Genomic DNA, 265000 nt, shown 5'->3' with positions numbered 1-265000 from the left:
TTTGTTGGTTTATTCAGGATGCCCGGTGTCAGGGTTAGTGTGCAGGAACAGAGGGTTAGGGTGCAGGGGAGAGGGTTAGGGTGCAGGAACAGAGGGTTAGTGTGTAGGGGGGAGGGTTAGGGCACGGGGTAGGGAGGGTTAGGGTACAGGAACAGAGGGTTAAGGTGCAGGAACAGATGGTTAGGGTGCAGGGGGGAGGGTTAGGGTGCAGGAACAGAGGGTTAGGGTGCAGGGGGAAGGGTTAGGGTACAGGAACAGAGGGTTAAGGTGCAGGAACAGATGGTTAGGGTACAGGAACAGAGGGTTAGGGTGCAGGAACAGAGGGTTAGGGCACGGGGTAGGGAGGGTTAGGGCGCGGGGTAGGGAGGGTTAGGGCGCGGGGTAGGGAGGGTTAGGGTGCAGGAACAGAGGGTTAGGATGCAGGAACAGAGGGTTAGGATGCAGGAACAGAGGGTTAGGATGCAGGAACAGAGGGTTAGGATGCAGGAACAGAGGGTTAGGGTGCAGGGGGGAGGGTTAGGGTGCAGGGGGGAGGGTTAGTGTACAGGAACAGAGGGTTAGGATGCAGGAACAGAGGGTTAGGGTGCAGGGGGGAGGGTTAGGGTGCAGGAACAGAGGGTTAGGATGCAGGGGGGAGGGTTAGGGGGCAGGAACAGAGGGTTAGGGTGCAGGAACAGAGGGTTAGGGTGCAGGGGGGAGGGTTAGGGTGCAGGAACAGAGGGTTAGGGTGCAAGGGGGAGGGATGGGTGCAGGAATAGAGGGTTAGGGTGCATGGGGGAGGGTTAGGGTGCAGGAACAGAGGGTTAGGGTGCAGGGGGGAGGGTTAGGGTGCAGGGGGGAGGGTTAGGGTGCAGCAACAGAGGGTTAGGGTGCAGGGGGGAGGGTTGGGTGCAGGAACAGAGGGTTAGGGTGCAGGGGGGAGGGTTAGGGTGCAGGGGGGAGGGTTGGGTGCAGGAACAGATGGTTAGGGTGCAGGGGGGAGGGTTAGGGTGCAGGGGGGAGGGTTAGGGTGCAGGAACAGAGGGTTAGGGTGCAGGGGGAAGGGTTAGGGTGCAGGAACAGAGGGTTAAGGTGCAGGAACAGAGGGTTAGGGTGCAGGAACAGAGGGTTAGGGTGCAGGAACAGAGGGTTAGGGTGCAGGAACAGAGGGTTAGGGTGCAGGAACAGAGGGTTAGGGTGCAGGAACAGAGGGTTAGGGCACGGGGTAGGGAGGGTTAGGGCGCGGGGTAGGGAGGGTTAGGGTGCAGGAACAGAGGGTTAGGATGCAGGAACAGAGGGTTAGGATGCAGGAACAGAGGGTTAGGGTGCAGGGGGGAGGGTTAGGGTGCAGGGGGGAGGGTTAGGGTGCAGGGGGGAGGGTTAGGGTACAGGAACAGAGGGTTAGGGTACAGGAACAGAGGGTTAGGGTGCAGGGGGGAGGGTTAGGGTGCAGGGGGGAGGGTTAGGGTGCAGGGGGGAGGGTTAGGGTGCAGGAACAGAGGGTTAGGATGCAGGGGGGAGGGTTAGGGTGCGGGGGGGAGGGTTAGGGGGCAGGAACAGAGGGTTAGGGTGCAGGAACAGAGGGTTAGGGTGCAGGGGGGAGGGTTAGGGTGCAGGAACAGAGGGTTAGGGTGCAAGGGGGAGGGATGGGTGCAGGAATAGAGGGTTAGGGTGCATGGGGGAGGGTTAGGGTGCATGGGGGAGGGTTAGGGTGCAGGAACAGAGGGTTAGGGTGCATGGGGGAGGGTTAGGGTGCATGGGGGAGGGTTAGGGTGCAGGAACAGAGGGTTAGGGTGCAGGGGGGAGGGTTAGGGTGCAGCAACAGAGGGTTAGGGTGCAGGGGGAAGGGTTGGGTGCAGGAACAGAGGGTTAGGGTGCAGGAACAGAGGGTTTAGGGTGCAGGAACAGAGGGTTAGGGTGCATGGGGGAGGGTTAGGGTGCAGGAACAGAGGGTTAGGGTGCATGGGGGAGGGTTAGGGTGCATGGGGGAGGGTTAGGGTGCAGGAACAGAGGGTTAGGGTGCAGGGGGGAGGGTTAGGGTGCAGCAACAGAGGGTTAGGGTGCAGGGGGAAGGGTTGGGTGCAGGAACAGAGGGTTAGGGTGCAGGAACAGAGGGTTTAGGGTGCAGGAACAGAGGGTTAGGGTGCAGCAACAGAGGGTTAGGGTGCAGGGGGGAGGGTTGGGTGCAGGAACAGAGGGTTAGGGTGCAGGAACAGAGGGTTTAGGGTGCAGGAACAGAGGGTTAGGGTGCATGGGGGAGGGTTAAGGTGCAGGGGGGAGAGTTAAGGTGCAGGGGGGAGGGTTAGGGTGCAGGAACAGAGGGTTAGGGTGTAGGAACAGAGGGTTAGGGTGCAGGGGGAAGGGTTAGGGTGCAGGAACAGAGGGTTAGGGTGCGGGGGAGGGTTAGGGTGCAGGAACAGAGGGTTAGTGTGCAGGGGGGAGGGTTAGGGCACGGGGTAGGGAGGGTTAGGGTACAGGAACAGAGGGTTAAGGTGCAGGAACAGATGGTTAGGGTGCAGGGGGGAGGGTTAGGGTGCAGGGTTAGGGTGCAGGAATAGAGGGTTAGGGTGCAGGAACAGATGGTTAGGGTGCAGGAACAGATGGTTAGGGTGCAGGAGGGAGGGTTAGGGTGCAGGAACAGAGGGTTAGGGTGCAGGAACAGAGGGTTAGGGCGCGGGGTAGGGAGGGTTAGGATGCAGGAACAGAGGGTTAGGGTGCAGGAACAGAGGGTTAGAATGCAGGAACAGAGGGTTAGGGTACAGGAACAGAGGGTTAGGGTACAGGAACAGAGGGTTAGGATGCAGGAACAGAGGGTTAGGATGCAGGAACAGAGGGTTAGGGTGCAGGAACAGAGGGGTAGAATGCAGGGGGGAGGGTTAGGGTGCGGGGGGGAGGGTTAGGGGGCAGGAACAGAGGGTTAGGGTGCAGGGGGGAGGGTTAGGGTGTAGGAACAGAGGGTTAGGGTGCAGGGGGGAGGGTTAAGGTGCAGGGGGGAGGGCTAGGGTGCAGGAACAGAGGGTTAGGGTGCAGGAACAGAGGGTTAGGGTGCAGGAACAGAGGGTTAGGATGCAGGAACAGAGGGTTAGGATGCAGGAACAGAGGGGTAGGGTGCAGGAACAGAGGGGTAGGATGCAGGGGGGAGGGTAAGGGTGCGGGGGGAGGGTTAGGATGCAGGAACAGAGGGTTAGGATGCAGGGGGGAGGGTTAAGGTGCAGGGGGGAGGGCTAGGGTGCAGGAACAGAGGGTTAGGGTACAGGAACAGAGGGTTAGGATGCAGGAACAGAGGGTTAGGATGCAGGAACAGAGGGTTAGGATGCAGGAACAGAGGGTTAGGGTGCAGGAACAGAGGGGTAGGATGCAGGGGGGAGGGTAAGGGTGCGGGGGGAGGGTTAGGATGCAGGAACAGAGGGTTAGGATGCAGGGGGGGGGTTAGGGTGCAGGGGGGAGGGTTAGGGTGCAGGGGGGAGGGTTAGGGTGCGGGGGGAGGGTTAGGATGCAGGAACAGAGGGTTAGGATGCAGGGGGGAGGGTTAGGGTGTGGGGGGGAGGGTTAGGGGGCAGGAACAGAGGGTTAGGGTGCAGGGGGGAGGGTTAGGGTGTAGGAACAGAGGGTTAGGGTGCAGGGGGGAGGGTTAAGGTGCAGGGGGGAGGGCTAGGGTGCAGGAACAGAGGGTTAGGGTGCAGGAACAGAGGGTTAGGGTGCAGGAACAGAGGGTTAGGGTGCAGGGTAGGGTGCAGGAACAGAGGGTTAGGGTGCAGGGGGGAGGGTTACGGTGCAGGGGGGAGGGTCCGGATGTAGGAATGGAGGGTCTGGATACTTACCTAGCCGCTGTCAGGATTCTGAGCATCGGGATGCCGCTGTCGGTCTCCCATACCAAACCCAACTCATTCCCGAACCTATCACACGGAATTAAATGCCCCCAATGTGGCTTCAGTCATGACAGACAGCCCCTCCCAGTGCTCCAGGTCCCAGGCAGCTTAGATGTCTTTTTCACTCAAAATATGTTTCTTATTCACATAAATAAAACAACTGGAAGCGACAAAACTACTAGATAGAACTGATACATTTATATGTGCGAATGGGTCTGAATCAGTATACGCAATGCTACGATGCAGCGGCCACGACTTTCTCTCACGCCAAGCTCCGTTGTGCTTCAACTACAACTTTGTATGTATTTAAAACGAATTCCTGTGTGGTTACAGTCACAGCCCCAATCTGTAGTGCACTGCGAGTGGGGTTTTGCTGCGTCTGCGATGCGAATATGATAAAATCATTTAAAGAAAAAGACAGTATGCTACACCTCTCAGAGCGGCTCAGTGGCGCCAGGCGTCATACGCCATATGGCGTATTCAAGTTAGGTGTATGAGGACACATCTGTAGTCATAGAAGATGTTAGATGCCATACTGTACATGCCCCCATAAGTAATATGCAGGGACAAAATATCTCCACAAGGATTCATTATAACATAATCATGTTTCATATGCACATGTGTGAAAGAACATTCATACCATATACAAGGGGAAGTCATGTCATATTTCTGCTTCAAGAAGGTATTTACAATATATTTGGGGCACATACATGTATAATGAGTACAGGGGATGTCACCTATCACACACACACCCCAGGGCAGAATAACAGACATAGCAGCACAGAGTACAGGGGATGTCACCTATCACACACACCCCATGGCAGAATAACAGGCGTAGCAGCACAGAGTACAGGGGATGTCACCTATCACACACACACCCCAGGGCAGAATAACAGACGTAGCAGCACAGAGTACAGGGGGTGTCACCTATCAAACACACCCCATGGCAGAAAAAAAGGCGTAGCAGCATAGAGTACAGGGGATGTCACCTATCACACACACACCCCATGGCAGAATAACAGACGTAGCAGCACAGAGTACAGGGGATGTCACCTATCACACACACACCCCATGGCAGAATAACAGGCGTAGCAGCACAGGGTACAGGGGATGTCACCTATCACACACACACCCCATGGCAGAATAACAGGCGTAGCAGCACAGAGTACAGGGGATGTCACCTATCACACACACACCCCATGGCAGAATAACAGGCGTAGCAGCACAGAGTACAGGGGATGTCACCTATCACACACAAACACACCATGGCAGAATAACAGGCGTAGCAGCACAGAATACAGGGGATGTCACCTATCACACACACACCCCATGGCAGAATAACAGACGTAGCAGCACAGAATACAGGGGATGTCACCTATCACACACACACACCATGGCAGAATAACAGGCGTAGCAGCACAGAGTACAGGTGATGTCACCTATCACACACACACCCCATGGCAGAATAACAGACGTAGCAGCACAGGGTACAGGGGATGTCACCTATCACAGACACACCCCATGGCAGAATAACAGACGTAGCAGCACAGAGTACAGGGGATGTCACCTATCACACACACACCCCATGGCAGAATAACAGACGTAGCAGCACAGAGTACAGGGGATGTCACCTATCACACACACACACACCCCATGGCAGAATAACAGACGTAGCAGCACAGAGTACAGGGGATGTCACCTATCACACGCACACCCCATGGCAGAATAACAAACGTAGCAGCACAGGGTACAGGGGATGTCACCTATCACACACACCCCATGGCAGAATAACAGACGTAGCAGCACAGAGTACAGGGGATGTCACCTATCACACACACCCCATGGCAGAATAACAGGCGTAGCAGCACAGGGTACAGGGGATGTCACCTATCACATACCCACCCCATGGCAGAATAACAGGCGTAGCAGCACAGGGTACAGGGGATATCACCTATCACACACACACCCCATGGCAGAATAACAGGCGTAGCAGCACAAAGTACAGGGGATGTCACCTATCACACACACACACCCCATGGCAGAACAACAGGCGTAGAAGCACAGAGTACAGGGGATGTCACCTATCACACACACACCCCATGGCAGAATAACAGGCGTAGCAGCACAGGGTACAGGGGATGTCACCTATCACACACACACCCCATGGCAGAATAATAGGCGTAGCAGCACAGAGTACAGGGGATGTCACCTATCACACACCCCATGGCAGAATAACAGGCGTAGCAGCACAGAGTACAGGGTATGTCACCTATCACACACACCCCATGCCAGAATAACAGACGTAGCAGCACAGAGTACAGGGGATGTCACCTATCACACACACACCCCATGGCAGAATAAAAGGCGTAGCAGCACAGAGTACAGGGGATGTCACCTATCACACACACCCCATGGCAGAATAACAGACGTAGCAGCACAGAGTACAGGGGATGTCACCTATCACACACACACCCCATGGCAGAATAACAGACGTAGCAGCACAGAGAACAGGGGATGTCACCTATCACACACACACCCCATGGCAGAATAACAGACGTAGCAGCACAGAGTACAGGGGATGTCACCTATCACACACACACCCCATGGCAGAATAACAGGCGTAGCAGCACAGAGTACAGGGGATGTCACCTATCACACACCCCATGGCAGAATAACAGGCGTAGCAGCACAGAGTACAGGGGATGTCACCTATCACACACCCCATGGCAGAATAACAGGCGTAGCAGCACAGAGTACAGGGGATGTCTCCTATCACACACACCCCATGGCAGAATAACAGGCGTAGCAGCACAGAGTACAGGGGATGTCACCTATCACACACACACACACACACACACCCCATGGCAGAATAACAGACGTAGCAGCACAGAGTACAGGGGATGTCACCTATCACACACACACCCCATGGCAGAATAACAGGCGTAGGAGCACAGAGTATAGGGGATGCCACCTATCACACACCCCATGGCAGAATAACAGGCGTAGCAGCACAGAGTACAGGGGATGTCTCCTATCACACACCCCATGGCAGAATAACAGGCATAGGAGCATAGGGTACAGAGGATGTCACCTATCACACACACACCCCATGGCAGAATAACAGACGTAGCAGAACAGAGTACAGGGGATGTCACCTATCACACACACACCCCATGGCAGAATAACAGGCATAGCAGCACAGAGTACAGGGGATGTCACCTATCACACACCCCATGGCAGAATAACAGACATAGCAGCACAGAGTACAGGGGATGTCACCTATCACACACACACCCCATGGCAGAATAACAGGCGTAGCAGCACAGAGTACAGGGGATGTCACCTATCACACACACACCCCATGGCAGAATAACAGACGTAGCAGCACAGAGTATAGGGGATGTCACCTATCACACACACACCCCATGGCAGAATAACAGACGTAGCAGCACAGGGTACAGGGGATGTCACCTATCACACACCCCATGGCAGAATAACAGGCGTAGCAGCACAGAGTACAGGGGATGTCACCTATCACACACACCCCATGGCAGAATAACAGACGTAGCAGCACAGAGTACAGGGGATGTCACCTATCACACACACACCCCATGGCAGAATAACAGACGTAGCAGCACAGAGTACAGGGGATGTCACCTATCACACACACACCCCATGGCAGAATAACAGACGTAGCAGCACAGAGTACAGGGGATGTCACCTATCACACACACACCCCATGGCAGAATAACAGACGTAGCAGCACAGGGTACAGGGGATGTCACCTATCACACACACACCCCATGGCAGAATAACAGACGTAGCAGCACAGAGTACAGGGGATGTCACCTATCACACACCCCATGGCAGAATAACAGACGTAGCAGCACAGTGTAAAGGGGATATCACCTATTACACACACACCCCATGGCAGAATAACAGGCGTAGGAGCACAGAGTACAGGGGATGTCACCTATCACACACCCCATGGCAGAATAACAGACGTAGCAGCACAGAGTACAGGGGATGTCACCTATCACACATACACCCCATGGCAGAATAACAGACGTAGCAGCACAGAGTACAGGGGATGTCACCTATCACACACACACCCCATGGCAGAATAACAGACGTAGCAGCACAGAGTACAGGGGATGTCACCTATCACACACACACCCCATGGCAGAATAACAGACGTAGCAGCACAGGGTACAGGGGATGTCACCTATCACACACACCCCATGGCAGAATAACAGGCGTAGCAGCACAGAGTACAGGGGATGTCACCTATCACACACACCCCATGGCAGAATAACAGACGTAGCAGCACAGAGTACAGGGGATGTCACCTATCACACACACACCCCATGGCAGAATAACAGACGTAGCAGCACAGAGTACAGGGGATGTCACCTATCACACACACACCCCATGGCAGAATAACAGACGTAGCAGCACAGAGTACAGGGGATGTCACCTATCACACACACACCCCATGGCAGAATAACAGACGTAGCAGCACAGGGTACAGGGGATGTCACCTATCACACACACACCCCATGGCAGAATAACAGACGTAGCAGCACAGAGTACAGGGGATGTCACCTATCACACACCCCATGGCAGAATAACAGACGTAGCAGCACAGTGTAAAGGGGATATCACCTATTACACACACACCCCATGGCAGAATAACAGACGTAGCAACACAGGGTACAGGGGATGTCACCTATCACACACACACCCCATGGCAGAATAACAGGCGTAGCAGCACAGAGTACAGTGGATGTCACCTATCACACACACACTCCAGGGCAGAATAACAGGCGTAGCAGCACAGAGTACAGGGGATGTCACCTATCACACACACACCCCATGGCAGAATAACAGACGTAGCAGCACAGAGTACAGGGGATGTCACCTATCACACACACCCCATGGCAGAATAACAGGTGTAGCAGCACAGAGTACAGGGGATGTCACCTATCACACACACACCCCATGGCAGAATAACAGGTGTAGCAGCACAGAGTACAGGGGATGTCACCTATCACACACACACCCCATGGCAGAATAACAGGCATAGCAGCACAGTGTACAGGGGATGTCACCTATCACACACACCCCATGTCAGAATAACAGGCGTAGCAGCACAGAATACAGGGGATGTCACCTATCACCCACACACCCCATGGCAGAATAACAGGCGTAGCAGCACAGGGTACAGGGGATGTCACCTATCACACACACCCCATGGCAGAATAACAGGTGTAGCAGCACAGAGTACAGGGGATGTCACCTATCACACACACACCCCATGGCAGAATAACAGGTGTAGCAGCACAGAGTACAGGGGATGTCACCTATCACACACACACCCCATGGCAGAATAACAGGCATAGCAGCACAGTGTACAGGGGATGTCACCTATCACACACACCCCATGTCAGAATAACAGGCGTAGCAGCACAGAATACAGGGGATGTCACCTATCACCCACACACCCCATGGCAGAATAACAGGTGTAGCAGCACAGGGTACAGGGGATGTCACCTATCACACACACACCCCATGGCAGAATAACAGGCGTAGCAGCACAGAGTACAGGGGATGTCACCTATCACACACACCCCATGGCAGAATAACAGGCGTAGCAGCACAGAGTACAGGGGATGTCACCTATCACACACACACACCCCAGGGCAGAATAACAGACGTAGCAGCACAGGGTACAGGGGATGTCACCTATCACACACACACCCCATGGCAGAATAACAGACGTAGCAGCACAGAGAACAGGGGATGTCACCTATCACACACACACCCCATGGCAGAATAACAGACGTAGCAGCACAGTGTACAGGGGATGTCACCTATCTCACACACCCCATGGCAGAATAACAGGCATAGCAGCACAGTGTACAGGGGATGTCACCTATCACACACACCCCATGTCAGAATAACAGGTGTAGCAGCACAGAATACAGGGGATGTCACCTATCACCCACACACCCCATGGCAGAATAACAGGCGTAGCAGCACAGGGTACAGGGGATGTCACCTATCACACACACACCCCATGGCAGAATAACAGACGTAGCAGCACAGAGTACAGGGGATGTCACCTATCACACACACACCCCATGGCAGAATAACAGGTGTAGCAGCACAGAGTAAAGGGGATGTCACCTATCACACACACACCCCATGGCAGAATAACAGACGTAGCAGCACAGGGTACAGGGGATGTCACCTATCACACACACACCCCATGGCAGAATAACAGGCGTAGCAGCACAGAGTACAGGGGATGTCACCTATCACACACACCCCATGGCAGAATAACAGGCGTAGCAGCACAGTGTACAGGGGATGTCACCTATCACACACACACACCCCAGGGCAGAATAACAGACGTAGCAGCACAGGGTACAGGGGATGTCACCTATCACACACACACCCCATGGCAGAATAACAGACGTAGCAGCACAGAGAACAGGGGATGTCACCTATCACACACACACCCCATGGCAGAATAACAGACGTAGCAGCACAGTGTACAGGGGATGTCACCTATCACACACACCCCATGGCAGAATAACAGACGTAGCAGCACAGGGTACAGGGGATGTCACCTATCACACGCACACCCCATGGCATAATATCAGACGTAGCAGCACAGAGTACAGGGGATGTCACCTATCACACACACACCCCATAGCAGAATAACAGGCGTAGAAGCACAGAGTACAGGGGATGTCACCTATCACACACACACCCCATGGCAGAATAACAGACGTAGCAGCACAGAGTACAGGGGATGTCACCTATCACACACACACCCCATGGCAGAATAACAGACGTAGCAGCACAGAGTACAGGGGATGTCACCTATCACACACCCCATGGCAGAATAACAGACGTAGCAGCACAGTGTAAAGGGGATATCACCTATTACACACACACCCCATGGCAGAATAACAGACGTAGCAGCACAGGGTACAGGGGATGTCACCTATCACACACACACCCCATGGCAGAATAACAGGCGTAGCAGCACAGAGTACAGTGGATGTCACCTATCACACACACACTCCAGGGCAGAATAACAGGCGTAGCAGCACAGAGTACAGGGGATGTCACCTATCACACACACACCCCATGGCAGAATAACAGACGTAGCAGCACAGAGTACAGGGGATGGCACCTATCACACACACCCCATGGCAGAATAACAGGTGTAGCAGCACAGAGTACAGGGGATGTCACCTATCACACACACACCCCATGGCAGAATAACAGGTGTAGCAGCACAGAGTACAGGGGATGTCACCTATCACACACACACCCCATGGCAGAATAACAGGCATAGCAGCACAGTGTACAGGGGATGTCACCTATCACACACACCCCATGTCAGAATAACAGGCGTAGCAGCACAGAATACAGGGGATGTCACCTATCACCCACACACCCCATGGCAGAATAACAGGCGTAGCAGCACAGGGTACAGGGGATGTCACCTATCACACACACCCCATGGCAGAATAACAGGTGTAGCAGCACAGAGTACAGGGGATGTCACCTATCACACACACACCCCATGGCAGAATAACAGGTGTAGCAGCACAGAGTACAGGGGATGTCACCTATCACACACACACCCCATGGCAGAATAACAGGCATAGCAGCACAGTGTACAGGGGATGTCACCTATCACACACACCCCATGTCAGAATAACAGGCGTAGCAGCACAGAATACAGGGGATGTCACCTATCACCCACACACCCCATGGCAGAATAACAGGTGTAGCAGCACAGGGTACAGGGGATGTCACCTATCACACACACACCCCATGGCAGAATAACAGGCGTAGCAGCACAGAGTACAGGGGATGTCACCTATCACACACACCCCATGGCAGAATAACAGGCGTAGCAGCACAGAGTACAGGGGATGTCACCTATCACACACACACACCCCAGGGCAGAATAACAGACGTAGCAGCACAGGGTACAGGGGATGTCACCTATCACACACACACCCCATGGCAGAATAACAGACGTAGCAGCACAGAGAACAGGGGATGTCACCTATCACACACACACCCCATGGCAGAATAACAGACGTAGCAGCACAGTGTACAGGGGATGTCACCTATCTCACACACCGCATGGCAGAATAACAGGCATAGCAGCACAGTGTACAGGGGATGTCACCTATCACACACACTCCATGTCAGAATAACAGGCGTAGCAGCACAGAATACAGGGGATGTCACCTATCACCCACACACCCCATGGCAGAATAACAGGCGTAGCAGCACAGGGTACAGGGGATGTCACCTATCACACACACACCCCATGGCAGAATAACAGACGTAGCAGCACAGAGTACAGGGGATGTCACCTATCACACACACACCCCATGGCAGAATAACAGGTGTAGCAGCACAGAGTAAAGGGGATGTCACCTATCACACACACACCCCATGGCAGAATAACAGACGTAGCAGCACAGGGTACAGGGGATGTCACCTATCACACACACACCCCATGGCAGAATAACAGGCGTAGCAGCACAGAGTACAGGGGATGTCACCTATCACACACACCCCATGGCAGAATAACAGGCGTAGCAGCACAGTGTACAGGGGATGTCACCTATCACACACACACACCCCAGGGCAGAATAACAGACGTAGCAGCACAGGGTACAGGGGATGTCACCTATCACACACACACCCCATGGCAGAATAACAGACGTAGCAGCACAGAGAACAGGGGATGTCACCTATCACACACACACCCCATGGCAGAATAACAGACGTAGCAGCACAGTGTACAGGGGATGTCACCTATCACACACACCCCATGGCAGAATAACAGGCGTAGCAGCACAGTGTACAGGGGATGTCACCTATCACACACACACACCCCAGGGCAGAATAACAGACGTAGCAGCACAGAGTACAGGGGATGTCACCTATCACACACACCCCATGGCAGAATAACAGGCGTAGCAGCACAGTGTACAGGGGATGTCACCTATCACACACACACACCCCAGGGCAGAATAACAGACGTAGCAGCACAGGGTACAGGGGATGTCACCTATCACACACACACCCCATGGCAGAATAACAGACGTAGCAGCACAGAGAACAGGGGATGTCACCTATCACACACACACCCCATGGCAGAATAACAGGCGTAGCAGCACAGTGTACAGGGGATGTCACCTATCACACACACACACCCCAGGGCAGAATAACAGACGTAGCAGCACAGGGTACAGGGGATGTCACCTATTACACACACACCCCATGGCAGAATAACAGGCGTAGCAGCACAGTGTAGTGATTTGAGTCTTCCCTTCAGTCTGGTGCAGTGAGATTATAGTGTCAGGTCTCTGACCTCTGTATGAAATTAATTCATGATTCCGACTTGTTTGTTGCAAAGGAATCAATGTGATGTCCCTGTGAGGTGCGTCTGGCGTTCTCTCCTGAGCCGCATACATTAAGAGAAGGATTAGCGGCACTGAGTCACCTTAATGTTGGACAAATTGCAGTGTAAGTTGCTGGGGGAATGTGCTCTTACAGCAGGTTGTGAGGAGAGATATGGAGGCTTTCAGGTTAAGTGATGGCGACGAGGCAGCATTTTGGGCGGGCGGCCTGGAAGCAGCTCCACAGCGGCGGGCTTTGATGTAAATACGTGGACAGGCGAAGTCGCTCGTTATATTCCCCAGATAGCTAACAATGAAGGGATGAGCGACCGTCACGTCTCTGCTCATTACCAGAAGGGAATCTGTGCGGGTGCTGGGACTGACAGCGCACGTGGACTATTAACAATTCCCTGCCTGGGAAGAGGACGCCGAGCGAGACAATGAGCTTCACACAACTCTGGTGGCTTCTGCCTGTCATTCCCGTCTGCACGGTCAGAACCGGCGCCTTCCTGCGATTGTGATGCCAGAGAACAGCGAAAGCAGCAGCGGATCATGCACCGATAGGACATGTGCACATACTGGGGGCCATTCAATTGTTATTTAAGTTGCGGTAACTAACGGCCGCCCAATGTTGCAATTCAATTATTTTGGGCGCCCAATAATTATTGTGCTTATCGAGCCCAATTAGACCGGGTTTAGCCATGTAAAGTGGCTAAACCCGTCTAAAGTCCAGGTCAGGTCACCCAAACCAGGACTTATCGCCGGCTGCTGTTCGCACCCTGACAGAGCGCAAATTGAATAGCTCTGTTACGCGCCCGACATTGACAGCCGCCGGCGAAAATATTTGAATCAACCACATCGGTGCGGATCCAGAGTTGGGAGCAAAGCAAAAAAAAGCAGTAACTTTGTATATGGAACTAAACCTGCTGCACTGCCGGGGGGCACATACATGTATTATGTGGGCACGCAGGGTAAATAACGGCTGCTTCTGCATGGAGCCCACACAGCATTATTCTTACACTGCAACTTGGACACGTCCCTCCCAAATCTCTCTCTGCCCCTCCTGCAGCGTAGCATGGATTTACCATGGGGCAAAGTTACCGGCTCCCAACCCTGAATCAGCCTGATTGCGTCTGATGGCGAAAATAGGCAACGCGTGCGGGGAAATAAATGTGTGTCTACACCCGTGTGCAGGTTTGTTCAGCAGTGGAGCCAATTTTCCTAATGTTGTACTAAAACTACAATGGGGGTAATAAGCTGCAGCTTTATGTAGGGTTAGATACACACATTACTACCTACAATGGGGGTAATAAGCTGCAGATTTATGTAGGGTTAGATACACACATTACTACCTACAATGGGGGTAATAAGCTGCAGATTTATGTAGGGTTAGATACACACATTACTGTCTACAGTGGGGGTAATAAAATGCAGCTTTATGTAGGGTTAGATACATACATTACTACCTACAATGGGGGTAATAAGCTGCAGCTTTATGTAGGGTTAGATACACACATTACTGCCTACAATGGGGGTAATAAGCTGCAGCTTTATGTAGGGTTTCGATACATACATTACTACCTACAATGGGGGTAATAAGCTGCAGCTTTATGTAGGGTTAGATACACACATTACTGTCTACAATGGGGGTAATAAGCTGCAGCTTTATGTAGGGTTAGATACACATATTAATACCTACAATGGGGGTAATAAGCTGCAGCTTTATGTAGTGTTAGATACACACATTACTGCCTACAATGGGGGTAATAAGCTGCAGCTTTATATAGTGTTAGATACACACATTACTGCCTACAGTGGGGGTAATAAGCTGCAGCGTTATGTAGGGTTAGATACACACATTACTACCTACAATGGGGGTAATAAGATGCAGCTTTATGTAGGGTTAGATACACACATTACTGCCTACAGTGGGGGTAATAAGCTGCAGCTTTATGTAGGGTTAGACACACACATTACTACCTACAATGGGGGTAATAAGCTGCAGCTTTATGTAGGGTTAGATACACACATTACTGCCTACAATTGGGGTAATAAGCTGCAGCTTTATGTAGGGTTAGATACACACATTACTGCCTACAATGGGGGTAATAAGCTGCAGCGTTATGTAGGGTTAGATACACACATTACTACCTACAATGGGGGTAATAAGATGCAGCTTTATGTAGGGTTAGATACACACATTACTGCCTACAGTGGGGGTAATAAGCTGCAGCTTTATGTAGGGTTAGATACACACATTACTACCTACAATGGGGGTAATAAGCTGCAGCGTTATGTAGGGTTAGATACACACATTACTACCTACAATGGGGTAATAAGCTGCAGCTTTATGTAGGGTAAGATACACACATTACTACCTACAATGGGGGTAATAAGCTGCAGCTTTATGTAGGGTTAGATAACAAGAGATATGGTAAGAACTTACCTTTGTTATCTCTGTTTCTACGAAGTCCATAGGGTCCACAGGGTTGACCTTGGGGTATAGCTGGATCTGGATCCACGGGCACCACGCAGTTAAAGCTTTGCTGCTCCCAGGATGCTCTTGGGTCCGTCCTCCTCTATACCCCGCCCCGGCCACAGGCACCTCAGTTGGTAAGCAGCTAAGGCCGGAGGAGGAGACTAAACAGAGAGAAGGAAGACTGGAACACACAAGAAACCATACTCACAGAAATGGGAGACGGAAAACCGGTGACCAGCCACACAGCCCATTTGAAGCCAGGTGCGTCAGGGCGGGCGCCCTGTGGACCCTATGGACTTCGTAGAAACAGAGATAACAAAGGTAAGTTCTTACCATATCTCTTGTTTTCTACTTCAGGGTCCATAGGGGGTCCACAGGGTTGACCTTGGGGATGTCCCAAAGCAGTTCAACTAAGGGCGGGGACGCTCCTGTGCTGAAAGGAGTACCCGGCGCCCAAAGGATGCATCCTGAGAGGCGAAGGTGTCAAACGCATAAAACCTCAAAAACGTCTGAATTGAAGACCAAGTAGCCGCCTTACACAGCTGAACAGCGGAGGCGCCACGTCTAGCAGCCCAAGAGGGACCCACAGAACGAGTGGAATGAGCCTTAACAGAGGCTGGCACAGGTAAACCCTCCTGCGCATAAGCCTCACAAATAACTGAACGAAGCCAACGGGCTAACGTTTGCTTGTTGGCAGGCCAACCCCTCTTGTGAAAACCGAAGAGGACAAACAAAGAATCCGACTTCCTAACCGAAGCAGTCCGGTCCACATAGATTCTAAGTGCCCGGACCACATCCAAGGAAGCCTCACCAGCCGAAAGATCAGGTGACTGAAAAGCTGGCACAACAAGTTCCTGATTAATGTGGAACTTTGAAACCACTTTGGGCAAAAACTCAGGACGCGTGCGGAGCACTGCCCTGTCCTGGTGAAAAATCAGAAAAGGAGGGCGACAGGAAAGCGCCCCCAATTCTGAAACCCTCCTGGCCGAAGCAATTGCCAGGAGAAAAATGGTCTTAAACGTCAGCCACTTGAGCTCCACCGACTCAAGCGGCTCAAAAGGAGGACCCTGCAAGACCCTCAGTACCACCGTCAAGTCCCACGGAGCCACCGGAGGCACGAAGGGAGGCTGGATCCTGAGAACACCTTGGAAAAAGGTGTAAACATCTGGCAGTGTAGCAATCCGTCGCTGAAACCACACGGACAAAGCAGACACATGAACCTTCAGAGAGGCCAGGCGTAAGCCGAGGTCCAAACCCGATTGAAGAAATTCCAAGATTCTGGAAACCCGGAACACCTGCGGATCATAGTTTCTGGATTCACACCATTGAAAATAAGTGCGCCACACCCTGTGGTAAATCCGCGCGGAGGCAGGCTTGCGTGCCCTAAGCATGGTACCAATCACTGAACTGGAGAAACCCCTAGACCTCAAGACGGCTGTCTCAAGAGCCACGCCGTCAAAGACAGCCGACCCAGATCCGGGTAAAGGCAGGGCCCCTGAGACAACAGGTCCCGACGCTGAGGAAGAAGGTACGGAGCGTCGATGGAGAGGCACCTCAGATCGGAGTACCAAGGACGTCTGGGCCACGCCGGAGCCACCAGCACGAGCGTGCCGCCGTCCTGCTTGAATTTCCGCAGAACCCGAGGAAGTAAGGATATCGGAGGAAACAGATACGCCAGGTGAAACGTCCATTTCACCGACAGAGCGTCTACCAGACAGGCGCCTGCGTCTCTTGTCCTTGACCCGTAAACGGGCAACTTGTGATTGTGACGGGAGGCCATCAAGTCCAGCTCCGGCAGCCCCCACCTGTCCACGAGTAGCTGAAACACCTCTGGGTGAAGCGACCATTCCCCGGGATGCACATCGTGACGGCTGAGATAGTCCGCCTCCCAATTGAGGACTCCGGGAATGAAGACTGCCGAGATCGCTGGAACGTGACACTCCACCCAAGCAAGAATGCGAGACACCTCCGACATTGCTGCCCGACTGCGAGTTCCCCCTTGGTGATTGATGTACGCCACCGTGGTGGCGTTGTCGGACTGCACCTGAACCGCCCTTCCGTGAAGAGCGGGGCCGGACGACTGCAGGGCCCTGTACACAGCCCGCAGTTCCAGGATGTTGATGGGGAGAAGTGCTTCTTCCGCGGACCAACGACCCTGAAGCGATAATGAGCCGGTCACTGCCCCCCAACCCCGAAGACTGGCATCCGTCGTGAGCAGGACCCAGTCCGGGATCCAAAAGGGGCGCCCCTCGACCAGATGCACCGTCTGAAGCCACCAAGCCAAAGACTGCCGAACCTCCGCGGACAACACCAGCATCTGAGAGCGGATCCGGTGAGGTAACCCGTTCCATTCCGATAGAATCAGCCCCTGCAGGGGCCGGGAATGGAACTGGGCAAATTCCACCATGTCGAATGTCGACACCATGGACCCCAGAACTCTCATAGCTGAATGGACCGACAGGCGGCAACTGCTCAGGCAACTGTGTATCCGCAGCTGCAGGGAGGAGACCTTCTCTGGAGTCAGGAAAATCCGCTGCTGACGAGAATCCAGCAGGGCTCCCAAATGAACCATCCGCTGTGATGGAATCAGGGAGGACTTCTTCCAGTTTATCAACCACCCGTGTGCTTGAAGACAAGCAATGGTCAGGTGGAGATGTCGAAGAAGCACCTCCGGGGAGCTCGCCAGCAGCAGAAGATTGTCCAGGTACGGCAACAGACGTAGACCCTGACCCCGAAGGTGGGCAGCCATAACCGCCATCACCTTGGTGAACACCCTCGGAGCCGTGGAAAGGCCAAAAGGCAACGCCCGAAATTGGTAGTGATGGTTCAGGATAGCAAACCTCAGATACCGCTGATGTGCCGGTGCTATGGGCACATGGAGATAGGCGTCCTGGATATGGAGGGAGACCATATAATCCCCGGGTTCCATCGCCAGAATGATGGAACGTAACGTTTCCATCCTGAACCTGGGAACTCTGAGGTATCTGTTCAGAGACTTCAAATTCATGATAGGGCGATGAGAACCATTGGGTTTCTGTACCAGAAACAGAGTAGAATAGTACCCCGTCCCGCGCTGAGACTATGGAACGGGAACAATGACCCCTGCTTGTAGCAAGGATTCTATAGCTACCTGAATCTGACCAGCTTTGGTCTTGTCCAGAGAAGGACTCGTACAGAAAAACTGGTGGGGCGGCCTGAACCGAAAAGACAGGGCGTACCCCTGAGAGACTACTTCTCGAACCCAGGCATCCGTGGTGGTATTGTGCCAACACTGGGCGAATTGGAGAAGTCGGCCTCCCACTCTGGGGTCCCCCAGAGAGAGGCCCGTCCCATCAGGCAGCAGGCTTATCCTCCTGCTTGGAAGAAGGGCGCCGAGCACTCCATGCCTGCTTCTTGGGCTTGGGTGCGGCCTTGGTCGCCGAATGTCTCGGGAAGGACTGGCCCTTGGCCTTACCCTGAACCCGAAAGGACCGAAAGGCAGAGCTCCTCACTTTAGCCGGCGCAGAGGCCGAAGGGAGAAAAGCCGACTTGGACTTAGCCAAAGTATCCACTATTCTGTCCAAATCCGGACCAAATAGTAAATCACCATTAAAAGGCAAGGCCTCCAGACCCTTTTTTGAATCTGCATCAGCCCTCCAGGACCTCAGCCACAGGGAGCGCCGAGCAGATACCGCTGCAGCCGACACCCTAGAAGTGAGCAGGCTGGCATCCAAAGACGCTTCCCCAATATAGGAAGCTGCATCCCGCATCTGTCCCACTAACGCTCTCTGGATATCCGGAGCCTCATCAGGAAAGGTATCCTCCAAGGCATTGGCCCATGCCTCAATGGCTTTAGCCACCCAGGAGATAGCCATGGACGGGCGAGCCACCGCCCCGGAAAGAGAATAAATGGACTTTAAACAAGTCTCCACCTTCCTGTCCGTGGGATCCTTCAAAGAGGAGATAGACGGCAATGGCAACGTCGCGCTTTTGATCAAGCGGGTAACGTGGGAATCCACCGCCGGCGGAGTTTCCCATTTCCTGCAATGAGCTTCAGGAAAAGGATAGTTCGCCGCCAACCTCTTCTGTGGATGGAACCTCTTACTAGGTAATTGCCAGGCCGCCGCCATATGATCCGATAATTGATCAGACAGGGGGAACACAGTTGAGGTCACCTTGGCCTTTTTAAAATTAGGAAACTTCGACCTAGGAGCCGGCGCATCATCCTCAACATGTAGGATAGCCCGCACCGCCCTAACTAAGGCTGGAACATTAATGGAGGACTTAGCTTCCACCTCCTGCCCCATGACATCAGAGTCAGAGTCCTCATGGATTTCTCCATCATCTGAGGACACTTCCGAGTCCGACAACTGCGCAGCTAGTGAACTCACAACTGGACGTTTAGACACCCTTGGTGGCACATCACCTTGCAACATAGACTGAAACGCCGAGGATGAAGCCGCCAGACTCTGTACGGAGCTGGATAGAACATCCACCCAAGGCGGAGGAGCCGTCGGAGCAACACTCTGCAAAGGCACTACAGACTGACACGTCCCTGGGGAAGACTGCACATACACAGGCAGTCCCGAGTAAGGACCCACAGTCTGGGCCCCGGGGGAAGACCGCAACATTTGTGGAACCCTCGGGGAATGGGGGATGGTGGGCTGCGGTAACGCCCTAGAAGGGACCGCTGATGGGACCGATAACCGGTCCGCAATAGACGCCAGCACCTGTGAAAACATCGCCCAAGGAGGGTCCTGTGATACAGGGGGGTTGGAGGGGCCCGGTACCAGCTGGCACCGCCCGCACAGACCATCCTGAGATAAGTCCTCCCCATCAACTCCAGCAGCACAGCGTCTGCAGGAAAATAGCACAGGAGCCACAGAGCGGTCAGTCTCCTCATCAGACATGATACCGTAAATACACAAGAAATAGGTATCACCAGAGGAATTACGGTTTTAACACCCGCGCACTCACCAGTATGCGACACAACAGCCCAGATATGGTACTGTGTAGCACACAACAGTATGTGACTGACCCCACAAATACGTGTTTTATATAAGTGAGGGTCTCAGAAAAACGCCCTTCCCCCACACACCTGCCGGGCCGTAGGAGAAGGAAAGGGATAGTTATAAGCTGACAGTAAGGAGAATAAGTCACAGACAGGCAGCACTAGCAATAGTCACATACAATGCAGAAAAGTTATACTCACTGCACCTTCCGCTACAATCAACCGCCCAGATTCAGTGTCTGGGAGGGCTATAGCGCTGTGTACACTGTCCTTTAGCAGGGGAGAGGTACACAGGGGGACCGGTCCACTTGATACCGCCTGGGAGTCTGCGATGTGCCAGTAAAGATGGCCGCCGGAGACCTCAGAGGAGGAGTGGCCGAGAGATAAGAGCAGCTCAGCGACGCCAGACTGCTTGTTGAAAGGCGCGCTGAGCTGAGGGGAGGAGCCGCTAGACAGGGAAGGCTGCCTCCCCTGGCTAGCAATTAACCCCCGGGTTGCCGGTCCCGCTACCAGCCTGATACCCTGGTGGTCTAGCGGACACGCGGGGTATTCCTCAATTGAGGGGGAGCCCGCCGCCGCCGCTAGCGCCTCCGGTCTGTCCCCAGAGACCGGAGGCTCCTGACTGCATTGAAGTATCCGCGGGCCGCCGCACGCGGCGACCCGCGGCTTACCTGATCCCCGTCGCGTCCGGCAGCAGTCAAGGGAGTCCCCAGAGCCCGGCTAGTACAGGCTCTGGGGTCCCGCCGCGATCCCCAGAGCTGTACTGGCGTCGCGGCGCCAGCGGGGAGAAGGAGCGGCAGCGTGGACGTCCTAAAGGACAGTCTGATGCTGCCGCTCTAACAGTGTAAAAAAAGAAGAAAAAAATAAAAAATTTCTCTTTTAAAATAAAGCTTAGGGGCTGCTCCTGCAGCCCCACTGCGACAGGGTGACCCGACTCCGGCCGGGCACCAACTAAAACTGAGGTGCCTGTGGCCGGGGCGGGGTATAGAGGAGGACGGACCCAAGTGCATCCTGGGAGCAGCAAAGCTTTAACTGCGTGGTGCCCGTGGATCCAGATCCAGCTATACCCCAAGGTCAACCCTGTGGACCCCCTATGGACCCTGAAGTAGAAACACACATTACTGCCTACAATGGGGGTAATATGCTGCAGCTTTATGTAGGGTTAGATACACACAGTACTACCTACAATGGGGGTAATAAGATGCAGCTTTATGTAGGGTTAGATACACACATTACTGCCTACAATGGGGGTAATAAGCTGCAGCTTTATGTAGGGTTAGATACACACATTACTGCCTACAATGGGGGTAGTAAGTGCAGTTTTATGTAGGGTTAGATACACACATTACTACCTACAATGGGGGTAATAAGCTGCAGCGTTATGTAGGGTTAGATACACACATTACTACCTACAATGGGGGTAATAAGCTGCAGCTTTATGTAGGGTTAGATACACACATTACTACCTACAATGGGGGTAATAAGCTGCAGTGTTATGTAGGGTTAGATACACACATTACTACCTACAATGGGGGTAATAAGCTGCAGCTTTATGTAGGGTTAGATACACACATTACTGCCTACAGTGGGGGTAATAAGCTGCAGCGTTATGTAGGGTTAGATACACACATTACTGCCTACAATGGGGGTAATAAGCTGCAGCTTTATGTAGGGTTAGATACACACATTACTACCTACAATGGGGGTAATAAGCTGCAGCTTTATGTAGGGTTAGACACACACATTACTACCTACAATGGGGGTAATAAGCTGCAGTGTTATGTAGGGTTAGATACACACATTACTGCCTACAATGGGGGTAATAAGATGCAGCTTTATGTAGGGTTAGATACACACATTACTGCCTACAATGGGGGTAATAAGCTGCAGCTTTATTTAGGGGTAGATACATACATTACTACCTACAATGGGGGTAATAAGCTGCAGCTTTATGTAGGGTTAGATACACACATTACTACCTACAGTGGGGGTAATAAGCTGCAGCTATATGTAGGGTTAGATACACACATTACTGCCTACAATGGGGGTAATAAGCTGCAGCTTTATATAGGGTTAGATACACACATTACTGCCTACAATGGGAGTAATAAGCTGCAGCTTTATGTAGGGTTAAACACACACATTACTGCCTACAGTGGGGATAATAAGCTGCAGTGTTATGTAGGGTTAGACACACACATTACTGCCTACAGTGGGGGTAATAAGCTGCAGTGTTATGTAGGGTTAGATACACACATTACTGCCAACAATGGGGGTAATAAGCTGCAGCTTTATGTAGGGTTAGATACAGACATTACTGCCTACAATGGGGGTAATAAGATGCAGCTTTATGTAGGGTTAGACACACACATTACTGCCTACAGTGGGGGTAATAAGCTGCAGCTTTATATAGGGTTAGATACACACATTACTGCCTACAATGGGAGTAATAAGCTGCAGCTTTATGTAGGGTTAGATACATACATTACTGCCTACAGTGGGGGTAATAAGCTGCAGCTTTATGTAGGGTTAGATGCACACATTACTACCTACAATGGGGGTAATAAGCTGCAGCTTTATGTAGGGTTAGATACACACATTACTGCCTACAATGGGGGTAATAAGCTGCAGCTTTATGTAGGGTTAGATACACACATTAATGCCTACAATGGCGGTAATAAGCTGCAGCTTTATGTAGGGTTAGATACACACATTACTGCCTACAATGGGCGTAATAAAATGCAGATTTATGTAGGGTTAGATACACACATTACTGCCTACAATGGGGGTAATAAGCTGCAGCTTTATGTAGGGTTAGATACACACATTACTGCCTACAATGGGGGTAATAAGATGCAGTTATATGTAGGGTTAGATACACACAATACTGCCTACAATGGGGGTAATAAGCTGCAGCTTTATATAGTGTTAGATACACACATTACTGCCTACAATGGGGGTAATAAGCTGCAGCTTTATGTAGGGTTAGATACACACATTACTACCTACAGTGGGGGTAATAAGCTGCAGCTATATGTAGGGTTAGATACACACATTACTGCCTACAATGGGGGTAATAAGCTGCAGCTTTATATAGGGTTAGATACACACATTACTGCCTACAATGGGAGTAATAAGCTGCAGCTTTATGTAGGGTTAAACACACACATTACTGCCTACAGTGGGGATAATAAGCTGCAGTGTTATGTAGGGTTAGACACACACATTACTGCCTACAGTGGGGGTAATAAGCTGCAGTGTTATGTAGGGTTAGATACACACATTACTGCCAACAATGGGGGTAATAAGCTGCAGCTTTATGTAGGGTTAGATACAGACATTACTGCCTACAATGGGGGTAATAAGATGCAGCTTTATGTAGGGTTAGACACACACATTACTGCCTACAGTGGGGGTAATAAGCTGCAGCTTTATATAGGGTTAGATACACACATTACTGCCTACAATGGGAGTAATAAGCTGCAGCTTTATGTAGGGTTAGATACATACATTACTGCCTACAGTGGGGGTAATAAGCTGCAGCTTTATGTAGGGTTAGATGCACACATTACTACCTACAATGGGGGTAATAAGCTGCAGCTTTATGTAGGGTTAGATACACACATTACTACCTACAGTGGGGGTAATAAGCTGCAGCTTTATATAGTGTTAGATACACACATTACTGCCTAAAATGGGAGTAATAAGCTGCAGCTTTATGTAGGGTTAGATACACACATTACTGCCTACAATGGGAGTAATAAGCTGCAGCTTTATGTAGGATTAGATACACACATTACTGCCTACAATGGGGGAAATAAGCTGCAGCTTTATGTAGGGTTAGATACACACATTACTACCTACAATGGGGGTAATAAGTGCAGCTTTATGTAGGGTTAGATACACACATTACTGCCTACAATGGGAGAAATAAGCTGCAGCTTTATGTAGGATTAGATACACACATTACTGCCTACAATGGGGGTAATAAGCTGCAGATTTATGTAGTGTTAGATACACACATTACTGCCTACAATGGGGGTAATAAGCTGCAGCTTTATGTAGGGTTAGATACACACATTACTGCCTACAATGGGGGTAATAAGATGCAGCTTTATGTAGGGTTAGATACACACATTACTGCCTACAATGGGGGTAATAAGCTGCAGCTTTATGTAGGGTTAGATACACACATTACTGCCTACAATGGAGGTAATAAGCTGCAGCTTTATGTAGGGTTAGATACACACATTACTACCTACAGACGGGGTAATAAGCTGCAGCTTTATGTAGGGTTAGATACACACATTACTGCCTACAGTGGGGGTAATAAGATGCAGCTATATGTAGGGTTAGATACACACATTACTGCCTACAGTAATAAGCTGCAGCTTTATGTAGGGTTAGCTACACACATTACTGCCTACAATGGGGGTAATAAGGTGCAGCTCTATATAGGGTTAGATACACACATTACTACCTACAATGGGGGTAATAAGCTGCAGCTCTATATAGTGTTAGATACACACATTACTACCTACAATGGGGGTAATAAGATGCAGCTCTATATAGTGTTAGATACACACATTACTACCTACAATGGGGGTAATAAGCTGCAGCTTTATGTAGGGATAGATACACACAATACTGCCTACAATTGGGGTAAAAAGCTGCAGCTTAATGTAGGGTTAGATACACACATTACTGCCTACAGTGGGGGTATTAAGATGCAGGTTTATGTAGGGTTAGATAAACACATTACTACCTACATTGGGGGTAATAAGATGCAGCTTTATGTAGGGTTAGATACACACATTACTACCTACAGTGGGGGTAATAAGCTGCAGCTATATGTAGGGTTAGATACACACATTACTACCTACAATTGGGGTAATAAGCTGCAGCTTTATGTAGGGTTAGATACACACATTACTGCCTACAGTGGGGGTAATTAGCTGCATCTTTATGTAGGGTTAAATACACACATTACTGCCTACAGTGGGGGTATTAAGATGCAGCTTTATGTAGGGCTAGATACACACATTACTGTCTACAATGGGGGTAATAAGCTGCAGCTTTATGTAGGGTTAGATACACACATTACTGCCTACAATGGGGGTAATAAGCTGCAGCTTTATGTAGGGTTAGATACACACATTACTGCCTACAATGGGGGTAATAAGCTGCAGTTTTATGTAGGGTTAGAGACACACAATACTGCCTACAATGGGGGTAATAAAATGCAGATTAATGTAGGGTTAGATACACACATTACTGCCTACAATGGGGGTAATAAAATGCAGATTAATGTAGGGTTAGATACACACATTACTGCCTACAATGGGGGTAATAGGCTGCAGCTTTATGTAGGGTTAGATACACACATTACTGCCTACAATGGGGGTAATAAGCTGCAGCTTTATGTAGGGTTAGATACACACATTACTGCCTACAATGGGACTAATAAGCTGCAGCTTTATGTAGGGTTAGATACACACATTACTGTCTACAGTGGGGGTAATAAAATGCAGCTTTATGTAGGGTTAGATACACACATTACTGCCTACAATGGGGGTAATAGGCTGCAGCTTTATGTAGGGTTAGATACACACATTACTACCTACAATTGGGGTAATAAGCTGCAGCTTTATGTAGGGTTAGATACATACATTACTGCCTACAGTGGGGGTAATAAGCTGCAGCTTTATGTAGGGTTAGATACACACATTACTGCCTACAATGGGGGTAATAAGCTGCAGCTTTTTCTAGGGTTAGATACACACATTACTACCTACAATGGGGGTAATAAGCTGCAGCTTTATATAGTGTTAGATACACACATTACTACCTACAATGGGGGTAGTAAGTGCAGCTTTATATTAGTGTTAGATACACACATTACTGCCTACAATGGGGGTAATAGGCTGCAGCTTTATGTAGGGTTAGATACACACATTACTGCCTACAATGGGAGTAATAATCTGCAGCTTTATGTAGGGTTAGATACACACATTACTGCCTACAATGCGGGTAATAAGCTGCAGCTTTATATAGTGTTAGATACACACATTACTGCCTACAATGGGAGTAATAAGCTGCAGCTTTATGTAGGGTTAGATACACACATTACTGCCTACAATGGGAGTAATAAGCTGCAGCTTTATGTAGGATTAGATACACACATTACTGCCTACAATGGGGGAAATAAGCTGCAGCTTTATGTAGGGTTAGATACACACATTACTACCTACAATGGGGGTAATAAGTGCAGCTTTATGTAGGGTTAGATACACACATTACTGCCTACAATGGGAGAAATAAGCTGCAGCTTTATGTAGGATTAGATACACACATTACTGCCTACAATGGGGGTAATAAGCTGCAGATTTATGTAGTGTTAGATACACACATTACTGCCTACAATGGGGGTAATAAGCTGCAGCTTTATGTAGGGTTAGATACACACATTACTGCCTACAGACGGGGTAATAAGCTGCAGCTTTATGAAGGGTTAGATACACACATTACTGCCTACAGTGGGGGTAATAAGCTGCAGTTTTATGTAGGGTTAGACACACACATTACTGCCTACAATGGGGGTAATTAGCTGCAGCTTTATGTAGTGTTAGATACACACATTACTGCCTACAATGGGGGTAATAAGGTGCAGCTCTATATAGGGTTAGATACACACATTACTACCTACAATGGGGGTAATAAGATGCAGCTTTATGTAGGGTTAGATACACACATTACTGCCTACAGTGGGGGTAATAAGCTGCAGCTTTATGTAGGGCTAGATACACACATTACTGTCTACAACGGGGGTATTAAGATGCAGCTTTATGTAGGGTTAGATACACACATTACTGCCTACAGTGGGGGTAATAAGATGCAGCTTTATGTAGGGTTAGATACACACATTACTGCCAACAGTGGGGGTATTAAGATGCAGCTTTATGTAGGGCTAGATACACACATTACTGTCTACAATGGGGGTATTAAGATGCAGCTTTATGTAGGGTTAGATACACACATATCTGCCTACAATGGGGGTAATAAGCTGCAGCTTTATGTAGGGTTAGATACATACATTGCTGCCTACAATGGGGGTAATAAGCTGCAGCTTTATGTAGGGTTAGATACACACATTACTGCCTACAATTGGGGTAATAAGATGCAGCTTAATGTAGTGTTAGATACACACATTACTACCTACAGTGGGGGTAATAAGCTGCAGCTTTATGTAGGGTTAGACACATACATTACTGCCTACAATGGGGGTAATAAGCTGCAGCTTTATGTAGGGTTAGATACACACATTACTGTCTACAATGGGGGTTTTAAGATGCAGCTTTATGTAGGGTTAGATACATACATTACTGCTTACAGTGGGGGTAATAAGCTGCAGCTTTATGTAGGGCTAGATACACACGTTACTGTCTACAATGGGGGTATTAAGATGCAGCTTTATGTAGGGTTAGATACACACATTACTGCCTACAATGGGGGTAATAAGCTGCAGCTTTATGTAGGGTTAGATACACACATTACTACCTACAATGGGGGTAATAAAATGCAGATTAATGTAGGGTTAGATACACACATTACTGCCTACAATGGGGGTAATAAAATGCAGATTAATGTAGGGTTAGATACACACATTACTGCCTACAATGGGGGTAATAAGCTGCAGCTTTATATAGGGTTAGATACACACATTACTGCCTACAATGGGAGTAATAAGCTGCAGCTTTATGTAGGGTTAAACACACACATTACTGCCTACAGTGGGGATAATAAGCTGCAGTGTTATGTAGGGTTAGACACACACATTACTGCCTACAGTGGGGGTAATAAGCTGCAGTGTTATGTAGGGTTAGATACACACATTACTGCCAACAATGGGGGTAATAAGCTGCAGCTTTATGTAGGGTTAGATACAGACATTACTGCCTACAATGGGGGTAATAAGATGCAGCTTTATGTAGGGTTAGACACACACATTACTGCCTACAGTGGGGGTAATAAGCTGCAGCTTTATATAGGGTTAGATACACACATTACTGCCTACAATGGGAGTAATAAGCTGCAGCTTTATGTAGGGTTAGATACATACATTACTGCCTACAGTGGGGGTAATAAGCTGCAGCTTTATGTAGGGTTAGATGCACACATTACTACCTACAATGGGGGTAATAAGCTGCAGCTTTATGTAGGGTTAGATACACACATTACTGCCTACAATGGGGGTAATAAGCTGCAGCTTTATGTAGGGTTAGATACACACATTACTGCCTACAATGGCGGTAATAAGCTGCAGCTTTATGTAGGGTTAGATACACACATTACTGCCTACAATGGGCGTAATAAAATGCAGATTTATGTAGGGTTAGATACACACATTACTGCCTACAATGGGGGTAATAAGCTGCAGCTTTATGTAGGGTTAGATACACACATTACTGCCTACAATGGGGGTAATAAGATGCAGCTATATGTAGGGTTAGATACACACAATACTGCCTACAATGGGGGTAATAAGCTGCAGCTTTATATAGTGTTAGATACACACATTACTGCCTACAATGGGGGTAATAAGCTGCAGCTTTATGTAGGGTTAGATACACACATTACTACCTACAGTGGGGGTAATAAGCTGCAGCTATATGTAGGGTTAGATACACACATTACTGCCTACAATGGGGGTAATAAGCTGCAGCTTTATATAGGGTTAGATACACACATTACTGCCTACAATGGGAGTAATAAGCTGCAGCTTTATGTAGGGTTAAACACACACATTACTGCCTACAGTGGAGATAATAAGCTGCAGTGTTATGTAGGGTTAGACACACACATTACTGCCTACAGTGGGGGTAATAAGCTGCAGTGTTATGTAGGGTTAGATACACACATTACTGCCAACAATGGGGGTAATAAGCTGCAGCTTTATGTAGGGTTAGATACAGACATTACTGCCTACAATGGGGGTAATAAGATGCAGCTTTATGTAGGGTTAGACACACACATTACTGCCTACAGTGGGGGTAATAAGCTGCAGCTTTATATAGGGTTAGATAGACACATTACTGCCTACAATGGGAGTAATAAGCTGCAGCTTTATGTAGGGTTAGATACATACATTACTGCCTACAGTGGGGGTAATAAGCTGCAGCTTTATGTAGGGTTAGATGCACACATTACTACCTACAATGGGGGTAATAAGCTGCAGCTTTATGTAGGGTTAGATACACACATTACTACCTACAGTGGGGGTAATAAGCTGCAGCTTTATATAGTGTTAGATACACACATTACTGCCTACAATGGGAGTAATAAGCTGCAGCTTTATGTAGGGTTAGATACACACATTACTGCCTACAATGGGAGTAATAAGCTGCAGCTTTATGTAGGATTAGATACACACATTACTGCCTACAATGGGGGAAATAAGCTGCAGCTTTATGTAGGGTTAGATACACACATTACTACCTACAATGGGGGTAATAAGTGCAGCTTTATGTAGGGTTAGATACACACATTACTGCCTACAATGGGAGAAATAAGCTGCAGCTTTATGTAGGATTAGATACACACATTACTGCCTACAATGGGGGTAATAAGCTGCAGATTTATGTAGTGTTAGATACACACATTACTGCCTACAATGGGGGTAATAAGCTGCAGCTTTATGTAGGGTTAGATACACACATTACTGCCTACAATGGGGGTAATAAGATGCAGCTTTATGTAGGGTTAGATACACACATTACTGCCTACAATGGGGGTAATAAGCTGCAGCTTTATGTAGGGTTAGATACACACATTACTGCCTACAATGGAGGTAATAAGCTGCAGCTTTATGTAGGGTTAGATACACACATTACTACCTACAGTGGGGGTAATAAGATGCAGCTATATGTAGGGTTAGATACACACATTACTGCCTACAGTGGGGGTAATAAGATGCAGCTATATGTAGGGTTAGAAACACACATTACTGCCTACAGTAATAAGCTGCAGCTTTATGTAGGGTTAGATACACACATTACTGCCTACAGTGGGGGTAATAAGATGCAGCTATATGTAGGGTTAGATACACACATTACTGCCTACAGTAATAAGCTGCAGCTTTATGTAGGGTTAGATACACACATTACTGCCTACAATGGGGGTAATAAGGTGCAGCTCTATATAGGGTTAGATACACACATTACTACCTACAATGGGGGTAATAAGCTGCAGCTCTATATAGTGTTAGATACACACATTACTAGCTACAATGGGGGTAATAAGCTGCAGCTCTATATAGTGTTAGATACACACATTACTGCCTACAATGGGGGTAATAAGCTGCAGTTTTATGTAGGGTTAGAGACACACAATACTGCCTACAATGGGGGTAATAAAATGCAGATTAATGTAGGGTTAGATACACACATTACTGCCTACAATGGGGGTAATAAAATGCAGATTAATGTAGGGTTAGATACACACATTACTGCCTACAATGGGGGTAATAGGCTGCAGCTTTATGTAGGGTTAGATACACACATTACTGCCTACAATGGGGGTAATAAGCTGCAGCTTTATGTAGGGTTAGATACACACATTACTGCCTACAATGGGACTAATAAGCTGCAGCTTTATGTAGGGTTAGATACACACATTACTGTCTACAGTGGGGGTAATAAAATGCAGCTTTATGTAGGGTTAGATACAAACATTACTGCATACAATGGGGGTAATAAGCTGCAGCTTTATAAAGTGTTAGATACACACATTACTACCTACAATTGGGGTAATAAGCTGCAGCTTTATGTAGGGTTAGATACATACATTACTGCCTACAGTGGGGGTAATAAGCTGCAGCTTTTTCTAGGGTTAGATACACACATTACTACCTACAATGGGGGTAATAAGCTGCAGCTTTATATAGTGTTAGATACACACATTACTACCTACAATGGGGGTAGTAAGTGCAGCTTTATATAGTGTTAGATACACACATTACTGCCTACAATGGGGGTAATAGGCTGCAGCTGTATGTAGGGTTAGATACACACATTACTGCCTACAATGGGAGTAATAATCTGCAGCTTTATGTAGGGTTAGATACACACATTACTGCCTACAATGGGGGTAATAAGCTGCAGCTTTATATAGTGTTAGATACACACATTACTGCCTACAATGGGAGTAATAAGCAGCAGCTTTATGTAGGGTTAGATACACACATTACTGCCTACAATGGGAGTAATAGGCTGCAGCTTTATGTAGGATTAGATACACACATTACTGCCTACAATGGGGGAAATAAGCTGCAGCTTTATGTAGGGTTAGATACACACATTACTACCTACAATGGGGGTAATAAGTGCAGCTTTATGTAGGGTTAGATACACACATTACTGCCTACAATGGGAGAAATAAGCTGCAGCTTTATGTAGGATTAGATACACACATTACTGCCTACAATGGGGGTAATAAGCTGCAGATTTATGTAGTGTTAGATACACACATTACTGCCTACAATGGGGGTAATAAGCTGCAGCTTTATGTAGGGTTAGATACACACATTACTGCCTACAGACGGGGTAATAAGCTGCAGCTTTATGAAGGGTTAGATACACACATTACTGCCTACAGTGGGGGTAATAAGCTGCAGTTTTATGTAGGGTTAGACACACACATTACTGCCTACAATGGGGGTAATTAGCTGCAGCTTTATGTAGTGTTAGATACACACATTACTGCCTACAATGGGGGTAATAAGGTGCAGCTCTATATAGGGTTAGATACACACATTACTACCTACAATGGGGGTAATAAGATGCAGCTTTATGTAGGGTTAGATACACACATTACTGCCTACAGAGGGGGTAATAAGCTGCAGCTTTATGTAGGGCTAGATACACACATTACTGTCTACAACGGGGGTATTAAGATGCAGCTTTATGTAGGGTTAGATACACACATTACTGCCTACAGTGGGGGTAATAAGCTGCAGCTTTATGTAGGGTTAGATACACACATTACTACCTACAATGGGGGTAATAAGCTGCAGTTTTATGTAGGGTTAGATACACACATTACTGCCTACAATGGGACTAATAAGCTGCAGCTTTATGTAGGGTTAGATACACACATTACTACCTACAGTGGGGGCATTAAAATGCAGCTTTATGTAGGGTTAGATACACACATTACTGCCTACAATGGGAGAAATAAGCTGCAGCTTTATGTAGGGTTAGATACACACATTACTGCCTACAGTGGGGGTAATAAGCTGCAGCGTTATGTAGGGTTAGATACACACATTACTGCCTACAATGGGAGTAATAAGCTGCAGCTTTATGTAGGGTTAGATACACACATTACTGCCTACAATGGGAGTAATAAGATGCAGCTTTATGTAGGGTTAGATACACACATTACTGCCTACAATGGGGGTAATAAGCTGCAGCTTTATGTAGGGTTAGATACACACATTACTGCCTACAATGGGTGTAATAAGCTGCAGCTTTATGTAGGATTAGATACACACATTACTGTCTACAATGGGGGTAATAAGTGCAGCTTTATGTAGGGTTAGATACACACATTACTGCCTACAATGGGGGTAATAAGCTGCAGCTTTATGAAGGGTTAGATACACACATTACTGCATACAATGGGGGTAATAAGCTGCAGCTTTATATAGTGTTAGATACACACATTGCTACCTACAATGGGGGTAATAAGCTGCAGCTTTATGTAGGGTTAGATACATACATTACTGCCTACAGTGGGGGTAATAAGCTGCAGCTTTTTCTAGGGTTAGATACACACATTACTACCTACAATGGGGGTAATAAGTGCAGCTTTATATAGTGTTAGATACACACATTACAGCCTACAATGGGGGTAATAGGCTGCAGCTTTATGTAGGGTTAGATACACACATTACTGCCTACAATGGGAGAAATAAGCTGCAGCTTTATGTAGGGTTAGATACACACATTACTGCCTACAGTGGGGGTAATAAGCTGCAGCGTTATGTAGGGTTAGATACACACAATACTGCCTACAATGGGAGTAATAAGCTGCAGCTTTATGTAGGGTTAGATACACACATTACTGCCTACAATGGGAGTAATAAGATGCAGCTTTATGTAGGGTTAGATACACACATTACTGCCTACAATGGGGGTAATAAGCTGCAGCTTTATGTAGGGTTAGATACACACATTACTGCCTACAATGGGAGTAATAAGCTGCAGCTTTATGTAGGATTAGATACACACATTACTGCCTACAATGGGGGAAATAAGCTGCAGCTTTATGTAGGGTTAGATACACACATTACTACCTACAATGGGGGTAATAAGTGCAGCTTTATGTAGGGTTAGATACACACATTACTGCCTACAATGGGAGAAATAAGCTGCAGCTTTATGTAGGATTAGATACACACATTACTGCCTACAATGGGGGTAATAAGCTGCAGCTTTATGAAGTGTTAGATACACACATTACTGCCTACAATGGGGGTAATAAGCTGCAGCTTTATGTAAGGTTAGATACACACACATTACTGCCTACAATGGGGGTAATAAGCTGCAGATTTATGTAGTGTTAGATACACACATTACTGCCTACAATGGGGGTAATAAGCTGCAGCTTTATGTAGGGTTAGATACACACATTACTGCCTACAACTGGGGTAATAAGCTGCAGCTTTATGTAGGGTTAGATACACACATTACTACCTACAGAGGGATTAATAAGCTGCAGCTTTATGTAGGGTTAGATACACACATTACTGCCTACAGTGGGGGTAATAAGATGCAGCTATATGTAGGGTTAGATACAAACATTACTGCCTACAGTGGGGGTAATAAGCTGCAGCTTTATGTAGGGTTAGATACACACATTACTACCTACAATGGGGGTAATAAGCTGCAGCTTTATGTAGGGTTAGATACACAAAATACTGCCTACAATTGGGGTAATAAGCTGCAGCTTAATGTAGGGTTAGATACACACATTTCTGCCTACAGTGGGGGTATTAAGATGCAGGTTTATGTAGGGTTAGATAAACACATTACTACCTACATTGGGGGTAATAAGATGCAGCTTTATGTAGGGTTAGATACACACATTACTGCCTACAGTGGGGGTATTAAGATGTAGCTTTATGTAGGGCTAGATACACACATTACTGTCTACAATGGGGGTAATAAGCTGCAGCTTTATGTAGGGTTAGATACACACATTACTGCCTACAATGGGGGTAATAAGCTGCAGCTTTATGTAGGGTTAGATACACACATTACTGCCTACAATGGGGGTAATAAGCTGCAGTTTTATGTAGGGTTAGAGACACACATTACTACCTACAATGGGGATAATAAGCTGCAGCTTTATGTAGGGTTAGATACACACATTACTGCCTACAGTGGGGGTAATAAGCTGCAGCTTTATGTAGGGTTAGACACACACATTACTGCCTACAATGGGGGTAATAAGCTGCAGCTTTATGTAGTGTTAGATACACACATTACTGCCTACAATGGGGGTAATAAGCTGCAGCTTTATGTAGGGTTAGATACACACATTACTGCCTACAATGGGGGTAATAAGCAGCAGTTTAATGTGGGGTTAGATACACACAATACTGCCTACAATGGGGGTATTAAGCTGCAGTTTTATGTAGGGTTAGACACACACATTACTGCCTACAATGGGGGTAATTAGCTGCAGCTTTATGTAGTGTTAGATACACACATTACTGCCTACAATGGGGGTAATAAGGTGCAGCTCTATATAGGGTTAGATACACACATTACTACCTACAATGGGGGTTATAAGATGCAGCTTTATGTAGGGTTAGATACACACATTACTGCCTACAGTGGGGGTAATAAGCTGCAGCTTTATGTAGGGCTAGATACACACATTACTGTCTACAATGGGGGTATTAAGATGCAGCTTTATGTAGGGTTAGATACACACATTACTGCCTACAGTGGGGGTAATAAGCTGCAGCTTTATGTAGGGTTAGATACACACATTACTGCCAACAGTGGGGGTATTAAGATGCAGCTTTATGTAGGGCTAGATACACACATTACTGTCTACAAAGGGGGTATTAAGATGCAGCTTTATGTAGGGTTAGATACACACATTACTGCCTACAATGGGGGTATTAAGCTGCAGCTTTATGTAGGGTTAGATACATACATTACTGCCTACAATGGGGGTAATAAGCTGCAGCTTTATGTAGGGTTAGATACACACATTACTGCCTACAATTGGGGTAATAAGATGCAGCTTAATGTAGTGTTAGATGCACACATTACTACCTACAGTGGGGGTAATAAGCTGCAGCTTTATGTAGGGTTAGATACATACATTACTGCCTACAATGGGGGTAATAAGCTGCAGCTTTATGTATGGTTAGATACACACATTACTGTCTACAATGGGGGTTTTAAGATGCAGCTTTATGTAGGGTTAGATACACACATTACTGCTTACAGTGGGGGTAATAAGCTGCAGCTTTATGTAGGGCTAGATACACACATTACTGTCTACAATGGGGGTATTAAGATGCAGCTTTATGTAGGGTTAGATACACACATTACTGCCTACAATGGGGGTAATAAGCTGCAGCTTTATGTAGGGTTAGATACATACATTACTGCCTACAATGGGGGGTAATAAGCTGCAGCTTTATGTAGTGTTAGATACACACATTACTACCTACAGTGGGGGTATTAAGCTGCAGCTTTATGTAGGGTTAGATACACACATTACTGCCTACAATGGGGGTAATAAGCTGCAGCTTTATATAGGGTTAGATACACACATTACTACCTACAGTGGGGGCATTAAAATGCAGCTTTATGTAGGGTTAGATACACACATTACTACCTACAATGGGGGTAATAAGTGCAGCTTTATGTAGGGTTAGATACACACATTACTACTTACAATGGGGGTAATAAGCTGCAGCTTTATGTAGGGTTAGATACATACATTACTGCCTACAATGGGGGTAATAAGCTGCAGCTTTATGTAGGGTTAGATACACACATTACTGCCTACAATTGGGGTAATAAGATGCAGCTTAATGTAGTGTTAGATACACACATTACTACCTACAGTGGGGGTATTAAGCTGCAGCTTTATGTAGGGTTAGATACACACATTACTGTCTACAATGGGGGTAATAAGCTGCAGCTTTATGTAGGGTTAGATACACACATTACTGCCTACAGTGGGGGCATTAAAATGCAGCTTTATGTAGGGTTAGATACACACATTACTACCTACAATGGGGGTAATAAGCTGCAGCTTTATGTAGGGTTAGATACACACATTACTGCCTACAGTGGGGGTATTAAAATGCAGCTTTATGTAGGGTTAGATACACACATTACTGCCTACAATGGGGGTAATAAGCTGCAGCTTTATGTAGGGTTAGATACACACATTACTACCTACAGTGGGGGCATTAAAATGCAGCTTTAAGTAGGGTTAGATACACACATTACTACCTACAATGGGGGTAATAAGTGCAGCTTTATGTAGGGGTTAGATACACACATTACTACCTACAATGGGGGTAATAAGTGCAGCTTTATGTAGGGTTAGATACACACATTACTACCTACAATGGGGGTATTAAGTGCAGCTTTATGTAGGGTTAGATACACACATTACTACCTACAGTGGGGGTAATAAGCTGCAGCTTTATGTAGGGTTAGATACACACATTACTGCCTACAATGGGGGTATTAAGATGCAGCTTTATGTAGGGCTAGATACACACATTACTGTCTACAATGGGGGTATTAAAATGCAGCTTTATGTAGGGTTAGATACACACATTACTGTCTACAATGGGGGTAATAAGTGCAGCTTTATGTAGGGTTAGATACACTCAATACTACCTACAATGGGGGTAATAAGCTGCAGATTTATGTAGTGTTAGATACACACATTACTGCCTACAGTGGGGGCATTAAAATGCAGCTTTATATAGTGTTAGATACACACATTACTACCTACAGTCGGGGTAATAAGCTGCAGCTTTATGTAGGGTTAGATACACACATTACTGCCTACAATGGGGGTAATAAGCTGCAGTTTTATGTAGGGTTAGATACACACATTACTGCCTACAATGGGGGTAATAAGCTGCAGATTTATGTAGTGTTAGATACACACATTACTGTCTACAATGGGGGTAATAAGTTGCAGATTTATGTAGTGTTAGATAACAAGAGATATGGTAAGAACTTACCTTTGTTATCTCTGTTTCTACGAAGTCCATAGGGTCCACAGGGTTGACCTTGGGGTATAGGTTGGGAACCAAATCCGGGCACCACGCAGTTAAAGCTTTTAGCTCCCAGGATGCACTTGGGTCCACTCTCCCTATAACCCCTCCCCCCAGCCAGAGGCACCTCAGTTTGTAAGTAGCCAAAGGCCGGAGGAGGAGAGAAAAAGAGAGAAAACTGGAACACTCAAGAACCATACTCACAGAAAAGGAGACGGGAAACCGGTGACCAGTAACACAGCCCATATTAAGCTAAGTGCGTCAGGGAGGGCGCCCTGTGGACCCTATGGACTTCGTAGAAACAGAGATAACAAAGGTAAGTTCTTACCATATCTCTTGTTTTCTACTTCAGGGTCCATAGGGGGTCCACAGGGTTGACCTTGGGGATGTCCCAAAGCCGTTCAACCAAGGGTGGGGACGCTCCTGTGCTGAGAGGAGAATCCGCCGCCAAAAAGGAAGCATCCTGGGAGGCAAAGGAAACCAATGCCTAGAACCTTAAAAAAAAAAAAAAAAGGTGTGGACAGAAGACCACGTGGCCACCTAGCAAGGCAAAACAGCCAAGGTGCCACAGCGAGCCGCCCACAAGGGTTACATGGCCCGAGAAAACACAAGCATCAACAACAGAAAGGCCTACCCATGTGTAGGCCCCTGAAGAAGACATACGAGGCCATCCAGCCAACATCTGGCCATAGGCCGGCCATCCTTTCCTGTTAAAACCAGAAATCTCAGTCCACCAAAAAGGAGTCCGATTTCCGTAAGGAACTTGAACGGATCACATAAACCCACAGAGGCCGGACCACAGTCAATGAGGCCACACCAGCCGAGAGGACTGGGGACTGAATGGCCATACCATAAGTTCCAGAATAATATGGAACCTAAAAATCACTAAGAAGAAACACAGGGCGAGAGCAACTCACACCCTGACATGATGCCCTCCAGAAGAGGGAGCCACATGAGAACGCTCCCAAATCCAACACTCACCTGGTCGATATAAACACCCTGAGAGAAAGAAAGAGCCAAAGCAATAGACCATGTAATGGCTATCACAACCAGCGGTTCCATTGACTGTCCCCGGAGGGAACGAAGAACCACTACTAACTCCCAAGGAGTCCCTAGGGAGGACAAATGGAAGCATAATCCAGAAAAACACTCCAAAGGATGAACTGGATACCAGAGCGGAGCAATTCCACATCTTAACCATACTGACAGTGTAGAAATCCGCACTGTCAGGAAGGCCATGCCGAGGGTGAAACCCAAGCCAGCCGGAAGGAATGCCAGAATATCTGGAAATCCTGGACACCGGAGGATCGTATCGACAGGTACGATACCATAAGAATTATGTATGCCACAGTCCGTGGCAGATGCCAGCAAAGTCTGGCCTATCTGCGCTAAACATCTCAATGAAGAAAGAGCCAGGGAAGCCCTAGGACCACAGTAGGGGCGCAGTCAAAGACAAACGATCCAGGTCTAGGGAAAAACAAGGACCCTGAGACAACAGGTCCAGAGAGTGAAGCAGTAGGAACGGAGCATCGATGAGGAGACTCCGAAAATCTTAGTACCAGTGATGTCTGGGACAAACTGGAGCCCCCAGAAGGAAAGCCCTTCCGTCTCTAATTAAACTTCCGAAGACCTCGAGGAAGAAGGGAGACCGGAGGACACAGGTACACAAAGTGGAAGGACCACTTCACTGACAAAGAGTCACTGAAGGTAGCTTCAGTACTCCTAGAGCTGGACTGTAACAACAGCAATGTGTGATAGAGTCAGAAGGCCATAAGGATCAATCACCTCAGGGAGGCCCCCTCTGCTCACCAGGAGTTGAAACCTGTCTTGGAGAAGAGACTAGTCCCCGGAATGCACGTCGTGACGGCTGAGGAAGCCCGCTTCCCAACGGAGAGCTCCCAGAATGAACACTGCAGAGTTGGCCAGGAGAAGACCCTTGGACTATGTCAGAATGTATGACATTCCTGTCATTGCCACCAAACTACCAGTGTTGCCTAGATGGAAGCCACTGTTGTGACACTGTCGGACTGAACCTATTCAGGTTCACCGTGACATATGGGTTAGGCCAGAGTGAAGGCCCAAGACAGCCTAAAGTTCCAACAAGTTAAGTGGCAGGGCGGAAGCGACAGACGTCCAGCTGCCCCGAAACGAATGCGGACCAGACACCGTCTGTAGCAAAGAATACCCTGGACGAGATCTCCATAGCCACCCGGACAGAGACCGACTCGCCTCCAGAGAGAGCATCATCGTGCGAACAGCGATCCGATGGAAAAAACCCGATCCATCCGGAGAGGAGTCAATTATGGCAAGGCCTGGAATGTAACTGAGCACATTCCACCCTACCAAAAGGTAGACACTCTGGTAGACCGCGCATCACCAAGAGTAATGACAAATGTCGACTGCGTAGACATCCGCACACTCCAAGTTGAAGAGCTGAGATCTTGTCTTACGCCAAATTCTAAGATTCTGAGAATCCAGCAGTGCTCCCAGATGAAGAATACCCTGTGAGGGATGCAGGGAGGACTTTTTCTCCGTTGACTACTTATCTGTGCCGACAAGAAGCCACGGTTAGCCTGACCTAGCGGTAAAGTACCTCGATGATCCTGCTAAAAGCAGGAGGCCGCCCAGATAAAGGAGCATTCGGATACACTGAACAGGTGAACTGTCAGAAAATCCATAAAGCTTGTAAACCCCGGTGCAGTTGAGGACAGTCCCAACAGGCAGAGCCCGGAATTTGCAAATGTTGCTGTGGCACAGCAAACCTGAACCCATGCTGATGAGAGGGCTCTGTATGTACCCGTAGGTACGTATCCTGAATACTCAGATATACCATAAAATCCCCAGGTTCCAAATGTCGGATGATGGAGCATGAAGTATTCCACCTGAGTCCAGGCACCGTTGGAATCTGATTCAGGGATTTGAGACAGAGTATAAGCAAATGAGGACCAGTCGGTCACTGCCCCAGAAAGAAAGTAGAACAACCAGTCCCTCGCTGAGATAGTGAGGCTGGCCGAAATAGCTCTGCTTACCGCCAAGACTGTATAGCTTTCTGGGAATGTAAGGCCCTGATCGTCTGAAGAAGGGCCCGTGGAACAAGGCCTGTGAGGAGGCCGCCTGAGCAATGAGAGGCCGTTGAGAATCAGTACCTCACTCTGGAATTCCCCAGATGTAGACCTGTCCCGTCAGGCTGAAGGTTTATCCTCAGGCGTAGAAGCAGGGTCGTCCGTAAGTCCAGGACTGCTCGGTACTGGATATGGTGGCCCCCGTGGAGGCCGACAGCCTAGGTGCTCGGTACTGGATATGGTGGCCCCCGTGGAGGCCGACAGCCTAGGAAAAAACAGGCCTTTAGGCTGACCCTGAGGACAAAAAGACTTAACAGAGTTAGTCCGAATGTAGTGAGAGTAGCTAAAGACGGTATCTCTCCATTAGTGATACTGCCAATGAAGCAACAATCTTGTCAAGGTCAGGACCAAACAAGATCTTCCCCATGGAAGGAGTCTGCACCTCTGCTTTCCCATAACGTAGCCATAGGGTATTGCGGCGGATACAGTCGCAGCCGAAACCCTGAAAGTTAGAAGACCGGCATCCAATGTAGGTAATCCCACATATGACCACTGCATATTTTATGTGAGCGGCAAAAGATATTTGAACCCCAGACGTGTTGGAGGGGAAAAACGTTACAAAAGCATCACCATGCAATGGCCATGGTAGGACGGGCAACAGGCCCTGAAAACAAGTACATTGATTTCAGGCAAAGCTACCACCTACGGATCCGTAAAATCCGTCCAGGCTGGGATGGGAGGCGTATTAATGCCTGTAATCCGATGATGAACATACAAATCCACCCCAGAAGGAGATTCCATTACTTGTGAGGACCCTCAGGGAATGGGAAACAGGAGGCCTTTGTGACTCCTCGTATCTGGCGACAGCCAGACTCCCGCCATGAGATCCACCCGCTGGGCAGAAACGGGAAATGTATGATACAGGTGCAGGATCGACATTCTCTATATCCAGAATGAACCTGGCTACCAGCCCCAAAGCAGGGATAATACTTGAAATCGGCTCCCCCCATGTGGGAGGGAAAGAGCCGAATACACCATCCAGTTCACGGCAGAGCCACTGGGAAGTAACCACAGGGCGTATATCACGCCATTTAGTATTTCGTAGAAAACGACATCCACCAGGGTGGCCGTTGTGGTAATCCCTGCAAGGGGAATGACAGACCAATGTGGTATCGGAGGTAATTCATGTACTGTGAAAAACCCCGGCAGGGAGCGATAGTCTGTGACACAGGGGTAAACTGCAAGAAATTGCGAGATACCCCGAGTTGAAAAGGGCAGTATGGAGAAGCAACTCCAAGCGAGTGACGACAATGGGGCCCGCCCGTCGATCCTCAAAGGAGAGGATCCTGAGAAATAAACCGCCCTTTAAGGGGGTCGTGCAAGGGGCCCGGCACCAGATGGCGCCGCATACATAAACCTTTCAGAGTTAAAATCCTCCGCACTAATTCCTGCAGGCTATGACTTGCAGGATAGCAATAATGGGTGCAGTATCGTGTGCAATCTCCTGGTCAGATATATTTGACTATCTTGACGGAAATATTAAGCAGCGCCATACCGGTCCTGACTGACGCTAAGATTAGCTGCAGGGACCCATTATCAGCGTATGCAACACACAGTTCCATCTAAAATATGGCAACGTGCAGCACGCAACAGTATGTGACAAACCTCACAAATATTAACAAGTATATATATGTGAGATCTCAGAACCACCCCAGGTAGACCTGTATTAGGGCAGATAAAGAAAAGGGATAGATATACACTGACAGGTGAGAGAAAAAGCAGACAGTCAGCACTAGCATAAGTCACATACAATGCAGACATATATACTGTACATACATAAGCATGACATATAATATACTGCACAATGTCGCTACATTCAACTGCCCAGATTCAGTGTGACCACGCGACTTACCTGTCCCCGTCGATCCGGCAGCAGCCCAGGGATTCCTCCAGAGTCCAGCTAGTACAGACTCTGGGGTCCCGCGGCGATCCCCAGATCTGTACTGGCGTCGCAGCGCCGGCAGGGTGTAGGAGCGGCAACTTAGACTTCCATTGGACAGTCTGATGCTGCCGCTCTGAAGAGTAGTAAAAAATAATACTCTTTAAAATAAATTATAAGCTTAGGGGCTGCTAAGCAGCCCCCCTGCAGTAACAGTGACCCGACTCCGGCCGGGCACCAACTTAAACTGCGGCGCCTCTGGCTGGGGGGGAGGGGTTATAGGGAGAGTGGACCCAAGTGCATCCTGGGAGCTAAAAGCTTTAACTGCGTGGTGCCCGGATTTGGTTCCCAACCTATACCCCAAGGTCAACCCTGTGGACCCCCTATGGACCCTGAAGTAGAAACACACATTACTGCCTACAATTGGGGTAATAAGCTGCAGCGTTATGTAGGGTTAGATACACACATTACTGCCTACAATGGGGGTAAGAAGCTGCAGCGTTATGTAGGGTTAGATACACACATTACTGCCTACAATGGGGGTAATAAGCTGCAGCTTTATGTAGGGTTAGATACACGCATTACTGCCTACAATGGGGGTAATAAGCTGCAGCGTTATGTAGGGTTAGATACACACATTACTGCCTACAATGGGGGTAATAAGCTGCAGCTTTATGTAGGGTTAGATGCACACATTACTGCCTACAGTGGGGGTAATAAGCTGCAGCTTTATGTAGGGGTAGATACACACATTACTGCCTACAATGGGGGTAATAAGCTGCAGCTTTATGTAGGGGTAGATACACACATTACTACCTACAATGGGGGTAATAAGCTGCAGCTTTATGTAGGGTTAGATACACACATTACTGCCTACAATGGGGGTAAGAAGCTGCAGCGTTATGTAGGGTTAGATACACACATTACTGCCTACAATGGGGGTAATAAGCTGCAGCTTTATGTAGGGTTAGATACACACATTACTACCTACAGTGGGGGTAATAAGCTGCAGCTTTATGTAGGGGTAGATACACACATTACTGCCTACAATGGGGGTAATAAGCTGCAGCTTTATGTAGGGGTAGATACACACATTACTACCTACAATGGGGGTAAGAAGCTGCAGCGTTATGTAGGGTTAGATACACACATTACTGCCTACAATGGGGGTAAGAAGCTGCAGCGTTATGTAGGGTTAGATACACACATTACTGCCTACAATGGGGGTAATAAGCTGCAGCGTTATGTAGGGTTAGATACACACATTACTGCCTACAATGGGGGTAATAAGCTGCAGCGTTATGTAGGGTTAGATACACACATTACTGCCTACAATGGGGGTAATAAGCTGCAGCTTTATGTAGGGTTAGATGCACACATTACTGCCTACAGTGGGGGTAATAAGCTGCAGCTTTATGTAGGGGTAGATACACACATTACTGCCTACAATGGGAGTAATAAGCTGCAGCTTTATGTAGGGGTAGATACACACATTACTACCTACAATGGGGGTAATAAGCTGCAGCTTTATGTAGGGTTAGATGCACACATTACTGCCTACAGTGGGGGTAATAAGCTGCAGCTTTATGTAGGGGTAGATACACACATTACTGCCTACAATGGGGGTAATAAGCTGCAGCGTTATGTAGGGTTAAATACACACATTACTACCTACAATGGGGGTAATAAGCTGCAGCGTTATGTAGGGTTAGATACACACATTACTACCTACAATGGGGGTAATAAGCTGCAGCGTTATGTAGGGTTAGATACACACATTACTGCCTACAATGGGGGTAATAAGCTGCAGCTTTATGTAGGGTTAGATACACACATTACTGTCTACAATGGGGGTAATAAGCTGCAGCTTTATGTAGGGTTAGATACACACATTACTACCTACAATGGGGGTAATAAGCTGCAGCGTTATGTAGGGGTAGATACACACATTACTACCTACAATGGGGGTAATAAGCTGCAGCTTTATGTAGGGTTAGATGCACACATCACTGCCTACAGTGGGGGTAATAAGCTGCAGCTTTATGTAGGGGTAGATACACACATTACTGCCTACAATGGGGGTAATAAGCTGCAGCGTTATGTAGGGTTAGATACACACATTACTACCTACAATGGGGGTAATAAGCTGCAGCGTTATGTAGGGTTAGATACACACATTACTACCTACAATGGGGGTAATAAGCTGCAGCGTTATGTAGGGTTAGATACACACATTACTGCCTACAATGGGGGTAATAAGCTGCAGCTTTATGTAGGGTTAGATACACACATTACTGCCTACAGTGGGGGTAATAAGCTGCAGCTTTATGTAGGGTTAGATACACACATTACTGCCTACAATGGGGGTAATAAGCTGCAGCTTTATGTAGGGTTAGATACACACATTACTGCCTACAATGGGGGTAATAAGATGCAGCTTTATGTAGGGTTAGATACACACATTACTGCCTACAATGGGGGTAATAAGCTGCAGCTTTATGTAGGGTTAGATACACACATTACTACCTACAATGGGGGTAATAAGCTGCAGCGTTATGTAGGGTTAGATACACACATTACTACCTACAATGGGGGTAAGAAGCTGCAGCTTTATGTAGGGTTAGATACACACATTACTGCCTACAATGGGGGTAATAAGCTGCAGCGTTATGTAGGGTTAGATACACACATTACTGCCTACAATGGGGGTAAGAAGCTGCAGCTTCATGTAGGGTTAGATACACACATTACTGCCTACAATGGGGGTAATAAGCTGCAGCGTTATGTAGGGTTAGATACACACATTACTACCTACAATGGGGGTAAGAAGCTGCAGCTTTATGTAGGGTTAGATACACACATTACTGCCTACAGTGGGGGTAATAAGCTGCAGCTTTATGTAGGGTTAGATACACACATTACTGCCTACAGTGGGGGTAATAAGCTGCAGCGTTATGTAGGGTTAGATACACACATTACTACCTACAATGGGGGTAAGAAGCTGCAGCTTTATGTAGGGTTAGATACACACATTACTGCCTACAGTGGGGGTAATAAGCTGCAGCTTTATGTAGGGTTAGATACACACATTACTGCCTACAGTGGGGGTAATAAGCTGCAGCGTTATGTAGGGTTAGATACACACATTACTGCCTACAGTGGGGGTAATAAGCTGCAGCTTTATGTAGGGTTAGATACACACATTACTGCCTACAATGGGGGTAATAAGCTGCAGCTTTATGTAGGGTTAGATACACACATTACTGCCTACAATGGGGGTAAGAAGCTGCAGCTTTATGTAGGGTTAGATACACACATTACTGCCTACAATGGGGGTAATAAGCTGCAGCGTTATGTAGGGTTAGATACACACATTACTACCTACAATGGGGGTAATAAGCTGCAGCTTTATGTAGGGTTAGATACACACATTACTGCCTACAGTGGGGGTAATAAGCTGCAGCGTTATGTAGGGTTAGATACACACATTACTGCCTACAGTGGGGGTAATAAGCTGCAGCGTTATGTAGGGTTAGATACACACATTACTACCTACAATGGGGGTAATAAGCTGCAGCGTTATGTAGGGTTAGATACACACATTACTGCCAACAGTGGGGGTAATAAGCTGCAGCGTTATGTAGGGTTAGATACACACATTACTGCCAACAGTGGGGGTAATAAGCTGCAGCGTTATGTAGGGTTAGATACACACATTACTGCCTACAATGGGGGTAAGAAGCTGCAGCGTTATGTAGGGTTAGATACACACATTACTGCCTACAATGGGGGTAATAAGCTGCAGCTTTATGTAGGGTTAGATACACACATTACTACCTACAGTGGGGGTAATAAGCTGCAGCTTTATGTAGGGGTAGATACACACATTACTGCCTACAATGGGGGTAATAAGCTGCAGCTTTATGTAGGGTTAGATACACACATTACTGCCTACAATGGGGGTAAGAAGCTGCAGCGTTATGTAGGGTTAGATACACACATTACTGCCTACAATGGGGGTAATAAGCTGCAGCTTTATGTAGGGTTAGATACACACATTACTACCTACAGTGGGGGTAATAAGCTGCAGCTTTATGTAGGGGTAGATACACACATTACTGCCTACAATGGGGGTAATAAGCTGCAGCTTTATGTAGGGGTAGATACACACATTACTACCTACAATGGGGGTAAGAAGCTGCAGCGTTATGTAGGGTTAGATACACACATTACTGCCTACAATGGGGGTAAGAAGCTGCAGCGTTATGTAGGGTTAGATACACACATTACTGCCTACAATGGGGGTAATAAGCTGCAGCGTTATGTAGGGTTAGATACACACATTACTGCCTACAATGGGGGTAATAAGCTGCAGCGTTATGTAGGGTTAGATACACACATTACTGCCTACAATGGGGGTAATAAGCTGCAGCTTTATGTAGGGTTAGATGCACACATTACTGCCTACAGTGGGGGTAATAAGCTGCAGCTTTATGTAGGGGTAGATACACACATTACTGCCTACAATGGGGGTAATAAGCTGCAGCTTTATGTAGGGGTAGATACACACATTACTACCTACAATGGGGGTAATAAGCTGCAGCTTTATGTAGGGTTAGATGCACACATTACTGCCTACAGTGGGGGTAATAAGCTGCAGCTTTATGTAGGGGTAGATACACACATTACTGCCTACAATGGGGGTAATAAGCTGCAGCGTTATGTAGGGTTAGATACACACATTACTACCTACAATGGGGGTAATAAGCTGCAGCGTTATGTAGGGTTAGATACACACATTACTACCTACAATGGGGGTAATAAGCTGCAGCGTTATGTAGGGTTAGATACACACATTACTGCCTACAATGGGGGTAATAAGCTGCAGCTTTATGTAGGGTTAGATACACACATTACTGCCTACAATGGGGGTAATAAGCTGCAGCTTTATGTAGGGTTAGATACACACATTACTACCTACAATGGGGGTAATAAGCTGCAGCGTTATGTAGGGGTAGATACACACATTACTACCTACAATGGGGGTAATAAGCTGCAGCTTTATGTAGGGTTAGATGCACACATTACTGCCTACAGTGGGGGTAATAAGCTGCAGCTTTATGTAGGGGTAGATACACACATTACTGCCTACAATGGGGGTAATAAGCTGCAGCGTTATGTAGGGTTAGATACACACATTACTACCTACAATGGGGGTAATAAGCTGCAGCGTTATGTAGGGTTAGATACACACATTACTACCTACAATGGGGGTAATAAGCTGCAGCGTTATGTAGGGTTAGATACACACATTACTGCCTACAATGGGGGTAATAAGCTGCAGCTTTATGTAGGGTTAGATACACACATTACTGCCTACAGTGGGGGTAATAAGCTGCAGCTTTATGTAGGGTTAGATACACACATTACTGCCTACAATGGGGGTAATAAGCTGCAGCTTTATGTAGGGTTAGATACACACATTACTGCCTACAATGGGGGTAATAAGATGCAGCTTTATGTAGGGTTAGATACACACATTACTGCCTACAATGGGGGTAATAAGCTGCAGCTTTATGTAGGGTTAGATACACACATTACTACCTACAATGGGGGTAATAAGCTGCAGCGTTATGTAGGGTTAGATACACACATTACTACCTACAATGGGGGTAAGAAGCTGCAGCTTTATGTAGGGTTAGATACACACATTACTGCCTACAATGGGGGTAATAAGCTGCAGCGTTATGTAGGGTTAGATACACACATTACTGCCTACAATGGGGGTAAGAAGCTGCAGCTTTATGTAGGGTTAGATACACACATTACTGCCTACAATGGGGGTAATAAGCTGCAGCGTTATGTAGGGTTAGATACACACATTACTACCTACAATGGGGGTAAGAAGCTGCAGCTTTATGTAGGGTTAGATACACACATTACTGCCTACAGTGGGGGTAATAAGCTGCAGCTTTATGTAGGGTTAGATACACACATTACTGCCTACAGTGGGGGTAATAAGCTGCAGCGTTATGTAGGGTTAGATACACACATTACTACCTACAATGGGGGTAAGAAGCTGCAGCTTTATGTAGGGTTAGATACACACATTACTGCCTACAGTGGGGGTAATAAGCTGCAGCTTTATGTAGGGTTAGATACACACATTACTGCCTACAGTGGGGGTAATAAGCTGCAGCGTTATGTAGGGTTAGATACACACATTACTGCCTACAGTGGGGGTAATAAGCTGCAGCTTTATGTAGGGTTAGATACACACATTACTGCCTACAATGGGGGTAATAAGTGCAGCTTTATGTAGGGTTAGATACACACATTACTGCCTACAATGGGGGTAAGAAGCTGCAGCTTTATGTAGGGTTAGATACACACATTACTGCCTACAATGGGGGTAATAAGCTGCAGCGTTATGTAGGGTTAGATACACACATTACTACCTACAATGGGGGTAATAAGCTGCAGCTTTATGTAGGGTTAGATACACACATTACTGCCTACAGTGGGGGTAATAAGCTGCAGCGTTATGTAGGGTTAGATACACACATTACTGCCTACAGTGGGGGTAATAAGCTGCAGCGTTATGTAGGGTTAGATACACACATTACTACCTACAATGGGGGTAATAAGCTGCAGCGTTATGTAGGGTTAGATACACACATTACTGCCAACAGTGGGGGTAATAAGCTGCAGCGTTATGTAGGGTTAGATACACACATTACTGCCAACAGTGGGGGTAATAAGCTGCAGCGTTATGTAGGGTTAGATACACACATTACTGCCTACAGTGGGCGCCAATGGCAGGAATAACTGCATCACAGCAACGTAAAAATACAGCGATAAACCGGCAGAGACATTGTATCCCCTGATCTGTTCGGAGCAGACAATCGAAAACATTTCATCCTGTCCAAGAGCTCTGACCATATAATAAAATAACTGAGTGAGATTGCAGATGACCCCCCATCTCCAGGTTTACATCACTCTGCAATGTAGCTTGAAAGTCAGAAATAATTACCAGGGAAGCCATATATCACTGTCACTAATTCTGCCTCTTATTACGGAATGTAATTATTCTCTGTTGGTCTCTAGCTGCCCCTGCTCTGCGGAACCAAAGGGTACAGGAGATTTCAGCATAATTACTTCCGTGGAGAGACCTGGTCTTTCTCACTGGCTGCTGTGAGAGGTGGCGTCTGGTGCCAGGCTCGCTGCAATTCTATACATATTAATGAGGTCCTCTACCCGGTGTGCCAGTGAGAAGCACGCCATCACTTATGTCAGCGATATTAGCTGCCCACCAGCTCCTCCTGGCTGGCATTCAGATTATCACCAACCAATGATAGGAGATGTAATAAGACGACGTAAAGATGGAATAAATGTCGATTTCACATAAAGAAAAAATATAAGTAAAATATAAAGTACCCTTCGCTGCGCCACCCTGCTTACAAACACAATAGGGGCACTGCAGGGCGAAACAGGACCACCGGCCAGTCTGACTGCAAATTGAAGTGTTACCTAGAATGTTACCGTAGGCAACTGAAAGTCTATGGAGATCCTGAGCAGCATAACGCTACATTATCCCTCCCCGTCTCATAAACACTTGGCTTGTTCACTAAGATATCTATCAGCCTAAGCGAGCGAGTCTCAGGACGCTCTCCAAGTGCACTTATCGTCATGTCAAGCGCCACAACAACATACGCTACTTACTAATTATAGCTCCCGCCTCACCCATGAATTGTAATAGCGGCCTTGCTGTCTGTCATCCACATGTCACTTCATTGCTTAATGATACACTGTATGAAATGGTCACTTTAAAGGGGTCGTCCTTAATTAGACCTTCACCCTAACCGCCCCCTGCTAGCTAGCGCTCCTGCCCTTCATGCTAGCATATGAACCATAGAGCAATAGCACAGAGGCATTACATTAACAAGGGGTGTCCAAGCCTTCATCGCTATGGGCTCGATTCAATTCAACGCAAGTTGAATAGCGCCAGGAAGGAGCTCCCAGAGCTATTCAATTCAGCGCGCTGTTAAACCCGACGAAGGATTTCTTCTCGCACCGTCCTCCTGGGGTGCTACAGAATTACGACAAAACTGCTGGCGCTACGCTGTTTTCTGCCCTTAGCGCCGCGGAAACTGAATCGTGTTGGCCAGTTTAGTCGGAGAATGCCGGTTCTCGCGACTAAACAACATGTTTAAGGAGCGAGAACGGGCATTCTCCGACATAACAGCGCGCTGAATAGAATCATTCCGGGAGCTCCTACCCGGCACTATTCACGTTGAATTAAATCGTGCCCTATGTCTGGATAGCTGCCTGGTCCATTCACACGCAGGGGCTGTCGTGTGCATCTGCTGACACATCTCCGTACGACCGCGGCAGCTTACTTACTGGCTTATGTCAATGCGAGAAATCTGTGCAGGTGCATGTGGGAGCCTCTTCCGTCCTCATGATTAGCAAAGGTACTTACCCCATGCTGGGGGCAAATGATCGGTCTGACACAGACGTCCCATCTCCCTCCGCACGCTATGGTTGAGCAAGGAAGTGGCCAGACACACCCATGACACGCCCACAAAGTTCTGTGCCATCACATGGTCGCCGCCCATTTCACAGAAAGTGGACGGATCCATCCGTACGCACTGGCAATCTCCATCTGCGCGCAGACGCCTGATCCGGCGCATGCACAGAAGCCTACTTCTTTCTTCGGCGCATACACAGCAAGCTGAATTCTGGGAGATCTGTGTAATCAGCCCCATACCCCTCAGGTGTGCCACATTTCTTATCCATAGCCACCCAGGGGATGGCACCATGGCAGAATCCAGATAGGAGGCCAGTAATGATGCGCTAGCTTCACCCCTATTCCCCCTTCTCTCAGCAAGGGGCTCCGCAGAGCATGGCGGTAAGGCACAGATTGGCAAATTCCAAGATGAGACATCCGCTGTGCTCATTCAGAGCTGGGGCATTGGTGGGTGACACCTCTGGGCACCATTGCAGTCTCCCCCCTGCACCCCATGTAGTTCTGTCACTGTATCCAGTAACTGATTGCCAGGCGGTTTGCAATAGACTAGATGTCCTTTAGATTTAATATGACCCATCTCCTCTGTCGCACAAAGGGTTACCGGCTCTGCGGAGCGCTGCGACCGCGTATAACTGTAACAGAATAGTAGGAGCTGCCAGCCTGCGTTACACTGGACAGAGGATGTAAGAGCTCAGATTACTGGCTTGGGAAACGGACCTGTTACATGCCCACGGAAATCTCCACCTCACACACAGATAGGTTATAAGCAGCAGTCACTTACGCTGTACAATCTCCACCTCACACATAGATAGGTTATTAGCAGCAGTCACTTACACTGTACAATCTCCACCTCACACACAGATAGGTTATAAGCAGCAGTCACTTACACTGTACAATCTACACCTCACACATAGATAGGTTATTAGCAGCAGTCACTTACACTGTACAATCTCCACCTCACACATAGATAGGTTATAAGCAGCAGTCACTTACACTGTACAATCTCCACCTCACACATAGATAGGTTATAAGCAGCAGTCACTTACACTGTACAATCTCCAGACGACAACAGCCAAGTTAATGACTTTCACGTCCATTAATTTAAAATCTGGGATATGAGCAGATAAATAAATGTAGCAAAACTGTGTTACCAGTTGATGAATTAAGGTGCGTATCCATTAGGCGATGGGGTAACGACAGTGCGATTACGACATCGTAATCGTTCTGTTTAATCGGCAAGTGGATACGCGGCATTAGAATTATTATTTTTATATTTTATTTAAAGTGTTTCACAGCATGTTCAGAGCAGGTGAGCGCAATACCCCACTGTCCTGAGCTCCAGTAACAGTCATCAAAATGCCTACATTGGGCAGGTGGGAGGTATTATTTATTACCAGTTATATATGTAGCGCACACATATTCCACAGCGCTGTACAAAGAGTATTTGGCCATTCACAAAGGTCCCTGCCCCAGTGGAGCTTACACTCTATATTCCCTATCACACGTATACACACATACTGTACACTAGGAGTAGTTTTTGTCTGGAGCCAATTAACCTACCACTACAGTATGTTTTAGGATTGCGGGAGGAAACCAGAGCATCTGAAAAAACCACACAAACAATGGGAGTATGTATAAACTCCACACAGATTATCTTGGTTGGGAATTGAACCCATGACCTCAGTGCTGTGAGGCTAACCTCTATGCCACGCCACAGACCAAACTGTAACAAGATGTCTCCAGGTAAATGTCATTTATTGTGAATATACACCCTGCCCCCCCACAAGCAGCACAAGGTTGGAGGGATGCTAACTGTGACCTCTGGGCCTGATTCAGAGCCGGACGCTATTTGCGCTCGCTCGTTCATTAAAAAGGGGTGGCTATTCAAATGAACCGTTCGCACTTTGCGGTCTGTTCACGCCTCTATGTCTGAACGAGCGAACAAAACTTGCTGTCGTAATTTTGAAAAAGACGCCCCCTGGCCGCTCGCACCATACGTCATGTCCGCTATTTATTAGATTAATCGAGTACATCGACCAGGGTATGAACTGCTCGCTATTCTTGTGGTTGGTTTTTCCTACCACAATCTTGCGAGCAGTTCTGACTATAAAATAATCCAGTGACGTGGTCAATGAAGGTCCTGTATTAATTATGCACACCCATAAAACGCCCGTTTTGACCTTTAAGCACGCCTGCGTTCTGATCTCCACTCCCCGTTTTCAAGCACCTTCCCCTGTTACCACCCACATACGCCTCCTCCTGTCACTCAAAATAGCAGGCATTCGCTATTTAGCGAACAAACGATTTTCGGCCGCACTGACTGGTTCGCGCATGCGTATTAAAATCCGTACGCATGCGCAGTTGTGCGAACATTGGTCGGAACAAAAGAGCGCCCGCTTACGAGCGGCTCTGAATCAGGCCCTCTGTGTGCACTGTAAACACTAAGGGGTCTATTTACTAAAGTGAGAGTTTTTAGATTCTAGCTATTATCTTCTAGAAGGTGCTAGTTAAGTGTTAAGTAGAATCTGATTGGTTGCTATCGGCAATATCTCCACTTCTAAAAACTCTCACTTTAGTAATTATACTTCATAGTGTATGGACACTAAATACTTAAAAAATAACTTCTTATAATATAAATAAAATACAAACAATTCATTAAAAAAAAAATATATATATATATATATATATATATATATATATCTTTTAAGTGTTACATGGTCTGCAGGCTGTGGCACAATGTAGCGGAGATCCCCTCGGTGACATACCCGCAGGCTGTGGCACAATGTAGCGGAGATCCCCTCGGTGACATACCCGCAGGCTGTGACACAATGTGGCGGAGATCCCCTCGGTGACATACCCGCAGGCTGTGACACAATGTGGCGGAGATGGCCTCGGTGACATACCCGCAGGCTGTGACACAATGTAGCGGAGATCCCCTCGGTGACATACCCGCGGGCTGTGACACAATGTAGCGGAGATCCCCTCGGTGACATACCCGCAGGCTGTGACACAATGTGGCGGAGATCCCCTTGGTGACATACCCGCAGGCTGTGACACAATGTGGCGGAGATCCCCTCGGTGACATACCCGCAGGCTGTGACACAGTGTAGCGGAGATGCCCTCGGTGACATACCCGCAGGCTGTGACACAGTGTAGCGGAGATGCCCTCGGTGACATACCCGCAGGCTGTGACACAATGTAGCGGAGATGCCCTCGGTGACATACCCGCAGGCTGTGACACAATGTGGCGGAGATCCCCTCGGTGACATACCCGCAGGCTGTGACACAATGTGGCGGAGATCCCCTCGGTGACATACCCGCAGGCTGTGACACAATGTAGCGGAGATGCCCTCGGTGACATACCCGCAGGCTGTGACACAATGTAGCGGAGATGCCCTCGGTGACATACCCGCAGGCTGTGACACAATGTAGCGGAGATCCCCTCGGTGACATACCCGCGGGCTGTGACACAATGTAGCGGAGATGCCCTCGGTGACATACCCGCGGGCTGTGACACAATGTAGCGGAGATGCCCTCGGTGACATACCCGCAGGCTGTGACACAATGTAGTGGAGATCCCATCGGTGACATACCCGCAGGCTGTGACACAATGTGGCAGAGATGCCCTCGGTGACATACCCGCAGGCTGTGACACAATGTGGCGGAGATGCCTTCGGTGACATACCCGCAGGCTGTGACACAATGTAGCGGAGATCCCCTCGGTGACATACCCGCAGGCTGTGACACAATGTAGCGGAGATGCCCTCGGTGACATACCCGCAGGCTGTGACACAGTGTAGCGGAGATGCCCTCGGTGACATACCCGCAGGCTGTGACACAATGTAGCGGAGATGCCCTCGGTGACATACCCGCAGGCTGTGACACAATGTGGCGGAGATCCCCTCGGTGACATACCCGCAGGCTGTGACACAATGTGGCGGAGATCCCCTCGGTGACATACCCGCAGGCTGTGACACAATGTAGCGGAGATGCCCTCGGTGACATACCCGCAGGCTGTGACACAATGTAGCGGAGATGCCCTCGGTGACATACCCGCAGGCTGTGACACAATGTAGCGGAGATCCCCTCGGTGACATACCCGCGGGCTGTGACACAATGTAGCGGAGATGCCCTCGGTGACATACCCGCGGGCTGTGACACAATGTAGCGGAGATCCCCTCGGTGACATACCCGCAGGCTGTGACACAGTGTAGCGGAGATGCCCTCGGTGACATACCCGCAGGCTGTGACACAATGTAGCGGAGATGCCCTCGGTGACATACCCGCAGGCTGTGACACAATGTAGCGGAGATCCCCTCGGTGACATACCCGCAGGCTGTTACACAATGTGGCGGAGATCCCCTCGGTGACATACCCGCAGGCTGTGACACAATGTAGCGGAGATGCCCTCGGTGACATACCCGCAGGCTGTGACACAATGTAGTGGAGATCCCATCGGTGACATACCCGCAGGCTGTGACACAATGTGGCAGAGATGCCCTCGGTGACATACCCGCAGGCTGTGACACAATGTGGCGGAGATGCCTTCGGTGACATACCCGCAGGCTGTGACACAATGTAGCGGAGATCCCCTCGGTGACATACCCGCAGGCTGTGACACAATGTAGCGGAGATCCCCTCGGTGACATACCCGCAGGCTGTGACACAGTGTAGCGGAGATGCCCTCGGTGACATACCCGCAGGCTGAGACACAATGTAGCGGAGATCCCCTCGGTGACATACCCGCAGGCTGTGACACAGTGTAGCGGAGATCCCCTCGGTGACATACCCGCAGGCTGTGACACAATGTGGCGGAGATCCCCTCGGTGACATACCCGCAGGCTGTGACACAATGTGGCGGAGATGGCCTCGGTGACATACCCGCAGGCTGTGACACAATGTAGCGGAGATCCCCTCGGTGACATACCCGCAGGCTGTGACACAATGTGGCGGAGATCCCCTCGGTGACATACCCGCAGGCTGTGACACAGTGTGGCGGAGATCCCCTCGGTGACATACCCGCAGGCTGTGACACAGTGTAGCGGAGATCCCCTCGGTGACATACCCGCAGGCTGTGACACAATGTAGTGGAGATCCCCTCGGTGACATACCCGCAGGCTGTGACACAATGTGGCGGAGATGCCCTCGGTGACATACCCGCAGGCTGTGACACAGTGTAGCGGAGATGCCCTCGGTGACATACCCGCAGGCTGTGACACAGTGTAGCGGAGATGCCCTCGGTGACATACCCGCAGGCTGTGACACAGTGTAGCGGAGATCCCCTCGGTGACATACCCGCAGGCTGTGACACAGTGTAGCGGAGATCCCCTCGGTGACATACCCGCAGGCTGTGACACAATGTGGCGGAGATCCCCTCGGTGACATACCCGCAGGCTACCTACGTTCCTGTATTTTACATCCTTTTATGCTCAAGGAAGAAACAAGAAAACCCGGAAGATGAAATTCTAATGAGAGGGGGAGAAACACTCGGCCGGGAATTGATTGAACGAGGACGTCAGAGCCATTTACCAGTCAGGTTACTGAGTAAAATGTAACCTCAGCCCCCCGCATCCTATCTGATTCCTGCAAGCCGGAATAATTCATGGGGGGTATAAATAATCCCAACGATGCGTTTTACTGCGCTACGCTGACTTCTCTGGCTACACATGATCCAGCTGCGTTCCCAGTACATGACGGTCTCCCAATCAGACAACAAAATAAGGCTGGTACCCAAGGACGGTGTTTGCAAGGTGCAAAAACAAGCAACAATAATTGTCAGCACAGCAACATACATCGTGTAACGGCAAAGATTCCCCAATGTCCGGGAGAGGATCAGCTCTGCGCTAAAATACTCCGGCATCTAATAAATGAAGACGTAACCTCCGTACATTTACATATCGCCCCTGGGTGGCCGAATACAAACACTGGGAAAAAAGCCAAATTAATGCAAGATTTATGAAATGTTAAACAAACCCCATTGCCTGGAACGACCCATTAACAAAATACAAATATACAACCTTTCAAGTGGCTTCAATTTGAATTACTCATTTACTGTTTGACCTCTATATACATGAATGGAGTATACTAAACAAGGAGATATATATATATATATATATATATATATATATGAAAAATTCTCATTTCTCAGCTTTTTAAAGCCAAGTAATAAATACACAGTTGCGATATAGAGACCCCATATAGCATATAACACACCTATATACATATGTACTTACATCGGCTGCACAGTGGTGTGTATGGGAAGCCGTATACTGATGATACAGATATTACAGAGCACACGTTGCCCATATTAATCACACGAGACATAACACGATCACGCTGCCCCCAGCTCAGCCTCTGTATGCCACCAGTGCCCTAGTACATAATACCCATCATCTCCCCGTACACTACATACCAGGCACAGTAACATACTTGGCACCAGCACACGCATGAAGCCGTCTCACGTTAGGATTGGAAGCTTTGCACAGACGGCTGCTGCCCAAGTGCTCGGGGACCATATTGGCGAAGACCACGACAAGAGGCTTGAAGGACACTTCAATGTAATCCAATTACTCAATGACCCACTCACAGGAAAAGGACAATGACGGCACACACACACACACACGTACGTCCTCACGCGCGCTGTAGGAAATGTATATATATGTACGGATTGCCAGCGCAGACTCTGATCACAATAACATCATTATAATGACAATATTACATGAGAAAAATAAAGATAAAAAAGAGGTGCCCTGTATTAGTACATATGAGCCCCCTCTCGTCTCGCCGGCACATCCATCATACAGCATAACTCGGAGGGAAGTTATACAGTACTTTAAGTCACTATTAATACAATAAACGGAGCGGTCAGCTGGGTTTTACTATAAAGCAAAATGACTGTAATAATGGGGAGGTCACATAACAAAGGGCTCATACGGAGTAATGTGCAATATTATGTATCATTGGGGTGCCCTGAGATCCATGCAGAGTGCTACAGAAGGTAGGTACTCAGATATGAGGGGTGCTCATTGGGGTGCCCTGAGATCCATGCAGGGGGCTACAGAAGATAGGTACTCAGATATGAGGGGTGCTCATTGGGGTGCCCTGAGATCCATGCAGGGGGCTACAGAAGGTAGGTAATACTCGGTTATGAGGGGTGCTCATTGGGGTGCCCCGAGATCCATGCAGGGTGTTACAGAAGATAGGTAATACTCGGTTATGAGGGGTGCCCCGAGATCCATGCAGGGGGCTACAGAAGATAGGTACTCAGATATGAGGTGTGCTCATTGGGGTGCCCTGAGATCCATGCAGAGTGCTACAGAAAGTAGGTATTACTCGGTTATGAGGGGTGCTCATTGGGGAGCCCTGAGATCCATGCCGGGGGCTACAGAAGGTAGGTATTACTCGGTTATGAGGGGTGCTCATTGGGGTGCCCTGAGATCCATGCAGGGGGCTACAGAAGGTAGGTAATACTCGGTTATGAGGGGTGCTCATTGGGGTGCCCTGAGATCCATGCAGGGGGTTACAGAAGGTAGGTAATACTCGGTTATGAGGGGTGCTCATTGGGGTGCCCTGAGATCCATGCAGGGGGCTACAGAAGGTAGGTAATACTCGTTTATGAGGGGTGCTCATTGGGGTGCCCTGAGATCCATGCAGGGTGTTACAGAAGGTAGGTATTACTCGGTTATGAGGGGTGCTCATTGGGGTGCCCTGAGATCCATGCAGGGTGTTACAGAAGGTAGGTATTACTCGGTTATGAGGGGTGCTCATTGGGGTGCCCTGAGATCCATGCAGAGTGCTACAGAAAGTAGGTAATACTCGGTTATGAGTGGTGCTCATTGGGGTTCATGCAGGGTGCTACAGAAGGTAGGTTATACTCGGTTATGAGGGGTGCCCTGAGATCAATGCAGGGGGCTACAGAAGGTAGGTACTCAGATATGAGGGGTGCTCATTGGGGTGCCCTGAGATCCATGCAGAGTGCTACAGAAAGTAGGTATTACTCGGTTATGAGGGGTGCTCATTGGGGTACTCTGAGATACATGCAGGGGGCTACAGAAGGTAGGTAATGCTCGGTTATGAGGGGTGCTCATTGGGGTACTCTGGGATCCATGCAGGGGGCTACAGAAGGTAGGTAATACTCGGTTATGAGGGGTGCTCATTGGGGTACTCTGCGATCCATGCAGGGTGCTACAGAAGGTAGGTATTACTCGGTTATGAGGGGTGCTCATTGGGGTGCCCTGCGATCCATGCAGAGTGCTACAGAAGGTAGGTAATACTCAGTTATGAGGGGTGCTCATTGGGGTACTCTGCGGTCCATGCAGGGGGCTACAGAAGGTAGGTAATACTCGGTTATGAGGGGTGCTCATTGGGGTACTCTGAGATCCATGCAGGGGGCTACAGAAGGTAGGTAATACTCGGTTATGAGGGGTGCTCATCGGGGTGCCCTGAGATCCATGCAGGGGGCTACAGAAGGTAGGTAGTACTCGGTTATGAGGGGTGCTCATTGGGGTACTCTGAGATCCATGCAGGGTATTACAGAAGGTAGGTATTACTTGGTTATGAGGGGGTGCTCATTGGGGTACTCTGAGATCCATGCAGGGTATTACAGAAGGTAGGTACTCAGATATGAGGGGTGCCCTGAGATCCATGCAGAGTGCTACAGAAGGTAGGTAATATTCGATGCTACTGCTGTACAGCAGGAGCATATGTCTCCGTACAGTTATATATATATATATGTATGATTATTCGGTATCCATAGACCGTACACATGTAATACTATACACAGTGCCCACTGTCACCAGCGTCTCACCTGTATAGAGTGGAAAACCCTCTGCTTGCTAGGTGAGGTCCAGCTTCCAGTGCATGAGGGAGACCCGTCTTCTCCAAGTCTGCAGGGACCGGGGATGGGAAGGAGATTTCTCCTCTATGGGGTGCACAGGTGACGTCTGCAGGGGGAGCCTGGAGTTTAATTCTGCACCGCGTACTTGCAAGAGGAGAGGATCAGAGTCAGGGTACAGGGTCCATCCTGCAATGGGAAGAGAGGGGCTTTCCTGATTTATCTCAGTTATAGGGGTGCTCTCCTAATTTCTGACAGTTATAGGGGTGCTGTCCTGATTTCTGGTAGTTATAGGGGTGCTCCCCTGATTTCTGGTAGTTATAGGGGTGCTGTCCCAATTTCTGGTAGTTATAGGGGTGCTGCCCTGATTTCTGGTAGTTATAGGGGTGCTGCCCTGATTTCTGGTAGTTATAGGGGTGCTGCCCTGATTTCTGACAGTTATAGGGGCGCTGTCTTGATTTCTGGTACTTATAGGGGTGCTGCCCTGATTTTTCTCAGTTATAGGGGTGCTGCCCTGATTTTTCTCAGTTATAGGGGTGCTGCCCTGATTTTTCTCAGTTATAGGGGTGCTGCCCTGATTTTTCTCAGTTATAGGGGTGCTGTCCTGATTTCATTAGAGTTCAGAGCGGATGTCTTTAGTAGTGTCCTTTTATGCAGTGAAGCGTTGGAGTCATGTCCTGCATTCGGTGAAGCGTTGGGACAATGTCCTGCTTTTAACAAAGAATCAAAGAATGGAGCTGGAGTAATCTCAGTGTGGGTGTTATTAGGGTGATGTCCTGCCTGTAATGGTGTCCTGTCTTGCTTGCAAAGAAACAATGAGGTGCTGGGCTCCTGCCCTGTCTGCAGTGAGGTGCTGAGTTCCTGCCCTGCTTGCAATGAGGTGCAGTGAGGTACTGAGCTACTGTCCTGCCTGCGGTGAGGTGCTTGGCTCCCGTCCTGCCTGCAGTGAGGTGCTGGGCTCCCGTCCTGCCTGCAGTGAGGTGCTGGGCTCCCGTCCTGCCTGCAGTGAGGTGCCTCGGCTCCCGTCCTGCCTGCAGTGAGGTGCCTCGGCTCCCGTCCTGCCTGCAGTGAGGTGCCTCGGCTCCCGTCCTGCCTGCAGTGAGGTGCCTCGGCTCCCGTCCTGCCTGCAGTAAAGAGGAGCACACGAGAGGAGCCCAGCCAGGGCTCATATCCTGCCTGCAGTAAAGTGCAGTGAGGTGCTGGGCTCCTATCCTGCCTGAAATGAGGTGCTGAGTTCCTGCCCTGCTTGCAATGAGGTGCGAGGCTCCTGTCCTGCCTACAGTGAGGTGCAGCGAGGTGCTGGGCTCCTGTCCTGCCAGCAGTGAGGTAATGGGCTCCTGTCCTGCCTGTAGTGAGGTGCTGGGCTCCTGTCCTGCCTGAAATTAGGTGCTGAGTTCCTGCCCTGCTTGCAATGAGGTACAGTGAGGTACTGAGCTATTGTCCTGCCTGCGGTGGGATGCTGGGCTCCTGTCATACCTGCAGTGAGATACTGAGCTCCTGTCCTGCCTGCAATGAGGTACTGAGCTATTGTCCTGCCTGCGGTGAGATGCTGGGCTCCTGTCATGCCTGCAGTGAGATACTGAGCTCCTGTCCTGCCTGCAATGAGGTACTGAGCTATTGTCCTGCCTGCGGTGAGATGCTGGGCTCCTGTCATGCCTGCAGTGAGATACTGAGCTCCTGTCCTGCCTGCAATGAGGTGCAGCGAGCTGCTGGGCTCCTGTCCTGTTTGTAGTGAGGTGCTGGGCTCCTGTCCTATTTGTAGTGAGGTGCTGGGCTCCTGTCTTATTTGTAGTGAGGTGCTGGGCTCCTGTCCTGTTTGTAGTGAGGTGCTAGGCTCCTGTCCTATTTGTAGTGAGGTGCTAGGCTCCTGTCCTGTTTGTAGTGAGGTGCTGGGCTCCTGTCTTATTTGTAGTGAGGTGCTGGGCTCCTGTCCTGTTTGTAGTGAGGTTCTTGGCTCCTGTCCTGCATGTAGTGAGCTGCTGTGCTTCTGTCCTGTTTGTAGTGAGGTGCTGGGCTCCTGTCCTGTTTGTAGTGAGGTGCTGGGCTCATGTCCTATTTGTAGTGAGGTGCTAGGCTCCTGTCCTGTTTGTAGTGAGGTGCTGGGCTCCTGTCCTGTTTATAGTGAGGTGCTGGGCTCATGTCCAGTTTGTAGTGAGGTGCTGGGCTCCTGTCCTGCATGTAGTGAGGTGCTGGGCTCCTGTCCTGCATGTAGTGAGGTGCTGGGCTTCTGTCCTGTTTGTAGTGAGGTGCTGGGCTTCTGTCCTGTTTGTAGTGAGGTGCTGGGCTCCTGTCCTGTTTGTAGTGAGGTGCTAGGCTCCTGTCCTGTTTGTAGTTGGGTGCTGGGCTCCTGTCCTGCATGTAGTGAGGTGCTGGGCTCCTGTCCTGTTTGTAGTGAGGTGCTGGGCTCCTGTCATATTTGTAGTGAGGTGCTGGGCTCCTGTCCTGCAGTGAGCTACAGACAGGCGCTGAGGTACTGTCTTGTAGTGAGGTGCTGGGCTCCTGTCCTGCAGTAAGGTACAGACAGGCGCAGAGGTACTGTCTTGTAGTGAGGTGCTGGGCTCCTGTCCTGTTTGTAGTGAGGTGCTGGGCTCCTGTCCTATTTGTAGTGAGGTGCTGGGCTCCTGTCCTGCATGTAGTGAGGTGCTGGGCTCCTGTCCTGCATGTAGTGAGGTGCTGGGCTTCTGTCCTGTTTGTAGTGAGGTGCTAGGCTCCTGTCCTGTTTGTAGTGAGGTGCTGGGCTCCTGTCCTGTTTGTAGTGAGGTGCTGGGCTCCTGTCCTGCAGTGAGGTACAGACAGGCGCTGAGGTACTGTCTTGTAGTGAGGTGCTGTGAAGTGCTGCTGGGGTTCTGCATGTAATGAAGTGCTGGGCTCCTGTCTTGCAGCGAGGTGCTGGGCTCCTGTCCTGCCTGCACAGAGGTATAGTGAGGTACTGGGGTAATGTCTGCAATGAGGCACTGGGCTTCTGTCTTGCAGTGAGGTACCGGAGTCCTTGCCTTGCAGTGAGGTGCCGGCTCGGGCAGGGATGCTGCTCTCCTCCTCACACTGCTGCTGCCGCCTCTCTCTCTCTCTCTCTCTCTCTCTGTCAGTGTTGTCAACTCTGAAATGGAAAACAAGCAACCTAGCAGTAAAAAACAAGCGCAAAACAAGCCCAAACCAATCCTAAAAAGCCCAATAAAAAAGCCCAATTTACGGGGGTGTCCCTTTGTCCTCACTCACTACCTGCCTAACGTCCTGTATCCCCCTCTTCTCTAACCTATATATGTTAGTGTATGCACAGCCTTATTATCTGCCTATATTGCTTTTCTCACTCTACACCAGCCTCCATATTCTTACCTCATGCCTCTTTTCATAACTCATTCCCTTGCCAGTCTTCGGCTTGGTACACACTTGCCAATGTGTGTACCCAGCGATACGACACAAGACCACGCAATATATATATATATATATATCATTCCGTTATCCCCTCTTTTTAACAGCCTCAGTAATTTTAACTCACCCCCATGTACTAGCCTGATTTCTATCATCTAGCTTACCTCTCCTCCATGCCCCTGCCCCCTCCAACTTCACCCTGTCCACTGCCCTCTATTCCCCAGACACAACCTCCCCCCTCCCTCAGTCACTACCAGTGCAAAACACACACAGTTACGTACCTCCAGGGGCGCCACAGCAATGCACACACACACACAGTTGCTTACCTCCAGGGGTGCCTCGGCAATGCACGCACACACACACAGTTACTTACCTCCAGGGGCGCCTCAGCAATGCACACACACACACAGTTACTTACCTCCAGGGGTGCCTCGGCAATGCACGCACACACACACAGTTACTTACCTCCAGGGGTGCCTCAGCAATGCACACACACACAGTTACTTACCTCCAGTTGCACCTCGGCAATACACACACACAGTTACTTACCTCCAGGGGTGCCTCGGCAATGCACACACACACAGTTACTTACCTCTAAGGGTGCCTCGGCAATACGCACACACACACAGTTACTTACCTCCAGGGGTGCCTCAGCAATGCACAGACACACACACACAGTTACTTACCTCCAGGGGTGCCTCAGGAATGCACACACACAGTTACCTACCTCCAGGGGTGCCTCGGCAATGCACACACACACAGTTACTTACCTCCAGGGGTGCCTCAGCAATGCACACACACAGTTACTTACCTCCAGGGGTGCCTCGGCAATGCGCACACACACACACAGTTACTTACCTCCAGGGGCGCCTCGGCAATGTGCACACACACACACACACAGTTACTTACCACCAGGGGTGCCTCAGCAATGCGCACACACACACAGTTACTTACCTCCAGGGGTGCCTCAGCAATGCACACACACAGTTACTTACCTCCAGGGGTGCCTCGGCAATGCGCACACACACACAGTTACTTACCTCCAGGGGCGCCTCGGCAATGTGCACACACACACACACACAGTTACTTACCACCAGGGGTGCCTCAGCAATGCACACACACACACACACACAGTTACCTACCTCCAGGGGTGCCTCGGCAATGCAAACACACACAGTTACTTACCTCCAGGGGTGCCTCGGCAATGCACACACACAGTTACTTACCTCCAAGGGTGCCTCGGCAATGCACACACACACAGTTACTTACCTCTAGGGGTGCCCCGGCAACACACACACACACACAGTTACTTACCTCCAGGGGTGCCTCGGCAATGCACACACACACACAGTTACTTACCTCCAGGGGTGCCTCGGCAATGCACACACACAGTTACCTACCTCCAGGGGCACCTCGGCAATGCACACACACAGTTACTTACCTCCAGGGGCACCTCGGCAATGCACACACAGTTACTTACCTCCAGGGGCGCCTCGGCAACACACACACACAGTTACTTACCTCCAGGGGTGTCTCGGCAATGCACACACACACACAGTTACTTACCTCCAGGGGTGCCTCGCCAATGCACACACACACAGTTACTTACCTCTAGGGGTGCCTCGGCAATACACACACACACACACAGTTACTTACCTCCAGGGGCGCCTCGGCAACACACACACACAGTTACTTACCTCCAGGGGTGCCTCGGCAATGCACACACACAGTAACTTACCTCCAGGGGTGCCTCGGCAATTCACACACACAGTTACTTACCTCCAGGGGTGCCTCGGCAATGCACACACACACAGTTACTTACCTCCAGGGGTGCCTCGGGAACGCACACACACAGTTACTTACCTCCAAGGGCACCTTGGCAATGCGTACAAACACAAACAGTTACTTACCTCCAGGGGTGCCTCAGCAATGCACACACACACACAGTTACTTACCTCCAGGGGCGCCTCGGCAATGCGCACAGTTACTTACCTCCAGGGGTGCCTCTGCAATGCACACACATAGTTACTTACCTCCAGGGGCACCTCGGCAATGCGCACACACACACAGTTACTTACCTCCAGGGGTGTCTCGGCAATGCACACACACACACAGTTACTTACCTCCAGGGGTGCCTCGGCAATGCACACACACACAGTTACTTACCTCTAGGGGTGCCTCGGCAATACACACACACACACACAGTTACTTACCTCCAGGGGCGCCTCGGCAACACACACACACACACAGTTACTTACCTCCAGGGGTGCCTCGGCAATTCACACACACAGTTACTTACCTCCAGGGGTGCCTCGGCAATGCACACACACACAGTTACTTACCTCCAGGGGTGCCTCGGCAACGCACACACACAGTTACTTACCTCCAGGGGCACCTTGGCAATGCGTACAAACACAAACAGTTACTTACCTCCAGGGGTGCCTCAGCAATGCACACACACACACAGTTACTTACCTCCAGGGGCGCCTCGGCAATGCGCACAGTTACTTACCTCCAGGGGTGCCTCTGCAATGCACACACAGTTACTTACCTCCAGGGGCACCTCGGCAATGCGCACACACACACACAGTTACTTACCTCCAGGGGTGCCTCGGCAATGCACACACACACACAGTTACTTACCTCCAGGGGTGCCTCGGCAATGCGCACACACACACACACAGTTACTTACCTCCAGGGGCGCCTCGGCAATGCGCACACACACACACACAAAAACAGTTACTTACCTCCAGGGGCACCTCGGCAATGCGCACAGAAACTTACCTCCAGGAGTGCCTCGGCAATGCACACACACACAGTTACTTACCTCCAGGGGTGCCTCGGCAATTCACACACACAGTTACTTACCTCCAGGGGTGCCTCGGCAATGCACACACACACAGTTACTTACCTCCAGGGGTGCCTCGGCAACGCACACACACAGTTACTTACCTCCAGGGGCACCTTGGCAATGCGTACAAACACAAACAGTTACTTACCTCCAGGGGTGCCTCAGCAATGCACACACACACACAGTTACTTACCTCCAGCGGCGCCTCGGCAATGCGCACAGTTACTTACCTCCAGGGGTGCCTCTGCAATGCACACACATAGTTACTTACCTCCAGGGGCACCTCGGCAATGCGCACACACACACACAGTTACTTACCTCCAGGGGTGCCTCGGCAATGCACACACACACACAGTTACTTACCTCCAGGGGTGCCTCGGCAATGCGCACACACACACACACAGTTACTTACCTCCAGGGGCGCCTCGGCAATACACACACACAGTTACTTACCTCCAGGGGTGCCTCAGCAATGCACACACACACACACAGTTACTTACCTCCAGGGGCACCTCGGCAATGCACACACACAGTTACTTACCTCCAGGGGTGCCTCAGCAAAGCACACACACACAGTTACTTACCTCCAGGGGCGCCTCAGCAATGCACACACACAGTTACTTACCTCCAGGGGCGCCTCGGCAATGCACACACACACAGTTACTTACCTCCAGGTGGGCCTCAGCAATGCACACACACACAGTTACTTACCTCCAGGGGCGCCTCGGCAACACACACAGTTACTTACCTCCAGGGGTGCCTCGGCAATGCACACACACACAGTTACTTACCTCCAGGGGTGCCTCGGCAATGCACACACACACAGTTACTTACCTCCAGGGGTGCTTCGGCAATGCACACACACACAGTTACTTACCTCCAGGGGTGCCTCGGCAATGCACACACATAGTTACTTACTTCCAGGGGCACCTCGGCAATGCGCACACACACACACAGTTACTTACCTCTAGGGGTGCCTCGGCAATGCACACACACACAGTTACTTACCTCCAGGGGCACCACGGCAATGCGCACACACACAGTTACTTACCTCCAGGGGCGCCTCGGCAATGCGCACACACACAGTTACTTACCTCCAGGGGCGCCTCGGCAATGCGCACACACACACACACAAAAACAGTTACTTACCTCCAGGGGCACCTCGGCAATGCGCACAGAAACTTACCTCCAGGAGTGCCTCGGCAATGCACACACACACAGTTACTTACCTCCAGGGGTGCCTCGGCAATGCACACACACACACACAGTTACTTACCTCCAGAGGTGCCTCGGCAATACACACACACAGTTACTTACCTCCAGAGGTGCCTCGGCAATGCACACACAGTTACTTACCTCCAGGGGTGCCTCGGTAAAGCACACACACACAGACACAGTTATTTACCTCCAGGGGTGCCTCGGCAATGCACACACACACACACACAGTTACTTACCTCCAGGGGTGCCTCGGCAATGCACACACACACAGTTACTTACCTCTAGGGGTGCCTCAGCAATGCACACACACACAGTTACTTACCTCTAGGGGTGCCTCGGCAATACACACACACAGTTACTTACCTCCAGGGGTGCCTCAGCAATGCACACACACACAGTTACTTACCTCCAGGGGTGCCTCTGCAATGCACACACACAGTTATTTACCTCCAGGGGTGCCTCGGCAATGCACACACACACAGTTACTTACCTCTAGGGGTGCCTCAGCAATGCACACACACACAGTTACTTACCTCCAGAGGTGCCTCGGCAATGCACACACAGTTACTTACCTCCAGGGGTGCCTCGGTAAAGCACACACACACAGTTATTTACCTCCAGGGGTGCCTCGGCAATGCACACACACACACACACAGTTACTTACCTCAAGGGGTGCCTCGGCAATACACACACAGTTACTTACCTCCATGGGAGCCTCGGCAATGCACACACACACACACACAGTTACTTACCTCCAGGGGTGCCTCGGCAATGCACACACACACACACACAGTTACTTACCTCAAGGGGTGCCTCGGCAATACACACACAGTTACTTACCTCCATGGGCACCTCGGCAATGCACACACACACACACAGTGACTTACCTCAAGGGGTGCCTCGGCAATACACACACACAGTTACTTACCTCCAGAGGTGCCTCGGCAATGCACACACAGTTACTTACCTCCAGGGGTGCCTCGGTAAAGCACACACACACAGACACAGTTATTTACCTCCAGGGGTGCCTCGGCAATGCACACACACACAGTTACTTACCTCTAGGGGTGCCTCGGCAATACACACACACAGTTACTTACCTCCAGGGGTGCCTCAGCAATGCACACACACACAGTTACTTACCTCCAGGGGTGCCTCGGCAATGCACACACACACACAGTTATTTACCTCCAGGGGTGCCTCGGCAATGCACACACACACACAGTTACTTACCTCTAGGGGTGCCTCGGCAATGCACACACACACAGTTACTTACCTCCAGAGGTGCCTCGGCAATGCACACACAGTTACTTACCTCCAGGGGTGCCTCGGTAAAGCACACACACACACACACACACAGTTACTTACCTCCAGGAGTGCCTCGGCAATGCACACACACACACACAGTTACTTACCTCTAGGGGTGCCTCAGCAATGCACACACACACAGTTACTTACCTCCAGGGGTGCCCCGGCAATGCACACACACACAGTTACTTACCGCCAGGGGTGCCTCGGCAATGCACACACACACAGTTACTTACCTCCAGGGGCGCCTCGGCAATACACACACACAGTTACTTACCTCCAGGGGTGCCTCAGCAATGCACACACACACAGTTACCTCCAGGGGTGCCTCAGCAATGCACACACACACACACACAGTTACTTACCTCCAGGGGCACCTCGGCAATGCGCACACACACACACAGTTACTTACCTCTAGGGATGCCTCAGCAATGCACACACACACAGTTACTTACCTCCAGGGGTGCCTCGGCAATGCACACACACACACAGTTACTTACCTCCAGGGGTGCCTCAGCAAAGCACACACACACACACAGTTACCTCCAGGGGCGCCTCAGCAATGCACACATACACAGTTACTTACCTCCAGGGGTGCCTCAGCAAAGCACACACACACAGTTACTTACCTCCAGGGGTGCCTTGGCAATGCACACACACACAGTTACCTCCAGGGGTGCCTCGGCAATGCACACACACAGTTACTTACCTCCAGGGGCGCCTCAGCAATACACTCACACACAGTTACTTCCCTCCAGGGGCGCCTCGGCAATACACACACAGACACAGTTACTTCCCTCCAGGGGCGCCTCAGCAATGCACACACACAGTTACTTACCTCCAAGGTTGCCTCAGCAATGCACACACACACAGTTACTTCCCTCCAGGGGTGCCTCAGCAATGCACACACACACAGTTACTTACGTCCAGGGGTGCCTCGGCAATGCGCACACACACAGTTACTTACCTCCAGGGGTGCCTCGGCAATGCACACACACAGTTACTTACCTCCAGGGGTGCCTCGGCAATGCACACACACAGTTACTTACCTCCATGGGTGACTCGGCAATGCACACACACACAGTTACTTACCTCTAGGGGTGCCCCGGCAACACACACACACACACAGTTACTTACCTCCAGGGGTGCCTCGGCAATGCACACACACACACAGTTACTTACCTCCAGGGGTGCCTCGGCAATGCACACACACAGTTACTTACCTCCAGGGGCACCTCGGCAATGCACACACACAGTTACTTACCTCCAGGGGCACCTCGGCAATGCACACACACAGTTACTTACCTCCAGGGGCGCCTCGGCAACACACACACACAGTTACTTACCTCCAGGGGTGTCTCGGCAATGCACACACACACACAGTTACTTACCTCCAGGGGTGCCTCGCCAATGCACACACACACAGTTACTTACCTCTAGGGGTGCCTCGGCAATACACACACACACACACAGTTACTTACCTCCAGGGGCGCCTCGGCAACACACACACACAGTTACTTACCTCCAGGGGTGCCTCGGCAATGCACACACACAGTAACTTACCTCCAGGGGTGCCTCGGCAATTCACACACACAGTTACTTACCTCCAGGGGTGCCTCGGCAATGCACACACACACAGTTACTTACCTCCAGGGGTGCCTCGGCAACGCACACACACAGTTACTTACCTCCAAGGGCACCTTGGCAATGCGTACAAACACAAACAGTTACTTACCTCCAGGGGTGCCTCAGCAATGCACACACACACACAGTTACTTACCTCCAGGGGCGCCTCGGCAATGCGCACAGTTACTTACCTCCAGGGGTGCCTCTGCAATGCACACACATAGTTACTTACCTCCAGGGGCACCTCGGCAATGCGCACACACACACACAGTTACTTACCTCCAGGGGTGTCTCGGCAATGCACACACACACACAGTTACTTACCTCCAGGGGTGCCTCGGCAATGCACACACACACAGTTACTTACCTCTAGGGGTGCCTCGGCAATACACACACACAGTTACTTACCTCCAGGGGCGCCTCGGCAACACACACACACAGTTACTTACCTCCAGGGGTGCCTCGGCAATGCACACACACAGTAACTTACCTCCAGGGGTGCCTCTGCAATTCACACACACAGTTACTTACCTCCAGGGGTGCCTCGGCAATGCACACACACACAGTTACTTACCTCCAGGGGTGCCTCGGCAACGCACACACACAGTTACTTACCTCCAGGGGCACCTTGGCAATGCGTACAAACACAAACAGTTACTTACCTCCAGGGGTGCCTCAGCAATGCACACACACACACAGTTACTTACCTCCAGGGGCGCCTCGGCAATGCGCACAGTTACTTACCTCCAGGGGTGCCTCTGCAATGCACACACATAGTTACTTACCTCCAGGGGCACCTCGGCAATGCGCACACACACACACAGTTACTTACCTCCAGGGGTGCCTCGGCAATGCACACACACACACAGTTACTTACCTCCAGGGGTGCCTCGGCAATGCGCACACACACACACACAGTTACTTACCTCCAGGGGCGCCTCGGCAATACACACACACAGTTACTTACCTCCAGGGGTGCCTCAGCAATGCACACACACACACACAGTTACTTACCTCCAGGGGCACCTCGGCAATGCACACACACAGTTACTTACCTCCAGGGGTGCCTCAGCAAAGCACACACACACAGTTACTTACCTCCAGGGGCGCCTCAGCAATGCACACACACAGTTACTTACCTCCAGGGGCGCCTCGGCAATGCACACACACACAGTTACTTACCTCCAGGGGGGCCTCGGCAATGCACACACACACACACACAGTTACTTACCTCCAGGGGTGCCTCGGCAATGCACACACACACACACAGTTACTTACCTCAAGGGGTGCCTCGGCAATACACACACAGTTACTTACCTCCATGGGCACCTCGGCAATGCACACACACACACACAGTTACTTACCTCAAGGGGTGCCTCGGCAATACACACACAGTTACTTACCTCCAGAGGTGCCTCGGCAATGCACACACAGTTACTTACCTCCAGGGGTGCCTCGGTAAAGCACACACACACAGACACAGTTATTTACCTCCAGGGGTGCCTCGGCAATGCACACACACACACACAGTTACTTACCTCCAGGGGTGCCTCGGCAATGCACACACACACAGTTACTTACCTCTAGGGGTGCCTCAGCAATGCACACACACACAGTTACTTACCTCTAGGGGTGCCTCGGCAATACACACACACAGTTACTTACCTCCAGGGGTGCCTCAGCAATGCACACACACACAGTTACTTACCTCCAGGGGTGCCTCGGCAATGCCCACACACACACAGTTATTTACCTCCAGGGGTGCCTCGGCAATGCACACACACACACAGTTACTTACCTCTAGGGGTGCCTCGGCAATGCACACACACACAGTTACTTACCTCCAGAGGTGCCTCGGCAATGCACACACAGTTACTTACCTCCAGGGGTGCCTCGGTAAAGCACACACACACAGTTATTTACCTCCAGGGGTGCCTCGGCAATGCACACACACACACACACACAGTTACTTACCTCCAGGAGTGCCTCGGCAATGCACACACACACACACAGTTACTTACCTCTAGGGGTGCCTCAGCAATGCACACACACACAGTTACTTACCTCCAGGGGTGCCCCGGCAATGCACACACACACAGTTACTTACCGCCAGGGGTGCCTCGGCAATGCACACACACACAGTTACTTACCTCCAGGGGCGCCTCGGCAATACACACACACAGTTACTTACCTCCAGGGGTGCCTCAGCAATGCACACACACACAGTTACCTCCAGGGGTGCCTCAGCAATGCACACACACACACACACAGTTACTTACCTCCAGGGGCACCTCGGCAATGCGCACACACACACACAGTTACTTACCTCTAGGGATGCCTCAGCAATGCACACACACACAGTTACTTACCTCCAGGGGTGCCTCGGCAATGCACACACACAGTTACTTACCTCCAGGGGTGCCTCAGCAAAGCACACACACACACACACACACACAGTTACTTACCTCCAGGGGCGCCTCAGCAATGCACACATACACAGTTACTTACCTCCAGGGGTGCCTCAGCAAAGCACACACACACAGTTACTTACCTCCAGGGGTGCCTTGGCAATGCACACACACACAGTTACCTCCAGGGGTGCCTCGGCAATGCACACACACAGTTACTTACCTCCAGGGGCGCCTCAGCAATACACTCACACACAGTTACTTCCCTCCAGGGGCGCCTCGGCAATACACACACACACACAGTTACTTCCCTCCAGGGGCGCCTCAGCAATGCACACACACAGTTACTTACCTCCAAGGTTGCCTCAGCAATGCACACACACAGTTACTTCCCTCCAGGGGTGCCTCAGCAATGCACACACACACACACACACACACACACACAGTTACTTACCTCCAGGGGCACCTCGGCAATGCACACACACACAGTTACTTACCTCCAGGGGTGCCTCGGCAATGCACACACACACACACACTTACTACCTCCAGGGGTGCCTCGGCAATGCACACACACACAGTTACTTACCTCCAGGGGTGCCTCGGCAATGCACACACACACAGTTACTTACCTCCAGGGGTGCCTCGGCAATGCACACACACACAGTTACTTACCTCCAGGGGTGCCTCGGCAATGCACACACACACACAGTTATTTACCTCCAGGGGTGCCTCGGCAATGCACACACACACAGTTACTTACCTCCAGGGGTGCCTCGGCAATGCACACACACACAGTTACTTACCTCTAGGGGTGCCTCAGCAATGCACACACACACACAGTTACTTACCTCCAGGGGTGCCTCGGCAATGCACACACACACAGTTACTTACCTCCAGGGGTGCCTCGGCAATGCGCACACACACACAAACACAGTTACTTACCTCTAGGGGTGCCTCGGCAATGCACACACACACAGTTACTTACCTCCAGGGGCACCTCGGCAATGCACACACACACAGTTACTTACCTCCAGGGGTGCCTCGGCAATGCTCACACACACACACAGTTACTTACCTCCAGGGACACCTCGGCAATGCACACACACACACAGTTACTTACCTCCAGGAGTGCCTCGGCAATGCTCACACACACACACACACACACACACAGTAACTTACCTCTAGGGGTGCCTCAGCAATGCACACACACACACAATTACTTACCTCCAGGGGTGCCCCGGCAATGCACACACACACACAGTTACTTACCTCTAGGGGTGCCTCGGCAATGCACACACACACAGTCACTTACCTCCAGGAGCACCTCGGCAATGCACACACACACAGTTACTTACCTCCAGGGGCGCCTCGGCAATACACACACACAGTTACTTACCTCCAGGGGTGCCTCAGCAATGCACACACAGTTACTTACCTCCAGGGGTGCCTCGGCAATGCACACACACACACAGTTACTTACCTCCAGGGGTGCCTCAGCAAAGCACACACACACAGTTACTTACCTCCAGGGGCGCCTCAGCAATGCACACACACAGTTACTTACCTCCAGGGGTGCCTCGGCAATGCACACACACACAGTTACTTACCTCCAGGGGTGCCTCGGCAATGCACACACACACAGTTACTTACCTCCAGGGGTGCCTCAGCAAAGCACACACACACACACACAGTTACTTACCTCCAGGGGTGCCTCAGCAAAGCACACACACACATACAGTTACTTACTTCCAGGGGTGCCTCGGCAATGCACACACACACACAGTTACTTACCTCCAGGGGTGCCTCAGCAAAGCACACACACACACACACACAGTTACTTACCTCCAGGGGCGCCTCAGCAATGCACACACACAGTTAGTTATCTCCAGGGGTGCCTCGGCAATGCACACACACACAGTTACTTCCCTCCAGGGGTGCCTCAGCAATGCACACACACAGTTACTTACCTCCAGGGGTGCCTCAGCAATGCACACACACAGTTACTTCCCTCCAGGGGCGCCTCAGCAATGCACACACACAGTTACTTACCTCCAGGGATGCCTCGGCAATGCACACACACAGTTACTTACCTCCAGGGGCGCCTCAGCAATGCACACACACAGTTACTTACCTCCAGGGGTGCCTCGGCAATGCGCACACACACACAGTTACTTACCTCCAGGGGTGCCTCGGCAATGCACACACACACAGTTACTTACCTCTAGGGGTGCCTCGGCAATGCACACACACACAGTTACTTACCTCTAGGGGTGCCTCGGCAATGCACACACACAGTTACTTACCTCCAGGGGTGCCTCGGCTATGCACACACACACACACAGTTACTTACCTCCAGGGGTGCCTCGGCAATGCACACACACACAGTTACTTACCTCCAGGGGTGCCTCGGCAATGCACACACACACACAGTTACTTACCTCCATGGGTGCCTCGGCAATGCACACACACAGTTACTTACCTCCAGGGGTGCCTCGGCAATGCACACACACACAGTTACTTACCTCCAGGGGCACCTCGGCAATGCACACACACACACAGTTACTTACCTCCAGGGGTGCCTCGGCAATGCACACACACACACAGTTACTTACCTCCAGGGGTGCCTCGGCAATGCACACACACACACAGTTACTTACCTCCAGGGGTGCCTCGGCAATGCATACACACACGGCACCGATACACATTGATAAGTGGGAAATCCCCTTACTGAGAATCAGAACAATCATACAACCCCCATAAAATCGGGATGTCCCACCAAAATCAGGACATGTGGGAGGTTTGCGACGTGCTGGTCACCAATAGTAATTTGGGAAGTTTGGGAGAAGACCGGTCTGGAATGGGTAACCGAGGACAGTTTGGATGCTCTGTTATCAGCCATGTAAATACTGACATACAGTACATGTTATTATCGTGTGCTCAGATTTGCATCGTGGATTTGGGAAACCTATATAACGAATTTACTGGCAGTCTAATCTGATTTGCCTAATCCTATTTTTGCATGGGGTTGTATCTGACACAGTCACGCACAAATAGGCCCAGACGTATAGATTTACTGATTACAACAAAAAATAGTTATTGTCATGTCAGCTACTGCAGAAGATCCAGGTGTTCTTCACTAACTTCTGTACGCCGATTCCGAATCTGAACTTGGTGAATCACGCAGGAACTGAAGTTATGGGCATCCTACTGGTTTAGGTTGTACACATTATACAATAGCTATTACAGTGACTTCTATGTGATTTCTTTGGTCTTAAAGATGCAGTTAGGATACACAAAATGTGCTTCTTGTGCCTCTGGGACAGTCGTGATGACAAACACCGTTATGATGTGATAGACTGGCCAGCAAGCTCTGAGCACATCATCGGGAAACACAGTGTTCTCCACAAGTCCCCGGTAACACAGTGTTCTCCACAAGTCCCCGGTAACACAGTGTTCTCCACAAGTCCCCGGTAACACAGTGTTCTCCACAAGTCCCCGGTAACACAGTGTTCTCCACAAGTCCCCGGTAACACAGTGTTCTCCACAAGTCCCCGGTACGTAGATCCTCATAAGGCTCATCTTCCACCACCCCACATAAAACTGCCATTGATGAAACACTTTGTGCAGGCTGTGGGTCACAATGGAAGCGGCTTCCTCTATCTGAAGGAGACATTTGGAGCAGCACTATCTGATGCTAAGTTAAAAGCAGGAGTATTTATTGGACCACAGATTCGTGAAGTGATTCGAGATACACAGTTCAGATCAATGATAAATACATTTGAGTTGTAACAGATCTGATGAGTATGTTGAGCAAGTAGACAACATGCTCATAGCGTACAAGCAAATGGGCTGCAGAAAGTCCCTGAAAATGCATTTTCTACACTGTCACCTAAACTACTTTCACTCAACCTCTGTGTAGTTAGCGATATCATCAATAAACAAGATACCAATACGGGTTGGCTTCCCGCTGACTGCCCTGCTGTGTGCTGCCCAAGTGGCCAGCAGCCTTCCCCCACAGCAACAAATAGCCTACACGGTGACAGTCCAGCGTCCAGCCTTCCCTCACAGCAACAAACAGCCTCCACAGTAACAGTCCAGCGTCCAGCCTTCCCTCACAGCAACAAACAGCCTGCACAGTGACAGTCCAGCGTCTAGCCTTCCCTCACAACAACAAACAGCCTACACAGTGACAGTCCAGCGTCCAGCCTTCCCTCACAGCAACAAACAGCCTGCACAGTGACAGTCCAGCGTCCAGCCTTCCCTCACAACAACAAACAGTCTGCACGGTGACAGTCCAGCGTCCAGCCTTCCCTCACAGCAACAAACAGCCTACACGGTGACAGTCCAGCGTCCAGCCTTCCCTCACAACAACAAACAGCCTACACAGTGACAGTCCAGCTGCCAGCCTTCCCTCACAACAACAAACAGCCTGCATGGTGACAGTCCAGCGTCCAGCCTTCCCTCACAACAGCAAACAGCCTGCACAGTGACAGTCCAGCGTCTAGCCTTCCCTCACAACAAGCAGCCTGCACAGTGACAGTCCAGCTGCCAGCCTTCCCTCACAACAACAAACAGCCTGCACAGTGACAGTCCAGCGTCCAGCCTTCCCTCACAACCACAAACAGCCTGCATAGTGACAGTCCAGCGTCCAGCCTTCCCTCACAACAACAAACAGCCTGCACGGTGACAGTCCGGCGTCCAGCCTTCCCTCACAACAACAAACAGCCTGCACGGTGACAGTCCAGCTGCCAGCCTTCCCTCACAACAACAAGCAGCCTGCACAGTGACAGTCTAGCTTCCAGCCTTCCCTCACAACAACAAACAGCCTGCACGGTGACAGTCCAGCGTCCAGCCTTCCCTCACAACAACAAAGAGCCTGCACAGTGACAGTCCAGCGGCCGCCCTTCCCTCACAACAAGCAGCCTGCACAGTGACAGTCCAGCTGCCAGCCTTCCCTCACAACAACAAACAGCCTGCACAGTGACAGTCCAGCTTCCAGCCTTCCCTCACAACAACAAACAGCCTGCACGGTGACAGTCCAGCGGCCGCCCTTCCCTCACAACAACAAACAGCCTGCACAGTGACAGTCCAGCGTCCAGCCTTCCCTCACAACCACAAACAGCCTGCACGGTGACAATCCAGCTTTCCCTCACAACCACAGCCTGCACGGTGACAGTCCAGCTGCCAGCCTTCCCTCACAACAACAAACAGCCTGCACAGTGACAGTCCAGCGTCCAGCCTTCCCTCACAACAACAGCCTGCACAGTGACAGTCCAGCGGCCGCCCTTCCCTCACAACAAGCAGCCTGCACAGTGACAGTCCAGCTATGAGCCTTCCCTCACAACAACAAACAGCCTGCACAGTGACAGTCCAGCTGCCAGCCTTCCCTCACAACAACAAACAGCCTGCACGTTGACAGTCCAGCGTCCAGCCTTCCCTCACAACAACAAACAGCCTGCACGGTGACAGTCCAGCGGCCGCCCTTCCCTCACAACAACAATCAGCCTGCACAGTGACAGTCCAGCGTCCGCCCTTCCCTCACAACAACAAACAGCCTGCACGTTGACAGTCCAGCTGCCAGCCTTCTCTCACAACAACAAACAGCCTGCACAGTGACAGTCCAGCTGCCAGCCTTCCCTCACAACAACAAACAGCCTGCACAGTGACAGTCCAGCTGCCAGCCTTCTCTCACAACAACAAACAGCCTGCACAGTGACAGTCCAGCGTCCAGCCTTCCCTCACAACAACAAACAGCCTGCACCGTGACAGTCCAGCCTTCCTTCACAACAACAAACAGTCTGCACGGTGACAGTCCAGCGTCCAGCCTTCCCTCACAACAACAAACAGCCTGCACAGTGACAGTCCAGAGACACCCTGGTGCTGGGGAATTGGGCTGAACGACACACTGGGACTAGGGAATGGGGTTGAGACACACACTGGGGAATGGGGCTGAGACACCCTGGGGCTGGGCTGCTGGGTAATGGGGCTGAGAGACACACTGGGGCTGGGGAATGGGGCTGAGAGCCACACTGGGGCTGGGGAATGGAGCTGAAAGACACACTGGGGCTAGGGAATGGGGATAGAGACACACTGGGGCTAGGGAATGGGGATAGAGACACACTGGGGTTAGGGAATGCGCCTGAGAGACACACTGGGGCTGGGGAATGGAGCTGAGAGACACCCTGGGGCTGGGGAATGGAGCTGAGAGACACCCTGGGGCTGGGGAATGGAGCTGAGAGACACCTGGGGCTGGGGAATGGGGCTTAGAGACACCCTGGAGCAGGGGAATGGGGCTGAGAGACACTCTGGTGCTGGGGAATGGGGCTAAGGGATACCCTTGGGCTGAGAGACACTATTGGGCCGAGGGAATGAGGCTGAGACACCCTGGGATCAGGGGAATGAGGCTGAGACACCCTGGGGCCGGGGGGATGAGGCTGAGACACCCTGGGGCCGGGGGAATGAGGCTGAGACACCCTGGGGCCGGGGGAATGAGGCTGAGACACCCTGGGGCCGGGGGAATGAGGCTGAGACACACAGGAGCTGGAGGAATGAGGTTGAGAGACCTAGAGGTGGGCATGAGGCCTGGAGAGATGCTGCGGGCCAGTAAAGATGCAGAGGGCAAGGAGAGACACAGGGGCCTGGGGATGGAGAGACGCAGGGGGGTCTGGAGTAACACAGGGGTCTGGAGAAACACAAAAATTGGTTGATCAAGGAAATTCACATTTTGCCCTGCACGAAAACTTCTGTTTGTCACGGCCAGGGTATTTCAGCATGGCGCTAGGCGGGTGTTACCTGTGAGGTCGTTGTCGCGCAGGCTGTCTGGTGGCGGAGCTGGTGTCTGGCGGGGGGCTTTGGCTGCGCGCATTGTTGTGCGGGCCTGTTGTCACTCTGCGCTGGTAAGGCCTGGCGGTGTCTCCGTTCCGTTTGGCATGGGCGCTGCCATTTTGCCTTCTGGCCATGTGATGCGGCTGGCTAAAATCCTGGTGATTCACATCTTCCCTCCGGCCAGTAACAGCACGGCATGGGGTATTTAGGAAGGGTCAGTGCCTTCCCTCTTTGCCAGTGCACAGTGTATCTCAGCCTAGCTGAGAGGGAGTTCTCTGTGCTTTCCTGTTCCTGTGAATTCGCTGTCTGCCAGTCTGCCTGTCAGCTCCTAGCTTCCGCTGGACTACCCCGCTTCCTCCACCACCCTTGCCCATACCTGAGTGCCTGAGCCTGCTGACATCCTGCTCATTTGCCTTAGTCTCACTACCTGCACACCTGGACAGTTCTAATTGTTTCTACTTGGACATTATTAGTGCACGTTTTTATATACCTGGACTTTTATTTACTGCCATATTTTAGGTCTACTCAAGCACCTATTAAAAAAAACCTAGTTTTATGTTCAAACCCGCTTCTGTGATCGCTCCTGCTACCACCCCGGGTCCACAAACAACCCAGAACATAACACTGTTACTGTAGATTTTTTGGTTAATCCTCAGTTATGATGACATTGGTTATATTTCTACGTAAACAGACATCTTCCAGACAATGTGATCTCCTACATGAAGAGTGAATACCGGCTGAAGACGCTGCCCAGTGAGGCTCAAATTCTTTAGAGTCTCCCTGTTGCAAAGAAACCACCATATAGAGTAGGTAAGAAAAGACTTTCAAACTGACTGGCCTGTATCTAGTGCAGTGGGATGGGGGGCCCCAAAAAGAGTGTATCGGCTCCCCTCAGTGGCTTGCAACAGCCCCTTCAGGCCCTAAGAGGAGGGAGTATCCTCCTCTCCTCCACAGACCCAGCTCCCTCAACAGACCCTGCTCCCTCAACAGACCCACCCCCTAAACTGTGGGAGGAGGTGGGGTGTGGCATCTGACAAGGGGTATGGCACCCACGGCGGGGGGGGATTAGGGCATATAGAGGGGTGAGTTCCACCATCTCTTTAGGACCACTTTAAGCACTTAGGGTTTAGGCTTAGGCTGCGGGAGGAGGCAGGTTAGGGTGAGGCTACAGACCGGGGGGTTAGACACCATCGGTGGAAGGTTGGGGATAGGCATCCCCCGGGGATGGTTAGGTTTAGACTTCAGGAAGGGGTGGGTTTAGGTTAGACACCCCCTGGGCAGGTTAGGGTTTGGTACCCCAAGGGACGGTTAGGGTAGATAGAGTGGGAGGCCTGTGTGCACTCCCCGTGCGGGGCCCCCTCCTCTCACCCCGATGGCCAGCAGCCGGAACATTAGTAGACTCCGGGCACTAGAGTGTGCACGGAGTCTACTGCGCATGTGTAGAACACTGGAAAAATGGCCGCGGTGGCCATTTTCCGGTGTTCTGAGCAGCGCTGACACCCGATGCGGGATCACGGACAGGTAAGTTTAAAATAATATGGGAGCAGGGTGTGCGGTACGGGGCCCCCGTGTGCACGCACACACTGCACCCATTATAGATACGCCACCGGTTAGGGTACTTACCAGCCATAGTCGGGATTCTGAACAGCTGACTTCCGGCTTTTCAGCTGCCGGCATATAATACGTAACCCAACATATTTGATCATTATTAATGTAGAAGTAAAATAATGCTGCTCACATTTCATTTATGTAAAATAGCCCCGGGGTATCAGTGTAGGCCTGGGGTGCCATGGAGAGGGGTAGCCCTTTATTGGGGGGGTACCCAACTCCCCAGGGATCCCCGGCCTGGACTGACTAGCGGTCAGGGGTAATGCCCCCGCTAGACAGAGTTCGGTTCTGGTTCTGGAATTTTCAGGGGACCCCTACTCGTTTTGTCCCCTGATTTTCCAAAACCAGCTCAACAAAGCCCTGTGCTGGTTCTTAATATACAGGGGGGCCCCCTATGCATTTTGGCCCCTGTATTTGTAGAACCAGAACAGGCTTTATAAAGCCCAGGGCTGGTTATGCTTTTGGGGAGGGGGTGCACATCATTTTTTTTATTTAAAACCATTTAACATAAGTACACACAGAAACATGTACATATCTCATGGATATGTGCATGTTTCTGTGTTAATCTGACCTGCTCAGGATGTACTCGCTAGCCTGAAGTAGGTCTATTATTTGGGGACTAATGGTAATCTTTTTTTTGCGAGTCTGGAACAGACCCTATTACATTGGGCGAGTTGATTGTTTTCTATGTGAAAACATCTGGATGCGAGTTTGAGAATGGGGAGTTTTAGTAACTCTGAAAAATGCGAGTTTTAGTGAACAAACCCCTGTTACATTGGAGAGTTGTGAAAAATTGCCAAAACAGACTACCTATTACATTTGGCCCCAAGAGTTTTTCTAGTAGCAAAAATTTTGTTTTCCAGTGTTATTGAAACCCAATTTATTTGATTGGACCTTTCACACCTCTGTCGCCAGCTGTAATGATGTTAATATAAGATATTTATATGGAATCCATTGTATTGCACCCTCCCGTCCTCAACTCTCAGCTCCAAAACTTACCCCTATATGACTACAGTAGTCACCAGTGCAGAATTAAAGGGTAAGAACAAAACACAGGGCCTGATTCAGACCCGGACGCTATTTACCCCGCTTGCTGGCTAAAAGGGGCCGGCTATTTAAATCATGCGCTCGAACTGCGTCGCGTAAAGTCGCCCACTAAGTAATAGCAAGCGGCCGCACTATGCACTCGCACCTGTATAAAGACGCCTCTTTGCCACTTGCAACACACGTCATCTCCGGCAGTTGTAGGATTAATCGGGAACATCGAGAGCCATCGGAGCTGCTCGCAGCGCTTATGGTAGGCTTTTCCCACCACAACATTGCGAGCAGTTCTGGCTAAATACAACCCAGTCACGTGTGTAATGACGCTACTTTGCTAATTATGCACAACCATTAAACGCCGTTCTGACGGTCGGGCACGCCTGTTCGGACATCCACACCCCCGTTTGCAAGCACCTTCTCCTGTTACCACCCACAAACGGCACTGTCACTCAAAATAGCGGCCCGACTGCGGACTACGGGTGAGCACTTTCCCATCGCACTGGCTGGTTTGTGCACGCACATTGCGACTCGCACGCATGCGCAGATTGTGAAAAATCGCTCGATGCGAGCGAGCCCAGCATAGCGTCCGGGTCTGAATCAGGCCCACAATCCTCATCTACTGATCTGTTCAGGTAACAGCGAAGGTAACTTATGTTGGAAGGTCAGGAGCAGAGCATTTTGCATTTGGGGTCATGTAGGGGGGCCAGTTAGGTGTGCTCAATAATTAAAGGTGTCAAATCATCCATTTAGCTATACATGGACACACAATTAGAATTGCAACATATCAATAATTTACTGTTTGCCACGGACATTTGCAATGTGGAATTTAGAAGGTGACTCTTGTACTGAATAATGAATGCTATTTAGAATGTGGAGGTGTGGAATAGTGGAAAGAGTATTTAGAATAATCACAGAGCCCAGGGAAAGTTTTTATAGAACTATCAGGATTGGTTTGTACATTATTTATTAATGTGGGGGACCACTAAACCAATGTGCAAGTTGCCCAATATGTCACCGTAGCCGGTATAGTTCCCAAATCTGTGTGTTATGGTCAAGAACTTGTCAGAACCGGGGTACCGGGAGAGGGATTTACATTTTCTGTTGCTAGATGCCATTTTTACTGCAAGTACGGTAGCAAAGTAAGTCCTTAATATCTGATTTTACAAATGAAAGCAGCAAGCTCACATAGGTTTTATTCCTTCTGCAAATGGCAAGTTCCTTTTATGCATCTGGAACTCATTTTTCTTAACTGCCCTTCTAGAAATATTTTCAAAATCACTCTAGAGAGAAAACAAGTATGGCAAAGCAGGGAGGAAGAGGGTAAGGATGTCACTGTGAAAACATAGCTCAGAGAGGCATTCTAAAGCCTCTCTGCTCACTACATAATATGTAATGTGACTGTGGTTGTCATGCAAGTCACATGACACTGCATATTTACAAATGATTAATAGTAGAAACAAGCAAAGGTAAAATGGTACATTCTTCTTCTTCAAGCCTGCCATGGTGATTTATGTGGGATTGTTTCTGTAATATTGGAGTATGTATAATGTAAAATGTATACTCTCATCAAATATAGTAAGCATACATGATGGGGGTAGTAGTGCTCAATGTCCACTGTGGCAGCTTTCTTTGTGATGTATTTAGAAGCTCTAAGTCAACAGCAAATAGTCCCATATAAGCCCAGACCCGTGAGGCGCGAATGTTGTACGATTGCACTACAATTACTTTACATGTGTGTTGTCTGATTTGTCTCCTTTAAGGGGGGGGCATTTAGCAAAAATCACATTTCCAGTGCTATCTGGGCGCAATGTTATCACCCAGGGTCGCATTGTAGGTTGTGATTTTACTAGTATCATTCATCTTTAGATATCCGTAGCTGTAAGGGGGTTGCGTCTGCTGGCAGGAACGGAGGGAGATCTGCTGTGGCCTCTCTGTCATACATTCAGGGGATACTAAATATTTATGGTTACCCCCAAAAACACCCGCAAATATTTATTGATAAATGGACCTGTTAGACTGTAAGCTCTGTTGACCAGGGCTCTCCCACTGCAGGTTACATTTATGGGCCCCTATTGTTTTGTTTCTCGTTTGACCTTTCTTCCATATTGTACAGCTGCAGAAATACAACAATTTCATATTAATAGTTGGATGCAGAGATGAGAGAGAACAGGACAGGGGCGCAGAGTACAGGATGGCGAAAATGCTCACCATCCGTGTTCTGGCGCTCCCAGGCTGTAGATTCCCCCCGGGACCGTCATCTGCTAGATCCAATCTGCAGCGTCCCCGGAAAGCCAAGTTCTCGATACTCTGTGTTTCCAACAATCTTCTCAGCTGCTGCGGAGGTCACTGACCTTATTCTGTTCTGTAACATTGTATCAGGACTTTCCCTGGCACAAGTTTGGGGGGATGTTCTCCATGTAGCATGGAATCCATATTGTCATTGTGAGCTGCAAAGTCCTAAAGCACTCACCTGCTGATAAAGGTGAGCACTTCTCCGTTATCTAGATCACTATACGGGTGCCAGGCGTCTTTGCACGGTATTTTGGGTTATATATTTTCACAGTGCCTACCCCATTAATAGGAATTTTGTGTCCTTGCACAGACACGTTTTCCATACCTCTCAACAGTCCAATCTTTGTAATTGATACCCTGCGAGGAGGGTGATTGATGGAAAAGTGTTCTGACCCACTTGGGGTGTGCTTAGCACCTCTGTCACGCTAAGACACCCCCCCCCCCCCCCCAATTTATTCCCAACCTTGCATACTTACTGTAGATCCACGCTTTTCTGGTAGTCGGGTCAAAATTCCTGGGCAGTAGAACAGTCTGTCCCAGAATTGGGCAACCCTCCTAAATTGGAAGAATTGGGTGCTTGGCAAGTTATCACCCAACAAAGTAAAATATACCTCCTGGTAAAAGCCACAGCTATAAGACTCCTTCCCTCCCTCCTACCTCCTTTACCCCCTCGTATCTCTCCAATGCCCCCACTCCTTACACTCCCCTTATAATGTAACTTTTTTCTCTGCCCCAAAAGCTCACGTACCTAAAGCGATAAGGGCCTGACTCATAGGTAGGTGCAGTGCCGATATGGGCACATGTCCCAATTGCAGCACGGACGCGCACGGTATGTTTCTGGCAAATAAGGGGGGCGGAGGAACCAACGCGGGCGTGTTGCTGAGAGCGGCTCCATTAAATGATGCACAGATGCTCACAAAAGGAGGCCATACCCGGAGACACTGCACCTGCCATAGGACTGGTGCACAGATGGTGTGCAGGTGGTGTGCAGGTGGTGCACAGATGGTGCGCAGGTAGTGCACCTAAAGACGTACTGTGACAGAAATGCACAAGACGCTGCAAGTAGGTGTCTAAGTTATTTGAAAATCGGACGCAGCATTACCATAACGACACAGATGCAAATGCGACAAAAGGCGCAGACGTGCCTGCGTCCACCTCGGAATCAGGCCCTAGGTCTGCAGTTACGCCTGCACATGTAAGTATATGCGCGCTCATTACTCTCCTCATGGCGCCCCCTATACATAAATGGTAATAATGATAATAGTGATAAATATGAGTATATATAATACACAGAACTGTATATTAATGCTATAGGATGAAGCGGCACCATTGCCTGTGCAGCGGTACCATAGGAGGAGGCAGGATTGGGATGCAGTCAGGAAGCAGACGGTCGAAATGCCGACCGCCAACTTCCCGACTGTCAATCCCGGCAATTTAGCCTCACAGAAGTCAGAACGTTCTTCAAGTGATATACGGAACTGCCGAGTTACGCCAGATAACTGAACGTGATCATTGCGTCATCGTGGTACCAGCCACCGCTTTTCATTACCGGTATTCGCGGCATGGTATAGCTGGGGGTGGGACCACAGTGATACAATCGCGCCATCACACAGCCCACTTGGAACAGAGGGGGGGCAGCCAGAGAGTCGGTAAGTAAACCCTGGACCCAAACAATCTGTGTACAGCAGAATAGTGAATTCAGATGAACTATAGTTACTATGAATATGATTGTGTACTTGTGCGAGCAGGGCCCTCTTCCCTTTGTCTTTCCTACATATTCATCCTAATTCCTCACTGTAATTATCTTTGTATTAGTCTGAACTCATGTAACTTATTGTCAGTTGGATAATAATAATAATGTTATTATATTTTGTGACCCTTGAAGGAGCATTTTCACACAGACTACATCAATGGTGAGGTCTCCCCCAGGTATCTAGGTGTGAGGCTTATTTTTGACCCTCTCAGTGCATTTGATGACATATCATTTTCCATGGCGGCCTGCATCAGTGACTGTGGTCATTGCATGTGGCTTCCGCTCAGGAGGATATAGAGGATTTCATGTCTCATATTAGCAGGGAATTAATCCTGGCTCTGTGCACAGAATGGGTTACAAGCCGAGCTGACAAAAATTAGAAGGCAAATGGTATTTTTGCACAATGATTGGTTTACTAATTAGCGGGAAAACAATCTCATTTACTTTCCCCAGGAATGAGAGTCTGATCTGTGGGCTGTATCGCAAAGAGCCATATCTGCAGCCAAATCATCCAGTCCTCCATATTTCCTTCTCAGACTGTTTTATTTGGCTGGAAGAACAAAAGTATCTGAATTAATAAGGTGAGGCAGCGCGCCCCATTATCTGTCTCCACGGGACGGGATGGATCATTTTATTCTACCCGACTTACAAATGTCCTCAATTTAACTCCATAGCGTCCTCCCAGCTGTAATGACGGGAGAAGGGTTTCAGAGAAGAGTCCGGGGTCCTCATTTTGAGTTAAAAATCTAAACATGCTGGAAGAATCGTGTCTCAAAAACTGTATATTTTATATGCACATTACGGGCGGATTCAGAGCCGCACGCAAACATTGCTGCTTCCTGATCACCACAGCGCTTTATACATACACTCTGCGTAACAAATGCACCGTACAAGTTTTTAGAAATGTTGGCGCATGCGCGGTTGCAAAAAATTGCTCAACTACATAAACATCTCCTTCTATTGTAACAAAATGCCACAAACCAGAGGTTGTCTGGGATTCTCTGATCTGTCTAGCCTCGCATCCCAGCCACGCATCTCAGCAGTGGCGGGCTGGGCCGGGGGACATCTGCCCCCCGGGCCGGTACAAATCTCGTGTTCCAGGGCTGCCAGGCTGAGGATGCGATGCTCCTGCTTCCGTGCTGCTGTCCAGAGAGAGATCCGATTAAAATAACGGGCTAAAACAGAATGGCTGCCCCCATATCAGGCTACAAAAAGATGGCCGCTGTCAACCAATGGGGAGCCAGGTTTCCCTAACCAGAATTTCAAGAGGCTGGAGAAGGGGCGTGGCTTATCGGGAGAAGAGAAGAGCCTAAAAGGAGCTGAATGGCACCCATGGAGGAGAGAGGGCAGAGAATTCGAGTGCCTGCCTCCTGTCTTCACCCATACCAGGTAAGTGGAGGGTGGAGTGGGGCATATGCATACATACACACACACACACAGTCAGGTGCATAAATATTGGGACATTGACAGAATTTTCATATTTTGGCCTCTAGTCACCACCACAATGGCTTTGAAATGAAACAAACAAGATGTGATTTAACTGCAGACTTTCAGATTTAATTTGAGGGTAATTACATCCAAATCAGGTGATCGGTGTAGGAATTACAACGGTTTCTATATGTGCCTCCCACTTTTTAAGGGGCCAAAAGTAATGGGACAAACTAAACAATCCTAAATCTAACTTTCACTTTTTAATACTTTGTTGCAAATCCTTTGCAGGCAATTACAGACTGAAGTCTGGAACGCATAGACATCACCAGAAGCTGGGTTTCATCCCTGGTGATGCTCTGCCAGGCCTCTACTGCAAATGTCTTCAGTTCCTGCTTGTTCTTGGGGCATTTTCCCTTCAGTTTTGTCTTCATCAAGTGAAATGCATGCTCAATCAGATTCAGGTCAGGGGATTGACTTGGCCATTGCATAACATTCCACTTTTTAGCCTTAAAAAACTCTTTGGTTGCTTTTGCAGTATGCTTCGGGTCATTGTCCATCTGCACTGTGAAGCGCCGACCAATGAGTTCTGAAGCATTTGACTGAATATGAGCATATAATATTGCCCGAAACACTTCAGAATTAATTCTGCTGATTTTGTCAGCAGTCACATCATCAATAAATACAAGGGAACCAGTTCCATTGGCAGCCATACATGCCCACGCCATGACACTACCACCACCATGCTTCACTGAAGAGGTGGTATGCTTTGGATCATGAGCAGTTCCTTTCCTTCTCCATACTCTTCTCTTCCCATCACTCTGGTACAAGTTGATCTTTGTCTCCTTTGTCCATAGGATGTTGTTCCAGAACTGTAATGGCTTTTTTAGATGTTGTTTGGCAAACTCTAATCTGGTCTTCCTGTTTTTGAGACTCACCAATGGTTTACATCTTGTCGTGAACCCTCTATATTCACTCTTGTGAAGTGTTTTCTTGATTGGTGACTTTGACAGATATACACCTACCTCCTGGAGAGTGTTCTTGATTTGGCCAACTGTTGTGAAGGGGTTTTTCTTCACCAGGGAAATAATTCTTCTGTCATCCACCACAGTTGTTTTCTGTGGTCTTCCGGGTCTTTTGGTGTTGCTGAGCTCTCCGGTGCGTTCTTTCTTTTTAAGAATGTTCCAAACAGTTGATTTGGCCACACCTAATGTTTTTGCGATCTCTCTGATGGGTTTGTTTTGATGTTTCAGCCTAATGATGGCTTGCTTCACTGATAGTGACAGCTCTTTGGATCTCATATTGAGAGTCGACAGCAACTGATTCCAAATGCAAATGTCACACCTAGAATCAACTCCAGACCTTTTACCTGCTTAATTGATAATGAAATAACGAGGGAATAGCCCACACCTGTCCATGAAATAGCTTTTGAGTTGACAGTCCCATTACTTTTGGCCCCTTAAAAAGTGGGAGGCATATATAGAAACCATTGTAATTCCTACACCGTTCACCTGATTTGGATGTAATTACCCTCAAATTAAATCTGAAAGTCTGCAGATAAATCACATCTTGTTTGTTTCATTTCAAAGCTATTGTGGTGGTGACTAGAGGCCAAAATATGAAAATTCTATCAATGTCCCAATATTTATGCACCCGACTGTAGATAGATATGAGAGAGATAGTTAGATATGAGATAGAGAGATATATATGAGATAGATAGGATATGAGAGAGAGAGATAGATATGAGATGGCTGTTGTGGGGAAGCTAGACATACTGGATACTGGTCCTGATCCCCCTCTGGGTCATGATCCCCCTCTATGTCCTGATCCCCCTCTGGGTCCTGATAGCTCCCTCTGGGTCCTGATAGCTCCCTCTGGGTCCTGATAGCTCCCTCTTGCAGGCCACTCTCCTGAGCACTGTAACCTTCCCCTGCAATAAATAACACTGACCTACAAGCAAATTGGGTTAATTATAGTTTTTTTTCACATTAGGCTGATTCCTGCTGTGCGCACGTATCGCCAATCACTTGTCACATCCGCCCCTTGTCTCCCTCAGAGATAATCGTCCTTGTGTCGCTCCATATTGCCTAGGAAGGGATGAGCAGGGAGTGAATACAGCCTGTGAATAGGGGAATATCTGTATAGTGAGAATGTCATATTCCCTGGGGCGCTGGGGTCTGCTGGCAGTACTCGTCCAATCTCGGAGGAGCAGGTGGCTGTCTTATGTGCATGATCCAATTACCTGACATGTGAGGCAGCTGTGTATATTGTATTGCAGTGTCGTGCCAGTTCAATGAGACCTGAAACGTATCACGTTCCTGCTACCGTGGTATTAAATGCGCCCTCTGCCACGGGCATGATGGGTAGTTTAGTTGCCGGAGGGCCCTTTATTGCGTATAAGCAAGAACATTGCGCCCGACAATCCCATGCAGTGACGTGCGGAACAGAAGATGGTTCGCTGTGTAATATGTGTGGAAGTATCACTGTCACAGGGCCGGATTCAACAAGGAACGCAGCTGCTTATACGAACGCAATCAGCTGATTGATGCGTACTGCGCACGCATGGCAATGTGCGAACTAGCCACTGCGCTCGGGACTGTGATCGCAGAGGCTACGCAGACCCATGGCAGGGAAGTGCCGTTTGTGGGTGGTGACCGGGGGTGGTCGGGAAAACTAGGAGTAATGAATACACCTGTGTAACTACTAGGAGTAATGAATACACCTGTGTAACTACTAGGAGTAATGAATACACCTGTGTAACTACTAGGAGTAATGAATACACCTGTGTAACTACTAGGAGTAATGAATACACCTGTGTAACTACTAGGAGTAATGAATGCACCTGTGTAACTACTAGGAGTAATGAATGCACCTGTGTAACTACTAGGAGTAATGAATACACCTGTCTAACTACTAGGAGTAATGAATACACCTGTCTAACTACTAGGAGTAATGAATACACCTGTGTAACTACTAGGAGTAATGAATACACCTGTGTAACTACTAGGAGTAATGAATACACCTGAGTAACTACTAGGAGTAATAGTGTTCCCTCTAGCTCCGGCGGCAGGCAGGGCGCCGGAGCTAGAGAGGGCAATCTTGTGCGCGCGCCCGAAAAGGGGGCGTGGTTATGAAAAGGGGGCGTGTCTATAAGACGCGTCCCCTTTTCGTCATACTTGGGGGTGTGCCCGGCGCTTACGGACATGCCGGGCAGCCCCCAAGCGCTGCAGAAAGGGAGAATATTCTCCGGCGGTGACCGGATCACCGCATGTTTGTCCACCCGCGGGACACTGCGTCCCGCGGGTGAGAACGGCTCCCACAGGCTGTTAGGGCAGGGCGCTTTTTGCCCTCCTCCTGGAGGGCAGGGTGCTTTTTGCCCTCCAGAAGGAGGGCAGGGCGCCGCGCCCGTTAAAACAGCCTAGCGGGAACGTGTATAGTGTATTGTGTGTCATAATTCCAGCATATACAGGACCAGTGATCACAGTAACCCATTATATGTGTCATACATAGTGTATTGTGTCATATATCCAGCATATACAGGACCAGTGATCACAGTAACCCATTATATGTGTCATACATAGTGTATTGTGTGTCATATATCCAGCATATACAGGACCAGTGATCACAGTAACCCATTATATGTGTAATACATAGTGTATTGTGTGTCATAATTCCAGCATATACAGGACCAGCGATCACAGTAACCATTATATGTGTCATACATAGTGTATAGTGTGTCATAATTCCAGCATATACAGGACCAGCGATCACAGTAACCATTATATGTGTCATACATAGTGTATTGTGTGTCATAATTCCAGCATATACAGGACCAGTGATCACAGTAACCCCTTATATGTGTCATACATAGTGTATTGTGTGTCATATATCCAGCATATACAGGACCAGCGATCACAGTAACCCATTATATGTGTCATACATAGTGTATTGTGTGTCATAATTCCAGCATATACAGGACCAGCGATCACAGTAACCCATTATATGTGTCATACATAGTGTATTGTGTGTCATAATTCCAGCATATACAGGACCAGTGATCACAGTAACCCATTATATGTGTCATACATAGTGTATTGTGTGTCATAATTCCAGCATATACAGGACCATGGATCACAGTAACCCATTATATGTGTCATACATAGTGTATTGTGTGTCATAATTCCAGCATATACAGGACCAGTGATCACAGTAACCCATTATATGTGTCATACATAGTGTATTATGTGTCATAATTCCAGCATATACAGGACCAGTGATCACAGTAACCCATTATATGTGTCATACATAGTGTATTATGTGTCATAATTCCAGCATATACAGGACCAGTGATCACAGTAACCCATTATATGTGTCATACATAGTGTATTGTGTGTCATAATTCCAGCATATACAGGACCAGTGATCACAGTAACCCATTATATGTGTCATACATAGTGTATTGTGTGTCATAATTCCAGCATATACAGGACCAGTGATCACAGTAACCATTATATGTGTCATACATAGTGTATTATGTGTCATAATTCCAGCATATACAGGACCAGTGATCACAGTAACCCATTATATGTGTCATACATAGTGTATTATGTGTCATAATTCCAGCATATACAGGACCAGTGATCACAGTAACCCATTATATGTGTCATACATAGTGTATTGTGTGTCATAATTCCAGCATATACAGGACCAGTGATCACAGTAACCCATTATATGTGTCCTACATAGTGTATTGTGTGTCATAATTCCAGCATATACAGGACCAGTGATCACAGTAACCCATTATATGTGTCATACATAGTGTATTGTGTGTCATATATCCAGCATATACAGGACCAGCGATCACAGTAACCATTATATGTGTCATACATAGTGTATTGTGTGTCATAATTCCAGCATATACAGGACCAGTGATCACAGTAACCCATTATATGTGTCCTACATAGTGTATTGTGTGTCATAATTCCAGCATATACAGGACCAGTGATCACAGTAACCCATTATATGTGTTATACATAGTGTATTGTGTGTCATAATTCCAGCATATACAGGACCAGTGATCACAGTAACCATTATATGTGTCCTACATAGTGTATTGCGTGTCATAATCCCAGCATATACAGGACCAATGATCACAAGCGGTGAAATATGCGGTGTCGCGGTGACGTCCTGGTCACCGCCGGTGAATAGACGCCGGGCGCATGCGCCCGGCATCTATTCTCCCTTTCTGCAGCGCTTGGGGGCTGCCCGGCATGTCCGTAAGCGCTGGTCCCGGATAAGAGATGGCTGTATCTTAGATCAGCTCTGGGCCCGGATGCCTGCAGCAGATAAGAGATGGCTGTATCTTAGATCAGCTCTGGGCCCGGATGCCTGCAGCAGATAAGAGATGGCTGTATCTTAGATCAGCTCTGGGCCCGGATGCCTGCAGCAGATAAGAGATGGCTGTATCTTAGATCAGCTCTGGGCCCGGATGCCTGCAGCAGATAAGAGATGACTGTAGCTTAGATCAGCTCTGGGCCCGGATGCCTGCAGCAGCTAGAGATGACTGTAGCTTAGATCAGCTCTGGGCCCGGATGCCTGCAGCAGATAAGAGATGACTGTAGCTTAGATCAGCTCTGGGCCCGGATGCCTGCAGCAGCTAGAGATGACTGTAGCTTAGATCAGCTCTGGGCCCGGATGCCTGCAGCAGCTAAAGATGGCTGTAGCTTAGATCAGCTCTGGGCCCGGATGCCTGCAGCAGCTAGAGATGACTGTAGCTTAGATCAGCTCTGGGCCCAGATGCCTGCAGCAGCTAGAGATGACTGTAGCTTAGATCAGTCATCTCTAAGACGGGCTCAGGAGATGGCAGTGTAACCCGATGCAGGGTGAGGGTTGGGCCCCAAAGGTGGCCAGGGCCCCGTAACAGCCGCACTATATGCGGCTGTTATAGCTACGCCCTTGTATGTCCCTCTGGTGTTTATATAGACTAATATGAGCTCTCGCCAGGCCGGTTTGGGAGCATTTTCCTCCTTTGAAGCTGATATTTATGACTGGATGACAGGAAGTTTCTGCTGCCATGTTTCTATCAATATTCTGCTTGTCTCATCCTTATTCGTGTTTCATAGTGGTGATTGCTGGCAGGACAGAGACATTTAGGGCTACCTGTATTTCAAGTCATTTATATTGTAATTCCCTCGTTATGTACATTAGTTGGTCATTTCTGTTCGACTTCTGCCCCAGTTGCTGCATAGTTTGAGCAGAAAAATGTCTTACATAGAACTGACAGGAAGTTGTATAAGCGTCTGCAGTCTCATACATGTGCATTCTCCAGCCCGTCATACATGTGCATTCTCCAGCCCGTTATACATGTGCATTCTCCAGCCCGTCATATATGCGCATTCTCCAGCCCGTCATATATGCGCATTCTACAGCCCGTCATATATGCGCATTCTACAGCCCGTCATAGATGCGCATTCTCCAGCCCGTCATACATGCGCATTCTCCAGCCCGTCATACATGCGCATTCTCCAGCCCGTCATACATGCGCATTCTCCAGCCCGTCATACATGTGCATTCTCCAGCCCGTCATACATGTGCATTCTCCAGCCCGTCATACATGTGCATTCTCCAGCCCGTCATATATGCGCATTCTCCAGCTGTCATACATGTGCGTTCTCCAGCCCGTCATACATGTGCATTCTCCAGCCTTCCGGCTATGATTGGTCTTTTCCTGTAATGACTACAGAGGAGGATATTGGTGAGAGGGGTTATGTGAATGTTGGGTCCCCACCTTTACGTTAGACTTATTCCAGCATTGTCTCTACAGCCAGCAGGTGGGGGTGATGAATACGCCTGACCTCAGTGGAGAGAACACTGCTCTGGGCCATGACATTATGCAGTATAATACAATGTATTGCTGAGGTTGGGATATTAATGCAGCAAATCAGGAAACAGAGAAGCTCCTGGTCATTGGAGGAATTACTGCTGCTGGCGCAGCCCGGGGGTGAGGGCCCTGCTCTGCTCACAGTAGAGTAGAAGGGGTGCATTGCTTCGGCTGAGCATTTAGGCCCAGTGCAACCCGTCACGTTAACTTTCCTGTTCTTCCTTCCCTTTCTATAAATAGATTTTAAACCCTGTTCTAGTTTATCTGGAGAAACTGGCAGCTTCCGTTCCCAGACAATCAGTGACTTGTGTTTAGAACACGGGGGAACAGCTTGGAGCATATGCTGTACACAGAACCCACAGGCCTTCTGTTCTCTTCACACAAAGTATTTCCCAGATCAACTGTCAGCCAGTGTGCAGAGGAGCTGACAATCCACCGGTCTGCTGCACTCTGCTTGTTGGGACACTTGTCATTTGTTTCCACTAACTTGGGATAAGTCTTTGCATCAGCATCCAATATTCCACTATATATCAATACAGGATCAATTCATAGTCTTCCCTCCACAATTATCAGCAAAACGGACGAATCCTTCACAATATCATCTGTGGTTTCCAGCACCGCCCCTAATTTCCATCAGCTGCTTGGACGAGAAGTTACAGATCACCAGCATATGGTATAACTACAAAAAAAAAAAAAAATATATATATATATATATATATATATATATATATATATATACATATATATATATATATATACATACACACACATATATACATACAGCGGGTAAAATAAGTATGTCAGCAACAACCTATGCAATCCACTCATGCAAATAAATCAAACTATAGATGTCCATATATTAAGTTGTGTGTAATAACGTGAAATGACACAGGGAAAAAGTATTGAACACATGAAGTAAGGGAGGTGCAAAAAGGCATGGAAAGCCAAGACACCAGCTGAAATATATCAGTAATTAGAAAGCAATCCTGCCCCTTGTCAGTGCAAATTAATATAAGCTGGTTCAGTCCCAACTGATGGCCTATAAAAAGGTGTCTCACAAGATACAGCTCATGATGGGTAAAAGCAAAGAGCTCTCTCAAGACCTTCGCAACCTTATTGTGGCAAAACATACTGATGGCATTGGTTACAGAAGGATTTCATAATCTGGAAGTGGAAAGAACATAATTTCACCATAAATCGGCCACAACCAGGTGCTCCTCACAAGATTTCTGACAGGGAAGTGAAAAGAATGATGAGAAGAGCTGTCCAAGAGCCAAAGACCACTTGTGGAGAGCTTCAGAAAGACCTGGAATTAGCATGTACAATTGTTTCAAAGAAAACAATAAGTAATGCACTCAACCGCCATGGCTTGTATGCACGCTCACCAGTCAAGACTCCATTGCTGTAGAAGAAGCATATTGAAGCTAGTTTAAAGTTTGCTACACAACATTTGGACATGCCTGTGAAATACTGGGAGAATATATGCCCTCACTCAGACCCGGTCGCAAGCACTGAGCACTCGCAACCGGGTCGATGTTAAGGCCCTGCGCACGCACAGCGTCTGCACTGAGCAAGCCCCGGAGCAAGAGAGGAATTCTCTCGCTCCGGAGCTCACTACAAAAGGGGCGGCTGTCGATGTTGAATGACAGCTCGCCGCATTTTGTAGGCGGGACGGGGGGGGGGGGTGGCTACACAAACGAAGGCGTTCCCAAGCGAACGCTTGCCGTTTTGTAGGTGGCCACACTGACATCAGCAGTGATGTCAGTGGGGAGCTCCCTGCTCGATTGGAGCAGGAAGCTCCCTGGGGCTTGCGGTTGCCGAGACCCAACCTTAGGGTCTCGTCGCAAGCCCCGTTGGTCGCGATGGTCTTGACCATCGCGACCATCACCCTGGTCGGTCGCTAAGCTGTGGGAGGTAACCCACAGCTTAGCTAGCGACCAGGAGGCCGCACTTAAAAAATCAAGCGGCCACTCTCATTCAGAGAGAGTGATCGCTTCTTGCGACCGCCTCTGAATGAGGGCCATAGTCTGGTCAGATGAGACCAATATTGAACTCTTTGGATGCCATAATACACACCATGTTTGGAGTAGAAATGTCATTGCACATCACCCCAAAAACACCATACCAGCAGTGAGGTTTGAAGGTGGGAACATCATGGTGTGGGGCTGTTTTTCAGCATACGGTACTGTTATACTTCATATTATTGAAGGAAGGATGAATGGAAAAATGTACAGAGACATCTTGATAAAAATCTGCTGCCATCTGCCAGGATGCTAAAGATAAAACGAGGGTGGACATTTCAACAAGACGATGATCCCAAACACATCCCGCTGGTCTCTGAAACGATCAGAGACTAAAGAAGCCTCTGATTGCTTCGGAGGCCAGCGTTCCCAGTGATGAAGTGCGCGGGTGACGTCACCCACGTCACCCGCCAGGTAAAGATCCTGTGCACCTGCTGGATCTAGTTAGATCCAGTCAGCGGACAAGCGTGGCAGGCAGCGTGGGAGTGCAGATAAGCGTGAAGAGGTAAGTACTGCACAGAGGAGAGGGCACCAGTACTAGGGGCACACTAAGGGGCATTACTGGGGGTACTGTATAAGGGGCACTATTGGGGGCCCTGCATAAAGGGCACTGCATAAGGGGCTCTAATACACGGAGCATTGCATAATGGACACAACCACAGGGGCATTGCATGATGGGCACTAATACGGGGGGGATGCGGTTAATATGCCTATGATTGGGATGCCGACTGCAGGAATCCCGATCACAGAGAGAACACAGTCACAGGAGTCCCGACATGACTGGGGATGCCGACGTCTGTATCCCAGCAGCCGGCATCCCGATCGTAAGGAGACTGGGGCAAGGTAGCCTTGGGGGGTAGACGGTGTTAGGGTTAGCCACCCCAGGGGGACTTAAGGTTAGGCTCCAGACAGTGGGGGTTAGGTTCAGGCACCACCAGGGGGGGAGGCACTAAGGGGTTAGGGTTAGGCACTAAGGGGGGAGAGTTAGGTTTCGGCACTTACCGGGAGGGTTAGGATTATGGTGCGGGGTAGTATGAGGGTACAAAAAAAGAAGGTTAGGGGGTAAATAGGACAGGGGAACAGTACTCACTATTCCCTGTTGGGATTCAAACAATCGGGATGTCGCTGTCAGTGTACTGACAGCCGGCATCGCCTTCGTCGATATTTCATACCAATTCCAAAGGGAGCATTGCATAATGGGCAAAAATACAGGGGGGCATTACATAAGGGGCACAACTACAGGGGGGCATTACATAAGCGGCACAACTACAGGGGAGCATTGCATAATGGGCAAAAATACAGGGGGGCATTACATAAGGGGCACAACTACAGGGGGGCATTGCATAAGGGGCACAACTACAGGAGGAACAGCATAATGGGCACAACTACAGGGGGGCATTCCATAAGGGGCACAACTACAGGGGGGCATTGCATAATGGGCACAACTACAGGGGGGGCATTCCATAAGGGGCACAACTACAGGGAGGCATTGCATAAGGGGCACAACTACAGGGAGGCATTGCATAAGGGGCACAACTACAGGAGGAACAGCATAATGGGCACAACTGCAGGGGCACTGCATAAGGTACACTAATACAGAAGGTCTCTCTGGTGCCCCCAGATTCGCCTTGCACTTGCGTTACCTGACGCTGGAGATACTATATATGCACCTGTAACACAGAGATACTCCGGCTCTGACATCCAGCGGATGTGATGTTCCAGGTGAGGACACTGAGCTTGGGAGCAGCTGTCTGGCTGTAACAGGCATTAAAAGTCAGATCATAACCTGCATGGTCAGCGCCAATTAGCACCCATTCATCTGTGGCCACCAGTTAGGCCTGTATGACCTCAGGGCCCACAGCACAATCTGATTTGCAAACATCCAAATGTAATTTTAAAACTTTGCTGATTCAACCTGCATAACCTGCATGGCCAGCGCCAATTAGGGCGCATTAGTCTCTGGCAGCCAATCAGACCTGTATGACCTGAGGGTCCACAGCACAATCCGATTTGCAAACATCCAAATGTAATTATAAACCTTTGCTGACTGAACCTGCAGAGAGGAGCCGAGGTATAAAAGTCCTCCGCCAGCCATGCACCTCTCCGTCCCTCACTCAGATGGCTAAGAGTAAATCCTGCATCTTCTCTCAGCTGAGGATCAGGAAGGTTGTCCCCATCTATTTCACCATGATCGGTCTCTTCCTGGCGGTCTTCCTGGTGTCTCTCCATGGAACGTCCCCAGTGAGCAGCCCTTTCCCGTATAATGTGCCCCTGGATCCAAAGGGCTCCCTCCACCTCTTCTGGAACGTCAGTTACACAGAGAAAGTGGTGTATTTCCAAATCCTCATCACAGATCTCAAATTTGGGATGATATTCGGGATGTCTGACAGAGGAGAGTTTGAAGGCGCGGATCTGGCTGTCCTGTGGAGCGACGGAATGAACTCCTACTTTGGTGTAAGCTATTGGCATTGCCCTGTGATAGACGCTGCAGGTAGTGTTACCTTTCAGTGACCAACTCAACTTTACTTCTCATAGACCTTATGGCAGAGTTATTCCAAATGTGTCACTGGAGAGGAGATTCTGTTATCACTACGATTAGCTCTATGTGCATAGGAGGTATAGCTTATATAGGACAGACACACATAGGGGAGCTTCTGTTATCACTATGATTAGCTCTATGTGCATAGGAGGTATAGCTTATATAGGACAGACACACATAGGGGAGCTTCTGTTATCACTATGATTAGCTCTATGTGCATAGGAGGCATAGCTTATATAGGACAGACACACATAGGGGAGCTTCTGTTATCACTATGATTAGCTTTATGTGCATAGGAGGTATAGCTTATATAGGACAGACACACATAGGGGAGCTTCTGTTATCACTATGATTAGCTCTATGTGCATAGGAGGTATAGCTTGTATAGGACAGACACACAGGGGAGCTTCTGTTATCACTATGATTCGCTGTATGTGCATAGGAGGTATAGCTTATATAGGACAGACACACATAGGGGAGCTTCTGATATCACTATGATATGCTCTATGTGCATAGGAGGTATAGCTTATATAGTACAGACACACATAGGGGAGCTTCTGTTATCACTATGATTAGCTCTATGTGCATAGGAGGCATAGCTTATATAGGACAGACACACATAGGGGAGCTTCTGTTATCACTATGATTAGCTCTATGTGCATAGGAGGTATAGCTTATATAGGACAGACACACATAGAGCTAATCTTAGTGATAACAGAAGCTCCCCTATGTGCATAGGAGGTATAGCTTATATAGGACAGACACACATAGGGGAGCTTCTGATATCACTATGATTAGCTCTATGTGCATAGGAGGTATAGCTTATATAGGACAGACACACATAGGGGAGCTTCTGTTATCACTATGATTAGCTCTATGTGCATAGGAGGTATAGCTTATATAGGACAGACACACATAGGGGAGCTTCTGTTATCACTATGATTAGCTGTATGTGCATAGGAGGTATAGCTTATATAGGACAGACACACATAGGGGAGCTTCTGATATCACTATGATTAGCTCTATGTGCATAGGAGGTATAGCTTATATAGGACAGACACACATAGGGGAGCTTCTGTTATCACTATGATTAGCTCTATGTGCATAGGAGGTATAGCTTATATAGGACAGACACACATAGGGGAGCTTCTGATATCACTATGATATGCTCTATGTGCATAGGAGGTATAGCTTATATAGGACAGACACACATAGGGGAGCTTCTGTTATCACTATGATTAGCTCTATGTGCATAGGAGGTATAGCTTATATAGGACAGACACACATAGGGGAGCTTCTGTTATCACTATGATTAGCTCTATGTGCATAGGAGGTATAGCTTATATAGGACAGACACACAGGGGAGCTTCTGTTATCACTATGATTAGCTCTATGTGCATAGGAGGTATAGCTTGTATAGGACAGACACGCATAGGGGAGCTTCTGTTATCACTATGATTAGTATGTGCATAGGAGGTATAGCTTGTATAGGACAGACACACACAGGGGAGCTTCTGATATCACTATGATTAGCTCTATGTGCATAGGAGGCATAGCTTATATAGGACAGACACACATAGGGGAGCTTCTGTTATCACTATGATTAGCTGTATGTGCATAGGAGGTATAGCTTATATAGGACAGACACACATAGGGGAGCTTCTGTTATCACTATGATTAGCTGTATGTGCATAGGAGGCATAGCTTATATAGGACAGACACACATAGGGGAGCTTCTGATATCACTATGATTAGCTCTATGTGCATAGGAGGTATAGCTTATATAGGACAGACACACATAGGGGAGCTTCTGTTATCACTATGATTAGCTCTATGTGCATAGGAGGTATAGCTTGTATAGGACAGACACGCATAGGGGAGCTTCTGTTATCACTATGATTAGCTCTATGTGCATAGGAGGTATAGCTTATATAGGACAGACACACACAGGGGAGCTTCTGTTATCACTATGATTAGCTCTATGTGCATAGGAGGTATAGCTTGTATAGGACAGACACACACAGGGGAGCTTCTGTTATCACTATGATTAGCTCTATGTGCATAGGAGGTATAGCTTATATAGGACAGACACACATAGGGGAGCTTCTGTTATCACTAGGATTAGCTCTATGTGCATAGGAGGTATAGCTTATATAGGACAGACACGCATAGGGGAGCTTCTGTTATCACTATGATTAGCTCTATGTGCATAGGAGGTATAGCTTATATAGGACAGACACACATAGGGGAGCTTCTGTTATCACTATGATTAGCTGTATGTGCATAGGAGGTATAGGAGGTATAGCTTGTATAGGACAGACACGCATAGGGGAGCTTCTGTTATCACTATGATTAGCTCTATGTGCATAGGAGGTATAGCTTATATAGGACAGACACACATAGGGGAGCTTCTGTTATCACTATGATTAGCTGTATGTGCATAGGAGGCATAGCTTATATAGGACAGACACACATAGGGGAGCTTCTGTTATCACTATGATTAGCTCTATGTGCATAGGAGGTATAGCTTATATAGGACAGACACACATAGGGGAGCTTCTGTTATCACTATGATTAGCTGTATGTGCATAGGAGGCATAGCTTATATAGGACAGACACACATAGGGGAGCTTCTGTTATCACTATGATTAGCTCTATGTGCATAGGAGGCATAGCTTATATAGGACAGACACACATAGGGGAGCTTCTGTTATCACTATGATTAGCTCTATGTGCATAGGAGGTATAGCTTATATAGGACAGACACACATAGGGGAGCTTCTGTTATCACTATGATTAGCTCTATGTGCATAGGAGGTATAGCTTGTATAGGACAGACACACATAGGGGAGCTTCTGTTATCACTATGATTAGCTCTATGTGCATAGGAGGTATAGCTTATATAGGACAGACACACATAGGGGAGCTTCTGTTATCACTATGATTAGCTGTATGTGCATAGGAGGTATAGCTTGTATAGGACAGACACACATAGGGGAGCTTCTGTTATCACTATGATTAGCTCTATGTGCATAGGAGGTATAGCTTATATAGGACAGACACACATAGGGGAGCTTCTGTTATCACTATGATTAGCTCTATGTGCATAGGAGGTATAGCTTATATAGGACAGACACACACAGGGGAGCTTCTGTTATCACTATGATTAGCTCTACTGTAGCATCTTATATGGTGATAGTCCTGCTGTGATAGCATCTTATATGGTGATAGTCCTGCTGTGATAGCATCTTATATGGTGATAGTCCTGCTGTGATAGCATCTTATATGGTGATAGTCCTGCTGTGATAGCATCTTATATGAAGATTAGTCATGCTGTGATAGCATCTTATATGGGGATAGTCCTGCTGTTACAGGTATACAGGGTACTCCTGGGGCCAAGGACCCTTTCAGAATGAATATCCACTGCAGTACATGTCCAGAGCTACTGTATGTATATAGGGCCTGATTCAGAATTACACGCAAGTGCCCTGCTGATAGCAGATTCCCGATTATCGGAATCTGCTCATGTGCAGGACTCATTCTGTGAGTGTGCAGAATAGATCCTGCATAGTCGCACGCGGTCCTTTCTGTGTCTCTGCCTGATTGACAGGCAGGGGCATTTAAGGTGCGGTGAAGGATCGGCTGGTGTTCCCGTTTTCCGTGAGTGGCAAGATGCAGCTAGCTGGCGGCCCAGAGCCATTCACCATCGTGACATTTGACCACCGATGGTAGTGATGGTGATGCCAGCCTATGACCTTGGTCGCAGTGCTGGGATTGCTAATGCAGCAGGGGGCGTCATACAGGGGGTGTCATACACCTTGTGCTGTATTTGCATAATAGCAAGGACGAAAAGCTGCCTGCGTGCATAATATCTATACGTACTGCCTTCTGAAGCCAAAGGAATAAGAATAGGGAATAAGGAATAAGAATAGGGAATAAGGAATAAGAATAGGGAATAAGGAATAAGAATAGGGAATAAGGAATAAGAATAGGGAATAAGGAATAAGAATAGGGAATAAGGAATAGCTCTTAAGAATTGCATTTGTCAGAAAATAAGAATTATATTGCGCAGTTGATCATTATTAAAATAATAGGGATATTTGTAGGGACAAAGTGTTAGAGTCTGAAAATTAGAGACCGTTGGAAACCTTGGCGTGAGTTCTGGATAATTAGCCCCAGGTTACCCCACATTAGTGGTGATCAGTAGTCATTACCGCAGGTTAGCTGCTATTGGTTACATCTCAGTGATGTCACTGGCGCCTAGTGAGTGATGTTCTACATTCTTATAAATAACTGAACACAATCTGCCCCACTCTGTGCATGTGATTGTTGCTTATTTGTTTTCACTTTGACGCAAGTTTCTTGCCTTGTAACGAGTTACATGTTTGTAGGATAAAATATACTTTGTGTACACTGCGGAGATGGAGGACAGGTGCAAGGACAGTATGGCAGGAACAAGAGTGGCAGGAACAAGAGTGGCAGGAACAAGAGTGGCAGGAACAAGAGTGGCAGGAACACGAGTGGCAGGCAGGAACACGAGTGGCAGGCAGGAACACGAGTGGCAGGCAGGAACACGAGTGGCAGGCAGGAACACGAGTGGCAAATACGAACACGAGTGGCAGGTACATACACGAGTGGCAGGCAGGCACACGAATGGCAGGTACACGAGTGGCAGGCAGGAACACGAGTGGCAGGCAGGAACACGAGTGGCAGGAACACGAGTGGCAGGAACACGAGTGGCAGGAACACGAGTGGCAGGAACACGAGTGGCAGGCAGGAACACGAGTGGCAAATACGAACACGAGTGGCAGGTACATACACGAGTGGCAGGCAGGCACACGAATGGCAGGTACACGAGTGGCAGGCAGGAACACGAGTGGCAGGAACACGAGTGGCAGGAACACGAGTGGCAGGCAGGAACACGAGTGGCAGGTAGGAACACGAGTGGCAGGTAGGAACACGAGTGGCAGGAACACGAGTGGCAGGAACACGAGTGGCAGGCTCTGTATTATGGATAGTGGTATATGCAGGATACTTACTTTTACATTTCAGAAATACAAACTGAATTTTAATAAAAGAGGAAGAAAATGAAAAAAAAACAACAATCCTATAACTTAGCAGTACAGTACTAACTTACTTTAGAAGTAAGGATTTTAGAAATGTGTTTACTATTAGATCATTCAGAAGTTGCTCATTGCACACTGTCGTATTTTTGGTTTGTCAGCCCTACATCTATACTTGTATTTAGACAAAGGCCCTCATTCAGAGCCACTCGCTAGCGGCAGTACGCTCGTTCCGAGCGATGTTCGCACATCTACGCATGCGTACGGTTTTTAGTACGCATGCGCGAACCAGTCAGTGCGGCCGAAAATCGTTGGTACGCAATATAGCGAGGGCCTGCTATTTTGAGTGACAGAATGAGGCGTATGTGGGTGGTAACAGGGGAAGGTGCTTGAAAACGGGGAGTGGAGATCAGAACGCAGGCGTGCTTAAAGGTCAAAACGGGCGTTTTAAGGGAGTGCATAATTAATACAGCAGCGTCATTGACCACGTCACTTGGTTTTTTTTAACTCAGAACTGCTCGCAAAATAGCGGTTGAAAACACCAACCACAAGAATAGCGAGCAGTTCATACGCTGTACGATGTACTCGATTAATCTAATAAATAGCGGACATGACGTATGGTGCGTGCGGCCAGGGGGCGTTTTTATCAAATAAACGAGCGTATGTTTTGCTCGCTCGTTCAGACTTAGAGGTGGGAACAGACTGCAATTTGCGAACGGATCATTTGAATAGCCACCCCTTGTTTTTGAACGAACGACCGCAAATAGCGAACGGCTCTGAATCAGGCCCAAAGTTGCTATAATCTGTAGATGCAAAGCCATGCGTTTACCTGTGCAAATAGGTACATTGTATCATGGTACAATGGCATAAGCTGCATTTGTGCTTTGAGACACATAATATCGCATTGGCAGAGTATGGCATGTGTATAAACCCAGGGCGCCTACATGGCAGTGATTGGGACAGTATGGCATGTGTATAAACCCAGGGTGCCTACATGGAAGTGATTGGCACAGTACGGCATGTGTATAAACCCCGGGCACCTACATGGCAGTGATTGGCACAGTATGGCATGTGTATAAACCCAGGGCGCCTACATGGCAGTGATTGGGACAGTACGGCATGTGTATAAACCCCGGGCACCTACATGGCAGTGATTGGCACAGTATGGCATGTGTATAAACCCAGGGCGCCTACATGGCAGTGATTGGCACAGTACGGCATGTGTATAAACCCCGGACGCCTACATGTAAGTGATTGGCACAGTATGGCATGTATATAAACCCCGGGTGCCTACATGGAAGTGACTGGCACAGTATGGCATGTGTATAAACCCCGGGTGTCTACATGGAAGTGACTGGCACAGTATGGCATGTGTATAAACCCCCGGCGCCTACATGGAAGTGATTTGCACAGTATGGCATGTGTATAAACCCCGGATGCCTACATGGAAGTGATTGGCACAGTATGGCATGTGTATAAACCCAGGGCGCCTACATGGAAGTGATTGGCACAGTATGGCATGTATATAAACCCCGGGTGCCTACATGGAAGTGACTGGCACAGTATGGCATGTGTATAAACCCTGGGTGCCTACATGGAAGTGACTGGCACAGTATGGCATGTGTATAAACCCCGGGCGCCTACATGGAAGTGATTTGCACAGTATGGCATGTGTATAAACCCCGGGCGCCTACAAGGAAGTGATTTGCACAGTATGGCATGTGTATAAACCCCGGGTGCCTACATGGCAGTGATTGGCACAGTATGGCATGTGTATAAACCCCGGATGCCTACATGGAAGTGATTGGCACAGTATGGCATGTGTATAAACCCAGGGCGCCTACATGGAAGTGATTGGCACAGTATGGCATGTATATAAACCCCGGGTGCCTACATGGAAGTGACTGGCACAGTATGGCATGTGTATAAACCCTGGGTGCCTACATGGAAGTGACTGGCACAGTATGGCATGTGTATAAACCCCGGGCGCCTACATGGAAGTGATTTGCACAGTATGGCATGTGTATAAACCCCGGGCGCCTACATGGAAGTGATTTGCACAGTATGGCATGTGTATAAACCCCGGGTGCCTACATGGCAGTGATTGGGACAGTATGGCATGTGTATAAACCCAGGGCGCCTACATGGAAGTGATTGGCACAGTATGGCATGTGTATAAACCCAGGGCGCCTACATGGCAGTGATTGGCACAGTACGGCATGTATATATACCCGGGGTGCCTACATGACCGTGATTGGCACAGTATGGCATGTGTATATACCCGGGGTGCCTACATGGCAGTGATTGGCACAGTATGGCATGTGTATATACCCGGGGTGCCTACATGGCAGTGATTGGCACAGTATGGCATGTGTATATACCCGGGGTGCCTACGTGGAAGTGATTGGCACAGTATGGCATGTGTATATACCCGGGGTGCCTACATGGCAGTGATTGGCACAGTATGGCATGTGTATATACCTGGGGTGCCTACATGGAAGTGATTGGCACAGTACGGCATGTGTATAAATAAACCCAGGGCGCCTACATGTCCGTGATTGGCACAGTATGGCATGTGTATAAACCCCGGGTGCCTACATGGAAGTGATTGGCACAGTATGGCATGTATATAAACCCCGGGTGCCTACATGGCAGTGATTGGCACAGTATGGCATGTGTATATACACGGGGTGCCTACATGGCAGTGATTGGTATGTATATAAACCCCGGGTGCCTACATGGCAGTGATTGGCACAGTATGGCATGTATATAAACCCCGGGTGCCTACATAGCAGTGATTGGCACAGTATGGCATGTGTATAAACCCGGGGTGCCTACATGGAAGTGATTGGCACAGTATGGCATGTATATAAACCCCGGGTGCCTACATGGCAGTGATTGGCACAGTATGGCATGTGTATATACCCGGGTTGCCTACATGGCAGTGATTGGCACAGTATGGCATGTGTATAAACTCTGCACTGTATCTTTATTCTCTCATTCTGATAAACCTCCTATTTTATGCCCAGGATGCCTGGAGCGATGAAGAGGGACACCTTCACATGGACCCCCACCAGGACTACCAGCTGCTGTTGGCTCGGAAAGCACCAGAGGGTCTCTACCTGGTCTTCAGAAGGCCCTTTTCTACCTGTGACCCCAGAGATTACCTCATTGAGGTATTACAGGAGACGGAGGCTGAGCGCTGTGTGGCACATTAGTAGCACAGGATGATGCATTGCATGGAGATATTGCAGCGTAGGGCATGGGGTATGCCAACCACAGACATTGCTCAGAGACCAACATATGTCTTGTGCTCAATTCACCTGATATTTAAACTTTAGTTTTACCTTTAGTTGTTCTTTTCCAACTGCCTGCCCCCCCCCCCCCCCACCCCGCAGTAATTATAATGGGGGAGGAAGTGATGTACCGGGGCGTACACACAGGTGAGTGGAGTTGTCCAAGGAGGGCACCAAGTGGGCAGAATCTATATTAAACTATCATCATAGGTCCTGTGGTAGGGCACCTGTGACCTGTGACCCTCCTGCCATTAGGAGACGCCTCACAGGCTCATGTTGGAGTTTTAGAGATTTGAATTTCCCCTGTAAGTGAGATGTTCTCTATCTGCAGGATGGGACCGTGCACATAATCTACGCCCTGCTGGAGGAACCCTTCCAGTCCTTTTCTGCTATCAATATCTCTACCCTCCCCCGGGGGCTACAGCGGGTTCAGCTACTGAAGTCAGAGGTCCACATGCCCCCCCTTCCAAATGATGTCCTAACGATGGATATCCGAGCCCCAAACGTTCTCATCCCGGATAAGGAAACGACTTACTGGTGTTACATCACCGAGCTTCCTCGTCACTTCTCCAAGCATCATATTGTCATGGTAAGAGCAATATATCTACAGCCATAGTGCCTGGTACCTATAGGGTATCACAGGGTAACTGCAGAGACAGCAACAAGGACAGTCTGGGGCTGATTCTAAGATGGGAGTACCTTTGTATCTAGAAGAAACTTTGCTGCAATGTGAGGGGCGGGGGGGGGATACATGTTATGTTGTATTTGCATGCAGTGACACAGGGCTCTATTCATTATGTTAATTATCGGACCCTGACAATAAACATTCCATCTCGACGTGGGTGCTGGAGCAATTCAACATTGCTCCGATGTGGAGACAGCTGATCCAAACATCACCTGTCTCCCTGAACACTTTCACTGCTCCTATCAGAGCAGTGAAACTTGTGTGTCCACGCGACCTACAGGTCACGCATGCGCACAAAAGACCCGTCGTCCGGCGGATGAAGCCGGACAGGGGTGGAGGTATCCAAAAGGATCCCTCTTCGCAACCCGGGACTCCTTCCCATATGGAAGATGGCGAATGTTTCCACAGTCAAGCTCGGAGCTTGGCGAATTTCGGGAAAGGTCAGCAGATCTGTGATACTAGTGTATGGGGACAGCGGCCATTCCGGGAGAGGAAGGTAAGCAGGAGATATCTGTGATACTAGTGTATGGGGACAGCGGCCATTCAGGGAGAGAAAGGTAAGCAGGAGATATCTGTGATACTAGTGTATAGGGACAGCGGCCATTCCGGGAGAGAAAGGTAAGCAGGAGATATCTGTGATACTAGTGTATGGGGACAGCGGCCATTCCGGGAGAGGAAGGTAAGCAGGAGATATCTGTGATACTAGTGTATGGGGAGAGCGGCCATTCCGGGAGAGAAAGGTAAGCAGGAGATATCTGTGATACTAGTGTATGGGGACAGCGGGCCATTCAGGGAGAGAAAGGTAAGCAGGAGATATCTGTGATACTAGTGTATGGGGACAGCGGCCAATCCGGGAGAGGAAGGTAAGCAGGAGATATCTGTGATACTAGTGTATGGGGACAGCGGCCATTCCGGGAGAGGAAGGTAAGCAGGAGATATCTGTGATACTAGTGTATGGGGACAGCGGCCATTCCGGGAGAGGAAGGTAAGCAGGAGATATCTGTGATACTAGTGTATGGGGACAGCAGCCATTCCAGGAGAGAAAGGTAAGCAGGAGATATCTGTGATACTAGTGTATGGGGACAGCGGCCATTCCGGGAGAGGAAGGTAAGCAGGAGATATCTGTGATACTAGTGTATGGGGACAGCAGCCATTCCGGGAGAGGAAGGTAAGTAGGAGATATCTGTGATACTAGTGTATGGGGACAGCGGCCATTCCGGGAGAGGAAGGTAAGCAGGAGATATCCGTGATACTAGTGTATGGGGACAGCAGGACATTCCGGAAGAGGAAGGTAAGCAGGATATATCTGTGATACTAGTGTATGGGGACAGCGGGTCATTCCGGGAGAGGAAGGTAAGCAGGAGATATCTGTGATACTAGTGTATGGGGTATATATCTGTGATACTAGTGTATGGGGACAGCGGCCATTCCGGGAGAGGAAGGTAAGCAGGAGATATCCGTGATACTAGTGTATGGGGACAGCAGGACATTCCGGAAGAGGAAGGTAAGCAGGATATATCTGTGATACTAGTGTATGGGGACAGCGGGTCATTCCGGGAGAGGAAGGTAAGCAGGAGATATCTGTGATACTAGTGTATGGGGACAGCGGCCATTCCGGGAGAGAAAGGTAAGCAGGATATATCTGTGATACTAGTGTATGGGGTATATATCTGTGATACTAGTGTATGGGGACAGCGGCCATTCCGGGAGAGGAAGGTAAGCAGGAGATATCTGTGATACTAGTGTATGGGGACAGCGGCCATTCCGGAAGAGGAAGGTAAGCAGGATATATCTGTGATACTAGTGTATAGTGACAGCGGGTCATTCCGGGAGAGGAAGGTAAGCAGGAGATATCTGTGATACTAGTGTATGGGGACAGCGGGCCATTCCGGGAGAGAAAGGTAAGCAGGATATATCTGTGATACTAGTGTATGGGGACAGCGGCCATTCCGGGAGAGGAAGGTAAGCAGGAGATATCTGTGATACTAGTGTATGGGGTATATATCTGTGATACTAGTGTATGGGGACAGCGGGCCATTCCGGGAGAGGAAGGTAAGCAGGAGAGATCTGTGATACTAGTGTATGGGGACAGTGGGCCACATCGGGAGAGGAAGGTAAGCAGGAGATATCTGTGATACTAGTGTATGGGGATATCTGTGATACTAGTGTATGGGGACAGCGGCCATTCCGGGAGAGGAAGGGAAGCAGGAGATATCTGTATGGGGACAGCGGCCATTCCTGGAGAGGAAGGTACTGTAAGCAGGAGATATCTGTGATGATATGATGAATGGTCTGAAAACATAATTTCTACAAAAGCAAGTGAAAATGTTCATTGAATAGATCCCACAATCATCCAACAAGCTCATCATAAAACTTGTACATGGTATAATAAAATGTTATTGCATATAATAAATAATAACGTTTTCTACTGTTTGATACATTATTATTTATTAATAAGGGGGTACTTTATAGAAATCCTACTCCTATAATTGAGAGGCTATCGCTATAACTCATGATAAAGACACCGAAGGACATTAGGGTTCCAAATTAATGCTCAAAACGAACAAACGTCTAACAAAGGGTGAGTTACAGGTTGAGTCTCCCATATCCAAAATGCTTGGGACCAGGGGTATTTTGGATAACGGAATATTCCGTATTTTGGAATATTTGCATATTATAATGAAATATCTTGGGAATGGGACCCCGATATACACACAGAATGTATTTATGTGTTATATACACCTTATACACACAGCCTACAGGTAATTTTATACAATATTTTCAATAATTTTGTGGCTCAAGCAACGTTTGTGTGCAGAAATTAAATTCATTTGTTTCATATACACCTTATATACAGAGCCTGAAGGTAATTTTATACAATATTTTTAATAATTTGTGCCTTAGACAAAGTTTATGTACATCGAACCATCAAAAATGAAAGGTTTCATTATCTCAGTCATGCCAAAATTATTCCGTATTTCGGAATATTTGGATATGGGAGACTCAACCTGTATAGACCAATAAATCCTTATCTGGTGGGTCCATCTTTTACAGCAGAGAGCACAATGATTTTCTCCCATTGTATTCCATGTACCCAGTGAGGACTACACCAGCTGGAATTCCAGGAGACAACGTTGCAAACTGCCACCACCGGCGGGTATCGGTGCAATATTAACCAAGGAGCAATGCTTTAGCATGTAGCCCATAAATGCAGGACAGATTACTATAGCTTAGATCTGAGCTAGGACACGCCCCTCCCAAATCTACGTCTCTCTGCATTATATCTGTCCCCCCTCTCCTTGCTGCACAGCATGGTTTTACCAAGGTGCAAAGTTACAGGGTTTTCGGTACTTTGTTCCCAGCTCAGGTACAGCCCCCTGTGTCCCTTCTCAGCTCAGATAACGCCCCCTGTGTGCATTCTCGGCTCAGGTACCGCCCCCTGTGTGCATTCTCGGCTCAGGTACCGCCCCCTGTGTGCATTCTCAGCTCAGGTACAGCCCCCTGTGTGCCTTCTCAGCTCAGGTACAGCCCCCTGTGTGCATTCTCAGCTCAGGTACCGCCCCCTGTGTGCATTCTCAGCTCAGGTACCGCCCCCTGTGTGCATTCTCAGCTCAGGTACAGCCCCCTGTGTGCATTCTCAGCTCAGGTACAGCCCCCCGTGTGCATTCTCAGCTCAGGTACAGCCCCCGTGTGCATTCTCAGCTCAGGTACAGCCCCCGTGTGCCTTCTCGGCTCAGGGACAGCCCCCGTGTGCCTTCTCAGCTCAGGTACAGCCCCGTGTGCCTTCTCAGCTCAGGTACAGCCCCCTGTGTGCATTCTCGGCTCAGGTACAGCCCTGTGTGCATTCTCAGCTCAGGTACCGCCCCCTGTGTGCATTCTCAGCTCAGGTACCGCCCCCTGTGTGCATTCTCAGCTCAGGTACAGCCCCCTGTGTGCATTCTCAGCTCAGGTACAGCCCCCTGTGTGCATTCTCAGCTCAGGTACAGCCCCCTGTGTGCATTCTCAGCTCAGGTACAGCCCCCTGTGTGCATTCTCAGCTCAGGTACAGCCCCTCGTGTGCATTCTCAGCTCAGGTACAGCCCCCTGTGTGCATTCTCGGCTCAGGTACAGCCCCCTGTGTGCATTCTCGGCTCAGGTACAGCCCCCCGTATGCATTCTCAGCTCAGGTACAGCCCTGTGTGCATTCTCGGCTCAGGAACAGCCCCCTGTATGCATTCTCAGCTCAGATACAGCCCCAGTGTGCATTCTCGGCTCAGGTACTGCCCCCCGTGTGCATTCTCGGCTCAGGTACAGCCCCCCGTGTGCATTCTCGGCTCAGGTACAGCCCCCCGTGTGCATTCTCGGCTCAGGTACAGCCCCCCGTGTGCATTCTCGGCTCAGGTACAGCCCCCCGTGTGCATTCTCGGCTCAGGTACAGCCCCCGTGTGCATTCTCAGCTCAGGTACAGCCCCCGTGTGCATTCTCAGCTCAGGTACAGCCCCCGTGTGCCTTCTCGGCTCAGGGACAGCCCCCGTGTGCCTTCTCAGCTCAGGTACAGCCCCGTGTGCCTTCTCAGCTCAGGTACAGCCCCCTGTGTGCATTCTCGGCTCAGGTACAGCCCTGTGTGCATTCTCAGCTCAGGTACCGCCCCCTGTGTGCATTCTCAGCTCAGGTACCGCCCCCTGTGTGCATTCTCAGCTCAGGTACAGCCCCCTGTGTGCATTCTCAGCTCAGGTACAGCCCCCTGTGTGCATTCTCAGCTCAGGTACAGCCCCCTGTGTGCATTCTCAGCTCAGGTACAGCCCCCTGTGTGCATTCTCAGCTCAGGTACAGCCCCTCGTGTGCATTCTCAGCTCAGGTACAGCCCCCTGTGTGCATTCTCGGCTCAGGTACAGCCCCCTGTGTGCATTCTCGGCTCAGGTACAGCCCCCCGTATGCATTCTCAGCTCAGGTACAGCCCTGTGTGCATTCTCGGCTCAGGAACAGCCCCCTGTATGCATTCTCAGCTCAGATACAGCCCCAGTGTGCATTCTCGGCTCAGGTACTGCCCCCCGTGTGCATTCTCGGCTCAGGTACAGCCCCCCGTGTGCATTCTCGGCTCAGGTACAGCCCCCCGTGTGCATTCTCGGCTCAGGTACAGCCCCCCGTGTGCATTCTCGGCTCAGGTACAGCCCCCCGTGTGCATTCTCGGCTCAGGTACAGCCCCCTGTGTGCATTCTCAGCTCAGGTACAGCCCCAGTGTGCATTCTCAGCTCAGGTACAGCCCCCCGTGTGCATTCTCAGCTCAGATACAGCCCCAGTGTGCATTCTCGGCTCAGGTACTGCCCCCCGTGTGCATTCTCGGCTCAGGTACAGCCCCCCGTGTGCATTCTCGGCTCAGGTACAGCCCCCCGTGTGCATTCTCGGCTCAGGTACAGCCCCCCGTGTGCATTCTCGGCTCAGGTACAGCCCCCTGTGTGCATTCTCGGCTCAGGTACCGCACCCTGTGTGCATTCTCAGCTCAGATACAGCCCCAGTGTGCATTCTCAGCTCAGGTACAGCCCCCCGTGTGCATTCTCAGCTCAGGTACAGCCCCCCGTGTGCATTCTCAGCTCAGATACAGCCCCAGTGTGCATTCTCGGCTCAGGTACAGCCCCCCGTGTGCATTCTCAGCTCAGGTACAGCCCCCTGTGTGCATTCTCAGCTCAGGTACAGCCCCCTGTGTGCATTCTCAGCTCAGGTACAGCCCCCTGTATGCATTCTCAGCTCAGGTACAGCCCCCTGTGTGCATTCTCAGCTCAGGTACAGCCCCCTGTGTGCATTCTCAGCTCAGGTACAGCCCCCTGTGTGCATTTTCAGCTCAGGTACAGCCCCCTGTGTGCATTCTCAGCTCAGGTACAGCCCCCTTTGTGCATTCTCAGCCAGGTATACAGTATACTGGAGATGTTCTAATAATTACAACTGGTTCAGAATGAAATTTAATTTTGACAATTTCAGGGTCTCAAACTTTTTCTACAAACAGAAGCTCAAAATTGCATTTGTGTTTAGAGATATAATTTCCTCTCTGTAGCTCAGAGCTCACAAATAACATAAGATGTCACCTGTTTAAGCCTATACGGCGACTCTGCATAATGTTTTGTTTTGAAGACGTTGTCCGGAGTTTGCATAAAGACCACTGACAATAACACACAGTTTAACAATTTAAACTTCATCATGGTCAGCGTTTGCTTACATTATATTTTTGGTCTCATCTAAAGTTTGAAATTGTATCATGAATTTTTGGGGCAAAAAAAAGTTTGTGTCGACTTCAGTTGCAGCGCTGCAAGGTTTGTTAGGCTGCGAATTCTGCACCCAATAAAAACGCAGATTAGATGAGCCCCAAAGCATCTTTCCTACAAAACAATCTGAGGGAAGCGCCCTGCCAATGCCCGCCTGTGGCGCATATTATACCATGTATATTTCCTGACCTGAGCTACCTCATGCAACGAGAGAATCTGCGGCACCCAGCTACTCACCTTTATACTGTTTGCAGGTCACTTACATTTGATCAGATATATGAGTGCAATGGGGTCAGTTACGGCGGCATAGAATTGTGGCGCTGGCTGGTGCCGCCTGGTGGCAGTTTGCACTTTCGCCACCTTTGGAAAAGACAAGTCCCTATGTTTTTTCGCTGTGAGTAATCTCGGCTGATCCACAGGGAAACTCTCCCTCCACGTGTTATTTAAGACTCGGCTTTGCCATGGAAAGTAATAAAGTGACAGCTGCTGGGCCAGAGCCAGTTCTCTCCCAGTTTTTACTGAATTCTAATTACGCTGATAATTATACATTGAATGGAAAATGGCAGACGTGGGATCCGTGTCACAGGCGAATGCCGCGCCAACAGAAATGCCTGAAGGAATGCCGAAAATCTCTCGTCTACTGATTAGAACCATCCCTGAGGCGCGAGGTTTTTCCCTGTGTGATGTCAGACAATCGTAATGGAATCCCCCCCTCCCCCTCTGTCCATTTAATCAGATTATTGTAACGCTCACCCAAAGATGGACACTGGCTGCAGAGATATCATGGAAAGTCACATTAGCAGCATATTTGCATTTTAGGACCACTTGTCCATTAATAATTTATGTTTTGAATATCGAGAGAGAGAGACACGTTCCCCTTGTGGTAATAAACCCGGGTATAATCGTTGTAACCTCTTCTTGTCTCTCTGGGCAGTACGAGCCGGTGATCACAAAAGGGCACGAGGCGATAGTTCATCACATTGAGGTCTTCCAGTGCGCCGATGAGTATGACACCGTCCCTCATTACAGCGGCCCCTGCGACTCCAAGATGAAACCGGAAACCATCAACTACTGCAGACACGTCCTAGCTGCCTGGGCTATGGGAGCACAGGTGAGTACAGCAGCGTGTAGGTCACCACGTGCAGTGAGATGTTATGGTGAGGTCAGTACTGTGTAGGTCACCACGTGCAGTAAGATGTTATAGTGAGGTCAGTAGTGTAGGTCACCACGTGCAGTAAGATGTTATAGTGACGTCAGTACTGTGTAGGTCACCACGTGCAGTGAGATGTTATAGTGAGGTCAGTACTGTGTAGGTCACCACGTGCAGTGAGATGTTATAGTGACGTCAGTACTGTGTAGGTCACCACGTGCAGTGAGATGTTATAGTGATGTTAGTACTGTGTAGGTCACCACGTGCAGTGAGATGTTATAGTGATGTCAGTACTGTGTAGGTCACCACGTGCAGTGAGATGTTATAGTGAGGTCAGTACTGTGTAGGTCACCACGTGCAGTGAGATGTTATAGTGACGTCAGTACTGTGTAGGTCACCACGTGCAGTGAGATGTTATAGTGAGGTCAGTACTGTGTAGGTCACCACGTGCAGTGAGATGTTATAGTGAGGTCAGTACTGTGTAGGTCACCACGTGCAGTGAGATGTTATAGTGATGTCAGTACTGTGTAGGTCACCACGTGCAGTGAGATGTTAGTGAGGTCAGTACTGTGTAGGTCACCACGTGCAGTGAGATGTTATAGTGAGGTCAGTACTGTGTAGGTAACCACGTGCAGTGAGATGTTATAGTGACGTCAGTACTGTGTAGGTCACCACGTGCAGTGAGATGTTATAGTGACGTCAGTACTGTGTAGGTCACCACGTGCAGGGAGATATTATAGTGACGTCAGTACTGTGTAGGTCACCACGTGCAGTGAGATGTTATAGTGACGTCAGTACTGTGTAGGTCACCACGTGCAGTGAGATGTTATAGTGACGTCAGTACTGTGTAGGTCACCACGTGCAGGGAGATGTTATAGTGACGTCAGTACTGTGTAGGTCACCACGTGCAGTGAGATGTTATAGTGAGGTCAGTACTGTGTAGGTCACCACGTGCAGTGAGATGTTATAGTGAGGTCAGTACTGTGTAGGTCACCACGTGCAGTGAGATGTTATAGTGAGGTCAGTACTGTGTAGGTCACCACGTGCAGTGAGATGTTATAGTGAGGTCAGTACTGTGTAGGTCACCACGTGCAGTGAGATGTTATAGTGAGGTCAGTACTGTGTAGGTCACCACGTGCAGTGAGATGTTAGTGAGGTCAGTACTGTGTAGGTCACCACGTGCAGTGAGATGTTATAGTGAGGTCAGTACTGTGTAGGTCACCACGTGCAGTGAGATGTTATAGTGACGTCAGTACTGTGTAGGTCACCACGTGCAATGAGATGTTAGTGATGTCAGTACTGTGTAGGTCACCACGTGCAGTGAGATGTTAGTGAGGTCAGTACTGTGTAGGTCACCACGTGCAGTGAGATGTTATAGTGAGGTCAGTACTGTGTAGGTCACCACGTGCAGTGAGATGTTATAGTGAGGTCAGTACTGTGTAGGTCACCACGTGCAGTGAGATGTTATAGTGAGGTCAGTACTGTGTAGGTCACCACGTGCAGTGAGATGTTATAGTGACGTCAGTACTGTGTAGGTCACCACGTGCAATGAGATGTTAGTGATGTCAGTACTGTGTAGGTCACCACGTGCAGTGAGATGTTAGTGAGGTCAGTACTGTGTAGGTCACCACGTGCAGTGAGATGTTATAGTGAGGTCAGTACTGTGTAGGTCACCACGTGCAGTGAGATGTTATAGTGAGGTCAGTACTGTGTAGGTCACCACGTGCAGTGAGATGTTATAGTGAGGTCAGTACTGTGTAGGTCACCACGTGCAGTGATTACTGCAGTCGCCCTTTTTGGCAAACTGGCCACAAGTCCCTGGACAGAAGCAGGCAGTATGTTCTGCCATTATTCCGCCTTACGTACAGTAACCATGTGTGACACTGAGGAAGGAGGAGTCGGCCTAGAACGCACCCGTCTCTCCAATTCATCCCAGAGGTTCTCAGTGGGTATACGATGTGGACTCTGAGCTGGTCAGTCCATCCGGGTTACTGAGTTTTCTGTATACCAGTCCAGCGTCACCCTGGGAACATGACAGATGACATTGTCGTTCTGATAATAACATTCGTTGTTTCTGTAGAACCGCAAGTGCAGGGGCCTCACTACCAAGTGTTATTGTCGAAATGGCTACATTAGTGGCCACTTGGAACTTGTGTGCATGGTCTGCAATTCGCTTGTGCGGGGGGGGGTTTCAATCACGTTTGTCTACATAGTGTGTGTGTGTGTGTGTGTATAATATATATATATATATATATATATATATATATATATATATATATAGATATAAATCCAAAGAGGAGAGGGCACTCACCATTTGCAGAAATAAGACAGCTATTTATTAATCTCACACCACCAGTGTAATAGGCTAAGTCCGATGTTTCGGTCCCCATGTGGGGCCTTTGTCAAGGTAAATGCAATACCACACACTGCTCAAGCCACTTCATTTGATGGCTTGGACCGAAACGTCGGACTTAGCCTATTACACTGGTGGTATGTGATTAATAAATAGCTGTCTTATTTCTGCACATGGTGAGTGCCCTCCCCTCTTTGGATTTTTTATATACACACGGACCTCAAGTTTTTTTGGGTCGCATTGAGGTTGCACCCCAGAAGGATGGAACTGCTGCTGTGAGTGTGGACTTTATTGCAATATATATTATATATATGCGCGCATACACAGCATGGCGAGCTTTAGGGAGGGACAGAGAGCACAATGGCTTCGGGGGCCTTCTTGGATCAAGGGACCCTTGGTGCTGGTAGCGGATCAACACCAGTATATTTCATGCTTAGCCGAAGGGGAATATTATTTCATATGGAATATTTGGGTCCTTTTTGTTTTCTTTCCCAGGTTCGCCAGATAGCATGGGGCAAAGAGCTGGCAAAACAGATTGGGGTGTAGAGGAGGCAGCTACTGTATAAGGCAGTGATTTTCAACCATTGGCCCTCACGGGAATAAAAGGCAATACATTGGCCCTCACGGGAATAAAAGGCAATACACTGGCCCTCACAGGAATAAAAGGCAATACACTGGCCCTCACAGGAATAAAATACACTACATTGGCCCCCACAGGAATAAAAGGCAATACATTGGCCCTCACAGGAATAAAAGGCAATACACTGGCCCTCACAGGAATAAAAGGCAATACACTGGCCCTCACAGGAATAAAAGGCAATACACTGGCCCTCACAGGAATAAAAGGCAATACACTGGCCCTCACAGGAATAAAAGGCAATACACTGGCCCTCACAGGAATAAAAGGCAATACACTGGCCCTCACAGGAATAAAAGGCAATACACTGGCCCTCACAGGAATAAAATACACTACATTGGCCCCCACAGGAATAAAAGGCAATACATTGGCCCCCACAGGAATAAAAGGCAATACATTGGCCCCCACAGGAATAAAAGGCAATACATTGGCCCCCACAGGAATAAAAGGCAATACACTGGCCCCCACAGGAATAAAAGGCAATACACTGGCACCCACAGGAATAAAAGGCAATACACTGGCACCCACAGGAATAAAAGGCAATACACTGGCACCCACAGGAATAAAAGGCAATACACTGGCACCCACAGGAATAAAAGGTAATATATTGGCCCCCACAGTAAAAATTAGCACTGGCTGGCACCCCAGAAACAAAAAAAAAAAAAAAGACATTGTTGGCCCCAAAAGAGAAAAAAAAACCACATTGCTCCCCCCAAAAAAACAAAGTACACTGGCTTCCACATAAAATATTAATGTACATTTTTTTGTCCCTACCTGTTCAGCAGAGTGCAGGTAGAGCTGGTGGCTGTGGGGCTGGCTGGTGAGGCATGCAGGCTGACTGAGGGTGCTGGTGGTCGCAGGGCTGGCTGGATACTGAGGCTGGCTGGCATGTTGGGGGTGCCGGTGGTATTGGGGGTGCTGGTGGTGGCAGGGCTGGCTGGTAGGTTGGGGGTGCCGGTGGTGGCAGGGCTGGCTGGCGTGTTGGGGGTGCTGGTGGTGGCAGGGTTGGCTGGTAGGTTGGGGGTGCTGGTGGTGGCAGGGCTGGCTGGCTGGCGTGTTGGGGGTGCTGGTGGTGGCAGGGCTGGCTGGCGTGTTGGGGGTGCTGGTGGTGGCAGGGCTGGCTGGTAGGTTGGGGGTGCTGGTGGTGGCAGGGCTGGCTGGTAGGTTGGGGGTGCTGGTGGCCGTCATGGAGACCATCTGCAGGGGCCGCGGAGCGGGCGGGCAGTCTGACTGGAGACGTGTCGTACGTGCCCTGTGACGTCACGCCGCCTCGTCTGCGTAGATGATGCCCCGGGCGCGCCAGAGACTCCCAGAAGAGCTCAGCGCTGCCCGGGCCGCAGTACGGCAGCTCTGACCGGGGGCACAGCGGTTCCGGTATACGGAGATGATGGATTGTGGGCAGATCCGGTGAGGGGGACTCTGCCCGCTGATTACAAGAGTCATGCCATGTGTACAGTATGGGGTATGTTACCCCTCTGGTGCTGTGCCCACCTGCCTGCCCCTACCCCACAGTAACTTCCAGTAACACTTCCCAGGCAAACCTGTCCTAGAGCTGAGCTGTAGGCTCCATGGGCCCCCGGGGGTGCAAGTGCAGCATCCCACCTCCCCAAGGGGGGACATGTTTCTAACCTTCAAGAGAGATGAAGTGGGGAAGTTGCCCATAGCAACCAATCAGCTAACAAGAGCGGGACCCCTGCAGTGGCTACCCCAGTGTTCCCAGTATAATGGAGTGGGGCTCATTACCACGGCCCCCTCAGTACAGGGTTGTTGGGAAGGCCAGTCCTGGTCAGACTGCGCCAGGAGGTCCTCACCCTCGTGGTCTCCCTGTTACACCTGCCTAGCGCTTACAGAGGGAATGCGGGGCGAGGGGGGCAATGCCTATGTTCATATTATTTCATTGTTACTTTCAGGGGTACACGGTCTCGCAGTATAGGGTGAGACCCTGTCTCTGGTGCAGAGGGGAGGGGGAGGTGACATGTACAGCTAATTGTGCCCTCTCTACCCCCTTTATCTCATTACAATAATCATCCTTCCCAAAATATAATCTACCGCTCCACAAAACAGGACGCACTGCTGCGCCTCCTACATACTTCACTAGGAGCTCCTCCCCTCTGCTGCGCCTCCTACATACTTCACTAGGAGCTCCTCCCCTCTGCTGCGCCTCCTACATACTTCACTAGGAGCTCCTCCCCTCTGCTGCGCCTCCTACATACTTCACTAGGAGCTCCTCCCCTCTGTTGCGCCTCCTACATACTTCACTAGGAGCTCCTCCCCTCTGCTTCGCCTCCTACATACTTCACTAGGAGCTCCTCCCCTCTGCTGCGCCTCCTAAATAATTCACTAGGAGCTCCTCCCCTCTGCTGCGCCTCCTACATACTTCACTAGGAGCCCCTCCCCTCTGCTGCGCCTCCTACATACTTCACTAGGAGCTCCTCCCCTCTGCTGCGCCTCCTACATACTTCACTAGGAGCTCCTCCCCTCTGCTGCGCCTCCTACATACTTCACTAGGAGCTCCTCCCCTCTGCTGCGCCTCCTACATACTTCACTAGGAGCTCCTCCCCTCTGTTGCGCCTCCTACATACTTCACTAGGAGCTCCTCCCCTCTGCTTCGCCTCCTACATACTTCACTAGGAGCTCCTCCCCTCTGCTGCGCCTCCTACATAATTCACTAGGAGCCCCTCCCCTCTGCTGCGCCTCCTACATACTTCACTAGGAGCCCCTCCCCTCTGCTGCGCCTCCTACATACTTCACTAGGAGCCCCTCCCCTCTGCTGCGCCTCCTACATACTTCACTAGGAGCCCCTCCCCTCTGCTGCGCCTCCTACATACTTCACTAGGAGCTCCTCGCCTCTGCTGCGCCTCCTACATACTTCACTAGGAGCTTCTCCCCTCTGCTGCGCCTCCTACATACTTCACTAGGAGCTCCTCCCCTCTGCTGCGCAGGCTGGTGCCCCTCCCACAATGCCGCCATTCTGAGCTTGAGGCCTATGCACCCAGTTGGGCATAGAGCTGTCTTTGTGCGCCTGTTATGTGCTCTGTAAATTGCTTCCACTGTTTATCTGATCTCTAAAACATCTCCTTCAAAATGAGAATAATTCCGGGTGTTATTTCAGGCATTATACTACCCTAAGGATGTCGGGATGCCGTTCGGGGGTCCCAGATCTTCCAGATTCCTTCGACTTGAGGTTCATTATCACAACCCCCTGGAACTAAAAGGTGAATCTTTCAGGTCTTGTAAGTGTGTGTGTGTCGTCTTATTATACGTGTGTGTGTGTGTGTGTGTTGTGTCTCATTATACGGGTGTGTGTGTTGTGTCTCGTGTGTGTGTTGTCTCATTATGTGTGTGTTGTGTCTCATTGTGTGTGTTGTGTCTAATTATGTGATGAGTCTAGTGTGTGTTGTGTCTCATTGTGTGTGTTGTCTCATTGTGTGATGTTTCATTTTGTGTTGTGTCGTGTGTGTTTGTTGGGTCGCATTGTGTGTGTTGTATCTCAGTGTGTGTTATGTCTTTGTGTAACGTGTCTTATTGTGTGCGTGTTGTGCTCATTGTGTATTCTCATTCTGTAATGTGTCTTATTGTGTGATGTGTCGCATTGTGTGATGTGTCGCATTGTGTGATGTCTCATTGTCTGTGTGTTGTGTCTCATTGTCTGTGATGAGTCTCATTATGTGATTAGTCTCATTATGTGTGTTGTGTCTCAGTGTGTGTTGTGTCTCATTGTGTGTGATGAGTCTCATTATGTGTGTTGGGTCTCATTGTGTGTGTGTGTGTTGTCTAATTGTGTATGTGTGTGTTGTGTCTCATTGTGTGTGTTGTGTTATGTCTTTGTGTAATGTGTCTTATTGTGTGTTTTGTGCTCAGTGTGTGTTGTCTTATTGTGTGTGTTGTGTCTCGTGTGTGTGGGTATCATTGTGTGTGTGTGTTGTCTAATTGTGTATGTGTGTGTTTGTTGTCTCATTGTGTGTGTTGTGTCTCAGTGTGTGTTGTGCTCATTGTGTGTTGTCTCATTGTGTAATGTGTCTTATTGTGTGTTTTGTGCTCAGTGTGTGTTGTCTTATTGTGTGTGTTGTGCTCATTTTGTGTTGTGTCTCAATATGTGTGTGTTGTGTCTCGGTGTGTGGGTATCATTGTGTGTGTGTTGTCTAATTGTGTATGTGTGTGTTGTGTCTCAGTGTGTGTTGTGCTCATTGTGTGTTGTCTCATTGTGTAATGTGTCTTATTGTGTGTTGTTGCATTGTGTGCTTTGTGTTTTAGATGCCTATTTAGCAATTAATTTTTGCAGGATATCCCAGGAAACGTACGTTTTCAGGGGACTGGCATATATTAAGGATCCCCCAAATGTAACATGAAGAGGCCGCAACTGTACATGTACCTAGGAATGCGGTGTATGTACCTAGGAATGCGGTGTATATACCTAGGAATGCGGTGTATATACCTAGCGCTGTATGTACCTAGGAATGCGGTGTATGTACCTAGGAATGCGCTGTATGTACCTAGCGCTGTATGTACCTAGGAATGCGCTGTATATACCTAGCGCTGTATGTACCTAGGAATGCGGTGTATGTACCTAGCGCTGTATGTACCTAGGAATGCGGTGTATATACCTAGCGGTGTATGTACCTAGGAATGCGGTGTATGTACCTAGCGCTGTATGTACCTAGGAATGCGGTGTATATACCTAGCGCTGTATGTACCTAGGAATGCGCTGTATATACCTAGCGCTGTATGTACCTAGGAATGCGGTGTATGTACCTAGCGCTGTATGTACCTAGGAATGCGGTGTATATACCTAGCGGTGTATGTACCTAGGAATGCGCTGTATGTACCTAGGAATGCGGTGTATGTACCTAGCGCTGTATGTACCTAGGAATGCGGTGTATGTACCTAGGAATGCGGTGTATATACCTAGCGCTGTATGTACCTAGGAATGCGGTGTATGTACCTAGTGCTGTATGTACCTAGGAATGCGGTGTATGTACCTAGCGCTGTATGTACCTAGGAATGCGGTGTATGTACCTAGCGCTGTATGTACCTAGGAATGCGGTGTATGTACCTAGCGCTGTATGTACCTAGGAATGCGGTGTATATACCTAGCGCTGTATGTACCTAGGAATGCGCTGTATGTACCTAGGAATGCGGTGTATGTACCTAGCGCTGTATGTACCTAGGAATGCGCTGTATGTACCTAGGCATGCGCTGTATGTACCTAGCGCTGTATGTACCTAGGAATGCGGTGTATGTACCTAGGAATGCGGTGTATATACCTAGCGCTGTATGTACCTAGGAATGCGGTGTATGTACCTAGCGCTGTATGTACCTAGGAATGCGGTGTATGTACCTAGCGCTGTATGTACCTAGGAATGCGGTGTATGTACCTAGGAATGCGGTGTATATACCTAGCGCTGTATGTACCTAGGAATGCGGTGTATATACCTAGCGCTGTATGTACCTAGGAATGCGGTGTATATACCTAGCGCTGTATATACATAGGAATGCGGTGTATGTACCTAGCGCTGTATGTACCTAGGAATGTGCTGTATGTACCTAGGAATGCGGTGTATATACCTAGCGCTGTATGTACCTAGGAATGCGCTGTATTTCTACTTCAGGGTCCATAGGGGGTCCACAGGGTTGACCTTGGGGTATAGGTTGGGAACCAAATCCGGGCACCACGCAGTTAAAGCTTTTAGCTCCCAGGATGCACTTGGGTCCACTCTCCCTATAACCCCACCCCCAAGCCAGAGGCACCTCAGTTTAAGTTGGTGCCCGGCCGGAATCGGGTCACCGTTTAGTGCAGTGGGAGCTGATTAGCAGCCCCTAAGCTTTATTTTTTCTAAAGGACAGAGTTTTTTATTTTTCCTTTGGATTCTTCAGAGCGGCAGCGTCAGACTGTCCATAGGACGTCTAAGCTGCCGCTCCGTCACCCCGCTGGCGCTGAGACGCCAGTACAGATCTGGGGATCTCAGCGGGACCCCAGAGTCTGTACTAGCCGGACTCTGCGGGCGCCCAGGACTGCTGCCGGATCCACGGGGAGCAGGTAAGGCGCGGGTCACCGCTTGCGGTGATCCGCGCATTTGAAATGCAGTCCTGTGCCTCCGGTCTCTGGGGACAGACCGGAGGCGCCGGCAGTGGCGGCGGGCCCCCCATACCCCGTGTGTCCACTAGACCACCAGGGACTTAGTGTTCGGTGCAGGGAGCCGGCGTCCCGGGGGTTAATAGCCGACCAGGGAAGACAGCCTTCCCTGTTACAGCGGCTCCTCCCCTCAGCTCAGCGCGCCTTTCAGTATCTATAGTCTGGCGTCGCTGAGCTGCTTCCTCCGCGGACCACGCTTCTTCTGAGGTCTCCAGCGGCCATTTTATCTCTGTGGTGCAGCAGAAATCTCCGGAGATGGCAGTGAGTCCAGTCCCCCTGCATACCTCACCATCAGGTCAGTGTACACAGCGCTGTAGCCTTCCCAGACACTGAATCTGGGCAGTTGAATGCAGTGTAATAGTGCAGTATATTATATGACATGTTTATGTATATATGTATATATCTGCATGGTATGTGACTTATGCTAGTGCTGACTGTACTTTATTCTCTCACCTGTTAGTGTATATCTATCCCTTTCCTTATCTGCCCTAATACAGCTGTACTTGGGGTTGTTCTGAGACCTCACATTTATATACTTGTTAATATTTGTGAGGTTTGTCACATACTGTTGCGTGCTGCACGTTGCCATATTTTGAGTGGAACTGTGTGTTGCATACGCTGAAAATGGGTCCCTGCAGCTAATTTTTAGTTTCAGTCAGGACCAGTATAGCGCTGCTTGATCACAAGGCTTGGTCAGATATGTCTGACCAGGAGATAGAGCGTTATACTGCACCCATTTTTACTATCCTGCAAGCCATGTGCTGCAGGTGTTAGTGCGGAGGATTTAACTCTTAAAGGGTTCTGTATGTGGCGTCATCGGGTGCCGGCCCCTTTCACGACCCCCTTGGGCGGTTTGTTTTCTCGGGATCCTCTTAATTGCGGATCGCTGGGCGGGCCCCATTGTTGTACCTCACTTGGGGTTACTTCACCATACTGCCCTTTTTCATCTCAGGGTATCTCGCAGTTTCTTGCACTCTTCGCCTGTGACACAGACTACCGCTCCCTACAGGGGTTTTTCGAGTATATGAATTCCCCCTGGTGCCACAATAGTCTGTCATGCCCCTTGCAGGGATTACCACAACAGCCACCCTGGGTGGATGTCGTTTTTCTATGAAACGCTAATTGGCGTGGTTGACGCCCTGTGCTTACTTCCCACTTGGCTCTACCGTGAACTGGATACTGTTTTGGGCTCTTTCCCTCTTACACGGGGGGAAGCCTATCTCAAGTATTATTATCCCTGTTTTAGGGCTGGTAGCAGGTCCATTCTGCACCTGTATCATACACCCTCAGTATTACGTGCCTTTTGGGTCCCTGTTGCTGACTAGCGGGTGGATCGCATGGCGGGACTTTGGCTGTTGCCAGATATGAGGTATTACAACAGTGTTTGGTCTCCTGTCCCAAATTCCCTGAGGGTCATCATGAGCCCCTCCTGGGGTGGATGGGCGTGTTACTCGTCGGATTACAGACGTTACTACGCATCCCATTCCTGCGTGGTCGGATTCTTCTGATCCGTAGGTGGTAACTCTGCCTGAAATCAGTATACTCGCTTTCAGGGGTTGTTACCCATCCTACCATGGCTATAGCATGGTTGGTTAATACTATTGCATACTGAGCTGATGCATTTGTAATGTTTTTTCCCCTCCAACACGTCTGGGGTTCAAATGTATTTGGTTGCTCACGTAATATATGCAGTTGTCATGGGTGGACATGCCTATATTGGATACCAGCTCCTAATTTTCAGAGTTCCGGCTGCGACGGTAACCTCCGTAATACCCTATGGCTGCGCTCTGGGAATGCAGAGGTGCAGATACCATCTATAGGGTATATCTTGTTGGGTCCTGACCTTGACAGTGGCAGTACAAATTTCCCGCCGTCAGCTATGCTCACTACGGGGCCTCAGACTATTAAGTCTTTTTGTCCTCTGGGTCAGCCTAAAGGTCTGTTTCTTCATAGACTGTCGGCCTTTACAAGGGCCGACATATCCAGTTCCGAGCAGACCTGGACTGCCAGCCGATCCTGCTTCTGAACCTACGGATATATCGTCAGCCTGACGAGACAGGCCTACCACTGGGAGATGGCGATTTCTCAGTTTGCCCGGTACTAGTGTCTAGTTGCCGCGGCTACGTGGGTAGGAGGGTACGCACTCTCTTTGCTCAGGCGGCCTATTTCCATGTGATGGTACGCAGGCCCTTATTCGGAACAGGGCCTTACAAATCCAGAAAGCTATACAGTTGTTGCGGTAAGCGGAGCTAATTGGGCCATCCCCACTTTCTCAGCGAGGGACTGGTTGTTCTGCTTTCTTTCTGGTGCGGTGGCTGAATGGTCCTCTTTGGCCTATTCTCTGTCTCAATTCCCCGAACCAGTTCCTAAAGCTACCTGGGCTCAGGAAGCAATCCCTATGCTCCATCATACTATGTTTGGAACCTGGGGACTTTATTGTATCACTGGATATACAGGACGCGTGCCTACGGGTACTTACAGAGACCTTACCTCAGCATGGACTGAGGTTTGCTGTATCACAGCACTTACGATTTTTCGGGCTCTGCCTGTTGGGACTGCTCTCAGCCCCACAGGGGTTTACCAGCGTTTTGGATTTTCTGACAGTTCTTCTGTTCAGTATATCCCAATGCTCCTGTACCTGGATGGCCTCCTGCTCTTAGCAGGATCACCGGGGTACTTTACAGCCGGGTCTGACTGACTGACGGGGGTTGACTGCAGACGTTTAATCAATGGGGAAAAAGTCCTCCCTGCATCCCTCTCTGGGTATTCTTCACCTAGGAGCCCTGCTGGATTCTCAGAATCTGAGAAATCTTCTGGCATAAGACGGCATCTCCACTCTTCCATTAGGAGTACATGGATGTCTGCGCAGTCGACATATGTCTTTACACTCTGGGATGCATGGTCCACTATTCAGTGTCTGCCTTTGGAAGGGTGGAATGGGCTTAGTTCCATTCCAGGCCTTTCCATAATTGGCTTATCTCCAGATGGAACAAGTTATTTCTGTCTGATCACTGTTCAAACGATGATGCTCTCCCCGGAGGCAAGTCGGTCCCTTTTCGGGTGACTATGGCCATCTCGTCCAGGGTATTCTTTGCTAAGGACAGTGTCTGGTTCGCATCCATTTCAGTGCAGTTGGATGTCTGTCGATTCCACCCTGTCAATTAACTGGTTGGAACTTTAGCCTGTCTTGGGCCTTCACTCTGGCATAACCCTTGTTTCCCGGTGAACCTGAAAAAGTTCAGTCCGACAGGGTCAGAACAGTGGCTTCCTTTTTAGCAATACTGTTCGTTGGGTGGCAATGTCAGGTATGTCATACATTCGGACATTGTCTGAGGGTCTCCTCCCGACCATCTCGACAGTGTTCATTTCAGGTGCTCTCCATTGGTAAGCGGGAGTCCTCAGCCGTCACGACGTGCATCCAGGGGACTAGTCTCTTCCCCAAGAGAGGTTTCATCTCCTGGTGAGCAGGGGGGGGGGGGTCCTCCTGAGGTGACCCTCATGGCCTTCTGACTCTATCACACTATGGTGTTACAGTCCAACTCTGGGGATTCTGAAGCAACCTTCAGTGACTCTTTGTCAGTGAAGTAGTTCTTCCAATTTGCGTACCTGTGTTCTCCGGTCTCCATTCTTCCTCGAGGGAAGTGTTTCAATCGAGACGGAGATGCTTTCCTGCTGGTGGCTCCTGATTGCCCCAGATGTCAGGGGTACTTGGTTTTTCGGAGTCTCTCCATCGATACTCCATTCCTGATGCTTCACTGCCCAGACCTGTTGTCTCAGGGTCCTGGGGTTTGTCTTGGACCTGGGTCGTTTGTCTTTGACTGCGTCCCTACAGTGGTCTTACGGCTTCCCTGGCTTTGTCATCGTTGGAATGATTAGAGCACATGGATCAGTTTTTGCTGGGACCTACCACAAACTGTGGCAGCCATAATTCTTATGGTATTATACCTGTCGATATGATCCTCTGGTGTCCAGGATTTCCAGATATTCTGGCATTCCTTCCGGCTGGCTTGGGTTTCACCCTCGGCCTGGCCTTCCTGACAGTGCGGATCTCTACACTGTCAGTATGATTAAGATATGGAATTGCTCCGCTCTGGTATCCAGTTCATCCTTTGGAGTGTTTTCTGGATTATGCCTCCATTTGTCCTCCCTAGGGACTCCTTGGGAGTTAGTAGTGGTTCTTCGTTGACTCCGGGGAAAGTTAATGGAACCGCTGGTTGTGATTGCCATTACATGGTCTATTGCTTTGGCTTTCTCTCAGGGAGTTTATATCACCCAGGTGAGTGTCGGAATTGGGAGCGTTCTCATGTGGCTCCCTCTTCTGGAGGGCATCTTGTCAGGGTGTGAGTTGCTCTCACCCTGTGTTTCTTCTTAGTGATTTTTAGGTTCCATATTATTCTGGAACTTATGGTGAGGCCATTCAGTCCCCGGTCTTATCGGCTGGTGTGGCCTCATCGACTGTGGTCCGGCCTCTGTGGATTTATGTGATCCGTTCAAGTTCCTGACGGAAATCGGACTCCTTATTGGTGGTCTGAGATTTCTGGTTTTAACAGGAAAGGATGGCCGGCCTATGGCCAAATGTTGGCTGGACGGCCTCGTATGTCTTCTTCAGGGGCCTACCCATGGGTAGGCCTTTCTGTTGTTGATGCTTGTTTTTTCTCGGGCCATGTAACCCTCGTGGGTGGCTCGCTGTGGCGCCTTGGCTGTTTTGCCTTGCTAGATGGCCACGTGGTCTTCTGCCCACACCTTTTTAAGGTTCTAGGCATTGGTTTCCTTTGCCTCTCCGGATGCTTCCTTTTTGGCGGCGGATTCTCCTCTCAGCACAGGAGCGTCCCCTCCCTTTGTTGAACTGCTTTGGGACATCCCCAAGGTCAACCCTGTGGACCCCCCTATGGACCCTGAAGTAGAAAACAAGAGATATGGTAAGAACTTACCTTTGTTATCTCTGTTTCTACGAAGTCCATAGGGTCCACAGGGCGCCCGCCCTGACGCACCTGGCTTCAAATGGGCTGTGTGGCTGGTCACCGGTTTTCCGTCTCCCATTTCTGTGAGTATGGTTATCGAGTGTTCCAGTTTTCTCTCTCTTTTTTTCTCCTCCTTTGGCCTTTGGCTACTTACAAACTGAGGTGCCTCTGGCTTGGGGGTGGGGTTATAGGGAGAGTGGACCCAAGTGCATCCTGGGAGCTAAAAGCTTTAACTGCGTGGTGCCCGGATTTGGTTCCCAACCTATACCCCAAGGTCAACCCTGTGGACCCTATGGACTTCGTAGAAACAGAGATAACAAAGGTAAGTTCTTACCATATCTCTTGTTATACCTAGCGCTGTATGTACCTAGGAATGCGGTGTATGTACCTAGGAATGCGGTGTATGTACCTAGCCATGTATGTACCTAGGAATGCGGTGTATGTACCTAGCGCTGTATGTACCTAGGAATGCGGTGTATGTACCTAGCACTGTATGTACCTAGGAATGCGTTGTATGTACCTAGCGCTGTATGTACCTAGGAATGCGGTGTATGTACCTAGCGCTGTATGTACCTAGGAATGCGTTGTATGTACCTAGCGCTGTATGTACCTAGGAATGCGGTGTATGTACCTAGCGCTGTATGTACCTAGGAATGCGTTGTATGTACCTAGCGCTGTATGTACCTAGGAATGCGGTGTATGTACCTAGCACTGTATGTACCTAGGAATGCGTTGTATGTACCTAGCGCTGTATGTACCTAGGAATGCGGTGTATGTACCTAGCGCTGTATGTACCTAGGAATGCGGTGTATGTACCTAGGAATGCGGTGTATATACCTAGCGCTGTATGTACCTAGGAATGCGGTGTATATACCTAGCGCTGTATGTACCTAGGAATGCGCTGTATGTACCTAGGAATGCGGTGTATATACCTAGCGCTGTATGTACCTAGGAATGCGGTGTATGTACCTAGCGCTGTATGTACCTAGGAATGCACTGTATGTACCTAGGAATGTGCTGTATGTACCTAGGAATGCGGTGTATATACCTATATACCTAGCGCTGTATGTACCTAGGAATGCGCTGTATGTACCTAGGAATGCGGTGTATGTACCTAGCGCTGTATGTACCTAGGAATGCGGTGTATGTACCTAGCGCTGTATGTACCTAGGAATGCGGTGTATATACCTAGCGCTGTATGTACCTAGGAATGCGCTGTATATACCTAGCGCTGTATGTACCTAGGAATGAAGTGTATGTACCTAGCGCTGTATGTACCTAGGAATGCGGTGTATGTACCTAGCCTTGTATGTACCTAGGAATGCGGTGTATGTACCTAGCGCTGTATGTACCTAGGAATGCGGTGTATGTACCTAGCGCTGTATGTACCTAGGAATGCGGTGTATGTACCTAGCCCTGTATGTACCTAGGAATGCGGTGTATGTACCTAGCACTGTATGTACCTAGGAATGCGGTGTATGTACCTAGCGCTGTATGTACCTAGGAATGCGTTGTATGTACCTAGCGCTGTATGTACCTAGGAATGCGGTGTATGTACCTAGTGCTGTATGTACCTAGGAATGCGGTGTATGTACCTAGGAATGCGGTGTATGTACCTAGGAATGTGGTGTATGTACCTAGCGCTGTATGTACCTAGGAATGCGGTGTATATACCTAGCGCTGTATGTACCTAGGAATGCGGTGTATGTACCTAGCGCTGTATGTACCTAGGAATGCGCTGTATGTACCTAGGCATGCGCTGTATGTACCTAGCGCTGTATGTACCTAGGAATGCGGTGTATGTACCTAGCGCTGTATGTACCTAGGAATGCGGTGTATGTACCTAGGAATGCGGTGTATATACCTAGCGCTGTATGTACCTAGGAATGCGGTGTATGTACCTAGCGCTGTATGTACCTAGGAATGCGGTGTATATACCTAGCGCTGTATGTACCTAGGAATGCGCTGTATGTACCTAGCGCTGTATGTACCTAGGAATGCGCTGTATGTACCTAGCGCTGTATGTACCTAGGAATGCGCTGTATGTACCTAGGCATGCGCTGTATGTACCTAGCGCTGTATGTACCTAGGAATGCGGTGTATGTACCTAGCGCTGTATGTACCTAGGAATGCGGTGTATGTACCTAGGAATGCGGTGTATATACCTAGCGCTGTATGTACCTAGGAATGCGTTTTATATACCTAGCGCTGTATGTACCTAGGAATGCGGTGTATGTACCTAGCGCTGTATGTACCTAGGAATGCACTGTATGTACCTAGGAATGCGGTGTATATACCTATATACCTAGCGCTGTATGTACCTAGGAATGCGCTGTATGTACCTAGGAATGCGGTGTATGTACCTAGTCCTGTATGTACCTAGGAATGCGGTGTATGTACCTAGCCCTGTATGTACCTAGGAATGCGCTGTATATACCTAGCGCTGTATGTACCTAGGAATGCAGTGTATATACCTAGCGCTGTATGTACCTAGGAATGCGCTGTATATACCTAGCGCTGTATGTACCTAGGAATGCAGTGTATATACCTAGTGCTGTATGTACCTAGGAATGCGGTGTATGTACCTAGCGCTGTATGTACCTAGGAATGCGGTGTATGTACCTAGCGCTGTATGTACCTAGGAATGCGGTGTATATACCTAGCGGTGTATGTACCTAGGAATGCGCTGTATGTACCTAGCGCTGTATGTACCTAGGAATGTGGTGTATGTACCTAGGAATGCGGTGTATGTACCTAGGAATGCGGTGTATATACCTAGCGCTGTATGTACCTAGGAATGCGGTGTATGTACCTAGCGCTGTATGTACCTAGGAATGCGGTGTATGTACCTAGCGCTGTATGTACCTAGGAATGCGCTGTATGTACCTAGGAATGCGGTGTATATACCTAGCGCTGTATGTACCTAGGAATGCGGTGTATATACCTAGCGCTGTATGTACCTAGGAATGCGGTGTATGTACCTAGCGCTGTATGTACCTAGGAATGCGGTGTATGTACCTAGCCTTGTATGTACCTAGGAATGCGGTGTATGTACCTAGCGCTGTATGTACCTAGGAATGCGGTGTATGTACCTAGCGCTGTATGTACCTAGGAATGCGGTGTATGTACCTAGCGCTGTATGTACCTAGGAATGCGGTGTATGTACCTAGTGCTGTATGTACCTAGGAATGCGGTGTATGTACCTAGGAATGCGGTGTATGTACCTAGGAATGCGGTGTATGTACCTAGGAATGCGGTGTATATACCTAGCGCTGTATGTACCTAGGAATGCGGTGTATGTACCTAGCGCTGTATGTACCTAGGAATGCGCTGTATGTACCTAGGCATGCGCTGTATGTACCTAGCGCTGTATGTACCTAGGAATGCGGTGTATGTACCTAGGAATGCGATGTATATACCTAGCGCTGTATGTACCTAGGAATGCGGTGTATGTACCTAGCGCTGTATGTACCTAGGAATGCAGTGTATGTACCTAGCGCTGTATGTACCTAGGAATGCGGTGTATGTACCTAGGAATGCGGTGTATGTACCTAGCGCTGTATGTACCTAGGAATGCGGTGTATGTACCTAGCGCTGTATGTACCTAGGAATGCGCTGTATGTACCTAGGCATGCGCTGTATGTACCTAGCGCTGTATGTACCTAGGAATGCACTGTATGTACCTAGGAATGTGCTGTATGTACCTAGGAATGCGGTGTATATACCTATATACCTAGCGCTGTATGTACCTAGGAATGCGCTGTATGTACCTAGGAATGCGGTGTATGTACCTAGCCCTGTATGTACCTAGGAATGCGGTGTATGTACCTAGCCCTGTATGTACCTAGGAATGCGCTGTATATACCTAGCGCTGTATGTACCTAGGAATGCAGTGTATATACCTAGCGCTGTATGTACCTAGGAATGCGCTGTATATACCTAGCGCTGTATGTACCTAGGAATGCAGTGTATATACCTAGTGCTGTATGTACCTAGGAATGCGGTGTATGTACCTAGCGCTGTATGTACCTAGGAATGCGGTGTATGTACCTAGCGCTGTATGTACCTAGGAATGCGGTGTATATACCTAGCGGTGTATGTACCTAGGAATGCGCTGTATGTACCTAGGAATGCGGTGTATGTACCTAGCGCTGTATGTACCTAGGAATGTGGTGAATGTACCTAGGAATGCGGTGTATTACCTAGGAATGCGGTGTATGTACCTAGCGCTGTATGTACCTAGGAATGCGGTGTATATACCTAGCGCTGTATGTACCTAGGAATGCGTTGTATATACCTAGCGCTGTATGTACCTAGGAATGCGGTGTATGTACCTAGCGCTGTATGTACCTAGGAATGCGGTGTATGTACCTAGCGCTGTATGTACCTAGGAATGCGCTGTATGTACCTAGCGCTGTATGTACCTAGGAATGCGGTGTATATACCTAGCGCTGTATGTACCTAGGAATGCGGTGTATATACCTAGCGCTGTATGTACCTAGGAATGCGGTGTATGTACCTAGCGCTGTATGTACCTAGGAATGCGGTGTATGTACCTAGCCTTGTATGTACCTAGGAATGCGGTGTATGTACCTAGCGCTGTATGTACCTAGGAATGCGGTGTATGTACCTAGCGCTGTATGTACCTAGGAATGCGGTGTATGTACCTAGCGCTGTATGTACCTAGGAATGCGGTGTATGTACCTAGTGCTGTATGTACCTAGGAATGCGGTGTATGTACCTAGGAATGCGGTGTATGTACCTAGGAATGCGGTGTATGTACCTAGCGCTGTATGTACCTAGGAATGCGGTGTATATACCTAGCGCTGTATGTACCTAGGAATGCGGTGTATGTACCTAGCGCTGTATGTACCTAGGAATGCGCTGTATGTACCTAGGCATGCGCTGTATGTACCTAGCGCTGTATGTACCTAGGAATGCGGTGTATGTACCTAGGAATGCGGTGTATGTACCTAGGAATGCGATGCATATACCTAGCGCTGTATGTACCTAGGAATGCGGTGTATGTACCTAGCGCTGTATGTACCTAGGAATGCGGTGTATGTACCTAGCGCTGTATGTACCTAGGAATGCGGTGTATGTACCTAGCGCTGTATGTACCTAGGAATGCGGTGTATGTACCTAGCGCTGTATGTACCTAGGAATGCGGTGTATATACCTAGCGCTGTATGTACCTAGGAATGCGCTGTATGTACCTAGGAATGCGGTGTATCTACCTAGCGCTGTATGTACCTAGGAATGCGTTGTATATACCTAGCGCTGTATGTACCTAGGAATGCGGTGTATGTACCTAGCGCTGTATGTACCTAGGAATGCACTGTATGTACCTAGGAATGTGCTGTATTTACCTAGGAATGCGGTGTATATACCTATATACCTAGCGCTGTATGTACCTAGGAATGCGGTGTATGTACCTAGCGCTGTATGTACCTAGGAATGCGGTGTATATACCTAGCGCTGTATGTACCTAGGAATGCGGTGTATGTACCTAGGAATGCGGTGTATGTACCTAGCGCTGTATGTACCTAGGAATGCGGTGTATATACCTAGCGCTGTATGTACCTAGGAATGCCGTGTATGTACCTAGGAATGCGGTGTATGTACCTAGGAATGCGGTGTATTTACCTAGGAATGCGGTGTATGTACCTAGCGCTGTATGTACCTAGGAATGCGGTGTATGTACCTAGCCCTGTATGTACCTAGGAATGCGGTGTATGTACCTAGCGCTGTATGTACCTAGGAATGCGGTGTATATACCTAGCGCTGTATGTACCTAGGAATGCGGTGTATGTACCTAGGAATGCGGTGTATATACCTAGCGCTGTATGTACCTAGGAATGCGGTGTATGTACCTAGCGCTGTATGTACCTAGGAATGCGGTGTATGTACCTAGGAATGCGGTGTATATACCTAGCGCTGTATGTACCTAGGAATGCGTTGTATATACCTAGCGCTGTATGTACCTAGGAATGCGGTGTATGTACCTAGCGCTGTATGTACCTAGGAATGCACTGTATGTACCTAGGAATGTGCTGTATGTACCTAGGAATGCGGTGTATATACCTATATACCTAGCGCTGTATGTACCTAGGAATGCGCTGTATGTACCTAGGAATGCGCTGTATGTACCTAGCCCTGTATGTACCTAGGAATGCGCTGTATATACCTAGCGCTGTATGTACCTAGGAATGCAGTGTATATACCTAGCGCTGTATGTACCTAGGAATGCGCTGTATATACCTAGCGCTGTATGTACCTAGGAATGCAGTGTATATACCTAGTGCTGTATGTACCTAGGAATGCGGTGTATGTACCTAGCGCTGTATGTACCTAGGAATGCGGTGTATGTACCTAGCGCTGTATGTACCTTGGAATGCGGTGTATATACCTAGCGGTGTATGTACCTAGGAATGCGCTGTATGTACCTAGGAATGCGGTGTATGTACCTAGCGCTGTATGTACCTAGGAATGCGGTGTATGTACCTAGGAATGCGGTGTATATACCTAGCGCTGTATGTACCTAGGAATGCGGTGTATGTACCTAGCGCTGTATGTACCTAGGAATGCGGTGTATGTACCTAGCGCTGTATGTACCTAGGAATGCGGTGTATTTACCTAGCGCTGTATGTACCTAGGAATGCGGTGTATATACCTAGCGCTGTATGTACCTAGGAATGCGGTGTATATACCTAGCGCTGTATGTACCTAGGAATGCGGTGTATGTACCTAGCGCTGTATGTACCTAGGAATGCGGTGTATGTACCTAGCGCTGTATGTACCTAGGAATGCGGTGTATGTACCTAGCGCTGTATGTACCTAGGAATGCGGTGTATGTACCTAGCGCTGTATGTACCTAGGAATGCGGTGTATGTACCTAGCGCTGTATGTACCTAGGAATGCGGTGTATGTACCTAGCGGTGTATGTACCTAGGAATGCGCTGTATGTACCTAGGAATGCGGTGTATGTACCTAGCGCTGTATGTACCTAGGAATGCGGTGTATATACCTAGGAATGCGGTGTATATACCTAGCGCTGTATGTACCTAGGAATGCGGTGTATGTACCTAGCGCTGTATGTACCTAGGAATGCGGTGTATGTACCTAGCGCTGTATGTACCTAGGAATGCGGTGTATTTACCTAGCGCTGTATGTACCTAGGAATGCGGTGTATATACCTAGCGCTGTATGTACCTAGGAATGCGGTGTATATACCTAGCGCTGTATGTACCTAGGAATGCGGTGTATGTACCTAGCGCTGTATGTACCTAGGAATGCGGTGTATGTACCTAGCGCTGTATGTACCTAGGAATGCGGTGTATGTACCTAGCGCTGTATGTACCTAGGAATGCGGTGTATGTACCTAGCGCTGTATGTACCTAGGAATGCGGTGTATATACCTAGCGCTGTATGTACCTAGGAATGCGGTGTATGTACCTAGGAATGCGGTGTATATACCTAGCGCTGTATGTACCTAGGAATGCGGTGTATGTACCTAGCGCTGTATGTACCTAGGAATGCGGTGTATGTACCTAGCGCTGTATGTACCTAGGAATGCGGTGTATGTACCTAGCGCTGTATGTACCTAGGAATGCGGTGTATGTACCTAGCGCTGTATGTACCTAGGAATGCGGTGTATGTACCTAGCGCTGTATGTACCTAGGAATGCGGTGTATGTACCTAGCGCTGTATGTACCTAGGAATGCGGTGTATGTACCTAGGAATGCGGTGTATGTACCTAGCGCTGTATGTACCTAGGAATGCGGTGTATATACCTAGCGCTGTATGTACCTAGGAATGCGCTGTATGTACCTAGGAATGCGGTGTATATACCTAGCGCTGTATGTACCTAGGAATGCGGTGTATGTACCTAGGAATGCGGTGTATATACCTAGCGCTGTATGTACCTAGGAATGCGGTGTATGTACCTAGGAATGCGGTGTATATACCTAGCGCTGTATGTACCTAGGAATGCGGTGTATGTACCTAGCGCTGTATGTACATAGGAATGCGGTGTATGTACCTAGCGCTGTATGTACCTAGGAATGCACTGTATGTACCTAGGAATGTGCTGTATGTACCTAGGAATGCGGTGTATATACCTATATACCTAGCGCTGTATGTACCTAGGAATGCGCTGTATGTACCTAGCGCTGTATGTACCTAGGAATGCGGTGTATGTACCTAGCGCTGTATGTACCTAGGAATGCGCTGTATATACCTAGCGCTGTATGTACCTAGGAATGCGCTGTATATACCTAGCGCTGTATGTACCTAGGAATGCGGTGTATGTACCTAGGAATGCGGTGTATGTACCTAGCCCTGTATGTACCTAGGAATGCGGTGTATGTACCTAGCGCTGTATGTACCTAGGAATGCGGTGTATGTACCTAGCACTGTATGTACCTAGGAATGCGTTGTATGTACCTAGCGCTGTATGTACCTAGGAATGCGGTGTATGTACCTAGCGCTGTATGTACCTAGGAATGCGGTGTATGTACCTAGGAATGCGGTGTATGTACCTAGGAATGCGGTGTATATACCTAGCGCTGTATGTACCTAGGAATGCGGTGTATGTACCTAGCGCTGTATGTACCTAGGAATGCGGTGTATGTACCTAGCGCTGTATGTACCTAGGAATGTGGTGTATTTACCTAGCGCTGTATGTACCTAGGAATGCGGTGTATATACCTAGCGCTGTATGTACCTAGGAATGCGGTGTATATACCTAGGAATGCGGTGTATGTACCTAGCGCTGTATGTACTTAGGAATGCGGTGTATGTACCTAGCGCTGTATGTACCTAGGAATGCGGTGTATGTACCTAGCGCTGTATGTACCTAGGAATGCGGTGTATATACCTAGCGCTGTATGTACCTAGGAATGCGGTGTATATACCTAGCGCTGTATGTACCTAGGAATGCGGTGTATGTACCTAGCGCTGTATGTACCTAGGAATGCGGTGTATGTACCTAGCCTTGTATGTACCTAGGAATGCGGTGTATGTACATAGCGCTGTATGTACCTAGGAATGCGGTGTATGTACCTAGCGCTGTATGTACCTAGGAATGCGGTGTATGTACCTAGCGCTGTATGTACCTAGGAATGCGGTGTATGTACCTAGTGCTGTATGTACCTAGGAATGCGGTGTATGTACCTAGGAATGCGGTGTATGTACCTAGCGCTGTATGTACCTAGGAAGGCGGTGTATATACCTAGCGCTGTATGTACCTAGGAATGCGCTGTATGTACCTAGGAATGCGGTGTATGTACCTAGAGCTGTATGTACCTAGGAATGCGCTGTATGTACCTAGGCATGCGCTGTATGTACCTAGCGCTGTATGTACCTAGGAATGCGGTGTATGTACCTAGCGCTGTATGTACCTAGGAATGCGGTGTATGTACCTAGGAATGCGGTATATATACCTAGCGCTGTATGTACCTAGGAATGCGGTGTATGTACCTAGCGCTGTATGTACCTAGGAATGCGGTGTATGTACCTAGCGCTGTATGTACCTAGGAATGCGGTGTATGTACCTAGCGCTGTATGTACCTAGGAATGCGGTGTATATACCTAGCGCTGTATGTACCTAGGAATGCGGTGTATATACCTAGCGCTGTATGTACATAGGAATGCGCTGTATGTACCTAGGAATGCACTGTATGTACCTAGGAATGTGCTGTATGTACCTAGGAATGCGGTGTATATACCTATATACCTAGCGCTGTATGTACCTAGGAATGCGCTGTATGTACCTAGCGCTGTATGTACCTAGGAATGCGGTGTATGTACCTAGCGCTGTATGTACCTAGGAATGCGGTGTATGTACCTAGCGCTGTATGTACCTAGGAATGCGCTGTATATACCTAGCGCTGTATGTACCTAGGAATGCGGTGTATATACCTAGCGCTGTATGTACCTAGGAATGCGTTGTATATACCTAGCGCTGTATGTACCTAGGAATGCGGTGTATGTACCTAGCGCTGTATGTACCTAGGAATGCACTGTGTGTACCTAGGAATGTGCTGTATGTACCTAGGAATGCGGTGTATATACCTATATACCTAGCGCTGTATGTACCTAGGAATGCGCTGTATGTACCTAGCGCTGTATGTACCTAGGAATGCGGTGTATGTACCTAGCGCTGTATGTACCTAGGAATGCAGTGTATATACCTAGCGCTGTATGTACCTAGGAATGCGCTGTATGTACCTAGGAATGCGGTGTATGTACCTAGCCCTGTATGTACCTAGGAATGCGGTGTATGTACCTAGCGCTGTATGTACCTAGGAATGCGTTGTATGTACCTAGCGCTGTATGTACCTAGGAATGCGGTGTATGTACCTAGCGCTGTATGTACCTAGGAATGCGGTGTATGTACCTAGCGCTGTATGTACCTAGGAATGCGGTGTATATACCTAGCGGTGTATGTACCTAGGAATGCGCTGTATATACCTAGGAATGCGGTGTATGTACCTAGCGCTGTATGTACCTAGGAATGCGGTGTATGTACCTAGGAATGCGGTGTATATACCTAGCGCTGTATGTACCTAGGAATGCGGTGTATGTACCTAGCGCTGTATGTACCTAGGAATGCGGTGTATGTACCTAGCGCTGTATGTACCTAGGAATGCGGTGTATTTACCTAGCGCTGTATGTACCTAGGAATGCGGTGTATATACCTAGCGCTGTATGTACCTAGGAATGCGGTGTATATACCTAGCGCTGTATGTACCTAGGAATGCGGTGTATGTACCTAGCGCTGTATGTACCTAGGAATGCGGTGTATGTACCTAGCGCTGTATGTAGCTAGGAATGCGGTGTATATACCTAGCGCTGTATGTACCTAGGAATGCGGTGTATATACCTAGCGCTGTATGTACCTAGGAATGCGGTGTATGTACCTAGGAATGCGGTGAATATACCTAGCGCTGTATGTACCGAGGAATGCGGTGTATGTACCTAGCGCTGTATGTACCTAGGAATGCGGTGTATGTACCTAGCGCTGTATGTACCTAGGAATGCGGTGTATGTACCTAGCGCTGTATGTACCTAGGAATGCGGTGTATGTACCTAGGAATGCGGTGTATGTACCTAGCGCTGTATGTACCTAGGAATGCGGTGTATATACCTAGCGCTGTATGTACCTAGGAATGCGCTGTATGTACCTAGGAATGCGGTGTATGTACCTAGCGCTGTATGTACCTAGGAATGCGCTGTATGTACCTAGGCATGCGCTGTATGTACCTAGAGCTGTATGTACCTAGGAATGCGGTGTATGTACCTAGCGCTGTATGTACCTAGGAATGCGGTGTATGTACCTAGGAATGCGGTGTATATACCTAGCGCTGTATGTACCTAGGAATGCGGTGTATGTACCTAGCGCTGTATGTACATAGGAATGCGGTGTATGTACCTAGCGCTGTATGTACCTAGGAATGCACTGTATGTACCTAGGAATGTGCTGTATGTACCTAGGAATGCGGTGTATATACCTATATACCTAGCGCTGTATGTACCTAGGAATGCGCTGTATGTACCTAGCGCTGTATGTACCTAGGAATGCGCTGTATGTACCTAGCGCTGTATGTACCTAGGAATGCGGTGTATATACCTAGCGCTGTATGTACCTAGGAATGCGCTGTATATACCTAGCGCTGTATGTACCTAGGAATGCGGTGTATGTACCTAGGAATGCGGTGTATGTACCTAGCCCTGTATGTACCTAGGAATGCGGTGTATGTACCTAGCGCTGTATGTACCTAGGAATGCGGTGTATGTACCTAGCACTGTATGTACCTAGGAATGCGTTGTATGTACCTAGCGCTGTATGTACCTAGGAATGCGGTGTATGTACCTAGCGCTGTATGTACCTAGGAATGCGGTGTATGTACCTAGGAATGCGGTGTATGTACCTAGGAATGCGGTGTATATACCTAGCGCTGTATGTACCTAGGAATGCGGTGTATGTACCTAGCACTGTATGTACCTAGGAATGCGGTGTATGTACCTAGCGCTGTATGTACCTAGGAATGCGGTGTATTTACCTAGCGCTGTATGCACCTAGGAATGCGGTGTATATACCTAGCGCTGTATGTACCTAGGAATGCGGTGTATATACCTAGGAATGCGGTGTATGTACCTAGCGCTGTATGTACCTAGGAATGCGGTGTATGTACCTAGCGCTGTATGTACCTAGGAATGCGGTGTATGTACCTAGCGCTGTATGTACCTAGGAATGCGGTGTATATACCTAGCGCTGTATGTACCTAGGAATGCGGTGTATATACCTAGCGCTGTATGTACCTAGGAATGCGGTGTATATACCTAGCGCTGTATGTACCTAGGAATGCGGTGTATATACCTAGCGCTGTATGTACCTAGGAATGCAGTGTATGTACCTAGCGCTGTATGTACCTAGGAATGCGGTGTATGTACCTAGCCTTGTATGTACCTAGGAATGCGGTGTATGTACCTAGCGCTGTATGTACCTAGGAATGCGGTGTATGTACCTAGCGCTGTATGTACCTAGGAATGCGGTGTATGTACCTAGCGCTGTATGTACCTAGGAATGCGGTGTATGTACCTAGCGCTGTATGTACCTAGGAATGCGGTGTATGTACCTAGTGCTGTATGTACCTAGGAATGCGGTGTATGTACCTAGCGCTGTATGTACCTAGGAAGGCGGTGTATATACCTAGCGCTGTATGTACCTAGGAATGCGCTGTATGTACCTAGGAATGCGGTGTATGTACCTAGCGCTGTATGTACCTAGGAATGCGCTGTATGTACCTACGCATGCGCTGTATGTACCTAGCGCTGTATGTACCTAGGAATGCGGTGTATGTACCTAGGAATGCGGTGTATATACCTAGCGCTGTATGTACCTAGGAATGCGGTGTATGTACCTAGCGCTGTATGTACCTAGGAATGCGGTGTATGTACCTAGCGCTGTATGTACCTAGGAATGCGGTGTATGTACCTAGCGCTGTATGTACCTAGGAATGCGGTGTATGTACCTAGCGCTGTATGTACCTAGGAATGCGGTGTATATACCTAGCGCTGTATGTACCTAGGAATGCGGTGTATGTACCTAGCGCTGTATGTACCTAGGAATGCGGTGTATGTACCTAGCGCTGTATGTACCTAGGAATGTGCTGTATGTACCTAGGAATGCGGTGTATATACCTATATACCTAGCGCTGTATGTACCTAGGAATGCGCTGTATGTACCTAGCGCTGTATGTACCTAGGAATGCGGTGTATGTACCTAGCGCTGTATGTACCTAGGAATGCGGTGTATGTACCTAGCGCTGTATGTACCTAGGAATGCGCTGTATATACCTAGCGCTGTATGTACCTAGGAATGCGGTGTATATACCTAGCGCTGTATGTACCTAGGAATGCGGTGTATATACCTAGCGCTGTATGTACCTAGGAATGCGTTGTATATACCTAGCGCTGTATGTACCTAGGAATGCGCTGTATGTACCTAGCGCTGTATGTACCTAGGAATGCGGTGTATGTACCTAGCGCTGTATGTACCTAGGAATGCAGTGTATATACCTAGCGCTGTATGTACCTAGGAATGCGCTGTATGTACCTAGGAATGCGGTGTATGTACCTAGGAATGCGCTGTATGTACCTAGCCCTGTATGTACCTAGGAATGCGGTGTATGTACCTAGCGCTGTATGTACCTAGGAATGCGGTGTATGTACCTAGCGCTGTATGTACCTAGGAATGCGTTGTATGTACCTAGCGCTGTATGTACCTAGGAATGTGCTGTATGTACCTAGGAATGCGGTGTATATACCTATATACCTAGCGCTGTATGTACCTAGCGCTGTATGTACCTAGGAATGCGGTGTATGTACCTAGCGCTGTATGTACCTAGGAATGCGCTGTATATACCTAGCGCTGTATGTACCTAGGAATGCGGTGTATATACCTAGCGCTGTATGTACCTAGGAATGCGTTGTATATACCTAGCGCTGTATGTACCTAGGAATGCGGTGTATGTACCTAGCGCTGTATGTACCTAGGAATGCACTGTGTGTACCTAGGAATGTGCTGTATGTACCTAGGAATGCGGTGTATATACCTATATACCTAGCGCTGTATGTACCTAGGAATGCGCTGTATGTACCTAGCGCTGTATGTACCTAGGAATGCGGTGTATGTACCTAGCGCTGTATGTACCTAGGAATGCAGTGTATATACCTAGCGCTGTATGTACCTAGGAATGCGGTGTATGTACCTAGGAATGCACTGTATGTACCTAGCCCTGTATGTACCTAGGAATGCGGTGTATGTACCTAGCGCTGTATGTACCTAGGAATGCGTTGTATGTACCTAGCGCTGTATGTACCTAGGAATGCGGTGTATGTACCTAGTGCTGTATGTACCTAGGAATGCGGTGTATGTACCTAGGAATGTGGTGTATGTACCTAGCGCTGTATGTACCTAGGAATGCGGTGTATATACCTAGCGCTGTATGTACCTAGGAATGCGCTGTATGTACCTAGGAATGCGGTGTATGTACCTAGCGCTGTATGTACCTAGGAATGCGCTGTATGTACCTAGGCATGCGCTGTATGTACCTAGCGCTGTATGTACCTAGGAATGCGGTGTATGTACCTAGCGCTGTATGTACCTAGGAATGCGGTGTATATACCTAGCGCTGTATGTACCTAGGAATGCGGTGTATGTACCTAGCGCTGTATGTACCTAGGAATGCGGTGTATGTACCTAGCGCTGTATGTACCTAGGAATGCGGTGTATATACCTAGCGCTGTATGTACCTAGGAATGCGGTGTATATACCTAGCGCTGTATGTACCTAGGAATGCGCTGTATGTACCTAGGAATGCGGTGTATATACCTAGCGCTGTATGTACCTAGGAATGCTTTGTATATACCTAGCGCTGTATGTACCTAGGAATGCGGTGTATGTACCTAGCGCTGTATGTACCTAGGAATGCACTGTATGTACCTAGGAATGTGCTGTATGTACCTAGGAATGCGGTGTATATACCTATATACCTAGCGGTGTATGTACCTAGGAATGCGGTGTATGTACCTAGCGCTGTATGTACCTAGGAATGCGGTGTATGTACCTAGGAATGCGGTGTATGTACCTAGGAATGCGGTGTATGTACCTAGCCCTGTATGTACCTAGGAATGCGGTGTATGTACCTAGCCCTGTATGTACCTTGGAATGCGGTGTATGTACCTAGCCCTGTATGTACCTAGGAATGCGCTGTATGTACCTAGCGCTGTATGTACCTTGGAATGCGGTGTATGTACCTAGGAATGCGGTGTATGTACCTAGGAATGCGGTGTATATACCTAGCGCTGTATGTACCTAGGAATGCGGTGTATGTACCTAGCGCTGTATGTACCTAGGAATGCGGTGTATGTACCTAGCGCTGTATGTACCTAGGAATGTGGTGTATATACCTAGCGCTGTATGTACCTAGGAATGCGATGTATATACCTAGCGCTGTATGTACCTAGGAATGCTGTGTATATACCTAGCGCTGTATGTACCTAGGAATGCGGTGTATGTACCTAGCGCTGTATGTACCTAGGAATGCGGTGTATGTACCTAGCGCTGTATGTACCTAGGAATGCGGTGTATGTACCTAGCGCTGTATGTACCTAGGAATGCGGTGTATATACCTAGCGCTCTATGTATCTAGGAATGCGGTGTATGTACCTAGCGCTGTATGTACCTAGGAATGCGCTGTATGTACCTAGGCATGCGCTGTATGTACCTAGCGCTGTATGTACCTTGGAATGCGGTGTATGTACCTAGCGCTGTATGTACCTAGGAATGCGGTGTATGTACCTAGGAATGCGGTGTATGTACCTAGCGCTGTATGTACCTAGGAATGCGGTGTATGTACCTAGCGCTGTATGTACCTAGGAATGCGGTGTATGTACCTAGCGCTGTATGTACCTAGGAATGCGGTGTATGTACCTAGCGCTGTATGTACATAGGAATGCGGTGTATGTACCTAGGAATGCACTGTATGTACCTAGGAATGCGGTGTATATACCTATATACCTAGCGCTGTATGTACCTAGGAATGCGCTGTATGTACCTAGGAATGCGGTGTATGTACCTAGCGCTGTATGTACCTAGGAATGCGGTGTATGTACCTAGCACTGTATGTACCTAGGAATGCGGTGTATGTACCTAGCACTGTATGTACCTAGGAATGCAGTGTATGTACCTAGCGCTGTATGTACCTAGGAATGCGGTGTATGTACCTAGCGCTGTATGTACCTAGGAATGCGGTGTATGTACCTAGTGCTGTATGTACCTAGGAATGCGGTGTATGTACCTAGCGCTGTATGTACCTAGGAAGGCGGTGTATATACCTAGCGCTGTATGTACCTAGGAATGCGCTGTATGTACCTAGGAATGCGGTGTATGTACCTAGCGCTGTATGTACCTAGGAATGCGCTGTATGTACCTACGCATGCGCTGTATGTACCTAGCGCTGTATGTACCTAGGAATGCGGTGTATGTACCTAGCGCTGTATGTACCTAGGAATGCGGTGTATGTACCTAGGAATGCGGTGTATATACCTAGCGCTGTATGTACCTAGGAATGCGGTGTATGTACCTAGCGCTGTATGTACCTAGGAATGCGGTGTATGTACCTAGCGCTGTATGTACCTAGGAATGCGGTGTATGTACCTAGCGCTGTATGTACCTAGGAATGCGGTGTATGTACCTAGCGCTGTATGTACCTAGGAATGCGGTGTATATACCTAGCGCTGTATGTACCTAGGAATGCGGTGTATGTACCTAGCGCTGTATGTACCTAGGAATGCGGTGTATGTACCTAGCGCTGTATGTACCTAGGAATGTGCTGTATGTACCTAGGAATGCGGTGTATATACCTATATACCTAGCGCTGTATGTACCTAGGAATGCGCTGTATGTACCTAGCGCTGTATGTACCTAGGAATGCGGTGTATGTACCTAGCGCTGTATGTACCTAGGAATGCGGTGTATGTACCTAGCGCTGTATGTACCTAGGAATGCGCTGTATATACCTAGCGCTGTATGTACCTAGGAATGCGGTGTATATACCTAGCGCTGTATGTACCTAGGAATGCGGTGTATATACCTAGCGCTGTATGTACCTAGGAATGCGTTGTATATACCTAGCGCTGTATGTACCTAGGAATGCGCTGTATGTACCTAGCGCTGTATGTACCTAGGAATGCGGTGTATGTACCTAGCGCTGTATGTACCTAGGAATGCGCTGTATGTACCTAGGAATGCGCTGTATGTACCTAGGAATGCGCTGTATGTACCTAGCCCTGTATGTACCTAGGAATGCGGTGTATGTACCTAGCGCTGTATGTACCTAGGAATGCGGTGTATGTACCTAGCGCTGTATGTACCTAGGAATGCGGTGTATGTACCTAGCGCTGTATGTACCTAGGAATGTGCTGTATGTACCTAGGAATGCGGTGTATATACCTATATACCTAGCGCTGTATGTACCTAGCGCTGTATGTACCTAGGAATGCGGTGTATGTACCTAGCGCTGTATGTACCTAGGAATGCGCTGTATATACCTAGCGCTGTATGTACCTAGGAATGCGGTGTATATACCTAGCGCTGTATGTACCTAGGAATGCGTTGTATATACCTAGCGCTGTATGTACCTAGGAATGCGGTGTATGTACCTAGCGCTGTATGTACCTAGGAATGCACTGTGTGTACCTAGGAATGTGCTGTATGTACCTAGGAATGCGGTGTATATACCTATATACCTAGCGCTGTATGTACCTAGGAATGCGCTGTATGTACCTAGCGCTGTATGTACCTAGGAATGCGGTGTATGTACCTAGCGCTGTATGTACCTAGGAATGCAGTGTATATACCTAGCGCTGTATGTACCTAGGAATGCGGTGTATGTACCTAGGAATGCACTGTATGTACCTAGCCCTGTATGTACCTAGGAATGCGGTGTATGTACCTAGCGCTGTATGTACCTAGGAATGCGGTGTATGTACCTAGCGCTGTATGTACCTAGGAATGCGTTGTATGTACCTAGCGCTGTATGTACCTAGGAATGCGGTGTATGTACCTAGTGCTGTATGTACCTAGGAATGCGGTGTATGTACCTAGGAATGCGGTGTATGTACCTAGGAATGTGGTGTATGTACCTAGCGCTGTATGTACCTAGGAATGCGGTGTATATACCTAGCGCTGTATGTACCTAGGAATGCGCTGTATGTACCTAGGAATGCGGTGTATGTACCTAGCGCTGTATGTACCTAGGAATGCGCTGTATGTACCTAGGCATGCGCTGTATGTACCTAGCGCTGTATGTACCTAGGAATGCGGTGTATGTACCTAGCGCTGTATGTACCTAGGAATGCGGTGTATATACCTAGCGCTGTATGTACCTAGGAATGCGGTGTATGTACCTAGCGCTGTATGTACCTAGGAATGCGGTGTATGTACCTAGCGCTGTATGTACCTAGGAATGCGGTGTATATACCTAGCGCTGTATGTACCTAGGAATGCGGTGTATATACCTAGCGCTGTATGTACCTAGGAATGCGCTGTATGTACCTAGGAATGCGGTGTATATACCTAGCGCTGTATGTACCTAGGAATGCTTTGTATATACCTAGCGCTGTATGTACCTAGGAATGCGGTGTATGTACCTAGCGCTGTATGTACCTAGGAATGCACTGTATGTACCTAGGAATGTGCTGTATGTACCTAGGAATGCGGTGTATATACCTATATACCTAGCGGTGTATGTACCTAGGAATGCGGTGTATGTACCTAGCGCTGTATGTACCTAGGAATGCGGTGTATGTACCTAGGAATGCGGTGTATGTACCTAGGAATGCGGTGTATGTACCTAGCCCTGTATGTACCTAGGAATGCGGTGTATGTACCTAGCCCTGTATGTACCTTGGAATGCGGTGTATGTACCTAGCCCTGTATGTACCTAGGAATGCGCTGTATGTACCTAGCGCTGTATGTACCTTGGAATGCGGTGTATGTACCTAGGAATGCGGTGTATGTACCTAGGAATGCGGTGTATATACCTAGCGCTGTATGTACCTAGGAATGCGGTGTATGTACCTAGCGCTGTATGTACCTAGGAATGCGGTGTATGTACCTAGCGCTGTATGTACCTAGGAATGTGGTGTATATACCTAGCGCTGTATGTACCTAGGAATGCGATGTATATACCTAGCGCTGTATGTACCTAGGAATGCTGTGTATATACCTAGCGCTGTATGTACCTAGGAATGCGGTGTATGTACCTAGCGCTGTATGTACCTAGGAATGCGGTGTATGTACCTAGCGCTGTATGTACCTAGGAATGCGGTGTATGTACCTAGCGCTGTATGTACCTAGGAATGCGTTGTATGTACCTAGCGCTGTATGTACCTAGGAATGCGGTGTATGTACCTAGGAATGCGGTGTATATACCTAGCGCTCTATGTATCTAGGAATGCGGTGTATGTACCTAGCGCTGTATGTACCTAGGAATGCGCTGTATGTACCTAGGCATGCGCTGTATGTACCTAGCGCTGTATGTACCTTGGAATGCGGTGTATGTACCTAGCGCTGTATGTACCTAGGAATGCGGTGTATGTACCTAGGAATGCGGTGTATATACCTAGCGCTGTATGTACCTAGGAATGCGGTGTATGTACCTAGCGCTGTATGTACATAGGAATGCGGTGTATGTACCTAGGAATGCACTGCATGTACCTAGGAATGCGGTGTATATACCTATATACCTAGCGCTGTATGTACCTAGGAATGCGCTGTATGTACCTAGGAATGCGGTGTATGTACCTAGCGCTGTATGTACCTAGGAATGCGGTGTATGTACCTAGCACTGTATGTACCTAGGAATGCGGTGTATGTACCTAGCACTGTATGTACCTAGGAATGCAGTGTATGTACCTAGCACTGTATGTACCTAGGAATGCGTTGTATGTACCTAGCGCTGTATGTACCTAGGAATGCGGTGTATGTACCTAGCGCTGTATGTACCTAGGAATGCGGTGTATGTACCTAGGAATGCGGTGTATATACCTAGCGCTGTATGTACCTAGGAATGCGGTGTATGTACCTAGCGCTGTATGTACCTAGGAATGCGGTGTATGTACCTAGCGCTGTATGTACCTAGGAATGCGGTGTATTTACCTAGCGCTGTATGTACCTAGGAATGCGGTGTATATACCTAGCGCTGTATGTACCTAGGAATGCGGTGTATATACCTAGGAATGCGGTGTATGTACCTAGCGCTGTATGTACCTAGGAATGCGGTGTATGTACCTAGCGCTGTATGTACCTAGGAATGCGGTGTATATACCTAGCGCTGTATGTACCTAGGAATGCGGTGTATATACCTAGCGCTGTATGTACCTAGGAATGCGGTGTATGTACCTAGGAATGCGGTGTATGTACCTAGCGCTGTATGTACCTAGGAATGCGGTGTATGTACCTAGTGCTGTATGTACCTAGGAATGCGGTGTATGTACCTAGCGCTGTATGTACCTAGGAATGCGGTGTATGTACCTAGCGCTGTATGTACCTAGGAATGCGGTGTATGTACCTAGCGCTGTATGTACCTAGGAATGCGGTGTATGTACCTAGTGCTGTATGTACCTAGGAATGCGGTGTATGTACCTAGGAATGCGGTGTATGTACCTAGCGCTGTATGTACCTAGGAATGCGGTGTATATACCTAGCGCTGTATGTACCTAGGAATGCGCTGTATGTACCTAGGAATGCGGTGTATGTACCTAGGAATGCGCTGTATGTACCTAGGCATGCGCTGTATGTACCTAGCGCTGTATGTACCTAGGAATGCGGTGTATGTACCTAGCGCTGTATGTACCTAGGAATGCGGTGTATGTACCTAGGAATGCGGTGTATATACCTAGCGCTGTATGTACCTAGGAATGCGGTGTATGTACCTAGCGCTGTATGTACTTAGGAATGCGGTGTATGTACCTAGGAATGCGGTGTATATACCTAGCGCTGTATGTACCTAGGAATGCGGTGTATATACCTAGCGCTGTATGTACCTAGGAATGCGCTGTATGTACCTAGGAATGCGGTGTATATACCTAGCGCTGTATGTACCTAGGAATGCGTTGTATATACCTAGCGCTGTATGTACCTAGGAATGCGGTGTATGTACCTAGCGCTGTATGTACCTAGGAATGCACTGTATGTACCTAGGAATGTGCTGTATGTACCTAGGAATGCGGTGTATATACCTATATACCTAGCGCTGTATTTACCTAGGAATGCGCTGTATGTACCTAGGAATGCGGTGTATATACCTAGCGCTGTATGTACCTAGGAATGCGGTGTATGTACCTAGCGCTGTATGTACCTAGGAATGCGGTGTATATACCTAACGCTGTATGTACCTAGGAATGCGGTGTATATACCTAGCGCTGTATGTACCTAGGAATGCGGTGTATGTACCTAGGAATGCGGTGTATGTACCTAGCCCTGTATGTACCTAGGAATGCGGTGTATGTACCTAGCGCTGTATGTACCTAGGAATGCGGTGTATGTACCTAGCGCTGTATGTACCTAGGAATGCGGTGTATGTACCTAGCGCTGTATGTACCTAGGAATGCGGTGTATGTACCTAGGAATGCGGTGTATGTACCTAGGAATGTGGTGTATGTACCTAGCGCTGTATGTACCTAGGAATGCGGTGTATATACCTAGCGCTGTATGTACCTAGGAATGCGCTGTATGTACCTAGGAATGCGGTGTATGTACCTAGCGCTGTATGTACCTAGGAATGCGCTGTATGTACCTAGGCATGCGCTGTATGTACCTAGCGCTGTATGTACCTAGGCATGCGGTGTATGTACCTAGCGCTGTATGTACCTAGGAATGCGGTGTATATACCTAGCGCTGTATGTACCTAGGAATGCGGTGTATGTACCTAGCGCTGTATGTACCTAGGAATGCGGTGTATGTACCTAGCGCTGTATGTACCTAGGAATGCGGTGTATATACCTAGCGCTGTATGTACCTAGGAATGCGGTGTATATACCTAGCGCTGTATGTACCTAGGAATGCGCTGTATGTACCTAGGAATGCGGTGTATATACCTAGCGCTGTATGTACCTAGGAATGCGTTGTATATACCTAGCGCTGTATGTACCTAGGAATGCGGTGTATGTACGTAGCGCTGTATGTACCTAGGAATGCACTGTATGTACCTAGGAATGTGCTGTATGTACCTAGGAATGCGGTGTATATACCTATATACCTAGCCCTGTATGTACCTAGGAATGCGCTGTATATACCTAGCGCTGTATGTACCTAGGAATGCAGTGTATATACCTAGCGCTGTATGTACCTAGGAATGCGCTGTATATACCTAGCGCTGTATGTACCTAGGAATGCAGTGTATATACCTAGTGCTGTATGTACCTAGGAATGCGGTGTATGTACCTAGCGCTGTATGTACCTAGGAATGCGGTGTATGTACCTAGCGCTGTATGTACCTAGGAATGCGGTGTATATACCTAGCGCTGTATGTACCTAGGAATGCGGTGTATGTACTTAGCGCTGTATGTACCTAGGAATGCGGTGTATGTACCTAGCGCTGTATATACCTAGGAATGCGGTGTATGTACCTAGCGCTGTATGTACCTAGGAATGCGGTGTATGTACCTAGCGGTGTATGTACCTAGCGCTGTATGTACCTAGGAATGCGGTGTATATACCTAGCGCTGTATGTACCTAGGAATGCGGTGTATGTACTTAGCGTTGTATGTACCTAGGAATGCGGTGTATGTACCTAGCGCTGTATGTACCTAGGAATGCGGTGTATATACCTAGGAATGCGGTGCATGTACCTAGCGCTGTATGTACCTAGGAATGCGGTGTATGTACTTAGCGTTGTATGTACCTAGGAATGCGGTGTATGTACCTAGCGCTGTATGTACCTAGGAATGCGGTGTATGTACCTAGGAATGCGGTGCATGTACCTAGCGCTGTATGTACCTAGGAATGTGGTGTACATCGCAAAGAACACCGCTCCCAGTAAGATGCTTCCAGCTTTAACACCCACAAGTCTCTCTGACGTCCTTCTGCGCATAAGATCGTGGGCCCGGGGGATGATGGGAGGGTCCGATTGGATCCCTCTCAGTGGGAGCATCCTAGAAAGACGCCCATAGGCTTCTATTGGGTAATGTCACCTGCAGATGGCATTACCCACAGGGGCGAAGCACTAAAATGCATCACATTCCGGTACTGGGTATGTGGTAAAACAGCATTTTCGGAGGTTTTAGCACATTTTCCCCTTTAGTACATCCCACCCTGCAGGAGATATCCCCATCTCTGACAGCAGAAGCTGCGCCCATAGATTTACCATCTTCAGATGTGTTATCCACCGAAAATAAATCTGCCCGCGCTTGGCTGTACCCATATTGTACATGGTACCAGCTGCGTGGCAGTATTAATGCCGCACTGTGTATGTATATAAATCAGAATGACTAACAATAATATACAACAAATCTGGGCTTATCTAGCAAATAACATGGGGATTGTGTTTATATTTTCATTAAAACATTTAAACCTGCAGTCGACGGCAGGGGACCCCAGTTCTCTGCTAATCCTACACTGGCAACACACCAGCTACATGCACCTACCTCTCAGGTACAGAGGCTGACACCTATACGGGAGCTGGAGCTACACCCAGCTAGGCCTTATATAACCATGATTGGGAGCAGCCATGACAGCACTATGCAACATTTTTTAAAAAAACAACAACTTTTCTTTCCCATATTTGGTGCGCGCTGTGTTGAAATTGCAAAGAGATCCGTGTAATTTTCATGTGCGTTTCTGGATGGTAACTGGGGGGGAGGGGGGTGGCTACCAGTCGCGTGTCGGTGTCAGCCACGGCAAATAAAGTGGTCAGTGGAGATATTTTGTGTCTGCAATAGCGCAGGTGCAATGTCTGATGGTACAGGTGATCGTGTGCCGATAGTTCGTCTTTGTACGCCCATCGGCGGAATCGCGCCACAGCTGGTGGGCATCTCAATAAGACTCCCATCGGCCACGGTTTTACCATAGAGACGCAGTACTGGCTGTCATTGTGTTGGAAAGTGCCAAAAGTCACTGCAAGTCTCATTCACTGACCGCGGCTCCATCTTACACACATATTCCAAGCACATTCGTGTCCTCCAGAGCAATTACATTGTATGATCTGTATTCAGCTGTGTATTACTGGGCTGACCAATAGATTTCATGGTTTATTCTCTAACTGAGCAGACAGAGGATGAGTGACAGCTTTGTAGACTTGCTACGCACATATTGTGGATTGGTTCATTCATAAAACCCAACAGGTGACCTCACACGGATTTGTGTGGAGATTGTATGTTCTCCCCGCGTTTGCATGGTTTTCCTCCCACTCTCCAATTACATACTGAAAAATAAAGTGACCCCTAGTGCGTGTGTACATGTGGCAGGGTATATGGAGTGTAAGCTCCACCGGGCAGGGACCGATGCGGGAGTACTCTCTGTACAGCGCTGCAGATTATGTGTGCGCTATATACATAACTGTTGATAAATACATATATGACTGAGGAATTATCTTTGTTCTGTATGAGATCCCATCAGGACCAGGGTGGATCTAACCTAAGTAACCTGAGTCCTGCAGATCATCTCACTGCTTGTCTGACAGATAAATGCCTCCACTCCCTGTATGTGTTTAGCAGATAAGACTCCGGGACCTGCATCGCTCCTCTGCCAGTCAATGAATCCAACATGAAAAAATGCAGAGCATTTCTCCCGGTACTGCAGAGCATCCCATCATCTTATTGTCTGACACTCTCGCAAATAAAAGAAGAGCATTTAGTTGCATGTCTACCTATAAGTCTCTTTATGTACAAACTGCAGAGCATTTCGCCTTCTGTAAATCTGACAGCTAATTGGCAGAGCATGTCATCTGCCTGTGCATTTTACAGACAATCTGCAGAGCATTTCATCTTTTCCCTGCCTGTCAGCATGGCGGAGATTATGACACGCGGCAGGCCGGGATTAGGAGCGCCAGCGATGAGAATTTTTTTCTTGAGAAAGAGAAAAATGAGTCTTTTTATACATTTTTTTTTTTTTTTTTCTAAAACCGCCACAGAAATGCCTTTTAATAAGAGAGCAGTGATATAATGTGCTTATAAATAGAAGCCTAGAGATACCTAGCAACTCGCTGCTGGTTCCGCGCCCGCAGCCTACCACATCATACACTGACAGTTCCCTTCTGTGCTTAATATTAACTATTTTATAGCCAGGGCACCACGGCCGTAGGGTTAATGCACCCCACTTCTGTTGGGCTCAGTGGCGTTCCCTGCCAAACTCCGTTACTTGTCCCTGATGCAAAACACCATTATTTTATTTCTGGAAATGATGAGGAAAAGTGGCTCCGAGTTCCTGACACCATCAGGTGCCACATGGCTGCAAATGCCAAGTACAGCTCTGCCCGCTCTATGCCATGCCCTATGGGAGGCGCCAGGCACTATACACTATGGGGCTGATGCTAAGCGAGTATTAGGCCGGTTGGTGTAGCGCATCTCCCGTGATTTCACTCTGCACATGCCCAGAAAGTAAACACAGTTGCAGATCCGCACACATCTAGTACAAAGAACAGCGCAAGGCTCCGCAACCCCCTGTTCCGGTCTCGTATACATATAACGTCACACGAGGGGACCACAGGAGAAAGTGCAGAGCAGTTCAGGTGCTCCGGGCAGCTCTACACACCGCACGGTACTTGGAGACTCCGGGCCGCACGGCCGCAGCGTTACCGGTCACAGGGGGCCGTTCCAGATGCCCTGCTAGCCAGACGCAGGGGCTGTGGCTAGTAAGAGTGCTGCCCCCAGGGTTCTGCACATGCAGAGCAGGGAACAGCCGCGTTGTTTGCAGGTGGTGAGGGGCAGAAGCACATCCCAAGGATGATATAGACGATCCCCAACACTAGTGACCTGCATATGATTGGCTGGTTGCCAACGCTCCCTTGACACTGATTGGTGCTTCCTCACTCTGTATATAAATCGGAATTTTGTGAGCGGGAAAAAATATTTATTTAATTATTTTCCGAACATGAAACGAAATGACTGGGTTACAACATGGCTACTCGTGGCACGTACGTGTCTGTGATGCGTGTCCATTATTTTTCTGTGAGGTCTTAGAGTCATTTACGACAATTTCTCCTTCATCCACTAGGGGACACTGGAGTTCAAGACAGTGGGGTATAGACGGTGGTAGAGCAGAGCCTGGCACTTTAAATAATTTAGAAGTGTGACTGTCTCCTCCCCCTCTATGCCCCATCAGCCCCAGTTTTTAGAATGTGCCCGAGAGAGCCGGTCGCACATCAGGCTGTCTCCAGCCTTTCTCATTTTATTTTTAGTGTTTTTTTATTAACAAGCACTGAGGACAGGCAGGCTGCTTACTGTGGCAGTCTGCCTGCTACGTGGGAGCCGCCGGGAAGGGCACCACACGGCTACTGCAGCATGTGTCCAGTGACCCTGAGGATGGGGCACAAACATGGAGTCATCGGACCCTGCGAGGACCCGCCACTGCTGACACCGGCATGTGTCCGGGTTCCTCGCCGCCCCCTCAGCCCAGCATCCCGGCCGCAGCAGTTGTAAGTATATCCACTGCTCCTGATAGCAGGAGCAGTGGAAGCATTGCTGGGCTCAGTGACATAGCATGTCACTGTTAGGAGACCCGACCATCCCCCCCGCACGCACCCGAGTTCCTTATCTGGTAACAGGCATGCTGCAGGGGCTGTTGCATAGCTCCCTCCATGAGCACTAGACCCACCGCGGCCCTCAGCAGGCAACGTCTGGGTCTCTTAGCTTATCCCTAGCGGCCAGTTACTAGTAACGCTGACAGGACAGCGCGATCCTGCAAGACTAGCGGGGGTGAAATTATAAGGCGCGTCCTGCATATTTAGCGGCGCCATCGGCAGTTGGGCTCTCCCTCTTCAGGCGCTGCTGCCAGAAACCAGAGAAGGGGCCCGTCGCAGCTGAAATCCGCCAAGGCTAGCAGGGGTGGAACTTATTACCGGCGCGTCCTGCATATCAAGCGGCGCCTTCTGTAGTCGGGCTCTCCCTCTTCTGCCAATTAAGGGGCCCGTCGCAGCTGAAACCGGCCGGGTCCTCCTCCCTACACTCGGCAAGGAAAGTCGATGTGTAGCGCTGGGGTAGGCACGCTGAACGCCCACCATTAGCGGGAGCTGTTGAGAGAGATCCACCACAGCTTATAGAGGTCAGTGTCTGGGTTACTGATTATGGGGAGTGGCGCGATGGCAGCGCTAAGCGTTGCTCTGCGCCCACCCTGTACTCCTGCTATGCATTGTCCATGCGGCCCACCATAACATGCGGGCTAAATATATGCAGCTGAGACACCAGCCACCGCCAGAGCAGACTGGCTGGACTTAGAGCAGCGGTTTTGCCATCATATCACTGCATGCCTTGGCTATTAGCAGCTCTCCTCACGGGAGGAGACGCCGCGTCCCGTAGCTCCTAGCTGTGCTGAGTGACTGTCATCTCTATAATAACAGGCTAATAGCCTTTAAGTACCAGCGCAAGGCTCGGATCCCACCACGGCCCTTGGTGTGTGGAGTTTGTATGTTCTCCCTGTGCTGGCAGCACTGCCTTAGCTATTAGCTACTCTCATCTAAATCTCAGGAGGAGACGCCGTGTCCTGTAGCTCCTGGCTGGGCTGGGCAGGCTTCCCTGTTAGATATAGCCTTACGTTATACCTATGCCTGTATGACGTCACGCTGCTGCCACAGCAGCACATCACTGTTCCCGTGAGTTAGCTCCTCTCCTGTCTTGCAGGAGAGATGTTGGTTAATGCGTGGCTTTGCGTCAGGAACCTTGAATGCTCCCTGTATTCCCGGCACTGACCGGACCTTCAACTACTCCACACTATTAAGGGGACTAGCGCTTTGCTGACTGGTGTGTAACAGTTCGCGCATACACAGCGTGGTATTTCATAACACAGGCAGTATAGCTCAGTGCACTACCTGCACCACACATGTATATAAAGATACATACTTACACCCTCCTGGGGGTTATAGTTCGGTTCCCGTCATTCTATATCTACGGCGCCCGTTTGGGGGACCTATTATTATTTACAATGGTGCACTTGGTAGCAAACTTATTAGACACAACCACGCTGTGAGTGCTTCAGCACAAAAGGTAAGGGATGCCTGTCCTTGATCACAGGGGTTTAATGCTAGCTACAGTGGATAGCTGGTTGCTAGCGGTAGGGACACTAGCCCAATCCCCCTTTTGCACTATAACGCCGCTTTAGGCTGTTCGGAAAGAGGCCAGTGGTTCAACCGATGCATCACGTCTAGAAGCAATGTGCTGACGAGCCACAGTCCTGCCAATTGCAGCGCCGCTTGGTTTTACCCCGTCAGGCTCCCCTTCGTTCAGTAACAAAGGGCGCCTAGCTTAATCTATTGGCCTGATATCTTAGCCTGTTAAGTATCATAGCCTCATGGTGTACTAGCTCCACGGTTCTGGAGCTGCTGCCAGAACTTTAGGTTATAGCATACCCTTCACCCAGGGTTAGTACATTTTTGCGTCCCATCCCCAGGCTTATGCCTCACATGGGCTCGCCTTACTGAGGGGCAGTATCTTCCCATGCATATATGTGGCAGCAAATATACTACATTATAGTCTGGTCTTAAAAGCTCTCACCAGTTTTCTATGCTTACCAGAGAAGGTATGCATATGTGCATGTATTTATATCTCATGTGTTCCCTTTGGCAGCACATACAGGAAGAGCTTAATGACGCACGGCTGGTGTGGTTGTTGGCATTGCTGCCTCGCAGTACTGAGGTTTTCTTTTTGATTCCCACTTAATAAACCGGTTCATCTGGCGCTAAGATGGCTCACCTGATAAGGCGAGTACACCAGTAACAGAAGGGTCCTAAGATCGTAACCAGCCTGGGACAACACGCTGCTAGAATATCCGGCCCCTACGCTGTAGCAAAATGACGGCCACACGCGGCACATGAGCAGTCTATGTATTTATATTGTATTTTATACTAGCCCTGCTGTATAACATATACATGCTGGAGTGTTCCATGGCTTTAATTATTGCTCATGTTCTAATTTTAAAAGTTATCGTCACCTACTAAATTTGTATGTAGGTACGCGTATCTATATGTGGATATCGCTTCTTATCCTTGCGTAATAGCAGGGGTAGGATTTGTTCTCATCAGTCTGTCTAGTACCTAGCATATTGATAGAAGGAGGCTGCGATTGGAGGCTGGACTCGCCTGAGGCGGTAGTTGGTGCCTGACTCCGCTTTACACTCTCTCTCCCTGAGGATTGGGTTGTGTGCGTGTGTGTGTATATATACATATATATATTTATGTATATGTGTAGGATGCCTATACTTCTACAATCATTAGGTTTACTTATTATTCCACGCATGGGAAGCCGCCTGGGATACCAGAAGCTGTAGGTAGTATTCATACTTATTAATATTATATGGTGGCTCTATAAACTAGGGTGATGTGTTACATAGTGATAGTCACAATTCCCTAAGGCATTGCTTCTAGTATGGACCCTGACATGTCCTGGGGCTTTCTTGTATGTCCCTTATGTATATGGACTGATAACAAAACTTCTGGAGTTTTCATCTATATTGGACAAGCGCGGAACTGTAATATTGTATTTTTTTTTGCATGTCCCATTCCTTGTATGAATACTTGGGATGACAAACGCGTTCTATGTCTAAGTACAGGTACCCTTCTCAGTATCTATTCCGGTACTCCATATTATTGTCGCATATCTCAATAAACTAAGGGGCCCTTATGTACAATTCATATCATGAAGGCCTAGGGACACCCTCCGATATAGGCAGGGTCAGGCCTGGGTTGTATTAGATTGGTGGGCATAATACGCACTTCACCATTATAAATATTTAGGTAAGGGTACTTACACTAGCAGACGGTTTTAGGGGTATATGTATAATCTAACACGGCTATAGAGATACACATCCCTTATGGAACAGGCTCAAGATAGAGTCCTGTTCTACGACCTTCTTGTCTCCACTAACATTTTGCTAGTTTCCACAGTATTTTATACTGCACATCTCCAGATGGATGTCCGTGCTGTAGAGCATTGGTCTTAGCCCACTGAAGCTACTCTCTTTCTACTTCAGGGTCCATAGGGGGTCCACAGGGTTGACCTTGGGGTATAGCTGGATCTGGATCCATGGGCACCACGCAGTTAAAGCTTTAGCTGCTCCCAGGATGCACTTGGGTCCGTCCTCCTCTATACCCCGCCCCCGGCCACAGCACCTCAGTTTGAGTTGGTGCCCGGCCGGAGTCGGGTCACCTGCGCAGGGGGGCTGCAGGAGCAGCCCCCAAAAAGCTTTCTATTTTTATTTAAAAAAAAAGAGCCTGTTAGATTTTTATTTTACAACAGAGGCTCTAGTGTGGCAGCGACGGGCTGTCTATGCAGACGCCCACGCTGCCGCTCTCCTTCCCCGCTGGCGCCGCGACGCCAGTACTGCACTGGGGATCGCGGCGGGAGGCCAGAGTCCGTACTAGCCGGACTCTGGGTTCCTCCCTGGACTGCTGCCGGAGTCGCCGGGGACAAGGTAAGCCGCGAGTCGCCGATTAGCAGTCCTTTGCCCCAGGTCCTAGGGGACAGACCGGGGGCCGCTAGCGGTGGCGGCGGGCTCCCCCTCTGAGGAGGAATAACCCGTGGGACCACTAGACCACCAGGGATATATGGCAAGCGGGATGCCGGCAAGCCCTGGGGTTAATATGCTAGCCAGGGGAGGAAGCCTTCCCTGTCAGCGGCTCCTCCCCTCAGCTCAGCGCGCCTTTCAACACGGAGTCTGGCGTCGCTGAGCTGCAGATTCCTCGGCCACTCCTCCTCTGAGGTCTCCAGCGGCCATTTTCTCGCAGTGGCAGCGCAGATCTTCAGGGAGCACGCGGACCGGTCCCCCTGTGTACCTCTCCCCTGATTAAGGACAGCGTACACAGCACTATAGCCCTCCCAGACACTGAATCTGGGCAGGTTGATTGTAGTGTAAAGGTGCAGTGAGTATATCTTCCTGCATGGTATGTGACTTTTGCTAGTGCTGCCTGTCTGTGCTTATTTTCTACTTACTGTCAGCTTATACCTATCCCTTTACTTCTCCTACAAGCCCTACAGGTGTGTGGGGGAGGGGCGTTTCTACTGACCTCACTTATATAGATCACGTATTTGTGAGGTCCGTCACATACAGTTGTGTGCTACTCAGTGCCATATTGTGGGCTGTTGTTCAGCACACCGGTGAGTGCGTTTCACTTCTACCCTGGTGCCAGATATATAATATATTCTGTCATGTCAGACGAGGAGGTTGAGCGCTCAGTGGCTCCGGTGTTGGCCTCCTGCGGACGCTGTTCTGCAGGAGTAGATAGGGAGGATTTGTCACAGGATGGCCTGTGTAGTCGATGCCAGGTGGCTCCTGGCCCATCCAGACCTTCTCTGGCGCAGGAACCACCGTGGGCGATGTTTTCTCAAGTGCTGGTGTCTATTGCGGACCGTCTGTCGGTCCCGACTGCTCTCCCTACTAGGGCGTTGCCCCAGCCGACCATCCCCCATTCCCCGGGTGTCCCGCAGTTATTGCGGAGTCCTCCTGGGTCTCAGTCGGTGGGTCCCTATGCGGGGTTGCCTATGTATATACAGGCTTCCCCTGTGCCGCAGCAGCCTGTGGTACCTTTTCAGGCCCCTATGGTGACTCCTCCACCCTGGGTGGATGTGCTCTCCAACTCTGTGCAAAATTTGGCGGCCGCTTCCTCGGCTTTTCAGTCAATGTTGCAGACTGACATGCCTTCTAGGATTTCAAAACGCCCACTCATGACACGGGCTGCTCAGGTATCGGACTCAGAGGGTTCCTCAGATGATGGGGAGGTCCCGGATGACACTGACTCGGACGCCTCGGTCCAGGAAATGGATACCAAGTCGTCCATTAATGTGCGAGCACTAGTTAGGGCGGTGCGAGCTATTCTTCTTATAGAGGATGATGCACCGGTTCCTAAGTCGAAGTTTCCTAGTTTCAAAAAAACTAAGGTGGCTTCTGCGGTGTTTCCCCTGTCGGATCAGTTGACGGATCATATGGCGGTAGCTTGGCAGGCGCCCAGTAAGAGATTCCTTCCTCAGAAGCGGTTGGCTTCTAATTACCCCTTCCCTGAGGCACATTGTAAAAAATGGGAAACTCCACCGGCGGTGGATTCCCATGTCACCCGTTTAACTCGGGGCGCCACCTTACCATTACCGTCGATATCCTCGCTGAAGGATCCCACGGACAGGAAAGTTGAGACTTGCTTAAAGTCTATTTACTCCCTCTCCGGGGCGGTGGCCCGACCGTCCATGGCCATTTCCTGGGTGGCCAAGGCCATTGAGGGGTGGGCCAATGCATTGGAAGATACCTTCCCGGACGACGCTCCGGATGTCCAGCGGGCGTTGTTGGGACAAATGAGGGACGCTGCTTCTTACATTGGAGAAGCTTCTTTAGATGCTAGTCTGCTGACCTCGCGGGTATCGGCTGCAGCGGTGTCTGCCCGCCGATCCTTATGGTTGCGGTCCTGGAGAGCGGACTCTGATTCAAAGAAAGGTCTGGAGGCCTTACCTTTCAATGGGGAATTACTATTTGGTCCGGACTTGGACAAAATAGTGGACACCCTGGCTAAATCCAAGTCGGCCTTCCTCCCTTCGGCGGCACTGCCTGCTAAGGTTCGGAGTTCGGCTTTTCGTTCCTTTCGGGTTCAGGGTAAGGCGAAAGGTCAGTCCTTCCCGAGACAGTCTGCGAGTAAGACGGCCTCTAAACCCAAGAAGCAAGCCTGGAGTGCTCGGCGCCCTTCTTCCAAGCAGGAAGATAAACCTGCGGCCTGATGGGACGGGCCTCCCTCTGGGGGACCTCAGAGTGGGAGGCCGACTTCTTCTATTTGCCCAGTGCTGGCACAATACCACCACGGATGCCTGGGTACGAGAAGTGGTCTCCCAGGGGTACGCCCTGTCTTTTCGGCACAGACCACCCCACCAGTTTTTCTGCACAAGTCCTTCTCAGGACAAGACCAAGGCGTTACAGGTTCAGGAGGCTATAGAGTCCTTGCTGAAAGCAGGGGTCATTGTTCCCGTTCCTCTATCACAACAAGGGACGGGGTATTATTCGTCTCTGTTTCTGGTGCAGAAACCCAATGGTTCTCATCGCCCTATCCTCAACTTGAAGTCTCTGAACAAATTCCTCAGAGTTCCCAAGTTCAGGATGGAAACGTTACGTTCCATCATTCTGGCGATGGAACCGGGGGATTACATGGTGTCCCTGGACATCCAGGACGCCTACCTCCATGTTCCGATAGCATCTTCACACCAGCGGTATCTGAGGTTCGCTATCCTTCAACACCACTATCAGTTCCGGGCGCTACCCTTTGGTCTCTCCACGGCACCGAGGGTGTTCACGAAGATTATGGCGGTCATGGCCGCACATCTTCGGAACCAGAATGTACGGCTGCTGCCGTACCTGGACGACCTCCTGTTGCTGGCGAGCTCCCCGGAGGTACTGCTTCAACATCTCCACCTGACGATCGCTTGCCTGCAAGCACACGGGTGGTTGATAAATTGGAAAAAGTCCTCTCTGATTCCATCACAGCGGATGGTTCATTTGGGAGCCCTGCTGGATTCGCGTCAGCAAAGGATCTTCCTGACTCCGGAGAAGGTCGCCTCCCTACAGCTGCGGATACGCAGTTGCCTGAGCCGTTGCCGCCTGTCGGTCCATTCGGCTATGAGAGTTCTGGGGTCCATGGTGTCGACATTCGACATGGTGGAATTTGCCCAGTTCCATTCCCGGCCCCTGCAGGGGCTGATTCTATCAGAATGGAACGGGTTACCTCACCGGATCCGCTCTCAGGTGCTGGTGTTGTCTCCGGACGTTCGGCTATCTTTGGCTTGGTGGCTTCAGACAGCTCATCTGGTCGAGGGGCGCCCATTTTGGATCCCGGACTGGGTCCTGCTCACGACGGATGCCAGTCTCCGGGGTTGGGGGGCAGTGACCGGCTCTTTGTCGCTTCAGGGTCGTTGGTCAGCGGAAGAAGCACTTCTCCCCATCAACATCCTGGAACTGCGGGCAGTATACAAGGCCCTGCAGTCGTCCGGCCCCGCTCTTCACGGAAGGGCGGTACAGGTGCAGTCCGACAACGCCACCACGGTGGCGTATATCAATCACCAAGGCGGAACTCGCAGTCAGGCAGCGATGTCGGAGGTGTCTCGTATCCTGTCTTAGGCGGAGGGTCACATTCCAGCGATCTCGGCGGTCTTCATCCCCGGAGTCCTCAATTGGGAGGCGGACTTCCTCAGCCGTCACGACGTGCATCCCGGGGAATGGTCGCTTCACCCAGAGGTGTTTCAGCTACTCGTGGACAGGTGGGGACTGCCGGAGCTGGACTTGATGGCCTCCCGTCACAATCACAAGTTGCCCGTTTACGGGTCAAGGACAAGAGACGCAGGTGCAAGTCTGGTGGACGCGCTGTCGGTGACATGGACGTTTCACCTGGCGTATCTGTTTCCTCCGATATCCCTGCTTCCTCGGGTTCTGCGGAAATTCAAGCAGGACGGCGGCATGCTCGTGCTGGTAGCTCCGGCGTGGCCCAGACGTCCTTGGTACTCCGATCTCAGGAGCCTCTCCATCGACGCTCCGTACCTTCTTCCTCAACGTCGGGACCTGTTGTCTCAGGGGCCCTGCCTTTACCCGGATCTGGGTCGGCTGTCTTTGACGGCGTGGCTCTTGAGACAGCCGTCTTGAGGTCTCGGGGCTTCTCCAGTTCGGTTATTGGTACCATGCTCAGGGCACGCAAGCCTGCTTCAGCACGGATTTATCACAGAGTGTGGCACACTTACTTTCAGTGGTGTGAGTCCAGACTTTATGATCCTCAGGTGTTCCGAGTTTCTAGGATCTTGGAATTTCTTCAGTCAGGATTGGATCTCGGCTTACGCCTTGCATCTCTGAAGGTTCATGTGTCCGCCTTGTCCGTGTGGTTTCAACGGCGGATTGCAATACTACCAGACGTTCACACCTTTTTCCAAGGTGTTCTCAGGATCCAGCCTCCCTTTGTGCCTCCTGTGGCTCCTTGGGACTTGGCGGTGGTGCTACGGGTCCTGCAGGGTCCTCCGTTTGAGCCTCTTGAGGCGGTGGAGCTCAAGTGGCTGACATTTAAGACGGTTTTTCTCCTGGCAATTGCTTCGGCCAGGAGGGTGTCTGAATTGGGGGCGCTTTCCTGTCGCCCTCCTTTCCTGATTTTTCACCAGGACAGAGCGGTGCTCCGCACTCGTCCTGAGTTTTTGCCCAAAGTGGTCTCGAAGTTCCATATTAATCAGGAACTTGTTGTGCCAGCTTTTCAGTCCCCTGATCTTTCAGCTGGTGAGACTTCCTTAGATGTGGTCCGGGCGCTTAGAATTTATGTAGACCGGACGGCTTCGGTTAGGAAGTCTGATTCCTTGTTTATCCTCTTTGGTTTTCACAAGAGGGGTTGGCCTGCCAACAAACAAACGTTAGCCCGTTGGCTTCGTTCCGTTATTTGTGAGGCTTATGCACAGGAGGGCTTACCTGTGCCAGCCTCTGTTAAGGCTCATTCCACTCGTTCTGTGGGTCCCTCTTGGGCTGCTAGACGTGGCGCTTCTGCTGTTCAGCTGTGTAAGGCGGCCACTTGGTCTTCAATTCAAACGTTTTTGAGGTTTGACACCTTTGCCTCTCAGGATGCATCCTTTGGGCGCCGGGTACTCCTTTCAGCACAGGAGCGTCCCCGCCCTTAGTTGTACTGCTTTGGGACATCCCCAAGGTCAACCCTGTGGACCCCCTATGGACCCTGAAGTAGAAAACAAGAGATATGGTAAGAACTTACCTTTGTTATCTCTGTTTCTACGAAGTCCATAGGGTCCACAGGGCGCCCGCCCTGACGCACCTGGCTTCAAATGGGCTGTGTGGCTGGTCACCGGTTTTCCGTCTCCCATTTCTGTGAGTATGGTTTCTTGTGTGTTCCAGTCTTCCTTCTCTCTGTTTAGTCTCCTCCTCCGGCCTTGGCTGCTTACCAACTGAGGTGCTGTGGCCGGGGGCGGGGTATAGAGGAGGACGGACCCAAGTGCATCCTGGGAGCAGCTAAAGCTTTAACTGCGTCCACTCTTTTAATCAGTTGGCTCTACACTTTAGAGTTTTCCTGGTGTGTGGGTGCATAGTTACATCATTGGATCTGTGACACTATTCTACTAGAATCTGAGTTAGGGACTGAAGCGCACCTACGGGCTAGTGCACATGTTGCATAGAAGGGTAGCAGTCACTATGTTCCACACTGGGGGCCAGGTTGGGTTTCCTGTTCAATATCTGTTGATATTTGATCACTCTGACAGGTACCTAACAAGTATCTTCATGGTTGTCCTAGTGCTCTAGCCTTGCTGATGGGATGCTTCCCTATATTGGTAGCTCTCCCTGGTTGACTGTTGCATTCGTGCTCTTTTACTGCTAGGGTTCGAGCCAGCAGTTGGTCCTGACTACGCACTTCCATCATGTTGGACGTTGTCTGTTGTTTTCTTTTTACGGCAGTGTTTCAGTTGCTGTTTTATCCCTGTTTTCAGAATGGGATGTACTGCTGTCTGACCCTCTGAAGGGTATTGTAGTCTCAATCCTCTCTATTTCGCCTATGTCTCATGCCCAGTGGGAACTCCACTCATTGGAGACTTCTATGGCCTAACCCTTCCCTGGTTCACAACTTTGTTGTAGTTGGACCTCAAGGATGGTTCAGGGCGACTGTTCGGTCTAGTCTTTTGACTCCCTGCATTCTCTGTTAGGAGTCTGTGGACAGGATTAGCTCTATATCTGTATATTGATATTGTTATACTTCTGTATACACGATTATGTCCAGCTCTGCTGGAATTCTGCTGTCTGCACCTGTTGCAGCTTCCTGTTTAGCCTCTAGTACGGTTTCTCGAGTTTGTTCTCGTTTACGGCCCTTCTATGGATTCTTGTTGGGGCTCTCTGCTACCAATGGTACGGTTTGGTCTATTTCAGTTGAGATTACTGGTTCTGACGTTTCTCAACTGTCTTTGTTCTCTCGCCAGCCGTTCTGTTCCTTTTGACTTAACCTGTACGTTGTGGAAGTTTCCATGACTGTTTAGCGAGGAGTGGTGTTTTGTCTCCTGTGCTCTACGACACTTAATCCTCAGCTTCCGCTGGGCCTAAGGTTCTTGGCGGTCCCTGTTTCGGATTGGCCGAGGGGTCAGCAAGTTCTCCGCGCTTCCCACCCAGGAGGTTGGCTTTGGGACGTCCCCACTGTCTTGAACTCCAGTGTCCCCTAGTGGATGAAGGAGAAAACAGGATTTTGGTACTTACCGATAAATCCCTTTCTCCGACTCCACAGGGGACACTGGACGCCCGCCCAGCGCTGCGTATCTGCTGTTTTGTTTGGTTCCTTCTATGGTCGTGTGACTGCATGGGTTCCCTGCAATGGGTTCCTTTGTTCTCCTTCAGTCGGTCTTCTTCCGTTCTGTGGTCTTCTCCTTCTCGTTTTTCTGTTGTCCTCCGTCTCCTCTCGGGCTCAGTTCTTAAACTGGGGCTGATGGGGCATAGAGGGGGAGGAGCCAGTCACACTTCTAAATTATTTTAAAGTGCCAGGCTCTGCTCTACCACCGTCTATACCCACTGTCTTGAACTCCAGTGTCCCCTGTGGAATCGGAGAAAGGGATTTATCGGTAAGTACCAAAATCCTGTTTTTGCAACCAATCTGCGTCAGCTGCGTTTTCTCCAGGTGTCGGTTGTATGAAAGTCCCCAGAAATACGTCATTTTACACTGTCTGTACGTTTCCTTATCACAAAGTACCCAGGAATACCCTGCTCCCGAGTAACAATGGGGATCATATCCGGCAGCTTCCGTCCCACAATAACCTTGTTGGGTGCAGACTACACAACACTTCAATGTTCACATTTCTTCCATCCTTGCACAGATACTAATAAGATTTGTCACCGTAGCAGGACAATTGCATCAGACCGATTCCTTCCATCCTTGCACAGATACTAATAAGATTTGTCACCGTAGCAGGACGATGGCATCAGACCGATTCCTTCCATCCTTGCACAGATACTAATAAGATTTGTCACCGTAGCAGGACGATGGCATCAGACCGATTCCTTCCATCCTTGCACAGATACTAATAAGATTTGTCACCGTAGCAGGACGATGGCATCAGACCGATTCCTTCCATCCTTGCACAGATACTAATAAGATTTGTCACCGTAGCAGGACGATGGCATCAGACCGATTCCTTCCATCCTTGCACAGATACTAATAAGATTTGTCACCGTAGCAGGACGATAGCATCAGACCGATTCCTTCCATCCTTGCACAGATACTAATAAGATTTGTCACCATAGCAGGACGATGGCATCAGACCGATTCCTTCCATCCTTGCACAGATACTAATAAGATTTGTCACCGTAGCAGGACGATAGCATCAGACCGATTCCTTCCATCCTTGCACAGATACCAATAAGATTTGTCACCGTAGCAGGACGATGGCATCAGACCGATTCCCTCCATCCTTGCACAGACACTAATAAGATTTGTCACCGTAGCAGGACGATAGCATCAGACCGATTCCTTCCATCATTGCACAGATACTAATAAGATTTGTCACCGTAGCAGGACGATAGTATCAGACCGATTCCTTCCATCCTTGCACAGATACTAATAAGATTTGTCACCGTAGCAGGACGATGGCATCAGACCGATTCCTTCCATCCTTGCACAGATACTAATAAGATTTGTCACCGTAGCAGGACGATGGCATCAGACCGATTCCTTCCATCCTTGCACAGATACTAATAAGATTTGTCACCGTAGCAGGACGATGGCATCAGACCGATTCCTTCCATCCTTGCACAGATACTAATAAGATTTGTCACCGTAGCAGGACGATGGCATCAGACCGATTCCTTCCATCCTTGCACAGATACTAATAAGATTTGTCACCGTAGCAGGACGATGGCATCAGACCGATTCCTTCCATCCTTGCACAGATACTAATAAGATTTGTCACCGTAGCAGGACGATAGCATCAGACCGATTCCTTCCATCCTTGCACAGACACTAATAAGATTTGTCACCGTAGCAGGACGATGGCATCAGACCGATTCCTTCCATCCTTGCACAGATACTAATAAGATTTGTCACCGTAGCAGGACGATGGCATCAGACCGATTCCTTCCATCCTTGCACAGATACTAATAAGATTTGTCACCGTAGCAGGACGATGGCATCAGACCGATTCCTTCCATCCTTGCACAGATACTAATAAGATTTGTCACCGTAGCAGGACGATGGCATCAGACCGATTCCTTCCATCCTTGCACAGATACTAATAAGATTTGTCACCGTAGCAGGACGATGGCATCAGACCGATTCCTTCCATCCTTGCACAGATAGTAATAAGATTTGTCACCGTAGCAGGACGATGGCATCAGACCGATTCCTTCCATCCTTGCACAGATACTAATAAGATTTGTCACCGTAGCAGGACGATGGCATCAGACCGATTCCTTCCATCCTTGCACAGATACTAATAAGATTTGTCTCCGTAGCAGGACGATAGCATCAGACCGATTCCTTCCATCCTTGCACAGATACCAATAAGATTTGTCACCGTAGCAGGACGATGGCATCAGACCGATTCCCTCCATCCTTGCACAGACACTAATAAGATTTGTCACCGTAGCAGGACGATAGCATCAGACCGATTCCTTCCATCATTGCACAGATACTAATAAGATTTGTCACCGTAGCAGGACGATAGTATCAGACCGATTCCTTCCATCCTTGCACAGATACTAATAAGATTTGTCACCGTAGCAGGACGATGGCATCAGACCGATTCCTTCCATCCTTGCACAGATACTAATAAGATTTGTCACCGTAGCAGGACGATGGCATCAGACCGATTCCTTCCATCCTTGCACAGATACTAATAAGATTTGTCACCGTAGCAGGACGATGGCATCAGACCGATTCCTTCCATCCTTGCACAGATACTAATAAGATTTGTCACCGTAGCAGGACGATGGCATCAGACCGATTCCTTCCATCCTTGCACAGATACTAATAAGATTTGTCACCGTAGCAGGACGATGGCATCAGACCGATTCCTTCCATCCTTGCACAGATACTAATAAGATTTGTCACCGTAGCAGGACGATGGCATCAGACCGATTCCTTCCATCCTTGCACAGATACTAATAAGATTTGTCACCGTAGCAGGACGATAGCATCAGACCGATTCCTTCCATCCTTGCACAGACACTAATAAGATTTGTCACCGTAGCAGGACGATGGCATCAGACCGATTCCTTCCATCCTTGCACAGATACTAATAAGATTTGTCACCGTAGCAGGACGATGGCATCAGACCGATTCCTTCCATCCTTGCACAGATACTAATAAGATTTGTCACCGTAGCAGGACGATGGCATCAGACCGATTCCTTCCATCCTTGCACAGATACTAATAAGATTTGTCACCGTAGCAGGACGATGGCATCAGACCGATTCCTTCCATCCTTGCACAGATACTAATAAGATTTGTCACCGTAGCAGGACGATGGCATCAGACCGATTCCTTCCATCCTTGCACAGATAGTAATAAGATTTGTCACCGTAGCAGGACGATGGCATCAGACCGATTCCTTCCATCCTTGCACAGATACTAATAAGATTTGTCACCGTAGCAGGACGATGGCATCAGACCGATTCCTTCCATCCTTGCACAGATACTAATAAGATTTGTCTCCGTAGCAGGACGATAGCATCAGACCGATTCCTTCCATCCTTGCACAGATACTAATAAGATTTGTCACCGTAGGAGGACGATGGCATCAGACCGATTCCTTCCATCCTTGCACAGATACTAAAAAGATTTGTCACCGTAGCAGGACGATAGCATCAGACCGATTCCTTCCATCCTTGCACAGATACTAATAAGATTTGTCACCGTAGCAGGACGATAGCATCAGACCGATTCCTTCCATCCTTGCACAGATACTAATAAGATTTGTCACCGTAGCAGGACGATGGCATCAGACCGATTCCTTCCATCCTTGCACAGATACTAATAAGATTTGTCACCGTAGCAGGACGATGGCATCAGACCGATTCCTTCCATCCTTGCACAGATACTAATAAGATTTGTCACCATAGCAGGACGATAGCATTAGACCGATTCCTTCCATCCTTGCACAGATACTAATAAGATTTGTCACCATAGCAGGACGATAGCATTAGGCCGATTCCTTCCTTGGCCTCACATGATTTTCTCTCTCCCGATTCCTTCCATAGGTCTGAAAGACACGTCTGGTATCCGCCTGCATTACACCCCATCCCTGAGACGCTTTGATGCTGGGATCATGGAGCTTGGCCTGGTGTACACCCCGGTGATGGCTATCCCACCACGCCAGAAAGAGTTTGTACTCACCGGCTACTGTACAGATAAATGCACCGAGACGGTAAGTGCAAATAGCCACTGGGGGAAACCAGTAATGGGCAATCTCTCACATGTCATATTTCCCATTCATTTATATGGGCACAGAAGACTTGGAGTGGTGAATATGGGCTCAGCCAATCAGAGTGGTTGTCCTACACTCACAGTCTGCTCTGATTGGTTGTAGTTATTAACCCCTCATTTATTCGCACTGCAGGTCCTACTTGTGGTTCCACAGTAACATATAATGTAATTTGTACTTACTGTTACCTGTTACTGGCCGGGGAGGAACATAGAATATGACGGCAGATAAGAACCACTTAGCCCCATTTTTAAACATATTGTTACCTCAACCCTTATTGATCCCTACTTTCTCTGAAGGATATCCTTATGTCTATCCCATGCATGTTTAAATTGTTCTACTGTCTTAGCCTCTACCACCTCTGATGGGGGCTATTCCACTCATCCACTACCCTTTCTGTGACTTAATTTTGGGAGGAACCCATTTGTTTGTGATTTACAGTCCCCTGACCCCTTGTGGCTCCAGGTTTGTGCTATATGGGCTGGTACTGTCCCCACGAGGACAGAGGCCTCCCATCCCCGGGTTACCAGCTTGCTAGGCCCGGTGCTTGTTAACACTGGATTAGGGTATAATGGGAAACAGTACAGGGTGACTATTGCTAGGGAGGGGGGGGGGCACATTGTTTAAAGGTGTGACCCCCATATCTGTCCCTTAATGACTCCTAGTGGTATCAGCTATTGAGGGGGGTGTTTTAGGCAAATTCTCTCCCAATTTGAACCCCTGCTGTGGAGAGTACAAGTCCTACTCATCCTTAGCAGTGAAAGGGTTAAGGTACTGAGGGCCTTATTCAGCAAGGAACGCAGTTGCTTATACGCATGCAATCGTCTGATTAACTCGCAGTGCGCAAGCCAGTAGCAGCGTTTGGAACTGCGAATGCAGAGGATGTGCAGACCCATGGCAGAGTGATTGACAGGAAGTGCCAATTGTGGGTGGTGACGGGCGGTTGGTTGGGCAATCGCAGGCGTGCCAGTGCGTTTCTATGCCATTACAGGGGCGTGTATAAATTATCCACTGCGATACCAGATGCCGCCTGAGGCATCATATCGTGCGCTGAAGTAAGCAATCCCTGAGTAAGGTCCGGGCTTCCCTAACTGTCCGATGTTACCGATTGTTTCTCTATGTTACACTAGTATAGGGATGTGAGTAAGGGGAAGGGGGCGTCCTTGTGTCAGGCTGCGATCGCAATGCGAATGCAGACATTTACATGTCACCGCTGATATTAGCAACTGCGCTGCGTGTGTATAAGCAGAATAGCGATCCTTAGTGAATAGGGCCCTGAGAACACACCTGACATGGATGCCCAGAAAGCAGTGTTTATATGGTCCGACACACCTGCGTTTCTCTAACCGCCCCCCACAAACGCTGTCTACCTGTCACTCACTTTGCGAGTGAATCATTTGTGTGAGCGTAACTGCAATTCAATGGCTGCGCAGTACGGTTTACACATCGGTTTATCCATATAGAATAGGATAGGATATAAGATAGAATATAGGATAGGATAGGATATAGGATAGGATACAATATAGGATAGAATGTAGGATAGAATAGAATATAGGATAGGATAGAATGTAGGATAGAATATAGGATATAGGATAGAATATATGATATAGGATATAATATAGGATAGGATATAATAAAGGATAGGATATAGGATAGAATATAAGATATAATATAGGATAGAATGTAGGATAGAATATAGGATAGAATATATGATATAGGATAGAATAGAATATAGGAAAGAATATAGAATAGAATATATAATATAGAATATAGGATATAATAAAGGATAGGATATAGGATAGAATATAACATATAATATATGATAGAATAGAATATAGGATAGAATATAATATAGAATAGAATAGAATATAGGATAGAATATAGAATGTAGGATAGAATATAGGATAGAATAGAATATAGGATAGAATACCTTTATTGTCATTAACAACAGGGATTGTCAGTGAAATACAGCTATTATATAACCGTTCTGTATGTGTACACAATCCTAAAACGTCTATTGGACGGTAACTTCTCTAACAACACATCATTTGGTGATTTGGATCTTCCAGATTATCCTTTGATCTCTTTAGTCATTTCTCCTAGAGATCCTGAGTACGTGGCAATTCTGCACGGCAGACGTGATATATCTGTGAATGACGTCGTTCATGATATATAGCGTGTAGACGCGGCCAAATGGACTGCACGTTATATCATACAGTGTGTACCCAGGATAAACATCAGGGGCCTATTTATCACACCTATCTGTCCCGTTATTCATGCGGAAACAGTGTCACTAAATGAAGTAATATCTCCCGCGCATCACACCGGCGCCATATTCATACAATGTGTGGGGGACGTTTTGGTCGTCTTATATATCAAACTCCGGAAACTTAATATTTCTGTAGCTGTCACCATCTTCAGATTCCCGCGGGAAGAGGTTCTGCAGCGCTAAGAGGAATCTGTTTAGATCTCTCTTACTCCTGGCTATCATGCGCTACCTGAACGCCACTACCGGGACATAATTCCACAGCGTGAACTTTTGCCGCTGTTAATGGCGGTGAAAGTATAGCTTCTTGAATTCGCCGGGACAACTGCTTATCCTGGCGCAAGACCCTCGTGACGAGGGCATTAATAAATAGCGTGAAATATGTTTTGAAGTCACAGCGAATAGTGGCAGTACGGAACTTTAGGGTTTGGAGCATTTAGGTAAATCTTAATTAATAGGCCCCAAAGGCTCATTCACAAATAAGGAAAATGCGGAACAGAGCCTCCGGTGCCATTTTAGGCCCTGATTCAGACCCACTCGCGAGCGGCTGTCCGCTCGCAAGTGTGTCGATGTTCTGCACTGAGCATGCGCACGACGGAGGGAGCTCCGTCGTGCGCATGCGCCAGACGCGACGAGCGAAGGAAAGTCCTTCGCTCGTTGTGTCTGATCAAAGGGGGCGTGCTGTCGATATTGATTGACAGCACGCCCCCTTTGGTGGGCGTGCCGGGGGCGTGCCTCCCTGACGGGGGCGTTCCCACGGGAACGCCTCCCGTCAGAAGCCGGCCCACTGACATCACTAGTGATGTCAGTGGGAGTGATTTTGGCTCTGATAGAGCCAAAATCACTCCGGAGCTTGCGGTTGAAAACCTCAACCGCAGGCTCCGGCTCGCAGTTTCGATGGTCGCGATATCGCGACCATCACGGCCATCAAACTGCACGGTCGTATAGGCTGTGGGTGGTGACCCACAGCTATACGAGCGTCCAGGAGGACGCTCCATTTTTATGGAGGGCGGCCCTCATTCAGAGCGTGCGCTCTGCTCAGAGCGTACGGCTCTGAATGAGGGCCCTATTCCCTACTTTTGTACCTTTGGCGTCATTACACCTGACTATGAAGGGTTAGCGCATCAATATCGCAGCGACTGTGGGAGCGCAAGATTACGCTCCCTATGATAGGACGCGTTGCGGTACCGGCCCCGACTTGCTCCAGCCCTAAAGTTTGTCACATCCAGATGCATTCGCCGGACTTCATGTGACCGGATGAGATTTCGGGAGCGCTGGACGCTGCCTATAAGGGTGCTCCGGTGGTAGCGTTCTTTAACCCCAATGGGGCTTTCTTATGCACCAATAGCAGCATTTAGTCTGTTTGCGTCTTTACACCCCCCGATAACAATCCTGTCAGTGCACATCCTGGCTCCAAAGCCCCTTCTCCTAATCTTGGGGTCAGATGATAACTGGGCAGTCTTCCCATGGTGACACAACCCCTCTGGTGCCTCATTACCCTGATCCGGAGCTATGACAGATAACAGAGAGAACCTCATATGACCTCTTTGTAACCTCATCATCGCCCATTTGCAGGAGGGGGCTCAGAGACCGGCATACTAACATCCATACTGTAACGTGGTGCCTGGTTTTCCAGGTAAACTGCAAGTGCCCATGAATTATTCATGAACCTGCGCGGGCTGGAAATGCAGCCACAGGTGCTGGTTACTGTCACTGACTTGTCACTAATGCCCTGCTATAGTGACACCTGGGGACCACCGAGCCTCAGCCCCTAAGCCAGCTGCAATTTGCTCATTACAATGACTCCTTGCTGAGGGCCTGAATAGCTGCGGCCATCGCCTGCAGAGCCGCGAATCCCTTCCGCTGTAATGCAGAAATATTCAGCCTTTCACATCCACTGGACCAGACAGCGCAATTCTTACCTGGCAGCAAATACAGGCTCCATTTATATTCTAGACTAACATAAGCAAAGTGCCAGAAGTAGGTAATAATATGTTATATAAATAGCAAGAAAAAGACATACATTGGGGGTTACTTTATTTTGTTCCCTTCTAATTTATACTCTTTTGGGGAAGTTGTAATTAATATTCTGACAGAGCTGACTGGGACATACAAACCCACAGACTCCTGGCATGCAGGCTGTGCTGGGACTTGTAGTTCCACAACAGCTGACAGCCTTCGGGTCATCTCACCCTGGCACAGTTCCACAGCTGAGATCAGTTCCACAATTCTATTCCAGGAAGACCCTCTTCCATAGCTCTCCCTGTCGCCTCTAACATCCCACCTAGTCCTCTCATGCGGAAGAGACATTTAAATGAAGCAGGGATGCATTAATTATTGAGGAGCGGAGGAGAAAACACACATTTCAGGGGGGTTTTTTCTCCCTGGTTTAAACTCATAATTATAGTCAGGTGTTTAAAGCAGAATAAGGTTGTATAAGATTTGAAAACAGAGTCGTCACAAGTTTGGCTTTTTGTTGTTTTAAACAGAAGTAACCAACTATTATGCAACCTGTGGTGACCCAGCTGTAATGGTACTACAAGCCTCAGCATGCTCTGCCGACCATAGACAGACAGTATATACCTGGAGATGTAGTTCCAGGTTGTCGCCTATCCTATAAGAGATATTTACAGTTTATTCAAAAGAAACAGCATAATTACTGCAACCAGGGATATGAGCTTTAACTTTAATTAAAAAAAAAAAAAGTTTTCCACTTTCAAAGTACTTTAAGTTATAGGAGTTTGCATTAATCTACGTGTTTGGTGAAAGTCGCAGGAATGTGCACACAAATCAATAAATTAATGTAATCCATAGATAACACTATTTAATGTAAATATTCAATTATTCATTCATATCTGGGTATTAAATGCTTATCTTCCCGGGAAACATACGATAGAAAAAATTTATTTTGTTTGAGACCAAAAGCTTCAGTTTACCAATATGTGCCACATTCAGCCTCATTTGGCAGAGAAGCACCATTTTACTGGGGCTGGCTCTAAGGTAGTAGTGAGGGTCACATACCCTGCCACCTTCTGAAGAACACCGGTTCTGGTTGGGAACTGTTTTCTGTCTCAGCATTTGGTGCGTACACGTCTGAAACCCATTACCTAGGTGATAATATCCTCACTACTGACCACATGGTGAAACGGAGTCCTAAACGTGTCTCCAACAGGCTTACCCGATGCGTTTCTCTGTCAGACCTCCCCACCCAGCTCTGGAGATAGCGGATGTTTTCTGTCTCAGCATTTGGTGTGTACACATCAGGAACCCATTATCTAGGTGATAATATCCTCACGACTGACCACATGGTGAAATTAGAGCCCTAAACGTATATCCAGCAGGCTTTTTCTGACGCGTTTCTCTGTCAGACCTCCCCATCCAGCTCTGGAGATAGTGGATGTTTTCTGTCTCAGCATTTGGTGCTTACACATCATGAACCCATTATCTAGGTGATAATATCCTCACGACTGACCACATGGTGAAATCAGAGCCCCAAACGTATCTCCAGCAGGCAAACTGACGCGTTTCTCTGTCAGACCTCCCCGCCCAGCTCTGGAGATAGTGGATGTTTTCTGTTTTGCAGGCCCTTCCTCTGGACGGGATTCACATCTTTGCCTCTCAGCTACACACACATTTAACCGGGCGGACAGTGACCACGACAATCGTCCGGGATGGAACTGAAATCGGTATTGTGAATGAAGATAAACATTTCAGTCCACATTTCCAGGTAAGAAATGGTTATCTGTGGCCACAAGATGCATCATTCACAGAATAGTAGTCAATGACACACATACTGATTGATCCACTTCTTGTATCTGAGACTTTTCAGCAAGTGTACATGATTGGAGACCTCTGACCCTTCACCCGACTAACGTTTCATCCATTGCCGCCACATAGAGGGGGAGACATTTTGTCAGCTGAACCTAATAGAACATGGCCTATCAATGTGATGAGGGGGCCCAGGAATACCGGGCAGAATACTTATAAAATAAACTTCGTACTGAGAGGCGTAACCCACAGAAAGTTACCATCTGCGGTCACCACTTAGGCCAGGGAAAATGGGCAGTCGGGCACTGCAGCGCTTGGTAAATCTTCCCCACATTTGCCTACTCTCCCGCAATGTCTGACAGATTAATGAGAGAACAGGCAACTGCCCCAGGGGGCTCTTACCTGTAACACGGTGTCAGCAGAGGACATTAACCATCTGATTCGTACCCTCTACCCCTGCACTCAGATTACTGAAGGGCTTTGAGTCCTATCAGAGAAAAGCGCTATATAAATTAAATATTATTACTGAGTCAGGTGGGCGGAGTTTAAATGTTATGATTTGCGCCATTAAGCCCCACCCACATCCTATTTTCCTACCTCGTCTTCACAGCTCACGATAGCGATTTAGGAAGTTGACATTTTATAGATTTATTTCTTTAACATTCACAAGTGTATATGGGAAACGCGTAGGGAGGAGATGAGAGAGGGGCGGCTGTCACCCCCAATAGTCTAGGTTGGGTCTTGTGTGGCCTGAGCAGAAATCTGTGCCCGCCTCAGGTACATCTTAGTTACTTGGAGCTTCTATTATATAGAGAACGAATGACGGTTTCCATCACTGTCCATGGCGGGCATCTGGCCCGGAATCAGAGGTGCGTGCAAATTCCGTCACGACTGCGATTTCGTACGCAGTGCTGCTGCGAAAATATGATAATCATTTAGCTAACGCCTTGTCCACAGATGCCCATGTCTGGCGTCATATCCACCGCTAGCAAACTAAACATCAGGAACATCGGTCGCACGTGGAACATGGGAGCAACCCTGCGCTGTCTCACCTAAGAGGCCGGGGCCTCTCCAGCTGGGTATGAATTTGCAGGGGCTCTCTAGGCCACGCCCAGAAAACGGTCCCGACACACCTGCGTTTTTGTAGCCCCCCCGTTACCCGCCCAAACACTGACTGCCTGTCACTCACTGCTGAAAAATTCTGGGTGTTGGCGCAGCATCTCAGGCCCATCGCCGTGTGTGTGGTGCGGGCGCAGCAGTCAGTAATCGCTCCACTGCATCCGACATGGACACTACGCGCATCTCTGATCAGGCCCATTATTCTACCGGTAGTTATTCCCTGAAGGACATGTCTAGCAGCCGTGAGTGTAATCTGTACTGACACATTCCTGTTACTGCCTGCAGGAGATCCGGATGTTAAAGAAGCCGGTTCAAGTTTTACCAGTAAGTGAAATTCAGTTTTCCAATATCCATATTGTTACCTTACAGTTGTGGCCATTTAGTTGTGTAATAAATGTAAGTATTGCTGTACAAATATCAGTGCTACGTACGGTACCGTCCTCCTATAGCTGGCTGATTACACACACTGCGGCTCTGCGTAATGGATTCAGCAAAATCTATGGAACGTTTGTCAGCAGGTTGAAACTTTTACGATTATCCGCAGTTCAGACAGTTATAGATTTTACTCCGCACCTATAGATCCCACACAGCAACAATCTGTTACATTTCCCACTTCATTGTCCTGATTTACAGAGGTTACAGAACCACTAATCCCCAAAATAGAGATTTGAACCACACAGGTAAAATACACTATTCAGTCAGTGTTGCTCATATTTGCTTATTCTCCCGGGCTGGCCCAGAGGCTCTCTAATATGGGCACTCCCAGCCACTCGGAAAAGAGTCTTCCGGCCGGCCACCTACCTCAGGCACACCCACCCAAACACGCCACGGTAGGGGGGCAATGACGTGATTCACGCTGAATACTGTCATTGTGGCCCCGCCCCCTGATTCACAATGCTGGTAATCTCAATAATTGTGTAGCAAGACCTCGATGGCGGGATTGCGCGCTCACGCCCCCTGCTAATGCTGCGTCAAGTCCCTACCACGGCCTCCGTATGCTGCACCATGCCTCTCCCCCCGCTGTGCCGACTTGGACAGGGAAGCTAGAATGTCGGCAAGTCCCTCCATCTAGAGGACATTGAATAGGATCTGATATCGGTCAAAAAAAAAAGACTGCAGTCATTTCAGCTACTGTCCCGCCCCTACAGATGCGTCCTCATACGCTATTGCTGTAGTCATTTCAGCTACTGTCCCATCACTGGCCCCGCCCATACAGATGTGTCCTCATACGCTATTGCTGCAGTCATTTCAGCTACTGTCCCGTCACTGGCCCCGCCCCTACAGATGTGTCCTCATACAGTATTGCTGCAGTCATTTCAGCTACTGTCCCGTCACTGGCCCCGCCCATACAGATGTGTCCTCATACACTATTGCTGCAGTCATTTCAGCTACTGTCCCGTCACTGGCCCGGCCCCTACAGATGTGTCCTCATACAGTATTGCTGCAGTCATTTCAGCTACTGTCCCGTCACTGGCCCCGCCCATACAGATGTTTCCTAATACAGTATTGCTGCAGTCATTTCAGCTACTGTCCCGTCACTGGCCCCGCCCCTACAGATGCGTCCTAATACAGTATTGCTGCAGTCATTTCAGCTACTGTCCCGTCACTGGCCCCGCCCATACAGATGCATCCTCATACGCTATTGCCGCAGTCATTTCAGCTACTGTCCCGTCACTGGCCCCGCCCATACAGATGCATCCTCATACGCTATTGCTGCAGTAATTTCAGCTACTGTCCCGTCACTGGCTCCGCCCCTACAGATGCGTCCTCATACACTATTGCTACAGTCATTTCAGCTACTGTCCCGTCACTGGCCCCGCCCCTACAGATGTGACCTCATACACTATTGCTGCAGTCATTTCAGCTACTGTCCCGTCACTGGCCCCGCCCCTACAGATGTGACCTCATACAGTATTGCTGCAGTCATTTCAGCTACTGTCCCGTCACTGGCCCCGCCCCTACAGATGTGACCTCATACACTATTGCTGCAGTCATTTCAGCTACTATCCCGTCACTGGCCCCGCCCCTACAGATGCGTCCTCATACACTATTGCTGCAGTCTTTTCAGCTACTGTCCCGTCACTGGCCCCGCCCATACAGATGTGTCCTCATACACTATTGCTGCAGTCATTTCAGCTACTGTCCCGTCACTGGCCCCGCCCATACAGATGTGTCCTCATACAGTATTGCTGCAGTCATTTCAGCTACTGTCCCGTCACTGGCCCCGCCCCTACAGATGCGTCCTCATACAGTATTGCTGCAGTCATTTCAGCTACTGTCCCGTCACTGGCCCCGCCCATACAGATGCATCCTCATACGCTATTGCCGCAGTCATTTCAGCTACTGTCCCGTCACTGGCCCCGCCCATACAGATGCATCCTCATACGCTATTGCTGCAGTAATTTCAGCTACTGTCCCGTCACTGGCTCCGCCCCTACAGATGCGTCCTCATACACTATTGCTACAGTCATTTCAGCTACTGTCCCGTCACTGGCCCCGCCCCTACAGATGTGACCTCATACACTATTGCTGCAGTCATTTCAGCTACTGTCCCGTCACTGGCCCCGCCCCTACAGATGTGACCTCATACACTATTACTGCAGTCATTTCAGCTACTGTCCCGTCACTGGCCCCGCCCCTACAGATGTGACCTCATACAGTATTGCTGCAGTCATTTCAGCTACTGTCCCGTCACTGGCCCCGCCCCTACAGATGTGACCTCATACTCTATTGCTGCAGTCATTTCAGCTACTGTCCCGTCACTGGCCCGGCCCCTACAGATGTGTCCTCATACAGTATTGCTGCAGTCATTTCAGCTACTGTCCCGTCACTGGCCCCGCCCATACAGATGTGTCCTCATACACTATTGCTGCAGTCATTTCAGCTACTGTCCCGTCACTGGCCCGGCCCCTACAGATGCGTCCTCATACACTATTGCTGCAGTAATTTCAGCTACTGTCCCGTCACTGGCCCCGCCCCTACAGATGCGTCCTCATACACTATTGCTGCAGTAATTTCAGCTACTGTCCCGTCACTGGCCCCGCCCCTACAGATGCGTCCTCATACAATATTGCTGCAGTCATTTCAGCTGCTGTCCCGTCACTGGCCCCGCCCATACAGATGGACCTCATACGCTATTGCTGCAGTCATTTCAGCTACTGTCCCATCACTGGCCCCGCCCATACAGATGTGTCCTCATACACTATTGCTGCAGTAATTTCAGCTACTGTCCCGTCACTGGCCCGGCCCCTACAGATGCGTCCTCATACGCTATTGCTGCAGTCATTTCAGCTACTGTCCCGTCACTGGCCCCGCCCATACAGATGCGTCCTCCTCATACAGTATTGCTGCAGTCATTTCAGCTACTGTCCCGTCACTGGCCCCGCCCATACAGATGCGTCCTCATACACTATTGCTGCAGTCATTTCAGCTACTGTCCCGTCACTGGCCCGGCCCCTACAGATGCGTCCTCATACAGTATTGCTGCAGTCATTTTAGCTACTGTCCCGTCACTGGCCCCGCCCATACAGATGCGTCCTCATACACTATTGCTGCAGTCATTTCAGCTACTGTCCCGTCACTGGCCCCGCCCTTACAGATGTGACCTCATACAGTATTGCTGCAGTCATTTCAGCTACTGTCCCGTCACTGGCCCCGCCCCTACAGATGCGTCCTCATACACTATTGCTGCAGTCATTTCAGCTACTGTCCCGTCACTGGCCCCGCCCTTACAGATGTGACCTCATACAGTATTGCTGCAGTCATTTCAGCTACTGTCCCGTCACTGGCCCCGCCCCTACAGATGCGTCCTAATACAGTATTGCTGCAGTCATTTCAGCTACTGTCCCGTCACTGGCCCCGCCCATACAGATGCATCCTCATACGCTATTGCTGCAGTCATTTCAGCTACTGTCCCGTCACTGGCCCCGCCCATACAGATGCATCCTCATACGCTATTGCCGCAGTCATTTCAGCTACTGTCCCGTCACTGGCCCCGCCCATACAGATGCATCCTCATACGCTATTGCTGCAGTAATTTCAGCTACTGTCCCGTCACTGGCTCCGCCCCTACAGATGCGTCCTCATACACTATTGCTACAGTCATTTCAGCTACTGTCCCGTCACTGGCCCCGCCCCTACAGATGTGACCTCATACACTATTGCTGCAGTCATTTCAGCTACTGTCCCGTCACTGGCCCCGCCCCTACAGATGTGACCTCATACAGTATTGCTGCAGTCATTTCAGCTACTGTCCCGTCACTGGCCCCGCCCCTACAGATGTGACCTCATACACTATTGCTGCAGTCATTTCAGCTACTGTCCCGTCACTGGCCCCGCCCCTACAGATGCGTCCTCATACACTATTGCTGCAGTCTTTTCAGCTACTGTCCCGTCACTGGCCCCGCCCATACAGATGTGTCCTCATACACTATTGCTGCAGTCATTTCAGCTACTGTCCCGTCACTGGCCCCGCCCATACAGATGTGTCCTCATACAGTATTGCTGCAGTCATTTCAGCTACTGTCCCGTCACTGGCCCCGCCCCTACAGATGCGTCCTCATACAGTATTGCTGCAGTCACTTCAGCTACTGTCCCGTCACTAACCCCGCCCATACAGATGCATCCTCATACGCTATTGCCGCAGTCATTTCAGCTACTGTCCCGTCACTGGCCCCGCCCATACAGATGCATCCTCATACGCTATTGCTGCAGTAATTTCAGCTACTGTCCCGTCACTGGCTCCGCCCCTACAGATGCGTCCTCATACACTATTGCTACAGTCATTTCAGCTACTGTCCCGTCACTGGCCCCGCCCCTACAGATGTGACCTCATACACTATTGCTGCAGTCATTTCAGCTACTGTCCCGTCACTGGCCCCGCCCCTACAGATGTGACCTCATACACTATTGCTGCAGTCATTTCAGCTACTGTCCCGTCACTGGCCCCGCCCCTACAGATGGGACCTCATACAGTATTGCTGCAGTCATTTCAGCTACTGTCCCGTCACTGGCCCCGCCCCTACAGATGTGACCTCATACTCTATTGCTGCAGTCATTTCAGCTACTGTCCCGTCACTGGCCCCGCCCCTACAGATGCGTCCTCATACACTATTGCTGCAGTCTTTTCAGCTACTGTCCCGTCACTGGCCCCGCCCATACAGATGTGTCCTCATACACTATTGCTGCAGTCATTTCAGCTACTGTCCCGTCACTGGCCCCGCCCATACAGATGCGTCCTCATACACTATTGCTGCAGTCATTTCAGCTACTGTCCCGTCACTGGCCCCGACCATACAGATGCGTCCTCATACGCTATTGCTGCAATCATTTCAGCTACTGTCCCATCATTGGCCCCACCCATACAGATGCGTCCTCATACGCTATTGCTGCAGTCATTTCAGCTACTGTCCCATCACTGGCCCCGCCCATACAGATGTGCCCTCCTCAAACAGTATTGCTGCAGTCATTTCAGCTACTGTCCTGTCACTGGCCCCGCCCATACAGATGTGACCTCATACCGTATTGCTGCAGTCATTTCAGCTACTGGCCCCGCCCATACAGATGTGACCTCATACACTATTGCTGCAGTTATTTCAGCTACTGTCCCGTCACTGGCCCCGCCTATACAGATGTGACCTCATACCGTATTGCTGCAGTCATTTCAGCTACTGTCCCGTCACTGGCCCCGCCCCTACAGATGCGTCCTCATACGCTATTGCTGCAGTCATTTCAGCTACTGTCCCGTCACTGGCCCCGCCCATACAGATGTGTCCTCATACACTATTGCTGCAGTCATTTCAGCTACTGGCCCCGCCCCTACAGATTCGTCCTCATACAATATTGCTGCATTCATTTCAGCTACTGTCCCATCACTGGCCCCGCCCATACAGATGTGACCTCATACGCTATTGCTGCAGTCATTTCAGTTACTGTCCCATCACTGGCCCCGCCCATACAGATGTGTCCTCATACACTATTGCTGCAGTCATTTCAGCTACTGTCCCGTCACTGGCCCCGCCCATACAGATGCGTCCTCATACACTATTGCTGCAGTCATTTCAGCTACTGTCCCGTCACTGGCCCCGCCCATACAGATGCGTCCTCCTCATACAGTATTGCTGCAGTCATTTCAGCTACTGTCCCATCACTGGCCCGGCCCCTACAGATGCGTCCTCATACGCTATTGCTGCAGTCATTTCAGCTACTGTCCCGTCACTGGCCCCGCCCCTACAGATGCGTCCTCATACACTATTGCTGCAGTCATTTCAGCTACTGTCCCGTCACTGGCCCCGACCATACAGATGCGTCCTCATACGCTATTGCTGCAATCATTTCAGCTACTGTCCCATCATTGGCCCCACCCATACAGATGCGTCCTCATACGCTATTGCTGCAGTCATTTCAGCTACTGTCCCATCACTGGCCCCGCCCATACAGATGTGTCCTCCTCAAACAGTATTGCTGCAGTCATTTCAGCTACTGTCCTGTCACTGGCCCCGCCCCTACAGATGTGACCTCATACACTATTGCTGCAGTCATTTCAGCTACTGTCCCGTCACTGGCCCCGCCCATACAGATGTGTCCTCCTCATACAGTATTGCTGCAGTCATTTCAGATACTGTCCCGTCACTGGCCCCGCCCATACAGATGTGACCTCATACCGTATTGCTGCAGTCATTTCAGCTACTGGCCCCGCCCATACAGATGTGACCTCATACGCTATTGCTGCAGTCATTTCAGCTACTGTCCCGGCACTGGCCCCGCCCATACAGATGCGTCCTCCTCATACAGTATTGCTGCAGTCATTTCAGATACTGTCCCGTCACTGGCCCCGCCCCTACAGATTCGTCTTCATACACTATTGCTGCAGTCATTTCAGCTACTGTCCCGTCACTGGCCCCGCCTATACAGATGTGACCTCATACCGTATTGCTGCAGTCATTTTAGCTACTGTCCTGTCACTGGCCCGGCCCCTACAGATGTGACCTCGTACAGTATTGCTGCAGTCATTTCAGCTACTGTCCCGTCACTGGCCCCGCCCCTACAGATGCGTCCTCATACGCTATTGCTGCAGTCATTTCAGCTACTGTCCCGTCACTGGCCCCACCCCTACAGATGCGTCCTCATACACTATTGCTGCAGTCAATTCAGCTACTGTCCCGTCACTGGCCCCGCCCATACAGATGTTTCCTCATACGCTATTGCTGCAATCATTTCAGCTACTGTCCCGTCACTGGCCCGGCCCCTACAGATGTGTCCTCATACAGTATTGCTGCAGTCATTTCAGCTAGTGTCCCGTCACTGGCCCGGCCCATACAGATGCATCCTCATACGCTATTGCTGCAGTCATTTCAGCTACTGTCCCGTCACTGGCCCCGCCCATACAGATGCGTCCTCATACACTATTGCTGCAGTCATTTTAGCTACTGTCCAGTCACTGGCCCCGCCCATACAGATGTGTCCTCATACAGTATTGCTGCAGTCATTTCAGCTACTGTCCCGTCACTGGCCCCGCCTCTGCAGATGCGTCCTCATACGCTATTGCTGCAGTCATTTCAGCTACTGTCCTATCACTGGCCCCGCCCATACAGATGTGACCTCATACAGTATTGCTGCAGTCATTTCAGCTACTGTCCCGTCACTGGCCCCGCCCATACAGATGTGTCCTCATACAGTATTGCTGCAGTCATTTCAGCTACTGTCCCGTCACTGGCCCCGCCCCTACAGATGCGTCCTCATACAGTATTGCTGCAGTCATTTCAGCTACTGTCCCGTCACTGGCCCCGCCCATACAGATGTGTCCTCATACAGGATTGCCCCTACAGATGTGTCCTCATACAGTATTGCTGCAGTCATTTCAGCTACTGTCCCGTCACTGGCCCCGCCCATACAGATGCGTCCTTATACAGTATTGCTGCAGTCATTTCAGCTACTGTCCTGTCACTGGCCCCGCCCATACAGATGTGTCCTCATACAGTATTGCTGCAGTCATTTCAGCTACTGTCCCGTCACTGGCCCCGCCCATACAGATGCGTCCTTATACAGTATTGCTGCAGTCATTTCAGCTACTGTCCCGTCACTGGCCCCGCCCATACAGATGTGTCCTCATACAGTATTGCTGCAGTCATTTCAGCTACTGTCCCGTCACTGGCCCCGCCCATACAGATGTGTCCTCATACACTATTGCTGCAGTCATTTCAGCTACTGTCCCGTCACTGGCCCCGCCCCTACAGATGTGTCCTCATGCGCTATTGCTGCAGTCATTTCAGCTACTGTCCCGTCACTGGCCCCGCCCCTACAGATGTGTCCTCATACAGTATTGCTGCAGTCATTTCAGCTACTGTCCCGTCACTGGCCCCGCCCCTACAGATGCGTCCTCATACACTATTGCTGCCGTCATTTCAGCTACTGTCCCGTCACTGACCCCGCCCATACAGATGTGTCCTCATACAGGATTGCCCCTACAGATGTGTCCTCATACAGTATTGCTGCAGTCATTTCAGCTACTGTCCCGTCACTGGCCCCGCCCATACAGATGCGTCCTTATACAGTATTGCTGCAGTCATTTCAGCTACTGTCCCGTCACTGGCCCCGCCCATACAGATGTGTCCTCATACGCTATTGCTGCAGTCATTTCAGCTACTGTCCCGTCACTGGCCCCGCCCATACAGATGTGACCTCATACAGTATTGCTGCAGTCATTTCAGCTACTGTCCCGTCACTGGCCCCGCCCATACAGATGCGTCCTTATACAGTATTGCTGCAGTCATTTCAGCTACTGTCCCGTCACTGGCCCCGCCCCTACAGATGTGTCCTCATGCGCTATTGCTGCAGTCATTTCAGCTACTGTCCCGTCACTGGCCCCGCCCATACAGATGTGTCCTCATACACTATTGCTGCAGTCATTTCAGCTACTGTCCCGTCACTGGCCCGGCCCCTACAGATGCGTCCTCATACAGTATTGCTGCAGTCATTTCAGCTACTGTCCCGTCACTGGCCCGGCCCCTACAGATGCGTCCTCATACAGTATTGCTGCAGTCATTTCAGCTACTGTCCCGTCACTGGCCCCGCCCATACAGATGTGTCCTCATACGCTATTGCTGCAGTCATTTCAGCTACTGTACCGTCACTGGCCCCGCCCCTACAGATGTGTCCTCATACACTATTGCTGCAGTCATTTCAGCTACTGTCCCGTCACTGGCCCCGCCCATACAGATGTGTCCTCATACGCTATTGCTGCAGTCATTTCAGCTACTGTCCCGTCACTGGCCCCGCCCATACAGATGTGACCTCATACAGTATTGCTGCAGTCATTTCAGCTACTGTCCCGTCACTGGCCCCGCCCATACAGATGCGTCCTTATACAGTATTGCTGCAGTCATTTCAGCTACTGTCCCGGCACTGGCCCCGCCCATACAGATGCGTCCTCCTCATACAGTATTGCTGCAGTCATTTCAGATACTGTCCCGTCACTGGCCCCGCCCCTACAGATTCGTCTTCATACACTATTGCTGCAGTCATTTCAGCTACTGTCCCGTCACTGGCCCCGCCTATACAGATGTGACCTCATACCGTATTGCTGCAGTCATTTTAGCTACTGTCCTGTCACTGGCCCGGCCCCTACAGATGTGACCTCATACAGTATTGCTGCAGTCATTTCAGCTACTGTCCCGTCACTGGCCCCGCCCCTACAGATGCGTCCTCATACGCTATTGCTGCAGTCATTTCAGCTACTGTCCCGTCACTGGCCCCACCCCTACAGATGCGTCCTCATACACTATTGCTGCAGTCAATTCAGCTACTGTCCCGTCACTGGCCCCGCCCATACAGATGTTTCCTCATACGCTATTGCTGCAATCATTTCAGCTACTGTCCCGTCACTGGCCCGGCCCCTACAGATGTGTCCTCATACAGTATTGCTGCAGTCATTTCAGCTAGTGTCCCATCACTGGCCCGGCCCATACAGATGCATCCTCATACGCTATTGCTGCAGTCATTTCAGCTACTGTCCCGTCACTGGCCCCGCCCATACAGATGCGTCCTCATACACTATTGCTGCAGTCATTTTAGCTACTGTCCAGTCACTGGCCCCGCCCATACAGATGTGTCCTCATACAGTATTGCTGCAGTCATTTCAGCTACTGTCCCGTCACTGGCCCCGCCTCTGCAGATGCGTCCTCATACGCTATTGCTGCAGTCATTTCAGCTACTGTCCTATCACTGGCCCCGCCCATACAGATGTGACCTCATACAGTATTGCTGCAGTCATTTCAGCTACTGTCCCGTCACTGGCCCCGCCCATACAGATGTGTCCTCATACAGTATTGCTGCAGTCATTTCAGCTACTGTCCCGTCACTGGCCCCGCCCCTACAGATGCGTCCTCATACAGTATTGCTGCAGTCATTTCAGCTACTGTCCCGTCACTGGCCCCGCCCATACAGATGTGTCCTCATACAGGATTGCCCCTACAGATGTGTCCTCATACAGTATTGCTGCAGTCATTTCAGCTACTGTCCCGTCACTGGCCCCGCCCATACAGATGCGTCCTTATACAGTATTGCTGCAGTCATTTCAGCTACTGTCCTGTCACTGGCCCCGCCCATACAGATGTGTCCTCATACAGTATTGCTGCAGTCATTTCAGCTACTGTCCCGTCACTGGCCCCGCCCATACAGATGCGTCCTTATACAGTATTGCTGCAGTCATTTCAGCTACTGTCCCGTCACTGGCCCCGCCCATACAGATGTGTCCTCATACAGTATTGCTGCAGTCATTTCAGCTACTGTCCCGTCACTGGCCCCGCCCATACAGATGTGTCCTCATACACTATTGCTGCAGTCATTTCAGCTACTGTCCCGTCACTGGCCCCGCCCCTACAGATGTGTCCTCATGCGCTATTGCTGCAGTCATTTCAGCTACTGTCCCGTCACTGGCCCCGCCCCTACAGATGTGTCCTCATACAGTATTGCTGCAGTCATTTCAGCTACTGTCCCGTCACTGGCCCCGCCCCTACAGATGCGTCCTCATACACTATTGCTGCCGTCATTTCAGCTACTGTCCCGTCACTGACCCCGCCCATACAGATGTGTCCTCATACAGGATTGCCCCTACAGATGTGTCCTCATACAGTATTGCTGCAGTCATTTCAGCTACTGTCCCGTCACTGGCCCCGCCCATACAGATGCGTCCTTATACAGTATTGCTGCAGTCATTTCAGCTACTGTCCCGTCACTGGCCCCGCCCATACAGATGTGTCCTCATACGCTATTGCTGCAGTCATTTCAGCTACTGTCCCGTCACTGGCCCCGCCCATACAGATGTGACCTCATACAGTATTGCTGCAGTCATTTCAGCTACTGTCCCGTCACTGGCCCCGCCCATACAGATGCGTCCTTATACAGTATTGCTGCAGTCATTTCAGCTACTGTCCCGTCACTGGCCCCGCCCCTACAGATGTGTCCTCATGCGCTATTGCTGCAGTCATTTCAGCTACTGTCCCGTCACTGGCCCCGCCCATACAGATGTGTCCTCATACACTATTGCTGCAGTCATTTCAGCTACTGTCCCGTCACTGGCCCGGCCCCTACAGATGCGTCCTCATACAGTATTGCTGCAGTCATTTCAGCTACTGTCCCGTCACTGGCCCGGCCCCTACAGATGCGTCCTCATACAGTATTGCTGCAGTCATTTCAGCTACTGTCCCGTCACTGGCCCCGCCCATACAGATGTGTCCTCATACGCTATTGCTGCAGTCATTTCAGCTACTGTACCGTCACTGGCCCCGCCCCTACAGATGTGTCCTCATACACTATTGCTGCAGTCATTTCAGCTACTGTCCCGTCACTGGCCCCGCCCATACAGATGTGTCCTCATACGCTATTGCTGCAGTCATTTCAGCTACTGTCCCGTCACTGGCCCGGCCCCTACAGATGCGTCCTCATACAGTATTGCTGCAGTCATTTCAGCTACTGTCCCGTCACTGGCCCCGCCCATACAGATGTGTCCTCATACGCTATTGCTGCAGTCATTTCAGCTACTGTCCCGTCACTGGCCCCGCCCCTACAGATGTGTCCTCATACGCTATTGCTGCAGTCATTTCAGCTACTGTCCCGTCACTGGCCCCGCCCATACAGATGTGTCCTCATACGCTATTGCTGCAGTCATTTCAGCTACTGTCCCGTCACTGGCCCCGCCCATACAGATGTGTCCTCATACGCTATTGCTGCAGTCATTTCAGCTACTGTCCCGTCACTGGCCCCGCCCCTACAGATGTGTCCTCATACACTATTGCTGCAGTCATTTCAGCTACTGTCCCGTCACTGGCCCCGCCCATACAGATGTGTCCTCATACGCTATTGCTGCAGTCATTTCAGCTACTGTCCCGTCACTGGCCCGGCCCCTACAGATGCGTCCTCATACAGTATTGCTGCAGTCATTTCAGCTACTGTCCCGTCACTGGCCCCGCCCATACAGATGTGTCCTCATACGCTATTGCTGCAGTCATTTCAGCTACTGTCCCGTCACTGGCCCCGCCCCTACAGATGTGTCCTCATACGCTATTGCTGCAGTCATTTCAGCTACTGTCCCGTCACTGGCCCCGCCCATACAGATGTGTCCTCATACGCTATTGCTGCAGTCATTTCAGCTACTGTCCCGTCACTGGCCCCGCCCATACAGATGTGTCCTCATACGCTATTGCTGCAGTCATTTCAGCTACTGTCCCGTCACTGGCCCCGCCCCTACAGATGTGTCCTCATACACTATTGCTGCAGTCATTTCAGCTACTGTCCCGTCACTGGCCCCGCCCATACAGATGTGTCTGTATGGGCGGGGCCACACAGTGCAATTCTGCAGAACAAGTATACAGAATTGTCAGTCACTCCCGTACATGGTATTGGCATTATAGTAAAAAGAAAATAACATATAGCAGAACTGATACGTATTATTGTGATAGAGAGAATACACCTGGTAGGGGGGTGAGTGGCGTTATGGAGGGTAGACACAAAAAGGGACTAGTGACAGTAAATCTGGGGATACCGAGGATGAGGGGTTATCTCTCACTGTACATCAGACAAACCCGATACAGGATTATTGTACAAGTGGAGCAGAACTCCTAATATTTATTATTATTATACTATACTGAAAATAGGGGGGGTGGGGGGGTGCTGATGCTTCTTTGTCCAAAAGGCTTTGATGAAAAACACAGAATTGTCAGAGATATTAGGAAAAGTTGCAGTAGGGCGTGTACAAAACCGCTGCATGAAAGCGGAAAACCTTTCGTTCTAAGCTTCCAGGACCGGAACTTGAGAACTGGGAATGGGGACATATTGCAGCATGTGTGCCCTTGGGGTACCCAGATCTCTGCCAGAGGGGACCTAGCAATTAGGGGACTAAATGTATTCTCTGCTTGGCCTCACAGGGGGATCTGCTGGTGACCAGCTGCTCATACAACACGGAGGACAGAAGCGCAGTAACAGTGGTAAGAGATTATGTATTGTCCCGCCTCCTGTAGCTCTCACAGGGCGTAGAACTAGCGCTGGCGCACTGCGCGGGGGACATATATCTGAGCAGTCCCACATGGAAGAAGTTCTATTTTCTGCAAAAAGCTAATTACAGTATGTACCATTTAGGTGGGAATTCTTAACTGTCCTTCTATAAATTAGTATCTCCTTTTCAAAATATATCTGGGGTGTGCAAAATATGGCTGCGTCCCACACACGTGTGCGTGTGAGCGCACATTGGCAGGGGGAACATGGGGCGGAGAGGGTTTCACAGTACACAGACAAGTATGGAGGCGTTTCAAAGCCTCTCATGTTCCATGTGACTGTGGTTGGCATGGTAACCACATGATCCTGTGTAGAATCATTAATAGCAGCATGAAGAAACAAACCAATGGTCATTCCCGAGTCCGACATTCTGCGTATAGCCTACCACAGTGGTCTATGTATAAATACACATCTGATTTTTTCCATGGGACTGTTGCTGAATGTATCACCCCACATATGATGGTCAGAAGCCATGACCTCATTGGTTACTCGCTAATGGCAAGCTGCAGCACCTGTCCAATCACATGCAGAGGCCATCTAAGGCCCAACATGCACAGAGGCAAAATTGGGACAAAGCACAAGCCCTGCCCCCTTACCACCCAATGAGGCGGTTCTAGGACCCCTGCCCCCTTACCACCCAATGAGGCGGCTCTAGGACCCCTGCCCCCTTACCATCCAATGAGGCGGCTCTAGGACCCCTGCTTACTTACGACCCAATGAGGCGGCTCTAGGACCCCTGCCCCCTTACCAACCAATGAGGCGGCTCTAGGACTCCTGCCCCCTTACCACCCAATAAGGCGGCTCTAGGACCCCTGCCCCCTTACCACCCAAGGAGGCGGCTCTAGGACCCCTGCCCCCTTACCAACCAATGAGGCGGCTCTAGGACCCCTGCCCCCTTACCACCCAATGAGGCGGCTCTAGGGCCCCTGCCCCCTTACCACCCAATGAGGCGGCTCTAGGACCCCTGCCCCCTTACCACCCAATGAGGCGGCTCTAGGACCCCTGCCCCCTTACCAACCAATGAGGCGGCTCTAGGACCCCTGCCCCCTTACCAACCAATGAGGCGGCTCTAGGACCCCTGCCCCCTTACCACCCAATGAGACGGCTCTAGGACCCCTGCCCCCTTACCACCCAATGAGGCGGCTCTAGGACCCCTGCCCCCTTACCACCCAATGAGGCGGCTCTAGGACTCAATGTCCCCCTTATGGGATAGGGGAAGAGTATGGGTTACTTTGATAATGGATAACTCCAGCTAAGCTATACCTTTTACTTAACGTCCCCCTGACCCAAATAGCAGAATTATGGGGGATCCACGCCAGGGATGCGGGATGCTCGCAGTGAGGGAGACCTCTCCCCCACCAGTGGCGCCATACTTCTCCCACCAGTGTCCACAACTGGGAATGTTAGAATTCAGACATTTCCTAACAGAAGCACTGATTGGTCGGAGCAGCGGTTCCCCTGGCTGCGATAAGGGGCTCATAGCAAATATGGGACTAATCCTAAAGACTATTTATTTTTTGCAGCATTTGTACAATAATAGTTATTTCAATTTGTCACCAAAATCAGCCCCTATGAAGTTCTCTGGGGTACACAGTGTCGCCCTTCTCATGTCCGCAGGGTGGATTCAGCATCACGGATGAAATGTGCGTGAACTATGTACATTATTACCCCCGTACCGAGCTGGAGCTGTGTAAGAGCCACGTGGATCCGGGGTACCTGAGAAAGTATTTCAACCTGGTGAACAGGTGAGTGTCCGGGGACGCACAGCAAAGGGGAACCCCCTTGTGGTACTATAAAACTCTGTATGGCGCGCCACTACTGGTCTGGACCCCGATAATGACTGTTCTTCCCGCAGGTTCAGCGGGGATGACGTCTGCATGTGTCCCCAGGCGGCGGTCACCGAGCAATTTGGCGAGGTCCCGTGGAATTCATTCACCAGCCAGGTCCTGGACTCCTTGTATGGTTATTCTCCCATCTCCATGCACTGCAACAAATCCTCCGCCGTGCGCTTCCCAGTGAGTATCCGCACTTTCCGCGTGATGAATGAGGCGCTAGAATAAGCCTTCTGGATTCTCAGGGGAAATATACAAATGAACACATGTGACCCCCATTGTCACTAGGCCCTGGGTGTGAGAACACATTGTGTTATCGGAAATAAAGGGCATACTCTGCGCACCAAGGAGGACACCAAATTGATGCAAATACACCCTACGGAATTGGCACTACTGGCATTACCATACCTTCCAAGACTTAAGCTGGCCACACATCTAAAGATTATCTGTCCAACCAGCCAATTTGTTGATTGGTTGGAATGAAAATCTGGTAACGTATGGGAGTAAATGACGATCAGCAATTTGCTCCCAAACGCCGGAAAATGGACAAAAACTGTTGTTTGAACAAATTGCTTAGATCAAACATTTAACAAACTCTCTGACGCCATTTTCATCTGTTTTCTGGCATTTAGGAGCAAATTGCTGATCATCAGTTACTCCCATACGTTACCAGATTTTCATTCCAACCAATCATACTAGTTGGCTGGTTGGACAGATAATCTTTACGTGTGTGGCCAGCTTTACACACGCAAAATAAGCCCCCAGCCTGGCAAAATAAAGCTCCAACCACCTCTAATCCTTTTGCAGACTCAGACCAGGTGGGGTATATATAAATATATACAGTGTGGGTGCAGGAGAGAGATAGATGGGGGGTATGTATAAATATATACAGTGTGGGTGCAGGAGAGAGATAGATGGGGGTATATATAAATATATACAGTGTGGGTGCAGGAGAGAGATAGATGGGGGTATATATATAATTATATACAGTGTGGGTGCAGGAGAGAGGTAGATGGGGGTTTATATAATTATATACAGTGTGGGTGCAGGAGAGAGGTAGATGGGGGTATATATATAATTATATACAGTGTGGGTGCAGGAGAGAGATAGATGGGGGTATATATAAATATATACAGTGTGGGTGCAGGAGAGAGATAGATGGGGGTATATATATATATAATTATATACAGTGTGGGTGCAGGAGAGAGGTAGATGGGGGGTATATATATAATTATATACAGTGTGGGTGCAGGAGAGAGATAGATGGGGGGTCTATATATAAATATATACAGTGTGGGTGCAGGAGAGAGATAGATGGGGGTATATATAATTATATACAGTGTGGGTGCAGGAGAGAGATAGATGGGGGTATATATATAATTATATACAGTGTGGGTGCAGGAGAGAGATAGATGGGGGTATATATAATTATATACAGTGTGGGTGCAGGAGAGAGATAGATGGGGGTATGTATAAATATATACAGTGTGGGTACAGGAGAGAGATAGATGGGGGATATATATATAAATATATACAGTGTGGGTGCAGGAGAGAGATAGATGGGGGGTATATATATAATTATATACAGGGTGGGTACAGGAGAGAGATAGATGGGGGGTATGTATAAATATATACAGTGTGGGTGCAGGAGAGAGATAGATGGGGGGTATATATATATAAATATATACAGTGTGGTTGCAGGAGAGAGATAGATGGGGGTATATATAATTATATACAGTGTGGGTACAGGAGAGAGATAGATGGGGGTATATATATATATATATAAATATATACAGTGTGGGTGCAGGAGAGAGATAGATGGGGGTATATATAATTTTCTACTTCAGGGTCCATAGGGTATCCACAGGATACCTTGGGGTATAGGTGTGACGTCAGTCGCAGGGCACCAAAGAGTTAAGCTTTCAGCCTCCCAGGATGCACTGGGTCCCCCTCCTATACCCCGCCCCCGGCCCAAGGCACCTTAGTTTAGTTTGGTGCTGGGCCGGCGTCGGGTGCACCTGTCGGAGTGGGGGCTAGAAGAGCCCCTGAAGCTTTCTTCAGTGCAGCTGTGGCTGCACATCTGGATGTACAGCATGGACAATCAGTCCTGACGTCCATGCTGTCTTCCCTACACCCCCGCCGGTACCAGAACGCCGGTACCGATCCGGGGATGCTGGTGAGCATCTGGGGTCACAGCTAGCGGTGACCCCAGATGTTCCGGACCATGGCCGGATCCAAGGGGGACAAAGGTAAGCAGCGGGGTCCCGCGGTGGGTCCCCGCTGGTCACATGGTCCTAAGTCCCCAGGCAGGGGGCTCCCTGGGGACTGGCTGCAGCGTGGAGCCAGGTACTGAACCTGCGCTTTCCACTACCCCCTGGGACAGCGGACCGCAGCAGAGCGGTAGCGCTGCGGCGTCCCAGGGGTTAAATGCATGCCAGGGGAGCGCGCCTTCCCTGTCTCACAGCCGGCGCCTCCCCCGCTGCACACAGCCCTCTCTGCACTGTGCTGACTGGTCCTGTGTCAGCGCTCCTCCCCCAGGCCAGCCTCCTCTCTGCTCCTCTGCGGCCATCTTCTCTGCAACGCATGGTGAACGCTGCTGGAAGTCTGGAAGGAAGCATCGTGGTCTGGGTCCCCCCGCATATCTCTCCTCCGCTGTGGCTCAGGTCTGTGTATGCAGCGCTGTGTCCTACCAGGCCCTGTGTCTGTGTAGTTGAGTGATCAGCGCTGTTAGTGCAGGAATTGTTATTTCTCTGCATTGTATGTGACTGTGCTAGCGCTGCTGCCTGTAACTTTTCTTCTCTAAACTGTCAGCTTTATTACTGTCCCTGTTTTTTCTGCTAAAGCCCTTGCGGTGCGGTGCTGCAGGGTGGTCTCTCGCCTATTTAATACTTAATTGGTGAGAGAGGTCACATACGTGGTGCCATCATGTCTGAAAGTGATTTTCCCCTCCGGCTACAGTGTACCACGTGGAAAGTACCGTTAGTGGAGGGGGAGGGTAGCGCGGAGGGCCTTTGCCGGCAGTGTTTGTCCATGGCGCGGCCTATTACGGTTACAGCACCGGTACAGGAGCCGCCCTGGGCTTGTTTCGCTCAGGCGTTAACAGCTTTAGTGGGCCAGCTAGCTCCGCAGCCCGCGTTTACTCCGATGGGTTTGTCCCAGCAGTCTGTGGTGTCGTCACCCATGCAGGGGTTCCCACGACAATTGGTGGTACCCCACAGTCTCCCTATTTCCCCGCTCCCGGGTTCTCAGGAGCCAGCGTGGGTTAACTCCCTGACGAGTTCTGTACAGCACTTGTCGGATGTGTTGCAAGGGGAGTCTGTGATGCGGCCTCATAAAAGGCCGGTGGCGTCTCTGTCCGCTCCTTATGAGGATGACTAAGGGACGTCTGATGATGGGGAGATTCTGAATCCTTACGATCAGGAACCTCTCCATACTAAGGACGCTGATGGCGGTCCGCACAGCCTTGGTGATTGAGGACGAAGTTCCCCCAGCGGCTAAATCTAAGTATGCCTTTTTCAAAGATGTGAAGGGCGATGCCACAGTCTTTCCTCTTTCGGGTCAGTTGGTGGACCATTTAGAGGAGGCGTGGAAACAACCTGGCAAAAGATACCAGCCGCAGAGACGCCTGGCGGTGGCTTATCCGTTCGCGGATAATTATTTTGCTAAGTGGGAATCCCCTTCACAGGTGGATTCTCACGTGATCCGTCTTGTCCGTAGTGCCACATTGCCGATGCCATCCATGTCCTCCCTTAAGGATGCTACGGACCGCAAGGTAGAAATCTGCCTGAAGTCCGCTTATTCCCTTGCAGGGGGGGCAGCACGGCCGGCTATGGCCATTTGCTGGGTTGCCAGAGCGATGGAGCGCTGGGCGGATTCATTAGAGGCTTCTTTTGAATCCGACTGTCCGGCCGAACAGGCGGAGTTGATTGGCAATCTCCGTGATTCGGCCACCTACATCAACGAGGCGGCTCTAGACATTAGTACTCTGGTGTCTAGAATTTCTTCAGCAGCGGTAGCTGCTCGTCGCACCTTGTGGCTGCGATCCTGGAAGGCGGACGCAGATTCCAAGAAAGGTCTGGAAGCGTTGCCGTTTACCGGAGAAGTTCTCTTCGGTCCGGATCTGGATAAGATTGTGGCCACGCTGGCGGCAGCCAAATCTGCTTGTCTCCCGTCGGCCGCTGCTCCTTCTGGTTCTGGACCATCGTCCTTTCGGTCATCTAGGGCCCAGGGCAGGCCCAAACCACAGTCGTTTCCTCGACAGGCTGGCCCTAAGAAATCGGTCAAGCCCCGGAAACAGGCATGGAGTACCAGACGTCCGGCCCCCAAGCCAGATGACAAGCCTGCGGCCTGACGGTCCGGGTCTCCCCTTGGGGGATCCCAGGGTGGGAGGCCGCCTGCTGCAGTTCTCCCGGTGTTGGTCGTTCACTACGACAGACACTTGGGTTCTGGAGGTGGTCTCCCACGGGTACGCCCTCTCCTTCCGGCACAGACCCCCGGCTCGATTCTTCACCACGGGTCTACCATCAGACCGGAACAAGGCTACGGAGCTGCGGAAGGTATTGCACACTATGCTCCAGGCTGGAGTTATAGTGCCTGTTCCATTCTCCCAGAGGGGCCAGGGTTTCTATTCAAATCTATTTTTGGTACAGAAACCCAATGGGTCATATCGTCCGATTGTCAACCTCAAAGCACTCAACAAGTCTTTGCGGGTCCCGAAGTTTCGGATGGAGACCCTACGGTCCATCATTCTGGCGCTGGAACCTGGGGACTACATGGTGTCATTGGACATACAGGACGCTTACCTGCATGTCCCTATTCTTTTGCGCCATCAAGAGTTCCTTCGGTTTGCAATCCGCAACGACCACTTCCAGTTTCGGGCGTTACCTTTTGGCCTGGCGACAGCACCACGTGTTTTCACCAAGGTGATGGCGGTCATGGCGGCTTCTCTGCGGCTGCAAGGAGTCCGCATGTTGCCGTACTTGGACGACCTGTTATTGGTGGCAGGATCTCCAGAGCTCCTGTTACACCACTTGGACCTGACCATTGCACTGCTGCAACGGCACGGCTGGCTAATCAACTGGCAGAAGTCCACTCTAATCCCGTCTCGGAGGATTCTGCATCTTGGAGCCTTATTGGACTCGGGACAGCAAAGGATCTTCGTGACGGAGGACAAGATCTCTGCTTTACAGTCAAGGGTGCGCAGTTGTCTGCACAGCCGCCGGGTGTCCTTACACTCGGCGATGAGGTTACTGGGCTCCATGGTGTCGGTGTTCGACATGGTGGAATACGCCCAGTTTCACTCCAGACCTCTGCAGCACCTGATCCTGTCCAAGTGGAACGGGCTGCCTCAGTCTCTGAAGTTCCAGACGATTGTGCTCACCCCGGAGGTTCGCCTGTCCCTTGCGTGGTGGTTAAAGACGACCCACCTCAACAAGGGACGTCCGTTCTGGGTTCCAAATTGGGTCCTGTTGACAACGGACGCCAGTCTTCGGGGCTGGGGAGCAGTTTCGGGTCCACACTTGTTCCAGGGCAGGTGGACGCCGACAGAAGCGTAGCTTCCAATAAATATCTTGGAACTCCGTGCGGTCTTCAATGCTCTCCTGCAGGCACAGCGGTTTCTCCAGGGTCACCCGGGGCAGGTCCAGTCGGACAATGCTACCACCGTGGCCTACATAAACAGGCAAGGAGGAACTCGCAGTCGGGCGGCTCTCGTAGAGGTCTCTCGGATCCTGGTTTGGGCGGAGCGCAATCTTCCGGCCATATCAGCGGTCTTCATCCCGGGAGTGCTAAATTGGGAGGCGGACTTTCTAAGTCGCCAGGACGTTCATCCAGGGGAATGGTCCCTGCACCCGGACGTTTTTCAACTACTGGTGGACAGGTGGGGTCTTCCAGAAATCGACCTCATGGCGTCCCGGCACAACAACAAGTTGCCGGTGTACGGGTCTCGCACAAGAGATGAAGGGGCGTCTCTGGTGGATGCTCTGTCCGTCCGGTGGACGTTCAGGTTCGCATACCTGTTCCCTCCGGTCTCCCTTCTTCCACGGGTAATCCGGAAATTCAAACAGGAAGGAGGGACGCTCCTGTTGATAGCTCCCGCGTGGCCCAGACGGCACTGGTTCTCAGACCTTCAGGGTCTGTCCGTGGACAGTCCTCTGCGGTTGCCGCTACGACCGGACCTTCTGTCTCAGGGTCCTTGTCTTCACCCGGACCTGACTCGGCTGTCTTTGACGGCGTGGCTGTTGAGACGGCCATGCTGAGGTCCCGGGGGTTTTCCAGCTCTGTGGTGCGTACCATGTTACGAGCTCGGAAACCGTCTTCCGCGAGGATATACCATCGCGTGTGGCATACGTTCTTCCAGTGGTGTCGACCGAGAGGTTATGCACCGCGGGAGTTTCGTCTGTCTCGGATTCTCGCCTTCCTGCAAGCGGGGCTAGATCATGGGCTTCGCCTTGCTTCTTTGAAGGTACAGGTTTCGGCCCTATCTGTCTGGTTTCACCGTAGGATTGCTACAATCCCGGATGTGCGCACCTTTATGCAAGGTGTTCTCCGTATTCAGCCGCCCTTTGTTCCACCTGTGGCGCCTTGGGATTTGGCTGTGGTCCTGAGGGCTCTCCAAGGACCGCCGTTTGAACCACTGGGCTCAGTGGATATTAAATGGCTAACAGCTAAGACTGTTTTCCTTCTGGCCATTGCTTCGGCCAGACGTGTTTCTGAGTTAGGGGCTCTTTCTTGTAGACCCCCTTTCTTGGTTTTTCATGGGAACAGGGCAGTGCTCCGCACTCGGCCCGAGTTTCTTCCCAAAGTTGTTTCCCAGTTTCATGTTAACGAGGAAATAGTTGTTCCGGCCTTTAACTCACCGGGTCTTTCCGTGGGTGAGGCCTCTTTGGATGTTGTGCGGGCCTTAAGGACTTATGTTGACCGCACTTCTTCGTTTAGGAAGTCGGACGCTTTGTTTGTCCTCTATGGCTTCTGTAAAAAGGGTTGGCCTGCTTCAAAGCAAACTTTGGCAGCCTGGATCCGTATGGCTATTTCTGAAGCTTATCTTCATGAAGGCCTACCGGTCCCTCCTTCTCTGAAGGCTCATTCCACTAGGTCTGTGGGTCCTTCGTGGGCAGCTCGACGTGGTGCCTCGGCAGTTCAGATCTGCAAGGCTGCTACGTGGTCTTCTGTCCATACCTTCGTGAGATATTACAGGTTTGACACCTTCGCCTCTCAGGATGCTTCCTTCGGGCGGCGGATTCTCCTTTCTGCACAGGAGCGTCCCCACCCTTAAAGGATACTGCTTTGGGACATCCCCAAGGTATCCTGTGGATACCCTATGGACCCTTAAGTAGAAAATATGAGATATGGTAAGAACTTACCCTTGTTATCTCTATTTCTACGAAGTCCATAGGGTTCCACAGGACTCCCGCCCTGTCGCACCTGTGCTGCAGATGGGCTTTGCTCTGGTCACCGGTTTTCCGTCTCCTTCTGGTGAGAATGTGATTCTTGTATGTGTCCAGATCTTTGTTCTCTCTCTTCCTTCTCCTCCTCCGGCCTATGGCTTGGTAACTAACTGAGGTGCCTTGGCCCGGGGGCGGGGTATAGGAGGGGGACCTAGTGCATCCTGGGAGGCTGAAAGCTTAACTCTTTGGTGCCCTGCGACTGACGTCACACCTATACCCCAAGGTATCCTGTGGAACCCTATGGACTTCGTAGAAATAGAGATAACAAGGGTAAGTTCTTACCATATCTCATATTATATACAGTGTGGGTGCAGGAGAGAGATAGATTGGGGTATATATAAATATATACAGTGTGGGTGCAGGAGAGAGATAGATGGGGGTATATATAATTATATACAGTGTGGGTGCAGGAGAGAGATAGATGGGGGTATATATAAATATATACAGTGTGGGTGCAGGAAACAGGTAGATGGGGGGTATATATATATAAATATATACAGTGTGGGTGCAGGAGAGAGATAGATGGGGGTATATATAAATATATACAGTGTGGGTGCAGGAGAGAGGTAGATGGGGGTATATATAAATATATACAGTGTGGGTGCAGGAGAGAGATAGATGGGGGTATATATAAATATATACAGTGTGGGTGCAGGAGAGAGATAGATGGGGGTATATATATATATAAATATATACAGTGTGGGTGCAGGAGAGAGATAGATGGGGGTATATATAAATATATACAGTGTGGGTGCAGGAGAGAGATAGATGGGGGTATATATAAATATATACAGTGTGGGTGCAGGAGAGAGGTAGATGGGGGGTATATATATATAAATATATACAGTGTGGGTGCAGGAGAGAGATAGATGGGGGTATATATAAATATATACAGTGTGGGTGCAGGAGAGAGGTAGATGGGGGGTATATATATAATTATATACAGTGTGGGTGCAGGAGAGAGATAGATGGGGGGTATATATATAAATATATACAGTGTGGGTGCAGGAGAGAGATAGATGGGGGGTATATATATAAATATATACAGTGTGGGTGCAGGAGAGAGATAGATGGGGGTTTATATAATTATATACAGTGTGGGTGCAGGAGAGAGATAGATGGGGGTATATATATATATATATATATATATATATATATAAATATATACAGTGTGGGTGCAGGAGAGAGATAGATGGGGGGTATATATAAATATATACAGTGTGGGTGCAGGAGAGAGATAGATGGGGGGTATATATAAATATATACAGTGTGGGTGCAGGAGAGAGATAGATGGGGGGTATATATAATTATATACAGTGTGGGTGCAGGAGAGAGGTACATTGGGGGGTATATATATAATTATATACAGTGTGGGTGCAGGAGAGAGTTAGATGGGGGGTATATATAATTATATACAGTGTGGGTACATTAGAGAGATAGATGGGGGGTATGTATAATTATATAGAGTGTGGGTGCAGGAGAGAGATAGATGGGGGTATATATAAATATATACAGTGTGGGTGCAGGAGAGAGATACATTGGGGGGTATATATATAAATATATACAGAGTGGGTGCAGGAGAGAGATACATTGGGGGGTATATATATAAATATATACAGTGTGGGTGCAGGAGAGAGATAGATGGGGGTATGTATAAATATATACAGTGTGGGTGCAGGAGAGAGATACATTGGGGGGTATATATATAAATATATACAGTGTGGGTGCAGGAGAGAGATACATTGGGGGTATATATATAAATATATACAGTGTGGGTGCAGGAGAGAGATAGATGGGGGGTATGTATAAATATATACAGTGTGGGTGCAGGAGAGAGATAGATGGGGGGTATATATAATTATATACAGTGTGGGTGCAGGAGAGAGATAGATGGGGTGTATGTATACATATATACAGTGGGTGCAGGAGAGAGATAGATGGGGGGTATGTATAAATATATACAGTGGGTGCAGGAGAGAGATAGATGGGGGGTATATATAAATATATACAGTGTGGGTGCAGGAGAGAGATAGATGGGGGGTATGTATAAATATATACAGTGTGGGTGCAGGAGAGAGATAGATGGGGGGTATATATAATTATATACAGTGTGGGTGCAGGAGAGAGATAGATGGGGTGTATGTATAAATATATACAGTGGGTGCAGGAGAGAGATAGATGGGGGGTATGTATAAATATATACAGTGGGTGCAGGAGAGAGATAGATGGGGGGTATATATAAATATATACAGTGTGGGTGCAGGAGAGAGATAGATGGGGTGTATGTATAAATATATACAGTGTGGGTGCAGGAGAGAGATAGATGGGGGGTATGTATAAATATATACAGTGTGGGTGCAGGAGAGAGGTAGATGGGGGGTATATATATAAATATATACAGTGTGGGTGCAGGAGAGAGATAGATGGGGGGTATGTATAAATATATACAGTGTGGGTGCAGGAGAGAGGTAGATGGGGGGTATATATATAAATATATACAGTGTGGGTGCAGGAGAGAGATAGATGGGGGGTATATATAATTATATACAGTGTGGGTGCAGGAGAGATATAGATGGGAGGTATATATAATTATATACAGTGTGGGTACAGGAGAGAGATAGATGGGGGGGTATATATATAATTATATACAGTGTGGGTGCAGGAGAGATATAGATGGGAGGTATATATAATTATATACAGTGTGGGTACAGGAGAGAGATAGATGGGGGGGTATATATAAATATATACAGTGTGGGTGCAGGAGAGAGATAGATGGGGGGTATATATATAATTATATACAGTGTGGGTGCAGGAGAGAGATAGATGGGGGGTATATATATAAATATATACAGTGTGGGTGCAGGAGAGAGATAGATGGGGGGTATATATAAATATATACAGTGTGGGTGCAGGAGAGAGGTACATTGGGGGGTATATATAAATATATACAGTGTGGGTGCAGGAGAGAGATAGATGGGGGGTATATATATATAATTATATACAGTGTGGGTGCAGGAGAGAGATAGATGGGGGGTATATATAATTATATACAGTGTGGGTGCAGGAGAGAGATAGATGGGGGGTATATATAATTATATACAGTGTGGGTGCAGGAGAGAGATAGATGGGGGTATGTATATATTAGGGGTGTGCACCGGCCACTTTTCGTGTTTTGTGTTTTGGTTTTGGATCTGGATCTTTCTTCGTGTTTTGGATCTGGATTGGTTTTGCCAAAACCACCCTTCCGTGTTTTGGGTTCTGGGTTTTGTGTTTTGGATCTGTATTTTTTTGAAAAAAAGCATAAAAACAGCTAAAATCACAGAATTTGTAGGTTTTTCTGCTCCTATGCTATTATTAACCTCAATAACCTTAATTTCCACTCATTTCCAGTCTATTCTGAACACCTCACACCTCACAATAGTGTTTTTATGTCCAAAAGGTTGCACCGAGGTAGCTGGATGACTATGCTAAGCGACACGAGTGGGCGGCACAAACACGTGACCCATCTAGGAGTGACACTGCAGTGGCAGGCAGGATGGCAGTTAGAAAAACTAGGCCCCAAACTGTACATAATGCAAAGAAAAAAAGAGGTGCAAGATGGAATTGTCCTTGGGCCCTCCCACCCACCCTTATGTTGTATAAACAGGACATGCACACTTTAACAAATCAATCATTTCAGCGCCAGGGTCTGCCACACAACTGTGGCTGAAATGATTGGTTCGTTTGGGCCCCCACAAAACAAGCTGGCAATTAATGTGTCCCTGCACAAACTGGCTCTACGGAGGCAAGATGTCATCCTCATCCTCCTCATCCACCGATTCCTCACCCTCTTCAGTGTGTACATCCTCATCCTCACAAAGTATTAACTCGTCCCCACTTGAATCCACCACCACAGGTCCCTCTGTACCTTCTGGAGGCTGGTCTCCCTGGAAGAGCTGATAATTCATTTTGATGAACATCATCTTCTCCACATTCTGTGGAAGCAACCTCCTACGCCTTTCGCTGACAAGGTTCCCGGCTGCACTAAACACTCTTTCGGAGTACACACTGGAGGGGGGGCAACTCAGGTAAAATAGAGCCAGTTTGTACAGGGGCCTCCAAATTGCCTCTTTTTCCTGCCAGTACAGGTATGGACTGTCTGACATGCCTACTTGGATGCTGTCACCGATGTAATCCTCCACCATTCTGTCAATGGTGACAGTATCATATGCAGTGACAGTAGACATGTCAGAAATTGTTGCCAGGTCCTTCAGTCCGGACCAGATGTCCAAACTTGGTCCTGCCTGCCCTGCATCACCGCCAGCGGGTTGCTTAGGATACCTAAGTTTTTTCCTGGCAGCCCCAGTTGCGGGAGAAAATGAAGAAGGAGCCGTTGACGTGTCACGTTCCGCTTCAGCTGACAGTGTGTTCACCAGCAGGTCTTTGCACCTCTGCAGGCTTGTGTCGGCCGGAAAGAGAGACACCACATAGGCTTTAAACCTAGGATCGAGCACGGTGGCCAAAATGTAGTGGTCTGATTTCAACAGATTGACCACCCTGGAATCCTGGCAAAGCGAATGAAGGGCTTCATCCACAAGTCCCACATGCCGAGCGGAATCGCTCCGTCTTAGCTCCTCCTTCACTTTCTCCAGCTGCTTCTGCAAAAGCCTGATGAGGGGAATGACCTGACTCAAGCTGGCAGTGTCTGAACTGACTTCACGTGTGGCAAGTTCGAAGGGCTGAAGAACCTTGCACAACACGGAAATCATTCTCCACTGCGCTTGAGTCAGGTGCATACCCCCTCCTTTGCCTATGTCATAGGTGGATGTATAGGCTTGTATGGCCTTTTGCTGCTCCTCCATCCTCTGAAGCATATAGAGGGTTGAGTTCCACCGCGTCACAACCTCTTGCTTCAGGTGATGGCGGGGCAGGTTCAAGAGTGTTTGCTGGCGCTCCAGTCTTCGGCACGCAGTCGCTGAATGGCGAAAGTGGCCAGAAATTTTTCGGGCCACCCAAAGCGTCTCCTGCACGCCCCTGTCGCTTTTCAGAAAATTCTGCACCACCAAGTTTATTGTGTGAGCAAAACATGGGACGTGCTGGAATTTGCCCAGATGTAATGCCCGCACAATATTGGTGGCGTTGTCAGATATCACAAATCCCCAGGAGAGTCTAAGTGGGGTAAGCCACTGGGCGATGATTTCCCTCAGTTTCTCTAAGAGGTTGTCGGCGGTGTGCCTCTTACTGAAACCGGTGATACACAGCGTAGCCTGCCTTGTAACGAGCTGGCGTTTCTGAGATGCTGCTACTGGTGACGCTGCTGCTGTTGCTGCGTAAGGTGATACATCTACCCAGTGGGCTGTCACAGTCATATAGTCCTTAGTCTGCCCTGTTCCACTTGTCCACATGTCCGTGGTTAAGTGGACATTGTGTACAACGGCATTTTTCAGGACACTGAGGACACTTTTTCTGACGTTTCTGTACAGTCTCGGTATCGCCTGCCTAGTGAAGTGGAATCTAGACGGGATTTGGAACCGGGGACACACTACCTCCATCAATTGTCTAAATCCCACTGCACTAATGGCGGATACCGGACGCACGTCTAACACCAACATAGCAGTCAAGGCCTCAGTTATACGTTTTGCTTCAGGATGACTGCTGTCGTACTTCATCCTCCTCGCTAAGGACTGTTGGAGGGTCAATTGTTTAGTAAAAGTAGTGGTGTTCCTACTTCCTCTCTGGGATGATGAACGACTCCCAGCAGCAGCAGCAACAGCAGCAGCGGCAGCAGTAGGCGTAGCAATGCAGGATCCTCCGGAGGAATCCCGGATAGGAGAGTCAGTCATGCCAGTGATATGGCCTGCAGGACTACTTCCGATCCTGACTAAGGAGGAAATTGACGAGGAGGGAGTTGACGGTGTGGTTTGCAGGCGCTTGGATACAACAGGACAACGGGATTTAGGTGTCCCTGGACTGCTTACGGTCTGAGCCAAAGTTTCTGAACTTGACAGTAACTTTTTATGAACGCGCTGCAGGTGCCGTATAAGGGAGGATGTTCCTAGGTGGTTGACGTCCCTACCCCTACTTATTTCACCTTTACATATGGTACATATGGCAAGACAGTTGTTGTCCGGATTTGGATAGAAATATTGCCAGACCAAAGAGGTGGAATGTTTGGTCTTCTGCCCAGGCATGACCGTGATGGGCTTTTTCATCCCACGGACAACAACTGTCTCCCCCGGAGCCTGATTTAAACAAACCACATCACCATCAGAATCCTCCTCGCCAACTTCCTCCTCAGCGCCAGCTACACCAGTATCCTCATCCTGTTGTACTTCAACAGTGACATCTTCAATTTGCATATCAGCAAGTGGACTGTGGGTGCTCCTTTCAGCACTTGCAGGGGGCGTGCAAATGGTGGAAAGAGCCACCTCTTCCCCTCCAGTGCTGGGAAGGTCAGGCATCGCAACCACCACCACACTTGGACTCTCTTTGGGGATTTGTGATATCTTCTTAGAAAGCACAGTTCTTCGCTGTGCTTTTGCCAGCTTAACTCTTTTGATTTTTTTAGTGGGAGGAGTGCTTCCATCGTCATGTGAAGCTGAACCACTAGTCATGAACATACTAGGGATCGACCTTAGCCGTTCCTTGCCACTCCGTGTCGTAAATGGCATATTGGCAAGTTTACGTTTCTCTTCAGCTGATTTAAATGTCTTTTTCAAGGTCATTTTCCTGAACTTTGCCATTTGGGATTGTATGTGCCCTCTACTATGACATTGGGCATCGGCCTTGGCAGACGACGTTGATGGCATGTTATCGTCTATGTCATGACTAGTGGCAGCAGCTTCAGCACTAGGAGGAAGTGGTTCTTGATCTTTCTCTATTTTATTTTTATCGGAGAAAGTTTGGTCCTCCATTTATGTTATATCGATTTGATATATACGTGCGGCTAAACACAGAAAATAAATTTTTTTTTGGTTCGGACTGGAGTGTACTTTGTGGGTTACAGCACCCTTTAACGGTCAAGCCAGCCGGCCCTTTACTTATGACACAGGCGCACTCTTGGCACTACTTTGTTGATGCACGTGCGGCTACTGCGCACACAATTCACAAACACAGAAAATAATTTTTTTTTGGTTTGGACTGGAGTGTACTTTGGGGGTTACAGCACCCTTTAACGGTCAAGCCAGCCGGCCCTTTACTTATGACACAGGCGCACGCTTGGCACTACTTTGTTGATGCACGTGCGGCTACTGCGCACACAATTCACAAACACAGAAAATAATTTTTTTTTGGTTTGGACTGGAGTGTACTTTCGGGGGTTACAGCACCCTTAACGGTCAAGCCAGCCGGCCCTTTACTTATGACACAGGCGCACGCTTGGCACTACTTTGTTGATGCACGTGCGGCTACTGCGCACACAATTCACAAACACAGAAAATAATTTTTTTTTTGGTTTGGACTGGAGTGTACTTTCGGGGGTTACAGCACCCTTAACGGTCAAGCCAGCCGGCCCTTTACTTATGACACAGGCGCACGCTTGGCACTACTTTGTTGATGCACGTGCGGCTACTGCGCACACAATTCACAAACACAGAAAATAATTTTTTTTTTGGTTTGGACTGGAGTGTACTTTCGGGGGTTACAGCACCCTTAACGGTCAAGCCAGCCAGCCCTTTACTTATGACACAGGCGCACGCTTGGCACTACTTTGTTGATGCACGTGCGGCTACTGCACACACAATTCACAAACACAGAAAATAATTTTTTTTTGGTTTGGACTGGAGTGTACTTTCAGGGGTTACAGCACCCTTTAACGGTCAAGCCAGCCGGCCCTTTACTTATGACACAGGCGCACGCTTGGCACTACTTTGTTGATGCACGTGCGGCTACTGCGCACACAATTCACAAACACAGAAAATAATTTTTTTTTGGTTTGGACTGGAGTGTACTTTCGGGGGTTACAGCACCCTTTAACGGTCAAGCCAGCCGGCCCTTTACTTATGACACAGGGGCACTCTTGGCACTACTTTGTTGATGCACGTGCGGCTACTGCGCACACAATTCACAAACACAGAAAATAATTTTTTTTTAGGTTTGGACTGGAGTGTACTTTCGGGGGTTACAGCACCCTTAACGGTCAAGCCAGCCGGCCCTTTACTTATGACACAGGCGCACGCTTGGCACTACTTTGTTGATGCACGTGCGGCTACTGCGCACACAATTCACAAACACAGAAAATAATTTTTTTTTGGTTTGGACTGGAGTGTACTTTCGGGGGTTACAGCACCCTTTAACGGTCAAGCCAGCCGGCCCTTTACTTATGACACAGGCGCACGCTTGGCACTACTTTGTTGATGCACGTGCGGCTACTGCGCACACAATTCACAAACACAGAAAATAATTTTTTTTTAGGTTTGGACTGGAGTGTACTTTCGGGGGTTACAGCACCCTTTAACGGTCAAGCCAGCCGGCCCTTTACTTATGACACAGGCGCACGCTTGGCACTACTTTGTTGATGCACGTGCGGCTACTGCGCACACAATTCACAAACACAGAAAATAATTTTTTTTTGGTTTGGACTGGAGTGTACTTTCGGGGGTTACAGCACCCTTAACGGTCAAGCCAGCCGGCCCTTTACTTATGACACAGGCGCACGCTTGGCACTACTTTGTTGATGCACGTGCGGCTACTGCGCACACAATTCACAAACACAGAAAATAATTTTTTTTTTGGTTTGGACTGGAGTGTACTTTCGGGGGTTACAGCACCCTTAACGGTCAAGCCAGCCGGCCCTTTACTTATGACACAGGCGCACGCTTGGCACTACTTTGTTGATGCACGTGCGGCTACTGCGCACACAATTCACAAACACAGAAAATATTTTTTTTTTGGTTTGGACTGGAGTGTACTTTCGGGGGTTACAGCACCCTTTAACGGTCAAGCCAGCCGGCCCTTTACTTATGACACAGGCGCACGCTTGGCACTACTTTGTTGATGCACGTGCGGCTACTGCGCACACAATTCACAAACACAGAAAATAATTTTTTTTTTGGTTTGGACTGGAGTGTACTTTCGGGGGTTACAGCACCCTTAACGGTCAAGCCAGCCGGCCCTTTACTTATGACACAGGCGCACGCTTGACACTACTTTGTTGATGCACGTGCGGCTACTGCGCACACAATTCACAAACACAGAAAATAATTTTTTTTTGGTTTGGACTGGAGTGTACTTTCAGGGGTTACAGCACCCTTTAACGGTCAAGCCAGCCGGCCCTTTACTTATGACACAGGCGCACGCTTGGCACTACTTTGTTGATGCACGTGCGGCTACTGCGCACACAATTCACAAACACAGAAAATAATTTTTTTTTAGGTTTGGACTGGAGTGTACTTTCGGGGGTTACAGCACCCTTAACGGTCAAGCCAGCCGGCCCTTTACTTATGACACAGGCGCACGCTTGGCACTACTTTGTTGATGCACGTGCGGCTACTGCGCACACAATTCACAAACACAGAAAATAATTTTTTTTTGGTTTGGACTGGAGTGTACTTTCGGGGGTTACAGCACCCTTTAACGGTCAAGCCAGCCGGCCCTTTACTTATGACACAGGCGCACGCTTGGCACTACTTTGTTGATGCACGTGCGGCTACTGCGCACACAATTCACAAACACAGAAAATAATTTTTTTTTTAGGTTTGGACTGGAGTGTACTTTCGGGGGTTACAGCACCCTTTAACGGTCAAGCCAGCCGGCCCTTTACTTATGACACAGGCGCACGCTTGGCACTACTTTGTTGATGCACGTGCGGCTACTGCGCACACAATTCACAAACACAGAAAATAATTTTTTTTTGGTTTGGACTGGAGTGTACTTTCGGGGGTTACAGCACCCTTAACGGTCAAGCCAGCCGGCCCTTTACTTATGACACAGGCGCACGCTTGGCACTACTTTGTTGATGCACGTGCGGCTACTGCGCACACAATTCACAAACACAGAAAATAATTTTTTTTTTGGTTTGGACTGGAGTGTACTTTCGGGGGTTACAGCACCCTTAACGGTCAAGCCAGCCGGCCCTTTACTTATGACACAGGCGCACGCTTGGCACTACTTTGTTGATGCACGTGCGGCTACTGCGCACACAATTCACAAACACAGAAAATAATTTTTTTTTTGGTTTGGACTGGAGTGTACTTTCGGGGGTTACAGCACCCTTAACGGTCAAGCCAGCCGGCCCTTTACTTATGACACAGGCGCACGCTTGACACTACTTTGTTGATGCACGTGCGGCTACTGCGCACACAATTCACAAACACAGAAAATAATTTTTTTTTAGGTTTGGACTGGAGTGTACTTTCGGGGGTTACAGCACCCTTAACGGTCAAGCCAGCCGGCCCTTTACTTATGACACAGGCGCACGCTTGGCACTACTTTGTTGATGCACGTGCGGCTACTGCGCACACAATTCACAAACACAGAAAATAATTTTTTTTTTGGTTTGGACTGGAGTGTACTTTCGGGGGTTACAGCACCCTTAACGGTCAAGCCAGCCGGCCCTTTACTTATGACACAGGCGCACGCTTGGCACTACTTTGTTGATGCACGTGCGGCTACTGCGCACACAATTCACAAACACAGAAAATAATTTTTTTTTTGGTTTGGACTGGAGTGTACTTTCGGGGGTTACAGCACCCTTAACGGTCAAGCCAGCCGGCCCTTTACTTATGACACAGGCGCACGCTTGGCACTACTTTGTTGATGCACGTGCGGCTACTGCGCACACAATTCACAAACACAGAAAATATATTATTTTTTTAGCACTTGGGGGGAGCACCCCTGATGGACAGAGCACCCCCTGGACAACACTACAGCACCCCTTTAGGACTGGGACACTGCACAGGACTTTGGAGTGGACACAGCCCCTATGGAGAACTGACTGCACAACACAGTCCAGCCAGCCCCTATGGACTTTGAAGTAGTGGACACAGCCCCTATTAACAACAGCAGCACAGCACAACACAGCCAGCCCCTATGGACTTTGAAGTAGTGGACAACAGCAGCACTACACTACACTACACTACACAGCACTAACTCCCACCCTCCCTCTTCACTGTCCACAGCCGAGTGAGAAAATGGCGCCGACGCGGGTACCTTATATAGGATCCAAAACCCGCGAGACTCGGAAGGCGGGATGATGACGTTTTGCCTCGATGTCAGATCCGAGTCAGGCGGGAAAAGTCGAGCCTGACTCGGATCGGACTCGGATCGGGGGGGCTCGGGGGGGTTCGGATTTCAGAAATCCGAACCCGCTCACCCCTAGTATATATATATACAGTGTGGGTGCAGGAGAGAGATAGATGGGGGGTATGTATATATATATACAGTGTGGGTGCAGGAGAGAGATAGATGGGGGGTATATATAATTATATACAGTGTGGGTGCAGGAGAGAGATAGATGGGGGGTATATATATAAATATATACAGTGTGGGTGCAGGAGAGAGATAGATGGGGGGGTATATATAATTATATACAGTGTGGGTGCAGGAGAGAGATAGATGGGGGGTATATATATAAATATATACAGTGTGGGTGCAGGAGAGAGATAGATGGGGTGTATGTATAAATATATACAGTGTGGGTGCAGGAGAGAGATAGATGGGGTGTATATATATAAATATATACAGTGTGGGTGCAGGAGAGAGGTAGATGGGGGTATATATAAATATATACAGTGTGGGTGCAGGAGAGAGATAGATGGGGGGTATATATAAATATATACAGTGTGGGTGCAGGAGAGATAGATGGGGGTATGTATAAATATATACAGTGGGTGCAGGAGAGAGATAGATGGGGGTATATATAAATATATACAGTGGGTACAGGAGAGAGATAGATGGGGGTATATATATATATATAAATATATACAGTGTGGGTGCAGGAGAGAGATAGATGGGGGGTATATATAATTATATACAGTGTGGGTGCAGGAGAGAGATAGATGGGGGGTATATATATAAATATATACAGTGTGGGTGCAGGAGAGAGATAGATGGGGGGTATATATAATTATATACAGTGTGGGTGCAGGAGAGAGATAGATGGGGGGTATATATATAAATATATACAGTGTGGGTGCAGGAGAGAGATAGATGGGGTGTATGTATAAATATATACAGTGTGGGTGCAGGAGAGAGATAGATGGGGGGGTATATATAATTATATACAGTGTGGGTGCAGGAGAGAGATAGATGGGGGGTATATATAAATATATACAGTGTGGGTGCAGGAGAGAGATAGATGGGGTGTATATATATAAATATATACAGTGTGGGTGCAGGAGAGAGATAGATGGGGGGTATATATATAAATATATACAGTGTGGGTGCAGGAGAGAGATAGATGGGGGGTATATATATAAATATATACAGTGTGGGTGCAGGAGAGATAGATGGGGGGTATATATAAATATATACAGTGTGGGTGCAGGAGAGAGATAGATGTGTGTATATATAAATATATACAGTGTGGGTGCAGGAGAGAGATAGATGGGGGTATATATAAATATAAACAGTGTGGGTGCAGGAGAGAGATAGATGGGGGGTATATATAAATATATACAGTGTGGGTGCAGGAGAGAGATAGATGGGGGGTATATATAAATATATACAGTGTGGGTGCAGGAGAGATAGATGGGGGTATATATAAATATATACAGTGGGTGCAGGAGAGAGATAGATGGGGGGTATATATAAATATATACAGTGTGGGTACAGGAGAGAGATAGATGGGGGTATATATATATATATAAATATATACAGTGTGGGTGCAGGAGAGAGATAGATGGGGGGTATATATAATTATATACAGTGTGGGTGCAGGAGAGAGATAGATGGGGGGTATATATATAAATATATACAGTGTGGGTGCAGGAGAGAGATAGATGGGGGGGTATATATAATTATATACAGTGTGGGTGCAGGAGAGAGATAGATGGGGGGTATATATATAAATATATACAGTGTGGGTGCAGGAGAGAGATAGATGGGGTGTATGTATAAATATATACAGTGTGGGTGCAGGAGAGAGATAGATGGGGGGGTATAAATAATTATATACAGTGTGGGTGCAGGAGAGAGATAGATGGGGGTATATATAAATATATACAGTGTGGGTGCAGGAGAGAGATAGATGGGGTGTATATATATAAATATATACAGTGTGGGTGCAGGAGAGAGATAGATGGGGGGTATATATATAAATATATACAGTGTGGGTGCAGGAGAGAGATAGATGGGGGGTATATATATAAATATATACAGTGTGGGTGCAGGAGAGTTAGATGGGGGGTATATATAAATATATACAGTGTGGGTGCAGGAGAGAGATAGATGTGGGTATATATAAATATATACAGTGTGGGTGCAGGAGAGAGATAGATGGGGGTATATATAAATATATACAGTGTGGGTGCAGGAGAGAGATAGATGGGGGGTATATATAAATATATACAGTGTGGGTGCAGGAGAGAGATAGATGGGGGGTATATATAAATATATACAGTGTGGGTGCAGGAGAGATAGATGGGGGTATATATAAATATATACATTGTGGGTGCAGGTGAGAGGTACATTGGGGGGTATATATATTTATATACAGTGTGGGTGCAGGAGAGAGGTACATTGGGGGGGTATATAATTATATACAGTGTGGGTGCAGGTGAGAGGTACATTGGGGGGTATATAATTATATACAGTGTGGGTGCAGGTGAGAGGTACATTGGGGGGTATATAATTATATACAGTGTGGGTGCTTGTGAGAGGTACATTGGGGGGGTATGTATAAATATATAGAGTGGGGGTGTAGGTGAGAGGTACATTGGGGGGGTATGTATAATTATATAGAGTGTGGGTGCAGGAGAGAGGTACATTGGGGGGGTATGTATAATTATATACAGTGTGGGTGCAGGAGAGAGGTACATTGGGGGGGTATATAATTATATACAGTGTGGGTGCAGGTGAGAGGTACATTGGGGGGGGGGGGGGGTGTTGTGCGATTGCTGAATTCCCTGAATGATTGTAGCAGCAGAGGGAGAATCTTCATCTGATAATTACCGATTCGCTTCTCTGCTTCAGCTAAATTGTTGATGAAATCTCTTTTTATTATTATTATTTTCCCAACAGGTTGTTTAATGAAACTCTGGGTTAAGAGTAAAAAGTCCTAATACTGCGCATATTGTATCATATGGATATCGGCGTAGTCATCAGAACGCAAACGGGTTTTAGAATAAAAGAGGAATTTGTTTTTTTTTTTTAATTGGATGGGTAATGAGAAGGTATTAGACATAGTCTGTGGTCAGTTTTAGGCAAACACCCCTTATACAGACAATAAATCAGTGGTTCTCAAAACTCGGTCCTCAGGACCCCACACAGGTCACGTTTTCCAGGTCACCCAGCAGGTGCACAGGTGTATTCATTACTGACTGACACAGTTAAAAGATCCACAGGTGGAGCTAATTATTTCACTTGTGATTCTGTAAGGAGACCTGGAAAACATGCACTGTTTGGGGTCCTGAGGACCGAGTTTGAGAACCTGTGCACTAGATGATACCTGTATGTTATTATATATTATGTTATATACACAAGACCCGCCCAGCTTTTATGCAATGTATGACAGACATATCCCATGAGTGACAGGTCTGATACAGGGTGACCTCTGTACCGCGCATACATCCATTCTGCATTGCGCCTCTTGTGTATACTGCACAGGCAGCCACTTTCAGTGTCACTAAATGCAAATGATGATTTCTTTGCTCCTACAGGTGCAGTGGCCTTTAGTGCACACATCACAGACCATACTTTAGTGAAAATCTGAAATATTGATATTTTTTTTAAGTGGTGCACAAAAGTAAGCAATAGAAATCCATCAATACAACTAAGACTGCTCCACCTGCATATTTCCCCCGTTTACATTACTTGTGGTAAAAGTGACCAATGCTATTGTCATGCAGGGGGTTACATAACCCATTATTCGGCACTTGCGGCCTACGCACTTTACAAGTGCTCTGAAGAATATAAATTACAAATAGGAGACTCCAGCCCTAGTTTTATAGTGCGTGAGACACAGAAACCTGTAATTCCCTAATCTGTACGCTCTGCCACCCTGTACTACGCTTTCCTGCGTTCACTTGTGAACGCGGCTTTGTTTGCACTCCGCACTGGGTGCAATGTTTTCCCACGGGGAAGGAACAAGTAATCTTTTTCGGATAAACACTACTAATGCGCTTCTCACCCACGCGGCAAGTGAGAGGAAATAAACAGAAGTTCTCTGGCGCGCTGCAGAGGGGGCGGAATCCCTGAGCTGGAGGAGAATAGAGTAAGAGTCTGATATCCCGGCTGGTTCCTCTGCTGTGTGGGAAGGTGTTTGCAGGAAAGTGAAGGACAGATTTCATGCTGCACGGAGCAGAAGTAAAAGAAACAGAGGCCTATACAAAGCTTAGCTTCAGCCTGCCGCTGTGCTGCATCTGGGCGAGTGACCCAGAATAATTCCAGGTATTATATAGAGGTAAAGGATGATGTGATCACCTCTACAGAACTCCAGAACAGTTGCAAAGATTTGTTCCTACTATGCAAGCTGTTCAACACAGCCGTGGCAGATGTAGGACTACCATTTGTCCTTGGTGGCTATCATTCCGAGCTCCTCGGACTCATCTCTGCCATGCCAGACTCCTACCCAGCGGCCCTGGCTCATAATCAGTCCCCTGCTTCCTTCTCAGCATCCTGACAGTACCAACACCCGTCTCATTCCCAGTCCTGAGTCCTGCATCATTACCAGCACACTTACCTCAGTCCCAGGGCCCTGGCTCATTACCAAACTCCCCTGTCTCATTCCCAGCCCTCCTGCCTCATCCCTAGCGCCCCAGGCTCATTCCCAGCCCTCCTGCCTCATCCCTAGCGCCCCAGGCTCATTCCCAGCCCTTCTGCCTCATCCCTAGCGCCCCAGGCTCATTCCCAGCCCTCCTGCCTCATTCCTAGTGCCTCTGTCTCATTCCCAGCCCTCCTGCCTCATTCCTAGCGCCCCAGGCTCATTCCCAGCCCTTCTGCCTCATTACCCAACTCCCCTGTCTCATTCCCAGCCCTCCTGCCTTATTCCTAGTGCCTCTGTCTCATTCCCAGCCCTCCTGCCTCATTCCTAGCGCCCCTGACTCATTCCCAGTCCTCCTGCCTCATTCCTAGCCCTCCTGCCTCATTCCTAGCGCCTCTGTCTCATTCCCAGCCCTCCTGCCTCATTCCTAGCGCCTCAGGCTCATTCCCAGCCCTCCTGCCTCATTCCTAACGCCCCAGGCTCATTCCCAGCCCTCCTGCCTCATCCCTAGCACCCCAGGCTCATTCCCAGTCCTTCTGCCTCATCCCTAGCGCCCCAGGCTCATTCCCAGTCCTTCTGCCTCATCCCTAGCGCCCCAGGCTCATTCCCAGTCCTCCTGCCTCATTCCTAGCGCCTCTGTCTCATTCCCAGCCCTCCTGCCTCATTCCTAACGCCCCAGGCTCATTCCCAGCCCTCCTGCCTCATCCCTAGCACCCCAGGCTCATTCCCAGCCCTTCTGCCTCATTACCCAACTCCCCTGTCTCATTCCCAGTCCTCCTGCCTCATTCCTAGCCCTCCTGCCTCATTCCTAGCGCCTCTGTCTCATTCCCAGCCCTCCTGCCTCATTCCTAGCGCCTCAGGCTCATTCCCAGCCCTCCTGCCTCATTCCTAACGCCCCAGGCTCATTCCCAGCCCTCCTGCCTCATCCCTAGCACCTCAGGCTCATTCCCAGCCCTTCTGCCTCATTACCCAACTCCCCTGTCTCATTCCCAGTCCTCCTGCCTTATTCCTAGCCCTCCTGCCTCATTCCTAGCGCCTCTGTCTCATTCCCAGCCCTCCTGCCTCATTCCTAGCGCCTCAGGCTCATTCCCAGCCCTCCTGCCTCATTCCTAACGCCCCAGGCTCATTCCCAGCCCTCCTGCCTCATCCCTAGCACCCCAGGCTCATTCCCAGCCCTTCTGCCTCATTACCCAACTCCCCTGTCTCATTCCCAGTCCTCCTGCCTCATTCCCAGTCCTCCTGCCTCATTCCTAGCCCTCCTGCCTCATTCCTAACGCCCCAGGCTCATTCCCAGCCCTCCTGCCTCATTCCTAACGCCCCTGTCTCATTCCCAGCCCTCCTGCCTCATTCCTAGCACCTCAGGCTCATTCCCAGCCCTCCTGCCTCATTCCTAACGCCCCAGGCTCATTCCCAGCCCTCCTGCCTCATCCCTAGCGCCCCAGGCTCATTCCCAGTCCTCCTGCCTCATTCCTAGCGCCTCTGTCTCATTCCCAGCCCTCCTGCCTCATTCCTAACGCCCCAGGCTCATTCCCAGCCCTCCTGCCTCATCCCTAGCACCCCAGGCTCATTCCCAGCCCTTCTGCCTCATTACCCAACTCCCCTGTCTCATTCCCAGTCCTCCTGCCTCATTCCTAGCCCTCCTGCCTCATTCCTAGCGCCTCTGTCTCATTCCCAGCCCTCCTGCCTCATTCCTAGCGCCTCAGGCTCATTCCCAGCCCTCCTGCCTCATTCCTAACGCCCCAGGCTCATTCCCAGCCCTCCTGCCTCATCCCTAGCACCTCAGGCTCATTCCCAGCCCTTCTGCCTCATTACCCAACTCCCCTGTCTCATTCCCAGTCCTCCTGCCTTATTCCTAGCCCTCCTGCCTCATTCCTAGCGCCTCTGTCTCATTCCCAGCCCTCCTGCCTCATTCCTAGCGCCTCAGGCTCATTCCCAGCCCTCCTGCCTCATTCCTAACGCCCCAGGCTCATTCCCAGCCCTCCTGCCTCATCCCTAGCACCCCAGGCTCATTCCCAGCCCTTCTGCCTCATTACCCAACTCCCCTGTCTCATTCCCAGTCCTCCTGCCTCATTCCCAGTCCTCCTGCCTCATTCCTAGCCCTCCTGCCTCATTCCTAACGCCCCAGGCTCATTCCCAGCCCTCCTGCCTCATTCCTAACGCCCCTGTCTCATTCCCAGCCCTCCTGCCTCATTCCTAGCACCTCAGGCTCATTCCCAGCCCTCCTGCCTCATTCCTAACGCCCCAGGCTCATTCCCAGCCCTCCTGCCTCATCCCTAGCACCCCAGGCTCATTCCCAGCCCTTCTGCCTCATTCCTAGCGCCTCAGGCTCATTCCCAGCCCTCCTGCCTCATTCCTAGCGCCCCAGGCTCATTCCCAGCCCTCCTGCCTCATTCCTAGCGCCCCTGACTCATTCCCAGTCCTCCTGCCTTATTCCTAGCGCCCCTGACTCATTCCCAGTCCTCCTGCCTTATTCCTAGCGCCCCAGGCTCATTCCCAGTCCTCCTGCCTCATTCCTAGCCCTCCTGCCTCATTCCTAGCGCCTCTGTCTCATTCCCAGCCCTCCTGCCTCATTCCTAGCGCCTCTGTCTCATTCCCAGCCCTCCTGCCTCATTCCTAACGCCCCAGGCTCATTCCCAGCCCTCCTGCCTCATCCCTAGCACCCCAGGCTCATTCCCAGCCCTTCTGCCTCATTACCCAACTCCCCTGTCTCATTCCCAGCCCTCCTGCCTCATTCCTAGCGCCTCTGTCTCATTCCCAGCCCTCCTGCCTCATTCCTAGCGCCTCAGGCTCATTCCCAGCCCTCCTGCCTCATTCCTAACGCCCCAGGCTCATTCCCAGCCCTCCTGCCTCATTCCTAACGCCCCAGGCTCATTCCCAGCCCTCCTGCCTCATTCCTAACGCCCCTGTCTCATTCCCAGCCCTCCTGCCTCATTCCTAGCACCTCAGGCTCATTCCCAGCCCTCCTGCCTCATTCCTAACGCCCCAGGCTCATTCCCAGCCCTCCTGCCTCATCCCTAGCACCCCAGGCTCATTCCCAGCCCTTCTGCCTCATTCCTAGCGCCTCAGGCTCATTCCCAGCCCTCCTGCCTCATTCCTAACGCCCCAGGCTCATTCCCAGCCCTCCTGCCTCATCCCTAGCACCCCAGGCTCATTCCCAGCCCTTCTGCCTCATTCCTAGCGCCTCTGTCTCATTCCCAGCCCTCCTGCCTCATTCCTAGCGCCTCAGGCTCATTCCTAGCACCCCAGGCTCATTCCCAGCCCTTCTGCCTCATTCCTAGCACCCCTGACTCATTCCCAGCCCTCCTGCCTCATTCCTAGCGCCCCTGACTCATTCCCAGTCCTCCTGCCTCATTCCTAGCCCTCCTGCCTCATTCCTAGCGCCTCTGTCTCATTCCCAGCCCTCCTGCCTCATTCCTAGCGCCTCAGGCTCATTCCCAGCCCTCCTGCCTCATTCCTAACGCCCCAGGCTCATTCCCAGCCCTCCTGCCTCATTCCTAACGCCCCAGGCTCATTCCCAGCCCTCCTGCCTCATTCCTAACGCCCCTGTCTCATTCCCAGCCCTCCTGCCTCATTCCTAGCACCTCAGGCTCATTCCCAGCCCTCCTGCCTCATTCCTAACGCCCCAGGCTCATTCCCAGCCCTCCTGCCTCATCCCTAGCACCCCAGGCTCATTCCCAGCCCTTCTGCCTCATTCCTAGCGCCTCAGGCTCATTCTCAGCCCTCCTGCCTCATTCCTAGCGCCCCAGGCTCATTCCCAGCCCTCCTGCCTCATTCCTAGCGCCTCTGTCTCATTCCCAGCCCTCCTGCCTCATTCCTAGCGCCTCAGGCTCATTCCTAGCACCCCAGGCTCATTCCCAGCCCTTCTGCCTCATTCCTAGCACCCCTGACTCATTCCCAGCCCTCCTGCCTCATTCCTAACGCCCCAGGCTCATTCCCAGCCCTCCTGCCTCATTCCTAACGCCCCAGGCTCATTCCCAGCCCTCCTGCCTCATTCCTAACGCCCCTGTCTCATTCCCAGCCCTCCTGTCTCATTCCTAGCACCTCAGGCTCATTCCCAGCCCTCCTGCCTCATTCCTAACGCCCCAGGCTCATTCCCAGCCCTCCTGCCTCATCCCTAGCACCCCAGGCTCATTCCCAGCCCTTCTGCCTCATTCCTAGCGCCTCAGGCTCATTCCCAGCCCTCCTGCCTCATTCCTAACGCCCCAGGCTCATTCCCAGCCCTCCTGCCTCATCCCTAGCACCCCAGGCTCATTCCCAGCCCTTCTGCCTCATTCCTAGCGCCTCTGTCTCATTCCCAGCCCTCCTGCCTCATTCCTAGCGCCTCAGGCTCATTCCTAGCACCCCAGGCTCATTCCCAGCCCTTCTGCCTCATTCCTAGCACCCCTGACTCATTCCCAGCCCTCCTGCCTCATTCCTAGCGCCCCTGACTCATTCCCAGTCCTCCTGCCTCATTCCTAGCCCTCCTGCCTCATTCCTAGCGCCTCTGTCTCATTCCCAGCCCTCCTGCCTCATTCCTAGCGCCTCAGGCTCATTCCCAGCCCTCCTGCCTCATTCCTAACGCCCCAGGCTCATTCCCAGCCCTCCTGCCTCATTCCTAACGCCCCAGGCTCATTCCCAGCCCTCCTGCCTCATTCCTAACGCCCCTGTCTCATTCCCAGCCCTCCTGCCTCATTCCTAGCACCTCAGGCTCATTCCCAGCCCTCCTGCCTCATTCCTAACGCCCCAGGCTCATTCCCAGCCCTCCTGCCTCATCCCTAGCACCCCAGGCTCATTCCCAGCCCTTCTGCCTCATTCCTAGCGCCTCAGGCTCATTCTCAGCCCTCCTGCCTCATTCCTAGCGCCCCAGGCTCATTCCCAGCCCTCCTGCCTCATTCCTAGCGCCTCTGTCTCATTCCCAGCCCTCCTGCCTCATTCCTAGCGCCTCAGGCTCATTCCTAGCACCCCAGGCTCATTCCCAGCCCTTCTGCCTCATTCCTAGCACCCCTGACTCATTCCCAGCCCTCCTGCCTCATTCCTAGCGCCCCTGACTCATTCCCAGTCCTCCTGCCTCATTCCTAGCGCCCCTGTCTCATTCCTAGCGCCTCAGGCTCATTCCCAGCCCTTCTGCCTCATTCCTAGCGCCCCTGACTCATTCCCAGTCCTCCTGCCTCATTCCTAGCGCCCCTGACTCATTCCCAGTCCTCCTGCCTCATTCCTAGCGCCCCTGACTCATTCCCAGTCCTCCTGCCTCATTCCTAGCGCCCCTGACTCATTCCCAGTCCTCCTGCCTTATTCCTAGCGCCCCTGACTCATTCCCAGTCCTCCTGCCTTATTCCTAGCGCCCCAGGCTCATTCCCAGCCCTCCTGCCTCATTCCTAGCGCCCCTAACTCATTCCCAGCACTCCTGCCTCATTCCTAGCGCCTCTGGCTCATTCCCAGCACTCCTGATCCAGGGTGTATCTTCATCGCATTGCGCTTAGCCCTGCCTCCTCCTCTGATTGGCCTAAATAAATAAAATTAAATAGATAAATTATATCTATGGATTACGGAAGCTTTTCCACATATTGGTTTCCCAATCATAACTGTTCCTCAATGTATGCAGGCTGCACCTAGGGCTTAATAAGGGCTGGGCAATAAGTGTCTCTCCAGCTATTGTGGGACTACACATCCCAGCATTACCTGACACTGTTTTGCTATCAGGGCATACTAGAATGTGTAGTACAACAGCAGCTGGAAGGCCACGTACTGCGCTGGGGAGCCCTGCCTTGGAGTATTGCGCTGGGGAGCCCTGCCTTGGAGTATTGCGCTGGGGAGCCCTGCCTTGGAGTATTGCGCTGGGGAGCCCTGCCTTGGAGTATTGCGCTGGGGAGCCCTGCCTTGGAGTATTGCGCTGGGGAGCCCTGCCTTGGCGTATTGCGCTGGGGAGCCCTGCCTTGGCGTACTGGGCTGGGGAGCCCTGCCTTGGCGTACTGGGCTGGGGAGCCCTGCCTTGGCGTACTGGGCTGGGGAGCCCTGCCTTGGCGTACTGGGCTGGGGAGCCCTGCCTTGGCGTACTGGGCTGGGGAGCCCTGCCTTGGCGTACTGGGCTGGGGAGCCCTGCCTTGGCGTACTGGGCTGGGGAGCCCTGCCTTGGCGTACTGGGCTGGGGAGCCCTGCCTTGGCGTACTGGGCTGGGGAGCCCTGCCTTGGCGTACTGGGCTGGGGAGCCCTGCCTTGGCGTACTGGGCTGGGGAGCCCTGCCTTGGCGTACTGGGCTGGGGAGCCCTGCCTTGGCGGATTGCGCTGGGGAGCCCTGCCTTTTGTTGGAGAGATCCTTAACTTCCATGGTGAACCTCTAAATGTAATCTAACTACTGTGTCACTAAGAGCAATAAATTAGCTCATGTTCCCACCCACTTACAGCAAGCCACACCCCTGGTATATGCCCTCCCATTTAGCAGATGACAGTTGTTAGCCCCTCCCACCACAAATGTAGATGAAGATAAAGGACTTTTCTATTTTTCCATTACAACAGGCTGCAATTGTCTCATGGGATTTCCTGCTGGGCCCTATGTAGGGGCCCCTGCCATGTAGGCACTGCCTCTCCTGGCTGCAAAGTGCACTCTAAGGACAGTATAATTACAGAAGGTAAAGGTGGACCTGCCCCAGAGAGCATGCGGGGGAATCTCAGCACTCTCCTGGGTTACTGTCATACATTCACAGAAGCCAAATCCTTTACCGTCTATAAATAGGACAAATAAATTGCAGGTGACAACCAGCACGGAACATTGAAGTCTCTGCCGCCTGGCTGAACACTGCGCCTGTCTGCACCAGTAACTCTCCGACAGTGTAGGGTGCGCAATTCATCACCAGCAAGATGCACGGCCGTGCTGCTCTTAGCGCTCGCTCCTGGTGGAGGAACAATTATAAAACCAACTTAAAGCCGATGTGGCAATTTTTTTTTATTTTATATATTTCATTTTCCTAACAGGACATTGTTACATTGTTTTGTTTTCTCTGCAGTGACATATACAGTAGTTATATTATATTTAATGCCCCTTTTTAAATGTAAGCACATTATACAGCATAACATTTACGAATAACATCTGCGCTACCAATTGTCTTTGGTTCTTTTAAACAAGATTTTTCTCCCAATTAAGATCAATATTTCAGCTGGATTTAATTGTAAGGAAAAAAAGTACTAAGTGTATTAAAAAGAATTGATTGTCTGAGTATTCAGCGACAATATAAGAATTGCGCACTGTGTTAATGTTAATTCTTACAGACCCGACTTCAAAGTATAAAATATTAGAAATTACAAAAATTAAAAAATGTGTGACTGCGGGTGTATCTGCATGCCTGTATTCTGTGTGTGTGACTGCGGGTGTATCTGCATGCCTGTATTCTGTGTGTGTGACTGAAGGTGTATCTGCATGCCTATATTCTGTGTGTGTGACTGCGGGTGTATCTGCATGCCTATGTCCTGTGTGTGACTGCGGGTGTATCTGCATGCCTGTATTCTGTGTGTGTGACTGCGGGTGTATCTGCATGCCTATATTCTGTGTGTGTGACTGAGGCTGTATCTGCATGCCTATAATCTGTGTGTGACTGCGGGTGTATCTGCATGCCTGTATTCTGTGTGTGTGACTGAAGGTGTATCTGCATGCCTGTATTCTGTGTGTGTGACTGAAGGTGTATCTGCATGCCTATATTCTGTGCAGATACACCCTCAGTCACACACAGAATATAGGCATGCAGATACACCCGCAGTCACACACACAGAATATAGACATGCAGATACACCCGCAGTCACACACACAGAATATAGGCATGCGGATACACCCGCAGTCACACAGAATATAGGCATGCGGATACACCCGCAGTCACACACAGAATATAGGCATGCAGATACACCCGCAGTCACACACAGAATATAGGCATACAGATACACCCGCAGTCACACACAGAATATAGGCATGCAGATACACCCGCAGTCACACACAGAATATAGGCATGCTGCATATAATTTTACTCACATTGCTGTGCAAATAGGACGCATTTGAAGGTAAAAAAGTCGCACGAAAAGATGTTCGGTACTACAGAGTCTGTTTCATGCGCAAAGAAATAAGATGTATGTGGACCCATCTGTAGGTTACGACAATTGGTATAGTGCCCGCTCTCCCGCTGCCCCTAAGATCCAACATAATGATCCATTAATACAGGTGGGGAAAGTGTATAACAATTAAAACAACCAGCAAACAGTTTAAATGATGTAGATAGTGGTTTGCGCAGTTCTCCTGTCACCTACACACAGACTGAAGGCGGCATTGTGTGAGCTAGACCAAGACTGAAGCCTTTGTGCCTCATGCCTCAGTGATGCCACTAGCAGTAATTAGCTGGGCCCACAAAATGGCCGCCTCTTGTGTGGATGGACGACGGTCCTGTCACTGTGGCACCTTCCCTACAGAATTATCTGCCCTATTTCTGCTGCGCCCCAGAGATAATACATAGCTGAAGCTGTGAGACAGTAATGCCGTTATTGCAGTTACATCTCAGAAGGAAAATTAATTGGCTCATTTATCAAATTGGAAAAATTCAGATGGCAAAATAATGAATAATTCACCAGCGTTTAAGCAGGAAACTCCCTGATCACTTTTCCTATTTATCACCGCTCAGCATTAGGGACGATCATTTGCTCTTTCTTCTGACATAGACGGGGCCAAAGGTGGTTCTGTCGATGAACAAGTAGGCCCCCAAATTAGGGCTATTATAGGACTGCCCACAAGTTGCGTCACTTACACACACACACATATATATATATATATCCTGCATTGCATGGCGTCCATTTTGGAGTTGTTGGGTTATAGAAAATACTGACCCCCCCTCAGCACTGGGGTCGCACTGACAGCGTCATTTTCTGTTTTCCAGGGCGAGTGGGAGAAGCAGCCCCTACCACAGATCAATGAGGCCTTGCCCCCGATGGACGCGAGTTGCCCGCCCGATGAGGACGCTGCCTCCGCAGGACCAGCCTTGGTTAATGTTAAGGATCTGAGATTTTATTGAGGACTGCGGGGGATCAGCGAGTCTGCAGCTGATAGATGGGAAATACCTGACAAGAGCTGTAGTGCTACTAGGCCAATGTTACTCGTGTGTCTACAGGCGTCCGCTACCTGCAATCCAGTATTTTGTGTCTCGCATTATTGCGCCACCCGCCCTGGTCTAGAAATTGCCATAATAACTTATTTACATTGTAGAAATGATTTTGCTGAAGACCTGAAGCGCATTTTAAAGCGATAGGAGACCACTGATGGCAGCACAATATGTACAGTGCCTTGCAAAAGTATTCACCCCCTTTGCATTTTTCATGTTTTGTTGCCTCACAACCTGGAATTACAATGGCTTGTGTGAAGGTGTGCGTCATTTCATTCACAGAACATGCCTACACCGGTGACGTTGTGGGTTTTTTTTAATATTGTGAATCAAACAACATTTAGGACAACATAACAGAAAACTTCAGCATGCATAACTATTCACCCCCCTAAAGTCAGTACTTTGTCAAGCCACCTTTTGCGGCAATTACAGCTGCAAGTCGCTTTGGATAAGTCTCTATGAGCTTGCCACATCTTGCCCCTAGGATTCTTGCCCATTCCTCAAGGCAAAACTGCTCCAGCTCCTTCATGTTGGATGGTTTCCGCTTGTGAACAGCGATCTTCTAGTCTGACTACAGATTCTCAATTGGATTGAGATCTGGGCTTTGACTAGGCCATTCCAACACATGTACATGTTTCCCCTTACACCACTGGAGTGTTGCTTTAGCAGTATGCATCGGGTCATTGTCCTGCTGGAAGGTGAACCTCCGTCCCAGTCTCATATCACAGGCAGACTGACACAGGTTTTGCTCAAGAATATCCCTGTATTTAGCACCATCCATCTTTCCCTAAACTCGAATCAGTTTCCCCGTCCCTACTGCTGACTAACATCCCCCCAGCATGATGCTGCCACCACCATGTGTCACTGTGGGGATGGTGGTCTTGGGGTGATGGGATGTGTTGGGTTTGCCCCAGACATAGCGTTTTCCTTGGTGGCCGAAAAGTTCAGTTTTAGTCTCATCTGACCAGAGCACCTTCCTCCATACATTTGGGGAGTCGCCCACATGCCTTTTGGGAAACTGAAATCGTGTCGTCTTATTTTTATCACTAAGTAATGGCTTTTACCTGCCCACTGTCCCATAAAGCCCAGCTCTATGGAGTGTACGGCTTAATGTGGTCACAGGCACAGATACACCAGTCTCTGCTGTGGAACTCTGCAGCTCCTTCAGGGTTACCTTTGGTCTCTGTGCTGCCTCTATGATTAATGCCCTCCTTGCCCGGTTCTGTGAGTTTTGGTGGGCGGCCCTCTCTTGGCAGGTTTGTTGTGGTACCATGTTCTTACCATTTGATGATGATGGATTTGATGGTGCTCCGGGGGATCATCAAAGGTTTGGATATTTTTTTTATACCCCAGCCCAGAATTTGTCCCTGACGTGTTTGGAGAGCTCCTTGGTCCTCATGGTGTGATGCCTCTCGCTTAGTGGTGTTGCAGCCTCTGGGGTCTCTCAGAAAAGGTGAGTTTATACTGACAGATCATGTGACACTTAGTGAAATGAAGCCCCCCTGTGTGACATCTAATTATGTCACTTCTGAAGGAATTGGTTGCACCAGAACTTTTGAGGGGCTTCATAGCAAAGGGGGTGATTACTTATGCACATGCCAATGTTCAGACTTTTATTTAGATTCTTTTTTTATATATATTTTTCTCATTTCACTTCACCAGATCAGACGATTTTGTGCAGATCCATCACATTAAATTCAGATAAAAATAAAATAATAATACAGGTTGTAATATAACAAAAAAAGGTAAAAAGCCAAGGGGGGTGAATACTTTTATAAAGGCACTGTACCGCAGGGGCCGGGGCTATGTGGCCGAATAGACTGACCTATAGTTGGACGCTCACCATATACCCTGAGATGATCTCTTCAGCCACATAAGCCCCAGGGCTGCCAAGCTCACCGGCCACTTTGCGTCAAATACTGCGACTTGTGGGGCTGATTCTGGCACAGCTGAAGCATCATCTGCCCCTTTAATCACTGTAACAATTCCACCCTCTAAAGGGGTATATGCATGCTTTAGAAAAAAAACACAATTCCCTCCCCCCCCTCCCCTGAAGATTGGGAAATAAATGTTAACTTTTCTGATTACAAATACGTATGCATTCATTTCTAACCTATCTACTTGTGAGTTGCATATTTCAACTAACATATTATAAGTGTGTTTGAAAGATTATACAGTACTCTAGCCATACAGCCCTGGCCTTGGCGACTTAAGCTGTGTATCCATGGTGCTTTGCATGTGTTTGCAGTACGTTCAGCCCTGTGTAATAATAACTGATCACTGCAGACATAGGAGGACTGGCAGCTTCCAATAGGGGCAGCCTCCTATATTGATCCTGTACTTCCTCTCATGTACATGGACAGGAGCATTGATGAGGATGGATACAGCACCATGAGAAAAGTACACAGACTCCATTTTCTCAGAGCACCCGCAGAGTTACGCGTTTCACCTCTTGACGGATTTTTACGCTGCGCTATTTCCCTGGGCGGTTTCTAAAGGACAGAAGCCACCCATAGCAAGCAATTAGCTTCTAGCTATAAATGATCTAATACTGTCTATAAAATCATGGCTGGAATCTGATTGGTTCCTCTTTGGATTGATAAATCTCCCTCCTAAATCCCTTAAATGTTCAAATCTATTCAGCTGTAACTTGAACCTCTCTCTGAAAACCTCTGTTCTAATCCAGCGCTCCCAAGAGACCGTTCTGACGCCTTTTACATTCAGCAGGCTGCTGATTAATCTGGGAATGGCGCGGTACAGCTGTGAGTGACTGATGCATTTCAGAGGGAGAGAAACTTCTGTCACCGATTTGCATTTTGTGGGCTCCCGGCATCTAATCTATAACCAGGTTTTTTGTTTGGAAATTTCGTTCCTAGAGGGAAATAACGTAGCCGACAGCTGGTCCTCACCCAGACTCTTCTCTCTCCAGATTTCACTGCGCAGTTAATGAGTCCGTCCAAAGGTTACACTGTGCACACATTGGGAATTAGGAGAAGCACAGCTGTCAGCTTAAATATGGTGCGTATATTACATTTTTTATATATACAGGTACATATATATATATACACACACTATTGAATCAATAGGATGCAGCTTCTCTGTATGCCAATATTTCTGCGGCACCCTGCTCTCAGACACGGCCTATAATCCATTACGCAACCTTGACGCAAACGCATTTTTGGATGCTTTATTTTGAAAACCAGCGATAGCCCAAACCTGTATCTTGTGTTCGGAAGGTGGGGTCTCACTCAGGCTCTGCTCATGTAGCCAGTACTCTGCCAAGCAGCAATGATACTAAGGGGTCTATTTACGATGTGCGAATCCATAGTTTATGCCCAGTTGCACTCAGCCAGCCTCTAGTGGAAATGCGCACGGGCTTGGAGTTGCCTATAGTCGCTCAGCGTTGTGTGCGCACTAGTCTCCAAAGTATACGCAGTTGATAAACGTCCATTTTTGAATAGGGCCCCAATGTGAGATACCAAATTGCTGCGGTTTGTCTTATTACAGAGCATTGCAGCAAACGTTACAATCCAGGCAGACGTGTGTGTCGTGTTTTCACACTGTTCTAGCTGTAAATCACCAATGTACGTAAATGGGGGATATTTGTGTCAATTACACGATTTTTCATTTTAACCAGATTTTCACTTTGAAAAATTCACCCTGCTCAGATCAACCCATTACTTTCGCCAGTCAATAGGGCAAACGGTCGCTGCAGCTAATGGCGCTGTTGTCAATGCAGCAAGAAAAACAGCTTTAATTAACCAACTTAGGGCCTGATTCAGAGCCGGACGCTCTGACCAGAGCGCTCGCTGTGAATCAGGGCCCTCCTCCATTAAAATGGAGCATCCTCCTGGTGACCACCCACAGCATATACGAGCATCCAAAAAGATGGTCGCGATGGTCTTGACCATCGGACTTGCAGCGGAAACCCTGCGGTAGGGTTTCCCAGCCTCAAGGCCAGGAGTGATTTTGGCTCACTAGTGATGTCAGTGGGGCCGGCTTCAGACGGTAGGCGTTCCCATGGGAACGCCTCCGTCTGTCAGGCACGCCCACCAAAGGGGGCGTCCTGTCAGTCACCATCGACAGCACGCCCCCTTTGGTGCGGGACCCGGAGTGACAGCTTGGCTGTCGCAGTCCGGGTCTCGCGCATGCGCATGACGGAGCTCCCTCCGTCGTGCGCATGCGCAGTGGGGAACATTGACCCACTTGCGAGCGTACTGCCGCTTGCGAGTGGGTCTGAATGACCCCCTTATTCTTTTCTTCAAACTTTTCGTTCTTTTAGCTCAACAATCTGCTCTTTTCTTTTAAAAGTAGGTTCATCGGTATCTACTGAAGGGAAAAGTCGTAGGGCCTGAGACTGGCTGAGAAACGCTACAGGAAGGGATAAACGCAGGACTCGCGGTCACATTATCTGCGCCGATGTTTGCAGAATTCTCGATGCTTGTACAAGAGCTATAGGTGTAGTGATGCCGTTATAGGTAAAACGCTTCAGGAAACCACTGGAAAAGCCCTAAACCGCCAACAGTTACTTCAATAAACGCCAGCTACCATCTTATAAACCAGTGAAAGTCGCTTTCTAGAAGCCACTGCTGAGAAACAAAATCAGTTTATGTGAATGAGCCCTAAAACAAGTGCAGCGCCAACAATAAAACAGTAGGCCCACATTTTCATCTAAAATGGCACAACAGCGGCAGATTATAGACTTCAGCTTAAACGCAACTTTAAGTTCTACAAGTCTGATGAACGAGTCTCTTTAGGGGCAGAAAATTGCTATTTTAATAGTGGGAAAACTGAATTGTCCATTTCCCAACAAGCCCAGTACAGGGGATATTTTAGTACCAACAAGCCCAGTACAGGGGATATTTTAGTACCAACAAGCCCAGTACAGGGGATATTTTAGTACCAATAAGCCCAGTACAGGGGATATTTTACTACCAACAAGCCCAGTACAGGGGATATTTTAGTACCAATAAGCCCAGTACAGGGGATATTTTACTACCAACAAGCCCAGTACAGGGGATATTTTAGTACCAACAAGCCCAGTACAGGGGATATTTTAGTACCAATAAGCCCAGTACAGGGGATATTTTAGTACCTATAAGCCCAGTACAGGGGATATTTTAGTACCAATAAGCCCAGTACAGGGGATATTTTAGTACCTATAAGCCCAGTACAGGGGATATTTTAGTACCAATAAGCCCAGTACAGGGGATATTTTAGTACCAATAAGCCCAGTACAGGGGATATTTTAGTACCAATAAGCCCAGTACAGGGGATATTTTAGTACCAATAAGCCCAGTACAGGGGATATTTTAGTACCAATAAGCCCAGTACAGGGGATATTTTAGTACTAATAAGCCCAGTACAGGGGATATTTTAGTACCTCTAACAATACGGTGTGAATGACAAGTTTGCGGAGAGCCAGCGGCAGTCGGAGACTAAAGATAGCCGCGGTTACTATAGATGGCTGAATTAGAGTTGTGAGAGTAATAACACCAGAACCGTTTCTGCCCCTTTGTGCTGCAGTGTGACGGGGCCCTGGGAGGCCCTATTTTTGGGACTTTTGTTAGGAAGAGTTTGGCAGCCGTACACCCCCCCTCCCCCATCACATTACATAATAAGACAGCTTGACGCAGGTAACGCTCGCTCAATGTCATAATCACGATGTAGTCATGTTATAGCAGCCCCCGCAGCGCACGAACAATGTGTCAAACCTGCATTGTGTGTTCCATGGGAGCTTGTTTGTTGTGTTCCCCCCTCCCCCCCTACACTATATAATTATCCGGCGTATGATCTCGGAGCACCTGACTCTGCCATGTTGTGTGACAGCTGTGAATGAAGCAGTCAGAAGTGCACGTTGCACTATTACGTAGGCCCGGCGGCCCCAGGGTTAGCAATGCTAGCTCCTATCTTAGTGCTCAGGGTCTGAGGCCGTATTGGTAGGGCTGGGCGTCTGCGCTACGGACGTCTCATTACTAATATAAACAATAGGCTGCCGAAATGCTACTTATATGTGGTCTAATTGTAATGCATTTCAGTACAGCGCAGTGGGAGGGTGCAGGTCTATCATGTAACCATATATATAGATCAGTGTCATAATCATGGCGAGGGGCCTATTCAATTGTCTGTGTTTGCACGGGATAGTGAGATATATTTTTAGCGCCACACAATTCCGTTCCCACCATTTTGGGCCAGACAAAGGACTTTTGCATCCCCATAGAACCTATAGGGCAGACGCTAAGGTTCTTGTCCCAATAAACTCATTAGAATATCCCGTACTGCTAATGAAAAGTCTTATCTACATGTATGTGAGGGACAAGCACAGGGCGCCCCAATACACACATGTGGAGGGGAGTAGCGCGCCCCTCGTCCAACTATCACGTGGCTTCGCTAACAAATGACATTAATTTTGCTGTGCGCCGTTTTTAGCGCTTTGTAAGTCATCCCTGGGCCGGGCATTTCAGAAAGCGACATTGCAGCTCCCACTTGTAGAGAAAATGCAACAATGTATCAAAAATTTGGCCTCAGAGAACATTGTAGGTTATCACAACGATATAGAGAACTCTGACAGACACATTTCAGCATTTTCTATATATACTGTAAGTTGTGTTGTAGGTTTAGTGGTCATACTATAGACACAAAGAACGGCCAAGTGATCAACATTTCTGGAACGTTGGAAATAAGACCCGGAATCCAGTCACCATCACAATTCAAGTCACCCGTACAAAGCGGTCAACGTGCATGTGTGCGTCTTGCATTCCGCCATGGGACAACAGGCGACGCCTTGTGTCACATGACCTGTTTTGAAGTACAAATAGGCAGATGAAACGTATAAATGACATTACCATGATAAACACGTTCGTAGATTAATTCGTAACTACATCCTCTGCAAAAGAACCAGCAAAGGTTGATATTGTTTTATATGAACCATGGAGGTGAAAGTCACTGGTCACCCCAATGTTCCACTGTGGCTCTGCTACAAAGTTAGTTATTAATGTTGTACACAGCTAAAGACAGTTGAACCCCATCATCATTAGAGTCCTAGTGGGACCTCATAGAAGGCAGAAAGCGGAGTTTGCAGTCAGTTCAGCTACTGTGACATCACTAGCTCCACCCCTTTGCATGAATCACACAGTGCAATACACAAAGCAAGTCTGGTGTCTCTGCCATAGATTACCTGCAACATCTGTGGACCAGCTTCTTGTGTATGCATCTGCTTGTCCCCATACAGGGCCGTAGCGAGGCTATACCCTGCCCCACCCCCAACAGGTTACATTATGTGGAAGGGGGCAGCCTCCAGGACCATGAGGAAGAGGATTGCTCGGAGCGACCTCAGGAGGCCCTGGATGACCATCAGGATGCTAAGGACACACAAGCAGGTCCGCCGCAGTTCTGCCGTTCCAGGCACCCTTCAAGCCAAATGTAGATGTCAATGGGCAGGAACAGTGCCACGCCCCCCCCCCCCCCCCCCCCCTATGCCGACATGGCAGCACCATTGCCACACCCCAAGTTACTACCCTGCTCACCAGAAGGTCTATACAACAGAACACCCCTTTAGGGTCACCCTCATAAATTATCTTAACGCATTTCACTTAAAATACAAATGGGCTTAGGCCTATATATATATATCTTATATTAAATCAAGAGAGTGGGGTATATAGCGACTTTATTCTCTGCATTTCATAATTTGTTACATTGGTCAAATAAATGAGATTTCCCACAGAATACTGGATAGGGCATAATGCGAGCAATGAAAGTGTAGCGATGACTCCCGGTCTCTGGTACCTGCTGTGTGACATCACAAAGAGCGTTCAGTCTGTGCAGATAGAGAAGCACCTCCATCCCAACACGGCAGGAGCAGTTATTTCATGTATGTTATCCAGGCTCTCGTGTAGTAGGAGGTCACATAGTGGCTTTATTCCAGGTGTCCAGTCCTTTCTGTCAGTCATGAATCATGATCTATAAAATCAGCAGCGGCCACATAATTCCAGGGTACACGCGATATACGGCAGATACGCCAGAGTACACGCGATATACGGCAGATACGCCAGAGTACACGCGATATACGGCAGATACGCCAGAGTACACGCGATATACGGCAGATACGCCAGAGTACACGCGAAATACGGCAGATGCGTCAGGGTACACGCGATATACGTCAGGATACATGCGGTATATGGCAAATACGCCAGAGTACACGCGGTATACGGCAGATGCGCCAGGGTACACGCGGTATACGGCAGATACGCCAGGGAATGGGGCACGATCTAAATGGCTCTTTAAGTACATAGAATATAGTTACTATTACTACAATATGGCTCCTCCAGGCAGGGAAAGGTTAATTAGCGGCGATCATGATGCATTTTGTGTCACTAGTGTGACCAGACTCTGTTCTGGGGATCAATTCAGTAAATTCCCTTTACTCTGTTATTATTTGGGTCAAATGGGGACTTCAGATGGGCTTCAGCGGTGTACGGCACGCCCATTCTTTCCAGAGTGTATTTCCCACTGCGCACAAAATCCGCGGTGACCTGCAGGAAGAGGACAGAGTGAGCGTCAGGGGGATAAACCAAGGATCACGCAGTGTGAGGGAGGAATCAGCAATATATACTGTATTGTCCGTTCCTGGTCTCCAACCCATGGGCAGATTACTCGCAAATGATTGTTTTACTGATCCCTACCCCCCCCCCAATGCTGGCAAAACAGTGACCCCCTAATGCTGGCAGAACAGTGACCCCCCCAATTCTGGCAGAACAGTGACCCCCCCCCTAATGCTGGCAGAACAGTGACCCCCCCTAATGCTGGCAGAACAGTGACCCCCCCTAATGCTGGCAGAACAGTGACCCCCTAATGCTGGCAGAACAGTGACCCCCCCTAATGCTGGCAGAACAGTGACCCCCCCTAATGCTGGCAGAACAGTGACCCCCTAATGCTGGCAGAACAGTGACCCCCCCTAATGCTGGCAGAACAGTGACCCCCCCTAATGCTGGCAGAACAGTGACCCCCCCTAATGCTGGCAGAACAGTGACCCCCCCAATGCTGGCAGAACAGTGACCCCCCCAATGCTGAACAACGGATTGGCCAATTTCATGATCGTGACTCCTGTTGGCGCGATTGCGACCCGTTTGTGCAAATGACTGCCCCATACACACCAGATGATAGGGGAAGAGGGCATTGGAGGAGAGGGGGTGCTGCCTAGGGCACTTGTACCAATGCTGGGTATAATTGCTCTTCTCAAACCTTTGCATTACTTACCTTTATACAGACATCAATGTGACTAATCTTAGAGGAAATGTTCAATCACTCTATTATTATTATTCATGTATATGGCTGTGGTAACAGCTTCTCCGCGGGTCAAGGGCCCCATACACCGGAGCTGTGATTTTCCATTTTGCCGACGCCGGCCCAATCCGCGACAAAAACCAGTGCCATCGATGATTGTTGAAATTCAACATGTTAAATATCCTGACTCGCCGATTCCGGGCATTTCCGTGAATTGAGTTTTTCAATATCCCCAATCCCCCAGCGTAGGCAGAACGGGGAATTGCAATGATAGCAGCTAGATGTATGGGCCCATTATCCCCAATCCCCCAGTGTCGGCAGAACGTGGAATTGCCATGATAGCGGCTAGATGTATGGGCCCCTTATCCCCAATCCCCCAGCGTCGGCAGAACGGGGAATTGCCATGATAGCGGCTAGATGTATGGGCCCCTTGTTCCCAATCCCCCAGTGTAGGCAGAACGTGGAATTGCCATGATAGCGGCTAGATATATGGGCCCCTTATCCCCAATCCCCCAGTGTAGGCAGAATGGGGAATTGCCATGATAGCAGCTAGATGTATGGGCCCATTATCCCCAATCCCCCAGTGTCGGCAGAACGTGGAATTGCCATGATAGCGGGTAGATGTATGGGCCCCTTATCCCCAATCCCCCAGTGTCGGCAGAACGTGGAATTGCCATGATAGCGGCTAGATGTATGGGCCCATTATCCCCAATCCCCCAGTGTCGGCAGAACGTGGAATTGCCATGATAGCGGCTAGATGTATGGGCCAGTTATCCCCAATCCCCCAGTGTCAGCAGAACGGGGAATTGCCATGATAGCGGCTAGATGTATGGGCCAGTTATCCCCAATCCCCCAGTGTCGGCAGAACGGGGAATTGCCATGATAGCGGGTAGATGTATGGGCCCCTTGTTCCCAATCCCCCAGTGTAGGCAGAACGTGGAATTGCCATGATAGCGGCTAGATGTATGGGCCCCTTATCCCCAATCCCCCAGTGTAGGCAGAATGGGGAATTGCCATGATAGCAGCTAGATGTATGGGCCCATTATCCCCAATCCCCCAGTGTCGGCAGAACGTGGAATTGCCATGATAGCGGGTAGATGTATGGGCCCCTTATCCCCAATCCCCCAGTGTCGGCAGAACGTGGAATTGCCATGATAGCGGCTAGATGTATGGGCCAGTTATCCCCAATCCCCCAGTGTCGGCAGAACGGGGAATTGCCATGATAGCGGGTAGATGTATGGGCCCCTTTACCTCAGTTTTCCAGAATACTATGACAAAATAGTCCGAGCTACGAGGATACTGTAGGGACCATATAAGCTCAGACCTGCTACGTGTCAGCCAAATCTCCACCTCACAAGCAGATAGGATGAGAATGTTTGTTTTGAAAATAAAAAGCCAGAATAAATCTATATAATATCTATATTGCAGCTTATTCAAAAGACAAATGTCCATAATTCCCCACTCTGTAAGGTGCTACACACATGGCGTGGGGTCACACAACCACCACTACACACCATGGACATACACGTGAGGCTTCCTACATGGAATCGTTCCGTTTCGTTACTTATAGGAGAGCGTGAAACTCCCTGTTTGCGACTATGGTAGATTTCTTCCCTGATAAGTACACAGTTTGGATTGTAATTTAGCGTGTACTGAGGCGCTGTAGACGGGCGCGTGCTGTGGCGGGCGGACGTACTCTCTGCACAGCGCAGAGAGAGCTGTTTCAGTACCAGCGAGGCTGATGGGATGTGACAGCTTCACATTATTTTCCCTCTATCTACACAAATGGGTTTTTTTCTGGTAGATTTAAGGAGAGCGGCGTTTGCAGAAAGCGTATAGTTACCGAGCTTTGCGGACAGATTAATATCCTGGCATACAGTCAGCATTTCACAGGGCTGCCCATCACCCCAGGCTCTGATTATCTGTCTATGCTTTACGAGGCTCAACGACCAGTAAACCAACAGCGAGGTATAATATTCTCCCGAGGATCCCGCCAGCTGGAGTCAGGTTGTAAAATAACTCGTTAGCTAATGAGTGAGACATAAAGCAGCTGGCACAGAATGGGATAAGCCGGTGTCTTTATCCGACAGAGAATTCATTTTATTGATAAGTGACAGCGAGCGCTGCGTCTGATGACTCCTCCGTGGATCAGGAGGATGAATCAAACAGCCTCTTCCACTTCCTTAATGGGTCATTGCATGTAATGGGGAAGAGCCTTCATCTTTATGGATGACAAATGCAGCTTCCAGAGCCAATACGCTGATCAATACTTGCGTATAGAACCAATTTACTTGATGTACTATAACATTAGATTAATAGGCCGCCGGCTCTTGTGACACGCCATGTTTTCTAGTAGAAGTCACGGTTACAATTTGAAAGGTTGATATTTGGGAATTATAGTAAATCAAGCGAAGTTTGTAACCAGAACATAAAGGGAAATAACTGCAGGCGCTGATTAATGCAAATACTCCGACAATACGCAGAACTGGGATAGTTACGGTTTTGTTTATTAATCTTCGTTTATATGGCGCTCACATATTACACAGCTCTATTACATATATATTATATATATATATATATATATATACACATACATATATATATATACATATACATACATTATATGGCGCTCACATATTACACAGCTCTATACACAGAATATTTCTTCATTCACATCAGTCTCTGCACCAGTGGAGCTTACAATCTACTGTATATTCCCTGCAGAGGTCATGCAGAAGTTTCTGGGCATTGCAGAGCAGGTTTGCACGTTAGTAAATATTCCCTTCACTACTGGTAAATCATTCATGTAATGACAGAATTGCTCTGCATGATTGTACCTCCAAATATTTATTACAAAGTATCCCCCACCCACAATGTGCACAAACCTCACCCCCAGTCCACACAAACTCCATCCCAATCCACCTATCAAGTTCTCTTTCCACATCCGAACCCCCTCCCCAATAACTGGCCAAGCTCTGACAACTTTTGTGCAAGCCCCGCCCCTTTCAAAATGCATGAATCCAAAATCAGGTGAGATACGGGGTGACCTCCATGTCCTGATCACAGCTGCCCCATAACGTTACCCCCCAGTCTGTACACCCGCTGCTGCACCTGTGGCCCCGGGCCGGCTCTCCCATTAGCTGACAGAGTATTATTACAGGCAGGAAAACCAAAAGCAGACAAGTGCCTGCCAAGGAGTCTATACTCACCCCTACGGTGTATCAGTGTTCATGTTGCCCTGATGAGGTACCCAGTCTGCCTGGTATTGCTGGGTAAGGCATGCCAGTTGTGTGACACCCATTACCAATACAGGAGCATAGCAAAGATTCCACGTTATACATGACAGGGGACCAGGCAAAGTACAGAACCAGGAGATGAGTCCACTCACAGCACCAACATAGAACAAAGGGCCTGACTCAGAGCCGTTCGCTATTTGCGGTCGTTCGTTCAAAAACAAGGGGTGGCTATTCAAATGATCCGTTCGCAAATTGCAGTCTGTTCACACCTCTAAGTCTGAACGAGCGAGCAAAACATACGCTCGTTTATTTGTTAAAAACGCCCCCTGGCCGCTCGCACCATACGTCATGTCCGCTATTTATTAGATTAATCGAGTACATCGTACAGCGTATGAACTGCTCGCTATTCTTGTGGTTGGTTTTTGCTACCACAATCTTGCGAGCAGTTCTGGCTATAAAATAACCCAGTGACGTGGTCAATGACGCTGCTGTATTAATTATGCACACCCATAAAACGCCCGTTTTGACCTTTAAGCACGCCTGCGTTCGGATTTCCACTCCCCGTTTTCAAGCACCTTCCCCTGTTACCACCCACATACGCCTCATTCTGTCACTCAAAATAGCAGGCATTCGCTATATTGCGAGCACATGAATTTCGGCCGCACTGACTGGTTCGCGCATGCGTATAACGATCCGTACGCATGCGCAGATGTGCGAACATCGCTCGGAACGAGCGTACTGCCGCTAGCGAGAGGCTCTGAATGAGGGCCAAAGTCTCATACATACGTTCCCCTCTACCAGGAACATTCAAGGCCCGGTACGAAGACTGATTGTTCCACCAGACTTTTTGGCCATACAAATATGGACAATATGGGCAGATCTTTCAGTTAGTGCTTGTGCCACATGGGCTGTTCCCTTGGGTACATCTAGAACAGATCTAATTCGGGTCCTTACGTATGAGGTGCGGCTATAAGGAGGCAAACCAGGGCAGCAAAGTACAGGGCCGGGGACGGAAATGCCGCCTCTAAACCACTGGGTTCTGTCTGATAGAATAAGGACTAGAAATGGTTTGTAATACACTATACCTCCCATATACAACAGTGACGCAACTGCGGGTATAAGACTGAAAGCGTAGGGAACGTCTACTGATATCTATGATAAGACGATTGGACCTTATTACATGATGCTGACAGCCCCCAATAAGGCGGCTTCCTAATCACAGCAATAAGGAATCCTTATACGCCTAATTGTATTATTCAGATGCCGCGACAGGAGCATCTGTAGAAGCCCGTCCCTGCGATCAGTACAAGAAAAGGAATCGCAACCGAGATCGCTTTACTTTATATTCCCGCCAACTGCGAATGGGCTGACTACGTTTGGCGCCTTTGTGAGCAGGCAGCAGAACAGAAGGGATCCTAAGGATCCCTCTCCCGAAAAAGACTTCCGCGAGTAGCCAATAGGCTTCAACGGGCTAATGCCATCTAAAGACGGCGTAAACTGCCGGGGGCAAGCTCGGCTTGGTAAATCTGACAGCTTCGCAGCCGCCATGGAAACCTGCGAGGACGGCGGCTGCTGACGGAAATGGAGAAACCGTAGTAGATATTGAGATATTTGCTTTGGTGTCTCCACGCTATACCGGGGCGATACTTAATATGAGCAGCCTGATATTGGGCGTTTTCAGGGTATATGCCGCTATCTTATATTAATAGGCCCCTTAATGCGGCCAGTAAATACAAACACAGCTCATTAATGATTTGTTCTCCTGCCTAATACCTCACTAATGATCCGTTCTCCTGCCTAATACCTCACTAATGATCCTCTCTCCTGCCTAATACCTCACTAATGATCCGTTCTCCTGCCTAATACCTCACTAATGATCCTCTCTCCTGCCTAATACCTCACTAATGATCCGTTCTCCTGCCTAATACCTCACTAATGATCCGTTCTCCTGCCTAATACCTCACTAATGATCCTCTTGCCTGCCTAATACCTCACTAATGATCCTCTCGCCTGCCTAATACCTCACTAATGATCCTCACCTGCCTAATACCTCACTAATGATCCTCTCTCCTGCCTAATACCTCACTAATGATCCTCTCTCCTGCCTAATACCTCACTAATGATCCTCTCTCCTGCCTAATACCTCACTAATGATCCGTTCTCCTGCCTAATACCTCACTAATGATCCGTTCTCCTGCCTAATACCTCACTAATGATCCTCTTGCCTGCCTAATACCTCACTAATGATCCTCTCGCCTGCCTAATACCTCACTAATGATCCTCACCTGCCTAATACCTCACTAATGATCCTCTCTCCTGCCTAATACCTCACTAATGATCCGCTCTCCTGCCTAATACATCACTAATGATCCGCTCTCTGCCTAATACCTCACTAATGATCCGCTCTCCTGCCTAATACCTCACTAATGATCCTCTCTCCTGCCTAATACCTCACTAATGATCCGTTCTCCTGCCTAATACCTCACTAATGATCCTCTCGCCTGCCTAATACCTCACTAATGATCCTCTCGCCTGCCTAATACCTCACTAATGATCCTCTCGCCTGCCTAATACCTCACTAATGATCCTCTCGCCTGCCTAATACCTCACTAATGATCCGCTCTCCTGCCTAATACATCACTAATGATCCGCTCTCTGCCTAATACCTCACTAATGATCCGCTCTCCTGCCTAATACCTCACTAATGATCCTCTCTCCTGCCTAATACCTCACTAATGATCCTCTCTCCTGCCTAATACCTCACTAATGATCCTCTAACCTGCCTAATACCTCACTAATGATCCTCTCACCTGCCTAATACCTCACTAATGATCCGTTCTCCTGCCTAATACCTCACTAATGATCCTCTCGTCTGCCTAATACCTCACTAATGATCCTCTCTCCTGCCTAATACCTCACTAATGATCCTCTCTCCTGCCTAATACCTCACTAATGATCCTCTCACCTGCCTAATACCTCACTAATGATCCTCTCACCTGCCTAATACCTCACTAATGATCCGTTCTCCTGCCTAATACCTCACTAATGATCCTCTCGTCTGCCTAATACCTCACTAATGATCCTCTCTCCTGCCTAATACCTCACTAATGATCCTCTCGCCTGCCTAATACCTCACTAATGATCCTCTCTCCTGCCTCATACCTCACTAATGATCCTCTCTCCTGCCTCATACCTCACTAATGATCCTCTCACCTGCCTAATACCTCACTAATGATCCTCTCACCTGCCTAATACCTCACTAATGATCCGTTCTCCTGCCTCATACCTCACTAATGATCCTCTCACCTGCCTAATACCTCACTAATGATCCTCTCACCTGCCTAATACCTCACTAATGATCCGTTCTCCTGCCTAATACCTCACTAATGATCCTCTCGTCTGCCTAATACCTCACTAATGATCCTCTCTCCTGCCTCATACCTCACTAATGATCCTCTCTCCTGCCTCATACCTCACTAATGATCCTCTCTCCTGCCTCATACCTCTCTAATGATCCTCTCACCTGCCTAATACCTCACTAATGATCCTCTCACCTGCCTAATACCTCACTAATGATCCGTTCTCCTGCCTAATACCTCACTAATGATCCGTTCTCCTGCCTAATACCTCACTAATGATCCTCTCGTCTGCCTAATTCCTCACTAATGATCCTCTCGCCTGCCTAATACCTCACTAATGATCCTCTCTCCCGCCTCATACCTCACTAATGATCCTCTCTCCCGCCTAATACCTCACTAATGATCCTCTCACCTGCCTAATACCTCACTAATGATCCTCTCTCCTGCCTAATACCTCACTAATGATCCTCTCTCCTGCCTAATACCTCACTAATGATCCTCTCTCCTGCCTAACACCTCACTAATGATCCGTTCTCCTGCCTAATACCTCACTAATGATCCTCTCTCCTGCCTAACACCTCACTAATGATCCGTTCTCCTGCCTAATACCTCACTAATGATCCTCTCGCCTGCCTAATACCTCACTAATGATCCTCTCGCCTGCCTAATACCTCACTAATGATCCTCTCGCCTGCCTAATACCTCACTAATGATCCTCTCGCCTGCCTAATACCTCACTAATGATCCTCTCACCTGCCTAATACCTCACTAATGATCCGCTCTCCTGCCTAATACATCACTAATGATCCGCTCTCTGCCTAATACCTCACTAATGATCCGCTCTCCTGCCTAATACCTCACTAATGATCCTCTCGCCTGCCTAATACCTCACTAATGATCCTCTCGTCTGCCTAATACCTCACTAATGATCCTCTCGCCTGCCTAATACCTCACTAATGATCCTCTCGCCTGCCTAATACCTCACTAATGATCCTCTCGCCTGCCTAATACCTCACTAATGATCCGGGAGCCGGCACCTCCCTCACACACAGATCATTAGCAGCCTCCTCTCGCCTGCCTAATACCTCACTAATGATCCTCTCGCCTGCCTAATACCTCACTAATGATCCGTTCTCCTGCCTAATACCTCGCTAATGATCCTCTCGTCTGCCTAATACCTCGCTAATGATCCTCTCGCCTGCCTAATACCTCACTAATGATCCTCTCGCCTGCCTAATACCTCACTAATGATCCTCTCGCCTGCCTAATACCTCACTAATGATCCTCTCACCTGCCTAATACCTCACTAATGATCCGCTCTCCTGCCTAATACATCACTAATGATCCGCTCTCTGCCTAATACCTCACTAATGATCCGCTCTCCTGCCTAATACCTCACTAATGATCCTCTCGCCTGCCTAATACCTCACTAATGATCCTCTCGCCTGCCTAATACCTCACTAATGATCCTCTCTCCTGCCTCATACCTCACTAATGATCCTCTCTCCTACCTAATACCTCACTAATGATCCTCTCGCCTGCCTAATACCTCACTAATGATCCTCTCGCCTGCCTAATACCTCACTAATGATCCTCTCGCCTGCCTAATACCTCACTAATGATCCTCTCGCCTGCCTAATACCTCACTAATGATCCTCTCGCCTGCCTAATACCTCACTAATGATCCTCTCGCCTGCCTAATACCTCACTAATGATCCTCTCGCCTGCCTAATACCTCACTAATGATCCTCTCGCCTGCCTAATACCTCACTAATGATACTCTCGCCTGCCTAATACCTCACTAATGATCCGGGAGCCGGCACCTTCCTCACACACAGCTTAATAAACACATAGAAAGTGCTAAATGAGGTGCTGGAGAAGAATAAATTAATTAACGCTCGTTTCCCTTCCGCCCTAAAGACACACCTCAGACGAGTGATGCTCAGCAGCGTCTATCTCATGTACCCACATCTCTCGTCTTCTGTTGTTCTCTCCCTCTATGCCAATCACTCCGCCAGCTCCCCGGTACCAGGGCCAAAAATAGGGAAGTGAAAGAGTGGTTCAGTATCTGGCATATTGTGTTGTACTTTCATTAAAAATAGACCGTGCAGCCGACGTCACTTCTCTCCGAGTATAGAGGAAAAACACAGAGCGTAATGTGCACTTATAGGCTTCTCATATGTACTCTCGTCAGTCCTCTAAGCAGGTTCTAACGGCTTCTACGCCATAAGTGCCTCTTTCTCCTGACGTTAGCCCCATGGCTCTGCTGGGGAGAGGACACTATGACCAGGGTACGGCGGAAGCAATCATCACAGTCTAAATGTTGTACAGACGGATGTTCTCTAAATAATCCTCAGTAATGAGGAACATTACTTCTAAGTCATAGAGGTGTATGTACTAAAGTGAGGGTGTTTAGAAGTGGAGATGTTGCCCATAGCAAGATTCTAGCTATTATCTTCTAGAAGGTGCTAGTTAGGTAGAATCTGATTGGTTGCTATGGGCAACATCTCCACTTCTAAACACTCTCATTTAAGTAAATATACCCCATAGAGTACTGGGGTGGTACATTTATCCCCAAACTCTCATATAAACCAGCATAAACATTTGACAGCATGGTGGTGTAGTGGTTAGCACTGCTGCCTCACGGTCTGACCAAGGCCTTATCTACATGGAGTTTGTATGTTTTCCTTGTGTTTTCATGCTCTGGTTTTCTCCAACAATCCAAAACGTGCGCTGGTAGGTGAACTGGCTGCCTGCCGGCAATAATTACCCCGAGTGCATATACATGTGGCAGGGAATATAGAGTGTAAGCCTCACTGAGGCAGGGAATATAAAGTGTAAGCCTCGCTGAGGCAGGGAATATAGAGTGTAAGCCTCGCTGAGGCAGGGAATATAGAGTGTAAGCCTCACTGAGGCAGGGAATATAAAGTGTAAGCCTCACTGAGGCAGGGAATATAGAGTGTAAGCCTCGCTGAGGCAGGGAATATAGAGTGTAAGCCTCGCTGAGGCAGGGAATATAGAGTGTAAGCCTCGCTGAGGCAGGGAATATAAAGTGTAAGCCTCGCTGAGGCAGGGAATATAGAGTGTAAGCCTCGCTGAGGCAGGGAATATAGAGTGTAAGCCTCGCTGAGGCAGGGAATATAGAGTGCAAGCCTCGCTGAGGCAGGGAATATAAAGTGTAAGCCTCGCTGAGGCAGGGAATATAGAGTGTAAGCCTCGCTGAGGCAGGGAATATATATCTCAAAAGCAAGTGCACCCCCATAATTGACCAAAGCACCCCTCTATTTTGGACAAGGCCACACCCCTTTTTGTCTCTGAAACTCAGGACCATGTAAGTGTAAATGTTCAGTAACCCATAGAAACTAATCACATTGTTAATTAATTAAGGCAGCAGCAATGTGCAAATATACAAAGTGCCACAGCAACCAATCAGACACATGCTCTCACTGTCTAACCTGCACAAGCTGATAGAGCGGACTGCTGATTGGTTGTTACGTCACACTGGCACTTTAGAACTAAATAGCCCATCAGTGTGTTTATGAAACCTGCGTGTACTCACCGGGCCCCCATGGGGGTCTCTGATATAGCCATAGGCAATGGTCTTATTAATCATAAATCCAAAGTCTGCCCTCCGGATGTGTCCCACAGCCTGGCCATTCCTCCATATGGCCTCCAGCCCGAATAAAGGCACTTTCCTGTGGAAGAGAGGAATAAATCAGGTTATGTGGAAGTCCCTGCTGATGGGCATCTCAATGCTCTCCGCCAGGGGGCAATCCGCCATCACCGGGACTCGCTGCCCATCCTAGCTAGTAATACACTGTGAGGTAATGGAGGGAGCAGAGCAGGGACTGAGGCTCCCTATGAATGGCATCGCACCCCTATAGGAGACATTTCATGCACCCAGCGTATTCCAGAAGCCAGAGCCCCATGGGGGGGGATTACTCACTCATCAATGGTAAATCCCACCAGACGCTTGGGGACCCCTTCTGCCGCCTGCTTCTCCAGCGCTTCCCGTCCCAGGAATGGGGTGCTAGACTTCAGCTTGCAGGTAAAGCCCAGCCCAGCCTCCAAAGGAGTGTCATCTGGGCGCAGGTCTGCGTGCCAATGCCGGTAGCCTAGAAATGGACATTACATCTGAGTATTGGTCAGCTACACTGCATGTCACTCATCACGTCTGTGTAACTACAGTTACTGCGCACTGTAACGCTCCGCGTCCTGTATCATCGCGTTGGCGAATGCAGCTTTGTTACCTGCAATTACAGAGGTTACAGCGTTCTACGGTAAACGTGCGGCCCCTACGCTGACGCATCATGAACATTTAAAGTTATTAAGTTTCCCATCAGTAGCCACTACCACAGAGCAGGCAATGTATCTGCTATGGAGCGCGGTGGGGAGGGGGGCTGAGATGGCAGCTATGGAAGCCCGCGCTCTGCACTCCGGCATGTACGGTGATGCCCCGTTTGGGCTACAGTACCAGGAGAGCACCATATGGGTCTCCAAAGCAATCACCGCCCCCCCATCCTTCCCGAATTATGTTTCAGTTACGTCCCTCTTCCTTAAGCTTCTGTTTTGGGATCATCGTTATCCAAGTGGTTTATCAAAGTTACAGATTTGGTGTTACAAGGTATGATCCTGCCATTGTGGATGACACACACTGTATGTTACCTTAACCTGGGAGCCAGATAATCTGGGAGATCAATCAGGTACAATCATAGGCTTGCAAGGCATGCTGGGATGTGGACAGTCGCAGATTTTAGACTAGACAACCATAGGGAGCGCAGTTTACAGGACCCTGGGGGCGACCAGACGGTATAACTATAAAGGACAAAATCTGCTGCTTGAAACCACTCAGAGTTCAGATACTTCTGTTACCATAAAACCAAGTCGTTTTACAATGAAGTTCAGATAAAGTTCTAATTAGAAGGCGTCAGAGTACTGATGGGACGTGGGAGATATTAGCACAGATTGTCCATAATTTCCCAATGAACACTGGATGCATTAATAACTCATTGCCTTTAATTTCAGTCCCCCGGTTATTTAGCACTGTGACTCACGGTAATGGCCATTGCTGTACGGCAGAGGAGCTGCCAGGGGAATCTCATTAAATCCTCACATCTGCTAAATGACAGCGACATCTCTCCGGTGTGATCTTGCATTAAGATGTTGAAGCTTCTTTTAGCTCTGGCTTCTATCAGTCAGGGAAACCGAGCCAGTCTGTAAATATCCCTCAACATGTACAGAAACCCCCGATCAGACGGAGACATTGTCCTGAGAAGTGGCCCATTCATCTCTATCTGCAGATGTCAATATGTTCTCAGTACTAATGGGACCCGAAGATTTCACACACTGGACGCATAAGAAAAATTAAATGTTGGTTTTCTTTGCTCATTATTAGTGTCTTTCATAGCTAGAAGTCGGCGCGTTTCATGTGAACCTTTAAAACACAATCAAAGTGCTCTGAAGATAACAGAACGCAGTCTCCAACTCCAGGAGATCAAGGGACCATTTCTCCTACACAAATGTAACAGTAAGAAAAGTAACAGTAAAATGTAACACAGGTGAGACATGACACACAGGTGAGAAATATAAAACAGGTGAGAAATGTAACAGATGAGAGACATAATGCAGGTAAGGAGAGAACACAGGTAAGAAATGTAACAGGTGAGGAAAGTAACAGGTAAAATGTAACAGGAGAGACATGAAACACAGGTGAGAAATATAAAACAGGTGAGAAATGTAACACAGGTAAGGACAGTAACACAGGTAAGGACAGTAACACAGGTAAGGAAAGTAACACAGGTAAGGAAAGTAACACAGGTAAGGAAAGTAACACAGGTAAGGAAAGTAACACAGGTAAGGACAGTAACACAGGTAAGAAAAGTAACACAGGTAAGAAAAGTAACACAGGCAAGGACAGTAACACAGGTAAGGATAGTAACACAGGTAAGGAAAGTAACACAGGTAAGGAAAGTAACACAGGTAAGGACAGTAACACAGGTAAGGATAGTAACACAGGTAAGGACAGTAACACAGGTAAGGATAGTAACACAGGTAAGGATAGTAACACAGGTAGGCAATGTTAGGGCCAGCCACTTTGGTAGGATACACCTGTTTTATTAGGGTTAAGCAAACATTTCAGGCCCTAGGGATCTATTTATCAAGCTGAGAAAAGCCCTTTCTATAGAGTTTTCACCGGGCTTTTCTCAATTTACTGCAGTTTTTAAGCCATTTTCATCGCTGCCACCGGGGATATCACCACACTGGGCACAATGACTGGGGCAATGAACTACAACTCCCATCAGGTACAGGGTGCAGGCATCCAACAGCAGCACCTCAGTCTCTCGCTCTGACAGGCTGAAGCTGCTGCCTGGTTGGAGTGTTAGAATCCTGCACAAAGCCAGCATCAGAGAAGGTAACACACAGTGTCAGGGTGCGGAGACACCAAACCACACGCCGGTACTCTGCCAGCGGCCGGACAGTGCTGAAGCAGACAGATACCGTGCCATGGAAAGGTTTGGACCTCATCTGTTTAATAGAAGTCACTTGATTGAAGGAGGATATATCCTTTACATAATCATAGCTTACCCCCAGTACAACCAGTATCTTATTACCAATTGGCTGAAAGGATAGGACGTTCGTACCAGTCAGATTCAGAACATTCCTGTTACGGGAAACCGTAATACCCATAAACTGCTGGGTCTACATTATGGGTCTCATTCAGGCCCTGTGCACGCGATGGTGATCGACAGCTCGCCCCGTTTTGTAGGCGGGGGGGGGGGGGTTCACACAAACGGAGGCGTTCCCGACGTGATGTCAGTGGTGAGCTTCCGGCTCTAATAGAGCCGAAAGCTCCCTGGGGCTTGCGGTAGAGTAGACCCTACCACAAGGGTCTCATCGCAAGCCCCGATGGTCGCGATAGTCTTGACCATCGCGGCCATCAACCTGGCCACTCGCTAAAGCTGTGGGTGGTCACCCAGAGCCTAGCTAACGGCCAGGAGGCCGGCTCTAACATAGAAGCGGCCGCCCTCATTCAGAGCGAGCGCTCACATTTTGCGAGCGGCTCTGAATGAGGCCCTATGTTCGATGATAAATGGTCTTTAGTGTAATTATATTACACACTACATTGTAGTACTATCTATTACTACATTAAGGGGTTTACAGAGCGTGTTTTTATCTTTTTACTTTAGTGTAATTATGTAACCAATCTCTTATGTGGGTACTGCTCGGCATCACCCCCTATTTTAGGATCACTTAACCCATTCAATGCACCGTACTAAAGTTTGTGTTCTCAGGGGCTTATTCTCTGCCATCCGTGGTTATTGCCCATAGCTGGCGTTACCTTTCTCAATGCTGAGGGAGTCGATCGCCCTGTACCCAGCGTTCCCAATGCCAGTCTTGGCTCCAGCTCCCATGACTGCCCGGTACACAGGAACACAGGCCTCTCTGGGCACATGCAGCTCCCAGCCCAGCTCTCCCACAAACGACAGCCGGATGGCGCGCACCTGGGTCAGACAGGGAAAGGGGGCATTAGCTGCAGGTGACTGTAGATGCTGAAGTCACGATGACTGGCTGCCTGGTGGTCTCATTTGTGGCCCCATAAGTTTAATGCGGGTGTTGTGGGGTCCCCTTGTCCCCTGGGCTCACCTGCACTGTACGCCCGGCACTCATGGCTGCCTGTTTCTTCGCACAGTTCCCTTCCTGGGCCTTAGGCCACGACCAGGGCCGGCGGGAAAGTGGGTCCATCTGTACTGTGTAATCGGAGCGTCCTTACATCAGAATCATCAATGAGGATTGTCCCTGCTGTGCGTTATATTATCCTTTATTATATATATTATATCGCATGGGATACTAGTAGTGCCATGGAGAATTGCCGTAAGGGAAATTGGGAATACCTACCTGGACCTAAAGGTGTCAGACAGAAATGAGCGACATTTGGCAGACGGGCGACGCTCTCGGAAAACAGCTTTTCTGTATCTTGGAATTTGCATTTTGCAGAATATCTAGTGTATAAATGGAACGTGGATGACAACGGGCAACTCATTCTGCTGGGAATTCTGGGTGGCTGGGAATTCTGGGTGACTGGGAATTCTGGGTGACTGGGAATTCTGGGTGACTGGGAATTCTGGGTGGCTGGGAATTCTGGGTGGCTGGGAATTCTGGGTGGCTGGGAATTCTGGGTGAGATAGTGTGATGGGGAAAGCCACACGTGGAGCACTTATGACCATATTAGACTGAAGAAGCCAAACGCAAAGCGAGGCCATTACCCTACGGAATAGTTTGGCCTCATCTCTAGTGTCACAAAGTTTCCAATATCCCATGGACTAACCTGATTCCCAGGTCAATATATCATCGAATACAGTCTCTCAGCTTCCCATCGGCCGCCTCTATGTACTCAGCTACACAATGCGCCCAGGTTTACGTCACAATACGCACCAATAAAGGGCCAGAATCGCTCACGTGACCGAATGTGGCCACATCTCGCACCTATTCCCACACTGCGCACGTGTGCAAACCTATACACGATTCAGAGCGATACAAATCTCAGTGGTATCTCTGCGGGCGCTGAATGGGCGTTTCTGGGTGGTAACAATGACCAAATAAAGAAGAAAATGGGAGCGCTGACGCTGGTTTAAAAAATTCATCATTTTATTGCATATAACACAATTCCAAAAATATTTAAAACATAACAAAATGAAGATACAGATGGATTTGATTAATTGGGCTTTTAATGCCACACTATTAAAGCACGGAACCGGCTCCAACATAAAATATTAGTTAATATCAATATATGAATTCCCCCAAAGACTCGTACAAAATTATCATTGTAAAACACACACATTGGAATAGAGCGGAGGATATATATAAAGTCACTGAGTTGTGTTATATGCAATAAAATGATGAATTTTTTGAACCAGCGCCAGCGCTCCCATTTTCTTCTTTATTTGGTCTTTATTGTAATTAGGTGGATATCCAGATCCCCTGTGTGGGGGCAGCAGGAGTGGTATTTATTATTTAGCATATTGGTGACATATATTGGTAGCGCCCACTGTTTTTCCTAGATATGGTAACAATGATGATTCGCATGTTGTGGGGGTGTCAGGGTCGGTCTGGACGTCGCGGGTCCCCAGTGCTCCCAGCATAGGGCAGGTGTAAATGCCGATGATAATGATGGAGGCTGCTCTCGGGAGCGATCGCACAGACGCATACGCATTACAACGCGCAGACAGTGACATTAGCGTTCCATCTGCGTCACAGGACGTGCGACTTAGTGTCAGCCGCAGAGACTCCAGCACCAGACGGGTTAATTAGGATGAAATGTAACCCGGTCTCCTGCCAGCAGACTGCGCAATTCACTCATTCTAAGAACTGGTTTTACCAAAGGGGCAGCCTGCGGGCGAACAGGGCTTCCATCCACTCAATGCTAATGTATATCTGTGCTCCTGTGTCCTGCATACATGTACCGCACACAGGGGTCTAGTTACTAAGCAGTGTTAGGAGACAGAGTGATAACTGATAAAGTACCAGCCAATCAGCTCCCAACTGTCGTTTTTCAAACACAGCCTGTGAGATGACAGTTGGGAGCTGATTGGCTGGCACCTTATCACTTTCTTATCACTTTTCACTCTGTCTCCTAACACTGCTTAGTAACTAGACCCCTGTGTGCGCAGATCATACACATGACGGAAATATCCCTCACCCCGTCCTTCATTACATGCAACGGCGCCGCATGCGATATCGTACGGTTGTTCTTGCAGCACGGCTGACCGGACGATATCACACGTGACCTCGGGAGCACACAGATAGTCCGTACACGCTGGACGATCCGGCCTATATGTCATTCTATTCGGCCGTAAACGTATCAGACGGGTATCGTCCGAGTGCGTACCTGGCATACGTCATACGGGGTTGTTACATCATGAATTTACATACTGAGAAATACAAATTCTGCAGCTCGGCAAAACCAGAGAAGTTATAAAACAATCAGCAACAGTGGGGCAGACATTGAGTTGTGCGCACGTGTGGACGCTTTTCCGTATGGTCGCAGCAGCCTGCTTATTTTTTTATGCTACTGCGATAATCCACTCGTGTATACTGAAAGTCTGTGCGTCTGCACCTGGAAGCCTGTCCCACCCGCTCGCCTTACATCTGCAGCCGCCATTACCAGTATTGTCCCTGGGGGAGGGGCTAGCTTGTCAGGGGGCTCGGGTCTTCCAGAAAGATGCAGTCACACCACCAAAATGGTGTGGCCACACCTCCTCCAGCACGTAAAGGGGGGGGGGTATTCATAGCGGTACCGTACCATGGCCCCATATGGTTGGCCACAGACTAGTGTTGTGTAAGTGCATAATGAATTTGTGAGCTGCAATGTGGTTGTCCTACCAAGAAAGCTCTGCCTCCTCTGTAGGCGACGGGTCCACTGTGCGCATGCCTCAGTATGGGCACACAAGGAGGAAGGGGAGGGGGGGTCTTACTACATTGTGCCGCCCCAATCCCTAGAATCACCGCTTCAATGTCATACACACCAGCCACTAGTAGGGCTGCACCGGTCAGCGGGATGGCGGGACAGTCGCCTTAGACTGGGAGAGATGGCCGCTATACGTCATGTGTGACCGGCTTCTCTGTTCCACATTTAGGTCATTTTCTTTTACAAAGCTTAAAACTGGGAACATATTTACCATATTTGTTACAGGAGAAATCAAGCCGGTCCTGTTTTGATAAATCGGTCGCAATGTGCAGCCAGTCAAATTCCTACTTACATATTTCCAGCACAGTTAAGAAAATGAAATTCATCATCTGATTGGTTGATAGATTTAAACAACAAAGTCTTTTCTCCATGGCCATAAATTTCCCCAAAGTAGGCGATAAACTGCGCAGGCGCGAACAAGTCAGGACCACTGATGTCGGAACACAAAGCCTCCATGTCGCAGAATTTACTGTGCATCCTGGCTAACATCAGGAGGTGGCGATTCTCTCAGCGCTGTGCCTCATAACGCGAGGCCTTGTCTCCCTGGCTCGGCTTATTATAGTCTGACATCCATATATCACACGGAGAGGAACGGTATGAATCAGTGACAGGTATCCGGGAGATGAGACCCCACCGTACAGAGCACCTCCCATAACTACCAGTAACAGATGGAGACCCCACCGTACAGAGCACATCCCATAACTACCCTGTAACAGATGGAGACCCCACCGTACAGAACACCTCCCATAACTACCTGTAACAGATGGAGATCCCACCGTACAGAGCACCTCCCAAAACTACCTGTAACAGATGGAGATCCCACCGTACAGAGCACCTCCCATAACTACCTGTAACAGATGGAGACCCCACCGTACAGAGCACCTCCCATAACTTCCCTGTAACAGATGGAGACCCCCACCGTACAGAGCACCTCCCATAACTTCCCACTATATCCACCACTTTGTCTGTCAGCAGAAAGTGAAATATACCATTCTGCCTCCGTTCCTATGAAGGGGCTACCGGGCTCTTGGATTGTTACCGGTGACAACTAATTATTGGGTTCCTTGTCATTCAGCCTGACAGGTGTGGGCTCGGCTTTATCCATGCTGCCATATTAGCATGAAAGTCTGTCACACACCTCAGGGCACCGACTTGAATCCACAAATAAATTACTCCATAGGATTTCCTAAGAAACAGATAGGCCTAATGTAACAGACCAGTCGTCACTCTTGCTTCGGGAGCAGAGGTCCCCTTTCCAGCTGATGCCCAGGATGTCACTGGTTCTCCATTACACAGCGCTCGCTCTCGGGTGCCTGATGAAACAGCTGCGCCAGCACAGTGCTTCCGACCTTCCGTCCTCAGGGACCCCTAACAGCGCATGTTTACAGATCTCTATCACAGCTGAAATAATCAGCACCACCTGAGGATCGTTTAAAATAGGTCAGCCAGTAATGGTGTCACTGCGCCAACTAGGAGACCTGGAAAACATGCACTGTACGAGGACCCTGAGGACTAGAGATGGAAAACCCTTCATAGCATGTATTAGCCCAGGGGTAGACAACAAGTGGCACTCCAGCTGCTGTGGATCCAAAAATCCCAGCATGCCCTGCCACCATTTTGCCGTTAGGGCATGCTGGGACGTGTAGTAGCTGGAGTGCCACATGTTACCTAACCCGTATCAGCCACTGGGTCTTGTAGTTAGCCTTCCTGTTACTGACACGGATAATTCTGGGCTCTGGTATCTGACTTATCATGGGAACAGGTAGCTGATGCCAGGAGTAGCAGTGACACATTGCACAGCACCAGCCAGTAATAGACACAGAAGCCCAGTAATAGGTCACAGATTAGCGTCCCCCCATCAATGGGCAAAGCAAGCGTCCCAGTCACAATGGCTGTAAGCCAATAATATACACAGAAGCCAAGTAATAGGTCACAGATGTTAGCGTCCCCCCCATCTATGGGCAAAGCGAGCGTCCCAGTCACAATGGCTGTAAGCCAGTAATAGACACAGAAGCCCAGTAATAGGTCAGAGATGTTAGCGTCCCCCCCATCTATGGGCAAAGCGAGCGTCCCAGTCACAATGGCTGTAAGCCAGTAATAGATACAGAAGCCCTGTAATAGGTCACAGATGTTAGCGTCCTTCCATCTATGGGCAAAGCGAGCGTCCCAGTCACAATGGCTGTAAGCCAGTAATAGATACAGAAGCCCTGTAATAGGTCACAGATGTTAGCGTCCCCCCATCTATGGGCAAAGCGAGCGTCCCAGTCACAATGGCTGTAAGCCAGTAATAGACACAGAAGCCCAGTAATAGGTCACAGATGTTAGCGTCCCCCCCATCTATGGGCAAAGCGAGCATCCCAGTCACAATGGCTGTAAGCCAGTAATAGACACAGAAGCCCAGTAATAGGTCACAGATGTTAGCGTCCCTCCATCTATGAGCATAGCGAGCGTCCCAGTCACAATGGCTGTAAGCCAGTAATAGACACAGAAGCCCAGTAATAGGTCACAGATTAGCATCCCCCCATCAATGGGCAAAGCGAGCATCCCAGTCACAATGGCTGTAAGCCAATAATATACACAGAAGCCAAGTAATAGGTCACAGATGTTAGCGTCCCCCCATCTATGGGCAAAGCGAGCGTCCCAGTCACAATGGCTGTAAGCCAATAATATACACAGAAGCCCAGTAATAGGTCACAGATGTTAGCGTCCCCCCATCAATGGGCAAAGCGAGCGTCCCAGTCACAATGGCTGTAAGCCAGTAATAGACACAGAAGCCCAGTAATAGGTCACAGATGTTAGCGGCCCCCCATCTATGGGCAAAGCGAGCGTCCCAGTCACAATGGCTGTAAGCCAGTAGTTGTACATAGAAGTCTCTCTGCATGGGCTTCCAGCCTCTATCCCCAGCTAGGGAGACGCACTGCAGACTGGCGCACCCTTTTATTTACACCCTGCAGCTGTTAGCAGCCTGCTGGGAGGACTGGACACCAAAACTGGGCCTCTGTAATGGAGGCCGCCCTCTCTCTCTCCATGCACTCCTGGGAGCCCTTACACAGCTCTTACTACAGAGAAGCCTTTCGGAAATCTGGCTTTCCAGCACACGGCGCCATTTTCCTGGAATGTAAAAACCTGGGACATCTACAATCTTCCTGCTGTTCCCATCACATTATGTAGATTCCTAAACTTTGTCGTCTGGCCTTGGTGTCTTCACACTCTGGACCTCATTCAGAGTCGGTCACAAGCGGCCGCTCGGTCGTACCCAGCGATGTTCGCAAAACAGCGCATGCGTAAGTTTCGCAATGCGCATGCGCAAACTAGCTGTTACGATTGGAAATTTCTCTCTCCTTGAACACAGCCAGGTCGTTAGTTTGAGTGACAGATTGAGGCGTTTGTGGGTGGTAACAGGGGAAGGTGCTTGTGAACGGGGTAGTGGAGATCCGAACGCAGGCGTGCCTGACTATGCAAACGGCGTTTTATGGGAGTGCATAATTAACTAAGTAGTGTCATGGCACATGTGACATGGGAGGTTATTACACTGACTTGATCGTAGTGCTTAAGAGAGGGTATGGTCAACCTTTAAGCTCTACGACCAGTTCCGATGGTTCCCGAAGGTCTCGATTAATCCTTATATGCCCGGAGATGCCGTGTATTGCGAACGAGAAGGGGGCGTGTTTTTAGTCTTACGGCCGCATCCTCCCCTCACTCGTCCAGCTAACGATCCCATCTTAACGACGCAACTTGCGAGCGCTTCATTTGCATATCCTGCCCCTTTTACCTTACGACCGAGCGGCCGCAACGACCAACTCTGAATGAGGTCCTCTGTCCCTGGTGATAACAGGGGCTCCCATTAGACGTTTGCAGAGAGCTAGACAGTGACCCCTCTTTATATGGCCGCTGCTACGAAGGGCAAACGTCAAGTTAGAGGTTTGTTAAGTTGTTTTAATATTGATCCCTTTGTGGCTTTCACTCGTTTGCCGATTAATTAAAGACTGAAGTCGTTCCCAGGAGTCTGGTGACAAGTGACACTGTAATGTATCGGAGATTTACGGATAATAGATGGAAATTGTGTCATCTTCTCTGCAACAAAGCTGTTACCCCGGGAGAAGGCAGCGTCTGATAAATGTGCACTTTTAGCTGCTGGATTTGTCAGATTTTGGGTGAACCGAGCTCCCCGGGTGCCGAATATCAATAAAATCAGTGAAGGGTTGAAATTGGAATTAAAGATTCGGGAAATGAGACCGTCAGGCGCGGAGGAAGATCAATGTTTTCACATAACGTCTGGGTCATAAAGCAGAAAGATTAAACCCTGTGCGAGACGACTGGGGAGCGCCTGACAATGAGAGGAGGAAGAGGCGGATGTGCGCTGGTCTGCGGAGCGCATCTCGTGCGTATGCGCCCAAACCAAGCGCACGCAAGCCCAGGCGATGCAGATCTGGATGCGCTCCCGCCGTATCCACCACTGAAGAGGCGTTTAGGCCATAACGGGGTATCGCATGTAGGCAAAGATCAGAGAGCGCGTCACAACGCAACTGCGCGTTGTGCAGACCTGGACAAACACTTATACATCCGTTTCCAGGCGTATCCTTTGCAGCTAGGACAGAGACGATGCTGGTCTGCCTTCATAATGATCACACGTAGTAAGGCGGGCGCACACATCGCTGATTAGTACATCTGTGTATGGGCGAATATACACATTTCACATGGACGCAGCTGGTCAGGAACGTGTACACTGTGACAGTGATAAAGGGCCGTGTCGGGATGACGCAGTGCTAGTTACTGTAGTGCAGTATATTTTAGGGATGGGGCTCCATGCAATGTATAAGCCCCTAATGTGGGATCCCCCCCATGTGAGAAGTGCTCTGCATATATACCCGAGCCTGGGGGGGAGAGAGACTGGCGACAAGTTCTGATCATGGAGTAAAATGAACCTGTAGGTAGAACCTTTAAAGCCCCAGGAGATTGCAGCATAGTAATACAATTCCTTAGCACATATGTGTGGGGAATAAAAGTGATACAAATCATGAATGTATGATGTAGGGGGAGAGAAGACGTCTGAGCCACATGAATACAGATAGAAATATATGGCTCCATCCCTAGGAACGCTCCCTGCGAGGACACATTTGCTGGTGGAGTTAAATGTAGTACAAAAGGCACAAATCTGTCCCGCTGTGTGGGGAGAGTGCTCCGATGCTGCAGCTAATGTTCCTGGTACCCTCTAACGTGTCTCTCATTCCTTCCGCTGGGGTCTCTGAGCTGCTCCTGCACACGGGCTGATTGCTAGGAAGGCCAGGAGCTCTTTACTCCATTATACTGTTAGATCAGTCAGGCAAGGAGATAGATGGAAGATATAGCTGGGGAGGATCCCTGAGACTATTTGGGTTATAAAAAGGAGGCTTTTAACAAAACACAGCTGCTACCAGGCAGGAGGTCAGTGCACAATCCCAGGCACCTACAGACGCAGAATAGCAGAGCAGGGTGCATGGTGGGGGCTGGTAACCAGTATCAGGCTATCATTGTTACACTGGGGGGCAGGTAACCAGCATCAGGCTATCCTGTCTCATTGTGACACTGGGGGCAGGTAACCAGTATCAGGCTATCCTGTCTCATTGTGACACTGGGGGCAGGTAACCAGTATCAGGCTATCCCGTCTCATTGTTACACAGCAGTTATCTCCCAATCTTAGCTGGCCTGTGTCTGACCAATCATTAGGGGAACATTGTTTATATGAAGGAGTTTCATGTAGCAAATTAAATTCTTTTCAACCCCAAATTATAACAACTGTATAACTCCTACCATGATTTATACAATGAAGTGATAAAAAGTTATTTGTATTTTGTTTTGTACATTTATAAAGTAGATTTAATTTCAACTTTCTATACACGATATGTACTATAGAGATGTAGTATAACCTCCACGACAGGGGTATTCAACATGTGGCCATCCAACTGCTGTGGAACTATACATCTCAGCATGCCCGAATAGCAAAACTGTGTGTAGTTGCACAGCGAGAGGGCTACAAGTTAAATAATATAGATGAATATTACACGTAATTTTATCTATCTGAATAATATAAATAAAAGAACTGAAAGGTTTATACTCTGCTAAATATCCCTCCTATCCTCGCGTTCATCAGCGGACGATTGGCGTATAAGGTGGAATGCGCAGAGTGTAAGTGACAGATTTGCAGACTTGCACAGTGCGGATTAGTGCAGTCACACAGGACAGATTGGTGCAGTCACACAGGACAGATTGGTGGAGTCACACAGGACAGATTGGTGGAGTCACACAGGACAGATTGGTGCAGTCACACAGGACAGATTGGTGCAGTCACACAGGACAGATTGGTGCAGTCACACAGGACAGATTGGTGCAGTCACACAGGACAGATTGGTGCAGTCACACAGGACAGATTGGTGCAGTCACACAGGACAGATTGGTGCAGTCACACAGGACAGATTGGTGCAGTCACACAGGACAGATTGGTGCAGTCACACAGGACAGATTGGTGGAGTCACACAGGACGGATTGGTGGAGTCACACAGGACGGATTGGTGGAGTCACACAGGACGGATTGGTGGAGTCACACAGGACGGATTGGTGGAGTCACACAGGACGGATTGGTGCAGTCACACAGGACAGATTGGTGCAGTCACACAGGACAGATTGGTGCAGTCACACAGGACAGATTGGTGCAGTCACACAGGACAGATTGGTGCAGTCACACAGGACAGATTGGTGCAGTCACACAGGACAGATTGGTGCAGTCACACAGGACAGATTGGTGCAGTCACACAGGACAGATTGGTGCAGTCACACAGGACAGATTGGTGCAGTCACACAGGACAGATTGGTGCAGTCACACAGGACAGATTGGTGCAGTCACACAGGACAGATTGGTGCAGTCACACAGGACAGATTGGTGCAGTCACACAGGACAGATTGGTGCAGTCACACAGGACAGATTGGTGCAGTCACACAGGACAGATTGGTGCAGTCACACAGGACAGATTGGTGCAGTCACACAGGACAGATTGGTGCAGTCACACAGGACAGATTGGTGCAGTCACACAGGACAGATTGGTGCAGTCACACAGGACAGATTGGTGCAGTCACACAGGACAGATTGGTGCAGTCACACAGGACAGATTGGTGCAGTCACACAGGACAGATTGGTGCAGTCACACAGGACAGATTGGTGCAGTCACTCAGGACAGATTGGTGCAGTCACACAGGACAGATTGGTGCAGTCACACAGGACAGATTGGTGCAGTCACACAGGACAGATTGGTGCAGTCACACAGGACAGATTGGTGCAGTCACACAGGACAGATTGGTGCAGTCACACAGGACAGATTGGTGCAGTCACACAGGACAGATTGGTGCAGTCACACAGGACAGATTGGTGCAGTCACACAGGACAGATTGGTGCAGTCACACAGGACAGATTGGTGCAGTCACACAGGACAGATTGGTGCAGTCACACAGGACAGATTAGTGGAGTCACACAGGACAGATTAGTGGAGTCACACAGGACAGATTAGTGCAATCACAGTACGTTATCTTCTCATTCCCTACATGTTTACATATGTAATAATGAGTGGTAGCTGTCATGCTGTATATTCAGCCTAGGAACAGAGTAATATCTCTACAGACTCCGCCCCCCCAGTCCCATTCTCATGTACACAGCGGCGAGCGCGTCACCCTTACCTTGAAGCCAGCAGCCGTCACAATCTTGTGCGTGGAGAAGGGAAAAGCCTCATTGCTCAGGTCTTCATCCAGAACCTCCTGGAGAATTGAGCGACTGCACAGGGAGAACACAGAGAGGGAGTAAGTGAGGTGATTACTGCAACGTGTACTAACTACACCGAGGCACAAGTTACAGCGAGAGGCAGCGGGCGTGGATTTCTGCGCACATCAGTAGCGATACACATCATGCACCGGGAACTGCACGTGCTCCTGGTTCATCGCCATAATTGCTGGTCTCAATAACATCTATTGGCATTGACAGGCCCCACAAAATAGCGTCCCGTCACACCCTGTTCTGCCATTCATTGCATCCATGCGTCCCACACTGCATTCGCCCATTGTCATCTGCACACCTCCTGGGCATGCGCAGTGCGATACTACGCAATATATACGCCACACTAACTGGCATAGTGATCGCTCCACATCACCCAATAGTACCTAATGTTCAGGGATGGTGCCAAGTTCTAAAGATTTCCCCCTGGAAGTTTTCCTCCAGGAAAGGTCCTTAGATGTTAGTAGAGGCCTGTACAGTACAGTGTATCCTACTCTGGGGTAAGGGGAATTTCTCACCCACTAGGCTCACGGTTTGGTCTTTAAAGACTAATGAGTAATACAGAAAATGTCGCAGACTATGGGCGATGTTGCTGGCCGCCAGGATGGAGCCACTGTGCTACTAGCAGGGTTAGTCACACGGGTGTGGAATCTAATGACCGGGCACTGCAGCCTACCCTGGAGATGGGCTTATCTGAGAGTTACCCGCAAGTCACGGCTACACGGCTATCCCCACAAAGCAGCAGCTGACTATGCACCAACTAAATAGTGTAACAAGGACAGCACAGGCAGAACACAGCAACACCAAGCTCCACAGCACTATCAGGGGACGTGCCTGGCAATGCCACTATCTCCGATCTGCCTGTTCTCAGCCTGGCGCCAACACAGCAATGCCCAACTGAGCAAGGCCTGGGGAGGATGATCCCACATCTCAGGGACCCATCGCAGTAACTATGGCACAAATGTAGTTGGGTGCAGGCCAGAGGTCAGGATGGGCTTCACGGACCTTAGTCACGTTGGAAACAGGCCGGGCTGGTAACCAGTGATCAGACCGTGAGTCGGGTCAGTAAGAACATAGTGCTGGTCTGTTCCACAGCCTATAAAATGTACGGAACCTACGCCTGTATCCAGAGCCGCCAGCCGACTACAGATCACACAAACTTCTGCCTGCAAGTACTAATGTATATACATCGCACCTCCTGCTAATGGGACTATACACTGGCACTAATGTAAATACATCGCACCTCCTGCTAATGGGACTATACACAGTCACTAATGTATATACATCGCACCTCCTGCTAATGGGACTATACATACATACTAATGTATATACATCGCACCTCCTGCTAATGGGACTATACACAGGCACTAATGTATATACATCGCACCTCCTGCTAATGGGACTATACATACACACTAATGTATATACATTGCATCTCCTGCTAATGGGACTATACACAGGCACTAATGTATATACATCACACCTCCTGCTAATGGGACTATACACAGGCACTAATGTATATACATCGCACCTCCTGCTAATGGGACTATACACAGGCACTAATGTGTATACATCGCACCTCCTGCTAATGGGACTATACATACATACATACTAATGTATATACATCACACCTCCTGCTAATGGGACTATACACACACACTAATGTATATACATCGCACCTCCTGCTAATGGGACTATACACAGGCACTAATGTATATACATCGCACCTCCTGCTAATGGGACTATACACAGGCACTAATGTATATACATCGCACCTCCTGCTAATGGGACTATACATACATACTAATGTATATACATCACACCTCCTGCTAATGGGACTATACACAGGCACTAATGTATATACATCACACCTCCTGCTAATGGGACTATACACAGGCACTAATGTATATACATCGCACTGCCTGCTAATGCGACCAAGGAAGACGGATGCCGCGGTATCCTTGATGCGGCGCCTATTTGAATTTGGTGCCGCCCGTGAGCCAATCATGGCTTGCGGCCCTGCCGCCAAAACAAAGTGGCCGCAGGGAGCCAATTGCGGCGAGCCTCGTCATGGCTGGCTCCGCCCATGGTGAAAGGTCGAGTCTTCTGGTGCATGAGGTGAAACTCGGGATCTGGGGCCAAAAGTGCCAGTGATGATCTTCACTTAAAACCCAAATCCCTGTTTCGAGCTTTTCTCGGCCTGGTAGGGTGTCTGTCTGCTTTGAGGAAGGACGACTCTCATCATCTCCCTCCTCCTAGGTCATCGTGTCAGTGTCCAGTGTGTCATACCAGGACCGTCTGTTACCCATACGGCCTGAAGGGGCGGTGCGATGCTAGGTAAGCTACAAGAGTACACCTGTACGGCAGCAGGTACCCTCGTACAGCTACATGAGAGTACACCTGTACGGCAGCAGGTAGCCTCGTACAGCTACATGAGAGTACACCTGTACGGCAGCAGGTAGCCTCGTACAGCTACATGAGAGTACACCTGTACGGCAGCAGGTAGCCTCGTACAGCTACATGAGAGTACACCTGTACAGCAGCAGGTACCCTTGTACAGCTACATGAGAGTACACCTGTACGGCAGCAGGTAGCCTCGTACAGCTACATGAGAGTACACCTGTACGGCAGCAGGTACCCTCGTACAGCTACATGAGAGTACACCTGTACGGCAGCAGGTACCCTCATACAGCAACATGGGAGTACACCTGTACGGCAGCAGGTACCCTCGTACAGCTACATGAGAGTACACCTGTACGGCAGCAGGTACCCTCGTACACCTACATGAGAGTACACCTGTACGGCAGCAGGTAGCCTCGTACAGCTACATGAGAGTACACCTGTACGGCAGCAGGTAGCCTCGTACAGCTACATGAGAGTACACCTGTACAGCAGCAGGTACCCTTGTACAGCTACATGAGAGTACACCTGTACGGCAGCAGGTAGCCTCGTACAGCTACATGAGAGTACACCTGTACAGCAGCAGGTACCCTTGTACAGCTACATGAGAGTACACCTGTACGGCAGCAGGTAGCCTCGTACAGCTACATGAGAGTACACCTGTACGGCAGCAGGTACCCTCGTACAGCTACATGGAGATGAGCCCCTCAATGTCATACCCACTTTTCCTCTAAAGTTGAAAAAAACAACAAGGTACACCCTGAGACTCCGCCCTAATTCGCAGCTGCCCCTCTCTACCAACAGGAGGCGCCTTGTGCCAAACAGAGGATCATCACCGCGCTAAATATGGAGGATGGGCACTTCTTTTACAGGAATATACAGAATGTATTGGGAAATGCACCAACAGGGATAGAGGGAAGGATTGGTATCGCCTTCTGTAACGGGAAATAATAATAATAATATTATTAATATTATTATTATTATTATAAGTAATTGGACATAATGATAGTAAATAGCACTAAGAAGCATTAGCAGAGGATCCCAGCATTACATGGAAATATGAAACTGAGAACGCCGGTAGGTAGAGGAATAGAAAACGTTTTCCCGTTACAGTAGGAGAAGTAATCTGCTGTGGACAATTATTGTAGTCTAAAGTGCAAAGTGTACAGCATCACAGTGATGCATTATTAACCTGGGGTATATTCAATTAAAGACCATTTTCTCTTGAGCTCCATAGAACCTTTGTGCATAGGAGACAGAAGGGGTGAATGGAGCAGCCAGGGACGGGCAGAGAGCAGCTGACACCGGGCTCAGTGTACCAGTGTGGCATCAGGTGGGTATCAGAGAGAAGCAATCATCGGTGTTATTAGGATGTAATGTGACAGTCTCAGGGTCCCGCGCGGAGTAGCCGGCTGCTTATCGCACACATCTGCCTGCAGTCTATATGCCGCACACATTAAAGATTGATACAAGTTGAAAGAGATTTGGACTTGCGGAGCCGCCAGGAAGCAAAGAGGTTGTTGATTTTAAACCGACATGGCAGGTTATACAGGAAGACCTTCAGGACGAGAGATAAAAGTAACTCTGACAATCTACTACAAAACATTCTAATCTGATCCATGCAGATGGAGGAGAGGGAGAGGAGAGGCGCCGCCAACGTCAACTAAGCGCCTGTGAAGATCTGGTTATCACCGAGAGCCAGCAGTGTCTGCCGACTTATGTGGCAGAGG

The 265000-nt window shown here is 49.1% G+C and overlaps 3 protein-coding genes across 7 annotated transcripts in view; 1 reads left to right on the top strand and 2 right to left on the bottom strand.

The window, feature by feature from the left end:
• FAM163B (family with sequence similarity 163 member B) overlaps positions 1-63986 on the bottom strand; it is a 179163-nt gene extending 115177 nt beyond the window's left edge. For 2 of the 5 annotated variants that reach the window (XR_015872972.1, XM_088459694.1), the window contains exons 1-2: positions 63450-63986; positions 60430-60645 (exon numbers count right to left, since the gene is read on the bottom strand). The gene's annotated coding sequence lies outside the window, so the exon portion shown is untranslated. Of the gene's footprint in view, positions 1-57856; positions 57932-58035; positions 58116-60429; positions 60646-63437 lie in introns of those variants that run through there. The other 3 variants (XM_088459695.1, XM_088459696.1, XM_088459697.1) reach the window with 3 other exon arrangements.
• Positions 63987-99191: 35205 nt separating this feature from the next.
• DBH (dopamine beta-hydroxylase) lies at positions 99192-229454 on the top strand. The gene is made up of 12 exons (XM_088459726.1): positions 99192-99538; positions 107716-107862; positions 108314-108571; positions 115838-116014; positions 122156-122258; positions 171587-171753; positions 177660-177803; positions 179249-179287; positions 192385-192444; positions 194129-194256; positions 194367-194526; positions 226512-229454. Exons 1-12 carry the CDS (start codon positions 99203-99205, stop codon positions 226644-226646), a joined length of 1854 nt encoding a protein of 617 aa, XP_088315852.1. The 5' UTR covers positions 99192-99202; the 3' UTR covers positions 226647-229454.
• Positions 229455-234318: 4864 nt separating this feature from the next.
• Positions 234319-260873, bottom strand: LOC148473357 (sarcosine dehydrogenase, mitochondrial-like; the record flags this gene model as incomplete). Its single annotated transcript, XM_088459676.1, has 5 exons — positions 234319-235264; positions 246170-246305; positions 246557-246725; positions 249950-250112; positions 260780-260873. Coding segments are annotated over 5 exons (688 nt in total), but the record flags the coding sequence as incomplete, so codon positions are not given.
• Between the last annotated feature and the right edge of the window lie 4127 nt (positions 260874-265000).

Source organism: Taudactylus pleione, unplaced genomic scaffold (genome assembly GCF_031769625.1).
Source record: "Taudactylus pleione unplaced genomic scaffold, aTauple2 ptg000927l, whole genome shotgun sequence".
Classification (NCBI taxonomy): domain Eukaryota; kingdom Metazoa; phylum Chordata; class Amphibia; order Anura; family Myobatrachidae; genus Taudactylus; species Taudactylus pleione.
The sequence above is the reverse complement of the archived record's forward strand: the minus strand, read 5'-3'. Positions and strand labels throughout refer to the sequence as shown.

Coding starts and splice junctions, on each gene's coding strand:
- DBH (XM_088459726.1), top strand. CDS start 99,203: ATGGCTAAGAGTAAATCCTGCATCTTCTCTCAGCTGAGGATCAGGAAG. Junction 122,259..171,586: donor CAACCCCCTGGAACTAAAAG/GTGAATCTTTCA, acceptor TTCCTTCCATAG/GTCTGAAAGACACGTCTGGT. Junction 179,288..192,384: donor AGCCGGTTCAAGTTTTACCA/GTAAGTGAAATT, acceptor TTGGCCTCACAG/GGGGATCTGCTGGTGACCAG.